The sequence below is a fragment of the Vitis riparia genome, chromosome 15 (genome assembly GCF_004353265.1).
Source record: "Vitis riparia cultivar Riparia Gloire de Montpellier isolate 1030 chromosome 15, EGFV_Vit.rip_1.0, whole genome shotgun sequence".
NCBI classification, from domain to species: domain Eukaryota; kingdom Viridiplantae; phylum Streptophyta; class Magnoliopsida; order Vitales; family Vitaceae; genus Vitis; species Vitis riparia.
The window spans coordinates 19,797,072-20,085,429 of record NC_048445.1 but is presented as its reverse complement, the minus strand read 5'-3'; the positions used below and the strand labels follow the sequence as shown (position 1 = coordinate 20,085,429).

At 33.3% G+C, this 288,358-nt stretch overlaps 10 protein-coding genes across 14 annotated transcripts; 3 read left to right on the top strand and 7 right to left on the bottom strand.

Annotated features, from left to right (window-relative positions):
- Positions 1–34,926: 34,926 nt before the first annotated feature.
- On the top strand, positions 34,927–40,508 carry LOC117932243. The gene is made up of 3 exons (XM_034853380.1): positions 34,927–35,650; positions 38,257–38,962; positions 39,666–40,508. The coding sequence occupies exons 2-3, from the start codon at positions 38,355–38,357 to the stop codon at positions 40,348–40,350; spliced, it is 1,293 nt and encodes a 430-aa protein (XP_034709271.1). The 5' UTR covers positions 34,927–35,650; positions 38,257–38,354; the 3' UTR covers positions 40,351–40,508.
- Positions 40,509–59,252: 18,744 nt separating this feature from the next.
- LOC117932203 (solanesyl diphosphate synthase 3, chloroplastic/mitochondrial-like) lies at positions 59,253–87,889 on the top strand. Its single transcript, XM_034853315.1, has 12 exons — positions 59,253–59,498; positions 64,861–64,953; positions 68,530–68,610; positions 68,745–68,816; positions 72,078–72,209; positions 76,743–76,829; positions 82,356–82,427; positions 82,922–83,007; positions 84,526–84,658; positions 85,412–85,501; positions 86,004–86,102; positions 87,272–87,889. Exons 1-12 carry the CDS (start codon positions 59,355–59,357, stop codon positions 87,449–87,451), a joined length of 1,269 nt encoding a protein of 422 aa, XP_034709206.1. The 5' UTR covers positions 59,253–59,354; the 3' UTR covers positions 87,452–87,889.
- Positions 87,890–88,224: 335 nt separating this feature from the next.
- On the bottom strand, positions 88,225–102,573 carry LOC117932201 (stress response protein NST1-like). Its single transcript, XM_034853314.1, has 10 exons — positions 102,206–102,573; positions 102,032–102,108; positions 101,737–101,817; positions 92,414–92,485; positions 92,239–92,341; positions 92,065–92,119; positions 91,142–91,270; positions 90,925–91,042; positions 90,452–90,534; positions 88,225–88,970 (listed from the first exon to the last, which is right to left on the bottom strand). The coding sequence occupies exons 1-10, from the start codon at positions 102,447–102,449 to the stop codon at positions 88,553–88,555; spliced, it is 1,380 nt and encodes a 459-aa protein (XP_034709205.1). The 5' UTR covers positions 102,450–102,573; the 3' UTR covers positions 88,225–88,552.
- LOC117932200 lies at positions 102,547–122,691 on the bottom strand. 3 transcript variants are annotated; one of them, XM_034853311.1, is made up of 17 exons: positions 122,366–122,691; positions 121,524–121,604; positions 118,396–118,533; positions 117,426–117,536; positions 117,279–117,329; positions 117,077–117,177; positions 116,206–116,299; positions 113,825–113,956; positions 113,448–113,711; positions 113,238–113,316; positions 112,753–112,844; positions 112,591–112,674; positions 109,567–109,641; positions 109,346–109,423; positions 106,517–106,612; positions 106,021–106,250; positions 102,547–105,692 (listed from the first exon to the last, which is right to left on the bottom strand). In XM_034853311.1, exons 1-17 carry the CDS (start codon positions 122,528–122,530, stop codon positions 102,572–102,574), a joined length of 4,992 nt encoding a protein of 1,663 aa, XP_034709202.1. In that variant the 5' UTR covers positions 122,531–122,691; the 3' UTR covers positions 102,547–102,571. The 3 variants fall into 3 exon arrangements, with proteins under 3 accessions (XP_034709202.1, XP_034709203.1, XP_034709204.1); XM_034853312.1 differs by having other exon boundaries at positions 109,346–109,393; XM_034853313.1 differs by lacking the exons at positions 118,396–118,533; positions 121,524–121,604; positions 122,366–122,691 and having other exon boundaries at positions 117,279–117,336; positions 117,426–117,515.
- A 13,694-nt stretch (positions 122,692–136,385) lies between these two features.
- LOC117932058 (aspartic proteinase CDR1-like) lies at positions 136,386–137,708 on the bottom strand. The gene has a single exon (XM_034853100.1). It carries the CDS (start codon positions 137,706–137,708, stop codon positions 136,386–136,388), a length of 1,323 nt encoding a protein of 440 aa, XP_034708991.1.
- Positions 137,709–153,514: 15,806 nt separating this feature from the next.
- On the top strand, positions 153,515–157,137 carry LOC117931633 (protein NUCLEAR FUSION DEFECTIVE 4-like). Its single transcript, XM_034852626.1, has 3 exons — positions 153,515–153,948; positions 155,459–156,411; positions 156,652–157,137. The coding sequence occupies exons 1-3, from the start codon at positions 153,640–153,642 to the stop codon at positions 157,130–157,132; spliced, it is 1,743 nt and encodes a 580-aa protein (XP_034708517.1). The 5' UTR covers positions 153,515–153,639; the 3' UTR covers positions 157,133–157,137.
- Positions 157,138–158,750: 1,613 nt separating this feature from the next.
- LOC117931818 (B3 domain-containing protein Os04g0386900-like) lies at positions 158,751–162,699 on the bottom strand. Of its 2 annotated transcripts, none has more exons than XM_034852886.1 (3): positions 162,452–162,699; positions 159,757–159,930; positions 158,751–159,222 (listed from the first exon to the last, which is right to left on the bottom strand). In XM_034852886.1, the coding sequence occupies exons 1-3, from the start codon at positions 162,542–162,544 to the stop codon at positions 158,914–158,916; spliced, it is 576 nt and encodes a 191-aa protein (XP_034708777.1). In that variant the 5' UTR covers positions 162,545–162,699; the 3' UTR covers positions 158,751–158,913. The 2 variants fall into 2 exon arrangements, with proteins under 2 accessions (XP_034708777.1, XP_034708778.1); XM_034852887.1 differs by lacking the exon at positions 162,452–162,699 and adding an exon at positions 162,167–162,419.
- A 17,162-nt stretch (positions 162,700–179,861) lies between these two features.
- LOC117932057 lies at positions 179,862–180,887 on the bottom strand. The gene has a single exon (XM_034853098.1). It carries the CDS (start codon positions 180,885–180,887, stop codon positions 179,862–179,864), a length of 1,026 nt encoding a protein of 341 aa, XP_034708989.1.
- Positions 180,888–253,215: 72,328 nt separating this feature from the next.
- Positions 253,216–253,977, bottom strand: LOC117932056 (secreted RxLR effector protein 161-like). The gene has a single exon (XM_034853097.1). It carries the CDS (start codon positions 253,975–253,977, stop codon positions 253,216–253,218), a length of 762 nt encoding a protein of 253 aa, XP_034708988.1.
- A 13,106-nt stretch (positions 253,978–267,083) lies between these two features.
- LOC117932343 (glutamyl-tRNA(Gln) amidotransferase subunit A-like) lies at positions 267,084–271,119 on the bottom strand. 2 transcript variants are annotated; one of them, XM_034853562.1, is made up of 12 exons: positions 270,856–271,119; positions 270,095–270,187; positions 269,763–269,987; positions 269,583–269,665; positions 269,405–269,505; positions 269,163–269,286; positions 268,830–268,984; positions 268,553–268,689; positions 268,301–268,471; positions 267,927–268,151; positions 267,559–267,792; positions 267,084–267,459 (listed from the first exon to the last, which is right to left on the bottom strand). In XM_034853562.1, the coding sequence occupies exons 1-12, from the start codon at positions 270,856–270,858 to the stop codon at positions 267,319–267,321; spliced, it is 1,692 nt and encodes a 563-aa protein (XP_034709453.1). In that variant the 5' UTR covers positions 270,859–271,119; the 3' UTR covers positions 267,084–267,318. The 2 variants fall into 2 exon arrangements, with proteins under 2 accessions (XP_034709453.1, XP_034709451.1); XM_034853560.1 differs by having other exon boundaries at positions 267,559–267,813; positions 268,301–268,689.
- Positions 271,120–288,358: the final 17,239 nt, after the last annotated feature.

Genomic DNA, 288,358 nt, shown 5'->3' with positions numbered 1-288,358 from the left:
AAGCGTTGCTAGGCTTTGAGTCGCTTTTTGTCTAGTGCTTCCAACTCTTAAAGACATAACTTAGCGTTATCTTCATCAGTTAGCCCTTCATGTATAACAATCTTTAATAAAAGGATCTGATACTCAATGAGCAATACAATTTCTACACCATAAATGAGGAATAAGGGGTTGTTTGTGTAGGCATTTGAAATATTCTTCGATATGGCCAAAGTGCTTTTCTTACTTGTTTATGCCAATCTTTCTTTGACTTATCAACAATTTTCTTCAATAAGTTGCAAAGGGTCTTGTTGAATGCTTCTACAAGACCATTGGCCAGTGCATTTTACATTGATGAATTGTGTTGTTTGAAACTGAACCTCTCACCGAGATTGCTCATCAATTTGTTATAGAAGGGTTTCCCATTGTTAGTGATTATGTATCGTGGTACCCCATACCGATAGATAATATTACTTCGAATGAAGTTCACTACATTTTCTTTCTTTACTTCTTTAAGTGGCACAACTTCCGCCCATTTAGAAAAATAATCCATCGCTGCCAATATTGATTCATGCCTAATTGGTGTCTCAGCTGATTCGTGTCCAGCTGGTGCTCCTTGGTAATCAACAAAATTTATAACCTATTACACCATATACTAGGGTAGCAAAGACAAAGCTACTATAGCATAGTGGCTCTAGGATCGTTCACTAGGATGGGTTTTCACTTTGCAAATGATATTAATTCAAAGCTGAATTCGTGCCTTTTCATTTCAAGGTTAGCTTTAAAAGAAAACATAAAGATGTTTGAACAAAGATTGGTTTTAAACTAACCAAAAATAGTAACTGATTTTACTTACAAAGAAAAGTGTTTCTTGGAGTTTAGATCACTAGGCTCAGATTCCTTGTACAAAAAGGAGAGTTCCGGTCACTTGTTTCTTTTCCTCGCATTAGAGAATTAACATATAGTTCCTTCTCCAACCGGTGTTGTACATATGCTTCCCATTAATGGGTTCAAACACTAAATCCCTCTCACTGATGCATCTTGCGATGGCTCATACCTCTCACCTAGCACTTGCCATTCAAGGTGATCCTTAACCTTGGATTTCCCTTCTCAAGCTCGCAAGAGATAACTAATGGATGTCTCCTTTGAGTCCAAAAGCTTACCAAGTGTTGGCAATTCTAGAAAATCCTACCTTCAAGTCACCTCCCAGAGGCTCGCAAGAGGTAAACTAGTGCATCTCCATGGACGGAGATCACTTGCCTTACCAAGTGTTAGCCCGGGTGATTTAAAGGCGTTTTAAGTTAACTAAAAAGATAAAAACCATTAACGGGTCACACTTTCTCTTCATTAAAAACTAAAATAACAAAACTTCCAATTTATGCATGTGGAAACTTACCCGGCTTTCTTCACTCCAAGAGACGAAGAGCCTAGCCTCTCATCCTCTGAGAAAAATCCTCAGAGTTTGATTGGCTAGAAAGAAAACTAACGAGAAAACAAGAATATATAGGAAAAATAGAGCAAGTGCTCTGTTCGTTGATTCTATATATGATATATTATATGATGGATTTCCTGGAACAAGCTCCTCCGAGAGTCCTCTTTTTTAGTGTTTACAAGAGAGTTTATATAGGAAGGTAATTTACCCTTCCTTGGATACTTCCTAGCTAAGGAATTACATGAGTGGCTGAATACAAGGAGAAAATGGAAATTTATACAAAAATATCTGAAGAAAATATCTAAAAGAGTCGGTGCAAATATCGGGAAGCACTAAGGACCATTTCGCAGGTGAAAACGAGGTCTGCGAGATTTCGCAGATGTACAAAAAAGGGCTGCGAAATTTCTTCGTAGCAACCAGCTGATTTCGCACCGCTGTGAAATGGTCTTTCAGCTTGTGGTGTTTGGCTTCCATTGCGATGTGAAACTTCAGAGGAATTCCATAGCACTGTGCAAAAAGGCTGCGAAATCATTCCACAACAAAAGGGTGATTTCGCAACACTGTGCAATAATCTTCCTTCAGCTTGGAGTGATCGGCTTCCCTCAGCTGTAACTCCTTCATTTCAACTCCTAATTGCGCACCGTTTGAAGCATTGGATTGTTGACTTCCTAAGCTTTAAAATGACATATAGCATGCATAAATTGGACTTCGGGAAGTGCTCCAAAAGTAGCTGACATGACTGTCATCAAGAATGCTTCATGGCAGATTTCTCTTTGCTTCTCCTCTTTGCATTCCGGATTTGCTTATGGCAAATGACTTCAAAGCTTTGGTTCTTCATGCTTCTGAGCTTTCCATAGATTTGCCAAGGATTCCAAATAACTCTCCTCAATCTCATATTGCTTTGGTGATCAAAAAGCTATCAAAACACCAAAACTTAACACAATTTGGTTAGAATTGATTGCAAGGGGCCTTAACATGTTAATTGGGTTAAAAGGCAATAACTACTACTCAAAAGTGTTTAAAAGGATTAATTACAATCTATCAAATAGCACTTTTTGAGTAGTAATCAAATATGTAAGCATGCCTAATAGAGGATTTAAGAGTAATGGGTCCAACCACATCAAGTCACCATGTATCAAATGGTCATGACGCAATTGTAGGATGGAGTGGCTTAGGAGGTTAGTGTATAAAATATGAATGGAATTGGCATGATTGGAACTTCTTAACCATAGTTGGTCAATAATATCCCATCATTTTGATTCGAAAATGAAGTTTTGGCCTTGATTGGTGAGCCTTACAGATCCCAAAATTAGCTTATTCAATTGGTTGATTTGCCTCTTCTCCTCCTAGGCATTAAAAAATTACTCCACCGAATGAGCGATGATAAAGTGTTTCTTTGTAGTAAATGAAACGTGGAGCTCGATGTCATATTTTTGTTCGATGCCTTAGTTCATCAGGTAACTTCCCATGCTCTAAGTAGTCAATTAATGGTTATCGCCAATCTTCGTTGTCAATAGTGAATACTGATGTAGTGTTTACCTCTTCTTGTTGTAATATTGGCAATTGTGGCAATACCCACCTATGGCAAAGAGGGACATGTATAGTCCCATCCTTACATAGTGTCAAACTTGCTACTAGATTAGCTAGAGCATGTGCCATTTGGTTTTCTTTTTGTGGAATATAAACTAAAGAGATTCGCTCGAACTTTTCCATCAGTTAGGTAGCATATTGGAAGTAAGGAACCAAGTCATCACTTTTAACCTCATACATGGCTAGAAGTTGATTGATTACCAACTTAGAATCCCCACATATTTGCAAGTTTGTCATTTTCATTTCAATCACCATTTGTAACTCAATAATTAAGGCTTTGTATTCAGCGATGTTGTTGAAGCATCTCTCACTAAGAACAAATGAATATGGTAGTATCTGTCTTTTTGGTGAGACAAATACAACACCTACACCTATTCCATCATAACGTGTTGACCCATCGAAGAACATCATCCACGAAGGAAAATTGTCAACATAAAAAATCTTTTCATTAAGGGGATCGTTTGAAATTTCCCATGCTACATGGATAGCTAAGAAGTCTGCAAGTGCTTGCCCTTTGATTGCCTTTTGAGAGATGTAGATTATTTCATACTCAGTGAGTAGCAACCTCCATCTTGATAATCATCCTGAAAGATTTGGCTTTGATAGAACATACTTAATGGGATCAACGTGTGCTATTAAGTGTACTGTGTATTCCTACATGTAATGTCTTAGCTTTTTTATTGAGAATATTAAAGCAAAACAAGTTTTCTCGATTGGGGAGTAATTTAGTTTTAGTCCCACTAGAGTTCAAATTAAGTAATATAATGTCTTTTCTTTGTTCTCCTTATTTTTTTGTGCAAGTAATGCTCCAAGAGAGTATCTTGTGCAACAATGTAAAGTATCAATGGCTTCTCTGCCATAGGAGCACCTAAGATTGGTGGATTAGCCAAATACTTTTTTATGCTCTCAAAGCCATTGTGACAAGCTTCCTCCCAAAAAAAATGGGACATCTTTCTTCATAATTCAGTTGAAGGGTTGACATCATCCTGCAAGTTTTGAAATAAACCATCGAATAAAAGCAAGACATCCTTGAAGACTTTTAAGTTCTTGAAGACTCCTCGGCCTTGGCATATCTCAAATGTCTACGATCTTAGATTGACTCACTTTAATGTCACGATGTTGAACAATAAACCTTAGAAACTTGCTAGAAATAACACCAAAAGCACATTTGAGCGGGTTTATTTTGAGTTGGGACCTTCTTAGCCTATCAAACACCATACGAAGATCTCGTAGGTGGTTTTCTCTCTTCCTAGACTTTACCACCAAGTCATCAACATAGCACTCGACATTTTTATGGAGCATGTCATCAAAGATTTTTTGCATGGCACATTGATACATTACACCTGCATTCTTTAATCCAAAAGGCATCACTTTGTAACAGTAAATACCCTTTAGAGTACGAAATGCAATAAGCTCTTCATCCCTTAGTGTCATTTGTATTTTATTATACCCCGATGATCCAACCATGAAAGATAAAGCTTCATGACCAATAATTGCATCAACCATGAGTTCAATGATTAGTAATGGAAAGTCATCTTTTGGTTAAGCTTTGTTTGAATCTCTAAAATCCACACAAACGCGATTTTCCCATTTTTTTTCTTAACTAGAACAATGTTTACAATCCATGTCGGGGACCTTATCTCTCTAATGAAACTAGCTTCGATCAGTTTGTCGATTTCTATTTCAATCTAAGAAACAATCGCCTCTGAGCTTGCTTAATTGGTCAGACACCATTCTTTACCATGAGTTGATGCACCACAACCTTTGGATCAAGACCTGGCATTTCTTTGTACGACCATGCAAAGACATCTTATAATCAAGTAACAACTCCAGATAACTTTTCTCTTCAAAAGGACTTAAAAGCATACTAACATAGATAGGCCTTGGGTCCTCATTTTAACCCAAGTTGAGTTATTTCAAATCATCTACAATGGTTTTCCTCTCGTCCTCAAATACTTTAGGAGCTTTCTCTAGTTCGTCTTCTGAAGATTTTGGATTAGAATCAACTTCCACTGTAACATGGTAGTTAATGTGCGTTGAACTTTCTTTAACATCCTTATGGCATTCCTCATTCAACTGCTTAGTGATCACGATGGTACATCGTTTTACTTTTAGCGAACCATTAGTGCAAATTTTCCAAGTTGAATGGTGTTTCATCCTTGATAGAATTAAACTCCTTGTCCCTGCATCCTCCTTTAGTTCAATATACTGCTTCTTATTAGGATTCCATCTTCATGACTTTCGAGATAAAGTCCCAATCTTTTGTTGTATTGACCTTTGTGGAATATGTGTTGAATTATGTTCTACTTGGTTAAAATCGCCCAACCTAGTGAACACTAAAGCTCGTGTAATTAAAGCTTCAATCCAATCAAATACTGAAATTCAAGGAAGAGAATTTGACCCACTACTCTCCTCTATGTCTTCCATAGTGATATGTTTTGTATTTGCCTTAGTTTTCTTAGTCTTAGCTAAAATTTTAATAGGCTCGAAAGGTACAAACCCTAAACCTGCCCAAGAAGGTTTGACTGCATACCCTTGTTGCTTTAACTTCTTTTAAGCTTCGTTAAGGCCATGCATCTTTTTATCTGTAGTCTTGAGGCTAAGTTCTCTTAATCGTAATGACGAAGTGAAGTCATGCCTTGTCTTGGCTAATAACTTGTAAGCCTTAGGGTTGAACCCCTCATCTATTCTTTTACCAGGAAAGAATTCTTGCTTTGTTTGATCTCTTAAGGATTTGACAGATTTTTATGTCTCATCCCTAGATATAAGTTGAAATTTTGGAAGGAGAATGGTCGCATCTTATTTCAAGACCTAAAGGTCCCCATTTTCCAATCTTTGAGGTTGTACTTCGCTTTTGTCTTCTATGAAAGGTGGTTGACCCTCACTTTGTCAAGATCTTGGGATATACCTAAAAACTGGGGAAGTAATGACACCCGTCAAGTCCAATGTCGATTTTTTTTAGGATTTCTCTTTATCTTTGATTCAAGTCATCACTAGTTGTGAGATTTCCCCTGCTAATGTCAACTTACACTGCTCAACTTTTCCCTTAAGTTTAACCTTCCCAATGGAGGGAATGATTGCAAGAAGGACTTCCGACATAACATCATTTTTTGTTAAAATTTAGCATCAGCAAAATAAGACTCGACTTCTGTAAATGGCTTAGTATCAGCTGCTACTTTCTTTACCCATCCTTTATAGAATTTGAAACACTGGTGTAGTGTTGAAGGAATTACCCCATTCTCATGAAGCCATGGTTGCTCAAGTAACACATTGAAAGATGTTTTTGCATCGATTACATGAAACAATGTGTTCGAACTCAACTCACCCATAACAAGCTCCAGGCGAATCATACCAATAGCTCATTATCCCCTTTGATTAAAGCCTTAGATCATTAGGTGACTCCAATTTAGTTCTTTCGTAGCAATTCTAAGTCATTTCATTGCTGCTTTAGGCATGATATTTACTACAAACTCTCCATCAATTAAAATGCAAGTGATATTTTGTTCCTGTATGTACCCGATAACAAACAGGGTTCGATTATGTGGTTTTGACCTTAACTAAAGGTCTTCGTTGGTAAAGGTGATGGTTGCACAACATTTGGCACAATTATGGCTTTCATCCCCAAGTCTTTTAGCCCCCTTTATTTTGATGGCATAGAGTGTAGGATTCTTAAGTACTTGAATCAACGCACTTCACATCTCATTAGGAAGTTGTAGCATTTCGTGGCTACTAAATAGTGAGGGTAGGTGTTGTAGGCTTGCTACTACCCCATCTTCTTCCTTATTTTTTCTTGACTCAACACCAAGAATGCTTTCCTCATCTTCAATTGACCCTTCTTCTTTTGAAGTCTCATTGTAAGAGACCATATGAGTTTATATTGTCACCTTTTTATCAAAGAACCCTAGGGTGATAAGGATGACGAGTTTTTGCACCAAAAGGTCGTCTATTTGTACAATCCCTTGTTTTTTTTAATAATTCTTTTTTCTTTCTTCTTCATATGTTGACAAGTATTCCACTCATGTCCTCACCTCCTAAGAAGGCTAAGGTATGGATGGGACACTTGCTTCTTGCGAGGTCTTCTTCATGTCACCAATCTCCAACCTTCTTTATCATATGACATTGATTCATCATTAAAGCAAAGGCGAAAAAGGTTATCCCCACGTGACACTTGTGTTTGCTTTGGTTTCAATGACTTGTATTGAATAGTACTGGCACATGTCCCCGGTTTCTTAAGTGGGACATGTAATGGAATAGGATCAAATAACTCAAATGTGATCGTAACATGATTTGACTCTACTACTTCATATACATCCAAATGAATTTTTCCTTACTTTGTAAGTTTCATTATGAGATTTTTTTAAATGAAACATTTCTCCACAAGATGACTGACGATTCGATGGTAATGATAGTAGTTTAGATCATTAACACGGCCCATTTCTTTTGAACGCTTGCACTCAAGTAGTTCAATAACCTTTTTTTAGAGCAAGCCTTCCAACACGTTAGGCATATCAAAATTGAGAAAATGATACTTCTTCTCCTCTAATTCCTTCAAGGTGAACCGACACCTCTTATTTTCCTGGGTTAGTCCAGCCTCTTTTACTTCCTTCTTTTTATCTCTTGCTGAAATTTTGATGGTAGTCGTATTTATCATCATTAGCTCCTAGATGGGTTTCTTCGAGATCTTGTCACTTCTTTTCCCATAATGTCTCTTTTTTTGTCAATCAATGGTAAGGTCCTTCTTAGAACCATGGTTGGCTATGTTGAACTCCATTCATGTGCTCGAGTAGCTAATTCTTCAAAGGTACAGGGTTGTATCTCTTGGAGGATGTATAGAAGACCCCAATGCATTCCTTGTATGCACAACTCCATAGCTGATACATCAGACAATTTATCTTTGCATTCAAGGCTTAAGAAACGCCAACGGTTGATATAGTCTACAACCGGCTCGTCTTTCCATTGCTTAGTGTTAGTAAGCTCCATCATCCTTACAACTCGTCAGGTGCTATAAAAATGGTTGAGGAATTCATGTTCCATTTGGTCTCAACTATCAATACATTCAGGTGCAAGGTTTATGTACCAATCAAAAGCATTCCCTTGGAGAGAACGGGCGAATTGTTTAACTAATAAGTCACCATATGTACCCGCATTGTTACAAGTTTCAAGGAAATGGGCAACATGTTGTTTTGGATTTCCCATCCCATCAAATGATTGAAATTTTGGAGGTTGATAACCCATAAGCATACGTGGGTTATCAATCCTCTTAGTGTAAGGTTTAAAGTACATGAGTGTACTCCTTACTGTGCTCTAATGGTGTTAGTTATCATGTCCTGAAGTTGTTGGACAAATAATGATGCTATTGAGGCAAATTCCGTCGTTTGTCTCTTAACTTGCATTGTCCTATACACATGTCGTGCATCATTGAGAGGAAATGCAACATTCGAAAAATGGTTGAGTCATTGACTTGACTCACCCATATTTTGTACTTGTGCCTCGACCTTGTTTATGAGAGAGGCTATCTGCATATCCTTATCCTCAATCGTCTTAGTGAGTTTGGTGATGGCGCAAGCCATCTATGCCAATTGTTCCTCTACGGATGTAGTGTCAGTTGTCATTACCAGTATAGTCATCGAGAAGGGAGAAGTAAAAGAGTCAGAACGATTGGAATAGTTTTCCTCCTTTGACATTCCAGTTGGTGATCCGAAGTGAGAGCCAGTGCTAAAGTTGGCATAGGTAACAGAGCAAAGAGATTTAACCCCAAAGTCTTTTAGTACTGAAGGGAATTTTTCTCTGCTACGAAGACTATGGCTCTTTACCCCCAGAGATGCCAAAGTGATGAATGGTTGGTGCTCATCACGCGTTCTTACCGATTTTAGCAAACAAGCAGACTCACTTGTTTGTTTTCTTGAAAGTGAAAATGTTGATTTTTCTTTGCTACAAGTCATGGGGGTCGTAGCGATGTCGTGTGTCAATTGTGCAATGATGATCTTGTCATTGCCCTTGTTGACATGCACAACTTGAGTTCTTTTAGGTGTCATCGACATAGTAGAGATCAATCTTCTAACAAAAGAGATGAGAGGCAGAGAGGTCCCACCGGGTGTGCCAAAAATTTTATGCACAAATTTCATAAATGGTTTTGGGAAATTAACAAAACAATAGGAAAATAATGCAAATAAAATATTTATTAAAATTAAAATATATTGTGGGTACAATCTCAAATTTAATATTCTTTACAAAAGAATATTTTCCCTCCGATTTTTTCTCTTTGACCACAACTTGAAGAACGACAATGACATTTTCTTGATTTTGAAGATCAATCAAGGACCATAAGTGGCTTATTCTCGAATGAACTCGTTGAATGGCGAAGAATGCGTGTAGCAATTCTTTTATCGTTTACTGAACTTGCAGAGAGATTTCATGAAGCTTTTTCTTTTGTTGTGAAGCCTCTTTTCCCACACAAAGTCGCCTTTGGATCTTCTCCCTAAGATTTTCCTTTCTCAATTTTTCTGATTTCTCAATTTCTCCCCCTTCTTGAAAAAAGAAACCTCTATTTATAGGTGAAGATAGGGAATTTGAATTTCAAATTCCTGGAGTTTAGTTGCTTAATTCAAGGGATTTATTTCCTTGATTTTAACACATTTTCTTCTCTCGGAAGGTTTTACCAACAAGATAATAATAATAATAATAATAATAATAATTTTATTATTATTATCCTTTTTATAGTTGGAGATTGGAGAAACTTATCCATAAGAGGATATCTATTTTTTTTTATTCATTTTGAAGACCAAATTTATGGTAATTTAATCTACTAAAATTTGTTATGTCTACACTTGTTATTAAATTTTTTTTTAAAGCAAAATAACAAAACACAATTTTCTAACATTTTATAAAAATAAAGGTGTTTGGCAAGTTGTTTTTAAAAAAAATTTTTTAAAAATGAAAAACAAAAAACTTGTTTGAATAAGTCATTTTTTATTTTTTATTTTTTATTTTTTATTTTTTTTGGTTTTGTTTTTGTAAAAGCGTTGCAAATTCAATTTGCATAATATAAATTAAATTTAACTGAAGTCTTATTAAAAATGAAAATAGTTTTGTAATTACAAATAAATTAAAAAATAAATAGATTTTAGTAAAACATAACTAATAATATTACAATAAAACTATAATTTATAACTTTTTTATAAAAAAAAATATACTATTTTAGTATATGTTATGAACATAAGAATATTAACATCTTCGTAAAAAAAATTGGCTAAAAATGGATAATAATAATTAAAATAATATTTTTTTTAACAATATTTTATTTAAAATGAATAATGAATAAAGTTTAACTTTTTAGCATGGAAATAAATCAAGTTTTTCATTTCATGTATGCATTTAGTACTGAATTACAAACATAATATTATAAAATGTTTTGATTTAATTTAAAATTAATTAGATCGTTTTTAAAATTTAAAATTTTTCTTAAAAATTGAAAATTTCATTAAATAATTTAAATTATTAACTATGTCTTACTTAATTTATAATTTATTTACATAAATTCAAAAAATATATTTGTGTGTAATAGTGAAGTAGTAAAATATAATTATGTGCAAAAAAAAATAGAGCTATTATGAATCAATTTATATTCATAAATTTATGATATTAATGAATTTATTATTTGAGTTTCAAATTATTTTTAAAAATGACTAAGTTTGTTAATGAATATAACACATTAAGTCTTATTTAATTTGGAGTTTATTTGTCTGGTTAAAAAAAAAATGGAAAATAAGGATTCTATGTGGAAGAAAAACAATAGAATCATTTTAGACCAATTTTTATCCATAAATTTCTAACATTGATTGGATTATTATTTGAGTTTTAAGTTATTTTAAAAAATTATTAGACTCGTTAATGAATCCAATGTTAGCTTTTTTTCCTATAATGTGAGGACATATATAATTACATTTGTGTAAATATTATTTAAGGGTATTAATTAATAGGTAGGTGAATCAATTGATTGGACATCCAAGAGTCTTATGTATGGAAGACTCAAATTATAAATGGGGAGTTAGAAAATTTAATTTATATGAATGTAGTGTTACAACTTTTGTAACCCCATCATTATGAAATTTATTTGGTATATTATGTTTATGAGTAATGGAGGAAAATGGAAAAGTATAACCTATGCAATTATAGAGATGCATTCAAATTCATAACCCACCATTTCCCATTAATTTGTACATAATGGGTGTAAATAATGAGTATAACTCTCATATAGTCTTTGATGGGAAGACTAAGAGATGTACAACCTTTTAAAAGTTAAGGTCCCAAGCCACACTCTCATTCTTATGTCCTTCTATTGTTTTATTTTTAACAACATACACCACACAAGTGACCCATCCATTATATGAGAGTAGTGAGTTGAAGACCTTGACAACACAATTCACAAGGTGACTCAATCTCACTTTAGAAGTGTTATTGGTATCATGGATCAAGGTAAGAATATCATCATTATTTTAGTACTTCTATTTATTTTGTTTTATGCATCCAAATTTGTTTTTTTTAAATAATTATTTTCGCATAAAGTTTATAAAAGTTTGGTTAACAATTGGTATCAGAGCCAACCAATTTTGGATCATAAAACATATTTTTTTTATTATTGTTTGATCTTATGGACAACTAAAATATATATGATGTGATGCATATGAATGATGTAGTAACACACATTTTCAATGTGTCATGATTTTAATCATATCTATTGCATGATTTTATGAAAGTTGCAAAAATATGATTAGTAATTTTAATGTGATTATGGAAATTTCAAGAAATAACTTTTCTAGTATGTATGTTTATTTACTTGTTTGTTTGAAGATGATCATATATATATGTGTGTGTGTGTGTGTGTGTGTGTGTGTGTGTGTTGTTCAACTTATGAAACAAGTGTTGATCAACCCAACAGAGGATCATCACCATGTTTGATTACATCACAAGAGTTTAATAATAAAAGGTTGATGAGGTTTTTACCTAATGGTATTAAACTTCTTAACGTTTCAATAATTTTATTTTAATAATTATGTCATATCTATATGATTTATGAATTATTATAATTCAACCCAACGGAGGGATTATAATAATGTACTTTTGAATTTTATGATTGTAGTTCGGTCCAACGAAACAACTATGATATGATATCTTATGTTTATGATTAATGTGATATCTAACTTAATTTTTGTTGTAGTTAGATTATTGTAAAGTGTGATGTTAAATATTTTCATGACAAAATAATTTTCCTTTTGAATTAAATTTTATTTTGCAAAAATGAATCCTACTGCTATTACAAGCTATTTTTCTGGTATTGAACAATTAAGTGGGGCAAATTTTAAAAAATGGAAGGAACAAATTGGAATTGTTCTTGGTTACATGGATTTGGACTATGCCTTAAGAGAGCCTACACCCACAAAGCCTACTTCTGAAAGTACTAATGAACAAAAGGTTTTATATGAAAAGTGGGAGCGCTCTAATAGCATGAGTCTAATGATTATGAAAGGTTCAATCACTCCTGCAATTCGTGGAGCAATCCTGGATTTAGATAATGCAATGAGCTATATTAAATCAGTTGAAGAACAATTCTTAGGAACTTCCAAGTCCTTGGCAAGTACTCTTATGATCAAAATGATAACAATGAAATATGATGGTCATAGTGGTGTACGTGACCACATCATGAAGATAAGTGACATGGCTTCTCAATTGAAAGGAATGGACATGGCAATTTCAGAAGGTTTTCTTGTTCACTTCATAATGACTTCCCTTCCTTCACAATTTGATCATTTCAAAATTAATTATAATACTCAAAAGGATAAGTGGAAAATGAGTGAACTAATTGCCATGTGTGTTCAAGAAGAAGAGAGGCTTAAAGTGGAAAAGCCCGATGTGGCTCACCTCACTACTGGTCTAAATAAAAAATCCTTCAAGAAAGGTAAAGGTAAGAAAAAAAAAAAAAAAGCAATGTAATGATGTATCTCACAATGGGCAAAAGGACAAAAATAAGATACAATGTCATTTTTGCCACAAGAAATATCACAAAAGAAGATATTGTTCTGGCTTTAAGGCTTGGTTGGAAAAGAATGGTAAAACTCAATGCTTAGTGTCTTATGAATCTGATTTAACACCACCAAACTCTTGGTGGATGAACACTGGTGCAAGCATTCACATAGCGAATTCATTGTAGGGATACCTTACAAGCAAGAGACTAAGTAAATGAGAGCAAACCATTACTTTGGGAAATTGAACAGAAGTGGAAATTGAGGCTATTGGCACTCTTCATTTAATTTTGGATATTGGTTTCATTATGGATTTAATAGATACAATTTATGTTCCTGTTTTTACTAGAAACCTAATTTTTGTTCCAAGACTTGATTCTTATGGTTATGAATTAAAGTTTGGAAATAATGGAGTTTCTTTGTTCTATAATTCTTGTTTGGTCGGCTCTGGCACTTTACATGGTAATCTTTATTCATTGAATTTGGATTGCAAATATTCACAGTCTCTTTTATCTTATCATTTGTATGAATTCTCTAAAAAACAAAATCGAGTGCATGAAAATTCATCCATATTGTGGCATAAGCGATTGGGTCACATTTCAAGAGAAATGATGGAACGTTTTATTAAAGATGAAATTTTGACTTCACTTGATTTTTCTAATTTTACTAGTTGTGTTCAATGCATAAAGGGAAAATATGCCTCAAGGGCTACTGAATTGTTAGAATGTATTCATTTTGACATTTGGGGACCTTATTCAATTCCAACTATCAATGGACATAAGTACTTTATTAGTTTTATTGATAACTTTTCAAGGTATTCTTATGTGTATCTTATTTGTGAAAAATCTGAAGCATTAGATGTTTTTAAGATTTATAAAGTTGAAGTTGAAAATCAACTCAATCGGCGAATTAAAAGTGTAAGATTTGATAGAGGTGGTGAATATTATGGTAGGTTCACCAAATTAGGTCAAGATCTTAGTGTTTTTGCCTTATTTTTAAGAGAGCATGGTATCATTGCAAACTACACAATGCTTGGAACACCAGAGCAAATGGTGTAGTAGAGCGACGAAATCGTACTCTAATTGACATGGCAAGAAGTATGATGAGTAACTCAACCTTGACTGAATTTTTGTGGGGTGAAACATTGAAAACTGTTGTTCACATTCTCAATCGTATTCCTAGTAAGGTTGTACCCAAAACTCCTTATGAGTTATGGGTGGGTAGGAAACCGACTTTGAATTATTTACATGTATGGGGATGTCTAGTTGAAGCTAAAATTTTTAACCCACAAATAAAGAAATTGGATTCTAAAACCGTAAGTTGTAATTTCATTGGCTAGCCTGAAAGATCAAAAGGTTTTAGATTTTATTGTCATGGTTAGGGCCCTAAAATTGTTGAAACTAGACATGTTGTGTTTTTAGAAAATGAATATTTTAGTAGGATAACTGAGCTTAAAAAGTTAACCTCTAATGAAGTATCAATACCAATGATGGAATATGATGTGACTTAAGAGGTTTCTCGTAATGAAAATGAGAATGTCCTAACTACAGAAGTATCTTTACGTAGATCACAAAGAGAGAAAAAACCTGCTATATCAAGTGACTACAAAGTTTATCTTAATGAGTGTGATTATGATGTTGGCTTGGAAAATGATCCTACTTCTTATGATCAAGCCATCAATAGTGAAAATTCAACTCTATGGCTTTATGTTATGGAAGAAGAGTTGAAATCAATGAAAGATAATGAAGTTTGGGATCTTGTAGAATTGCCCAAAGGAATTAAAACTATTAGTTGCAAATGGATTTTTAAAACCAAATATGATTCTAAGGGCAATGTCGAAAGATACAAGGCTAAGTTAGTTGCAAAAGGATACACTCAAAAAGAAGAAATCGACTATCTGAAAACATTTTCTCTTATTTCCAAAAAAGATTCCTTAAGAATAGTCATGGCTTTAGTAGCTCATTTTGACTTAGAGGTATATCAAATGGACGTTAAAACTGTCTTTTTGAATGGTGACTTGCATGAAGAGGTTTATATGGATCAACCAGAGGGTTTTCAGGATAAAGGCAAGGTCATATGGTATGCAAACTTAAAAAGTCCATATATGGTCTAAAACAGGCTTCTAGACAATGGTATCTTAAGTTCCATGAAATTCTCATCACTTTTGGTTCCAAAGAGAATCTAGTGGATCAATGTATATACCTTAAGATCAGTAGGAGCAAATTTTGTATTATTATATTGTATGTTGATGATATATTGCTTGCTAACAACAATATAGGAATGATTTTTGAGACCAAACAATTTTTATCCAAGAATTTTGATGTGAAAGATCTTGATGAAGCATCCTATGTGATAAGAATTGAAATTCATCGAGATAGGCCGGTCACGTGGATTATTAGGATTATCCCAAAAGAACTATATTGAAAAAGTTCTTAAAAGATTCAATATGCAAAATTGTTCTAGCAATGTTGCTCCTATTGTGAAAGGGGACATATTTTGTGAACTTCAATGTCCCAAAAATGATCTTGAAAAAAAATAAATGGACAAAATTCCTTATGCTTCTGCAATAGGGAGTATCATGTATGCTCAAGCTTGCACTTGACCAGACATACCTTATGTGGTAGGCATGCTTGGTCGATACCAAAGTAATCCAGGTATTGATCATTGGAAAGCAGTTAAGAAAGTATTGTGTTATTTGCAAGGGACTAAGGACTACATGCTTACATACAGAAGAACAAATAATCTTGAGATTAATGGTTATTATGATTCTGATTATGCCAATTGTAAGGATACTAGAAAGTCTACATCTGGCTATATTTTTATGTTATCAAATGGACTTATTTCATGGAAGAGCCATAAGCAATCATTGATAGCTTTTTCTACAATAGAGGCAGAATATGTAGCATGTTATGAAGCCACATGTCATGCAATATGGTTGAGAAACTTTGTCTCAGGGCTTCATGTTATTGATTCGATAATGAGACCATTGAGAATATATTGTGATAATAGTGCTGCTGTGCAATTCTCTAAAATAATAAGACTACAGGAAGATCAAAGAACATTGATATTAAGTATCTAGTTGTAAGGGAGAAAGTTCAAAATGGAGTTGTTTCTATTGAACATATTAAAAATACACTCATGTTGGCAGATCCATTGACAAAAGGTCTTCCACCTAAGCTTTTTATGGATTATGTTGCACGCATGGGCTTGGTGGCAAGTTTGTTAATTTTAGATTGATTGAGAGTGTAATGTATATGATCACATTATAATGAGAATAAAGTTCTTGATTATGATATATTGATTATTATTATGTTACTTTTATACATCCATTTTGTGCACAATCTAGATGTTTAAAAGTTAATGGGACCATTATGTGAATGAATTAGCATTATCACCTTAATGTTGCTAATGTCATAAAAGTCATTGATTCATGTTAATGGAGGTGCTAGTACTATAATCCTTGAAGAATATTGGATCGTTGTGTGATCCAATCATTTCAATGATTTCTTGTTAGTGGTTCCATGAAACATAATCTTAACGTAAGAGATGCCTATTTTTGAGAAATTGTTATGACCATATTATGTTTTAATCTATTACAAATATAATTATGTAGGCCAAGTGGGAGACTGTTAGCTTTTTTTTCCTATAATGTGTGGACATATATAATTACATTTGTGTCAATAATATTTAAGGGTATCAATTGATAGGTAGGTGAATCAATTGATTGGACATCCAAGAGTCTTATGTATGGAAGACTCAAATTATAAATGGGGAGTTAGAAATTTTAATTTATATGAATGTAGTGTTACAACTTTTGTAACTCCATCATTATGAAATTTATTTGGTACATTATGTTTATGAGTAATGGAGGAAAATGGAAAAGTATAACCTATGCAATTATAGAGATGCATTCAAGTTCATAACCCACCATTACCCATTAATTTGTACATAATGGGTGTAAATAATGAGTATAACTCCCACATAGTCTTTGATGGGAAGACTAAGAGATGTACAACCTTTTAAAAGTTAAGGTCCCAAGCCACACTCTCATTCTTATGTCCTTTTGTTGTTTTATTTTTAACAACATACACCACACAAGTGACCCATCCACTATATGAGAGTAGTGAGTTGAAGACCTTGACAACACAATTCACAAGGTGACTCAATCTCACTTTAGAAGTGTTATTGGTATCATGGATCAAAGAAAGAATATCATCATTATTTTAGTACTTCCATTTATTTTGTTTTATGCATTCAAAATTGTTTTTTTTTAAATAATTATTTCCGCATAAAGTTTATAAAAGTTTGGTTAACATCCAACACATTAAGTTTTGTTTAATTTGGATCTCATGTCTAATAAGAAAAAATCATAACATAAGGATTCTTTATAAAATAGAAACAATAAATTTGTTCTAAATAAAATTTTATCCATAAATTTGAGTATTAATTGGTTTACTATTGAGGTTTTTAACAATTTTTAAAAATTACTAGACTCATTGATGAACCCAACACATTAATTCTTGCTTAATTTGAAATTTATTTGTCTAATAAAATTATATATATATATATATATATATATATATATATATATATATATAATATATATATATATATATATATATATATATATATATTTATAAAGAAAAACTAACCTAGACATTTAAAATAAAATTTGGTCTATGACTTACTAATGTTTTTGTTCCATGACCTTTTAGTATTAATTAAATCGATTTTTGAGGTTCAGATTATTTTTGAAAATTAATAAAATTTTGGTATCAAGTACAATATAATTTGAAATGTATTTACTTAATATAAAATTTTAGAGAAGTTAAAAGAAATTCATAAAAATACGTGTAATTTAAAAAAAAATCATATTTTAAGATTTTTGATATCAATATTAAATTGTGGAGAGAGAAAGAAAAGGATATCATGTTTAATTTTATTTGTGTTCTTATAGTTTTTTGTTTTAAATTTTCTATATTTTCCTTTTTTTAAAAAAAATCGGTGAAAACAATTTGTACTTGTTTTCTATTTCACTTTGCTTTTAAAAATTGTTTCCATAAAACAGCAATCAAACAATGTTAGGAATTTTTAAAAGTACTTTTTTGTTTTTAAAAACAAAAAACCATTTTTAAATCACACGGTGAAATGGGCTCTTACTACCTCGATCAAATAAGTTTGTTATCTATTTTAGATTATTTGATAATATCAGTTGATGAAATTAAAAAAAAAAAAAAGTAAAACAAAAAGGATTATGCTTTAATAAAGAAAAGAAAAGAAAAGAAAATTCACCAAGATGCATTGAAATACACTTTTTGTTTTCTACTTTAAAAACAAAAAGAAATGATGTTAACTTCTATATAAATTATAACAACAATTTGAGAGTTTTTATTAAAAAAAATTAATGTCCATTTTAAATAAAATAATATATATATATATATATATATATATATATATATCCATATAGGCACTAAGTTATTTTTAAAGCTTTCATGGACAATAAGCTCATATTTATTTTATTATTTATTTTTTAATACTTCCCTAAGTAAAAGAAACCTAGAAAATAGAGGAGCAAGGTAAAATTTTTCTTAAAAGTTGGTTTTCTTCATATATTGAAAACAAAATTATCCTAAAAATCACTTTTCCATCTCACATAAGTACTTGAAGAGTGGTTGAATTAAAAACATACCATGAGTTTGTTGTATCCTTGAAGTTACATTTGTAAGCAAACATTTTTTTTTAAGGTTATCAATGGAATTTTGATGATAATAAAACTTTAAGGTTCCATGTAAATCAATTAAAATTAAAGGAAAAGAAAAAGAAAGAAAAGTTCCTATGAAAATTTAAAGATGGAGCAAAACTATGGATTGCGTGATTTCAAAAGGCATTCTTAGGCTAAGTTTTCTCTCAAGAAAAAAATCATTCTCTAAGTTGGTTCTGTGAATTTTAAAAACTTTGACTTATTTAAAATGCTTTTAAACTTCATGGTTTTCAAAATTCATCAAGAAGTCTCCATTCATGAATGTGTGAACTACTTAGGACCCTTAAAGTGCCACTTTTTGGAGGGTGGCAACTTAGGCAATCAACCGACCAATCGATTAGCATGTTTGCCTTACAATGATCTTATGTAGAGAGTATTTATTATTAATTCTAATGAAGGTGCTCAACTAGACGATCAACCCATCAGCCTATTTACCTGATGATCATTTTTAAGAAGCATAAATTTCTAATAACTAGTGTAGACATAAAATAAAAAAATTAAAAAAAATTAAAAAAATAATTAGTGGATTAAATTACCACTAATTTGGTCTTCAAAATAAATAAATTAAAAAAAAATAGATATCCTTTTATGGATAAGTTTCCCTGATCTCCAACTATAAAAAGGATAATAATAATAATAATAAGAAAATTATTATTATTATTATTATTATTATCTTGTTGATAAAACCTCCCACGAGAAGAAAAATTGCTAAAATCAAGGGACTAAATCCCTTGAATTAAGCAACTAAATTTCGGAAATTTGAAATTCAAATTCCTCATCTTCACCTATAAATAGAGGTGTCTTCTATCAAGAAGGGGTGGAGAAAATTAGAAATCAAAAAAATCCATAAAGGAATATCTTAAGGAGAAAATCCAAATGCGACTTCGTACAGGAAAAGAGGCTTCACACAAAAGAAAAAGTTTCATCAAATCTCCCTGCAAGTTCGATAAATGGTAAAAGAACATCCATACGCGTTATTCGCCATTCAACGAGTTCATTCAAGGAATAAGCCAATTGTGGCCCTCGATTGATCTTTGAAATCTAGAAAACGTTATCGTCGTTTCTAAAGTGTGATCAAGGCAAAAAAAAATCAAAGAGAAAATATTCTTTTAGAAAGAATATTATTTTCAGAGATTGTACCCACAATATTTTTAATTTCAATAAATATTTTGTTCGTATAATTTTCCTATTTGTTTTGCTAATTTTGCAGGACCAATTCACGAAATTTGTGCATACAAATTTCTGGCATGCTTGGTGGGACATCTCTGTCTCTCATCTCTTTTGTTAGAAGATTGATCTCTACTACATCGATGGCACCCAAAAGAACTCAAGTTGTGCATGTCAACAAGGGCAATGACAAGATTTTCATTGCACAATCGACACATGACGCTGCTACGAGCCCCACGACTCGTAGCAAAGAAAAATCAACATCTTCACTCTCAACAAAACAAACAAGTGAGTCTGCTTGTTTGCTAAAATTGATAAGAACACATGATGAGCACCAACCACTCATCACCTTGGTCTCTTTAGGGGTAAAGAGTTGTAATCCTCGTGCAAGGGAAAACTCCCTTCAACACTATAGGATTTTGGGGATAAATCTCCTTACTCTATTACCAATGCCAACTCTAGCACCGGTTCACGCTCCGAATCGCCAACTGGAATGTCAAAAGAGGAAAACTATTCCAATCGTTCCAACTCTTTTAATTCTCCATTCTCGATGACTATGGCGATAATGGTAACTAGCACTACATCCGTAGAGGAAAAATTAGCAAATATGGCTCGCGCCATCGCCAAACTCACCAAGACGGTCGAGGAGAAGGATATGCAAATAGTCTCCCTCATAAACAAGGTTGAGGCACAAGTACAAAGTATGAGTGAGTCAAGTCAAGGACTCAACCACCTTCCGAATGTTGCATCTCCTCTTTATGATGCAACACATACGTATAGGACAATGTAAGTTGAGAGACAAACAACGGAATCTGCCTCAATGGTGTCATTATCTGTCCAACAACTTCAGAACATGATAACTAACACCATTAGAGCGCAGTATAGTGGACCCTCACAGAGTACGCTCATGTACTCTAAACCTTACACTAAGAGGATTGATAACCTACATATGCCTGTGGGTTATCAACCTCCAAAATTTCAATCATTTGATAGGAAGGAAAATCCAAAACAATATGTTGCCCATTTCGTTGAAACTTGTAACAATGCAGGTACAGATGGTGACTTATTAGTTAAACAATTCATCTGTTCTCTCCGAGGCAATGCTTTCGATTGGTACATAGACCTTGCACCTGAGTGTATCGATAGTTGGGACCAAATGGAACGTGAATTCCTCAACCATTTTATATCACCCGATGAACTGTAAGCATGATGGAACTTACTAACACTAAGTAATGGAAAGACTAGTTGGTTGTAGACTATATCAACCATTGGCATTCCTTAAGCCTTGATTGCAAAGATAGATTATATAAGGTATCATCCATGGAGATGTGCATACAAGAAATGCATTGGGGTCTCCTATACATCCTTCAAGGAATACAACCCTGTACCTTTGAAGAATTAGCTACTCGAGCACATGACATGGAGCTCAGCATAGCCAACCATGGTGTTAAAAAGGACCTTATCATTGACCAGGAAAGAGAAGACACAATGGGAAAACAAGTGATAACAATTCAATAAAACTCATCCAGGAGTCAATGACAGTAAATACGACTCCTATCAAAATCTCAGTGCGAGATAAAAAAAAAAAAAAAGTAAGTAAAAGAGTCTAGACCAACCCAGGAAAATGAGAGATGTCGGTCACCTTGAAGGAATTAAAGGAGAAAAAGTATCATTTTCCTAACTCTGATATGCCTAGCATGTTGGAAGACTTAATCTAGAAAAAGTTTATTGAGTTATCTAAGTGCAAACGTCTAGAATAAATGGGTCGTGTTAATGATCTGAACTATTGTCATTACCATCAAATCATCAGTCACCCGATGGAGAAATGTTTCATCTTAAAAGATCTCATAATGAAACTTGCAAAACAATGAAGAATTCATCTAGATCTGGATGAAATAGTAGAGTCAAATCATGCTATAGTCACATTTGGGTCTCTCGATCCTGTTTTGTTAAATGTTCCACCTAATAGGGGCATACACTGGTACTATCCAATGCGAGTCACCGAAACCAAAGCAAACACAAGTGTCATGTCAAAACACCCTTCTTCACTTCTATTTTGATAATGAATCAATGTCATACAATGAAAAAGGTTGGACATTGGTGATACGAAGAAGACCTCATAAGAAGCAAGAATCTCATCCACGCCCAAAGAAACAACATAAGCAAAATATTCGTCGATATTCGAAAAAGAAAACAAGATATTGTACAGGTTGATAACCTTTTGGTACAAAAGCTCATCACCCCTGTCACCTTAGGAGAATACTTTTCTCTAGAGTTCTTTAATAGAAGGATGATGACATCAACCCATATGGTCTCTTGTCACGAAAATTTGAAAGAAGATGAACCAAGTGAAGATGAAAAAAACACTCTTGGTATAGAGTCAAGCAAAACCAAGGAAGATGATGAGGTAGTAGCAAATCTACAATGCTTACTCTCATTCTTTGGTTTCTATAAAATGCTACAACTTTCTGAGGAAACACAAATTAAATTGATCCAGATACATAGGAATCCATCACTCTATGCTACAAAAATAAAGGGGGCAAAACAATTTGAGAACAAAATCCACAGTTGTGCAACATGTTATGCAACCATCACTTTCACCAGTGATGATGAAGAGAGCATGACATCAAATTTTACCACAATTTTTTTCAAACCTCAGCATTCCAGTGATGTTCCTTAAAGCATGAGCCTAAACTACATATTGCTCATATACTACAAGAGCTTAAATTGTAGTAAAAAATGAAATTAAAATTTTAAAAATTTAAAAATAAAAAAAAAATAAAATAAAATCATTCTTGGCAAACTTCTTAAACCGAGGAACAAACTCTTTGTATTAAAGAAGTCAAATTCGGAGATTCCAAACTAAAATCTCTAACTTCTCTACATACAAGTGTTATTTTCTTTCAACATAACATGTTCTCAAAAGGGCGATGCAACCCAGAAGCTAAATCCAAAATAAAGCTTCAAAAGTCAAAATCAAACTCCAAGCATTCTTCAACAAGCTCATGGAAGAATATCAAACACAAACAAAAGTGTCATTCATCCACTTTCAAAGCTAAAGAAGACAAGGTTAGGTTTTTCAAAACACTTAAGGAAATTGTTGATAAGTTTACTTGAGATCAAGTCATCATTGACCCTCAATTAAATTTTGCTCCAAGAACATGTGTTTACCACCCTTTGATTAAAATCAAGTCCAAGCTTAATACATTCTTCAACAAGCTCGTGGAAGAATATCAAACACAATACAAAAGTGTCATTCATCCACTTTTAAGGCTGAAGAAAATCAAGACGAATTCAAAGGACTTCTTGTGTTCTCCAAAATGCTTAAGAAAGGTCTTAGTTTGGTTGAGAATAAGTCATCTTTGACCCTCAATTAAACTTTGTTCCAAGGACGTGAATTTATCATCTTTTAATCAAACTCAAGACAAGTGACACTCCTAACCCGCATGAGCATAAACTGCATATGACGCACCAAAAAAAAAGTCCGCTAAGTTGAAAACCTGAAAAGGCAACTTAGGTAAAAGTTAGGACATATGCTTGCAAGATTAAATCTTTCTTTTAGTCTTGGCAAAATTTAGAGCATGAAAAAAAAATGGAACTACGTTTGACTTGATCCCCTTTTTTTGAAGGGTACGTAGGCAACTCAGGGAACCACTTGAGTTTAGTCACTACCAAAAAAAAAATGTCTTATTTTTATTAATAAATAAATTTGGCTAACAAATGTTAAACTTTATTACATCTTAATAAAATAAAAATAAAAAATGAATGAAGGAAAAGAATGAGAGCTAAAACTAAGTTAAAAGGTACAACGGTCACATCCATACCAAGCATGCAAGCTCATCATGTTGAGTCCTTAAGGCTTCTTAAAGTGTCTCTAAAGTCTTGACATCAACATCGGTAAGCACGGGGGTTTGGGCGATAATGACATGTTTTTTCCTCAAACGAGAAACATCATTCTGTTTATTGGCTATAATCTCATCGATCTCCAAGATTGAGTTGTGAATGCACTCTTTTTATATACCTAGTTGCTTCAATTCCTTCTTAAGTGCTTCTTGTTTAGCATCGAGAATAGCTAAGTCAACCTTTAATGATTGACAATGGTTCACCTGTACACCCTCAGAGTTTAGAGCATCCACAATCTGAGACGTAACAATAGTTAAACGTTCGTTTTGTACTTTTAGAGATATCTTCATAGAATGGGTGCATTGCACTACATCGAGGTGATCTACACTTTCCATGTACTTCTCAATTTGAGACTTTAATGGTGAAGGGTCCACTCTAATCTTCGTGATAGCATTGAAAAGCTCAAAATTTTTCCTCTCAATAATGGGAGACACTCATTGGAAGTTTTGATAATCATCTACTTAATGTCTTCTCCTATCATAAGTGTTGCTTGGTGTTGGGCATGTAAGGATGATTTGTTCGACGTCGAATGTGTGAATGGAAGTAGAATGAGCAACCATAGTAGGGCATAGAGATTGTTGTTCAACAATTAAATCTGCAACTGCTAAAAGTGTCAATTTATCATATGTTGTATCTCCAATTATGGTCTTTTGACCTTGAGATTCAATCAGAACATCACTTAAGATGTTAGTAATACCTTTATCACCCAAATGAGAATAAGGCAAAGGTAATGAGATGATAGAGTGATTATCCCGTTGCATAGTCAAGGTAAAGGGCGTTGACTCCCTAGTAGCAACAACATTTTTGAACCGATCCTTAGGAAATGACTCTTCCCCTTCATCGAAAAATTGGTTGTCACCCGCCACCTAAGGCAAATATTTATTTTTGTTAGTATCAATGCAAAAAAAAAAATACCTCTTCACCATCAAGTTCCATCAGTTGAGTAGAAGTTGGGACGTCAGCAAAGAAGACATATGCATCACACTAGTACATAGGGTTGGGTCTAATCTTTCGACGTTTGAAGTGACATTCACTTGTATTTTTAGAGTCGTCGTTTGATACATAAAGACCTTGTGCATTGTTATGCTGCTTAAAAGTCTTGTGACAGTGAGTACTACCACCACTGAAAATAGTTTCCTCATGCTCTGAGTATGTGGAGGTATTAGTTTGATGTCTACCCATTGAGCGCTTAAAAGAAGCTCTTTAATCATCAGTTAAATCATCAAAATCATTTTCAACACTGTCTTTAACATTCTCCTTAGTAGAAACACTTGAGTCAACCTTGCACATTCTACTCTCCAAAGAATTTGAGGGTATTTTCCGAGAAGAATTAGGAGGGGGCTCCATACAAGCAATAGTAAGAATTTCCTTATCAGGATTACGTACTCTGATCCACCAATCAGCATAAGCCTTGGTGACTGAAAACTCTTCAAGACTATGATAATTTGGTATAGTAACTTTGGAGTAGGTACCAAGCCTAGTGCATGACTCCCAATGTGGATACACCGCCTCTAAAGTTCTAGTGCAAAAAATCTCTGGCAAACCCCTCGAAAGGTCTTGAGGATACCCAAATTGCCTGGAAAACTGATAAGGATAATATGGTTGGATCACCCGATGGTTACCTTGTCATAAAGATAAATAGTTAGAGCGAAGACTTATGAGATAAGAAGCTTTGGTAACACTAATAGATTCATTATCAGTCTAGAGCACACGCTCCTTGTGGCGCAATGCCAAGTGGTCCAACTTTACACCTTTGTAAAACATTATCAAAGCCTGAGCTTACAAATCATCAAAACACGTAGCAGAAAACTCGTTAGTGTAATAAGTCATTCGCGAGGGATGGTTCCAAGAAGGAGAAATGAAATAGGTGTCGAAATATTCACCTAACCATCTGTATAAGTAACGAATAGGGAAAATAGATGCATTATTCCCAGGTTTTGAAGAACAAGTGATTTCATTTAAGTCGTTGCAAATGCTTGCTAACACCGGAACAACAAAGCTAAATGTCTCACCTTGAGCCATTCTACTAGCTACCTTGAAGACTCCAGGATGAATCAAATTGAAACCCCCCCAAGGAAGAACAAACTTACACAACCAACATGCTAAGAAAACGGCCAAGTAAGAATAGGATCAATTTCCCCGGAAGGGTTATGAGTCTCCTTAGGCCTCTGTGCCTTATTCCTTGTACTTTTATTTAGAGGTTTTGCATACTTCATGGAACCTTTGTACCAAAATGACACCCAATAGGCTAACTTGACTGAAGACTTCCCTTTCATATCAGAGCAAATTCGATGATATGCAAGGAATAAATTTCAACAACTTGGTGGGAGTAAGGACTTTGTTGCATTATTAGATAACTCTTCCACGCTCATACCATCTCATCATAAAAAGATCGAATGATGGGTAGTCTAGCAATATAATACAAGTCCCAAAGGGAAATGGAAACCTCTCCAATGGAAGTATGCAAGGTGTTAGTGGTAGGACACCAACATTCGCAAAAGGCCCTAATCACAGAGCCATGACGCTCATAGCTGAATAAGGATGCAAAAATAGCTTCATAAAGCTTACATCCTTTAAGAAATGGTTCATGCCGACCCAATACCTCATCTACCCATTCCCAATATCCTTTGGTAAAGAAGGATTCTCCAAGTACTTTGAATGAGCATCCTCATTTGGCTTCTCCGTCATAGACATGAGAACCTAGCAATCCAAATTCATCATGAACTTCAGTAGTAGTTGGGTGAGAGGAATTCAGCAGTAGAATATCATAAACAAGTTTCACCTTATTAAGTTTTGAATTGCTGATATTTGTAAGCTTGCAAGATGCAACTCGAGACTAGGAAAAAATGTGTAATGGGTCCTTTGTCACTGGTACTAACAAAGATTGAAGGTCAATAAGTGACTTATGCACTGACAAAGTAGTCCCTTCCTCAAAATTTTCACTATCATCCTCAAGAATGGTTACGGTCTTCTCCTTGAAACATTTGAAGAACGCCATCCTACACAAAAAAAAAAAAAAGGTAGAAAGAGAGATGAATAAAATATGGGTCTAAGTTTTTAGATGTCATTAAGCATTTAAGTCAGGCCAATTCGCATGGGTGAAGACCTTAGCACTCAAATCGTATTAAGTGTTGAAAGTACAACACCATGTAGCATCAAGGCCATAACTTGTTTGCATAGATAACAAATATTATTCTGGTTTTAATTAAATGTTAGAACTTGAACATCAGTATGCATTCAAGTCAAGCCAATTTGCATAGGTGAAGACTTTAGCATATAAGTGCCAAAAATACAACATTGCATAGCATTAGAGCCATAACTTGTTTGCATAGATACCAAGTATTATTTCGGTTTTAATTAAGTGTTAAAACTTGAACACCACTATGCATTCAAGTCAAGCCAATTTTCATGGGTGAAGACTTTAGCACATAAATGTCAAAAATACGACACCGCTTCGTGTCAAGGCTACGACTTGATTACATGAGGGTCAAACTTTAAATATTCATATTTTTTTATGGATATTTAAGTTTATTAAAAATTCCCCTCAAGTATTAAGGTAATTAAAAATAATTAATTAATTAAATTAAATTAAATTAAATTCCCTAAAATCAAATTCGTCTCTACGAATAATGAAGGCCGACACGTGTTCGAAAAAGGTAAGTCTTTTCTTCCTTGAAAAAAAAATGAATAAATAAGGAGAACACATGTCAACAGGTACATGGAAATTGGAAAGTGGGTTCACGTGTCTACTATATATATATAAACTAGAAAGTGGGTATCAAAGACCCACAAGCCATATGCTACACCCACGTTTCTTCATGGTAAAGTTTGACTTTTTTCATAATAATAATAAAATAAACACTTACAAGTTTGAAGAGGTGAAGATTTCTTGCGGTGAATTCAAGTCGGGTTTCTCAAGTTGGGTTAAAGGACACCTAAAAATCAAAAGAGCTCTCTGAAAAAGTTCAAGACAAGTTTCTCAACTATTTTCTCATTTATATATATAAAAAAATGTATATATGGATGACAAATTGGAAAAGGATTGAAAGTGTAAAGCAAGAAGGAAAACGAATTGGTAGACGATTCAAAGTATAAAGCAACTAGGAAAACGAAGTGGAGTTTGGAAAAAAGAGGGAAAAAAAAATTTCGGAAAAAATAGGAAACTTCCTATTACAATATTTCTTTGAAAAAAAATTATTAGATTAAATTACCACTGATTTGGTCTTCAAAATAAATAAATTAAAAAAAATCCTCTTATGGATAAGTTTCTTTGATCTCCAACTATAAAAAGGATAATAATAATAATAATAAAATTATTATTATTATTATTATCTTGTTGGTAAAACCTCCCCCAAGAAGAAAATTTGTTAAAATCAAGAAACTAAATCCCTTGAATTAAGCAACTAAAATTCAAATTATCTATCTTTACCTATAAATAGAGGTGTCTTCTATCAAAAAATGGGAGAAATTTAGAAATCAGAAAAATCCAAAAAGGAAAATCTTAAGGAAAAAATCCAAAGGCGACTTCGCACGGGAAAAGAGATTTCACAACAAAAGAAAAAGTTTCATTAAATCTCCCTACAAGTTCGATAAACGGTAAAAGAACAGCTATACACATTCTTCGTCATTCAACGAGTTCATTCGGGAATAAACCAATTGTGGCCCTCGATTAATCTTCGAAATCCAAAAAATGTTATCGTCGTTTTCTAAAGTGTGATCAAGGCAAAAGAATCAGAAGAAAAATATTCTTTTGAAAAGAATATTATTTTATAAGATTATACCCATAATATTTTTAATTTCAATAAATATTTTGTTTATATTATTTTTCTATTTGTTTTGCTAATTTTGCGGTAACAATTCACGAAATTTGTGCTAAAACTAGTTAGATGACTGATTTGACAATCAATTGGTTGCGTAAATGGTTTGTTCATACTCACACTTGACATAACAAACTTTTGAACTTCATTTATGATCTCTCGGCTACTTAAAAGTCAATTGTGATCATCTTTTTTGAGCCTTTAATCCCCCAAAGTACTGTTAGTGCAAAACTAACGTAGTACATTGATTGCACCTTTAGACTTTAGCCCGTTTCTCTTTTATATTTTTATAGCAAGCACTTGTATTTATTGTAATCATTTTCCATTGTACTTTATGAGAGAAATTTCAAATGAGTGGACTTCGTTTATGCATATTGCAAAAGCAAATGGATACCTCAAATCCAGTCTAGAAATGAAGGATACCTCTAAGTTTGGATTGAAGCTTGAGGTCAGGGACATAGCAAGCTGCACTAAACCATGCTATCAAATATTTTTGTAAAATTGACTAACACCCATTACCTCTCCTTTTAGACGTATACTTAGGTTGGGTTCACTTGATTTCACATTATTTCCCCTAAATGTTACTTTTCTTATAAATATGAACTATTGGGTAAATTCCATAAATTGTTGTTAATTTTTGAGCTAAATGTTCAAAATTATAGTGCAAATTTGGATCAACAAAGCAATATTTTAAAACCATGTGGCACTCTCTTTGCAACATAGAATTTATTTATTATAAAAAAATTCAATAAAAGATACAATAGAATAAAAATGATTGAGAAACTTATATATTTTAAAAATTATATGTAAGCAAATATAATAAAAATAATTTAGAGAGTAAGGGTTTTTGGGAATATTTTCAAAAAAATAATTTTTAAGAATAGTTTCCAAAAATAACTTTTAAATACCTTTTTACAAAAAAAAAAAAAAGTCTAGTTGAAAACTCAAAATATTGTTAATTCATTTTGTATGTTTCCAAATATTTTTAAAAAATAAGTTTTATTTTCAATCATAGCAATTGTCCCAATATCAAAAGGGTTTCTTTCCTCCGTGGTATATTACCTGATAAGAGAGGGAGTACGACAAAAGAAAGGGACAAATTATTTTTTATTTTTAAAAATAAAAAAAATATTTTCTATATTTTTATTGTTAAACATATTTTTCGATGTCTTTATTCTCAAAAATAGTTTTCTCTTTATAAGAATAGTTAATAAAGGGGTCTTTATATATTTTCATATTCTTTGGTCTTTGTATAGGGAAAATTAAGAAATAAATTTAAAAGAAAATAAATGAGAAAATTTTGTTAATTTTTTCATTTTTACCCTTTTGCACATTTTCTTTCTTTCCCATTTTCCCCACTATTTGCTTCTCATAACAAAATCCAAATGGAAGAAGAATGAAATGTGTGAACAGAGATATAGATAATGGGTGATGTTGAACATAGAGGGGGTATGACTGCTTCCATGTGAAGTTTGGTAGTGACTAGTGAAGTTGTTTGGAATGGAGCCCATTTCCACCTTCTATCACATGGCTATTTGTCCCTATCCCTTGTGTTTTGACCTCTCCATTTTCTTCAACTTGTTTTTCAGATTTGTCCCCTTGTGAAGCCAACGCACATTGTGAGTCCTTTTCAACAGAAAGTAATGCTACTTGGATAGTGAGTTTTGTTATCAAATTCAATTCTTTATTCCATTTCTTTTTTTTCTTTTTTCTTTTTTCTTTTTTTGGAAAACAAACAATCCTAATCCATAATCATAAACCCTAATTTTTGTATTTATTTTTTAGTATAAATAAGTCAAAAAAAATTAAAAAAAATTGTATAATCTATTTAAACAATATTTCTAATTTTTCATCAACCTAACATGATACAAGCATTCATAAAATTTGGATATTTCATCCCATGCATTAAGATTATATTTGATTCCCAAAAAATTTGCAAGAAAATGTAAGGGAAAAAAATAAATAAATAAAAAAGAATTTAAATTTGTTTAATACTTTAAATTCATTTCATTAAAAATTTTCTTATTATAAATAAGCCCAAAAAAAGGTCTAAATAAGCCATTTAGTTAGTATTTCTAATTTTTCATATATAAAGTTTCAAAATCTTGTTCAACCAGTCATGATATGGGTATTCATAAAATTTGAACATTTCATCCCATCTCATTTAGGTTATATTTGGTTACGAGAAAATTAGTTGAAAAATGTAAGAAAAAAATTTAAAAATTCAAAATAGATTTTTATATAATAATTTAAATTCATTTCACTTATTTTAATTATTCTATATAAAAATTAAATGATTTAAAAATATAAATTTCTAATAATTTTAATTATATTTAATTTTCTTTTATATTTTTCTTAATATTTTTTTATCTTAAATATTTTGTTTTAACCAAACATGGCATTTAGGTTTCAAAATAAAATATATTTTTATTCTTATCCTTATATTCCAAAATGAAAATGAATGGTAGATACAAGCCCCAAGTTTATGTTATTTTATGTTATGTTGTTTGTTTGGCATTTTTTTCCCTTTCTAGTTTCTAATTTTATTTAAACCAAATATAAAAGAATAATGATAGAACTATCTTCTCTTAATTCCTTAAAATATCTTCTCATATCTTGTATTAATTCTTCAAGTTCTTGTTTTTCTTTTTTCTTTTTCTTTTTTTTTTGAAAAAAAAACCATTATTTTATTTATTTATTTGTTATATTATTGGCAAAAATTAAAAGTCACACCATCAAGTTGGAGAAAGTCCATGAAATCATTTTGGAGTTTGAAGAAAAGACTTTGTCAACATGAGTGGCCTTTGGAGAGATAGGGTTGTAGACATAACATGTGGAAGAGCCCTAGCTTTGGAAAAACAAGGTCTTTCAAGTCAAATGAATGCAAAAACCCAAGAATTAAAGTGTTTATTTATTTATTTATTTTGAAAATTAAGATAAAAAATAATTTAAAAATGAATTGCCTCCCCACTTTCTTTCTCGCTTGACTTGAAAATTGGAAAAATTAAGTTGCTATCAAGAAGAAAATAAGATTGATCATAGATCATGTAGACTCCCAAATTTCTCTATGGTAGGAAGAATCTAATCCAATTGTCTCTATGGTAGGAAGAATCTAATCCAATTGCTTTTACACTTGACTTATATATATATATATATATATAACGGAAAGAATCTAATCCACTTGCTTTCTCGCTTGACTTGAAAATAAAAGATAAAAACTCAATTGCTATCGGAAAATATATATATATTATGTGATGTTATGTTTGCACATGTGTTAGATATGTGATGAGTATTATTAAATTTAAGGAGTTGTTGTAACATAATTTTAGAATATTTTTATTAAATATTTATTAAATTATAGGGAGGTGTTTGAAAAAAGAATATATTTAATTATTTAAATAACATGCCTTTATTTAATTATTTATTTTATAACTCCATCCTTCAAAATATTATATAATACTTCAGTTACACCTTTAATTAGGAAAGAAGCTTTAACTTCAATCCTAACAAGGGATATACTCACCAATACAAATCAATTCAAGTAAAAAAAATGAAATTAATTCTATATATATAAGCAAATTTTAAAATAGGAAATTAATCCTATCTTTGGTTACCCGAAAATATTAGGAAAGATAAAAATGCTAAAAAAAAATATTTTTCTTATTTTATTTTATTATAAAAAATAAAAAATTAAATTAAATATAATTAAAATTAGTAACAAACTTATATATTTTTAAATTATTTAATCTTTATATAAAAAAACTAAATAAATAAAATGGGTTTAAAGTAATATATAAAAAAATTGTCAACTTTAAATTTATTTTTTTATTTTTCATCACTTTTTCTTTTCCTCTCTATTTTCTTTTCCTTTCATTTTCCTTCAAATTTTCTATGAACCAAACATAGCCTAACGTATATGCTATAAAAAAAATATAAAAGAAAAATAAAAGGAAAGAAAAAATCAAAGAAAACTAAAAATATATATTTAAAGTCAATAAATTATTTTTATTTATTTCTTTAAATTTATTTTACTTATTTTAAATTATCGAAATTATCGGTATAAAGATTGAATAATTTAAAAATATATAAATTTTTAACTAATTTTAATTATATTTAATTTTTTTATTATTCATAGTACAATTAAATATGAAAAAACCATTTTCATTTATATATATTTTTTCTTTTTTTTTTGGTATTTTTCAAAAACCAAACATTTTCATACGTTATCTTTTAATAGATTTTTTTATACAATTACCAAGTATTTATTTAAAAAAAAATAAATTAAGAAATAAAATTTAAACTGCCCCACATGCTTGCTTTTACAAAAATAGAAAATATGATTAAAAACCCAATTCAAGTAAAAAAAAAAAAAACAAAGGATAAAAGAAATGATTTGCTAGCTTTACATGTTTGTGTTCCCTTGAACATCATGGGCCTTCTCATTTTGGCATGATGTGATCACGAGTCAACCACTGAATCCTTAAGGGAAAAAGAAAAAAAATAAATAAATAAACAAAATGATTGTAACCCTATAATAATCTCATAAAAAATAAAAAATAAAAATAAAAATGATAGAGATAAAGGTCGTTGAAGCCGCCAAAGGGAGTCAGAGTTTTACATTGAAGCATCGAATCATAATAAAATTAATATTTAATTTATTATAAAATAGGGCAAATAGGACAAATGACAGTTTTCAATGAACCTTCTTCTACAAATTTCCCCATCCATCCTCTCCCTTTCTCCTCCCTTTTTTATTTTCTCATAGTTTTGTTTTCTAAAAATTAAAAACATTATTCAATTCCTCCCCTAAATAAACATTAATAAAGCCTTTAATTTTTCATTAAATTACTCCTTGTACCACTACCTTATCTATAACATTTCCGATATCAAGTTATTAAAGAAAATTTATTATTTAATGGCTTAAACTTTAAATATACTTAAATTATTGACTTAAAACTTATTATTAAATTTTTATTTTAAGTATTAATATTATTTAATAAAATTAATTTAATATTTATTCTAAATCATTAAATTTATATATTTATTCTCATAAATTATAATTAGGATAAAAACAGTGAATAACAATAGAGGTTGTAGAATAGTAATGAAAATTATGAAGGTAATTAAGGGAAATTGAGGTAAAAAAATCAAATGAAAATGTGAACTTAAGAGTAAATTAATTGTTTTACTTATTATTTAAATTTTTTTTTTTTACTTTAAGTTATACAATTAAGTTATTTTATTAAATATATTTAATTATTTAAATTAAGTTATTAAGTTGGTTTATCAAACACTCACTTAATTTTAAATATAACTTAAAACTAAATAATTATTAATAGTGTTAAGTATTGAGTTATTTTTTAATAGTTTATTTTTATTAAATATTAAAAAGTAAAAAAAAAATATGTTACTTTTAATATTTAAAAAAATCAAATATTTTGATTTTTTATTTAGTAAATTTTTTAAATAGGTAATAAATTAATAAAAATAATAATAAATTAAATTTATTTTAATAAAAAAAGAAGAAAAAAAAAACAAAAAAACAAACGTGAACTCACATTATATATCAATCTTATTTACACATCCACTCGAAAACCGTAATCCTATTAAGACATTCATTTATAAATTTTTAATATACCTAAAATACTTTTGTCCTTATACTCTTCCACATTTCCTTTTCTTTCTTCTCCCCCATAAACCCTAACCCAAAATAATTTCTTTCAAACTTATTTATTAAAAAAAAAAGATTTTAAATTTATTTTAACAAAAATTATTTATAAGAATAATTAAAAAAAGATTTAAAATATTTTAAAAATAAGAAATTTTCAAAAAGTGAAAGAAAAAAGAGAAAAAAAATTTTGATATTTTTTAAAAAATTGAATCATAAATAATTTATTTTTAAAAAATGCAAATGTAATTAATTTACGCATATCAATATCTAGTCGATGTTTGAATAGAATAGCAAAACTATTTTCATCAACATTTTTATTTTTATTTTTTTGGAAATTTCAAAACATGAAATTATTTAAAATTATAGAAAGAAGGAAAAGCCAAGTGGAGTAAATAGAGTGGAGGAAAGAGAGAGTTGACGGCCAATGAGGAGAGAGAGCGGCACATGCGTGTATGCGTACTGCACAACACTGCCGCTGAAAGCGAGCCTTTCTCACCCAAACAAAAAATAAAGCAGAAAGCGTTGTCTAAGCGTTGTCTACAGCTGTATCCAATTTCTCACAGCCCTTTCTTTCTCTCTCTTCTCTCCCCTCCACTCTTCCTTTTATATGAATATATATCTATACTTTTATTCATATGTACTAGTTCTAATCCATCATGCATTCATCATCCTCACCTCATTTTCATCGCATTCCTCTCTTTTTTTAATCCAATTTGTTCCATTCTCATGTTAATTTCTCCGCCCCCTCGTCACAATTGAAATCATTCCAGCTTTTTCCTTGATGGGTTTTAGCTGTCTCCTCGTGATCCGTGCACAGTGCTCTTGTCTTTTGATGCCGTGATTCGCAGTGGAAGAGTGGCTTTTTGCGTACCCATTTGCTGAATTCCGAGGAAACTGTTTCTGGGTTTTTGTCAGGAGTTGGGAAAGAGTTGAGCTTGTGAAGTCGTGGTTTGATCCAGAAGAGCGTGCTTCCTGGATAGTGGATACCCATTTGTAGAATTCCTGGGTTTTCTCGGGAAAGCTCGTGAAGTGGGTTTCGTGCTTTGATCCATTCTTTCACGGTGGAAGAGAGTTTTTCTGGGTACCCATTTGCTGAATAATTCTCCCAGTGTCTGTTTTCTGGGAAAATTGTTTCCGTCTTTTCCTCGGGAGTTAAAGAATGCTTTGATCCATAGAGTGGTTTTTTTTTTTTTTTTTTTTGATACCTATTTGCTGAATTCTTCTCTCCATGTTTGATTTCTTGGAAAATTGTTTCTGGGTTTTTCTCAAGAAAGCTTGTGAAGCGGGTTTCATGCTCTGGTGAGGAAAAGTAAGGTGGGTGTTTCTTTGCTCTACCATTTCTAGTACTACTTTCGTCTTAAGGGTTTTTGTTTTCCCTTTTTCCTTGAGTTATTTTTTGTTATTGAGATTTGTTTAGTTTTCTATTTGAAGTGCAATTGATGGTTTGTGGACTTTGGACTTTGTCTTAATCTTTAAGGCCTAGTTTGGCTGCTGAGAAAATGTGGGAAATAAAAAGTTCTTTTGTTTTTCTCCTTCAGTTGTACCTTTTGTTACTGGGATTTGTTTGGTTTCTATTTCCAGTGCAATTGATAGCTTGGGAACTTTGTTTCAATTCTGATTGCCCTTTTTGGCTGCTGAGAAATATGGGAAATGAAAAGGCTTTAAAGTTTTTACTTCTAACCTTATTTATTTTTATTTGGAATTGGAACCAGAGACAAAGAAACTCTTCTCATTTATTTGCATTTGGGCTTCCAATTTCTGTTGTCTTGAATTGGTGTGAAACATAAAGCAAAGCTGAGTCAGAAAGAAAGTGAAATCATGAGAATGAACTAAAGTTTGTGGCGTTAGCGCAAAATCAGAAACTGAGCCAGTTTTTGTTGTGGTTGAGCGGGGAAGATAACACCTTTTTGCCATTTCTTTTGGGTGTCTCATATAGGCTCTGACATGATTGGTTTCTCCAAGAGAAAGATTGAAAAGAAAGCCTGTAAAAAAGGGTGAAAATAGCTTCCTTGCTTTATACCCCATTTGATTCTAGAGAAAGTATGGGAAATTAATTCAAATTAGACTATTGATTCTTAGTTTTTAAGATTTGGGGAAAACTAAATTCTCCATTTTGGTGGCTTTGTTTAATTGAATATTTCATTTTCTGAAAAAGTAGTATGTAAGTAAACTATTTTTCTTTTTCCTCTCATTTTCTTCTATTTTCTCTGGAATTAGGGTCAGTTTATCACTGTAAAGAATCTCCTTTTCTTTGTCTATTTTTTTTTTTTTTTCCAGAAGACAAACAGGGTTGTAAGATTAAAAGAGAACAGATATTTTTTATAGTCTGGTGCAAATAGAAGCCAAAATTGAGACCCCATCTTTTCGGTAAAAACAACATTTTTGGATTTAATCATCTAGATGTGGAGCTACACTCCAAAACTTTGTAACTTTCTCTTGATGGGAAAGAAGCTGTAGCTGGCATGACAATTGAATTAATCAAAATACATTTAAGTAAATGAAAAGTGATTTCAGAACCTAAACACTTTTGAGCTCTCATGTAGTTGCCCCACCTCGCACTAGATCCAAATGTTACCTTATATGAATAGATATTGAAGGTGATATTGGAGAGCTTTCTTAGGCCTGGTTTTAACATTAAGCCTTGAGTTTCAATGTAACCTAACCAGCCATAAAGTGTGTATGATAATGCTGCAGCTTGTCTAATTGGCCTGAGGGATGCTGTTAGAGGATATAGTTGTATAGAGGGTCATTAGCCCATGAAACAGGATGAGATACACCATTTCTCCATTTGTCACTGTAACTGCCATGATGTCATAGACAATGGCAGCAGACCAGGACTGTTCGATATGTGTGGCACTTCAGGCCTGGAATTGACTTTGGTGTTTGAGCAATAATTCATTCACAGTGGGTAACAACATCAATGAATGGTTTCCTTTTCTGATCATTCATGGTATGAAATTTAGATTTTTGGATTTGAGAGTTTTTAGGGGTAAAGAACCGGTCTCCTAAACCCTAAACGGTAGGTAAGATTGGGGATCTTCCTTGCCTGGAGTTAAAGCGATAAAATTCTTTTCTCCTAGACTTACCGGGATACTTAGAAAATAATTGACCTTGGCAAATTAGATTTTCTGATCATTCATGGTATGAAGTTTATATTTTTGGATTTGAGAGTTTTTAGGGGTAAAGAACCGTCTAAACTCTAAATGTTAGATAAGATTGGGGATCTTCCTTGCCTAGAGTTAAAGCGATAAAATTCTTTTCTCTTAGACTTACCAGGATACTTAGAAAATAATTGACCTTGGTAAACAAAAATACCAATCTAGCAGCAACAAATGCATATTCTTTCCTTTCTTGTTTATACATATGCTGAAGTGGGATCATGTGTCATGAAATCTATGAATTTGTTGTTGCTCTGCATGATCACCAGGGTATGCTGTCTTTCCAGTGGAGAAATGGGATGTGGCTCAGACATGGGTCTACTTGCATGCTGTTTATAATTTATATTGATGATAATATTTCTTGCAATTCCTTGTTCTGTTGTGGAAATTAATTAGCTTGGAGTGCTGTTTTTTATGCCATAAATTTTGACAATCATGTCCATTTGTACCTTGGTTTAAGAACTATTTCGTGTGAGACAAACTATTTTCAGGAATGTTGTTAATAGTTTCTCATAAAAATGATAATGGTCCCATTATTCAGGGATTGGACTGGTCCTTTGTGATTTTCCTAGATAATCAATAACCACCTCTTTTTATTCAAAGAAAATTATGATGACTTGTGCTGGTGTCCCCATATCTAGATAAGATTTGACAGATGGCTTTTTTATCTCACAGAGAAAGAGCTATCAAAAGAGATGGAATCAATAAGTTCCACATCTATTTACATGTTGATGTTAACATTCTTGCCATTTTATACTTCAGGTTATTGCTGACCTTACTGTCAGTCTAGAAATAAGACAAAGTTCTTGAGCTGTTCAAGACTTGAGCTTTTGATCAATGGGGGAAGGCTTGTGACGACAATGGATCCACAAGCTTTTATCAGGCTGTCAATTGGTTCATTGGGGTTGAGAATTCCTGGACCAGCTCTGAATGCTGCAAAATCTGGAATTCCTGCAGTCCCCTCTCCATGTTCATGTGAGATCCGTCTTCGAGGTTTTCCAGTACAGACATCATCAGTCCCCTTAGTATCATCTCCTGAAGCTACTCCAGATTCTCATAGCATTGCGTCAAGCTTTTATCTTGAAGAATCTGATCTGAAAGCATTGTTGGCTCCAGGATGTTTCTATGCCCCTCATGCATGTTTGGAGATTGTTGTTTTCACAGGGCGGAAGGGTTCCCATTGTGGTGTTGGCATCAAAAGGCAGCAGATTGGGACATTTAAGTTGGAGGTGGGTCCTGAATGGGGTGAAAAGAAGCCAGTGATTCTTTTCCATGGTTGGATAGGAATTGGCAAGAACAAGCAGGAGAGTGGGAAACCCGGAGCAGAACTACATTTGAGAGTGAAACTGGACCCTGATCCAAGATATGTTTTCCAGTTTGAAGATGTGGCCACATCAAGTCCTCAGATAGTTCAGCTTCAAGGCACCATCAAGCAGCCTATTTTCAGTTGCAAGTTTAGCCGAGACAGGTAATATAAATTATACGATCTCTTCTACATTCACTAGCCTCCTAAATTATATGATTTCTTCTACATTCACTAGCCTCCTAAATTCTTTTGAATTTGTACTACTTATTCTTATTCCCTGTTAGTTCCAGTTGAGACTTGAAAGATACAGGACTAACAAAAATTAAGGGGGTAAAAGGAAAAATGTTTTCAGATTAACAGAGAATATTTGGTAATCTTGTATTCTTTGCCTTATTTCCATAATTTCTGTAAATTGTTGCTGGACAAGTAAGATTTGTCAATATGTATAAGCTTTTGGCAGCACTGATGCCAACAGTCTGTCCACAAGTTGAACAGCTTTGCGATTCAACATTGGGCATGCTTAAACTTAGTAAAAGCAGGTTGGAACTTTTTGGTATGTAGATAAAAAGGTTTTGAAAACTAAAAACAAGTGGTCTTCCTTTATGCTTTATTTGGTTGTTCAGAATTCATGAGAAAGGAAAAGAGACCTTTGAGTCCTACAACATTGGCTCCAGTTGGAATCTGTTTCAAGATTCAAAGTTTTTAACTCCCAGTTCTTCCCCTCCCTCCGCCAGGTTTTCTCAGTAATCAAATGAACCACTGATAAGTCCTCTTCTTTGCTTCTGAGATTACTATCCGGGTTTGGTATCCTTGAGTTATTTTTTTGGGTTTATGTAGTTTCTTGACAGTTATAACGAATGGACAGGGTATCCCAGGTCGACCCATTGAGCGCCTATTGGTCGGGTTCTGCTGACAGTTCTGAGCAAGAGACTGAGAGAAGGGAGAGGAAAGGTTGGAAGGTGAAGATACACGACCTCTCTGGCTCGGCTGTTGCAGCAGCCTTCATAACCACTCCCTTTGTGCCATCAACAGGTTGTGATTGGGTTGCCAGGTCCAACCCAGGAGCTTGGTTGATCGTTCGCCCTGATGCTTGCAGGCCTGAGAGCTGGCAGCCCTGGGGAAAGCTTGAAGCATGGCGTGAGCGTGGCATCAGAGACTCCATTTGTTGTCGTTTTCACCTTCTCTCTGAAGGCCAGGATGGAGGCGAGCTTCTCATGTCTGAGATTTTCATCAATGCTGAAAAGGGCGGGGAGTTCTTCATAGACACCGACAGACAAGTCCGTGCAGCAGCAACAACTCCAATCCCAAGCCCACAAAGCAGCGGCGACTTTGCAGCGCTGGCTCCAGCCGTAGGGGGGTTCGTCATGAGCTGCAGAGTACAAGGGGAAGGGAAGAGCAGCAAGCCTCTGGTTCAGCTGGCCATACGGCACATCACTTGTGTGGAGGATGCTGCCATCTTCATGGCACTGGCTGCAGCTGTTGATCTCAGCATAGAGGCATGCAGACCCTTCAGGAGGAAGTTCAGGAGGGGGAACTGCCATTCTTTATGAAAATGTACTCTAGCTTTACATATAAAATATATGGAGAAAAGGAGAGATTTGGATGAAGAAAGAATGACTGGGTTTTTCCTTTGATTGTTGTAACATTCTGACTTGTACAGGATCTTCTGGTTTAAACTAATTTATTCAGTAGGAGACATTTCTGCAAATCTTCTTGTGGTTTCATCCACACACTCCGCCAGCTGAAGGGCATATGATGATCCCAAATAAGTTGGGCTCCCTCTGGGTTCTATTCCGATCATCTTACTCAAAAGTCAGTTTTCAGTTGCAATGATTCTTTTTTTGTTATAAAATCGATATAATGCATAAGTTCATGTGCCTTAAAAATGGAGGCCCGTGATGTAGAGATGCTCTCATTTTCAAACATCAAACGGTTAAATCGAGACTATATCAACTTTACTTCAAAATTTAGGACTATTGAGTCTTCAACTAGATTAGGGACGACAACGTGGTAATAGGATGGGTTGGGGTATGGTTGTGTGCCTTTCCATAAATATTGTAGAGAATTAGTCAAGAATCATTTTTCCTAAATTATAGTTTTTTTTATTATAATTGTGTATTAGTTGGCTAATCTGATTTTTGTAATTTATTAGTGGAAATTAGTTGTATTAGCTGTAGAGATATGTTAGTCTTCATAGCCTAGCTGGTATTCTTTATTCCCCTTTTTATTCTTAGCAATACCATGTATATACTCAACCCTATATACTAATTTTATAATCAATGAAAATCTTGGAAATCTTTTCCTATGAAAACCACATGGTACTAGAGTTGAATATTCAGCTAGAGAGCCCGTCAAATCATCATCTTCCTCTGAGAGAGACGCAGAGAAATGAGCTTAGTAGGAGAGAAGCCGGCAACCAGTTGTACAATCCCCCAAACCCAATTTAGGGATAAAACCATAATTTAGAAATTATTAATTAATTAAAATAATTTAATAAGGATAAAAATATCTTTTTGTATTTAAAACCGCTAGATATAAATTAGATTTTTTCTACCTTCTCTATTCAAAAAACCCTTTTACACAGAGATCCAAAAGATGAGAGAGTATAGGACTAAAGATTTGGAGGTTTAGGGTTTGAAGATGAATTTTTCAGGTAAAATTTTTAATTCTTAAATTAATATTTTATATTTATTAATTAGTTTTGAATACTTTAGATATTCTTTGAAATATCTCAATTTTGATTAGAGTTGATTTAATTAATTTATAGGTCAAAAAAATTAAAAATTTATGAACATAATTTGATTTACTAATGGAAATCGATAGATTTTGATTACTCAAATGAATAGATGTAGAAAAAAAATAAATAAATAAAATAAGAGTAGCGTGATTTTCTGGAACGGTGAAAAGAAATAATAATAATAATAATGTAGATATGTATCGTGTAACAAAGGGTTTAAAAGAAGAAAAAAAAAACAAAAATACAAGGATGCGTGTGGACGTCGAGGAAGAAAGAAATAAAAGAAGAAAAAAATGTGTTATTATAATAATAATAATAATAATAATAATAATAATGGGTGTAGTTGGTGGCTTGGAGTAAGGTGGTGGAGGTCTTTGAAAGTAATAATAATAATATATACATATTTATATAATGGGGTGTGAGGGTGGAATTGTGGTTAACTAACACTTGGATTATGGAAACAATAATAATAATAATAATAGTTTCTTGTATAGGTTTTAATTCAATTTAAGTATATAAAGAAATAAATAATGAGGGTAAAATTAGGAAAGAAAAATGAATTTTACAATAATTTGAAAACTCAGTAAATTAATTTATTATTGTTTAATAAGTTGAAAATAATATTAGGTAGTAATAATATTAGCATAAGAAATTAATTAGGATCCCTAATACTAAATAAAATATTTTTAGGATTCTCAATTTTTTACCTTTAGATAATTGTGTATGATATTATGTTAGGTGATGAGTAAATTCGTCAAGTTAAATACTTCAAATTTTTTAACGCTTCTTCAAGGTAAGAGAAATTAATGCAAATTTTTATAAAAGAAAATAATTTCCTTTTTATATTATATTTTGAAATGTGTAAAAATATTATTTTTATCTTTACGCATGGATCAAATATGTGTTTTGTATGGAAAGTATATTTGAGAATTTTCTTTATTTATAAAAAATGAAAAATTGAGGAGATATGCTATTTTGTTTTGTAAGTTTGAATTAATGAAATAACGTGTTTAACTCTGGATTATATGACCCTAGTAAACGGGTTATAATAGTTGACTTTATGACCCTAGTCATTGGGTTATAATTGTTGACATTTGGTTTTGTTCACCTTAAATGGAACAAATTTGAAACTAGTTACTCAATTGTGAAGTCACACCTAATTGGGCACCATTTGTCATACGATAATCAGAGTAAAGATATTTTAAATGTATTTGATTTGGTTTTGATTAGAAATTGTTTTGAAATGGATATGATAAAGTTTTGTTGAAAAGTTTGAATGTATTAGTATTTTGAACTCAAAAGTTTTTATGAAAATAAGTATATGTTATATCTCCTATTTGCAAGTATGATTAAAAATGTTTGATCAATGAAACTGTATTAATGGTCCTTATTAGGCTTTGAGCTGATCCCCCTTTGTTGATAATCTTTCAAGTAACCTCAATTCAGGTGAGGAGTGACTGTTAGGAGGGAAATTTGGTTTTATTAGGACATTTGTTTAAACTCTCTTTATGTTGGACATTGTTTAGATGTTAAAATTTAATTCTCATTTGAATTATTTGAGTTTGGAGTTATTTGGACGATAACACTTTGGTTGATGTATTAGTTTTTTTAAAGTTGATACTTGGAGATTTTAGAATTTTGTCCTACTACTTTGAACAGGAATTTGGTAATTGGTAAATTTCCAGTTACAATACAAATGTTTGTGTCGTTTCCACTTTGAGCCTTTGGGCTTGAGGTGTGAAATGACCATCATGCCCTTAGAGTTGGTTTTAAGGTGTGACAAGTTGAATCCCTCTCCGATTGAAAACCTAATGATTCAAATAATAGCCCATAAGCTGAACGAAGAAAATTTTCTCTGATGGGCTCAATCAGTACGATTCTTCATAAGTGCCAGAGGCAAGATGAGGTATTTGGATGACACGTGTAAGCTTGTTTTGCTTGGAGAAGTTGGTATCAAACCTAGTTTGTTGATAACTCAATGATGATGGCTTGGTTAATCAATTTTATGGACCCAGAAATTAGCTAAGGGTATATACTTTACACCATAACAAAGGAGATTTGGGATGCAACTAATCTAATGCACTCAAATCTAGGAAACAACTCTAAACTCTATGAATTGAGTGAGAAGGCAAAGGCAATTCAACAAGGAGACTTGTCGACAATGACCTATTTCAATTCTTTAAATATTTTATATCAAAAATTGATTTGTACCAGGATATTGTGTGGAAAGACTTGGAGGATCATGCCACTTACCGAAAATTGATTGAAAAGAAAAGAGTTTTTAAATTCCTTTCTGGTTTACAATTTGAATTTGATCAAGAAAGGGATGGATTTTTACTAGCTTACCCATTCCATTTCTTCGGGAGGTCTTTAACTCGATAAGCAAAAAAAATAGTCACATGAGCTTTATGATGAGTGGACCAAAATCAACCACAACTAAAACATCTACATTATCAACTGCAAATTAGCTGACTCTAAGAAACAAAAATATTGGAGCAAATTTGGTATATGTTGCAGGGAAAAATGCAAGGAAGAAGGATGATAAAGATAGTCTATGGTGTGACCATTGCTAAAAACCATGACACACAAGAGATGGTTGTTGGAAAATTCATGGGAGACCAACAAATTTATCCCAAAACTTTGAATGAGGTCGTGGCTAGAATAATGGTGGTGGAGAACAAGGTTGGAACCTAGGATTAGGTGGGGACTAAGGCTTCCAAGCAATAGTAGATTTTTCAAAACAACCCAAGCAAGGATATAATGGAGTTCCAAACCCTACAAAGGAGCAACTTCAGCCATTCTATAGGTTTATATTCCAAAATCCCCAAAATATTCCCTCTACAAATTTCGCCAGGTAATTTTAGTACAACCTTTTCTACTAAATACTTGAAATCTGACTCCTAAATCATTGATTCGGGAGCTGCCATTCATATGATTGGGAATTCAAGTCTATTTTGTTCTTATACTCCTTGTAATGGGACTCACACGGTAAAAATTGTTGATGGTTCTTTAACTAAAGTAAAAGGAATACACAACGTTCAAATTTTTGAGAACTTGAGTCTTAAATCTGAATTACATGTCCCTAACTTGTCTTGCAATCTTGTTTCCATTAGCAAACTTACCAAAGACTTGAACTACATTGCTAATTTTCACCTAAACCATTGTGTTTTTCAAGATCTATGTACGAGGAAGAAGATTAGCAGTGCTAAGGAGGTTGATGGACTATTTCTCTTAGAAGAAAAAATGCAAGGTGATGAAATGAGAAAGGTATATCAAACTGAAAGTAGCATAGGAGATAATAAAGAAATCTGGTTGTGACATTGTAGACTAGGGCACCATAGTTTCTCTTATCTAAAATTGTTGTTTCCTAGTGTATTCAAGAATAAAGATATTTTTCAATTTAAATGTGAGAATTATGAGTATGCCAAACACCACAGGGCTTCTTTTCCCATTCAAATTTATGAAAAAATCTTGTCTTTTCATGCTAATTCATAGTTATATTTGGGGACCCTCTCATGTTAAAATTAATATTGGAGTTCATTGGTATATAACATTCATTGACAATCACAATAGAGTATGTTGGGTGTATTTGTTGAAAGAAAAGTATGAAGTATTGGTGTGTTTAAACAATTTCACAAGATGATCTTGAATCAATTTGAAACCAACATTAGGATCCTTCACACAGATAATGAGAGAGAGTATTACCCAAATATTCTAGGAGAGCATCTACAAAAAGAAGGAATCATTCATCGTGTATTGACACTCCACAACAAAATGGAGTGTCGGAAAAAAAAAATCGTCACCTTCTTGAAGTTGCCCATGCCATGATGTGCCAAATGAACATTCCAAAGGTGTTATGGGGAGAAGTTGCTTTGACAAAATCCTATTTTATCAATAGAAAGCCAACCTATCTCCTAAAATATGAAACTCTCATAAATACCCTAAAACAATGTTTCATTGCCTCTCATCATTTATTTTCATTCCTAAATCCTAAGGTTTTTGGTTATACAACTTTTGTCCATATCCATGGCCAAATTGTAGCAAGTTTGATCTTAGGGCACATAAATGCATTTTCCTTGGATATTACCTACTCGGAATGGCTATAAGTGTTATCACCCACAATTGTGAAAGTATTTTATGTCCATGGATGTATCTTTCTTTGAGAACTAGACTTACAAGACCCAAAATTCTCTTTAGGAGGAGATTAGAGGAAAAGAGAATTTTTAGGAAATATTCCTAGGAAAGTAGTAAGGGGGAGAGATAGGAGAAACTGGAAGAATTCTTGAAAATATTTCAATTGAAGAAAAAAATGAAAGAAAAGAGCCAAAAAAAAAAAAAATGAAGGAAAAGAGTTAAAAAATGATGAAGAAGAAAAAAGGAAGGAAGAGAGCCAAAAGAAAAAATTAAAAAGGATAAGGAATAGATTACATATTCCAAGAAAAGATAAAGAAATCCATCACCTCCTAAAAAGGGTCAATCTTCAACTTTGAAAACAAAGTCGAATACTCAAGTAAATCTAACTCCTAAACCCTTGTTTGAAGATCTTGATTTACCTATTACTCTCATAAAATCTAGTCAATCCTACACATATCTTGTTGCTAAATTTGTTTCCTATAGTGCTTTAAATGAGCCATTTAAAGCATTTACCACTAACTAGTCTCGTGTTAGTATTCCTCATGATGTTCATAAAGCATTGTAGGTTCCAAAATGGTGAGAAACAATTAATGAAGAGATGATCTTCTAATAGGAAAGAAACCAGTGGGGTGCAAGTAGGTGTTCACAACAAGTTCAAAGCAAATGGAAGCATAGAAAGACATAAAGCAAGATTGACGGCTAAAGGTTATACCTAGAAATTTGGTATTGATTACCAGGGAAACTTATGCCCTAATAGCAAAAGGAAATATAGTGAGAGTCCTATTGTCTATCGCAACAAAGATGAATTGGGCTATACAAATAACTTGATGTAAAAAATGCCTTCTTAAATGGTGATTTGGAAAAAAAAAAAAAAAGAGTTCATAGAGTTGCCACCAGGTTTTGAAGATCAATTGGGTAAAGGAAAATTGTGCAGGCTAAAGAAATCTTTGTATGGCTTGAAACAGTCGTAAAAGGCTTGGTTTGAAAAGTTCACTCAATCGGTGAAGAGCATGGGATATACTCAAGGGTAGATTGACCACACAATGTGTTACAAAAATTCTTGTAATGGTAAAATAACTATTTTGATAGTCTATGTTGATGACATTATCCTCACAGGAAGTGATAAATGAGGGATGTTGAGATTGAAGAAACCTTTGGCACACTCATTTGAAATCAAAGACCTGGGAAACTAGCGATATCTCTTGGGTATTAAGGTAGCACGATCAAGAAATGAAATTGTCCTATCTAAAAAAAAAGTATGTTCTAGATCTTCTTAAAAAGACAACATATTAAGACAAAATCCTATTGACACCCCAATAGATGTAAACATCAAGATGAGTACTCATACATGTGGTAAAGAGGTGGATAAAGAAGGTTATCAAATATTTGCCTTTGTTGTCAATTTAGTAAGCCAGTTTATGCACAATCCCAAAAAAGATCATCTACAAGTAGTATTTAGAATCCTGAGGTATTTCAAAGGATCTCTCGAAAAAGGACTATTATTCTCTAAACAAGACAAAAGTTTAGATGTGGAAGCTTTTACTAATGCTGATTAGGCAAGTTTTGTAGATGATAAAAGTTCTACTTCAAGTTATTGTACATTCTTATGAGGAAATCTAATAACCTAGAGAAGAAAGAAGCAAGCAGTTGTTGCAAGGTCTAATGCAGAAGCTAAATTTAAAGCATTGGCTCTTGGAATTTGTGAGCTTATATGGATAAAGTCATTGATGAGTGAATTGAGAAAGCCCTTGATGATACCAATGAAACTCTATTGGGACAACAAAGTTGTCATTAAAATTGCACATAACCCAGTTCAACATGATAGAACCATGCATGTGGAGATTGATCGACACTTCATCAAAGAGAAGATATAAGTTGTGCTTATAAACTTGTCTCATGTTTCTTCAAGTAATTAGGTGGAAAATATATTAACAAAAGGGCTTACTGGACATCAATTCAAGGAGTTCACAAGCAAGTTGGGAATGGAATATATCTACCATCTAACTGAAGGGGGAGTGTAGAGAATCAATCAAGAATCATTTTTCCTAAATTAGAGTTTGTAGTTATAATAGTATATTAGTTGGCTAATCTGACTTCTGTAATTTATTAGTTAGGATATTATAGGAAATTAGTTGTATTAGTTGTACATATACATTAGTCTTCATAGCCTAATTAGTAGTCTTTATTTCCATTTTTATTCTTAGCAATACCATGTATATATTTAGCCCTATATACCAATTTTATAATCAAATAAAAATCTAGAAATCTTTTCCTAAGAAAACCACAGTTGTAAATGGGAGGTGAATGACCACGCCTTTAATGTAATATTGAAGTTCATTTATGAACTTCATTTACGAACTTCATTTACTCATCTTAAAGATGAGTAATGGGAGATCATTTAGAAAGCCTATAAAAAGACTTCTCATCCCTTATATAAGATCCATCCTAAGAAAGAAAACTTTTTTGAATTCTTTCTCTTGCTCTCTTATTCTCTCATTCTCTCCTTTCAATTCTCTTTTACATTTCGTGAATTTATTTTTCATTTTCAACATGAATTACTTTGAAAATAATTCTTTGATCTTAAACTTGAGGTTGTTTGTATAGAATAAACTTTACATATTTATATTACTATTAATTTTGTTCATTTAAATTATGTTATATATTGTTAGAAGCTATAATCAAATTATTTGGTTTTGATTATAATCAAAAGTCATGCTATTGTTATCAATCTATTGTAACTGATTCTAATAATATTATTTTGTCATATAATTAAAGTTCTTTGACAATGTTGAATCCCATAAAACTCGAATTTGTGGTACTTGACATTTCATGAAAGAACCATCTATCTTGGGTCATTGATGTTGAAATACATCTTGATGCAATAAATCTTAGAGCTACGATCAAAGAAGGAAATCAAGCATCCCTACAAGATTATGCAAAAATGTTGATTTTCCTTCGCCATCATCTCCATGAAGGTTTAAAAAATGAGCATCTTACGATCAAGGATGAAAATATTGGTAATCACGGATATATCGGTACTTCGATTTTACGGATATATCGGATATATCGGCGGATATTTTGGAAAAAAATATCGGTAGGCTTAAAATTGTTAAAAACTCATGGAAATGCAAGGAAAACCTCATAATAATATAATTAGAAGTATAATAGACATTGTAAAGTTGTTTTATTGAAAAATTTGATATACATATGATATAATTTGCGATATTAGATGTAATTATATCATGTCGATCTATAAGAAATGTTAATTTCGTAATTGTTCTCATTATAAAGTCACATAAAATACTTAATTTCATTAAATATCAATAATTTGTACACATTACATTGCAATGTCCCTTTAGTACCAAAATGAGGATCGATGTGGTTCAATGGGATTGATAGATGAAGGAACCCTGGCTTGCTATTGGAGACAATATTGGTACCAACTCAATGAGCCTCGATAATATTGGTTATAAATTCTAACATGCCATGCACATATCTCTTGAGTCCTACCTACTGCCTCTACATGGATAGGATACTCAAAGTTCACCCATGTGTTAACGCCAAATCCTCCTTCCATCTGATATGGAACTTGGTATGGTATTTGTTTAGAAGGGAAATAACGCGACATACCATACTCTTCATCTATTGAACTTGAAGGTTGACCATAACTCATCACATGAGGAGGGTAGACGTTAGCCTCATTCGAGGAGTCACTAAATTGAGTCCCTATACTCATAGATTCAAAACTCCCTGAAAGTAACTCCTCGTTATATGGTTCCATCATTCCTTCTCTTCCTCTATAAGGCTTCCCAATAGCTCCTATGCCTGGACCAGCTCTTCTAAAGCCATGGTCTTCATCCTATGTGCAGTGTGTGAAATCATTTTCACAAGTAAATTGGCTGATTGGATATTGACTATGTTGACGTTCATCAATATCTTCTTCCCCATTATCACCTCCATCATCAGTTTCACCTCTTGAACCATCGCAACCAGAAGTAGAAGTACCTGCAGCACTAGGTCTACTACTATGGCCAACACTTGTGGAGTCAATCTCTTGGAGGGAATGCAATGCCGCATGAAGTGAATCATCAATATCTTTGCTAAAACTTTCAGAGTGAACTTCTTCGGACAACACATGTTCAACATTAACTCCAAATTCTCGAGCATGAGCGGCAATTCGTGGATCAGGATTTCCAACTTCGTCATCCAAGTGTATAGGCCTAACCCACTGGAACAACTGATTATCTTCTTCTTCACCAACCTCGACTGAAATGTCAAGAAGATCAAGGTAATCTTTTTCAGCAACTCGATCATTTTCTGCCTCCATATCGCATAACTTTAGCCTCATATTATAGTAACAAAAAACTAATTGCTCCAATCGAGGGTAAGCCAAACGATTTCGTTGCTTTGTGTGGATGAGAGCAAACGTGCTCCAATTTCTCTCACATGCAGAAGATGATGCAGTTTGTGAGAGAACTTTGATGGTTAACTTTCTTAATGTAGGTGTGTGATTCCCATACATAAACCACCATTCAGCTGCAACGAATTTGATAATCATATAAATACTTATGTGGTGAATTTACAATAATGATAATCAATTTTTTCCTATAAAGACTCACCGGGCACCATGGTTGACCTTGCTGCAATTGCCGCTTGATCACCGAATCCTCTTTTTGCATCTCAAAAAAGTACAAGCTATGTATTCAACATTTAATTTGTTAGTAAACGTTCAAATAAATTGATGAATGAAATTATTGTTTTATTGACAAAAATAACAATTTTTTATTCACCTCATTTCCAAATTGACCAAGCGATTCAGTAGTTGGATCTAATTTTGCAAAAACATCATGGACAGCTTGAAGTAGTTCCGGATCACTACCAACTGTAGACCCTCAATTTTGTCCCTCGACACTGGCATTTATCCTTTGGGCGTCACCTGCACCCATCGTTCTCATATGGCACCACTAGGGCCCCTTTTGGGCTTAGTCGGTGTCCGAGCCTTGTGTGGGCTTGTCTGTGGTCCATTGTGGTGCGTATGTGGTTCATTTTGGAGGGTCATCATGACCATTTTCCTAGTCGTTCATATCACCCTATAGGAAGGAAGTGGGGTCATCCCGATGTTTTAGCTTAGTTGAAGTTTATAGGGGCATGTTGAGGTTCGGAGCACTCGGGCTTGTTTTGATCATGGCTCCCTCATTCAAACTCGGAATTGCACACCGTTTTTTTTTCATGGATTCCTCACTCTTCCAGGAATATTCTATCAAATTTTCAAGATTTTTTGCAACAGGTTCAGCCGGTTTATCGAGTCAGCCGGTGTAGAACACTGATTTTTGGTAATTATTTTGATCATATCTCCCTTTTCCAAACTCGGAATTACGTACAGCTTTTTTTCATGGATTCCTCACTCTTCCAGGAACATTCTATCAAATTTTCAAGATTTTTTGCAACCGGTACAACCGGTTGGCATCCGGTTCAGCCGGTTCATCGAGTTAGCTGGTGTAAAACACTGATTTTGGTAATTTTGGGACCCAAATCCTACATGGCTCAGGCCCATAAGCTCCAGATCGGTTTTGGGGAATGTTGTGGGCCCATTTTGGGCCCTGGTTTGGGTTTCTTGCAGCCCACCACGAATCCATATGGATTATTGGTGGTGAAGCAAGCTAAAAACTGAAGGGAGTGAGTTGGCCTTGTAAGTGCAAGAGAAATAATGGGGGGTGTGGTTCCCATGCTGATGGAGGGGATTTCGGTGTTGAAGGGGAAGGAACCCAAGAGGCTCAAATGTTGAGAGGGGTATGAGTATAAAAGGTGAGAGGATAGGAGAGCAAATGACCTTTTGGCATTTTTGAGAGAGAGGATATTTTGTTGGTGAGAAAAACAGAGGGGGAGGAGCATCTTCTAAGTTGAGAGCGTGGAGGAAAGCTACAGTATCTCGGTTTCTGGAAGTCATCATCAGCGTACATGGATCATATTTGGCGGAGATTCTAAGGTAAGTATGCTGAACTTTTTTACCTACAGGTCATGTTCATCGTCTTCGTATGCTTTTTCCTCTTTCTCATCCTCTTTTATTTCCTTTGATGTGAAGATCGTATTGCTTGGGTGTAGATAATAAAGGTCACACATGTTTGTTGTTGATAGGTTATGAATGGTTGAGGATTACAGTTGAGGATGATTGTTTTCTTGATGTGTTAGAATCACGTTTAGGCTCAAGTTTAATTCATTCATCGTTTTCAATTCAGCACCATAGTTGGCTGACTCTGTCAGTCATGAGGAACACCTGACCTTGCTTTGTTTGGTTCTCACTCATCCGGGCTCGGAATTGAGAACCGTTTCTTTTGTTTGCTTCCTTATTCATTTAGGAACTTTCTAACCAAATCTGGGATTTTTTATCAACCGGTTGAACTGGTTGAGAACCGGTTCAACCGGTTCAGCACCATGGCTGGCTGACTCTATCAGTCACGAGGAACACCTGATCGGGCTTTGTTTGGTTCTCACTCATCCGGGCTCGGAATTGAGAACCGTTTATTTTGTTTGCTTCCTTATTCATTTAGGAACTTTCTGACCAAATCTGGTATTTTTTATCAACTGGCTGAATTGGTTGAGAACCGGTTCAACCGGTAGTTGGCTGACTCTGTCAGTCATGAGGAACACCTGACCTTGCTTTGTTTGGTTCTCACTCGTCCGGGCTTGGAATTGAGAACCGTTTCTTTTGTTTGCTTTCTTATTCATTTGGGAACTTTCTGACCAAATCTAGGATTTTTTATCAACCGGCTAAACTGGTTGAAAACCGGTTCAACCGGTTTAGCACCATAGTTGGTTGACTCTGTTAGTCATGAGGAACACCTGACCTTGCTTTGTTTGGTTCTCACTCATCCGGGCTTGGAATTGAGAATCGTTTCTTTTGTTTGCTTCCTTATTTATTTAGGAACTTTCTGACCAAATCTGAGATTTTTTATCAACCGGCTGAACTGGTTGGGAACCGGTTCAACCGGTTCAACACCATGGCTGGCTGACTCTATCAGTCATGAGGAGCACCTGATCGGGCTTTGTTTGGTTCTCACTCGTCTAGGCTTGGGATTGAGTGTCGTTGCTTTTGTTTGATTCCTTATTTATTTAGGAGTCTTCTAAAAAATTTTTGGGAACTTTTTCTCAACAGGTTGTACCAGTTGAGAACTGGTTTAACCAATTCTGCAAGAGGACTTTGGGCAGCCCTCAATTTTGGAATTTTTCAAGCCCGTATCCATTGGGGCTCAAACCCATTTGCTATGGGGCACTTGTGAGCCATCTTGAAGGTTTAAGTCAGTGTTTGATTTCAATTAGTGTGGACCCATTTTGAGGTTATGGGCGGTGTGGTCTAGGTAAGTCTAGTTTGATTTGTATGACATTTGGGGGAGTCCATTACCTTATTTCAACCAGCTTTCTTCCTTTTTGGCACAAAATTTGATGCTTGATTTTGAATACATGTTGCGTGGCTGACTCACCCTCTACTGTAGCACATGACTAGGGACCACAGGTATGCATCGTTGGTTTTAGATTGTTGAATCATATGCATGCATGGTGCTTGATCATGAATGATTGTTACGTGTTTATCTGTGTTTGGTTGACCTTTTATGCAGCGTTGGGCTGGGGACCACAGGTACGCACCCATTGTTTTGGTTGGTTGAATTCATATGTATGCCAAATACCAATTAGGATTATGTGATTCATGACATCTATTTAACGTAGGGTTTCATTTTTTACCCATATGCTCCCACATACCCAATTCATTAGTAGAGACCGAGTTCCGGGCCTAGAGGGGTGCTACCTCGCATGAGGTACCTTCCCAATGGGTAACCTGATCCCCGGACCCAGAATCTAGTTTTCGCAGACCGCTTTTTTCCATACTAGGGTCATTAGGGGTTTTTGTTCTTACTTAATTTTCCCCATTTTAAAAATAAAAATAAAAAGTAAGTGGCGACTCCATACGACACCGCTCCTCACCGGGGGCGGGTTTTTCAAAACTAGAAAACTCAACTTTTTCATTCTTTCTTTTCTTTTAAAAGCGAGGCGCGCCGGTCCGGTGGATCGGGTGAGGGTCCACACCAACTCCACTCCTATATTGAAATCTTGGATTCAAGAAGTATGCTACAATAAAATTTAGTAGAGTTAGTATTTTTTTTTTAAAAAGAAACTTAAATACAAAGTAAAAACTTATAAAGATATATAGTACTTAATTACCTACTGCATGAAGTGGATGTTTTAGTGTTTTCTCCCAGCGATCTTCTATTAGTTTGAACATCCAATCTCCAGCTCCTTGACAAATAAGGTTCTCTTTCATCACGTGCATAAGCTCGTACACAAATGGCATTGTGGGAACAACTTCAGAATCCACAAGTCGAAGCACCATGTATAATGGCTCATATAATGAAACTATATTTGTCAATCTGTCCCAATACGTATGGTCAAACAATAATTGCTCCAATTCTCGTCCAAGTTTTGTTCGACTGAGTTTGTGTTGTGCCCATTCATCACTCATAAACAATTTTTTCAAATCAACCCTTTTTTTGAGTAAGAAATCATAAATCATATTTGCGATTATTGTAGTGTATATTGATGACTTAAATCTTATTGGGACTCCTAAAGAACTCATAAGAACAACAAATTATTTGAAAAAGGAATTTATGATGAAAGATCTTTGAAAAACAAAATTTTGTCTCAGCTTGCAAATCAAGTATTTTCCAAATGGAGTTGTAGTACATCAATCAACATACATAACAAAAAAAAAAAAAAAAAAAAATTGAAGCGTTTTTATATGAGTAAAACACATCCTTTAAGTTCTCTAATGGTTGTCTGATCACTTGACTTGAAAAATGTTCTATTTTATCCTTGCAAAAAAAGTGAAGAATTACTTAGTCCTAAAACACCATATTTTAGTGCTATTGGCACACTTATGTATCTTGCCAATTGTACACAACTAAACATTACTTTTCCTATCAATTTATTAAAAAGATACAATTCCGCTCCAGCTCAAAAAAATTGGAATGATATCAAACATATATTATGTTATTTTCATTGAACTATTGATATAGGTTTATTTTACTCAAGGGAATCAAAGCTATAATTGTTTGGATATGCAAATGCAGGACATCTTTCAAATCTACATGAAGTTAAGTCACAAATAGGGTATGTGTTTAATTGAAATAGTACTGTTATTTTATGGAGATCTATCAAACAAACAATGGTAGTCACATCATCAAATCATTGAAAAATACTTGCAATTCATGAAGCAAGTCGTGAATATATATGACTAAGATCTATGATCCAATATATTTGGAAATCATGTGGACTCTCCTCCATCAAAGGCAACCCAACAATATTATTTGAAGATAATGTTGCATGCATTGCATAGATAAACGGGGGTTATATTAAAGGAGATATAATTAAACACATTTCACCAAAATTCTTTAATACACATGAACTCTAGAAGAGTGGTGAAATTGATGTTCAACAAATACACTCAAGTGATAGTCTAGTAGATTTATTCACAAAGTCATTGTCAATATTCAAGAAGTTAATATACAATATTGTAATGTGTCAATTTAAGAATATTGACATGAGGGGGAGTATAAAAGGATGTTAGTGTATTATTGTATTCTTTTTCCCTTTGTTCAAATTTTGTCCCATTGGCTTTTACAAGTAAGGTTTTTAACAAGGAAGTCCTAATAGACCAAGAGTAGCTTAAAGAATTACAAGAATATTGTATATTTTTTTTTCCTTCGCTTAGTTTTTCCTACAAGGTTTTTTACTAATAAGGTTTTAATGAGACATATTCTTTTAATATTGTGGCCATCCAAGGGGGAGTGTTGTAAATGAGTGGTAAATGACCACACATTTAATGTAACTAGTAGAAAGCACGTGCGATGCATGTGAATGTATATGTAGATATGTGATTATCGATATATGGAATTAATGAAATGAGAGAGATAACATCGAGAAAGGTAATTAATCAGTGAATTTAAATTTGTTTGATTTAAATTATTTATAAATAATTTTATTTTGATTAAAATAATATACAACATGATGTAACATACCTATAATTAAATTAATCTATAAATGGAATATATTATTGTATATGATTATAGTAATAGATAAATTTGATAATATATCATTTTAATATAAGATGATGTTTTAGGTTGCTTTAAATTCTTTATATTTTTTTATAATTTAGTAATTAAGTTAGATATGAAACTCATCTTAAAGGTCACATATTTGTTTTTTAAATTTGAATTTGTTGTTCATCATTATTTGAAATACATTATTTAAAGTGATATTTATTATAGTGACACGATATTTATTATTGTGACTCAAGATGTTGTACTTGTAAAAAAATAGATAAAATATAAAATTACACAACAAACATAGTTGTATCATAATTTATATGTTTTCTAATCCACCATTGTTGTGATATATCCTTTGAAATTATTAATTTAGTTGTCCTCTCGCAACAACTTGGAGGAATCATCACTATAATGATCATTAACTATTGATCATTAACCACTTGCTTGTCTTTGCAGTAGTTTTAAAAAATATATGAGCAATTACATAAGCTAAGGGTACATTATCTTATATTGCTTTTTGAATATATTTTTTTTCATTTTTCTCTTGTTCTTTAAAAACTATATAATTTGTATTAAAGGTATAAGTTTTATTATTTTAAAATTTAATTGAGAAAATGGTAACATTGGGAAAGTTACATTCATTTATAATGATATCAACGTACACTTACATCACTAATATAAAATTCATACTTACATCACTAATATAAAATTCTTCTCTTTCATGTTTCTTTTTCTTGAAATGAATTGATGATAAGATATGTCTTGTTTATAAAATTTCAATTTAATTATTTGGAAATAAACTATATAATTTATTGGGCATACCTATTAAGAAAGTAGACATCCCATGATCTTTTTGATAAGTTTGTTCGATAAGTTTTACCTAAGTGAGAATAGTATAAAAATTAATTTATGTGTAATTTTATTAATATAATTATATTATTGATAAAGATTTATGTACTATAATCAAATCAGACTTTAAAGATGTATCAATTATATTCCTTATTAATTTAAAAATATGAAATTAAAGTTATCATAAATGACATAAGGATAAAAATTAATTAATTTTTATAAGTTGAGAAAATAAACCATTGTTTTTTCTATTTTGTCAAAATGTCTTTGACTTAAAGTTTATGAATCAACTTTGACCGTAGCACCCCATATGGACCGTAGAGTTTTAGCTTCAACTAAGATTAGTTTGATTTGGTTTAGTTGTAGTATAAATTCGAAACCTAATATTTTGAATATTATGTTTAAGATGTAATACCTTATTAACATGCTACTTGCATTTTTTTTTTATAGTTATATAAATTTTTTAAATCAAGTTCATAAAATAGTATGAATTTGTTAAAATGTTTTTTTTTTTTAAATAAATTAAAACATTTTTAAATTTAATATTTTAAAAAGTTTTTTTGTCCTTGTGAATTTATTATATTGGATAAAAGTTGAAACTTATATATAAATTTATTTTTATGGTCATTGAGAAATCTTTATCAATCATTACTTTAAATAAATTCTTTAAACTCAAAATTTATTTATAGTCCTTCAATATTTTCTACATATCATTACTTCCTCTCATTACTTTAAATAAATTATTTTAACTCAAAATATGTTTATAATGATCCATAATTTTCTATCTATCATTACTTCAAATAAATTCTTTACCTCAAAATTTACTTATGGTCATCCTATATATATATATATATATATATTACCTATAATTACTTCAAATAAATTATTTTCACTCAAAATTTAGTTATAGTCATCCAAAAATTTCTATCATTGCTTCAAATAAATTAGTTTCACTCTAAATTTATTAAGGTTATGTTAAATTGTAGAAAAAGATTCAAACTTTTTATTTTTGGTTTCCTTAGAGATAATTTTATGATAAAGATAAATTGCATAAGAAAATTCTAACTTTTTCTTTTCTAGTTTCTTTAATGATAATTTTATGATAAATATAGACATGTTTTCTTTTCTGTTGCTTTTTTTTTTAAATGTTAATACCTTTTTTTCCTTTCATTTAATTAAAAATATGATATTCACCAATAAATAATATTTATAAATAGATATATCAAATATATTATCCTATAATGATTGATTATATTAATATATAATATAATGTAGTGTATTATAATGGTATAAGAGTGTCCTTTAGTTTCTCTAAGTAAATTATTTTAAATTTTGTATAATTTACTTAATTTTTTTCTTTATAAATATTGAATTATATCATTTAAATTGATTTTAATCCTCCATACTTTTAGTTTTCTATTTGTTTCAATTACATTTTTTAAACAGAAATTTATTATGGTAACTCATATAGAATATTAAAAATTAATTTTAATTTTCAATAATTATTAATGAGTTGTATTGTATCCTTTCATACCGAGTCACATTTAAAAATTTTCAAAATCAAATTGAAAATAAAAAACACTAAAAAGTATTAAATATTTAAATAAATTTTAGTTATATTAACAATTATTTATAGTGTGTGACTAAACATAAAAATCAAAATCCAAATGTTTAAAACAAATTCTAAAATAAAATTGATGATAATCCACTACTAAAAAATATTTAATAAAATATCAAATACAATTTTTTTTTTTTAAATCATTTTGTTATAATTTATTTTTTATATATTACGATTTAAAGAAACTTGATTTTATAAATTTTAAATAAAATTACAAATAAGGACCAACAAATATTTTATAAATCTATTTGTAAATTATTTATTTATTTTTTTGTGAAAAAAACTAAGTGAAATAAGTTTGAATAAACATCTAAAATTAATTCATTAATTTTATAATCAATGAATATCAAAGTGACTAATTTATAATTGGATGTCCCAGAGTTAAAGTTATTAAATTACACCTAAAAAATTATTATTTATAACGTCAATAAAAGAATATGAAATTCAATTTTACCTTCAAATTATCTTTGATAGTTAAATTTTAATATTCATTTAAGGTTGAGTTTTACTTTTTTATTATTATCATTGGGAGCCTTAGATTTGGACCGAAAAGAAATTTCACGATCTTCACGTAATCTGAACTCAATTTAATATTTATAATTTTATATTAAATTATATTATAATATCTATTTAATACGATTTTTTTTTTAAAACCTTAAAAATATCAAATTATATATTATTTAATTTTACCAAATAGTAAATAAATTTGATTTTTTTAATTTCTTTTATCATTTGTTTGAAATACTATCACATTTATTATTTAAATTTTATTATAATAATACAAAATATTTTAAAACCATGGTTGTTCAATCCTGCCCAACATGTTTTACCGGCAATCCAACTAATCCGACACAAAAAAAAAATGAGGTCGGAGGTTGAATGCTCGGAAAGAGCCGTAGAACATAGAAGTAGGGTTAAGTTTGGTCGGAAGAGTTCCGGTTCAAGTGGTTATTAAAATAAACCGGGTTTTTTTTCATGTTAATTCCGAAAGGCGGTTAACCAGAAGAAAAAACCCTGTTTGACTACTTCACTCATTGCTCTCCACAGCCTTCGGCCTCGAGTCCTTGACTCTCTCTCCTGCTCGAAACAGAAAAAATCTTCCTTCGATTTTCTCTCCAGAATATGTTATTCTCCAGGGGATTTTCTCGGTTGCCAAAAGCCACCTTCAATCGCTGCTCCAAGTGGCTTCTCTCTCACCACCGCCACCCTCATCCACAGGATCATCACCACCGCCCCCGCCACTTTGTTCTCTCTCCTACACACAGGGTAATGCTCGCTTAAAGCCTCTCTTTGTTCCTCTCCTCTGTTTTCTTGCTGAGAAAAATATCCGGGAATATGGGGAAATTTTGAAATTTTGTGTATTTGTTTTGTGAATGATTGTGATTGGCACTGTGCAGCACGTGATGGAAAATCATAGCATCAGTAGGATTTTCTCAGCAGGAAAACACAGCATTATGTCATTTTTGATCATTATGAGGATCAGAATCCGCATTTATCATTCTTTCTCATGTATCATATATTAGATGATTGTGTATGTGTGTGCTATTTTAATGTTGAAGAGGGATGGGTAATGAGGTTTCAATTTGTGGTATACTCAAAATAGGTAGCTGATTGCTTGTGTTGCTAATGGATCGTTTAAAGTCTACTTCTTTATGCGTGGGAATTGGTGTGGAAGATTGGGGAGCTTCCTGTGGTGATGAGTTCTTGTCTTGATTTGAGGTGTCAGGATCATGATAAATGGTGGACTCAGTGAATCAGCTGGGGAGCATGAAAGACTCCATTGAAGGCAGTTTGAAATGCGCCAGTGCTGTGGCTATCAATTGTTTGAGTGGGGGTTAGACTTTGAAAGGTTGTAATTTGAGATGGATGAGGAGCTGTGGTCATGATTTATGAGAATGGGAAGCATGTAGAGGACTTCTTTAAATCCATTGATTTTCTATTTTTTTTCCTTTGTTAGGTATATCCTATAAATCATCACATGAACTCATGCCAAGCAGTGGCAGTTTGTTGGGGCTAGGGTAGTTTACTAATCAGCTTTTGCTAATTCAATGGGCTCTGAAGAAAATAACATTGGTCAATGATATCCTTTAAATGTGTGATAGAAATCTTCTAAATGAAATCTATGATGGTCTGCTTCTCAGGTGTTAAGGTATCCCATCACAGTCTGAGATGTGTCTAAACAGTTCAAGTTATTTTAGCCCTACATTGGAAGAGGGAGGCTTTAAGTATGTTTTTGCTTGGTGAGGTGGTTTCCTAGAGAGATGAGTTTTTTATGGTACCAAGGGATCAAGAGTATTTGTGGTTTGCATAAACTCCATATTGTGTCCTTGCAAGGCCATATCTCATTGTTTCTAGGATTTTATCTGCCATCCTTGTTTTATGGTTGATGATGTTTCAAAAATTCAAATTCTCCTTATAGAAATTTGATTGCTGGAGAAGCGTGAGGGATCATCAGTTGATGAGCCTGCCCTTTTATGTCTTTTTGGAATATCAATCTATTCTCTATCCTTTACGAGAGATGTTAGGGTTTTAATCCTAGTGAATTTTTTTCCATCCATATCCTTCTTTTTAAAATTGATTTCATCATTCCTTTTCCTTAAGCTAAGTTTCTTTTCTTTTTTTTTTTTTTTTTTTCTTTCCTTTCGTATAAGTAAGCAAAAAAATATTATAAATATTAGAAAAAAAGCTATACACCAAGGTACATAGAATATACAATTGGTACAAAAAGGCATTGCTAGAAAGAGAGAAAGAAAACACAAAAAATAACTACTTCCTCCCTTAGCTAGATTCTACTCAATCTACAAAATCAATTAAAGGAGTTGCCTTCTTCTATGTACAAGTTAACCCATGACACAAGATTGCTAAGTAACAAGCATTTATCACTTGAAACGTCTACAACTTGCTTTTGGACACTCTTTGATTGGTTTCCTTCCAAATTGTCCAAAAAATGCATAGGGGTGTGTCTCTCCAAACTTTTTTCTTCCCACAAAGGAGTCATGCCAATTTAAAGGAGTCTTTTAAGTGTAAAAGAAAGGATCCATGTAATGCTGAACAAAGAGAATAAAAGCTACCATAATTCCCTTACTTTAGTATAGTGAAGGAGAATGTGATCTATTAATTCCTTTTCGTTATTGCAAAGGACACATTTGTTCTCTATTAACCATCCTCTCTTCTAAAGTTGATCCAAGGTCAACACTTAGCCCTAATTACCATCCCAAGAAAAAAAAATCACTTTTGATAAGACCCATGAATTCCAAATAATGGCTATGGGGAAAGGAATTGCATGCACCAACTTTAGAAAGGAATATAAATATATGCTAGAGAAGACCCCTTTCCTAGAATCCATTCATACCACTCTTATCCCTCCCTTCTACATGGACCTTCCTTGAAGCCTTGAGAAAAGAGCCTTGACATTATCTAGCTCCCAATCATTTAGGTGACTAGTGAAACAAGGAATCCAATGCCTCCCCTCCCTCAGATCATCCCAAACATCCACCAGCCTAGCCTCTTTCAATGATGTTAAGGCATACAAGGAACAGAAAACCATACATAAGAGTTCGTCCTTGTACCACATATCCATAGCCCTTTTCATGAACTTGTATAATTGATGCCACAGAGATAGGCTACTCTATAATTGTAAAACTTCATCCTCCTCCCATTTCCCTCCTCAAAGGATACTCTCCTGCCAACCAAGTCCTATCTCTTCCTAGTGTTTTTACAAATTCTAACTTCATACCCATCCCCATCATATTCTCCATACTGCCATTGAATGACGTAAAGCTTCTCCTTTTGAAGCATATCTCAAACATCATTTTCCCATGACTAATACTCCCAAGTGATAGGCTTCTAATTCCTAGTCTCCCCTTTCTCTTCTCCTTGCAAACAATCAGTTATGTCACTAAGTGCATATGACCTTTTTGGGCATGCTATATAGGGACATAAAATAATTAGGTAACAAGAGAAGGTGCTTCAAATTACGGTAAGCCTTCCATTTTTTGAAATATATTGTTTTTCCACAAAGATAGTTTTCTGTGGAATCTTTCTTCCACACTATCCCAAACTGACTCGCCTCTAAATGGAGTCCCTAAAGGAAGCACCAAATAAGCAGTTGGAAGCTCCCCAACCCTGCATCCCGACTCTAGGACAAATCCTTCACATTAGCCACCCTCCCTATTAGGATCAATTAACTTTTCTCCATGTTAATTTTCAGCCTTGAGATTGCTTCAAACCACATAAGTACCCAACCTACATGTATCATTTGACCTTGTGTAGCATCACAAAGAACTAAGGTGTCATCGACAAACAACATAGGACACCTCCACCCCCTCACTCTAAAACCATACAAAAAACCAGCTTCCTTGGTCCTCTCCAAAAGAATTTTGAGTATATCCATCACAAAAAAAAAGGAAGGGAGATAGGAGGTCCTCTTGTCTTAAACCTCTAGAGCTTTGAAAAAAACCAAGGAGTGTTGTTGACAAGTACATAAAACTTTGCTATCAAGATTCACCATTTAATACATTCAGTCCATTTTTGTCTAAACCCCATTTTTCCTAGAATAGCTATCAAAAAACGTCAATTGACGTGGTTGTACATCCTCTCAATGTCAAACTTACAAATTATACCACTAGAGCTATTCTTCATCTTAGAATCAATTGCCTCATTAGCTATAAGCGCTGCATCAAGAATTTGCCTTTATATGTTTGGGTAAGACTCCTCCAAAATCAGAGCCTTGCTTGGTTGGTGGTTAATGCGAAGATAAACAATGATGAGTTTGTTGCAACTCAAGCTCACCTATTAATTCATTAGATTTGAATGTCGCTTGTAAAGGAGTTTTGACCACCTTACCTTCATTGCCTTCCTGGTTTAGAGTTATGGTAGAAACTATTCTCTTTAGCAAGGATTTTCATGGGTAGCTGCTGAAGGCATTGCAAACTTGCTAATGATTTCCTTTCTTTCTTAGAAGATGTATCATTTGGAAGGTTGGACAATATGAAGTATATTTCGATGTGAAGAGGTAATGGACACTGTTTCGGTGGTCACTTCTTGCTTTTGGCTTTAGTTAGAAGTTGAGGTTGAATCATGATTTTAAAGAGGTCAGTCTTGGTAATGGATTACATAAAAATGCAGTCATAAATCATAAGCTATATATGTCCCTTAGAGAGAGAGAGAGAAATGGAAAATGGCATTTCCTGTGAAGAAAAAAAGAAGGGTAAGGTTATGAAAGTTCAATTCAACATGCAACAGGTTCTGGTATAAGCTGAAAAAGTGCCTCCATGAGAAGCAGCATTTTCTTGCTTCCTTATTAGCTCTTTTATAAAACTATTCAAATAAAAAAACCAATTTAAATGGGGTCTTTCTCTTCAACTCCTTCAATCACAATTAGTGGGGAGGCAATGGGACAGTTACCTTTTATCCAGCTGTTGTGGCACTCTTTGGTCCTGTCTTATGTGGATTTTTTCCTTGATTGTTCACAAGTGCTAGTCGTCCAACAGTTGATAAATAAACCGGGAAGGAAGGAATTGGAACAACTTGCCTGGCTATTGTATTTTTTTCCTTTGATCAGACAATCAGATAGCCCTTTAAATATTCTGGTCTTGAATTAGTCATAATTTTGATGAATCCCTGAAGTATTTGTAACAAGGTACTGGACTCAGTACACCGTCTTTTGATGCAATGTTCAGTGACTTAGAAATATTGCACTCTTGGTTTGGATAAATTCTATATTGGGTGAAACAAGTTTTAAGGATGAAAGTAGGGGGTGACCTATAATTTAATGAGCAGCTTCTTTTCATACACTATATCAAGGAGCAAGAGAGGAGAATTTGGAGGCTTAACTCTCATTGCTTAGATTAGAAGAATACATCTGAAATCTTGTTATCGTGGTTCAGTATGTCATATAGTTCTTAGGGTCTTCTTCTGTTGATGTTTTGGATGCAATGCTTCTTTGTTAAGCTCATAGTTTCCACTTTGTGAATTTGCTTATTTTCCATATATTTTGGGCCTCTCACTCTCTCTATAAGAAACAAGATGACTTATTGCATTGAAACATGATAAGTACAATGAAGGATGAGCTTCCAAGGTTTATAAGGGGGTAAAAGGTCCCTGACAAAGCATACCGAGTGTTTAGCACCTTGCTTGGGCAAATGATCTGCAGGATGATTGGTACCATGTGGAGTCCTAGAAAATTTTCTCTATTTTGTGTTTGATTGCTTTGAAACACCTATTAACAATTATTGCTTGGTTATATTCATGAGCAGGGTCACCTTTTTACATTCCAGTTGTATGCTTTGTGATCTAGCCACTTATATTTCCTTTTATCTTTTACTCTGAAGAAAAAAAAAGGGAAATCCTATATGAACAAAATAGCCACTATGGTCTATGTAAGTGTTATGCTATTCTACTGTTGCCTTTGTTGATATACTGCCTTCTTGAGACTCTGGGTACAGTTACTTTATAGATTAATGGTAGTCATGTATATGTTGTGACCATGCCCTTGAGGCCTTGCTCCATCGGCAGAATGGCTGGGTTTGGAATGAGGAAATTCCAGGTACCTCAAAGAAAAAAAGAAAAGAAAAGAAGTATATGTTGTGACCTTTTTTGTTCTTGTAATTGTTTTGGTGATTAGTAGGTTTTGGGCTGTAGAGAAACTTATTCTTGGGGTTCCCCATTCTTGAGTGGTGTTCGGCATCAAATTCATCAGGAGAGCAGCTCCTTAGCTGAGGTCAGGTTTATTTTTTATTTTCATTTTTATTTATTTATTTTGTTGCTTAATATCCTACAACTGGCATTAGTGTTTGTGTTGTTGCTTATCTCCTATATCTGCCATCATTTTTCTAACTGACCAAATTTTCAATGTGCTATCCTTTTTCTTTTATGAAAGAAAAGAAAAAAAAAAGTGGAAAAAATTTCTTCTGAAGGGTGGAAAAAGAATTTCAGGTCTGCAGAGATTTCTTCTCAAATAATCTTAAATGAAATGGAAATAATAAGCCTTCCCCAATCTTCATGATGAAATATTTGTCTTGATAAATGGAAACTTCAGGTTTTTTATGACTATTGTCTGAAACAAAAGCAGCCTTGGAAACAATGCAAACTTGAAAATGGCAGCAAGTTCTATATGTCATACTTATTACTTCCATAATATACCCTAGAGAATGAATTATACACATTATACCTTTTTTTTTTTTTATCTGAAGCAAAAATTCATCAATACATAGTTAGAAGAACACGAGAAGGATGAGAAATCCTTCCCAAATATACAAACTTTGATAAAAAATCTAATGTATAAGATGTCTCCTATATACCACACATAGCTATACAAAAGAAGTGAGGTTATGTTCTCTTTAGAAATCAACGCGTCTATAAAGGAGGCCTGAGATATGCTCCAAGATTTGCAATTTTAAACCTCTATATACACACCAAGTCCCAATTGAGCTGAATAACACTCAGGAGTGCCCTTGAAATTTGAAGTTGTTGAGGCATAAAAAAATAGAAGTAAATTAAGTCTATATCGATTCTATACTTCTCTATTTATCCTTGAAAATCTTTGCATTTCTCTTCTATCATACCATCCAAATTAAAGTGAGGCAAGCAATTTTACAAAAAGTTTTGATTCTACCTATACTCCCTAAGCCTCTGAAGGAAATGGTCATCATGTCACTTATGCTCCTTGCGGGAACCTAATCTAGCTTGACCAGGTTGAATGATTTATGCTAAAGTTCCATTGTCATGGGGTAGCGTAAAAGTAGATGATCGATCGTCTCACCGCTCATCATACACATAGTGGAACAACCAAAACTAAGGGCTTTGTGAGGTTTTCTCACCTATAGCAAGTAGTAGTTGTTGACCTTCTTGTTAGCCACTAGTCAAGCAAAAGCTTTGACTGAAGATTTGGTTTTAGGTTTCCATATGAGTTTTTCTGGAGATAAGTACACAGGAATTGTTAGATTGGACAAGTCTAAAAGGAAGGATTTTACTTAAAATATATTTGAAGAAGATAAAGACTGAGCTCTCTTGTTAGAGGCAAAAGGAATCAAATGCACATGAGAGAGAGAGAAGACTTTAGTCTTTCTAATCATCACAACTTTGAAATTATTTGAAACTTGAGCGTATAGAGGTTGATCCCCCCACCATAGGTTTTCTCAAAAGTGAACCCTTACCCCATCCATCAGAAGACAAGTATGACCTGAGAAATTTGCGAAGACCTGAGAAATGGCTTTCCAATGGCATTGATGTAACCACCTAATTAGAATGTTGGCGTCCCAATCATTTTGATGAGTTCCATGGATACTCAAAATTACCATATGCCCAAGAGCATCTCTTTCCTTAGGAAACCTCAAACATCATTTCCCTAAGAGTGCTTTATTTCTTAAAGAAATCTCCCTAACCCCAAACCCCCTCCCATCTTGGGCTTGTACACTAAGTTCCAACTAACAAGATGATCTCTCTTTCCCTCCCCTACCCCTTATCACAAAATCCCTTTACATTTTTTCAATCTTTGACACTATTGCTAATGAAATCTTGTATAGCAAAAGGAAATAACTAGGAATAGTTTTTTTTTTTTTCCAGCCATCTAATCTTGCGAAATTCAGTCTACCATTGGATCCTAAAAGACACTAGCTTTTGGGTTCCCCCCTAGAGGGAGACCCAAATAGGTAAATCTCCAATCAAAAACCTTACATTCGAGCATTTAGCATTGAAGCCAGTCTACACATTATAATTATTACTATATAACATACATACTTGCCATAATTTACTCTAAAAAAAATTTAAACAAGTCTATTTGTATGTTCCTTTTTGGTTAAATATTCAACTAATCTGTTGATACTTCATCAAAACTTCAATCTTTTCCAGTATTTTATGCAATTGTGACCTTTTTTCTTTTACAACCTGTTCAAATGAAGTCAAGATTTGGGGACTCTTTTCTTATATGATACTATTTGTTCTACTTATTCACAGAACCTCTTCCATCCTCTGCTCTTTTCCACAATTGTTTGTTATGTGACAATGGCCCTATTATTGTCATAAAATTTCGTAACACTTAAAAGTATGCTTTGAACACTGACAACCTATGTTGGCAGCTCATGGTGTTCTGTGCTCATCACACCAATTATTTGGTGTCAGTGGTGGTGTTGTTACATTTTTATCTCAGTATATTGGATATGATTGTCATCAAGTAATTTTCTTGCCTTCTTCTGAATGACCTTTTTAAAAAAATGGCAACACTTTATTGGGAGCCCTGAAAGGGTCAAAACTTCTGGGAAGCCTCCAGCATTTCGGTGATGAGGACTCAACAATGGTTCTATCATGGGTGTCCCTGGTACAGAGGGCTATGGATCTTTCTTTCTATTGGGATTGGTTTCTTTTTTGCTTGGAGGTCTAAATCCAATATTCAGGGAACCGATGGTCTGACCAAAAGAGGAACTTCCCCTATTTCAGTGTGAAGTTTTTGTTCTTCTGAGTCCTTGGGTCTTTCTCTCTTTCTTTTCTGCACAGTTTTCTTTTATGATTCCTCATGCTTCCTCATATTTGAATTTTTTTTTTGAATTTTTTATTTTATTTTATTTTTTTATACATGACATCTCTATAGTTTGTGATGGGATGGGACCTGAGGATGGATAGTTGATGGATTTCATGTTCTGTAGAAGTTGCACCTATAAAAGAAATTATAGGAAGACCCTATTTGATGGCAGCAGTGACTGGATTTGCTTCAATAGTTCAACTGTCATTTCTGAAAGATGAAAATTGTCATTCTTAACATTTTTGGATAACGTTTATTTGTTTTGATAAAATATTTCAGATTACTAGGTTAGTATTTTAAGAGGGCAGAATATTTGGAAATTAAAGTGGGTATGTTTAGGAGAATGCTAGTAGTTTTTATATGTTTACCTACATAATTTTAGAAGGCTATAGTTATTTTTGAGTGTGGGCTTTGACTAATGTTGTAAATACTCGGCTAATTTTTATGTAAGGTCTATTTAACTAATTATTTTCATCAATCAGAAGGCATTTTTCACTTGAATGCACCAATCCTGTTACTGAAAGCTGCACATTCAATTACAAAAGTATAGTTTATGAGTGTGTTATCATTGTTCATGGTTGCAAGTCCAACAGTTTGATTGTCATATTTATCAGTTACTGTTCTATTCCATCTGTTCAAGTTGTATTGCCACCTTAGAAAAATCCTTAATAGCTTCTCTTGTAATCTCTCATGAATTTAAACTTAGCTTATATTTGTTGGCCTTTTTCACCTTGTCTCCATTTATCCACTATATTGAGACAATGGGATACTGTTTTCCAGGAACAACTTGACCCTTTTTCGCTTGTTGCTGATGAATTATCATTACTTGCTGATAGGTTGCGGTCAATGGTGGTTGCTGAGGTATCTAATTGTTCTCTCTCCCTTTATATATTCTGAAACCCCAATGCTTTGAAAGTTGAATAAACTTCAAGGAATTTTAAAATGTCAGATTTGGTTTCAATATGATAAAGATTTAGGTCTAATTTGTCATCCAGGTCCCTAAGCTTGCCTCGGCTGCTGAGTACTTCTTCAAGATGGGGGTGGAAGGAAAAAGGTTCCGTCCCACAGTAAGAATTATAGAATTACAATGCTGATTTTCTCAATTTCATGCCATTTTTGTTAGATTTGCACCATTCATGTGCTAACCGGGTGACATGGTCTGAGCATACTTTCTGTGTGCATGGGTGGCATAATCCAAGTCTACAAGGTGATGTTCTAGCAACGAGCCTTGGTCTAGTTGGCATCCAAGTGGTGGGGTTTCGGTTAGTTCTAAGTATTGTTCCCCCGGAGGAAGAGTGACTTCATTAAATTTTACTGGATTCCAGAAAAAATGGAGAACATTTAGTGTGTTCTACTTTTCCATGTCTCTGTATGTGTACAGGCATAACATTCTTCCTTGAGATCTCCTGGTAACCCTTATGGCATTTTTTGATGTTAGTCATGTGGCATTGTTCACTTAAAAAGGTGCTACATTCAGTTTGATAGCATACCTAAATGATTTTACATGGATATATATGCTAGTGCTGGTATCATGGTACCTGAATATTTTCTGGTGATGAGTCTAATACTTGGAAGAAACTTCAACACCTGCAATTCTATCTGCATTTATGCTATGTAAAGTTGGGAACTGATCCTCATTTGCCAACAGAAATAATTTTTTCTGACAGCTCTCTCTTACTGATTTTATGCCTGGTTATTCAAAGTTAGGTAGTTCAATAAACAAGAGAAATAAAAGATGTGATAAATGTTTTCAACTAGGAGCTGCTCTCTCTCTCTCTCTCTCTCTCTCTCTCATTTTATACCTGGTTAATCAATGTTAGATCGTCCAATAAACAGAAGAAATTAAAGATGTGATAAATTTTTTTGATTAGGAGCTCTTTCTCTCTAGAGAGAGAGAGAGAGAGAGAGAGAGAGAGAGAGAGAGAAAGATGGAAGGAGGCTAGGTGGTGGGGAAGGGAGGTTGGATTGGGGTTCTCTTCTTTATTATAGGGTTACCCACAATCTCTTAGATAATTTTATGGATTTTTGTACTTGGTTTTTCAATATTAGTTGGTCTGATAAATAGAAGAAATTAAAGATGTAATAAAATTTTTTGATTAGGAGCTGTGAACTGGTTTCTTACTTGAATCTTGAGTATTACTGCAATTGATGGGAGGCTAGCGTTGTTAAGTTGTCACATTGGTGCCCTTGGAAGGCCATTACATAGGTGTTTGGTAATTTCTCACTTGTTGCACTTGTTATGTAGTGGCTGATAGTACAAAAAATTGGATTATGGAAAGATTCTTGGTGTTGTAATCTAACTTTTGATGTTCAATCCCCAAACTTAAATAGACTAGTGAAGGAAAGAAATTCTAGTGTTTCTTCAATTCTGAGTTCATCCTCCTTTTAGTGCAACCTTTTGAACCATGAAATAGAGGAACTTACTTGTCTCATATTGACTTTAATCAATGTGTATATGTCATCCACTTTCCCTGAAGTGAGAATTTGGTCCTTAACATCCTTTACTTCCATTTTTGTCATGCCTTTTTTATTTTTTTATTTTTATAAAGCTTGTTCTATCTCACCTAACTTGAGCCTTTCCTCCTACAAATTTCATTTGAAAGTCAATGCCTTGGCATAACTAGTGGCAAATAAGAAGGTTAATACAAATAATTTTCTATAGAAGGGGAGACCTTACAAGGCCCTCAACCTGGAATGGTGTGTCACATGCAAGAGGAGTAAGGAATCAATAGATTATCTTTCTCTACATTCTTCAGTTGCACTTCTATTGTGGACCGGTTGCATGGCCTTACGAGATTGATTGGGTTCAGCCTAGAAGTGTGGGGATGCTAACCATTTCTTACTAGCGTTTTAGAAGCCTTCTTGGAGGCAAGTCATTGTGGCACATTGTTAGTCTCACTTTATTATGGACCATTTGGCAAGAGAGGAACACAAACATGTTTGATGATAGATGAAGGGCTTTTAAGGCATTATGGGTTCTATCCTATTTTTCTGCATCCCTTTGGGTATCGGCATGCATAACATTTGATGGCACTTCTTTGAGCATTATAGTGCTAGATTGGAACTTACTATGTAGATGCCAGGATGTCAAAGGAGACACTAGCTATTTGGACTCCCCTAGTGGGTGTTTTCAAAACTTGAATTTTGATCGATGTTTGAATCAATTGTGGACAACTAGGAATTAGAGGAACACCAATGGAACATCTTGGAACACTAGTATGAGCATTCTCAAAGCATGTTGGAGATGGGATAGCTGTTATGGCAAAGACCTTAGCCTTGTTAAAATACTTGAAGTTAGCCAAAGTTGAAGGTTTCTCTAATCTTTTAGTTGAGGGAGACTTGGGATAATTGCATCTTGAGTGAATAAGAAAGAAAGAGGTTCATGGAAGTTAGATGGGTGGCTTCACTAAATTTTTTATATTGCTTTAGAGTTGGGATTTTCTACCTTTATCGGGAAATTGATTTTAGAGTTGTAACCGTTTCTTGCTTTAATTATGTTGTTGTGGGTAGGCATTTCAGTGTTCATTGTACCTATTATTTCTAAGTTCTTAATGATGCAGAGAAGTACATTTTAATAATTGGGCTTATATTAGTGATTGTCTTTTTAGTCAACATTGATGTAGGGCTTGTAACCCCTCTATTAATTTGTTTCATCTAATTTCAAATTTATGATACACCACTGTCATTATTGTGCTTTCTATTTAATATCTTTTAGTTTCAGAGTTAGTGAATTGAACCTGGACAGATTTTCTTCCAAGCTTGAGAGGTTTGAGGCAGGAAGATCCTTTCTCCTCCTATTTGTTCATGTTACTAACGAATGCCTTTAGTTGGTTTATATTTAAGGATTGGAAGGTGGGGTTATTAGTGGCTTCAAGATATGAATTGGGGTGGGTTGGGGTTGGGAGATTATGAGGTGGAGTCATGCATTTACTTTGTACTAATACCCTCTTAATGGTGTGATTGCCTTCCTGATGTGTTATTACCTAGGAACCTTGGTGTTGTTTCCAAAGATCTATTTTTTCGTTTTCTTTTCATCGAAGTGTGATAGCTTAGGAATCCCCTGGACGTGATTGCCTACATTTCTTTCCCCCACCACCCTGCCGCTCCCCCCACAGAAAAAAAAAAAAAAAAGAAGAAAATTACGGTGTTGAACTTTGAAGGTCCTGCATCATGAGCATTCCCTTTTATCCTCAAATTTGGGAAAATGATATTACTATTTTGTACTGATCAACAATATATTGCCAAACAATATTTGATACTGATCTATCTGTTTTAGTTTGTATTTCATCATTCTGGCTTCTATGGAATAACTGACATGTGCCGTGCAGGTCCTATTGTTGATGGCAACAGCTTTAAATGTGCCTCTACCTAGGCCGGCTCTTGCTGAAGTGCCTGAGACTTTATCAACTGAACTACGCACAAGACAACAATGTATAGCTGAGATCACAGAGATGATCCATGTCAGTTCTTTAAAATTTTGTTTTATTTTTCTGCATGGTTCTTTTGACAGTCAGTACTTTTTATGTCAAAACTGTCACTTCTAGATAAGGCCTTTAGGGGATAGTTTTTCTACTAGGCTTTTTGGCAACAAAATTAGGTTAGAGTTAAGTTAGAGAGTTTAGGTTTCTTGTGGGCATTCTAATTATTTGATTCTTTTGAAAAAAGTTTGAAAGCAACATTTTGGTTTTCGTTCCTAAAAGGGTGGGGAGGAAAATATCAAAGACTCTATACCTATTAGTCTAGTGGAAGGATTATATCAACTCTTGGCTAAGTTGCTTGCTAATATGCTAAGGATAGTGGTTAGAGATCTTGCCTCGAATTCTAAAATGCCTTTGTGGAGGATGGGGAAATTTTTTGTATCATTCTTCTAATTAGAGGCCATTGGCTCCAAAATGCAGAATTCTAGAATGAGTTTTGGATATTGAAAAAGTCCATAGTCATGTTAACTAGGATTGCTTGCTACTTTTGCTAGCTAAGATGGGATGTGGAATATGGATCCAAATCTCTCTTTGTAGTCGAACTTTTTTTTTTCTTTTTGATAAGTACATAAGAATAAATATATATTAAAAGTGCCAATCAAGAAAAGGTGAGCATAATAAAGAAAAAAAAGAAGAAAAAAAAAAAAAGCAAGCTACAATCACAACCTCAATCTAATACTTAAAGTTAAACCACTCAATAAAATTTATTAAAGATAGTGGTCCAACTTGACTATCAACTATAAGATATCCCCAAGACTATCTGTATAGATTATATATAAAGGAGCCCTTGAGAGATTGGTCCGTGTGTTGCACTCCTTCAACAGTTCTTTGGTTGCCTTCCTTCTAGATTGTTTAGAAAAGGCAACGAGGAATTATTCTCCAAGCATTTCTTCTCTTCTTGCCCCTAAGGCTCCTATTCCAATCCATTAATAAACCCTTCATTGAATATGAGAGAACCCACAAAATGCCAATGAAGAGAATATGAAGTGTCATTATCCTTTGTCTTTCCTCTAATGGGTAAGAAAATGGTCTACTAGTTCTTCTACATCTTCACACATACGAAAATAACCCATCACAAACCATCCTTTTTTAAGCCCTCCCATGCAAAAAAAAAAAAAAAAAAAAAAACCCACTCTAGTAAGAGCCTAAGAATCCAAACTAACTTTGAGGGGAATGACACTTCACCCTCCAATTCCAAGGTGGAGTAAAAAGATTTCATCGAGAATTTCCCACCTTTTTCTGGCCTTCCAAACCATCTTCTCCTCTCCTCCGCTACTTTTTCCTAACATGTATAACCTCCTAAGAACCTCTTTAACATTATCCATTTCCCAATCTTGAAAATGCCTTAAGAAGCATGGGTTCCACATGACCATCGCACCTTCTACCTCTCGAACCATTCACCCATGTCTCCTTGGAAGTTGCCAAGGAGAATAGAGGTGGAAAAGTGTCCTTTCATGGAACATCACTGCACTATACATCATGACAGAATTATATTGTTCTCCCATGATCCATTCAAATCTCGTTTTAGCTTTAAAAATTCCCTACCCTTTTCTTATTGACTTCCATAAGCCAACACCAGAGCCTTCTCTCCCTACTTGAGAGCACCATCCTCCCGACTATTCTACAAACTTTACCCACTTTGACCTTTATCCACTAACATATCCTTTCCCAATTTGAATCTCCAAAACCATGTACCCAAAAAGGATTTTTTGAAAACGGACAACTCCTTAATGCCTAGACCCTCTTTTTTATCTTTGCAAATCGTCAATGATTTCACTAAATGAGGCTTTTCCTTGAGAGCCCCTCCCATAGCAAATCCTTTTGAATTTTTCTAGTTTCACTGCCTAAGAGCACCATCGTCTTGACTCTTCTCCGAACTTACCTACTTTGACCTTTATCCACTAACATATCCTTTCCCAATGTGAATCTCCAAAACCATTTACCCAGAAAGGATTTTTTGAAAACAGACAACTCCTTAATGTCTAGACCCTCCTTTTTATCTTTGCAAATCGTCAATGATTTCACCAAATGAGGCTTTTTCTCGAGAGCCCCTCCCATAGCAAATCCTTATGAATATTTCTAGTCTCACTACTACCAACTTGGGAATGATAAAAAGGGACATAAAGTAAATTGGTAAGCTTCTAAGAGTATCTTTTAGCAAAGCGAGTCTCTTGCCTTTGAGACTCATTATGGTTAATTGCTTCCTTTTAGGTTCTTTTCTTGAGCCTTGAGGTAAGTAGATCCTTTTTAACTTAAATTTCTTAGCTAGTGATGGAAGTGTTAAGTTGCTTCGTCTCCTAGGTTGTTTGGGGCCTAGTAAGGGGTTCCATGGGTGAGAGGAGAGATGATTAGGGGATGAAGATGTTAGTTTGCTGATGACATTGGCCTTTTTTTCCTTCTTCCATGAAGTGTCCTGGGTCTTGAGATCCATCTCTTGATCTCAAACGCCGACTCCTTTGCTTTGATGTGGTTTTGGTGTTAAGTTCAATTTGAATTAAGTGAGATTATTTTATTGGGGGATGTGGAGAATTGGAACCTTGGGGACTATACTTGATTGTGAAGGAGGAAAACTCTATTTTACATGTCTCTAGTTTTCACGAGGGGGCAAATTATTCTTCTTTAATAAGTTTGGGGTGCAAAGTGTTGAGTTTTGATTTCTAATAAAAAAAAAAAAAGTGTTAGAGTTTTGAATGTGAGGGGGTAAAGTGTAAAATGCACCAAAGGTTGAGAGGGTAAAGTATTTTTAAATTAATAATATATCAATATTATTAGGAAAGAAATAAATAGTATGTATCAAAAAAATGTCCAAAGATCTCCAAATAATGTTCAATATGAGAGAGATTTTATATTTTTCTTGGTACCAAAATTTGGATGCAGTAATTTATTTATTTTTAAAACATATTAAATATTGGGATGAGATATGTTTTTCTTTTTTTTTTTTCGTTTTTTTTTTCTTTCCTTCAAAAACCAAACATCAGTATGGTATAGGATATCTTGTTGGATACATGCCTAAAAAAAACATATCTTATTGAATATGATGTCAAAAGATGTATTCTATTGTATCTAGTGACCAAACCTGGTCAATGTGAATTGTTTGTGTTTTCTCCTCTTGGCATTGTCTATCTTGTATCGGGTAATTCTGCCCCTGCTTCAGTGAAAGCTAGCTCCAAGTCCTGCTCCTCTATCATGGTTGGTCTTTTTAACATAATGTTCTTGGTGGCCTCCAGTATGGTAGGACAGTTGTCATGTTGCCAGTGATTGGTTCAGCTATGGAACCAGGCAGACATCATCACGCTGCAGACTCTTTTGGAAGTTAGATTACCAATGGCTTGGGGAGGAAAATGTCACTCCTGCAAAGCACTGATCTTATTTATCAGTTAACTTCTATTTATTTGTTTGCAACCCATAGGTTTCCTGCAGATTGTCATTGTTGGTTCTCTGGTCACCTTTGCTTCATTGGATTTGGTTTCAAAAGTAGGTTTTTCAACTATCAATCCTTTCAGATTATTCTCAACTTTTATGCAATTGTTAGGGTGTGTTTCAAGCTCATCGTTTATCAGTGAATTCCTGTTTGTGTGGATGCAAAATTGACTTTGTGCACCGTCGGTGGTTGGTTGGTAGGAAAGGTCCTTGTGAGTTTGTCTTTCATCCTTTCATCCTTTCTCAGGTTGTCTATCTATTCCTGCCTTATTTTTTCATTTGGTTCCTAAACTTTCTGCCACCATTTTATCTGGTTCCTTTTAAATGGTGCTGCCAACCAGATTTCCATCTTTCTTAAGTCTTCCCAGTTGAAGGTATTCATGAACTTGGAGATATTTGAGATAGATTTCATGAGAAATCTGGTGCCTCTTTAAGTTATTCTCATATTTAGATGTACTGATCTTTCTAAAGCGAACTGCATTTGTTCTCAACTTGTTTTTAACATGAAATGCTGATATGCATTTGCAATTTGGTTCACATGATCTGATTGTGATTTCATGATCCTAATTTTTGAATATTTTCCCCCTTTGTATTAAAGCTAAAACTGAGAAAGATGATTAAAATGAGAACCTACCACCTTGGCACCTCCATTAATTTTGTTGGGACTTTTATGTCTCCTTGAGATCCCATGGGTCCTTTTTTGTTCTTCTGTTTCTTTAATATATAGTGCCATTATAGTTTACAAAAAAAAGAAAAAAGTACTTGATGCCTTATAATAAACTTCTGTTGTTTGATTGAGAATTATTTTAATGTTCCATAAAAATAGTTGAAAACAATAAATGCAGTCTATATCAATACCATTGTTGGCATATGAAGCATTTGTACATTTGGAATGGCCAAATTATAATAATTTAGTTTGTTACATAGTAGTGTTTGATTCAAAAGGTGCTCCATTTTTTGTGTGAGGAAAACTGGGAGTGGACTATCCGGTTGGCTTTTATCTAAAGCTGTGAATATTCAACTATAATGCGAACTTTTCTTCTTGAGGCACTTTGTTATTTCCTTCAAACTAAGTTGTTTGTTTCCCTATTTTAGGTGGCTAGCCTTCTTCATGATGATGTCTTGGATGATGCTGAAACGAGACGTGGCATTGGTTCATTAAATATTATGATGGGCAATAAGGTACTTGCATTTTCTTACTCTCTTGGAATAACTTATTTTCCTCCTTTCTTTTCTATGAATACGTTTCCACCCCCCCCCCCCCCCCCCCCCCCCCCCCCCCCCCCCCCCCCAAATATGCTTCTGCTTTTTAATAATTTTTTCTTATTTTGTCCACATAGACAATAAATTATGGGGTTAAACTTCTCATTTTATAAGTATGTAACACCTTGTGTCATAATGGCAGAATGATTATCCAATCCTTTTTCTGCTTTATTCAATCAAAACATATTGACTCATCCTAATCTGTAGGAAAATTCCTTGGTTCTTCAACTTCAATGAAATTTCAGGAATGAATGCTTTCTTTGGAGGATAGGATTATGGTTGGAAACTAGGTTGATGTAGCACAACCCTAGGATGGTTGCCTACACTCAAGGGTAGGTGGGCTAGGGTTTCATTTTTAGGGTGTAAGGAGAGGAACAAAGAATTAATTTTATGGTAGAGAAAATTATAAGATAAGAAATAGAGAGAAAGAAGAAACAATGAAGAAAATATGTAAAAACCTTAAGAGTCTCACTAAGGCCTTCTAGGAATCTCACCTAGAAGAAAATCAATGGAGTCTTACCATTGAGGGTTGCAACCCTGCAATGAAAGAAAATATAATATTATTCATATTAATTCATCTCTTTGATTTACATTGATTAGCCTATTTATAAGCTTCTCTGAGAAATCCAAAGTTTACTAGGACTCTAATAACCTATTATGATTCTAATTCTAATTATAACATCCAAAGTCTACTAGGACTCTAATAACCTATCATGACTCAAATTCTAATTATATTATAACTCAACTAGCTAATCCTAATTAGACTCCAACAAATACCAATCCCACTTTAATTCTAATTAATATTAATCTTATTTAAAGTTTACTTAGGTCTTCTCTTTCTTCCTTGAATAAACTTTAAAAGGCTTTCTCCCATCAATTCTCCCCAGCTTGAAAGAACTTGATTCCGACGAGTAAGATGCTTGATACAATTCATAGAGATCAGGGTTAAGCTTCTGAAAATCCGTTGTTGTAATCCATGTATTTTTAGAGTGTGGTTTGCCTCGCCATTTCACCAAAAATTTTCGGTATCCACGTTGTCGAGTAGACACAAGTTGATCATCAAGAACATACTTGATCTCAGAACGTGGGCTAAGAGTAGGTGGTAATTGAAGATCCAACTCTTCACTTACATCGTTGTGATGGCCATGGTAGATATACAAATCTCCCACATTAAATATTGGACTAAAATGCAAGTTTGAAGGGAGCTCTAACAAATAAACATTCTCACCCAACCGCTTTAGTACCCGAAATGGACCCATTTTCTTAGCTTGAAGCTTTTGATATGTGCTCGGATGAAATCTTTCTGGTCATAGACGAACCATCACTGGATCACCTTCTTGAAACTGAATATATCTTCGATGTGCATTTGCTGCCTCTTTATAGTTCTCATTGCTGATTTTGATTTTTTCTCGTACCTTTTCATGTATATCTCGTATATAACGTGCAAATGTATCACCATCTTGGCTAGTGCGGACAAAAGTAGGCAACGGTATAAGATCAACAGGTTGCTTAGGTTTCAACCCATATGCCACTTCAAAAGGTGAGTACCCAGTAGTACAATTAGTGAAGCTGTTGAAAGCAAATTCGGCTTGTGGTAAGACATTGTCCCAATTTCTCAACTAATCTCTCACAATGCATCTCAAAAGATTACCAAAGCTGTGATTGACAACTTCTGTTTGTCCATCAGTTTGAGGATGAAAAGAACTTGAAAACTTTAATTGAGTACCTAGTTTGGCCCACAAGGTTTTCCAAAAATGGCTCATAAACTTGACATCTCGATCAGAAACAATGGATTGTGGTAATCCATGCAATTGAACTACTTCTTTAAAGAACAAGGCAGCAACATAAGAAGCATTCGAAGCCTTCTTACATGGGATAAAATGTGCCATTTTGGAAAATCTGTCAACCACAACAAATATAAAATCAAAGCCCCGTTGTGTCCTTGGTAATCCAAGTACAAAATCCATACTCAAGTCTCCCAAGGTTTGGATGGAATTGGTAACGGTGTATATAACCCTATATTTTGCTTTGAACCTTTTCCTACTTGACACTCTCGACATTGTTTGATAACCTTCCAAACATCCTTCTTTAAACTAGGCCAAAAGAAACGATCTTCCACCAAAGCAATGGTCTTATCTTGACCAAAATGCCCACCCATTCCGCCTCCATGAAGTTCCCATATGACATGATCACGTAGGGAAGTCCTTGGTAAGCATAAACGATTTTTATAAAGCAAGTACCCTTCTAAAATCTGGAAATCAATACGTGTTGCTTTTGAACCACTCAAAAGAGAGGAATAAATATCTCCAAAATCAGCATCATTGTCATAGCAATGCTTTAATTCTTCAAATCCAATTGTAGTGGTTGACATGTTTACTAAGAGAAGGGCCTTCCTACTAAGGGCATCAACTACTTTATTTTCAATTCCTGCACAATGTTTTAAATTAAAGGTAAACAGTTGAAGAAAACTACTCCATTTTGCATGTCGAGAGTTAAGCTTCTTTTGAGAATTAAGATATCACAAGGCTTCATGATCTGAATACAAAAAAAATTCATTGTAACTGAGATAATGTTGTCAATGCCTAATTGCTTGCATCACCGCATAGAATTCAAGATCATATGTGGAGTATTTTTTCTTTACCCCATTGAGCTTCTCACTAAAGAAAGCCATAGGATGTCCCTCTTGGCTAAGAACTGCTCCAATTCCCACATGAGAAGCATCACAGACCACCTCAAATACTTTCTCAAAGTCTAGTAAATGTAGGATAGGAGGGTTCACCATCTTGGATTTGATTTCTTCAAATGCCTTGTTGGCCGCCTTAGTCCAAATAAATAAACCAGGTTTCATACATTCGGTAATTGGGGCCATAATAGAGCTGAAATTTCGAATGAATCGTCTATAAAATGTAGCCATTCCATGGAAGCTTCGCACCTCATGGATATTTGTTGGTATTGGCCAATCAACAATAGCTTTAATCTTCTCCGGATCTATTTCAACACCCTTAGAAGACACAACAAAGCCAAGAAATACAACACTAGGGCTCATGAAAGTACATTTTTTCAAATTAATGTAAAATTTTTCAGCCCTAAGAGTGCGCATTACTTGCTTCAAGTGTTCCTCATGATTTTCACAAGATCGACTATAGATAAGAATATCATCAAAATAGACAACAACAAACCGTCCAATAAAAGGTTTCAATACCTGCATCATAACCCGCATGAAGGTACTTGGAGCATTGGTTAGTCCAAACAACATGACTAACCACTCATACAATCCATCCTTCGTTTTGAAAGATGTCTTCCATTCATCCCCTGGTCTAATACGTATTTGATAATATCCACTTCTTAGATCAATCTTTGAGAAGATTACTGATCCAACCATTATATCTAGCATGTCATCAAGTCTTGGAATTGGAAATCGATACTTGATTGTGATTTTGTTGATTGCATGACTATCTACACACATCCATCATGATCCATCCTTCTTTGGTATTAGTAGGGTAGGAATTCCACAAGGACTTAGGCTTTCACGAATCAAGCCTTTAGTAAGTAATTCATCAACTTGCCTTTTCAATTCAGCATGCTCTGTTGGATTCATTCTGTAGGTTGGTAAATTTGGTAATGATGCATCGGGAATCAAATCAATGGCATGTTGTACGTCATGCATAGGAGGAAGTTGATTAAGTAACTCTGTAGGCCACAAGTCAGAAAAGTCATCAAGGATTTTATGTACGTTTGCTGGATATTCCTTATCTTGTTCTTTAAATTCTTCCATTTTCCGAGCCATTAAAGCAAAAATAACTTTAGTTTCCTTGGTCTCATTTTCAAATTGACACATAGTAAGTACCTTTTTTGGTTGTGCCTCCTCCTCTGACTTCTTAATTGGAGGGACTTCTTTCATTTGATTATGAACAATTTATGTATACAAAATTGTTTGCCCTTAAACAAGGTACCAAGTCCGTTGAAGAATATACAGAAGAATTCTATGAATTGAGCATTCGAAATCAAGTGCGGGAAAGTGATGCTCAACTTGCAACTTGCTACAAAGCTAGATTTCAAATGGAGATTCAACTTGAGATGATAGCTGCACACACTTATACCGTAGATGATGTTTATCAACTAGCCCTCAAAATAGAAGAAGGCCTCAAATTTCGGGTTTCCAGGCGTCCAAGTTCACAAATTGGGAGCACTTTCTCCAACAGGACAACAAGCAAACCTTTAAGCACATCAAACTTCATAACTTCTAATCATGTGAATGGTGGGGGCAACACTCAACAAACTTCGAATGTGGCTCATAAGAATGGTAATAAGGGTAAAACTTCAATGAGTATTGGAGATAGAAAAGTAAATGTGACTCCTTTATGCTTTAAGTGTGGTGGGCATGGTCATTATGTTGTTGTATGCCCAACTAAAGGTTTACACTTTTGTGTTGAAGAACTAGAATCTGAATTGGAGAGTTACTCAAAGGAAGAAGAGGCCTTCAATGAAGATGAAATTAGTGAAGAATGTGATTACTATGATGGTATGATGGAAGGGCATAGTCTTGTAGAGAGAAAGAAGAAACAACGAAGAAAAGATGGAAAAACCTTAGAGTTTTACTAAGGCCTTCTAGGAGTCTCACCTAGAAGAAAATCAACGGAGTCTCACCATTGAGGGTTACAACCTTGCAATGAAAGAAAATATAATATTATTCATCAATTCATCTCTTTGATTTACATTGATTAGCCTATTTATAGGCTTCTCTAAGAAATTCAAAGTCTACTAGGACTCTAATAACCTATCATGACTCAAATTCTAATTATATTATAACTCAACTAGCTAATCCTAATTAGACTCCAAAAAATATTAATCCTAATTTAATTCCAAGTAATATTAATCTTACTTTAATTACAACTAATACTAATTCCCTTTCTTGATATATATCTTGAAGATTCATCCTCATCATAGGTTCTCTTAAAGGAAATGCGAATCATGCTTGTTTTTATTTGTATTATTCATGCAATGTAATTGTAGCAAGGGGACAAATCCTCAACTTCTTTAATCCAACCTAGTAAATTTCATGGTAAAAATATACTTTCAGTTTTTGCATTGCTGTATCTTTCTTTTAGATGGGTAGACAGGGTCTTTGTCAAGATTCAAGTTTATTGCTTTTGATAATTGGATCATACATCCCTCAGAATTCTCGTTCTCTTTCTTGCATACCATGTTTATAGGACGACTTGGGTCATTATGACCATTCTGCTAATGATGATCATGTGTCAAAGCTTACAAAAAATATGTAAAATTTTAGTTCCTTATTATGTATGAAAAACGGTAAAATCTCTGTCTGGTTGTTTCTGCCTTCTTTTGCCATATCTAGGTGAAACAAATTTGTGGTTTCTAGCCTAACATTGCCTTTCCCCATCCTTTTTATAATAATTATTCTCAAATTTTATTGTAACACAGGTAGCAGTGCTAGCAGGAGATTTTCTGCTTTCACGAGCCTGTGTGGCGCTTGCCTCTCTGAAAAACACAGAGGTACACATTTATTTTATTTTTTTTGTAAATGTTAAATTCAATTTAGCAATAATAAACATCCACACTTTTCTTCATCATTTCATGTCATCCCTTATATGGGAAGAATGTATTTCCCTAAACCTTCTCCATTGTCTCCCCAAATCAAAAAATGAATTACAGCCACCCATTCACCCAGGTAAAATGAATTGGTGAAAGAGAAACTGTAACATCCAACATTTCCTTCATTAGTTTTTTCTGACCTTAGAACTTTTCAGGGAATAGACATTGTGATTTAGCTTGAAAATGCTGGAGACATGGATTGCAATCATAGTTGTACTATAAAGGACCACCTCAAACTTTTTTCCATTTTGCTACTTTCTCTTGGTGTAGAATCTTAGATGGTTGGAAGCATCGAGTGTCTTTGTCCCATTTTATGTTCATTCATGACTAATTAGCAGTCTTATTTACTTTTTCTGTACTAATCTTTTCTCTGTATCATCACTGTGTATCTGTAGGTTGTATCATTATTAGCAACAGTTGTAGAGCATCTTGTTACAGGTGAGACCATGCAAATGACAAGTACATCTGAGCAACGTGTCAGGTATGCTGCTGTACATTTGGCCCTAGTATTATGTTATATTTCTTCTTGCCCTATATATTATTAGATTAAATATGTTAACTTTGTTTTTTTTTTTCTTTCTTTCTTTCTTTTTTCTCATAAATACACTTAGGAGACATTTGTTTTTTTTTTGTCTTACATCTAAATAGACCTTAATTTAACTTAAGTCTAAATAGTACTCAATAGTTTTAAGTATTAAGTTGTTTATTTTCTTTTTGATTTTTTTTATTTATTTATTTAATATGTAAGTCTTAAAGCAAGTTCCTTTAGGAGTTTAAGTCATTTTTAAAATTGTTTGTTTTTTAACTTACCACTTTTTCTATGACAGTTTTGTCTTAATGTAAAATGTAAGGGTTTGTTTGGGAACTTCTTTAAAATAGTTTTTTAAAACAGTTTTCAAAAACAGTTCTCAGTGTTTTTTAGAATAAGAATTTCTTTTGGATCTTGGAATGCTTTTAACTTGTTTCCTATGTTTTCAAATATTTCTTAAATTTGTAGTGTGTTCTTTTTAATCATTCTCCATATTTATACAATTATTTTTTAAACCAACCCTTAGAAAACAACTAAAACAATTAAAATGTGTTATCAAAAGACACTTTACTTTCAGAACAAGTTCTGAAAAAAACATTTTTTCTATCAAAAAGAGAAAAACAAAAAAAACTATCTTAGAAAACAATTCCCAAAGAGGCTCTAAAATTTTCTTTTATTTTTATCTTAAATCTTAAAGCAACTTGCTTTGAGACTTAAGTTAAAAAAACAAACCAACCCTAAATCTTTTCTATTAATTTTAAAGATCAAGAGGGATGAGACATCCTTCCACAATATGCAAATCTGATCAAAATAAAAGAAGAAACTCCTTAAAAGGAATCATACAAGTTGGAAAACTAAGGAAGGTTACAAAAATCTAGGAACGAACCATAAGAAACACCGGTTACAACTCAAAGAGGCAAAGAACAAAATAGTATGTTTTCAAACAACCATAAGGCATTCAGTGCCTCACTTCTGAGTTCCCTTGTTCCTTGTGGAAACTGTCCCTTTGTTTTTCCACTCATCACTGTGTTAGTCAACTCTATCTTGGATGTATAAAGTTGTCTACTTATGAATTAACTTCATCACAATGAATAAAAATAATAAAAATTTATGTTTGAGATTTAGTATTTAAGATAAAATACAAACAAATTTATAGAAAAAAGAATTATTTACAAATAGAGCACATGTTTAAAGCATTTTAGAGTATAAAACAAAACTGTATGTAAGAGGCATAGTTCACAACGATCCTGTTAAATTCTGACATATAGAGAATCAAATTATACCACTGTTACATGAATTAGAAGTAATTTTCACATGTGAACACATGGAGTTGTGTTTGTTTTGGATTATGGGATTATTTGTAGCATATTAAACATCCCTTTTGATAGCTTATCAAGTCTTATTCCTGTGTTTGCACATTAAGATGGTCCTTTCAGTAAATTATGTGAAAATAATTGTTTGTGATTGCAGCATGGAATATTATTTGCAGAAGACATACTACAAGACTGCATCTTTGATTTCAAACAGCTGCAAGGCTATTGCTCTTCTTGCAGGGCAAACTGCGGAAGTTTCAATGTTGGCCTTTGAGTATGGCAAGAATCTGGTTTGTAAATTCCTTAGCTTCATCTTCTTTCTATTATATGTTTGGAGTAAGCTTAGTGGAGTAATCTCTTTGAGTTCATGGGCCTTATCTCCTAATAGACAAATATAGAGATTCTAGTTGACAAATTCATTTTCTCTCTCCTCAAAATGAAATGGTCTCTCACCTGACCCTACACCTATTAAACATGTAAATCAGAAGAAAAACTTTAATTTCTATAGGAACATCTAGAAATGGATTACTTAAATAAACTACAAATTGGTTTTATTGGGCTTTTTTCATGCTTTATTTGATCTGATAGGGTCATTCCATCAATTTGGGGTCTAGAAAGATGACAAATATACATATCAGTATCTTGGATACTTTTGAAATTACGCTTCTCAAAACAGCACTCTTCTCGCCAACTTATTTGTATAATATTGAGATATCTGAATATTTTAATTTAGTTTTTTGATGACAAGTGGCTGAATCTGGATCCATTTTGTTGATTGCTATTGTTGCTATTGCAATCTTGTTTCCAACTGCTGCACTGCCTATCACAGTGGAGGGACACTGACGTCTTTTTTTTGAAAAACTGTACCGTTGATTTATTTTGGCAAAATGACATCAGCACTGTCCCCCATGATTTGGCATGTAGTGACTTGGTGCAATTGCTATGATTTATTGTGGAGAAGATATTGGTGTTATTTGCTGTGGTTTTCTTTCTTATGTCTCTTTCAATCTGATTGGTCTGGTGCTGCCCTTTTTTCTGGACAGGGATTGGCATTCCAATTAATAGATGACGTCCTTGATTTCACAGGCACATCAGCTTCCCTGGGGAAGGGTTCATTGTCTGACATCCGCCAGGTAATCCTTCTTTCTTTGATGTATAATCTTAATGTAGAAAAGTTTTCTTGAGCTTGAAAAGTTCATTGAAGCAAAGATATAAATGTGGTAGACAGAAGTGTCAGGAAATCTGCTATTTTCCTCAAAATGTTTCTCCAATTGTCTTAAATTTAATGGAGGACATGACCCTAGAAGGAACTGAATGGCAGATAAAAAATTCATTTAGTTTCAATTCATTTCTAAATTCAATTTCAGTATTGCATTACTTTTCTTTCTTGAAACATATCCTCAAGTGTAGGCACTAAAAATTTTACATTTGCTATATTTTGCCCTAGAAAGGTTAATCTTTTAGCACTAATATGGAATGTGGGAAAATGCTACTACTAACTTTTGCAAAGCATGTGGGTACTATGCATTTTTATAGTGGGTTCCACTACGAACTTAATTTTAATTTTTGGTTGTATACTATTTAATGCATATTATGTTGTAATTGTAAGTGGAGACAATTTTGATTATTTTGCAGGGAATAATAACAGCTCCAATATTGTTTGCTATAGAAGAGTTCCCTCAATTGAATGCTGTTGTCAAACGGGGCCTTGACAATCCTGCAGATATTGATCTTGTAAGTTTCTGAACCTTTCTTTTCTTTTTGCATGTGGTTGATGGTGCTCATACTGAAGCTACAAAAGGGAACTTATGAGTATGTGATATTTTTCTTGTCTTCTTATTGTGTCTCTGTTTGGTGACAATGCTGGTATTTGAATTTTAGCTCTCAATTAAAGCATCCCCTTTTTCTATGTAATCCTCTTGTTAGCATACCGTGTTCAAAACTTCTGCATAAGGTGTTGTGATGCATCTAGTTTTTATCTTTCGATATTTCATCTTCAACTGGAGACATCTAAAAATTTCAGAGTACCAATTTTTTCAGTCAGTTTCAAAATTCTCATACTTTGAGGTCAATATTCCACTGCAATTTTTATGATTTTAAAGGTTCTTCATATGTCCTCACAAATTCAAAATCCATGAGATGCCTATTCTCTTAACCTGATCAAGAATATCCTGGAAATGAACCTGTACATGGAATAAGCTCTGAAGTGGCCTCTGATTCTTTCATCTTGGATTTCAGTTTTCTTCTGCATATGAACTTTCTTCTGAAATTTGGATGTGATAAATCAAAAGCTATTCCGGTTCAAATCATTTTTTTTTTAAATTTATTTTTTAGTTTTTACCTTTATTTCAAGTCTATGACTTTGTCTCCCTTTTATGCTGTCAACCAAAGTTTTCATCTTGTAACTCATTAAACCAACTCCATTTACAATTCTCGCACTTCATTTACGTTGAAAGGCTCTCTGATCTTGCCTTTCTGTGAGACAGTAAACATCAGATTCATACCATGTCAACATGTCAAAGAGTTGATAAAAATTCCATCATCTCAGCTTGTTTCATTTATATTTTTTGTGGTCTACCTCATATTGGGATCAAGTCAGAGATCAGCAGATTGTACTGGGCTTCAATAGTTATTAACTGGGCTCCCACTAACCTGTGATCTTATGGAAGTCACTGTGTGTTCCGGAATGACTCTCTTATCCCTTTTTTCTTTTTTGGTTGAGTTTTTAACTTAATTCGAAAGTCAGGTTTGCTGGTTGCCAATTTTGTTGTTTCACCAGATTTTGAAGGAGATTTCTTATAAAATGTGTAGTGATGGAAGTATTGTTTTGTTGTTTAACAGATGACACCATTATCTCATCAAATAATAACTACTGAACACTAACCTAATTCTGTAAAACACAGGCTCTTGACTACCTTGGAAAGAGTCGTGGAATACAAAGGACGAGGGAGCTGGCCATGAAGCATGCCAACCTTGCTGCCGAGGCAATTGATTCTCTGCCTGAGAGTGGTGATGAAGATGTTTTAAGATCAAGGCGGGCACTCATAGATCTCACACACAGAGTCATTACAAGAACTAAATGAAGAACAAGAAGAGTAAAATATCAATTCCTATCATAATGAACCATCAAGCCATACGTAAGCATTTTGTTTTAAAATTTCAGCCAGCATTTTCTGTAAGGGACAATCTCCACTTACCTGATTTCATCAATATTCTTTTAGTTACTCCATTTTTTATCAGTTCAATAATTATTCCTAGAATAAAACTCCTTTACCTGTAAATTAAACTCTGTGGAGTAATGGAGAGCTTAATTGGTTGAGCTCTATAAATGTGATTTCAGGTTCTAGCTGGTTTAGCAAAGTGAAGTCTTAATACCGTATGAAAGAAAGAGTTGAGTGTGTTTTGTTATCTGTGTAGTCATTATGGGAAGACTGCAATTGTCTTCCCACAAAGCAAGAGGCATCAGAAAACAGTAGAATGTGGAATTGTATTTGTTTTTATAAGCATACAGATCCTCGGTATTCGTCTTGTCTATTTCTTTGATATTGCTGTTTGGGGTATTAGGGGATTTAAATGTGGGTTGTGGGTTGGTAAACCAGAGACCGTACACTTGTGGTCTTATCAGTTATCGCCTCCGGAGGAACAAAGCTCATTCTAAAGCTTGCCTGCCTATCAAAAGGAGATTGTAAAGGGCTCATTTAGCTCATACATCTTCTAGTATTTGAATCCAAGCCCAAAAAAAGGAACTTTGATGGTATGAAGTGATTATTTAAGATTTTTAAATGTTTGTCAATCACTTTCCTACCATTTTCCTTATTTCTATTTTCTTACCCCCAACGTTTTGTGGGAACCAACATAGCCAAAATGTTTTCCTTCACCTAAATTAAAGTTTGTTATTAGCCACCGCTCTAAAGATTTGAAAATATTCCCATCCATGTTCATTTTCACTTGGTGTGGAAACTACAACAACAAAACACTTCTAGACAAGAAGAAAAACACTTGTATCAAGAGGATAACCACGCCATTTTTTTCACATCCATCTTCATTTCACTGAAAACCCCCTATCCTTGAGCCCACATCCCTCGTCTTCTTTCGGCTACCTCCAACATTGCATATCTTCAACATATGTACAGACTTTCTCCTAACCTTGCTACCTTGGTACCTCATTTCTACGGCACCATTGGTCATGAATGCTTCCTCTCCCACTTCCCTTCGCGTCTACTTTCCCGTTCTTTACGCTCCATTATCTGCCTAGACTTGCTCCCTCTAGGCCTTTGGCTGGACCCAAACCCACCAGACAGACTGTCAAATGCTGACACCAGCTCTGGGTCTCCAATGCTGCCAGTGTCACCAGAGTCCTTGCTTCCATCGAAGTTTTCTTCGTAGCTGCTTCCACCTTCATCTGGACGGTCACGGGGTTGTAGGATAGTTGGTGGCTGGCCTGAAAATGGGCGAGATCCAGACAAAACAACGGTTGGCATGGCTCCCATGGATGAACCAGTGGCAGAAATTTCAGACTGCAAGTTGCCAGTATTTGATCTTAAGCTTCCTTCATTACCTAATCTTCCATTTTCCCTCTCCCGATACCTTTCTCTTGGCCGACTGCAAATACAAAATTAAACAAAATGTAGCCAATATCATAAACAGAAAATAGTTGATATGAATAAAAAAAAATACCCATAACCCACAAATCATGTTTAACAACAGAGATATTCTACAGTTTTATAGACAACAGCCTAAGAATGCCTTCGTGAGGCATTTACAATCATGTTATAAATTTATATTTGAATCATTAAAGAACAATCATATTCAGTGATATAGATGAAACGCAAACTGTAGTAGGTCTTAAAACCACAAGAATGTCAAGATAAAAGAGGAAATCAGACATATACCTAACTAGTAATTAGCAAAAAATCTAGAGAGGTAGAATCATGTTGGCTGTGAGTAGCCTTTTGATGATGACAGATAATTATTGCATTACGTTGAAGAAGAGAAGTGTTCCATTGAAATCTTCATCTACTGAAAGTTTTCTTACTCCTTTTTCCCTATTGCAATCTTTCCCCCTATTGACAAGACTTCCAAACGGGTTATACCATTATTTTTAATTTGAAAAATGGAAATTTCATTAAAATGAAAAAGTAGAAAGAAGGATGGGAAATCCCTAGATAAACATGAAAATAATAAACAGAAAAACTGCAGCTATATATATACACAATACAACCAATGCCTATGAAAAAATATACCGAGTAAGACCAAACTAAAACCCCATCACATATGAATCATGGAAGCTTCCTTATTTGCCACACTAACTATAAAAGCCTCTTCACCATTATGTTTTGGTGAATGGTATCCTTATGTAAAAATATGTTTCTGTTACTTCAAAAATTATTTACTGCAAAACCATTGCAAAGAAGTCTTATACCATCCCTTAAAAGTCCAGCAAAGTTGCTGAGACAATTTCACAGTGCTTGAAATTATTCTGGCATCTCTGCAAGTATTGACTGGCAATTGCTTACCTCATTGATGGAGCAAATTGAATGAAATCACAACTAATAAACTTACAACTGCTTGCAAGGTATCTCTACGACAATGCTTGTATTTTGATGAACCAATTCTCTAATTAAATATACAAACTATGTTATACTATAATGTTTTGTCCTAGAAAAGAGAGTTCTACTTTTTTCCTCTTTTTGAAAAGCTTAACAAATCAGAATAAAAAACAAGTAAAGCCACCCTCTAATTGCCTCACAAGCAATCATCTCACCAAGACAAAAGAGCAATGATGAGTTATTTTAATATCCCAAAATCCACCAAATTATGAATCATTCACATTGTGTAAATCCTGTAAAACTAGTTTCAGAAAGACAAGATCCATAGATCCAAGAATATAGCATTTTATCAACACTCCACCTGATGGACAAGATCTGATTAAAAATGTTTGCAGGGTTCAATATTTATAATGGGTGTGATGAATTGTTCCCTCAGACTTTAGAAGATTAGTTCTTATAGATGAAGTCTTCCCTTGCTAAATTTTCTTTTTCAAAAAAGATAAGTGATGTTGATAAATGACATAAAATACATACCCACTATGAGCTGAGGAAGAAAATTCACGTCGTGATGGCCGGACTCCCAATTCTGCTTGCTCTAGTTCCCGCTGAAGTTCTCTCTGCATGAAAAACAGACATTTTCAATATAGTATTTATCATTCTAAGGACTATGAAAATTGATATATTGGATTAAGGCACCTGTAACATGCAAAACTCAAGTACCCTTCCATTTATGCTCCACTTGGAGACAGTTATTTTCAGAGTATCTTTAGGGGGAAAAAGCAGGTAAACCCAAGAACATAGTGGCCCAGTAGTCAAATCATGATCTGGCAAGAAAACATGGAAAAGTGTACTTTAAATGCCACATGTAATGATCTGACAGGAGAATCACCATGAGCATGGGCCTACCTGAGAGGCCATGCTTAGCCATATCAGCCAGTTATCAAATAGACACCATATCCAGTAAAACACGATAAAGCTCATGGTTTGTTTGAAGAATGTGTCATTGCCTGTGTTTGCTTTTCCTTCTCCATATCAAGATTGTGGCGCAGGTCTCTGGTTTTTGCACGCTCAGCTTCCAGCAACCGCTGTCTCTCAATCTCCCTTTCTGCTTCAGTAGTCCTCTCTCTAATACACAGAAGACCAATTGTAGGACACAAAATGATTAATATCCATCACAAAATGATCACAACTTAATACAAGATGACACTGGTCAGCAGGTAAAACCTATCAAGTTCTTGCAGAAGTTCTGCTTCTCTTAAAGCTGCCTCTTCTAAGTATTTTTGACGAGCATGTCTCACAAGAAGTTTCTTTTGCCTGCGGGCTACTATTTCTTCTCTGAGTTTGGACTTCTCACTGAGAACAAGGGAAGATTATTTAAATAATAAAGAAAAAAAAACAAAAAACAAATAAACAAACAAAAGCCAAATAATTCAACTGACATAGTGTAAGATAAAACATTTTGGAACTCACACTAGTAAACCACAAAAGCTGAAACAGAAAGAAAGCTTCAGTGTCCATACATACTACCAAGTTTAGGAAATTTTGAAATGGTTTTGTTTCTTGTATGCACAGGTCAAAAAAGAGTACAAGAAACACACTTTCAACTAGTTTTATGCTCATATCCAACCATCTAAGTGCTTATAAAGTTACCTAAAATAGAATTACGAAAATTTATTCACTTGCATCATCGATCAACACCCCATGTGTACTTGGTTGTCTTAGGTTTATCTTTCACCTTCAACTCCCTTCTTTTTTGTATCCCGACAATCAACCAACTACTCATTTTAGATTCAGAATCAATAATTTTCATTTACAATAGTCTATGACTACACAATCCTTTTGGCCTCTACCTTAAGTAATTTTCATTTAAAAGTGCATATATATTTGATTGAATTAAGAAGTTGATAGGCAATTATCTCATTCTGAATTGAAAATATGATTTTATCTTTATAGATGACACCATAATCAAAGACAAATTTTGTGAATAGAAACATGCTCTGATCAACCAAAGAAACTGGGGGAGATCAAGACACACACTAACTGTCAAATAAGAATTACTTATTGCAAAGTTGAACATGGTCAGTTGTTTGTGTGCAGCATATGTGAACTATAACTGTTAATTTTAGAATAGCAAAGATGGTACATACAAGGAACGGATGCAATCCTTTATTTGTTGGAGACGGTTACCATCCTTCGTAGAAGCTGGAGGACACCATACATAAAAGAAACAAGGTGAAAATAAAGATAAAAAAAATATTATGATAAGTTTGTTATTAACTCAATAAGATGATTCCAACAATGATAAGGGCAGAAAATAATACTGTCTAGACAAGGAAGCTGATGCTCCTTGGAATCTTTAGGTGACTCCTGTAGTGCATGTTCCTTCTGAAGAATGTCCATTTCTATTTCAGCCTCCTCCAATTCCTGTAACATATTTAGGTTAATCTAGGCAGTAAGGAAGAAACAAACAGCTCAGCAAATATCATCCCGGCTTACCATAATCTCTTGGTCAATTTTCTTTGAGAATATATCGAAGTACGACTGAACTGAAGCTAGATTGGCAAGTACCTGTCACAAATCAATTGATAGATACTTCGTTAACAAAACTTTGCCAAAGGAAACAAGGTGACAACTCATCATCATGAATGAGATGACAGTAGACAGTCACATGGCAACAGAAAACGAGTACAAATATTAACTAACTGGAAGAGTCACAAGTGATATAAACCAAAGGATGGAAGTCCACTAGTTATAATTCTACTCTTCTTTCTCTATATTATTTCAAGAAATAAGACCAGAAGAAATCTAGTATAACACCATTGCTTTCTTCTATTTTCCAGAATAAAGGCATAAATAATAAAAGAAAAGTTGGGACAAGTTATTAAGTTCCAGGATTTCCATGACACTTGTCGGGAAACGATAGAATAGAGAGAAGGGAACTCCTAATGTCAAATACTTATCCTATATGACTCAGAAATCTCTGTGAATACATTGTTTATTTAGCAAACTCTAATATGGAAGTTAACCAACTGTTTGGTGGAAACCTACACTCCAGTAAACTGGTCTCTTGTTCAGGTGAAATTTGAAACCTCTGATAGAATCACTTCTAGCTCCTCTTTGAAATGCTAAGTAGAGCATATATCCTGATAGAATCACTTTGAACTCCCCTTCATAATGCTAAAGTAGACACATATATCATATGGTGATTGATTTTCTAGATTTGAGTGGTTGATAATAGAATCATAATATTTACAATAAAATTCTTCCCAGCAATTTGTACTTTAGGTTTGCTCATGCTTGTAACATGTTCTCTTTTCTTGAAGCCATTGACATATAAGATGTGCATCAAATTTGAGCTTCCCATACTTTGCAAACATATTGGGATGAAATGCTTACCCTTAATGAAGAACTACCGAATGGATGGGGTCTAGAATTCGAAGTTTGGCTCTGGTACCAAACTAACGAAAAACAAGATAGGACAGAAAGAGATCAGAAATGGGAAAGAAAAGTTGTGACAATAAGATGAATTTAAGAAGGAAGATGACATTACAAATATGAAGAAAATGTAGCAAGGAATTTTTTTAGGCACTACTTCCAGGAGGCCCTGAGGAATCTTCAATTGAGAGAAGGAATCCACTTTCAAATTAAAAATCTACCAAAAACAGGTTTTTTCATCTCAAAAACTTCAATTGTTTCAGAGCATATATATACAAGATCTATTGGGGGGAAAAGGGAGGGCACTCAACCCTATTTGTTTTCAAATCATTAGTTAAACCACAGGTCACTCAAAAACTACTCAAGGAACAAGAAAAATAGTAAAACCAAAGGCCATGAGGACTTAACAACAAAATATCAACTAGGGAGACATGAAATGCTGTGAGTTTTTGAGGCTCCTTGTTTGGCCAGTTGATTCACACTTAGCTAGCCAGTCCATTGATTCAAGTAAAAATGACAATTGAACCATCGTTCAAAGGACTGGTTAAGTCTAATACTTGTTTGCAGCATTCCTCACATCAATGAATTCAATATATAAGGCCCGGTTGCGAGTAAGTTGAACTTTGGACAACTTTTCAATCATACCCTTACCATGGGAATTATCATCACCATTTATATACTCATTGTAGGACTGATAACGGTGACTTTGAGTTTTGTGTCATTCAATATGAAATTGACCATAGAATTATGCAAATTTAGGTAAAAAAAAACAATTGCACTCAAAATGGTACAGTTTTGAATTCTTAATAATGTCAAAGACAATCTGAAAATGCGCTTTTATAATTATTTAAACAATATCAAATGTGATGGATACTTTTTATTAATTGCTTAGGTCTATTTAACTATATTTATTTAAAAAAAATATTATTTTGTCAGAAATTTGTGAGCTTTTCAATTAACAAGGTGAAGAAAATATTCTTCTTTTTTCTGTGTCAAAACTGAATACAAAGTGACCTATATATATACAAGTGGGATTCCTAACCTAAGCCATATAATATGCACAATCACTATCTCTAAGGAAACAATAACTAATTAGGAGAGATTCTCTCATCCATAAAAATAGAAAATATCCTAACACAATCCCTCTAATCTTGGCACTTAATTACAAATCATAATCCCATATTTCCACACTTCCCCTCAAGTTGGGTAGTAGATGTCTAGCATTCCCAACTTGCTTTTCATGTTTTCGTAGGTGGCCTTTGGAAGTGCCTTTGTTAGAATGTCTGTTGTTTGATGACTTGAAGGAATAAACATAAGTCTGATTGTTCCCCCTTCAAGTTTCTCATTGATGAAGTGACGGTCTATCTCCACGTGCTTGGTTCTGTCGTGTTGAACTGGATTCTTTGCAATACTTATGGTAGCCTTGTTATCACACAAAACTGTCATAGTGGAGTTTGATATAATTCCAAGTTCCTTGAGTATTCTTTGGAGCCACATTCCTTCACATATCCCATGAGCCATTGCCCTGAATTCTGCCTCTGCATTGCTTCTCGCCACTACGGACTGCTTCTTGCTTCTCCAAGTCACCAAGTTTCCCCACACATAGGAACAATACCCAATAGTCGACCTTCGATCTGTCAAGGATCCTGCCCAATCAGCATCTGTGAATACCTCAACTTCCCTACTTGAGGTTTTCTTGAAGTAGAGTCCTCTACCCGGGCTCTTTTTAAGGTACTGTAAAATTCTGTATACGGCTTTCATGTGTCTTTCAGTGGGATTGTTCATGTAGCGGCTTACCATGCTCACAGCGAGGGGCTACAAACCTACCTCAGAAGAAGATGCAGTTTATGGGAAAGGGGGAAGAAACGGGTAGTTTAAAGTCAAGGAAGCTTACAACTTGGTGGTTAATACCGTGGCTAACAACTTTCTGAAAAGTAACATTTGGGTGGATAAAGTTCCAACTAAAATTTTGTTTTTTGCTTGGGAGGCCACTTGGGGTAAGGTGCTTACGCTAGATAGGCTTCAGAAAAGAGGGTGACAACTCCCAAACCGTTGCTTCTTGTGTGGCTGCGAAGAGGAAACTGTAAATCACATCCTCATACACTGTATAGTGGCAAAAGTCCTGTGGGATATGATCTTTGCTTTGTTTGGTGTTCAGTGGGTCTTTCCGGAAACTGTAAAGGAGGTCTTATTGAGCTAGAGGGGCCCTTTTGTAGGGGAAAAAAAGGAAAAAGATATGGAAGTCTATACCGTTATACATTTTTTGGACTCTTTGGAAGGAAAGAAATAGACTAGCTTTTAAGGGGGGGGAGGGGGTGATAGCAATTCAGAAATTAAAAAATTCTTTTGTCTGTAATTTATGGTGTTGGGCGAGATTGTATAGTGAAGAGAGTTTGTTGTCTCTTATAGGCTTCTTGGAGTGGATAGCCTCCAGATAAAGGCTGGTGGGGTTTTTTTTTGCTTTCCTTTTGGTTGTGAGGCTTAGCTAGTTTGTATACTCCTTGTATACTTTTTGGCTTTTTGGCCTCTCTTCAATATATTCAGCGCTTATCTATCAAAAAACAGAGTCATTTCACCTTCCTTAGAGTGCTTCATAAACAGTGTGTGATCTGCTTGACATTGGATGAACCCATATTTTTTCACAACTCTAGTCAGTCGATCAAACCAAGCCTTAGGTGACTGTTTTAGACCGTATAGGGACTTTCTCAGTTTACACACTTTTCCTGAATTTTCTGGAGTTTCCATACTAGGTGGAATCTTCATGTAGACTTCCTCTTCTAGTTCTCCGTTGAGAAATGCATTTTTGACATCAAGTTGGTGCAGATTCCAGTCCAAATTTACTGCAACTGACAATAACACTCTGATGGAGTTGAGCTTTGCTACTGGTGCAAATGTTTCTTCATAATCAATGTCATAGGATTGAGTAAATCCTTTAGCTACTAGTCGAGCCTTAAACCTGTTTATACTTCCATCCGGATTGTGCTTCACGGCAAATATCCACTTGCATCCAACAGGCCTCTTACCCTCTGGTAATTCTGAGATTTCCCATGTCCCATTTTTCTCCAAGGCTTGTATTTCTTCCTGAACACCAGTCTTCCATTCAGGTTGTTGAAGTGCTTCTTGGATGTTGGATGGGATACGATCATCTTCAAGAGAAGTGATGAACGCTTGGAAATTCTGTGAAAGCTTTCCATAGGACACATGATTACTGATTGGATGCTGAGTGCAGGATCTTACACCTTTCCTTAAAGCAATGGGTTGATCAAGATCATCAAGGTCATTACTGGAATCTAGATCATAAATTGTGTTACCTGGTTGTGAGTTTGGGTTGCTTGGATCCTGGTCCAATTCTTGGTTCTGCTCAGGTGGAGTGTTGTCCTCGGGCTCCTTTTGAGGAGGTTTCTCGGGCTTTTCCTTTAATTTTTTTCTAGAATAAACTATTACCTCTTTACTGCCTTGTGTAGTTGACTCAGGTGTGACAGAAGGGACATCCAAGGAATTGTTTTCGGGGACAGAAAGAGTACTATCTGTTTGAGGAGGCAGTGATGAACTCAAAGGAGAAGTAGTGCTGATTTCAGTTTCCCAAAATTGGAATTCATCTGTGGACCAGTTCTCCCCCTGAATTGCAATTTTGGGGTAGAAGGGTTGATTTTCGAAGAAAGTGACATCCATGGAAGTGTAGAATTTCTTAGTTGTTGGAGAGTAGCACTTGTATCCTTTTTTGTTTGGTGAGTACCCGAGAAAGATGCATTTAGTGGTTGTCGGATCAAGTTTACTACGTTGGGACTTATGGATGTGAACGAAAGCAGTACAACCAAAGACTTCGACTAGGATAGACGAAATTATTCGAGCGGATGGATATGCAGCGAGGAAGATTTGACACGGGGTTTTAAATTCAAGAATCCTAGAAGGCATTCGGTTGATCAAGTAGGTTGTTGTGAGTACAGCTTCACCCCATAATTGTTTAGGCACGTTTGAAGCTATCATGAGGGATTGTGCAACCTCCATCAAATGTCTATTTTTCCTTTCTGCAGCTCCATTCTGTTGTGGAGTATCAATGCATGAGCTTTGATGTACGATGCCATTCTCCAGAAGATATGACCCAAGAATGTTGTGATAGTATTCTCAAGCATTATCTGTCCGAAGGACTTGAATTTTTTCCTGAAACTGGGTCTAAACCATGTTGTTGAAGTTTTCAAATATTTCCCTCACTTCTGATTTCTTCTTCATAAGGAATACCCAAGTCACTCGAGTGTGGTCATCAACAAAGGTGACAAACCATCTAGAACCTGTAATGTTGTTGATTCTAGAGGCCCCCCAAACATCACTGTGAATCAAGGAAAAAGGATGAGATGGTTTGTATGGTTGAATGGAATAGGAGTTGCGAGTATGTTTGGACAATTGACATATTTCACATTGAAAATTTTTGGAATTTTTATTGAATAATGATGGATATAGTTTTTCAAGATAGGAAAAATTTGGGTGACCTAATCGGTAGTGCCATAACATAACAACACTATCCGTCTTGGTACTAGGGTTGGAAACTACACAAGCAGTCTTCATTGGTAGCCTTCAAATTTCCTCAGCTCTTAGAAGGTAAAGTCCAGCACGCACCTCAGCATTGCCAATCCTCTTCCTAGAGTTCAAGGCCTGAAATTCACACATGTGAGGAAGGAATTTAGTAACACAATTAAGATCCTGTGTTAGTCTACTTATAGACAATAGGTTGCAATCCATTTTCGGAACATAAAGCACGGAGTGAAGAGTAATATCCTTGGAAATAATAACTGAACCTGTGCCGAATACCCTAGAAAGGGTTCCATCGGCAATTCGAACAGAGGAATTGTTATGGCAAGGAGTATATTCATGAAAAACCATGACATTCCCAGTCATGTGATCTGAAGCTCCTGAGTCCACTATCCATGTAGTGTGATTTTCCTATCTAACATTTAGGGCATGGGAAAAAATACCTTTTTGGGCTACAGATGCAGTACCAATAGTTGTTCCAGTTGATTGAAGAGTCTATTGGAACATTTTCTGCAGTGCCTCCAATTGCTCTTTGCTAAACGGACCAGGATTTGAGATAGTGCCAGATGTGTCTTCTTCTCTGTTTTGCTGTGGCCGAGAAGGTTTCCAATCAGCAGGTTTACCATGTAGATGCCAGCAAGTCTCTTTCGTGTGTCCAGGTTTTCTACAATGGTCGCACCATGGACGATTCTTCTTCGTTTGGTGGTTGTTGTTGTTGGATTGGGTTCCTCGTGCAACTAGGGCTGAGTTCTCAAGATTTTTGGAGGAATTTTGGGTTCCCAACATCACTTTTTGTCTGCTTTCCTCTCTGCGAATTCCAGAAAAAACTTCCCTAACACTAGGTAAGAACTCTTCCACGTACCTCATCTAAATTCTTATTAAGGCCAAGTAAAAATTTGTAGATGCGTTCCTTTTCAATGACCTTCTTGTATAGGAGTCCATCTTCGGGACACTTCCAAACCAATTCTTCATAAATATCGAGTTGTTGCCAATACCGTATAAGGATATTAAAATATTCGGTAACAGTTGAATCTCCTTGTCAAAGATCTTGGAGAATACTCTTGATTTCGAAAATCACCGAGGTATTATCGATGTTGGAGTAGGTCTCTCTAGCTACATCCCATATCTCCTTCGTTGTGCCATAATACATGAAGTTTTCTCCTATGTCATTGGTCATAGAGTTAATTAACCAAGACATCACCATACTATTTTCCAACTTCCAGGTTCGGTATCCTGGATCATCGTCCTTCGGCTGAACAATGGCTCCCATAAGGTATTCTTCCTTACCTTTCCCGCAGATGAAGATCCGAACAGACTGAGCCCATTGAATAAAATTCTGCCCATTGAGTTTATGACCTGTTATGGGAAGAATGATGCCGTCTGTGGTGCTGGCACTGCCGGAGTGAACTGCTTCAGGTCTGGACGTCACCTCCGAGTTTGATCCTTCCGTTCTACTCTCCATGGAAAAAGATGGTTTTTTTTTTTTATACGTGGTTCAGATCTGAATGCTCTGATACCATGAAGAAAATATTCTTCTTTTTTTTGTGTCAAAACTGAATACAAAGTGACCTATATATATACAAATGGGATTCCTAATCTAAGCCATATAATATGCACAATCACTATCTCTAAGGAAACAATAACTAATTAGGAGAGATTCTCTCATCCATAAAAATAGAAAATATCCTAACACAATCCCTCTAATCTTGGCACTTAATTACAAATCATTATCCCATATTTCCACACAAGGTTATGTGTATCATTTGATATTAATCCATGCTACTATCATGATTTCTCCCAGAACCCCCAAAGTTAGTTATTGACACTTGGTCTTTGAAACATAATCTGTAACCCCTCAAAATATCAAGAATTTTGTTCTGATTAAATAAAAAATGAAAAAAAATACTATATCAACAATTTTGTGCACCTAATCATCTAGTTTCCAAGGGCCTCTCTACTCCTTAGAAACTCAAGCAATAACAATGGCTGAGTCTCCTTCCACAACAAGATTGTTAATCCCAATGAACTCATACCATTCAAGACACCCACAGAGGCTAATATCTAAATGGCTAACTCCACTAAACTTGGAGATGGCTTTCACTACACTACACCACACCACATTTTCATTCCATTGTAGTTCAAGAATAAAAACATTGCCAAGATTCTAACATATCAAGGACTCAAAATAGCTCCTCAAGATCCCGACATAGCATCTTAACATTTTCATAATTCCCAAATTGGTGATTCTAAAATTAATATAAAAAATAAGATCTTTGTGACATCCTATAACTTTCAAATATCATCCAATGTGATAATTCTAATTATATGGTTGAAACTTTGGGTTCATGTGAATGTCACAAATTATAATTTCTCCAAACCCAATAATTTTGGACTAGGTTGTAAGAAATGCCCTTGTCATGTAATAGGTTGTATGGCCCTTGAAATTGATAATTGGAGTGCCCAAATTGCTCCCTTTTCAGTAAACCATAGGTGTGTTGATTAAGCATGCTTCAACCTATGCTGCTGCATCAATAACCTATTAGAATTATGGAAATTGGGAGACGATTTTATTGAACTTTCAAGAAGATTGGAGAAGCATACACATTCACTACAGGGAGATTTTAGCAAGATTGGTTTCCATTTGTTGCAATTATCATATCCAGCCAGCTGCATTTTGAGTCTACTAATGATACACTCATCTTTAATGTTTTCTTAAATTATACTGGGACTCAATATAATCTGATTTCAGATGTCATGGCATTCAAATATTCAACATGAAAAAAAAAAAAAAAATGCCAGCTTATCACAGTAGGTGTGAAAGTGAAAACAACAGATTAGATTTTCAGTCTATATCTATATAAATATCCAGGTATGTGTTACCATGTGGCTTAATGGAAATCTTACACTAACTGCCAATCAGGTGGATCCATTGGAAAATTTGTGCTCCAAACCATAAAGTTACAGGCAATTGTTCAAATCAAGAATTGAAAGTTTGATAGGCATCAAGAAATGAAGTTTTAAGGGTTCAAAGTAAGGTGCAAGGCTTAATATGCCCAAATATGACCATCAAAGGCCATCTGCTTCCACATATAAAGTGATAAACTATTTTCGTATTTAAGAAACACACTGAAAAGTTAACAGATATTGAGAAAGAAAAAAGGTAATATTCAACCAATAAATTATGTAAAAAGTTAACATAAAAAAATTATTATTATTGGAAGAAAATGTTGAAATGCAGTACATGTCAAATCATTAAAATATTGAGAAACAGATTGCATGTGGAAATTGTGAAATGCAGATTACATGTCAAATCAGTCACAAAAGATTGTATTCCAAGTTGATGGATCCAAACTTATTTTTACTGTGAGATGGAATCTTGGAATTGGAAGGATTTCCAAGAACCATACAATAGTTAAATAAGAGAAATGAAATGTTGAAATCAAAATCACAAAAGATTGCATTCCAAATTGATGGCTCTAAATTCAATCTTAATGTGAAATAGATAGAATATATAAATCAGTTAAACTGGGTAAGTTGCCAACAATTATAAACCAGTTAAATATGGCAAATGCAATATAGTATTCTCTCCTTTAACATATCAAGTGTGAGCCTAATACGCAACAAAGCTCAAGGCATTAGCATGCATCTACAGACAATCCTTGAGCCTACTCTGAGGTGAACATTGATTAATATGCACATTGATTTCAGGCATCTAGAAAGAAAATAGAAAGCTGGATGCACTGGAAACAATAAATCTCACATATTTGGAAAACATTTGGCAATGCAATAGATTTACTATCATTTCAATCAATATCACTAGTGAATTAGACTACAACAACTTTTTTGATACTTCATACCTGAAGAATCGATTGACGAGTACTTCCAAAATTAGGGTCTGGTTGTCTTGAAGAAGTTGAAGAGAGCACCTCTTTTAGGACCTTATATGCAAAAGATGGTTCAGTGAATTACAAGATTACTATAGAGTTTCATTTGACAGAAAAGGGATACAAAGGGAAACAAATTTTCCATATCACAACTCTTAGAGATGATAGACCAACTAAGGCTATAATCATTCTAAGATTAAGTTTAAGTTTTTTTTTTCCTGGCGTAGGAAGAACTTAAACCATATTCACTAGCCTCATCCCCACATACCTCTTTAGCATCATCTCCTTCGTTTCTTAGCCTACACAAGGCTTGGCAAGCCTTTTTCTCTAGATCCCCAAGTCCACCTTCAACAAAACGAAAAATAGATAAGAACAAGCATGCACTCAACAGTTACTAGATTTTGTACCAAATTCAGTTGTCATGTAGTAAAAAGGACTATACCAGTTCTCGACATTCCTAAAGCCTCAATGTTTCTCCAAACATCTTGAGGAATCAGAGAAATGTCTTCAGCTGGAGAATACAGGCAAGCGGCAGCAATGAGTGCTAAAGAAAGTTGAACTAATGGACCTTCACATGTCGGATGCCCAAGTTTTCCCAAACCATAAAGAACATTATCAGCTGCTGCAAGAAAAGATTGTAACTGGTGTCGCTCAGCCAATGGAATATAATCAACAATAAGTGCCATTGCACGGGCCCTTAGATGCAATGATGTATCAGATGACGCCAGCACAACCACCTGATCCCATGTACGTGAAACTAGAAGAGATGTAATTGGCTCAGAAACAGAAATTACTGAGCCAGTTGAAACTAATTTATTGCAAATGTAGGAGATAATATCATTCCTTCACCATTCAAATCTTGGCCTACAAATCTCCCCAAATGCTGAAGTGAAATAAACCGTTGCTCAGGTTCAGGATGACTCAGCATTGAACAGAACAGGCCAACTAGAGGAAGCTCACTTTCATGAAGCCTATATGCACCTCTAGAGAATAACATTGACAACCATTTATCCGTCTGCAACCGCCAAGAAATTTTTGGTGCACTACAAGAGAAATTCCTGATTGCAGAACAAATAGTACCAATGACATCATCCAGGGAAAAACATTTAGGCACTCCTAGTAGACAATCAAGTATCATAGATGCAACTTCCCAGCAATGGTTTTCTTGGAGCATCATAATGATTCCAGAAAGCCCTTCAAGACCAATCCTTGAATGAATTAAGAACTGGTCAACTGAGTTCGGTGGAAAAACATTTTCATTGTCATCCTCTCTAGCATTATCAACCCTTTTCACAAATGAAGATAAGCACCTTGAGTACATAAAGCACTGTGCTGATGTAACAGTCAGCTTCTTTGCTAGCTGGGGATGGAGCTTCCAACAGAGTTCAACAGTTGGACTAAGCTTGCAAATAAGCCCTTCTAAGTCTTGAGCAAAATTTGTTATTTCCTCAGCAGATAAATGATAGACCTTTTGACCCAAGCTAACAGCATCAGACTTGTCACTTTCTAGATTCTCAGTATCCCCCATTGGACAAGAGTCATGGCAAACATCATTAAGAAACCATAAATATGATTTTGAGCAACCATCACAAGGTGTACCAGTGCTCACATCAGAAAAGGAAGTCATCTGAAGCGGAATAATCCCAAAGACTCTTAAAGTTCGAACTAACAAAACTTTACAGCTTTCCATAACACACCGAAATGCACAGAGGTAGTTATGGAAAGAAGAACTTGGTTCATAAACAGCAAAATCAGCCCACAGGATCAAGGACTCTAAAATTTCCCTTTTACGTTGAAAAGATAAATCAGGAAAGACAGAAGCCAAAATAAAAATTGTCAGTGCTCTGCTGTGCACTGTTTCTGTAGGACATTCTCGATTATCATTTTTGTGTCTAATATTGTTGAAAAGCTCATCAAAGCATAACGATTCAAAATTAAGACATAAGTCATCAATCAATAGTTTTTCTTCATCAGACACCTTACTCAAAGAATATGAGATGATTGGCTTCAACAAATGCAATATAGAGTCAAGAAATGACACATCGCAGTATGATGTTTTACACAGTGACACCAGCACTTGAACCACTCTAGGTATCTCAGGCACCATTGCTTCCATGTGCTCAGTCACAATGGCTTCAAGTATGTATAGAATGATTGCTTTGGCATTCTTTGCTACATAGCCTTTCAATTGATCCAAATGCTTTCGTGTAGAAAGCTGGTCCTTTTGAAGAAATGGCCATGAACACAAATCAGAAAACCAACACAATATATCGGGCACAACACTATAAGAAAGAGATCTCAACTGCAATCCAACAGCCTCCAAAATAATTTCTCCAAAAGCTTCAAATTGTTTTTTCATATTAGGGAAAAACTTACTGAGATCAGGATAGATGACTTGAAAAGATTTGTCACCATCTGGTTGACCAGTATTTTCAAACCCTTTAATGGTCTGAGGTTCTTCTCTGACACCTGATTGTTGAATCTTCACAGCATCATCATTTTGCTTGACAACATTGTCCACCAGTGCAAGTTCATCAGCAAAAATTGATAGTAAATTTGTCAGCTGTGGCAAATCTGAAGCAAGGAAAAGTCGCTCCCTCATATACTGTTTGGCATTACGAGATACTGCCATCCAACCCAGAAACCGTAAAAGGGGAGAAGGAGATGTAGAAAATGTAGGTATTCTCAGCATCCAGGCTGAAGGTGGAATCAAATTCCTATATTGAAAACAATTGTTAGTATTATTGGCAAAGTCCAGCTCTTCATCACCACCGCTTGAAGCAATTACCAACTTTTGAAGAAGCAGCCAGCGGCGCTGTACCCCATATAACTTTTCTGGATCCAACCGCAAATTACCTTCTTTTAACTGATAATAAAAAGACGTTAGCACCCCATTAAGATATTCAGCAGATCCTAATATGATATCAATGACATGTTCAGGAGGGCAGAATAGCTTAGTCGCTGAGTGCAACAAGAACAGAGTACTTTGCATCAGAATTTCATGCATCGAGTGTTGCTCCCTTCGCAATCGCTGAATCAAGAAATTGCAAAGTAAAGCTTGATTCTGCCGAACCAAGGTGACGGCATCGGCAGATTCTATATCAAGCAAAGACAAATTTATGACCTGATCATCATGTTCCTCAGGATAGTATAGATAATGTTCCTCATCTGACATCTTCTTCTTATACTTCCTGTCTAATTTAGCAGCCTCAAGCAGTATCTGAAGAACAACTTTGTCTCTTTTGTTCTCAAGATGAGTCACTTTTTCCAAGTCACTGGAGTTCTTCTCAAAAACCTTTCTTAGCTCTGAAATGTCACAGTTTTGTGGAATTCTGGTTCCAGTGCTCTGATTGATAACCTTTGAACTGGCCCTAAAAGATGACATAAACGGATTGACATAGCACTCTGCTGCTAAGAGCAAAGCATCTATAGCAGCATCATGACCCTCAGGACTAATCTCGTGCTGAGTGTGTAAATCTAAAGCCAAACGTCGAAACTCCGAGGCTCTAAGCTCACAATCCCGATAATTCATAAGTTGCATATAATCTGCTTGCAAGTTAACATATTCAACAGGGAACGCAGCATCCAATAGTAAGCTATTCTGACATATCTTAGTCAAATTTTTCTCAGTCACATGTTTCTCTTCTGTGGTGCCATCACCAGGGCTAGACTCAGAGATATTTTTATTCAGACTGCTAGAAACATTTGTCAGTGCAATGCTTTTTAGTTCTGTGGGGGCAAAAAAAAGACTGACATCTTCAAAAGTATCCATCTTCATAGCTACATCAGAAACATCAATCTTTCCATCAGAATCATCTTGGCTATTGGATTTCAAAGATTCTTGCTCCTGGGTTTTAGAAATAGGAAACTTGCAAAGGTCAATTTCAGGAGGTAACTGCATGTGAGGGTCCAAGATTGAGAGAAGTACACTGCATGAAGAAATTTACCAGACCATTATCAATCCAACATGACAAAACAGTATCTGGCTAGTGGAAGTCTCAATTATCTTAATTGGAATCATTTCAGAAATTAAGAGAAACGGAGATAAAATTCAAAAATTTTCTGCAAGAAAATGATTATTCCCAGTTCATATATGTCATATTCAAATGATTATCTCATACCGTACATAAGTGTGAAAGCATTGCAAAGTAATACAATATGGAAGAAGTTAAAGGCCCCCAGAATATGGATTCCAAAAAGAATTAAAAAATAAATAAAAATAATCAGAATAATTAAGCAACAAAAGTTGTAGATTACCTAGGAGCAACTGTTCCACGCCTCCACTCAGATTCCAATGAAGGAAGAACAGAAGGCTTTCGTACTGCCATACGAATGACATTGAGGGCAACCGTACATGCGTATTCCTGCTTTTCCATAAAAATTGGAGCTACATCCCCAAAGGCTATTGTATTCTTCAAGGCAGTTAAAGCAGGATCAAGAAAAGGCTCCAACATCTCCAGAAGAAAGAGAATTTTATGCTTCGCTTCCTGAGAGGTTGACAACAAAATCACATGATAAACTGATTTATTTTATCCATATAACATTGATTTGAGTCTATTCGGTTGCACCACTAAACAAATCCAATAGATTCCTTCTAAATCCATCACTCAACCATGGTTGAGATCAGAACCTAAGAATCCTGAGAAACTTGTAACATGTTTCTTTGCCAAATAATCTGGCTTTACATGCACTATGGCCAATGCAGTGTAAATCAAACACATGAACACAATAAGGGCAAAGCAGGATGCAATACTTTATATCTTGCTAATATGTCATCCATATGTCCAGACAGAGCCAGCACAATATATTTGAGGGCAGCACGAGCATGAGCCAAGGAATGGCGAGCACCCTAGATACATGTAAAAACAACAACAGAACCTTTAGACATGAGCCATTGATCCAAGAAATAAGATGAAAGAGCAACCTTCAGAATAAGTATATCCCATATAATTTCCTTATAAATAAAGAACATAAACAACATCTAATAAAAGAATCACCAAAAGCTTCAATTGAAACAGCCTGCAGCCTCAGCCTTCTGACAAACGCAAATGCTAGAATTGATATCTAGTTAATTTCTAATTCTTAAACACCCTTAATTCGTTGGAAGTAGTGTAGTCATTTTTTAGAAATCATGAATCTTTTACATGCTTTAACAGTTTAACTATAAATGTACAAAGCTAGAGGAGAGAATCCCTGATTTCTAATTCTCAAAAACCCTCTTTGAGCATTATACTGCTAGATTTGAACTTTGTAAGCAGATCTACTAGGTTGAGGAGATACTCCCTACATGGATGTTTCCTTAAATGGGCAGCTTTAAGTTGAATTTTGATGAATGCTCCTTGGTTAACCCAGGACAACTGGGGATTGGAGGAACACTTACGGCTGGTTATGGAACATTAATGAGAGCATTCTCTAAGAATGCTAGAGTGGGCCTACCCATCGTAACAGAGATATTAGCATTGTTGGAAGACCTAAGCTCAAAGTCAAAGTTAGTGACAATTAGATAGTTGAATCCCATTTAAAACTTTAAAAAATTTATTTGCTAGACGTTTCTCATTGGAAGAAGTATATTTACTTTTTGGCGTTTTATGTTCTAGTTACCTATCAAAAAAAATAAAAAATAAAAATTTCTGGTAGTTTCTTTACAGATTTTTTATTTTATAAAAACTTCTATCTTTTAACAAGTTTCTACCTTCTAAAAGTTTCCACCATTTAGAAGTTTAACCCTGTGATTGACTCTTGAAAATTTAAGGGAAAATGTGAGAGAAAAAAAAAATAGAAAGGAAAAATAGAAGGAAAGAAAAAAAAATGAAAAAAAATAAAGAAAAAAATTAGTTGTAAAGTTAACAAATTATTTCTACATGCTTCTTCAAACTCATTTCACTTGTTTTTCCTCGTCTATATAAAGATTAAATAATGCATAAGTTTCTTACTAACTTTAAGTATATTTGGCCTTCTTTCAAATTTTCCATGGTAAATCAAATATTAAAAAATCAATTTCGTTAGTATTTTTTTTCCTTTTCTTAGTGCATCCCTAAAACTAAACATAACATAAATGTTTTACAAAAGAATAAAGAATACAAATAAGTTACCATATATAATATTTTTATCCTAGGTGTATCTTAACAAGAGAATGAGTATCTCATTTCTAAATGTAAGATTACCATATTTTTGGCGCATATAACTTGGGAAAGTGAACAACCCATTTTTAGTCATTTTTATGGAAAGGTATTGAATAGGTACTTTATACAACTAAAAATCTAGACTTTTAAAATATATGGCTTGATGTAGGACAACCCTAAGATGGTTGCCTACATTCAAAAGTAGGTGGGCTAAGGTTTTTATTTTAGGGTGTAAGGAGAGAAACAAGAAATAAAATTTATGATAAAGAAAATAAAATATAAAAAAAGGTAGAGAGAAAGAAGAAACAATGAAGAAAAGATGGAAACCATAGAATCTCACTAAGGCCTTCTAGGAATCTCACTTAGAAGAAAATCAATGTAATCTCACCATTGAGGATTGCAACACTTGCAATGAAAAAAATATAATATTATTAATATCAATCAATTCATTCTTTGATTTATATCGATTAGTCTTATTTATAAATTTCTCTAATAAATCCAAAATCTACTAAGATTCTAATAACCTACTATGACTCTAATTCTAATTATCTTATAACTTAATTAGTTAATCCTAATTTGACTCTAACAAATACTAATCCTACTTTAATTCCAACTAATACTAATTCTAATTTAATTCCAACTAATATTAATCCTAATTTAATTCCAAGTAATACTAATCCTACTTTAATTTCAACTAATACAAATTTCATCTCTTGATGTATATCTTAGAGACTCATCCTCATCATGGCTAAATGTGAATTATAGAATGAAGGTACAAAAAAATAAAACTAAAGTACAAAGAAAAAGGACCATGGTACAAGACATGAAATGTAACCTAAGCACAAAGAATTGGAACCTAAGTACCAAGCAATGGAACCATTTCTAAGATATAAAGCAATAAGACCTTTTTGGCCATCTGAACATTTCTGATTGGATGACACTTCTTGGAAAAATAGTAAGATCCCCTTTTTATTTACAAATAAATATGATCCTTACAAATATTATTTGAAGGATTATCATATAAATTTACATCAAATTCTCAAACAATTTCTAAGAAAACCAAACACTAGAATGAGGATAAAGTTGGATGGAAATCTCAAAATTCTTGACTTTAACCAAACGCTATAATATGGATTTTACATCCATTAAGTTTTGGGGGTCCATTTCCAGAAGATGCTAGCAAAACAACTGCACCCCCAGGGTGTTTTTTTCCCATATCTTTTTTCTCTATCTTCTCTTTGTTTTTCTTAATTTTACTTTTGTCATTGTTATAACCTTAATTCTTAATTTCCCTCCTTAAATCCTAGAAGTGTTAAAAGTCATAGCTTGCTGTTATTTGACCGTAATAATCACCTGAAGATTGCTTTACATCATTCAGATTTTAAAACATTTTACTTTGCCTTATATGAACTTGAGAGAGCATAAAAATTTTAAGTACTTAAAGGTGCACAAAAACAAACCTGGATTGTGCCTAAAAGGTCTTCCAAAAGCTCCACAGCTAGATCAACCTGTCTCAGAATCAGACCAAAGGAGGAAGTCTGACAATCTTTTCAGGTTAAAATTAATAAATAAAAAAGTACAGCAATAGTTTTCCACTAAGCAATAAAGGGTAATAATAAGACACTAATAATTTTCCACTGAAAAATACAGGTAAGACACTGATAATCTGCCATCAACATACCTTTGCAATCACCTGAGTCAACCAGGGTGCTAGTGCGCTAGCACATAGATCAATCAGGACACATGCAGCCTTTGCCTGTAGAAGAATTAGATAACAGGTTTATTTATTTATTTTTTGATAAGTAAGAATTAGATAACAGGTTTAGACCCTAACAAGATTCTTACTTGAAATAAGATACATTGGCAGTTATATTCTCCGATACCAGTCACTGCAACTCATTTCCATTTCCACAGAACAAATGATTGGATGCAGTTCTTTAGTGTGTTAAATATCCAAGCCACAATTATTTCCAATATTGCAATATCATCGTTGACATCTATTAGCTAAGTATCAATATTGATTTCCCGAAATTGTTATTCAGAATTTAATGTCTCTACAATTTTGTGTCACTTCTCTAAAACAATATCAACCTTTGAATGATATCTATCACTAGCTCCCTATTTTCAGAAACATAAATATGCTAGTCGGTATTGATATTGTATTCCTTGCAAAGAACCATATACTCAACATAACAAGATATAAAGGGAAACTACACCATCTTATACTAGGCATATGAGTTATCAAATTTCAAGATTTCATGTTAAATTGAAAAAAAAAAACTATTAAAAATTTCTTGTGCAGCTTCCCCGATTGGCATAAAATTTCTTAAGGTGCATACATTGTGGAATTTCGAGGAGCTCCAGCGTGCAGGTAATACTTCAAATTCTTCCATGGGAATCGCAACTGATAGGCACATCATAGATGGAATTTCAAAATTGTGCTAATGTGATTGAAGAGGGGATTTGAGGGGCCCATATCCCAAATCCCCATTTTAATATCCACCTGAGGTTGGTGCCATTACCAAATACTTGCCTGCAAAGAGTTATTTTGCCCTTGTTATCCCTTACACCAGCCCCAACATTAACATCACCATATTGCCACTGTAACCACTATGACCACAGCCCCAATGTTGCTGCTACCATCTGCACCATTACCATTTCTCCCACTAATCCTATCAACAATTGCTGAGTAAGGAGGAGACTTGCGCTTTGGAAGTGGGAATATATTTCTAAAGGGGGAAGAATCACACTAATAAAAAGTACTTTGGCTAGCATGCCAATCTATCAAATGTCTATTTTCAGAATGCCCAAGATTGTTGCGAGAAGGCTAGAGAAAGTGCAAAGGGACTTCCTGTGGGGAGGGGGAAACTTGGAGGGGAAAATTCATCTAGTTAATTGGGAGGTGGTTTGTACAGACAAGGACAAGGGTGGGCTAGGCCTTAGGAAACTAGCCATGTTGAACAAAGCCTTGCTTGGCAAGTGGTTATGGAGGTATGCTTGTGATAAAGATAATCTTTGGAAGCAAGTGATTACGGTGAAGTATGAGCAAGAGGGTCTTGGATGGAGGCTAAAGAAGGCTAATGGGGCGGTTGGGGTAGGGGTTGGGAAGGAGATTTTGAAAGAATATGATTGGTGTTGGGATAACATGGTATTCCGAGCTGGGAAGGGCACCAAGATCAGATTTTGGACAGATATTTGGTGTACTGATACAGCACTGTCCCATTGTTTCCCTCATCTCTTCGTCATGGCTGTTCATAGGAGTTCAACGGTTGAGGAAATGTGGGACCAAAATTCTGGTCAAGGAGGTTGGAACCTAAATTTTTTGAGGGACTTCAATGATTGGGAGCTGGATATGGTTGGGGATTTGCTCCATGTGCTGAGGGGTCATAGGCCTTCTCTGGAGGAAGACTCAGTTATTTGGAGGCGAGGAAGAAATGGTCAGTTCAGGGTCAAGGAAGCTTATAGTTTGTTGACCAATCCTAATGACACCGGTTTTCCTTCAATATGTATTTGGGTGGCTAGGGTGCCAACTAAAGTCGCCTTTTTTGCTTGGGAGGCGACGTGGGGGAAGGTGTTTACTTTGAATAGGCTCTAAAGAAGAGGGGTGCAACTTCCTAATTGTTGCTTTTTGTGTGGTTGTGAAGAAGAAAATGTAAATCATATCCTTATACACTGTATAGTGGCTAGAGTTTTGTGAGATATTGTCCTTGGGTTAGTAGATGTTAAATGGGTCTTTTCAGAAACTGTAAAGGAGGTCTTAATTAGTTGGAGGGGCCCCTTTGTGGGGAAGAAAAGGAAAAAGGTTTGGGAATCCATTCCGTTGTGTATTTTTTGGACGGTATGGAAGGAGAGGAATAGACTAGCTTTTAGGGAGGGAGTGTTGAATATTCAGAAGCTAAAGAATTTTTTTGTTTGTAATTTGTGGAGCTGGGCCAAATTGTATTTAGGTGCGGAGGCTTTCTCTCTTATTGGCTTCCTGGAATGGGTAGCATCCACTTAAGGGGAGGTGATTCTTTTTGTCTTTGTTTTTTGAGGCTTTAGCCGCCTTGTATACCCCCCTGTATGCTTTGTGGCTTTTTACCTCTTTATTAATGCATTTCTTCTTTACTTATCAAAAAAAATAAAAAAAACAATTGCTGCCATCACCACCACTACCCTACCCCTACCCAACCAAAACAATCCATTTAACTTAATCTATCCATCTAAACAACCATTTTTCAAATTAAGGGTTGGTCACTGTGCTTCCCCTCGTGGCACTTAGTAGATAAATTCTTACTTAGCAAATAAAAGTACCTAGGATTTCAAAGTCCCTTCATATCCCCCCAAAAATTTAAGATTTCCTCATCCAAGGGCACCCATAATTTGCCCAGAATACCAGATTCTAAGAACAGTAATTGGGTACATATTCCCTTGAAATTTGGGTTTCCAAATGTAGAATGGTTTTAGTGGCAAATTAGGTAATTTTAGGGAAGGAATATTAAACCTATCAGACCATCTAACAAGATATGTGATCTCTTTTGATTGTTTGGAGCAGAAAAAATAGTTAAGCTAACAGACTAAGACATGATAGGGAGAATTAAAGATATGGATAATTATCTCACTGATCAGTTATCACAAGAAACATTTTACACTACATGCTTAAGATGAGAGAGACAGGATACAGAAATACTACAGAGGGAATTAAAAGGAATAGGGAATAACGAACATGTGATGGGGAAAATGACGATAAATAGCCAGCACAGGCATGCAGAAGTGAATGGTACAATGCTGAAGATGACGTTGCTACTATCTGCCATATAGCTACCACAGTTAGAAGAATACAATTTGAAGATATGAGCAAATGTTAGCCAAACAACATTAATATAACCTGAGACAGGGCTTGCTGCACAAAAGGTTGTTTCCATTGAGAAAAATTATAATCAATGAGATCTGGAGGACTGATCACAGAGGGACGAAGTGCTAGAACACACCAAAAAAAGCACATGTCAAATAAATTCAAAAATTCAATTTCAGAAATTTGTATTTGTAATGGCGATGTTTGTGACATTTTGCAAAATATTCACTAAGGTTTTTTGGTAAAATGATAAAGAAGACAGATCTCTTGCAATTAAAACTGATTTTTTATAATAAGAACAATAATAGCATGGGATTTTTAAAACATCTTAATATTAATATTTAGATCTAACAAATATATATTGCAAAAAAAGTAAACATTTCCTCCTTTTGGGTGGTGGTAAACGGGTCAACAAGAATGCTAGTCTAAATTATTAGTTTTTTCAAATTTCCTGAAAATTAGCAAATGGCAGCTGTGAGAAAAAACCACCCTAGGGAGGCGTTCATATGGTAATAAACCTGGCAGCAATGCTTGTACAAGCGGTAGCGTAGACCAAAAGTCAGAAGTATCATCTGCCAATTTACTGCACAAGTGAGGCTGTAAAAAAATAAAATAAACAAAGATAAAATGTAAATTCATGTATCACATGGCAGAGAGAGAAAATAGGCATTAAAAAAAAAAAATACTGTGCGCTTGAGGTGTACTGCACCCCTAACATTATAACTGACCTGAGCTGCACAAGCAAAAAGAACATGTAAAATCCCTTCTTCAACTGCCCCTATATCCAAGATATTAAGATAGCTCAAGTCCCAGTGATCATCAGGTATCTGGAAATCTTCTCCAAACAAGTTTGAGTAATCAACTAAAAGGACAAGATTAGATAATTCAGTTTTTGGTGTCTCATCCAAAACAGAAGATGTGGTTTCAGTGGAGGGTATTGATGCTTCTGGCACTGCTGCAGGCTCTGTGAGCTTCTGCAGAATTCTAGAAGCCTGAAACAAAGAAAAAGAATATAGACCAATTAGGAAAAGGAGAGTCCAAAGGAATTTTGACAATCACCCAGCAGGATAGAAATAAACACCAGCCTAAGAGAATAAAACATTACCATTCTACAAACAGTTCCCAGATCTGAATCCTTATATGCCTTTCTCAGCAGGACAAAAATCGCATCTGGACGAAACACTACAGCACTGGATGTGGGTAAGACAAAAGGTGATGTGCTACGTGATCTTCTAGGCTGGACATGGGGGAAAAATAAGGAATGAGTTAAAAAAAAAAGGGTAATAAGGATCAGCTCATTTAGAACATTATCCCATAGCAAATAAATAAATAAATTGTTAAAAGATACTGAAGACACAGTTCTTAAAATTGACAAAGTGTACAATGAACAAAACTTTCTCTAAATGTCAGATCATACACAAGTCAATTTTCATCCTACTCTGAACCATGCTATATAGATAAAAAAGAATAGTAAACTATTTTCCTGTGGATGGCATGTAAAATACAGTTGACTAAAAACTTAAAGAGGTTCACAACAAAGCAACCCTTTTTTGTTTTTTGAGCAGAACCCTTTTATAGACTAAATAAAAGCAACAAGACAGTCAAAACACAAATAGAATTTTCAGAGGTTAACTAAACTTGTCAAGTACACAAAACCAAAGCAGAAAAGAAATGAAGAACCAGTGATAGTTTGATTGATCAGAACAAGTAGCATCAATTTTTCTATATAGAAAATTTAGAAAAGCAACAGAGTTGCATCAAAAATAAATTATATGACATTTCAGCATAAAAACTTACCAAGACTTCCTTTTATTGATGGATGTAAAAACTTACCAAGACTTGTAATAATAAGATTGGCAAGATTATGCATGATGACTAAACCCAACATAGAAAATTTAGAAAAACAACATTTTTTTTTTTTTTTGATAGGTAAATAAATTTCATATATAAAAGAGATGTCAAAAAGGTGACTCAAGGTAGACAATACCTATACACCCACCTCCAAAAAGGCCTAAAAGAACATAGATGGCCCAAAAAGCAACCCTATTTAGAGCCCAACCAATCAATAAAATTAGCTATAGTTAGAGGGCAATCAACTATGAACAACTTAGTCTCAGACCAAAAAGAAAGAATAAAAGAGTATTTCAGTCTCTGTATTGACAACATATCATCCTTGAATGCCAATCTATTTCTCGTCTTCCAAACCGTCCAAAAAATGTGAAGAGGAGCAGCTCTCCATGCCTTCTTGCGTTTTTTGCCTACGAAAGAACCATGTCAGCTTAGAAGAGTCTCTGTAACTGAAGAAGGCAACACCCAAGACACTCCAAATAAAGTAAATAGTAAATCCCATAAAACCCTTGTTTTTGAACAATGAAGGAGACGATGGTCTATGGTCTCCTCTTTCTCAAGACACATAAAGCATCTATTTGCCAATGTCCGTCCTCTTTTCTGGACCATATCCAAGGTTAAGGTTTTGCCCCACGTAGCCTCCCATGCAAAGAAACTAATCTTGGGCTGCACATTCACATTCCAAATATAGTTAGACGGAAACAAAGACGGACAGCCCGCTTCAAGAGCAAAGTAGAGAGACTTGACCGAGAATTTTCCACTCTTTGTTTCAGTCCAGGACACCATATCCTCCACATCCTCAAGTACTCTCTTACCATGCAGCTGCTCCAAAAATCTTTCCGCCTCCTCTACCTCCCAATCATTGAAAGCTCTTGAAAAACAGGGGTTCCAACACCCCCAACCCCCCTCAGCCTCCCAAATATCTGCCACCCACGCTTCCTTATCAACAGTCAAAGCAAAAAGTGAAGGGAAAGACACACACAAGGGAGAATCCCCGCACCATCTATCCCTCCAAAATCTCACCCTCCCCCCGTTACCAACAATGAAAACCATCCTATCACTCACCAGCTCCCAATCCATCCTTATTCCTTTCCACAGCCCCATACCATGTGCCTCTCTCACTTCCCAAAAGCACCAACCCCCTCTATCTTCTCCATACTTCCCTCTAATTACTTGATTCCACAAAGCCTCTCTCTCAATTGCGAAGCGCCAATTCCATTTCACAAGAAGAGCCTTGTTGAGAATGGAAAGGCATTTGACCCCCAAACCCCCTTTCTACTTAAGCACACCAACTCCCATCTTACTAAATGAGGCTTTCGCTCCAAATTGCCCCCACTCCAAAGGAAGTCCCTTTGGATTTTCTCTAATCTCCGTCTGACTGAGCTTGGTAAGCACAACATCGACATAAGATAGATAGGTAAATTTAGAAAAACAACATGCTTGCATCAAAATTAAATTATGACTTTTTGCATAAGATATTACACAAGACCTTTAATAAGGTTGGCAAGATTGAAAGCAAGATACGCACAGAGAGTTATGCATACTAAATCAAAGGCTAAACATTATAGATGAGAACAAAAAGTTAAAGAAAGAATAGAGGCCACAAAGTGAAGAACATGAAGCCACAGAAGAAGCTACCTCAAAATTAGAGGAAACAGTTAAAGCCGATGTTGGTTGACAGTTCTTAGATGCTTCAGAGTCTGAAATATTGCCCAAAGCCCTCGCAGTTTCTCTGTCATTATAGGAATATTTGTCAACATAAATTCGCTAGGGTTAAATAATCTGTATGAAGGAAAGCAGTCTGGTAAACTACCATGTTGTCTTGGTGCAGTAGCTTTATTGGTAAAAGTCAGGCGGACTGCCCCACTATGTATTTTTGGTGCATCTAAAAGGAAAAAAAAAAAAAAGGAGAACTTTGTGAAGGTCAGTGCAATCTGCATTGACGCTAAAGGATTCTTTCCTTTGGTATTGGCTGTGGTCTAGGGGAAGGGAATTCGTCTCCCTTTGATTTTGTTGAGTGGATGTGTAGTCTGAGGCTCTTGGTCATGTCTTTTGTTTTTTGTTCTTTCTTTGCCTTTTACCAGAGTGTCCCTTGTATAATTTCTACATGGCAGGGTTCACCTATTTGATCTTTTATCTAATTACCTCTATCAACAACAAAAATCATAATTATCTACAAATTGCCCTTTGAAGCACTTGAACGAATAGATATCTGGCTACCAAAAAAAAAAAAAATCATGTAGAGCAGTTCCCTGTTATATGTGGATGAAAAAAGGGACTTAAAAGATTTCTACACGAGGAAGTGACAATAGATAGAATATATGACATTTAGATAAGTATTTAAGCATTTTACAACATGTTTGCTTGTTATCCACAATATTTTCTCAACCAGGCTACAAAAAGGTTAGAGGGTTGAACTTCATGTCAGAAGACAAACAATTATGCAGAGAACTCTAGGAGTCTAATTCTAGAAAGGAGCATGCATATATCATCAGCAGAGTGGCCAAACCTTTCATTCGCAATGTGCAGAATCGGATAAAATGGACCAGCAAGCATAGCAAGGAAACGTATACTAGGCTCTGGAGCATCCGGAAAACTGGTAAGATCTCCCTGCTCAGCGAAAAGCATCATGCACACCATAATTGCAGCAGAAAGAAGTTTAAAGACAACACTGAGGAAGCTCCTCAACTGAACTAAGATTGAAACTATACCTCAAGTTGGGGAAGGAACACAAGCAACCGATTTGTTATATCTTGAAGCAACTATAAACTAAAGGGCATCAGAGACAAAAGAACATGAAAATACAAGAAACAAGGTATAAAGGAAAAAGTATAAATAGCATGAATATCGTGACCCACCTGAAGATGCATATCATTAGCATCTTGTTTGTTTGAAATAATTTGTGGCAGCAAATGACTAACAACAGGTTGAAACTCCGGTTCAAGGCCAGTCACTGAAATTCCTATTAGCTGCAAAGTAGGTATTGCACAAATAACTTTAGTGACAATTAAACAGGATCCAAATTAGAATATGACAGGAACTTTATACAATACAATCACAGCAGAAGCAGGAAAGATTCAAAAAAGTTCTAGATTCAACTTTGAGATAGGACTTTTAACAGAAAGGGGAAAATCAGCTGGCATAACACATAAAGAGAAAGTCATCCTGCAAAAAAAAGTTTGAAAGCCAATAACCTTCCATATCAGCCAAGTAACTCTATATTATTAAAAGATAAAAGATAGACCAAAACAAATCTAAAATTAATCTAACAAACAATTGAAAGGGTCCAAATAAAAGATGAAACAAATTAGATCTTGATAACTTTCCAAAACCATTCAACTCCTCCATATAACTAGAAAACCTTCAAATTAACAGTGCAATACACCACATGGTTGCCGAACCAAGAAGGCTAATTCTTTCAACAGAAAGCATATGAACCAAAGTAATTAGAATATTGGCACATACAAAATGCAGAAAATACATGAGAATTGCAGAAAATTTCAGGAGAAAATTTATTTTTTTCCCTATCACATAAAGCTTGATATTGGAGTACAACTAATAATTTTTATGTTATTATGTGATTTGAGCGGTAGATGAATATTGTAGAGATTTTCAGGAGAAAGAATAGTTTCATGCTTATCATATGAAGCTTGATATTTGCATTAGAGCATTGAAGTTTCTTTATCATATGGCATGATTAAGAACAGTGAAAGGCAGTAACTCATCGAATAACAATTCCGTCTTATTACATTAAAACAGAGAGAACATATAGTAAACGGCAGTTCCAACCTAAAGCAAAAAAAGGCAAAGACAAGTATCATGCATTACCTGAATGAAGAAAATAGATATGGGATTTCCCCGCAAACAAGATATTCGCACATAGCGGCATGGAGTGTAATTCACAGGGTAGATCATGTCACGTCGAGGGGCTTCACAGCGTGGGCGAACTTTTACAAATGTCTCTGGCTGGTAAAGAAAATCAGTCACTAAAATGTACGTAATTATTTTTTCTATACCGATCATACAATATAGACCTCCATACATGAATGCAGCATTAGCAATTTCAATGAACACTAGGGGCAGTGTTTCCTATACAAGACAAGGAATTAAAGTGTATATGCAAGTGTAAGTTACTAGCAAATGCTTCACTCATGTGCAAGTTGCAGCTGCTTTACAGCAATCATCAACAAAACCCTGACTATTGATAGAGAGAAACCACATATTAAGGGGCATTTTTATTAAGTAGCATATATCAAAACCTCAGCATCTTTTCTGGTCAGGAATCATTTGGTACTCTGGTGAACTTACAGGCTCTAGCTCTTCTGGAAGACCATTTATAATATCTTGTATCCTATTGTAGAGCTTTCTTGATGTTGAATTAGACTACCCTAACCACAAATCATATCATAGTCAAGATAAAGGGTGTCAGCAAATTTTTATCTAGACATACACGAGTCCAGTCTCCTGATAGACAACCAAAAATCTTTCTTGTAATCTCACTACTCCTTTTAAATAAAAATTTTAGTTAATTCACAATAACAGGATACTTAATATAAAAGCAAAATAACAGTTGGACGAGAAAACTACAACGTCTGATAAACAAATTTTTGTGGAGAAGATGAAGATTCAATACCCCAAAATATGATATGGGAGTGAAGCACAATTATACAAAAATTTTCCCAGAGTAGCTGACAATATTCGTAATGTTCTTTGGGTGTCTTATCCAATTCTCTCCATATAATTTTAAAGGTGTCATTCTCACAAAGTCTCAGCTTACTTTTCACTGAAGTTTTTGCATGAATTTATGACCTCCCACTCTTGGAACCGGAACCTTTCTGTCATTCTTTTCCAGAAGCCCTAAACCCCGGATGAAGAGTCCATATGCCCTCAGAGCAGAATGGCCTCAACCCTCCGGATGATAGCCTAGGTAGGACAATTATCAAACACAAGTATGGGGAGAGCTCCCTGAATGACAGAAGAAAACCAGAATCACATTCATATGAGAACATATACGCATTCACTGGGAACAAACCAGACCACTTTTTGTTCCTAACTTCCATACACTTCTGATTACCTTCTTCTCATTTTTTTTCAATTCAGTTCCTGGCAATAAGACTTTTCAATTTCATTCCTTGCAATAAGAATATGTATAGGGCCTCTTTATGAAGGAAATCTCTGACCAATCTTGCTAAAACCAAATCCCAGTGGAATAAGAATGAGTGACTCTTCTTCCCACCAAATTTCAGCATTGGCCTGTTGGGCAATACTTTTTTGGCCCATCAATGGGGGAATGTTTGCTAACAGAAACCTCGTAGCCACTAAAAATTAGGTCCACCCATAGAAATTTGAGTCAAAGTTTTAAATAGTTAAAGGCAATCTTAAGGCATTCTGCCCAAATGAGATGAAATATAAACCTCAAGGTGGAAAGGCATAAGTCTAAATATAAACAAACAAACAAACAAATAAATAAATAAAAAATAAAATTCGTGAAAAATAAAAAATACTTCTAAATCATATAAATTGAATAACACAAAAACAATAAAATTTATAATGACAAAATTAAAATTGTTTGTCATTGTAAATAGATGTTAATTTACTTCCTCTCTCTTCTAAAAATTCAACTCTCTCCCAAGGCTCATCAAAAATCTTTTAACACCACTATCACCATCACCAATAAGATCCTTTAAGGAATCATAATCATATTCAGTTATTCTACTATCCTTCCCACTAGGGTTAATGTCCACCCATTATTCTTTTGTACCCATAAATTGCAGTAGTCTTTTTCCTTCATTTATTAGTAATAAGATAATGATTATATGTGAGCTCAACCAATGTAGCAATATATAACTCTTGTATTTCTTCTTTTCAATCCTTTTTCCCCCTAAATTTAAAAGGCTAGCCAATCCCTTATTTTGTAGAAGGTTTAACCCTAATGTTGGACACACACACACACACACAAAAAAAAAAGAAAAAAAAAACACTTATTAAATCAATACTGAAACCCCACAAAAGCATAGAACCCATCAAAACATTGAACACTAAGACTTAAACCTCTTATAAAATATATACCTAATAAGGCCTTACAACCATTAACAACTTTGAGTATGTGAGGCTTTATCATCAATAGCCTCAATGCTATAAGCCTTAATAGGGTGATGCTTGAGCCTTGATTACCATTTATTGAGACAAAAAACCTCAAGGCTAATTTGCAAAGCCTCACTTTGAGGCCAATCTTAAGACATGAGCCTCAACAGCCTTATTAGAATACTAATTTGAGTTGGCATTCCTAAATGACCCTTGGTACCTAGACAAGGTATTTTTATTGAGCATAGAATATCTAGGGGCAACAGATAGATGACAAACAAAAGATCAATAATATCATTGCAATTTCTACAAGGGGAAAACTAGGTACAAGTAAAACCACCTATGAAACTGTCACAGATAACTACCATTAAATTGTTAATAGTATTTCTGCTACCTTAGATGACATTCACACCCACCTTAGCTGGACAAGCCCAAGTCTAACTACCAAGAGAGATTGTGGTTGAGGACGATGTTTTATTTCTTATGAACAATTATGTATCAGACATGTATTGTTCTCTCACTAATTATAACCTATGTTTGCTATCCTCTTCCAAAGAGAGATTATAGTTGTTTTTTTTTTCTTTTTCTTTTTTTATTTTCTCAAATTGGAGCTCTCCTCTCCTTCCTCTCTCACTTATGGTTAAAGGTAAAAGATCACAAGCACGATCTTATAACATGGTTGAAATAGCCTTAAAAATAAATAATGACAATGACAATTCAAATTGTGAAAATAACACTAGAAACTAAATATCTGCAACTTAAATGAAGAAATGAAATAAAACATATCTGTACAAACAAAAGCTCTAAAACTTTGTCAGTAGGGAAAAACACTGCAACATTCTGATAAGGATCAATTAATTCAGGTCCCTAACCTTGTACCGCAAGCCAACTGCAATTTCCCATTCAAGAACAGACTTATTATATATCCGTATGTGTGATAGTAGGCAAGGTTCCTACAGTGAAGAAAACAAAAGAAGAAAATCTTCAAACACGCATGAAGGTGTCTTATAATATAAGATAACTGAATAAATGAAAAGCAATTTCTACTTTGATAGGCAGGATAGTGATTAAAAAAAAGAGAAAGGAAAACAGAAACCAAGTGCAAAGAAGAAGATATGATCATTGCAATGAATGGAAAACATATTCTGCCCCTTGGCTTAACTTACTAATACCGGAAAAAAAAAAAAACAGAAACAAAGGGGAACTTCGACTTCCCAGACTTTTATCTTCTTTTTCTATCGCAATTTTCTGGGCACCCAAACAAACACAAAGTAGTTCATTTCAATTATTCGGGATTGCAGGCCCATGAAGATAACAACCCGAAAACAAGACCCATCAAACATGACCCAGTTGAGGGAACTCCTTAATTTGCCAAAACCTCATTTTTCTTTTCTGCTTTCGGGGCAACCAAACTAGAAATTAGCAATATAAAACTTGCTTAATATACAACATCAATAAAAACATGTCCCAGTTGAGGAAACCCCTTCATTTCCCAGAATTTATTTATTTATTTTCTGTCTTCTGGGCAGCTAAACAAGAAGACCAGAAATTCAAAACTTGCATTTTCAATCATGAGGGGGCATCAGACCCATCAAAACACTCCAAAACAGCAATACCAACACAACCCAGATGAGGAAACTCCTCCATGTCCCAGAATTTCATTTTCTTAGCCTCAAATTTCTGACCAATCAAACAGGAAATGAGAAGAACGTACGTCGAGCTCGAGGAGGATCCACTCCTTGGTGTTGGTGGAAGTGGACCAGTGAGTTCGAAGGTCAGTGTCGAGGACGTGAATGGCCTTCTGGGAGGGGGATTCCCGGGAGGAGGCCTTGATTTTGTAGGACAGGGTCTTCACCCTCGGCTCCAACTCTATCTCCATATCCCTTTATCTCTCTCTCTACTTCTCCCTCAGCTCCTCAACACACCATCATTTCAGATTGAGGAATTGGGTTAGAAACACAGAACCAGTGCTTTGGTCCTTTAGGTTTAGGGAAACCAGGTTGGGTTTAAGGAAAGGCAATGGACAAGGTTAATCTCGAGAAAAATACTTAATTTTTATTGGCTATCTACGTACATTCTCCATTCCCTCCTTTTCTTGAAAATTTTAAGGGAAAATGTAAAACAAGAAAATACACAAGGAAAAGGAAAAGAGAAAGTGGAAGGAAATATTAGTAAATAATTTTTTATATTTAAACTTTCATATATAAAGATTAATTCATTTCAAAATATATAATTTTAATTATACTTTATTCTTTTATATTTTGGATGATAAATAAAACATGAAAAAAAATCATTTTCTTTAATATTTTGCATAACCAAATATTAATTTCAATGCATTCTTCTATTTTGCTCGGGATATTGTTTTAACAATAAAAATTATATTTTCTTCAAAGTTTTCTACATTTTTTTTCTTTATGAAAGGAGGTTATAAAGTAGAATATTTGTAAATACAATTTAAGGATGAGTCATAATTATCTTCAAAACTAAACTTTCTAATATTTTTAGAGTTTTATACATATTCATGATTTGGGATAATGTCTTCTACATATTCATGACTTTTATAAAAAAAAATTGTTTAATAGTGGACATTCTAAAAATAGAAGTAATTGTGTCATGTGATATAACTGGATTTTATGTTTAAAACCTATATTTTAAAGGGGTTTAGTGAATATGATTTAAACAATGAAGTCAATTATATATATATATATATATATATATATATATATATATATATATATATATATATATATATATATATATATATATATATATATGTATGTATATTTCATTTCGATTGTTTTATATATAAGTCTAGTTTCTTTTGTATTTTGACATTACTAAAGCTCGTTTGACAATAATTTTATGAAACGCTTCTAATATTTTTAACACTTGAAAAATCTTATCATTCAAGTGTTAGAAATATTATAAACGTTTTTTAGAATTACTATCAAACACATTTGTAGAGTACATTTAATTGTATTTTTATTTAAAATATTTTTAGTGGAAGTATTTTTTAATGAAAGTGTGTTTAGGAGAATCATCTATCAAATGTTTATCTAGAAAATACTCAAATAATTTTAAGGATACATAATATTTTTAAAATTTTAATCAAATGAAAATTTACTTTCCACATAAACCAAGTGGTTTTAAATATGAATAAATTACTATACAAATGCTTAAAAAAAATTATGTTTTGTAAATGCTTTTAGGATTTGAGAACCTCTTCCCAAACAAGAGGTAAGTGAAAATTTTCCTATTTTAATTCGTTTTAATTTGTTTCCCATAATAGGTTATAAATTTTAAAATAGTTTTCTTAATTATCACACCTTACAAAGTTCTGATTCGATGACCATTATTCTATAAATGATTTATCAAGCAAACTATAAAAATATCAAAAATCAGTTTAATTTATGTCATTGAATATGTTGAAGAAACAAATTGGAAAAGAAATTCCTATGATTTAGCAATTTTTTTTTTTTTTGAAGAAAAATGTGTGACAAGAAAAGCTTTTTCAATTTGTTTCTCTAACATATTTCAATAATATCGGTATGACATGTATTTTTGCTTTAAATTGAAGGCACTTATGACATATTTGGTAGTTGTTTTAAAAAACTATTCTAAAAACGACTTTTGAAAATCGTTGTTTAATATTTTATGGAACAAATATCTGTTTAGAAGTTAAAATGTGTTTAAATATGTTTTAAAGATATATTTTTATAGATAGTGCTTTATTTTTAATTACTCTCTATATTTGTGTATTTATTTCTTAAAACAACCCTTCAAAATAAGTAAAAAAAAAAAAACAACTAAAAAATATTCTCTAAAAAGATCTTTGTAGACCTGCATTTTTCCAAAATTTGGGGGGTGCAATCTTATTTTGTGTTTTTAAAAACAAGAAATTGTTTGTGTCATTAATCTTGGTATCCATGATTAATTAATTAATTGTCATAATTCCCTCAATTCGCTTAGTAGAGACCGTAGCTATACGAGCTTAGAGGGGTGCTACAGCTTTTCACCATACCTTTATGATATGTAACTTGATCCCTGAATCTATACTCGGTTTTCACATATATGTTTTTTCTAAATAATGAGTCGCATTAGGGTTTTATTTATTATTTTGTTTTCCCTTTTAAAAATAAACTAAAATAAGTGGCAACTCCAGCTTTTTCAAAAATCAAATTTTCACGATAAAAAGTGAGTCTCGTCGTTTCGAATAGGGATGTACGTGAAAAATATGGGTCCACAAATTGACAACTCCACTACGGATGTTCAAATAGTCAAGTTTGAACTCGAGTTAAGGGAAATGTGGCATTTAATTAATCGATCAATGGATATCTTCTCATAGTACCTTTGTTGTGTATTTACATGTTTTAAGGCACATGAGTGTTGAGTTAATGATTATTTTGTAGGGCAGAGTCTTCACCCTTATCTCCATCTCCCTTTATCTCTCTCTCTCTCTTTCTTTCTCTCTCTCTCTCTTTCTATCTCTCTACTCCTTCTCCCTCATGTCACGGACTTGGTATTTTCCTAAGCTCATGCGACACTTAGACAAGTGAAAACACTTGATCTTGCTAAGTCAGCCTTACTCCTAATGATTAGCTTGCTAGGCTAATAAGACGTTCACAACTCAGAAGCTTTAGAAGACGTAGTAGGCAACTCTTAAAGAATGGAAGCTTTATTGCTTAAGGAAGCTTTACAAGTGCTTTTGAGGACTCACTTGCTTAGTTGGTTAGGTTCTTGGGTGGATTTGGGTGGTTTTTGGGTGGTGCCTTGGCCAAATGAGGGTCTCACCTATTTATAAGGCATCAATGGAACTCTCTGGAACCTTGGAGGGTTCCTTACAAATCAAGAAGATTCTAGAACACCCTACATAATTCTATGTACAAGACTTATGTACAAGAATATACAAGAGATTTCTAGATTTCTCTAGAAAGCCTTGGACTCCTCTCATGCCTTTCACCATAGTGTAGAGATGTGTTGACTTCTCTAGGTATCTCTAAAACCTTCCACACTCTTCCCACTAATGGCTAAGTGTAGGAGTCTCTAGAAGCTTCCTGGGCTCTATATAAGGCCATAGAGAAGGTCATTTGAAGCATCCTGTGACACTTAGCCCCTCAACACACCATCATTTTAGATTGAGGAATTAGGTTAGAAACATAGAACCAATGCTTTGGTCCTTTAGGTTTAGGGAACCTAGGTTGGGTTTAAGGAAAGGCAGTGGACAAGGTTAATCTCAAGAAAAATACTTAATTTTTATTGGCTACCTACATGCATTCTCCATTCCCCCTGTTTCTTGAAAATTTTAAGGAAAAATGTAAAACAAGAAAATACACACAAGAAAGAAAAAGAAAAAGAAAAAGTGGAAGGAAATGAAAATTTTAAAAATATATTTAATAGTAATAAAAAAATTTATATTTAAACTTTCATATATAATGAATAATTAATTTCAAAATATATAATTTTAATTATACTTTTTTTATATATATATATATTTTGGATGATAAATAAAACATGAAAAAAAAAAACCATTTTCTTTAATATTTTGCATAACCAAACATTAATTCCAATGCGTTCTTCTATTTCACTTGGGATATTGTTTTAACAATAAAAATTATATTTTGTTAAAAGTTTTATACATTTTTTTTAATGAAAGGAGACTACGAAGCAAAATACTTATCAATATGATTGAAAAATGAGTCACAATTATGATCAAAACTAAACTTTCTAACATTTTTAAAGAGTTTTCTACATATTTATGATTTGGGATAGCATCTTGTAGATATTCATGATTTGAAATAATTTTTAATATTTTTATTTAATAGTGAACATAATAAAAATAGAAGCAATTATGTTGTGTGATATAATTGGATTTATGTTTAAAACCTTTATTTCAAAGGGGTTCATTATAGTAGTCAATATGATTTAAACAATGAAGTAAATTATATTCTTATATACATATTTCATTTTCATTGCTTTATATCTAAAGTCTAGTTCCATTTGTACCTTGACGTTATTTAAAGTGCGTTTGATAGTATTTTTACTTAAAGTATTTTTTGTAGAAGTGTTTTTCCTTGAAAGAATCACCAATTAAAAGTTTGTCTAGAAAACACTACATAATTTTAAGGATGCATAATGTGAGTGTTTAACTAGGTTGGCAATTCTGGACAAAATTTCTAGGTGCTGCCTAACTTGATTTTTCCAATCCTTCTTTGGACTATTTGCCTAATGAAGATCAAGTTGTTGAATTTGTCAAAAGGCCAAGGTATGTAGTTGAGGTTGGAGTTGGAAGAAATTTGAATCAACCTTATTTTCAAGTTGATTGTCTTTAATCATTTTAAAAGAGTTAGGGAAGCATGGGAAAACATTTTTGCTAAAAAGATTGAGGGTTTCACATCTCTTTAAAATGAAATTTTCCCATTTCTGGAAATGAGAGACAATAACTATCGGTTCTATGCTCTTCATTCTCTTTCCTTTTTTAGGTTGTTTAGAAAATCTTCTATAAGTCTTCAAGCCAATCTTCTAATGGATTTTCTGAAAAGAAAAATGGGTTGAGTTCTTTGAACATTCTTCTCTCATTCATTTGGGTTGGGTGAAAACCCATTTTCTTCTTATGTGGATTCAAGAAAAGGCTGAGATTGAGGTTGGTGTGGACTCCAAGTGTGCTCCAGAAGAAGAAGGTGATAATTTGAAAGTGAAAGGTACTAGTCAAGTGGTTCGGGAAGGATTGGTAGGCTTGAGCTAGGTAAAACCTAGCATTCAACTTTTGTAATTCATAGTGGATGTTTTTGATCGATTGTAGGACCATGGTTTTTTTTTTTATCTTTTAAGAGGCTTTCCATGTAAATTTTGGTGTTGTCTCATTGTCTTTCATTTTCCTCTTAATGTTGTCTTCAATTTCTACCTATCTTAGACAATTTGGGCATCTAATACTTGGTTGAATGTAGAGGTGAAACAGATATGAATGGTCTTTAGGTTAATCTTATGCTATTTCTAAATATTGTTCATAGGTATAGTTGAGATGTTCTACTCTTGTTTTAATCATAAATTGTTTTAAGGAATTATGTTGGGGAGTGATGGAACATGTGCATGTGACTTGCATTTCAATCTTATTGGGGAGTGTTGTTGCATTCATATTTGCATGTGATCTCTACTTTGTGTTTGAAAGTATTTGTAAAAAGAAGGTAAATTTGTAAAAATCTTAATATTAGATAACTTGTGTTGGGAGACCTTTTAAATTGGTTGAAAACACGTCTTCATCCCTCCTCGAGGTGTAGTCCATATTTGAGATTTACCTTTCACATAATATTTTTAAAATTTTAATCCAATGAAAATTTACTTTCCACCTAAACCAAGTCATTTTACTTCTTCAAATATCGATAAATTACTATACAAATGCTTTAAAAAAATTATGTTTTATTCGTATTTGAGATTCACCTTTCCATTGGTATCAGAGCAGGTTTTTAAAGCAAAAATTATTTTCGATCCTTGAATCTCAATCATGGAACCTTATCAAGAGGGAGTTTCCATTGGGAGACCACCATTCTTAAATATTGAAAATTATTTTTATTGGAAGGTAAAAATGTAATATTTTTTCAAAATGCAAAGTAGAAAAGTTTAGGAATGTCATTGAATTTGGTTGGTCTCCACCTAAGGTATTAGATAGAGAAGGTAGACTGACAAATGTTATCAATCCTAAGTTGGAATGGGATAGAGGTGAAAATGAAGCTAGTGAGAATAATGTTAAAGTCATGTATTCTATTTTTAATGCATGCCATTAGCACAAATGAATTCCATAGGATTGCTACATGTACTTCGGCTAAGGGGGCTTGGGATATCCTTCAAGTGACTCATGAAGGAACTAATATTGTGAAAGTGTTCAACCTTCAAATGTTGACATCTAGGTTTGAGACCATTAGGATGGATGATCATGAAACTTTTGGAGAATTTCATGCAAAATTGATAGATATAGTGAATTCTAGTTTTAATCTAAGTGAACCCATCTCTAACTCTAAGGTGGTTAGAAAAATTTTAGGATCTCTTTTGGAGAGATTTAGAGCTAAGGTCACTGCCATTGAAGAGTCTAAGCATGTGGATTCCTTGAAGATAGATGAACTTGTAGGTTCCTTCCAAACCTTTGAGATGACCCTCGAATCACTTAGGAAAGCTAAGGGAATTGCTTTAAAAGTTATTAGAGAAGAGTCTTTAAGTTCCAAAAGTGAGGATGACGAGAAAATGTCAGAGTGTGAGCTTACTAAGTTTGCTAAAAAAATTCAAGAAGTACATGAAATTCATAAAATCTGAGAAAGAATCAAATGATGGTAAAAAATGGAAGAGCTGAATTGGAAAAGAGAAAATGATGGAGAAAAGTGTGAAAAAGGAGTTAAAGATTGAGTGCTTTAAATGTGGGGGAAATGGTCACTATGCATTTAAATGTCCCTCAAAGAAAAAAAGATAAAAAGGCTATGCAAGTTTCTTGGAGTGACTCCGAGTCTAATCAATCAAGTGAAAAAGAATTCAATGGAAGCGAGGAATGCACTAACTTCATAGCCAACCTCTCTTAAAATCAGCTTCAAGTGAGTTAAGTGAGCAAAGTGACTTCAATGATGATGACATGAGTTTTGACACAACATATGAGACTTGGTACAAGGGGTGCTTGAGCCTTAAACAAGAACAAGTCAAGTGGAAGAATTCTAAGAAGATTTTAACTAATGAGTTTGATATTTTAATGGGATAAAAGAAGGCTTTGCTTGATAAAATTACATTTCTTGAACATGAACATTTGGAAGTGAAGAAAAAGTGTGATATGTTGAAAATTGAAAATCAGATGTTCAAGGATGAGTTTAGGAAGGAAGAGTACTCACATCCTAACTCTAAGAGACTTAATGAGTTGATCAATTTAGTGCGTAAATATTTTGATAAAAAAGGCTTAGGATTTGTTAATGGAAATGCTACTCCAAGTTGTGGTAAAATAGTTTTTGTTAAGCCTTGTGAAGAAAAATTTTCTAAAAAAACTCATTATCAAATCAAGTTTCATTGCACTAATTGTGACAAAATGGGACACACTTTTGATAGATGTTATACAAGATTGTTTAATAATTTTAAAAGGAAGTTGACCAACTTAATGAATGAATATCATACTCTCAGAGATCCTTAATAATGGTGAGGTGAAAATGAGCACTTTGAATGAAAAGAAAAAAAGTCTCAAATGTCAAACAAATTTGGGTGAAAAAGAATGAGTTGAAATGTCTAGTTGTCCATGCAACACTCAGAACTAGTGAGTCACATTCATGGTATCTTAATAGTGGTTGTTCACGCCATATGACAGGTAATAAATCATTATTCACTAGTTTTGTTGAATTTGATGGAAGAAATGTGACATTTGAAGATGGTAAAGTGGCTAGAGTAAAAAGCAAAGGTACCATTTATGTCCTTGACATTCTTAATCTTGAAGAGGTCTTACATGTTGAAGGTTTAAAGACTAACTTAATTAGCATAAGCTAAATGTGTGAGTATGAGTTCAATGTCCAATTTTCACTAAATTTTTGCAAGGTGTTCGCTTTGAATGATGGATGTGTGATGATTGGCTTAAGAACTTGTGATAATTGCTATCTTATTAGTCAAAAATCACATTCATCCTCTTCTTTTATGTCTGCAAGTTCTAAAATTGCATGTGTTAATCACTCATTGCAACATAGATTGTTTCAAAATGAAAAAGAGCATCCTATTATAAAAATTAGGATTGATGGGGAGAGCAAATTTGATGATGCTTACGCTGTTGATAGGTTAAAGAACCATCTTCTTCATTCTAGATCAAAACATATTGACATTAGACATCACTTTATTTGTGACTTAGTAGAAAACAAAGTTGTATTCTTGGAGTATGTTCCAATAGAGGGTCAAAATGCTGATATTCTCACTAAACCTTTGGATGTGTCTAGGTTTGAATCACTTAGAAAATCCATAGGTTTGTGTACACTCAGTTGACTTTCTCTAGAACTTGTTTAGAATATCTTCTTGCATATCTTTAAGTCATAGTTGTCTTTCCAAGTTCCTAAGTGTCATCAAGTTGATGTTCTGTTTGTCTTGGTTCATTTTTTTTCTCAATTTCTGATATGTTTTTCATCATAGTTGTCGAGTTCATGTGAGTGACATGCTTATTCGTTTTGTTTAAAAGTTAGATTGACCTATAATGATATTAAAAGCTTTAAGATGTTTTTATCTCCATGGCTTGATTGATAAGCATGATATTAAGTCTTTGCTATTTTGATTTGGTTAGATAAACTACAAAAGTTTAGCATCATTTTTTTCAAGTGAGTAAAAGCTCATTGTTGGACCTTGTGATTGCATAAATGGTGAATAATACTCTTTAAAGTCTAAATGTAAACTTATGTCTATATAATGAGCATTAAAGAGTGAGTAAAGTCACTTGGAATATCCTTGACTGTTTGAGATTGTCCTTCCTTGATGGTTTGCCCAGTATTTGAAATTAAGAATAAAAAAAATGGAAAAGGAATAGAAAAGAAAAAGAAAAATAGTTTGTTTCCCTGAATAGATATGTCACCTTGGCAATGTTTCAAGTGTAAAAAGCCTCCATTGCAAGATTGGGACATCCTTTATGTTGCTATGTAGTAAGGGCCTTAGTGATCCTCAAATCAAAAATTGATCCTAAGAGTGAAGCCCATGTTTGTGTAAACATGTCAATGCTGAATGTGAAAAGCAAATGATGTATTAATTTTTATTTTATTTTTGGTTATAAATAGGTCATGTTAAACAGAAATCCGACCAAGAGAGGTGCAAATTAACTTCATGGAAGATCATCTTTAATTTCTCTAGGAAGAAATAGTGTCTTGAAAATAATTTTTTGCTTTATGGGTGGATATATGTTTATAAGTGGAAAGTAATTAACATTCTCACTATTTATGGTATCTTGAGTGAGTCTTCTTTGAGCTTAAGCTTCCTTGTTAGAGTGTTGATAATCATTTATTTTTTACCTATTCATATGATCAATTTTGAAGGTTCCTCAATCTCTATATTTATTAATTTCATCTATAGTTAAGCTCTTGGTAACATTTTTTTTATCAATATGAATCAATACTTGCTCATTGACTAGAAGATAAGTGTGTCATCCTCATGTTTCTTAGCTTTGTTGAATCACATTTTGGTTTATGAAAAGCTTTTTGATGTGTTTCTTGTGATCTTTTATAAGTTTTTTTTTGCCTAAGTCATTTTTATGTAAGGTGTTGATCGATCTGTTGAATTTGTGGATCGATCTACTATGTTCACAATCTTGCGACCGAGAGCTCATGAACGAAACATGGATCGATCCACCAAAATCAGTATCACTTATTCCATTTATCTCACACACACTTAGCCATTTTTTTCTTCTATTTTGGCTTGTTCAAGTCTGTGATATTTTGCATCACTGAGAGAACATGAACAAAAGTTAGATCAATCCATCAAGATCGATACTACTTGGCTCTTAGTGATAATTTCCCATTTTGTCCCCAATTGTGTGTACTCACTCTTGATAGTGTATGAGAGGTATTTTTAGCATTTTTATGTAAAAAAATTAAAAAATTAAAAATCCCCAAAAATACCCTAAGCTGTTTGTTCTTGAAAAAAAATCTCTCTCGTCTACATTTCATTTCGGCCATTGCCATTGGATTGCACTTCTAACTATTGTTGTCTATTTTCTTTTTCGACCATTTCCATTAGATACCTATTTTCGCCTTTTTTTTTTTGCACTACACATCCATTGTGGCTATTGTCGTAGACATCCTGTCTAACTTGTGTCGCCGAACATCATCTCCGAACTTCCTTTTTGGCCACTATTGCTTGAAATCCCCATCCGTCTTTGTGAATTCGCATAGCTCGTCCATTCCAATTGTTGTCGTCGATTTGTGCTTTTTCTTTTGCTACCAGCATATTTTCTAGCTAGATTTTCACCTAGTCAAGCTTAATTTTAGCACTATTTTCTAGCATCTTCCTTCGGCCTTCTTTATTGACAACGATTTCATATTCGACAAGGATTTCATTTTGAAATCCTTTTGCCTAGTGTTTTAGACTGTGTTTGTTTGACAGTCATGTCCAAAAATTCTTTCCAGCAAGGGTTCGAGTGGGTGTCGGTATTCTCATCTCTACTGTTCATCAATGTTCAATTTGACACCATTTTTTATGTGGCTCATACATGGGTTTCTTAGCTTAAGTCATCTTCTTTGGCAACCTTAGGTGTTCGGTTTGTCTATTTTTCTCTCCACCATTAGCTTCATCTAAATGCTTTCTTTTTGTGGAATCCTTTCACAGGAGATTCTCTATTTGGAGTTTCATTTTTGAATTGGATTGTTCTTAATTTCTAGTAATGTTATTCCTAGGTTTTGTTTGCTCATTGTGAGTGATCTCTTTACATTTTTATGCTTGGAATATGTTTTCATGGTGATAAAGCATTTTTTGAAAGTTTTAATTTGAGACCCTATGATAGAGTAATGGAGAGATTCTTGTATCCTGTTAATTTTTTTGGGGATGTTGATATAGATACTAAATGACATGTGGATACTTGTTGATTGGAATGTTAGATATTTTGTTATTGAATTGTTATCCATTTGTCTTTTTTCTTGGATATAAAGGGGAATATTGTGGCCCTTTGTTTTTTTTTTTTTACGACAAAAAGGGGAAGAGACATTACAGTTATTACTTTGGATATTGGATATCTACATGTTGATTATTTTGAATATTGAATATTTTGAGAAACATTTTGATATGTGATCTTATCTTCTTTGAATTTGAATATACATTGGAATATTGGATATCTACATGTTAATGATTATTTTGGATGTTGGATATTTTGAGAAACATGTTGATATGTGATCTTGTCTACTTTGAATTTGAATATACATTGGAGTTTTTGGATATACTTGTTGATATATTATGTATATTCAATTGCTTCATATAGGTGCTACTAATTGTTTTTCTTGAGGTGTATTTGTAGGAGTTGTAGTACCTAGGTTGTGAGTTTGAGTGGGTAAGTGAGTGGCTTGTATGAGAGTGAGTGGGGCTTACTTAGTTGTACTTATTTGTGTTGTAAAGGGTTTTGTCCTAAAATTGCCAAAATGGGGGATTATGAGTGTTTAGCTAGGTTGGCAATTCCGGACAAAATTATTAAGTGCCGCCTAACTCAGTTTTTTCCAATCCTTTTTTGGACTACTTGCCTAATGAAAATCAAGTTGTTGAATTTGTCAAGAGGCCAAGGTATGTAGTTGAGGTTGGAGTTGGATGGAATTTGAATCAACCTTATTTTCAAAAAGTTGATTGTCTAGAATCATTTTAAAAGAGTTAAGGAAGCATAGGAAAACATTTTTGCTAAAAAGTTTTATGTTATCATGTTTCTAGATCGATCCAAATGACTCATTTTTGTGATCTTTTTCTAGCCATTAGATAGTCACTAAACATGGAAGAGAGCTAATTAAATAAGATGTTTGATTGCGAACAATTGAGATGACTTTGAAGAGAAATGAAAGGAAAGATGTTTTCAACTAATTTGACATAATGAGAAGTGTAAATTTTGGAGGTAGAAAGATCTAGGCAAAGGTAGACACTATAGGTGAGATATTAACTGAGAAAGACACATGGTATAGAGTGAGGTGCTAGTTTGTGTGGAGAGTATGAATAAAGAAAGGATAACATAGACAACCAAAGACACAAAATTTGGAGTAGTTTGGCTAAGATCTAAAAAGTTTTACATATGGAGATGAAAAGTGAAGAGTGGAAGTTGACATGCGATTAATGAGATAAATAATAGTGGCAAAAACATATGACCAATATGAGAGAGACATGGAAGCATGAGATAGAAGAGACAAACTCATTTCAACGATATGATGATGGTGGTGTTGACAATATCCATTTGTTTTTATGTGTATGGAGAAGTGTCGAGACATGAAATACCATTAGTTGCTAAGAAAGTGGCAAAGGCTTGATATTCCCCATCATTGTTGAAGTAGAGTGTGATGATTTTTTTATTTAAATTTTTTTTGACAAGTGCTTTGAATTGAATAAAAACATTAGAGACATAAGATTTTCTCTTGAGAGGATAAAACCAAACGTATTCTGTAAAGTGATCGCCAAAGATAATATAGGATTTGAAATCATCAAACAAAAAAACCAAAAGGTGGTTGAGAAGAAAGGATTGAAGAAATAAAGATTAATAATTTGTGGCTTTTATTGCAATGATGGACATTACAATAAAAAAATGAAGATAGACGACTTGATAAGTTTAAATTAAAGCTAGAAACAATGTGCCTAAGAATGAACGATGATGGGTGTCCTTGTGGACTCGCATTTTTCACGTGCGACCCCACTTGATGGCGATACTCACGTTTTATTATGAAAAAGTGATTTTTGTAAATGTTGGAGTTGCCGCTTATTTTTGTTTATTTTTTTTAAAAGAAAATAAAATAAGAAATAAAACCCTATAAATTTGAAATATTTTAATCATGAATATTGTTAAATATAAAAAAAAAAGTTCATATTTTTTAATAATAAATATTGGAATGCAATATAATTTTTACTTCAAACAAATACCAAACACATATTATTCAATATATAAAAATAATAATATAAATATTAAATAATATATATATATATATATATATATATATATATATATATATTAGTATTATTTTATAAATATTTTTAATTCTTTTTATCAAAAAATTTAATTTTTTAATCTATTTTTTAGTTTTCAAAATAAGTTATACAAAAAAAGAAATAAAAAATTGATAAAAATAAATAAATTTGTGATGCATGTGATATACATATCTCATTTTTTATCTTATAATTAACATATTCCATGTATAAAGGATATAAAAAGGGATGAATAGTATATCTCATCACTTATTCTTTTCTATATTTACTTGAATATAGGATAGAATAAGTGACAAAATAGTATATCTCATCCCATTATCAATCAAACACACGATATAATATGATATGCTGCTCTTTCTTATATTACTATTAGGAAAAATTGCACAAATAATTACTTGTCCTTAACATAGAACAATAGTAGTGGAATAAAATAAACTTTTTCCCTCTCTATGTAATTAAATAGGCATATGATAATTCAAAAAAAATAATAATAAGTGAATTGGATAAAATAAATAGGGAAAGTAGAAAAATCAAGACACCAAATTTTAATATAAGAAAAAAAAACCTTCCCTTATAAAAGGAAAAAAACCATATTACCAAGTTTGGTCAAAATCTTCCATAATGAAAATATTGAGTATACCAATTCTTCTCTAGAAAAAAAGTGGAAGTTTATAATCACCAATACGAGAAAGAACCATAATTAGATTATGTGCGCGTAAGACCAAATAACCCACACTCCTTTTCTCGCCTCTCTCTTTCTTTTACTTAGTTTTTGCTCCTTATTTATGCAATTTCACACATACCCTCTTTTCATGACGCGCGTGTATATATATATTTTTCCCTTTCTTTTAATTTATTGAGGTGGGCCCCCTTCTCAAAGTCCGTCAGTCAACACTTTTCATACTGTATCGAACCAACCAAATATAAATTAAGTTTGAACAATCAAATAGCGAATTTATTAGGGTGTCCTCAGGACAAGCATCTGTTTGTCATAATCCAGAACGGCTTGAAACAAACGGACTGCAGATAGAATTCCTCTCATCTGAAAAAACTACATAAAACTGATAAAGAAATTATTGGAGATCAGTAGCAAAATATTATTGCTGTTTAGTGCAATCAACAGCCTTGAAGGAAACTTTCTTTGCATCAAGATCAAATCCAATCAAGAAATTCATCTGGACAAAGTTGCCAAAGATGCCTGTATCACCATCTATAGGTTGCATGGCAAAGCAGTAGACACCTTCCTTTGGACTAATGAATGTGTTTAGAGGCTTCAACTGCACATCAGCACCATCAAAATGGGCAGTTAGAATTGGCCCATCGATCAAAGTTGCGCTTCTATAACAAAGTTGTGGCTGTAAGTCTGGATCCTGAACCGGTTCCATAGGAATTGCCTCCTTCACTCCCTGTACTAATCTATTATAGAAATCACGAGGGAGAAGTGTTGGAGGTGTGCCTGCATCGATAAAAACATTACCTTTTGTCGCCATTGGGGAGGAGGAACTGAAAGGAAAAAGCTTGTCTCCCACACTGATTCCATCCAGTGTAACAAAATAGTAGGTTGGATCATCCTTGGTGACCAAAGGAGTAGAAACTACGTCACTACCCGAAACTTCCGCTTCGGGGCCGAAAATGATCTTGCTGGTGATGCTGGCATCAGTACGGAATGGCACCAAGCATTGGGAAAACTTCCTGCCTGATCCCAACGTGGACATGATCTGAGAAGTCAATGAAAGAGGCCTTCCTCCCGTGCCGAATAGTCCCATTTCGTTTTCATTGAAAGTCCCGGAATTATTGTGTCCACAGCCAAACACAATGTTGGGAATGGAAGCTGGCTGGCCGGAATTGGAGTTGAGGGTGAGGGTTTCTGTTGCAATAACTCCTTGAGTGAGAGACCCATCTCCATAACCATAGCTGAAGTCACAGAGCTTTTGGGGCTGAGAACAGGAAACAGTATCAAGCAAACGACATTGTTGAGACTCACAAGAAACTTCTTTAAATGAGGTAGATTTTGAAGGATCAAACATGGGGTTTTTCTGCTTGTAGCATGACAGACAAGGCAGACACTGTGTCCACATAAGGTCACTGCCTGTGTCGTAAATGCCATATACATCAAATGGTGGGGTTCCAATGGATATCTTCATCAGATACTCACCATTGTTTGATGAAACTGGCGGTTCAGGCGTGTTGGGGGAGATTGAAGCTTCGCTAAAACTCATGAAACGTCGAAAAAATCTGTCTAAGCGCTCTGCAGGAGTTTCAGAAGGATTGTAGAGGGGAGACTTGGGAGAATCTCTATGGATAAGATCAATACTAAACCTACCATTCTTCACTTCTGCAGCTGAAATATGGGCAACAGAAACGAAAGAGAGTGCAATGACAATGGAGAACAGTAAGCCAAGGTGGTCGAAGTCTGCCATAATATTAAGAGAACAGGGGGAGAGTACTGTGTGAATGTACTTGCAAGACCATGATTATTTATAGCGGAGTAGAATATCGGATGATTAAGTTCTAAGAATTCAAAGAATATTTGTTTGTGTTCTTATCCTTCAATGACATCAAATGACTTTCCAAAAGGAAAATGAATTAAGAAAAAAAATAAAAAAATAAAAATCTATATGGTATTAAATCAAGCTATATTTAGCAGGAAAAGAATGTTTGCAAGTTTCCATGTCCTTAATCTTTATCCTTTTAAGGGAAGGCAGTACAGCTTGGATAATCCCATAATAATGGATTACAAGTAGAAGCAAATACTTGGTTTTCTATTTTAATTTATTTTTACTTTTTAGTTTTTTTCTATTTATTTTATATTTTACTATTGATGGGATCATGAATTTAGGCATAAACCTATATTTTCTATGAGTTTATTTTGTTTTCTAGTTTTATATTATTTCCCCATTTTTATTTTATTTTAATATTTTATTATTAAGAGAATTACTATTTTTTAAGAAAAATCAAAACATTCTATCATTCTATTTTATTTTTAAATTTTATTTTGATTTTTCTACTTTATTATATTTTTATATTTTGCCATTATTAATTTTCATTTCTACTTATATTATTGACTTTTGTAAAGAAAGTTTTAATTAAATTAGAATAAGAAGAGATACTGATTTTAAAAATATCGTGAATCAATTGAAGTGATTTTCAAACAATCACTTGATATGTAATTTTTGCAAAAAATATTTTTTTTATTACATAACGCATTAAAATAAAAGAATTCATTGGTTAAAAGGGATGAAATAATCCTCATATTTGTAATTTTAAATTCTTCCATATTTTTGCTTAAAGAGTAACCTATTTTTGACATAAATGTTCTTAACTATTTCAAGTATTTACATATAAGTTTTAAAACAAAAGGTAATGTTTACAAGAAAGGAATGGGAACGTTTTAGTCAAAATGTGACTAAACAAATGATAGAGAATTAGATTTCCAAAATTGGGTTTTAATGACCCTTTGAATCAAATAGCCCTTAAAAAGACTATCAATTTTTTTTTCTTTTTTTATATCCAACACTAATTAATTCTCCTTAAAAACATTTTTAATAAAAGCACTCTCTCTCATATCTATATATCTATATATAAACTAAAATTTATTGTAGCTAGAATAACAAATAAATGAAATATTTTACACTTTGAATTAAAGTGAGCTATAGAATTGAAAATACCTTGTTTTACATATTTTTCAATTACAATAGATTTAATAATGAATGAAATGGCCAACATATCCATATATCAAAACTGATAAATTGACTTTTTTTTATTTAAATTAAAATGTGTTAATTATTAACAAATTCAAATGCCAAAATTATTTTTTTCAATGAAATTAATTTTGCATCAAGAATTGGTTTAATTAATAGGCACCTACAAATTAGAATTTTTCATGTTGGAAGATTAAAGATATAATGTATATGAAAAAATACAAGGTATCATGACCAAAGTCATGAACCAACTAAATTGTATAAAAAGTATAATAACCAAAGTCATGTACCTATATATATATATAAGTTTTATAAATAATGGATACTACATGGAATTGGAACAAGTGAATTTATATAATTTAGTATGAAGTATATATTAATTTATGATTCTTGATACGAGGTTGCTTGAAATTAAATAAAGGGGCTCTTGGTTCCTCTATCCACTCGTCCTAAGTTTGTGAGGTTTTCCATTATTTGTACAAATATTAAGTAAGAGAGTAAAAAGAGGAAAGATGTAAAGTGTCAATACCAATACAAGATGATGAGGGATTATCAAGGTGATGTAACATTGTAAACAATGTATGTAAGATGATCTTTATCATAATGATAAAAGGTGAGTGTGATCCTGTATTTTCACATGCGTTCTCACTTGATGGTGAGACTCGCTTTTTTGTTTGTGAAAAACCAATTTTGTAAATAATGAAGTCACCACTTATTTTCGTTTTATTATTATTTTTTTAAAGGAAAAACAAAATAAGAAAGAAAAACACAAAAAAAAATGACTCATTTTTCTTTAGAAAGGTCTGTCTTTGAAAACTCGAGTCTAAGTCTGAGGATCAGGTTACTTATCGGGAAGGTATAGTGAACAACTGTAGCACCCCTCTAAGCCCTAAAAGCTAGGTCTCTACTAACTAAGTTGAAATAATTGTGAGGATTAATTGGTTAATTCATAGATACTATAAACTAAATATGCACATCAGTACAATTAAAAAATAAAATAAAATAAGCAAATGGTCAAAATAGGGGATTCTAAAAAATAAATCTAAAACAAATATCTCAAAGTTAAGTTTCATCATGCAAATTTTCAAATAATATCTTCTATATGTCTAATTTATCATCCAAGTGATCAAATTAATTAACTAGCTCTCATTTAGTACCAGATTTCATAATAATATCAGTAGGTTCTGAACAAGGCATTTTGCTAAAATATTCAACAATTGATTTTTTTAATTAACTTAGAGATGCCTTAAAATCATACAAAAATTCGTACAAATTAGCCTAACATGTCTATTTTGAATGAAAAATAATCACAAGGAAATATTATATTCGTAACATATTTAAAAATACGTAAACATTTTACGACTCCAGGAAAGCACAAGTGCAGTAGGTTCAAAAAGAAATAATTATATTTCTCATTTCAGAAATCGTTTCTTAATAATTTGTGTCAAAAATTAAACTTAGGAAGTCTGGATTAAGAGAAAAATATTCAATGAGTTTAAAGAAATCTTTTAATAATTTAGTTTTGTAAAATGATACTAAGTGTCAAAAACAAAGTGAAAGTTGAATCTTCTGAAATATTGATTTATATCTTCTAATTAAGAAATTATTTTTGACTAAAATAAAATCTTAAAATTAATTTAAAAGAGTTTAGAATATCATGGAATAATTAAAAAAAATTAAAGAGCATTTAAATGATCATATTATAATTTACAAGTTGAAATATACAGTAAGTTGTTAATAGTGTCAATAGAAAACCTTATCATTATTATTTTTGAAAAATTTTATAAGTAGGGATTTATTAAATCCCATTTTAATTTACATGAATTCATTCATAAAAAATCCATTAGTTGGAATTATGAATTTTAATTGACGTGTATTTAAAACCAAAATTCATTTTTAAAACTTTTCAAAATGAGCAGCATTATTATTTTCTTTTAAGAAATTGAAATTTCATGCTTAAAAGAGACTAAGATAGGTTTTAAATATAAAAACAATCCATTATAGAAGAGATCAAGATTTATTTTTTTATGAATGAGGTATAAAATCAATTTTCAAAAAAGAAAAAAAACGATTCATATATATTTTTAAATTTGGATTACCAAAAAATTATGAGAGTACACGTGTGAATTATTTTAGAAGATTAAGATAAATCAAATTTCTATGAATCAAAATCAAGAGAGTTTATTCAAAGCCAATTATCATGTGATTATCCAATGACTTACTTAGATGAAAAGAAATTTTGGAGAAAAAATTAACTTAATCTCAATAATAATTCATCAAGCACTTCACATTTAATCACTTAATGTCATGAATATCAAATTCTAACAACACTCATATGGCCCAATTTGTCCACACCCAACCTAAACTAACAAGCATTCAAAAATTATAAAATAAGAAGAGATTTAAATAAAAAAGACAATGTAAAGTATAAGTTAATGATTAAATTTTTTTTTTTACTTACATCAAATTAAAGTCCAAACCAAACATAAAATATCAATTTCACCGTTATATGAACAAAACACTAACCTTCATATCATTAACTCAAATTTCATATAGGTACTAACAGTAAGATCATTGTAATTTTTTGTTTGATATAAACATGTCCACTAACCTCATTAGTACCTTTTCATGGCTGGTTTGTATAATACTCAAATCTACTATTTATTTTTCCATTTTTCTTTTATCTATTTAATACATGCATATCATTAAAATTCCATTCCCCTATTTTTCTATTGTATTCAACATGTCACACTTCATTACTTTTAGCATGCATTTTCATTGAAGAAATTCAATCTCCCTATTCTATTTTCTATTGAATTCCAATATTTATACATAAAAAAAAAAAAAAAAAACTCATGATATCTCATTTTCTATTGGATTTCCAACACCTATTTCCATAAAATAAAATAAAATAAATCAATCTCTACACCTCATTTTCTACCACATTCTAACATGCATTTCCAATATAAAAAAATTCAATCAATATATTCCATTTCTATTAAATTTCAAAATGCCTTTTCAAATTCAAACTTATATATATATATATATATATATATATGTAGAAATCTTCAGAAATAATAACTTATGATTTCTCAGTAATGATCAGAGGTAGAAAAAAATACAGAAATCATAAAAAATTCATTTGAAAATTTTCAACACAACTAAAACCAATATAAATCTGCAACAGGTGAATGAAATGCAATTATACATTTTAAATTGATTTGATCCAAACAAACGAGAATAACAAAAATAAAGGATCATATGAGATTTCTAAGGCAACAAATCACAAATTAAACAAACAGAATATAATCAAAATTTCACCAATGATCACATCCAAACCTATATATATATATATATATATATATATATATATATATATATATATATATATATATATATATATATATATATATAGAAATATCTAGAAATAACAATTTTAAGATTTCTCATAAACCATCAGAGGTAGAAAGTACAAAAATCATAAAAAATTCATTCAAAAATTCTTTACACAATCAAAACCAGTACCAATCCGCAACAAATGAACACAATACCATTATATGCTCTTAAGTGATTTGATCAAAATGAACAAGGACAATGAAAAATAGAGGATCATATTAGAACCTGAGAAAAAAAAATAGCAATTCGCAAAATCAGATGATTAGAAGTTCAATGGCAATACTCTTCCATTGGAACTCTCAATATTCATGTCTCCTTCTCAACTTTCTCTCAACCAAGATCAGACTAAAGAAAACTCGTAGCCCTTCGATTACATCTTTTTTTTTTCTCTCAACTCCCTAGAGATCTCAAAAATGGCTTCTCCAAAAAGTGCTAACCCTTTCATAGAAGACCGTCCCCTGATTATATATCTTCTCTTCGAAGGCTCTCGAACCTTTCCCTCATGTGATCTGAAATGGCAAATGATATTTATGTAAAAAAAAAAGAGTTATTTTTCAAATAAAAACATGAAAAGGATTAGATTCCAAAATTTGTGGAACCAATTAATTCTTTCTTTTACTTGATTTTCTAACATTCAAAACTCAAATAAAACAAAAGTAATACTTTATAGAATCACATACCTTGAGAGATTATTTTTCTCGTATAACTAAAACCCCTAATACTTTAGGCCTATTACTCACAAGAAAAACGAACATCAAGGTAGGGACCTTTACCATTTATAGAAGACCATATCATTCTCTTCCATTAAGAAAGTGGGTGGTTAGTGTCAAAATGAGATACAACAACATCCTCTCAATTGGCCCAAATATTAAATGAATTCACATTTCGATGTTGAACTATTATTGTCATATAATTAATATTGAAACTATTCAAACCAATTGATAGTGAGTCTTTATTTATTCTAATTGGAATCTTCAATACATGAAATCATGGTGGTTATGCTATTCTAAGCAAACATTTCTTTACTGTATTACAAGTATGATACTTTCTAATCGAGTACTTTATACCTTTATGATTGAACTTTCTATCAACCATTCAGAGTGTAGCTTAATTAATCCCAATGGATTTTAAAAAAATGAAAATTTATGTGTAGATAATGATATTATTTCATTTATTGAAATAATTGAATCATTGCTTATAAAGACAAGGAAAAGAAGACAAAGTCAAATGGAATTTGTTTCAATAATTCCCATGTTCGCTACATGATCTTTAATTACTTTAACCAACAATCCTTTGACCATAGGATCTACTATCATAGGTTTTGTTCTTATATGCTTAATAATCAATTCATGCTTCTTAATATAATCTTTGACAACCAAATAAAGTTTGTTGATATGCTTGCTTCGACTGTAAATTTTATTATTTTGAGAAAAGAAAATTGTCACTAATTATCACAATAAACCCTCAATGACCTCACTACATAATTGATAACTTTTGGGCTTATGATAATATTTCTTAACCATAATACCTATGATGTAGATTTATAGCATCCAATGAATTTCCCTTCCATAGTAGATGAAGCAATTATTGTTTGCATACTACTTCTCCAAGACACAACATCTCTAGCAAACAAGAATATGTATGCTAAAGTTGTTGGCATAAAACTTTTAAAAGCAAAGCATAATGTAACAAATTTAGACTGAGCTTCCACTTTTCTATCCATTATATGCATTGATATTGATTTGAGCATTCAAACTCATATCACTTGTATTGCACATGACTTGGGTGCAATTGAAGTTGCACAGAAAATACAAATCACGAGTTCCTTGTAAGATGATAAGTAGTTCACTATTGGTTCTTAGATTTTGGGCAATCCAATAGAGATTGTAGTGCACTACCTCCTAATTTGAGGGATGACTTGTCTTGGTCATTGGGATGGGTTTCCCACAGTGAGTGCATTGTGTGTCTGGTTACAAATGGGATAGGATCTATGGTGAATCTATTAAAATAGAACCCTTAAAAGTATGACATGATGTAATAAATTTGGAATTCATTATTCACTGAATGATATCCTAATATCATTTTTATCTATCCTTATTCCATACATTATATTTTATGAGCATTCTGACCTAACATCTCTTACATTGTACATAACTTGGGTACATTAGAAGTTGCACAGAAAATTCAAGTCATGAGTTTATTGCAAGTAGATGACTTGTTCATAGTTGGTTTGTGGATTTAAGTAATCCATTTGAGGCTACAGTGCACCACCTCCTAATTGGAGAGATGGTTGGTTTTGGCCATCGAGATAGGGTTCCTATGGTGAATGCACTAGTGTGTATGGTTATACATTGGACAGGATCTATGGTGAGTCATGACATAAGGCTATCAGGTAGTCATAACTTCACTAAGCTACTATACTGTATAGTTTCTCAACCTTGAGAGAAAATATTGAGATTGTATAGAAGTTAGTAATAGCTTTGATCTACAGGTGAAATTGTAAGCTAATCATATATTCCCTATGGATTGAGTCATTGTTGATAGAAACCAATAACAATAGGTATTCTCAATAGAGACACCATCATATTTCATAGACTTTGAGACAGTGTGTCCCTTTAGGTGATCCTAAGGACGTGTGATCATGAAATCTATGGGTCCGTAGTAATTCCTTTAGTGGGATTTGACATATGCTTTTAATGAACTAAAGTATGTCATTTGATCACATAATAAGAGGATTTTTAACTCAAGGATTGTAGAGGTAGTCTTGAAAGGCTAATAGTTTTTATCTTGTTAAACTACGGATGACTGGTTGACAAGGAGACTATATATAGTGGATAACAAGTCATAGACCTAAGCACTTGGTGTCTCGTTATAATATATATATATATATATATATATATATATATAAGATATTAGAGTTTAGTTGATTGTTTATAGTGGAATGTTGAATCAATTTAGAATTGGATTCTGAGGAAGCCAATACTCCTTTGAGTCCCGATGGTCCCCGCTTTGAGCTTATATTCTTTGATGATGTAGTTTATGAAGGTTGGATGGGTTTTTAGTTCACTTTTGTGCATAAGGGTGTTTTGGTAACTACACAAGGTTGAATAGGGATAAGTGAGTAGTATATTTGGATTAGACTAATTGATTAATTAGGCTTTGTGCAGTTAATTAATCAATTATCAACCTTTTTGGGCTAGATTAAATGACCTAAGTGCATGGTGGGCTCAAGTAACTTAAGCCTAGTAGGAAGCCTATAAATACTCCTTTAGGGGTTAGGGTTTTTAAGTCTTGTCATTCTCTTCCTATAGTCTAGAGAGAGAACTCTACCCTTCCCTTGAGATCTTTACCATTTCAGTGTCTAAACACAAGGAAGAGTCATTAAGCAGAAGATCATGGTGTTCATGAGATCCATTACAACTTTGGAGTAATCTACATTGATTATAATTAATTCAAGAACATTCGAATCAAAGGTATGTGACCTTATTCTCTATATCTATGTTTTTTGTGGTATCAATATTGGTTTTTGAATACCTATTTTTCTACTATGATATATTTAGAGAACCTAGTATAGATTTTCATACATTCTATGATATCTAGGGCATGGGAATGGAGTGATTCGAGTTCCCTAACAATTGGTGTCAGAATCCTAGGTTAGATTCTTGCATGTTTGATTTATTAAAGGGTATGCTAATTTTGTTTTTCAAGGTATGTTTATTTATCCCATGACCCAAAGGGATGAATGGATGTCAATACGATGGTTATAATTGTGATCGATTTATTATGTTTGGATTTGTTAATGATTATTGGTTTAATGTTTTGTTTCTGGTTTGGGTTGTAAGCTTCATGGTTAGGAGCATAGGAATTTTTCATTGGTTGTAAAAATCCAGTTTTCTAGATTGATTGTAAACTCCATTTTGAGGAATATAGGATATTTTTGTTGTAAAAGTTCCATTTTTTTTTTATCAATCTTGCAACCTAAAGAGAGCATGGAAGCATTTCATTACATCATAGTAGATCCATGGTGAAGATTCCATAATCGAAAAAAGGTGTGTTTTTCAATGGAGTACCTACACATTAATCCTTACTTTGACTTGATTTCGAGGCAGCCTCCTATGAGAATTTTTAGGTAAGCCACATATGGTTTTGAATCTTAGAAAGTCACGAATCCAACAATTTAAATGGTTCATAAATTGGAGTTGAAACAAGAGAGATATGACCATTTGAAGGAGAAGGTGCTCAACGTATTTGATTTTATATATCAATTTTCTTGAATACATGTTTCTTTATGTTTAGAAAAATTTGAGTTACATAAAATAATATATATTAGTAAATATTAAATGTGTCACATATAATATGCTTAACAATGTTATAATTTTTTTTAATACAAGAACAATTTTGAGATTGCATTTTTTTCAAATATTATTTTAATTATATTATATTATTTTTTCATTTTTTTCAACGTATCATTTGCTAATGACTTGATGTTTCTTTTTTAATTTTTTTAATTATGCATCGTATATGCTCTCATTGCTTCTACACAATGTATTAAGTTAGGTCTCAACAATGACAAGTGATTTTTTTTGGTTTTTATTATCTCTCTATAATTAACAAGATATCTTGAATCCTTAAAGGGTAAAGTTTTTATGACATGCTTTATAAATTGTCATTTTGATGAAATTCTTGGCTCATTAAGTGTACAATATTGGTAATAACTTATGGTAATACTATAGTATGTAATGAATACTTGACCAATAACTCTAGAAGTGTCAACATTATATCACCAATGACATACAATTCCATGTGAGTAACACTTAGCATTCTATTAGATTCAAAAGAATCTAACATAACCATTTTGATCACTTAAGATAAGTAATGATTCATCAACTCATTGTAAAGTAGAACACATATATATTACAAGACCATAAGCTAATGGTCAATCTCTATATATCTCTAAGGAATAATATAACATATGCAAATTGTTACTTTGATGTTTCTTTATTACAATTATTTATTTATTTATTTATTTTGTGTGTTGTATATGTTCTCATTACTCCTACAAAATGAATTAAGTTGGGTCATCAACAATTATTAGTGTCATTTTTATTTTTATTTTTATTTTTATTATCACTTTATAATTAATAAGATATCTTCAAACCCTTAAAGGATAAGGTTTTTATGACCGGCTAGGGTACCGGTCAATTGATTATGCCTTCCTGATCAAGAGTCGGTTGAGAGATGCAAAAATCTTCTCTCTTCCAATAGCCTTTCATTCCCGGTCGAGGTTCGATCGATGTCTAGTTGAGGTCTGATCGAGGTCTAACAGTCACATGTCATGCATTTATTGCCCAACGGCTAGTCAACCAGTCGACCTTCAGCTAGACCGATCGAGGCTATTTTTTGTTATTTTGGCGCCCAAGGCTAGAAACCTATAAATTGATAGCTCCATTTTATTTATGAGTATAAGAACACCTGCATTTATTTGTTTACGTAGCTCTTCTTGACTCAAAAGCTCTTATTCTTCCCTTAGTGCATTAAAATCCTCACTTACAAATTCTTTAGTGCACCCTTGTTATTCATCCTAGCATTTGAGTTGAATTTGAACCCTCATTAAGCTAGGTTGAGATATTTAAATTTGTTATTTGAGTGTTAGAAGTTTCAAGTGAGTAGAGACTTGAAGGGATTGTATAGGGTCCATTGGAGCCGAAATCCAAGTGTAAAAGAGTTGAAAGCTTGGTTGAAGCTTCAAGTATAGTGGAACCCTCACTCGGTTAGGAGATTGAGGAGAGTGGACGTAGGCAAAGGGTGTCAAACCACTATAAATCTGAGTTTGCTTTCTTTAACCCTATCTATTTATATTTTTGCTTCTTTTACTTGAATTTATTATATTTAAAGATCAAAATTTTAAAACCCAATTCACACTCCCCCCGGGTGTTTTTCCTAATTAAGTTTAGCCTTTATTTTCTCATATTTGTTTTAACAATCTTGAATATTAATGCTTCATATCTCAATGATCATATATATATATGCATGCATCTTGTTTGTTATCTTGTGAATTACTAATTACTCTTTGTGCTATATTTATTTGGTTATATTATTTTGTAACATCCTTAATATACTTCTTAAAGCTCTTAAACTTGAATATCTTTTAAAAATCAAGGAGCACATACTAAGGGGGGGGGGGGGGGGGGGGGGGGGGGGCGAGCAACCTTGGTTTTATTATCATAAAAGAAAAAAAGGGAGATTGTGAAGCTAAGATTTGGTTAATCTTAGTTTTGATAACAAAAAAATAAGGTTTTGAATTAATGGTTTATCTTAAGGATATTTAGGCAAAAAGATTTTCAAAGTGGAAATCATATGGATAAATCAATCCAAAGGAAAATTAAGAAGTAAAAGACCTTAAAAAGAAGATCAATCAAGACCATTTATTTAGGATCTCTTTGTAAACTTTTTGGTACATTAGGATCATGCATTTCGTTTTTACTTAAGCACTTAAAATCATCCAAGTGTCTAAATTGATGTTATTCTTTTATAAATTGGATGAAAAATCTTTCTAAATGAAAACAACCTTTGTTAAATATTATTCATAGTTAAAAAGGTTTTCAAAATTACAAGAAGTTCATCTAGTTGGATTCCCCTAAGAATTTTACTTTAAAAATGCAAAAATTGGAAAAACTATAGAGTTCATTTATCCATCTTTTAATGATTTTATAAAAATTGAGATTGATTGTTTCAAGAATAAAAACTCATATTTTAACATGTATTTCATCATTAAAAAGAGTTTTTTAATATTAACTTTTCATATTAAAACAATTTGAATCATAAAAGGTCATTTGTGTATCAATTTTTCATATTTTATGCATGTTTGACCATTGTTTGACCAAAGCAACTTAACTAGTTACTATTCGCTCAACCAGTTATTGTTCAACTAACTTAATCAGTAATTGTTCACTCAATCAGTTGAGAGTTGATCAAATCGGTGATGGATTGGTTAAACACCTATGATTTAATAGTCACTTTTTGTATTTGTTGCCGCCTAATGGCTAGTAGTTGGTTTGACCGGTCGATTGACCCCAAACAATGTCTAATGGCAAGTTTGGGCTTCCAACTTCTATCTATCAGCTCTAAACTTATTATTTTGCATGAGAAGGAATTATATATTATTCTTCAATATTATTTAAGCCTCAGAGGAGTGTATTTTAGAGTGTTCTTGCTTTCAAACTTACATTTCATTTCTTTGTATTTCATTTGAACAAATATTATAAACTTTGTCTTCATTTCTATATCTTGAGAGGATTCTTTGGAACCATAATCTAAAGGGAATAGTTTGAAGACTTGGCTTTTGAAGTCTTGATGTAAAGGGTTCCTTGAAACCACAATCTAAGTATAAAATTTGAATGGTTGGGAGCCTTAATTAAGGAACTTCTAGCTCATTCGGATAAAAGCTTAGAAGAGAGTATATGTAGGTTGGATTGTATAAAACTATTATAAAAACTAGTGTTTGCATTTCTCTTTTATTTACTCTATTTATTGTAATTATTTTATATTGATTTTTACCATATTATTGCTTATATTATCACTTATATTTATAATTTTTAAATTTATAAAAAGTAATAATTACCTTATATTGGTATACCTAGAATCCTAACATGTGGTACTTTGAATTTTTAATATAAAATATTTTTTATTATTTAATAAAAGATCACAAATGTAATTTTTAATAATAAGTCTTCCTATGTTTAATAAAATGCATTTTAATTTTTTTTTTTTTTGTATTCAAGAACTAGAAAGATACTACGTTGTTTCAATTTAATTAGGTATTATTGACGGCTAGACTTGAATTAAAAAACAAAAACCTTAATTTTCTAACTAATTCAAACAATATTATTATTATTATTATTATTATTATTATTATTATTATTATTTACATTTCTATCATATTGGAAGAGCTAATTTCACCTCCTTCCTATTAGTTTGAAATTTCATCCAATATTTTTTTTGTACATTTGAGTCAAAGTAAGAAGATAAAGGAAGTAATTAAAGAAATTTCAAAATCTATACGAGCTACTTGTCACTTTTTTATTTCCAAAAAAATATCCTAATCAATACTACTAATCAATTTAAATAAGAATTTAATCTTTTCATTTAGTTAGAGTTTTAATTACTTAATGAAGTCATTCCTGAAATTATCATCATAAACCTAAAAGGGAATTCAAAATTTAATATTTTCAATACTAATAATCAATTTAAATGGAAATTTAATATTTTCATTTAGTTAGAGTTGTAATTACTTGATGTAATGTAAGTCATTCATGAAATTATCACCACAAACCAAAATAGTAATTCAAAATTTAATATTTTCAATACTAATAATCAATTTAAATTAAAATTTAATCTTTTCATTTAGTTAAAGTTTTAATTACTTGACAAAGCTAAAATTATCATCACAAACCTAAAGGAAATTCAAAATTTAATCTTTTTCATACTAATAATCAACTTAAATGAGAATTTAATTTTTTTTATTTAGTTAGGGTTTTAATTACTTGACATAATGGAAGTCATTCCTAAAATTGTCATCATAAACCTAAAAGATAATTGAAGATTTAGTCTTTTCATTTGCCTCCAATTCTATTCCATCAACTATTTCAATAGGGATTTCATTTAAGGTTTTAACTATTTGAGTTAACAAAATTTTGTATGTTCATAACTTCATTTTGATTTTATATTCAAATTCAAGATCAAATTGAATTCTGTATGTTCATAACTTCATTTTGGTTTTATATTCAAATTCAATATCAGATTATATTTGTATTATATATGATATGAACCTTGTCTATTCCCACCTGTCAACTACTCTAGATTATACTTTTGGATCTTTCAACTAATTAATTTAATCTTTGGAATATCTATGAAGTATTAACATTCTTTTTTAATGTGAGTAGCTAAGAGATAGTTATAAACAAAAAAAATAATAATAATAAAGAAGAAGAGGATACATAATCGATTTCTTTTCTTTTATATATTTTTTATTTATCAAAAAGGTGGAGGAGTATATATCCCTACACCTAGACTGATAGGTATATATCAAACCTATTTCTCAATTCAATAGAAGCCCAAAGGGGTGAATAGGATCCCAAATAACAAGAGATATGTAAAATGTAAATCCGGTTATGCCCATTCCTAATCCTAAATGGAATGTAATGTAATGACATAGGGATTCATATGTAAACATAGCATTTATTTAAATAGGCTCGAATGATCTTCAAATACAACCTATAAGGGTTTGCCCATTTTTTTGTGCATAAACCTTTGTGATGGTTTTGTGTAGTTTCACTAGTTCTCCCGCTTCCATGACAAATTCCCCCATTTGTGCCTTTTAAAAAGCGGCAACGGGTTGATGGTTCATTACCTTAATAACGATTAGAATGATGAATACAATAGATTTTGAACAAGACAAACAAAAAGGGGGTTAGAGACCTCTCAAAAAATGAAATGCCTAAGGGTTGTCCTTTGAGTTATTTGAGAGTCATCCAACTTGAGTTATGAGTATGTCTGATTTTATATTTTTCGGGAAAAAATTCAAAATTTAAAAATATGAATTTAAATTCAAAAAAGAAAAAGAAAAAAAAAAAGAACTTGTGTTGGATTGAGGTCTTTAACCCAAACTTTAGGGAATATGATTGAAATTAATCTCATATTGGAAAAAAACAATGATTGTAATAGTTATGAAAAATCAAAATAATATGTAACTTTAATTTAACTCTCGAAGAGTTTGTTTAATTTTGAAGATTTATTGTGTTAATTTGATTCTAAAAAAATTCAAATTCTTGAGAATTAAACAAAACCAAAAACCAGAAGTATCAAAATCATCATTATTATTATTTTTCTTTTGCGTACTAGTTACTCATTTGTTAAAATAGCACATGGCTTTGTTTCAATAAAATACTAAAAAAAAAGAGAAAATATCAAGAAAAATAAAATTTTAATATTTAGTTTGCAAAAAAAAAATAAAATTAAAATTGATTAGAAAGGTATACATTTTAAATATTTACTTTTTTAGAGGAAAAATAACTATTAAGGAAAGGAAAAAAAAAGTAAATAATTACGAAAAATAATTTTTCTATATTTGGTTTACTTAAAAGGTATGAAAAAATTAAATATAATTAAAATTACTTAAAATTTTATGTATTTTCAAATTAATTAATCTTTATATGAAAGAGGAAAAAAAAACGTAAAATAAGTTTAAGAAAAAACATAAAATTAACTTACTAAATTTAAATGTATTATTTCCTTTTATTTTTCCAATTTATTTTCTTTCTCTAATATTTTTCTTCTTTGGTTTAAGGAAAATAAAGCAAAAAATAATAATAATAATAAATAAAGAAAATTATTTATCTTTTATTCAGTTGCCATAAAAAAATTATGAGAGAAAACTAAATATAACTAAATTTAAGTTACAAATTTATGTATTTTTTAATGATTTAATTTTTATATAAAATAAAAATATTTGAAATGATTTTAAATATGCAGTTAATAATAATTTATTAACTTTAAATATATTTTATTTCTTTTTATTTTTATTCCTAATATTTTCTCTCAAATTTTCTAAAACATAGGATTCATTTTCCAAGAATAAAATATAAGGTTAGGCCATATTTGGTTTTCAAAAACATTGAGAGAAAATACAAGAAAAGAAAATGGAGAAAAAAATTAGAAAAATAAAATAAAATAATATGAATAAATTATTTGTATATTCTATTTTAAATTCATTTTACTCATACATAAATTTTCAACTAATTTAATTATATTTAATTTTTTCTTATTTATTATTGTAAATAATTTATTTTAATATTTTTTTCTTTCCTTAATAATCAAATATAAAATAAATGTATTTTATTTTCTTCTATTTTCCTACATAATAGTAATATCTTCGCCAGACCCAATTTCTGAGTAGGATTTTTCGTCACACATACTCAAATCCAACTTCCAAGTTCTCAAGACATTATAAACAGATTTTCATGCCAAATATTATTCAAATTTGCCGAATAAAATATGAAAATAGACGGATGTTTAGAAGTTCTATTTTAAGTTGAATTTTGCTTCTGCCCCTTGAATTATATCTCTTATATTTTCTGCCGACCGTCACTACTGAGTCCTGACACAATAATTAATTTCTAGCGGTTTCGGTCTCTCTCTCTCTGGAGCCATCTCTCTCCCTCTCTGTGAGAGAGGCATTGAAGGGGAAGCGATAGGCATGGTGGGGGAGTCAAGGAGATGGATGATACTGGTGGCAACAACATGGATTCAGGCCTTCACAGGAACAAACTTAGACTTCTCATCATACTCTTCACATCTGAAATCAGTGCTGGGGATTTCACAGCTTCAACTCAACTATCTCTCTGTGGCATCCGATCTGGGCAAGGCTTTTGGGTGGTGTTGTGGGGTCTCTCTCTTGTATTTGCCTCTCTGCCTCCTCCTCTTCATGGCTGCTTTCATGGGTCTCCTTGGCTATGGCCTCCAATGGCTCCTCATCCAAAGACTCATCTCCTTGCCTTATGTTCTGGTCAGCAACCCTCTCTCTCTCTCTCTCTCTCTCTCTCTGAAATTGATGGAAAGTGTGGGAAAATGAGACGGAAAATGCATGGTTGTTTGGTTTAGCTTTGAGTTTTTAAATTTTTGGTTTTATTTTCTCTTCTTGTCTGATTGATTTAGTTTGTGAAGCATGTTAATTTGCTTTTCTTTTTTGTTTTCTGTCTTCCCTCAGTTTTCCTCCCTATTTTCTAGGAAATCCAGTGAATTCTCTCCCCCAAACAATCATTGACACTTTCTTCTCCATTTTAATTTTTTTTTTCAAATTTTCTGTCTTTTATTTTAAGAAAAAAATTATACAATTGAAAAAGAAAAGAAAATTATTTTTGGTGACAAATTTAGTGGCCATATGATTATTTTACAAAATTAAAAGTATTTGTAGTATTATAATCAACTTTGATTCTCATTCTTATTCTTGGAAGAAAGTTTGGTGGGTGAATAACTCAGAAAGGTAGATGAGCCAAGCACCAAACCCTAACAAAAACCCAACCACTATTTTCCCATTTTGGGGTGATTAGTTGGCATTTACATACTTCACTTTGAAGACAATCCATGAAATGGGTATGTCAAATCAATGAAAATAATGGCTGAATTTGGCCTTATTATAACCGCAATTCAGCCCAACCCACGGGAAATGCCCACATGCAAATGAAGCGTATCGGAAGGGCATGTTCAACCACAAGAAAGGCAAGTACCCACACAAGCTTTTATTGGATCAGACCCATGTGCCCAGTGGTCCCACTCCATCCTTCCACACAAATGCAGAATACTAAATGCTTATGCTTGTTTGATAAGTGTTATATAAAAATAAATTATTTTAGAAAAAAAATATTTAAGTTATTTTCTTTATTTTTTGAAAATCGTTTTAAAAATTAATCGGACATATATAAATAAAAACAAAACACTATATAAAATTTATTTTTTAAAAACATTTAAAAATATAAAAATTATTTAAAGTTTCTGATTAAACTTTTATTTTAAAAAAATATCAAATAACTGTTTTTAAAAACTAATTTTTGAGAACAATTTTTTAAAGCATTCTCAAACACACCATTAATTTTGCTTTCCATTTTTAAAAAGAGAGATTTGATTAAAAGACCTCAATTAATCTTGAAATTAGAAGAATGACCATCGCATTCATATCTTCACCTTTTCCATACCTAACTCTCCCTTGGTCTGTAGTTTTCTATTTTTTTTAAGATGCCTAGTTCTGTCTTTAGGTTTACACTTTCTCCCTTTTTCCTTTGAAGCTCAAACTCTTGAACATTATTGACAAAATTTGCAATAATAGAAAGGTGTGAGCTTGTGATTTTGGCTTTCTAGTTCTAAGTTATTGACAACATTTTCCTATGGGATCAAAATCCATACAATTTACTTATATTAAGTATTTTCTTTTGCTAATATTAGGTAAAGAAAGTAGAATCCGCAACCCCATTGCCACTTTCAATGTTCTAACAGAGCTTCTTCTAATTCTAAATGTGCAGGTTTTTCTTATCTGCCTGTTGGCTGGGTGTAGCATCTCCTGGTTCAACACTCTATGTTATGTCCTATGCATCCAACATTTTCCCAGCAATCGACCACTGGCATTATCCCTAACCACCGGTTTCAATGGTGTAAGTGCAGCATTATACACCCTCATCGCCAATGCCATAAACCCTCACAATGACAGCCTCTACCTCTCCCTAAATGCCCTAGTTCCTCTTGTCATATCTACCCTGGCCCTTGTGCCAATCCTCCGCCAACCCCCTCCTCAGAACTTCTCTAGTGATACCGTCCGAAGTGACTCTCTCATATTCCTCCTCCTCAATGGTATTGCAGTTTTTACAGGTCTCTATCTCCTCCTCCTGGATTCATTGTCTTATAATACTTATAATGTATCAGTGGCCCGTATCCTTCTTGGCGGGGCTATACTTCTCCTTGTCCTCCCCTTGTCTCTACCTGGGATCATCTATTCCCACGGTTGGGCATGTCAAACCTCCCATTCAAGTTCCAACATGGGGGAGGTAGAATTCCTTGAGCTTCAGAAGGAACTCATTGGAAGTAGGGCTACAAACATGAGTTTTAACTCTACAAGCACAGATGATTATCCTACAAGCATGGATGATGATCATTCTACAAGCACGGCTGATTACTCAAATGATATTGCATACAGTGCCCAAGAGAAGCAAGGGTGTTGTGAGGTTGTGACTCGGAAGGATCAGTTAATGAGGCTAGGTGAGGAGCACCCTGCTTGGGTGTTGGTCCGCAGGTGGGATTTCTGGCTATATTATATAGCATACCTCTGTGGGGGAACGATTGGGCTAGCTTACAGTAATAACCTAGGGCAGATTTCAGAATCACTAGGATACAGTTCAGAGACTAATACGATTGTCACACTCTACTCAGCATGCTCATTCTTTGGACGTTTGCTTTCAGCTGCACCAGACTTTCTGAAAAAGTAAGTATCAATAACTCCACAACAACTAAACTAAGTGCACTCTAGAGAAACTGTTTTGTAGGCATTTTGGAAGTACTCTTGAAACAATGCATTTTCTTTTGCTTTTAAGAGGAAAGAAAAGTAATTTCAAGATTGTAACCTAGGCCTGAACAAAAGAAAGGAAGCAGAGTAGTGAAGCGTTAGGAAGTTTCTTGGAGATAATCTTCAATGTACTGTCACTAATAGCTTTTGTTAATGCAGTAAGGTGTACTTTGCGAGGACAGGGTGGCTTGCGGTAGCCCTTTTGCCGACACCTCTTGCCTTCTTTTGGCTTGCTCTGTCTGGCAGCAAGATAGCATTGCATGCAGGCACGGGCTTGATTGGGCTTAGCTCTGGGTTCGTATTTGCAGCAGCTGTGTCTATCACATCAGAACTATTTGGGCCTAACAGTACCGGGGTCAACCACAACATCCTCATCACAAACATCCCACTTGGCTCGCTCCTTTATGGCCTGATGGCAGCTCTAGTGTATGATTCTAATATAGAAAGTTCAAAACAAAAGGTCTTGATTGGGGAAGCAATGGTGTGCATGGGAAGGCAATGCTACCAGCAGACTTTTTTTTGGTGGGCATGCATTTCCTTGTTGGGTTTAGCTTGTAGTTTCTCACTTTTTCTTCGAACTAGACCTGCTTATGACCATTTTGAAAGAAATCGGAAACAGAGGGAATCAGAATTCTTTTAGATACCGACTCTCATGATATTCTAGCGGAACTAAATGTTGTAATAACCTTCCCAGAAATGCTTCCATTGCAACCAATTATTAGAAAAAGTTGATAATACAAGTAACGGTAAGGTGTTATGGCCAACAAAATGCTGAAAGGAAGCAACATATGACAAAACAAGTCCAACAAGTTACCTTCTTAATCTTGAAACAAGCAAAATGATCATATTAATCATGCTTACTTATAGATTATTCAGTTGCTTAATCAGGCCAACAGCCTCATTAATGAGACCTAGGACTAAGCTAAACCGATGGCATTCTCAAGTATTGCTCCATCCCTCAACATTCTATAAAGTTCAAGCACCAATATTCCTACATCCAATGTGTTCAATCACACTATATAGTTTCCCTTGCCCATCTGAAAAAATTAATTCTCAGATTCAAACTTCAAACAATTGATAATCCATAGCATGATGTCAATGATAGAAATGGTGCAAATCAATAGTCCGTCATCATTTGTGGAGAAGCCACTGGGTTTACAAGGAAATGTTCAAATAAAATGAGGGAAAAAGAGGTGTTTTCCTAAAATAGGACAGACTACACAACAGAAGGGCATGGACTCTTTTAGAATCAACAAAGCATCAAAAAACACCTGTAGAAACCCAAACAGACAGGTCAAGGCCTCGGTGTTTAGCTAAGAAGGCATAGGGCACAATAATTATTGCAGGTATCACTATCTGTATAATATCAAACAATTAAAATGACCTAAAGACAGTGATGGAACAAAAATGAAATACCTGACAATCTAGGGGGCATTTAATAAAAAAGGTTGGCCATGACCAACTCTCAACTTATAAGAAGCCTGTTACAATTTTTTCATCAATGAAACAGCCCACTTCAAGCTCAAGTACTTTACAATTATCTAGCTTTGATACTCAAGGAACCATGACAATTGCTATACTCCCCCGTTTTCTAGTTGTATTTCCAGGGACTGCTCATCTTCTTTTTTGATCTGAACAATTACCAGTGAGGCATCTCCTTCCACAGCCAACTTCTTATTCTCCAACAAAGCTCCCCTCAACCCCCTCCTAAGATAGTTATCAAAGTTCTCTAACAGCCTAGGTGCAATGTGCATGCTCACATGAGATAGTAAGAAGCAACTCCATGTAGAATCAAGAAGTAGTGTAATTTGATGCACTAACACAATCGTCCAGAATTTAACGTACTAACATGTCAGATATATCCTAAAAAATATTCAAATTTAAGACAGCACAAGAGGTATCAAATCAAATAGGACAGTATCACAACAAAATGATCCACTTTCTGATGTCAAAAGCTTCAAAAAAAAAAAAAAGGCAAAATCATCAAAACATTTTTACATAGAACAATAATTTCAGAATAAAATTACAAACTTCAGCTTTTCAACATTTTTACATAAAACAAAAAAAATTACGAACTTCAGCTTTTCTTCTAAAGAATGCCCAACAAAATAACCTTCAGCTTACAGTTCAATTCAACAAGAAATTCGAGGTCATCTATTTTCAAAAACCTCAAGGAGTTTTCTTATACTAAACACCTCCAGGTTTTCAGTATTAATCAGTGATATGCATAAATATACTATAATATGCTATTGTGTGAATGGATGAATATGAATGATGAGACATTTCTGATTAAGACAACCACATATGCAAACAACAGATGCACATCAGTATCTACTGGAGTTTCAAATATCTAACCTAGCTCCCGACTGGTAAATGTACAGGAAATAAAAAATTCCAGGAACAGTTCTTATAGGAGAAGGTCTACTCAATGACAATAGCAGTATCTGAAGTTTCACCATTTGCCCTGTCTAACAACATAGATGGGATATCACCTCTGAGAATTTGAACTCTGAACTTGATATTGCTAGTATTGCACTCCATGAGTTCAAATACACATGCATCTCCAGCTTTCAGGTTGTTGTCATTGACAAATGTTCTCCAGCCAATATCAAACCGTTTGTGGGTACGGTGATCTCCATTAAAAGTCATCTCCCATCTCTTGTCCTGATGGACAAGAACTGCAGGAATCACAGCAGAAGGAACTGATGGATGCATTTTGGTAGGAAGCACCTAATATCATCAAACAAAAAATCTATTACAAATCAGACTAAGCTTTATTTAACAGACTGCCATAACTTCATTACTGGGAGTGAACCCCCTCCTGATTGAAAGCAATGAAAATGCAGCATTTCCTTTTTCAAAAGAGAAAAGAAAAAGAAAAAAAAAAAAGTTACAAAAAATGTAGTAGTTCTTTATTTTTCTGTGGCATGGAAGTAAGCCCTTTCTATAAGAAGATGTGGTGTTTCCTGATTAATGGTTGTCCATCAAACTATTACTTCACTTTGCAGACAGTGTAACAACATTGATGAAATAAAAATAATCATAAATCTGGTTGAACACGTTTAACCATTAGTTAACCATACTTTTACCATGCACCCAATCAGACAGCCAGGATCATTTGGATGTGCATTTATAACAACATAACATTATGATTGGTAGATAGGATCCTGAGGTCCACCTGATTCTTTTTTCTCTTTTTGTAACTGTTTAAAGGTCCACCTACCTAAAAACTTAGGAGTCCCTATTGCTAAAGGAAACTCTTACCATTTGATTCAAATGTGATTTTACAAGAACCACATGAAAGTATGGTTTCCCCAAAAGGGGATGAATTTCATCTGCTTGAAACTTAGTTGCAGGCTCTTCTGAAGTTTGGCCCCCAGATTCTTCCATTTTGGAGTTTTCAGCTTTGGTGCTTCGATTTCTTGCCAAAGAGTCCATCTGCAATAATATCTTCAGCATTACTCTATTATGTTTAAGATGAAAATATGCTTAGGTTAATACTAAAAGGGACAAAAAAGTACAAGCTGAAAGATTTTCCTCTCGCATGGAGAAATCATCTGAGACAGTAATTTATGCTAAGTTAAAATGAACAGAAAATCAAGCATGTTATAGATCCCCATATGCAACACACTAGATACAAATACTTGAGCATAATACACTTTTTTTTTATAGGCAATAAGAGAATATAAGCAAAAGGCACAACAAAGTACACCACAATGTAGGAATTTATTGCTAAAACAGGTAAGCAAGGGGACAAAAGAAGAAAACACACTCGAGCATAGTACACATATATCTCAGCATGATTTCCGTATTAATTTGTAAAAATTTAGAACAAAAATGTATATAACCATATGAGAACTATGTAATATAAGGATTAAGATACTGTAAATAATAATAGAAGATGCTTAAATTGTTCATATATGGATAATTGATTGCAAAGGATGACATATTTAAATGACAAAAAAATCATAAAACCATACTAGGATTACATTGAAATAGACATGGATCACTATATAAAAAATTCAAATATCTGCACTTGCAGAAAGGAAACAGCAAATACTTGCTTTTATTTATTTCATACCATAAGTCCCACATAAAATTCGGATAATCAGTTGACTGTGACTGCTACATGGGGAAATCAATTCTATCAATGACAATGAGAGTATCAACATTCTCATAGTCAATACTACCTAGGGAAAGCTGTAGGATCACCAGGGGACAAAAAATTGAAAAGGGGAGGCAGAGCTACTCTGTTTCATGAATTTTGTGTAAAAGTAAATGCATTAAGTTTGTATAACTTGAATCAAAAGTTGCTATAACTCGTGTTACTAACAGCATCAAGGATTAGAATAATTCTAAACAAAGAAATGAGCTTCTCCTATTCCATGCCGACCACTCCCATGATGATCATTTGTCTAGGTCAATGCCCACAAACAAAAGTCATATGATGATGTCCTATTTTAACACAAGTAAGAAGACAACATAAAATAAAATAGAAGTGGAACTGTAAAGTTATGACCTTATTGGTATAACAGTAGTTTTTCAGTACATGTCATCTTAAGCCATGCCCAATTCAAGGGGAAACTTCCTAACTGTGGAATACATATCGGACGAAGGCCCCCATTGACAAAACAAGGGCAGCTTGTTGTCTTCTTCGTCCTCTCTTGCTATAACTAAATTGATCAAATTGAAGTCCTCTTCTATAAATTGCTCTTGTTCTAAACAAGTCCTGAGCTTTTTAAATTAAAAAAGATCTTTGTAATAAAACTATTTCGATTTGACCCATGATGTCCAAAATGTATCCTTAGAGTTTTGTGCAGAAAGGAGGCTTTTCCAGAATCTTTTGTGAACAATCAATGCACTTGGCCCTTTTCTCCTCAATGCCACTATGATGTTTATGTGTGTGTGTGTATTCATTCCAAACAAAAAACACTTCTAGAAACAGAAAACAGAAAATGCAACCAACTTTTATCATAAGTAAATAAGTAGTCAAAACATTTTCTTTTCTTAAAGCATCAGTCACTTTTATTAGACCATGGATAAGTAATGAAATGCAACAATGCCTTGTTAAAAGGCGCATTCCTTCAAAACTATCCCTTACAAAAGTGCATTACATCAAATTAAATATTCTATCAATATTCTTGAGATTCTTCACTTCAAGTTAATGAAACTCTTGCCCAACTACTCGATGTAGGCTAGAAGAATCCTTTTTTCTTCACTCAAATCTATCAGGAATATAATGAAATATGGTTAATTTTGAATGTCTTTCAAAGCTAGGAGCATAAAAATGGCAATCATAATCTGAATTTGGAAAATTCTTTTCACAAGCAATGCCACTGGTGCCTATTTTAGACCCCAAAAAAAGAGTTTCATAAAAAAGTCTCAAGAACACCCAACTCAGAAATTACTATAGATTCAGCATGCTTTTGAAACAATAACAAACATAGCATACTACCCAGTGAACCACATGACCAAAAAATGGAACTGAAATATACCATACAACATCAATATAATTTCAAGGATAAGTGGCTAATAACAACAATAACAGCGTCAACATCAACAGATATTTGAAAATCTTCCCATTGTAACAGGATTCAATGTATTAGCTCAAAAGACATGCATGCCTAATACTTGCATTAAGTTCATAAACCCTGTGAAGCAAAGTTTCTAAACCCTTTCAAAATTGCATTATCTTGTCCGCAAAATTATCTTGGCTGCGATTTCTTCCAAAATGAATCCCAACAAACCAAGAAACGGAGAACCATCAGACACCCAACAAAGATACCAAACCTTTGGCCCTTTTTCCACCATATCAAGAAAGGGGAACCAGTAAAGAGTGAAATTTCTGTTTGGATCACGAGAAAACTAGGGAAAAGGATCAAAGAAAAAGCCAAAAAATAAATTAAATATAAAAGAAGTGCGAGAAAAGATCAAGAGAGGAAGAGATGTGAACAACTACATGTGGGGTTTCTGGGAGTGTTCTTGAATTGCTCTGCCTGTCTTCCAGATTTCTTTGCTGCAGCTGTTCTCTTCCTCTCTTTCTCTCTTTCATCTTCTCAGGGCATGGAGTGTTGAGCTCGCCTCATTTCCTTCTTGTCTTCAAATAAAAACTTCACCACTTTCAAAACACTTCCTATATTTTAAAAACAAAATCTATGGAAAAAATACGCTTGTTGAGCCGGTTGGGATTGATTTTAGGTTTCTCAGAATGACTCATAATAAACTTTTGGCTCCTTTATGAATTGTTTTGGTAATATAAATACCGATCAAAAAATGTCACGTGTACACGTTAGGATCATACGGCTTTTAAGGTATCAACCGGATACTTAATATTTTCCTATTATTTTATAACTAATATATTTGGTAAACCAAATAAAATATTATTAATCTATATTAACACACAAGTATGAAAAAGATATGAAGGAGCTAATTACTTAATAAATTAAATTGAATTTAATTTAAATTATGTATAAGTGGTTGACTCAAAATTTATTATTTAATTTTTATTTTTAAGTATTAAGGTTGTTTGATAAAATTAATTTAAAATTTATTCTAAATTATCGTATTGAGATACTTGTCCTCATAAATTATAATTAGGGTAAAGGAGGTTGAGTAATAATAGAAATCGTGGAGTAGCATAAGAAATCGTGGAGACATTAGGGTAAATGAGGTAAAAAGGTAAAATGAAGATGTAACTTAAAAATAAATTATTTTTTTTACTTATTACTTAAAGTTGTTTTTTATTTTAAGTCGTACAATTAACTTATTTATCAAATATACCTAATTTACTTAATGACTTAAATTAAGTTATTAAGTTGGTTTATCAAATAACTTTAAAAAAAATGATTTTTTTATTTTACTTAATATTTTCAAAGAATGTCTTTATTAGAGTGTGTTTGATAGTAATTATTAAAAGTGTTTTTAGAGTGCGTTTGATAGTAATTTTATGAATTATTTATATTTTTGTAATATTTAAAAAATAAAAATTTTCAAATGTTACAAAGATTAAAAACACTTTTCAAAATCACTATCAAACGCACTTTTAAAACCTGTTTGACAATGGTTGTACTCGAAGTATTTTTAATAGTAGTGTTTTCTTTCAAAGTATTTTTAGAAAAATCACCTATTTATCCAAAAATGATTTTTCAATACTATAAATTATTTTTTAGATTTTTAAAAGCAGTTCTTAAATTTTGTTAAACACCTAATTTTTTTTCAACAACACTTTTGAGGCAAAAAATACTTCCTAGAATCGTTGTCAAATATACGCTTAGTCTTTCTAATACTTGAAAGATAAAAATCTTCGAGTGTTAGAAAGGTTAGAAACGTTTCTTAAAATCACTACAAAATGGATTAATAATGTTTTCAATAAAAAAAACTAAAAATATTTTGATATTTAAATATAAATTAGAAAAATGTTTTAACATATTTTTAGTAGTATATTATATATAAAAAAATGATTTATGAAATAATCCCCTATAAAATGATTGTCTCAAAAATCAATTCAAATGATTCTTCAAGAATCCATTCTCAAGATTTTCAAAACCGATTTAAAAAACGTTTTCAAGTATTATTAAAAAACATTTTTCAAAATCATAGTAAAATGAAATATTCTAAATTACTCGTTTTATCTTTAAAATAATTTCCTTCCACAATTCTTTTAGATAATATTTCTTTATTCACTTGTACTCCAAAACTTTTGTCTCCTCGAATTTATATTTTATATTATTTATAGTGAAGTGTAAAAGTACAAAACCCTTTGTAAAATAACACAGAAAAATATTATTATAATAATGTTTACTTGATTTCCAATCTATGAAGAGTTTTGACACTTTTTTTTTTTTTTTTCAAAAACAACTTTATCATTTCTAATGTATATCCTACCATTATTATTATACATAATTAATTCAGGTAATGTTTGGTTTTTTCAACTATAACCTTTTATATATATATATATATATAATCATAATTTAATTAAAATAATTCATAAAAATATAGATTAGATAAAGATTATCTTTAAGATGATGATAATTTAAGTTTTTATTATTAATTTATTGAATAAAATTTAGATGATTACAAAAAGAAAAAATTTTACAATCTAAATCACATCTTTTTTTACAATATGTAAAAGACTCAAAAAAGGATTAAAGAGTCTTTTGTCTTTAAGTTTGTTAGGAAAATCAAGGATTTTCTTGACAATATGTTTTTGGACTTCAACTTTCCATTCCCAAATTTCATTCTTAAGAAATTGATGTATTCTTTAGAGAGTTCAATCTTTTTCTTAGAGATGATGATTCCATTATTTAGGAATTCTGAAAATACACCAAAGAGAAGATCATAGTGGTCTTTAAGAGTTTGACTAAAGAGACTAGTATTGTAAGGACCTCCCTTGGGCAGACACGTGGCAGACTGCCTTGACCTCGCAAGGCACCCTTCTACAGGACACGTGGCATCCCTTCACTGCTCTCCGGATGTGTTCCATCAGCTGGGAACAACCAATCCGGATCCAATAGTTAATGGCTAGTTGCCTCATGCTCTTCCAAGACTGCATGACGCGTTCCAAACAAGATCCCTGACTATATTCCACGGACAACCATTCTTCCTCCCACCAAAAGCACGCTCGATGGGACATCCCTATGTCTTTTTAGGCAACCTACCACATTCTACACTACGCCACCTGTAGAGTAAAGTGACAAGTGAGACGCTAGGTCGCCCCACCAACAATCTCTATTAGCCGCCTAAAGAATAATTATTGCGCTGCCACCCTTTGAGTAGTCATCATGACTGTGAAAGTCAAAGGACCTCCCCAACCTAGATGTGACAAGGCTCTAGACACTATAAAAGCCTTCCCATGACTCAATGGAGGGGGAGGAGGGTAAGATAGCCACTTTTGGAATTCCTAAGAGGAGATATTCTATATAATTATCAATCTAACTAGAGCTTCGGAGGGTGTGTTCGGACAACCTATCCGGACATCTTTTGCAGGAGAATAGAAGGAAGCATCACTCTTAGTTGATTGGGCATCGACATTAGGGAAATACAACACTTCCAGTGGGACACGACATCAACAAGTATGTCTTCAAGAATTGTGTTTTAGACCCAATTAGGCTTGAAAATTGGTCTGAAGTCCATATAAATTGTATAATTGATGGGGAGGATATGAAATATGGAGAGACAAATATACCTTTCAAATTTCCATAGCAAATGCTTTTAATAAAATCTGGGTTTCATACTTGTTAAATTGAAGATGCCATGTCAGCTGTAAAACCTGTTTGTTGCTATGACTTGGTGGATCAGAGACAAAAGATATGAGCATAGTTGACGGAGATAGAAGGTGAGCTTTGGGGAGAAGAGCCTGTGAAGATGATGCAACTCCTTTAGAATATCTTTCCTTTAGGTCAAGCAAATCTTGAAAGCAGAGAAGATGGCTTTAATGATGGTGAGGTTGCTCCACCACACCAAATGGAGAAAAAACAAAACTCCCATAAAGATCTAAAGCTATTGTTACACTGGTAGTAGTTGTGGTCATTGTGGTGGCAATGGAAGCAACAATGGCGGTGGCCCAACAATCTTCTTTGAACATGAAAAGAGGCTAATGTATTTGGCCTATTGCAGTGGTTTTGGGGTTAGTATATTTTATGGAATTAGGCTATTAGGTTTAGGGATGAACTGTGACATCCATATTTGTGAAAATTCCTCTGGAATGAAAATATGATGATCCAGTAAAGGTAGCTAGAATTGGCAAAGGCATTCCAAATTGTAGCCAGAATAGGCAGTTCATTTTAAATGCATTGCATTATGTTAAATGCAAATGTTCTTGAGGGATTGTCTTGTGAATCTTAATCTTCAAGTAGCAAAATGGGGATGATAGTCCATAAAGAGAAAATAAGATGAAATTGAAAAAAAAATTATATAATCCATATTAGTAAATTGTAGATTTTTTATATCAAGTTACTAATTATATGATAAGTTATTCTATTTATGTAATACTTGCCTTTGACATCCAACATGCATTAATTGGGTTTTTTTTTTGTGAATTAGGATGACTTATCTTAGCAAAGATGCTGATGAATGTACAACTTTTGAGTAAAAATGTATAGGTTAATTGGTGGGGTGCGATTGCTATTAGGTTGTTGTGTTCCCCTATTTCTCCATTGGAAGTGTTTGGTTTTTAGGTTGTTGGATGCTTTGTAGATTCCTTGATATGATTTTCTTAACTTTTGCTGTGTGCAATAGGCCTTCATCTAGGCTGTTGAACTCGTTGACATGAGGAGCTGTCTATTTTTGTGAAACTATCTAATGTTGTTTTCCATAATTGCCCTTTCAAAAGTGGCTGAAAGACATTCTAGATTTACGTATGATGTGAAATTTTAAGGTCTTGTTTTAATCAAGTCCCAAGTGCCTTATAATGGTGGGAATGATGGATGGTCCCATACCTTAGTTCAACATGCTAGAAGCTTTTGGGTATGAAATAGCCTGCACCTTAGATATGGGATTACAACAATTGACTTGGGTCATGTTAACTAAACATTCATTTTCTTACTTTCGACTATTTTTCAATCCGAAGAAGTTTGATTAAATGGTTGTAGATTCTAATGAACCTCCGTCAAACTATCTAATTCTCTTGTCCTTTTCCCTCACCATAAGTTCTTGTCCTCAATTGAGGAACAAGTCTTATATTTAATCATAATGCATGTGTCTAATTTAAAACAAAAGAGATGGAATTGGGAGGTTAAGTTGTTTTCACTAAGTTGATATATAATATTTGAAAATGAGTGTAAAATGGGAAATTAACATCATATAATTACATTGAACTAGATTTGTTAGCACTTATCCTTAAAATTGTGGGTTTTAAATCTTGTTGTATACTAGTTAAAATAAGTCTAATCATTGAACTATAATATTCAAGTAGTGGAGTTATGAAAAAAAATGGAAAAACCAAAAAAAAAAAGAATAAAGTATACCCATTATTATTACTCAGTGAATGGTTTATTGCTTGCATTACAAAACATGAACTATTCAAATAGGTGTGAAAATGAGAGGGTTTTCTTCAATGGTTGCTTGAGTTAGACATGAGAGTTGATTCATTTGAAAGAGGAAAATTTAGTTGGTCCCTAAACATCAATTTTCGGGTAGAAACAGGTAAGTTACATGGATGGTGAGGATGATGATATTTTCGGAAGAATTTTGGCTTGGATTTGGTTGGGCTTGAAAATTGGTTGTGAGTCCACATAAGTTGCATAATTGGCTTGCTAATTTCCCTTTTATAAGCCACTTTTTGGGACTTTGCTCACACACATTCCTTGATCACCCACTCATCCCATTCAAATATTTAACCTAGTACAAGTTCATTGGCTAGCCTACCGCATTAATGATGCAATGAAACCTAAATGAGGTTGCATTTTTCCTCTTCTCCTTGAGCCATGGCATGGGGACATGGTTCACCCACCCATATGCATGCGTTTAGGTGCTCCTATGTCCAATTTGTGCCACTATATAAGACATTTACACTAAGTATACAAGGTAAATGTACTAACTGTATAAGGGTGTACAAGAGAGCTATCTTTAAGGATTTCAAAAACTTGCTTGCTCATCCCCTTTTTCCATGGATAGGGAACATTCCTTGCATACATTCCTTGATCATCCACTCATCCCATCCAATTTCTTAACCTCGTACAAGTTCATTGGATGGCCTACCACACTAATAATGTATAAGAACCTAAATAGGTTTCCATTTTCCCCTTTCTCCCTAAGCCATGGCATTGGCACATGGTTCACCCACCCATATGCACGTGTTTAGGTGCTCCTATGTTTAATTTGTGCCACTGTTCAAGACATTTACACTAAGTGTACAAGGCAAATGTGTTAATTGTACAAAGGTATACAAGCTAGCTATCTTTAAGGATCTCCAAGGATTTTCAAAAACTCGCTTGCTCATCCCTCTTTTCCAAGGATGGGGAACATTCCTCACACACATTCCTTGATTATCCACTCATCCCATCAAATTTCTCAACCTCATATAAGTTCATTGGATGACCTACCTCACTAATGATGCATAGGAACCTAAATGGGGTTCCATTTTCCTTCTTCTTCCTGAGCTATGGCATTAAGACATGGTTCACCCACCCATATGCACGTGTTTAGGTGCTCTTATGTCCAATTTGTGGCACTGTACAAGACATTTACACTAAGTGTATAAGGCAAATATGCTTATTGTACAAGGGTGTAAAAGATAGCCATCTTTAAGAATTTTCAAGGATTTTGACTTACTCGCTTGCTCATCCCTCTTTTCCATGGATTGGGAACATTCCTCACACACATTCCCTGATCACCCACTCATCTCATCTGATTTCTTAACCTTGTACAAGTTCATTGGATGGCCTATCACACTAATGATGCATAGGAACCTAAATAAGGTTCCATTTCCCCCCTTCTCCCTGAGCCATGGCATTGGGACATGGTTCACCCATCCATATGCACGCATTTAATTGCTCCTACGTCCAATTTGTGCCACTATATAAGACATTTACACTAAGTGTACAAGGCAAATGCGCTAACTGTACAAAGGTGTACAAACCGACTATTTTTAAGGATCTCTCAGGATTTTGAAAAACTCGCTTGCTCATCCCCCTTTTCCAATGATGGGGAACATTCCTCACACACATTCCTTGAAAACAAGCACTTTTATAATTTTTTTTTTTAATTATGAGCTATATTTTTCAGTGACACTCCAAATCTTAATAATTTGTTTTTTGTTTTTCTAATTATATTAATTGACTTAAAATTGAGTTACCATAAAATTTCACAATATAGGGGTTATCCATGGATGACTCAAACACAAATAAGTTTTGCATTCCACATTGAGGGGTGTTCTAGAGGGTAATGTATAATATTTTGGGCGTGTAGCATATGAGTTCGAAAGATTGAAATTAACAAAAAAAAAAATGGATTTTTCTAAATGTTCTAGTTTAATATATTTTGCATTTTGCATTTTTCATTTTTTATTTAAAAAAAAATGAAAAATATTAATACCTTGTGTGTGAGAACCCTTTGCCTTCAGGCTAAAAAACTATATAATGACTGATAATACTAATAAAAAAAAATGGGGGTATAAAAGAAAATTTAATATCTCAAATTTTAATTTTTTGAAATTTTTTTTAAGAATATAAGATACAGTTTTTGTATAAAAATTTGTAAATTTTATATTGAAGTTCTCGTTTTCTTAAAATAGAAAACAAAATAATATCCAAACGAGGTCTAAATATTTTGTAGATTTTAAAAGCAAATTTATTATTTTTTTAGCCACAACTTAGGGTTTTCTTTCTTATTTTGTTTTCTCTTAAAAAAATAAAACAAAAATAAGTGGCGACTCCAAGTCTTTTTGAAAATATCAAATTTTCACCAAATAAATAAAAGGCGAGTTTCTCCATCGAGTGGGAACGCATTTGTTGCAGCCACTTGGGTCCTGTTAAACCACCAATCTGTAAAAGAAAACTAATGGTCATGATGAAGAGGGTGCTCTAGAGCTACATGATGAAGGTACCTCAGATGGGTATAATGCAACAACAAAGGTCAATGGTGGTGACAGTATCCATTTGGATATTAAAAATGTTTATCATCAAATTCCATCATGGCTTTCATATGCCAATCCTGATGAATTTCATGTATGACCACCATCACTAAGATATTCAAGAGCATTATTAACTTTATTATGGTTTTTGCTGTTCTTATGACCCCTAAAAACCTGATATACAATGACATGTAAACCTTAAATGCAATAGTTTCCAAAGAATTAAAACATCTACACAAAACATATAAAAACAATTACAAACATAATACTTTTATGGTCCCAACGCCTAATACCCTATTAACAAATGTAAAAGCAATTAGAAAGCATTTTCTATATTGTATTCCAATGACAATAGTCCCTATAACAATTAATATACATTTACAATCAAAACATCGTGTACCAATGCCCTTGTACTATTGCCATATAATACATTAACTTCTCAAAATCAACTTTCCTATAATATTACATTCTCATACTATCACTATTATCATAATCTAGATATAAAAAATCAACCAGTTATACCTATCAGCCCATTAGCGCAAACGACGTGTTACGTGATAAAGAAAGTCCCCACAGATGAGGTGCTCATATACCACATACATCTGTTATATAGGTTCATTTGAGTTGTCATTGTGTCCAAAATCTTTCTAAATTGCTCACTACCCAAAAATGGCCACTTTTAATTGAATGGAAACTTATAACCTATCAATGTACTATGTCCGTATACAACCATATAACATACCAATAAATTTACTTTAGTTTGTTTTTCTCAAATTATGTACAACCATATCAAATATTCCATCATCACATCCAATTGAACAATCCCCATCACTTCGTCATAAAAGATTCCGATGTCCATCATCATCATTTATGATGAATAGGAATATGAATTTGAAGGAATTGGATGTGAAGGAATTTAGTTTAAGGTATAAGGTTGGTGATTTGTTGGTGGTGGGAGGGAAGTTTTGAAGATTACCTAAGATTGTCTTCAGTTGGGGGGTTTGAAGATGAAAATTTAAAATTAATTGAGTCGATGATATCTAATCATTGAAGCATGATTCTACCACCTAAACAATAATACAAGAAGGGCAAGAAAAAAAAAAATCAATAAGGAGAAGTCTGCTTAGCAAAAGTCTTTACTTGTTGCATATATAAGAGGACAATGAAGGTACAAAATAAACAAGGAAGATATAAATGTCATTGTAATCCAGAAATTGGACTTGGGAAAGAAAAGGTTCCTCTTCTACTTGTTAAAAAACCATTCCTTGGTTTTAGGAAGTTGGTAATTAATGTTGGTATGAGTTGCCATTAGTTTCTATTGCTTTTAAAGTGATATTGAAATAATTAGCTAGTCACATAATTCACGTAAGTGTAATTCTTGGTCAAACAAGCATGGCTTTTGTTTATTAGATCTTATTTGTTACACAAATTAACTAGTTTAATTCAAGATTCTTCTTGTAAGGGGAGTATATCAATTAGGTAGTGAGTATAGAACTATGGAATGTCTTACAGGTCAGAAAACACTCTCCACATAAGACTTTGCATACGGCATATAAGAACCACGAAAGGACATTATCATTTTGTAACAAACAAAATTTGTGATTCTATAACTACATCAAATATTTAACATGTTCATAAACTTAAAGAAAATTTGGCTTCCTGAAAAGCTCATCTCATTTTTCAAATCTAGAATAGAGAGGTGGAATGTGAAGGCCGAAAATGAAGCTAAACGGTTTGTAAATGAGAAATAGAGGTAAACAAACAAAGGTCAGCATGAGTTCTTTGTAATTCAAAAAGAGCCAACAAATCATCAAATCAACAACATTAATCATGCACATAGAAAAGGAGCCAACAAAAGTTAACTTTAGTTCTCTATAATCCAAAAACCAATAAACAAATAGTGCCTAAAGACATAAACTATGAAGAAAATGCAACATCTCTTACCTATGTGAAGTTTATGTAGTTGATATAGTCACCAGTGTTGATGCGGGGATGTCCCAAAGGCACTGTAGCTCCCTGAAGTACTCGCCCCCTCAACTGAGAACGATGCTTCCTTCTATTTTCCTGCAAAAGATGTCCAGACAGGTGGTCCGGACACACCCTTCGAAGCTTTTGTTAGTTTGGCGATCCCATATAATGGTATTCCAGGGGCTTTCTAAGGAATGCTTACCTTCCTCTGACTGGATCATCGGGGGCCTTTTATAGTGTTAGGAGCCCCGTCATCTTGAAGATGGGAAGACTCTTTGAATTTCACAGTCATGATGGGGCTTAGAGGGTGGCAGAGCCATCATTATCCTGCAGACGACTATTAGAGATTGTTGGGGGGATGACTTGTCGTCCCACTTGTCTTTTCACTCTGTAGGCGATGCATGACAGGTCATAGCAAGTCGTTTGAAAAGGCTTGAGAATGTCTTATCGAGCATGCTTTTGGCGAAATGAGTAATGATTGCCCATGAAATATGGTCAGGAATCCTATTTGGGACGACAACTACCGGGTCAGGACTGGACATCCGGACAGAGGGTAGGACGTGCTATGTGTCCATTGGAGGAGTGCCTTGTGAGGCCAAAGTGGTTTGCCACGTGTATGTTTAGGGGTGGTCCCTATAATGCCCCCTTTTAACCCTACTATTTTGTCTAGGCAGAAAAAGGAGGGTTAAAATGATCCACCTAGCCTCTTTTTTGGGAGTCGCATGACATATGGCGCCCAAGGGGGGCATTTATGAAGAGCCGTGTCCTTAGAATGATTGCCAGGCAGTGTGTCATTTCGAGGGTAGTCGGTTGGGTGCCTGGTCATTTGGGGTCCCTAGGGGATTCACCCCATAAATAAGGAATCAATCCCCCCGATAGCACATTTTCCACTTCATTCTGGCATTAACTAGGCATTGCTCCTAGGGCTTCACTTAACGGTGCTTACTTTGCGATCTCACGACTGGTTCATTCAGGCGACTACGACTTAGTTCGTCTTCTTCTTTCAAACTTTTTTCAGGTATGCTCCCTATTTCTACTTCCTCGTCTTCTACTTCTCGTTTTCTCGATTTTCCTTGATTTTTGGTGCTAGTTTGCGATTGAGGGATATGAGTGATGTTTGGGGGTTTTGGTGATTTGGAAATGTCCTTGTTGGGTTTTGCAGAGGGGGGATGCATAGGTTTGTTCAAGGGCGTCACGTTCTGTTGGTGGTGTACCTTGCTAATTTTGGCCAGGGTTGTTTCTGGGTTATTTTGTGTTTCGAGGCTCTGTTGAGTCTGCTGAGTATTTTACCACCCCTTCGTATGCCTGAAAATGGCTTTGAGTCGCTTCTTGGCTAGGGTTACGAGTCGACTAGCGGAACTGGGGTTCCTGTCTTGGGGAGGTTACTAACATAGGCTTGTTACCTAGCTTAGTCATTTTGGGGTGCCGTCTTCAGGGCGGTGTGGTCGGGTAACTATCCTCTAACTATCGGCATTGCGCCATGCAGGTTTGTCTCGACCCCATGCTCCAACATGCCTGCGAAGAAGGATATTGCTTCATCTAGCGCGGCTAGGCCAAGTGGGAAAGGCGGTTCCGGACGCCCCTACCCGGGAAAGCCCACTAAGCTCCTCAATGAGCTGGAGTTTTGCGACCGCTTCTGTCTTCCAAACGAGTTTTTCGTTTTAAACTAATCAATATCAGAGTAAGCAACAACATTTTCATTTTCCTCCAATTCATATTCAATATTTGTACTTTATCACAGGTCGGAGATTGGCTTTCGAAAAATTTCCTGTTCAAAGATTGAGCTAATAACGTATCGGAGAAGGTTACCAAGTTGAGTAGAGGGATGTGTTGTAGGTAGGAAAAATACTTAAATGCAGGATATGTATTGCTAAGTTCATTTAGAAGTTGACTTTTTTGAGCCCCTTTCTTGTCTGTGCTAGGTTAAGTCAGTTGATGGTCGTAACCATGGGATCTTTTCTAGAGTATATAAAAACACTAGTGGAGGGGGATCCCATGTCCACAGAGAAAGCCGGACACAATGCCATTTATTTCACCAAGGAGCAATTTAATGCGGGGCTCCACTTTCCTCTCTCGTCCATTTTCAAACAATTCCTCCATTATACCCAAATTCCCCCAGCCTACATCCATCCCAACATCGTCCGGGTGCTGATGGGTTACAACATCTTGAATATGTTGTTCAACCTAGACCTCTCCCTACTAGAGGTTCTCTTTGTTTATAACCTCAAAAAGGGCAAAAAATATATCTTTAGTATGTTTGCCCACATCCCGTCTCTTCAGTTAGTGACGGGCCTTCCTAACTCGAAGAAAGGGGGAGCTAAGGGGCATGTACTGGTCAGGGGACCATGGACTGGTTTGATGGAACACCCGAAAAGGGATTTTTGCCCTAACTATTTGCTGAAGATTCTAGGTAGGGGTGGCTTTGAGTGTCCGCTCCTTGTTGAAATTTGATGCTTGACTTAATTTCATTAGATTGCTAACCTTCTTTGTTTTAGCTGACACAAGCTCAGGTAAGAGGGGCCGCTTGGTCGAGTAGGTAGAGAATGCTTCATTCGCCCACCTAAACAAGCTGTTCAAAATCACTACCGTTGAAAGAAACCACCACAAGCTCCTTTTTGCCTGGAATTTGCTTGCGGTTGTCCGGGAACCTCAACCGTATGTCCTCAACATCATCCCTAGGCGGCTATTGAAAATCGTGGTATCGGGGGAGCACTTCGTTTTGAAGGACCTCCCATTCTACGAAGAGGCTCGTGAGGCAGACGTGAAGGCTCACCAAGAGCGTTTTGAGCAAAGGGAGGAGAAAAGGCAGGAGGGGAAGTTGAGGAAAGCGCCCGATGAGAAAGGCCGTGGCCTATCGTCTACGGCCCGTCCTCCTTCTGAGAAGAAGAAAAAAAGACCATTGCCAAAGCGATCAAGGTTGCGTCCTTGGCTCCTGAACCTTCGTCTACTTCTACTACTTCAGCGTCCAGCCGATCAGCCAGCTCTGCTCAAGCATCCGAGGGTGACTCTAGCTCGTCGAGGCTTGATACCATCAATTCGGGGATTGACCCTTCTCAGCCGGGGCCGAAATCTATTGCTCTAGGAGTTGTAAACGAGCCGAAGAAGGAGGAGGACATGAATGATTTAAGAGTCGTATTTAAGGAGAAGCACCACAAATGCTTGTATGAAGTGATCAACATGGTCCTTCCTCCACCTAAATAGGCTTGCCCGGAAAGGGCTTAGAAGGAATCGACGAGGGGGGCTCCTCCAGTGACTGTGCCTTAGCCGAATGTAGCGGGACCTAGCATAGTGGCTGTGACCCAGTCGGATGTAGAGGGACCTAGCAGCGCTTCGACTGCAGAGAAAGAGGCTAGCGAGAACGAGGCAAGTCCGGATGTTGCTCCCGTCGAGGGGGTCCTCGAATGAGAAGGATAGTCCTGCTCTTGCAGCTCCTCCAAGCTGGGACGAAATGATGGAGATGTTGAAGCGTGTGTCGTGCTTCACGGACGTTGAAGCTCTATCTACAAAAATGTCAGACTTCTTTCCCCTTACCAAGCGGACATCTGTGAATATGGGCAGCGACTCTCCTCCCTTCGTCTTAGCCTGGCTCCCTTTCGACACTCCTAAGTATATTGTGTTCCGTATTCAACAGTTATAGGAATGGACTGTGCCGGAGACTGCAGAAGTGGAACTTTGCATTTATTATCTCTTTTAGTTGGTAGTCGGCATCCGCAACATGATGTGACAGTGTGCGCAGCTTTTCAAGTGACTGGAGGTGGCAGAGGTTATGCGAGCCTTTATCTCCCACCACCCGGGCGACATCGAAGAGTTGCGCACAAAGTTGGAGCGAGTGGATGCTAACTTGGTTGCTGCCCAGAAGGTCGTTGTGGACAGAGTCAAGATGCTGAAGCTGGTTGAAGGGGAGAAGGGGGCAATCCAAGCTAAGACGGATCGGCTAAAGGAGACAAGAGAGGCTATGGAGGCCAAGTTCAAAGGGGCTGAGCAGGAAAACTCCCAATTAAGGAGGGAAGTGGATGAACTCTGGGCTAGTTTCGCGACTCAGAAGAAAGAGGTGGAGGAGTTACAAGCGGGCGTGCTCACCCAAAAGAAAGAGTTCGAGGCCGGATTTGCCGTTCAGAAAGAGTTGGAAACGAAGTACCAGAGGTAAGTGGACGAAATGTACTTTTTTCAGCTATCACTGCTGTATGAAGAAAAATGGCATCATGCACGACATTCCTTCCCTCTTTTTTGATGACGAAGATGAGATACCCGAAGGTTCTCCATGATGAGACGACTCAACTTTTGTGTAGTTCTTCCACATAACTTTTTCTTTTGCCATGAATGCTCCAACTGATTTGTAAAGACAATTCTTACACTTATTCATGAATGCCACATTGCTTTACTCTTTTCTCGCCCATTGTTTCTTTTTACTAATAATACTGCTTAAGGTTAGATACATTCTATGGACGAAGTAAAGGGGTTCCGTCTATCTTCTGTAAATGATAAGCTCCACTTTCACCTGTTTTTTAGACAATGTAGGGGCCTTCCCAATTCGCTTGGAACTTCTCGACCTCATTTTCGGTTGTGTTTTCGAAGACTCTTATGAGGACAAGTGTTCAAATCTTGAAGACACGAGGCCTTGCCTTACAATTGTCATGAGTAGCCGCCCTTTGCTGATAGGCAGCCACCCGGATGGAGGCACTTTCTCTCACTTCATCCGCCTAGTCTAGGTTCGTTCTGAGTTCTTAGTTTACATCCCTATGACCCTGTATGGCGGTCCGGGCCATGGGCAAACCTATTTTCGTGGGGATGACCGTGTTCATTCCGTATGCGAGAGCGAAATGAGTGTTTCTTGTTGGTCGTCCGGGTGTTGTCCGGTAGGACCACAAGACGCTGGGCAGCTCCTCCACCCACTTTACTTTGGCTTGCTCCAGTCTTTTCTTTAATGCTGACAATAAGGTCTTGTTCGTTGCCTCTGCCTGCCCACTGCTTTGGGAGTATCGTGGTGTGGAGTATAAATTTTGGATTTTGAGTTCTGAACAAAAATTTCGAGAGGCAATGCTGTCAAATTGCGGGCCGTTGTCGGCTATGATTGCTTGAGGGATTCTAAACCAGCAAATGATGTTTTTCCAAACGAATTTTGTGACATCTTTGTCTTTGATGCTAGCATATGCCTCCACCTCTACCCATTTATTGAAATAATCCGTGGCAACGAGTAGAAATTTCTTTTGAGCAACTGCAACGGGCAGGGATCCCACTATGTCCATCCCCCATTGTGCGAATGGCCAAGGGCTTGTTATCGGGTTCAACATCTCGGATGACACATGTAGGATGGGCGCGTGTCTTTGGCATTTGTCACATTTCTTGACATAGGATTCCACGTTCTACTTCATAGTGGGCCAATAGTACCCATGCGAGTGGGCGTGATGTGCTAAAGATCGTCCTCTTGAGTGGTTGTCGCATACACCTTCATGTAATTCTGCTAGCACATACTAGGCTTCCGAGTGGTCTTAGCATCTAAGGTAGGGGCCTGCAAAAGATCGCTTGTAAAGACATTCCCTGATCAGGGTGAAGCGGGCAGCCAACACATGGATCTTATGCGCATGCTTGGATTCCTTGGGTAGAGTGCTTGTCCGGAGGTACTTCTTTATGACACTCGTCCATTCCTGGCTCTTTTCAATAGCATTGCAAGCGGGCAATTCTACGATGGAGGGATTAGCCTGCACATATATGGGCAGCAATATGGCTTTTTTTATGGGAAGCGAGGCAGCTATCCCTGCCAGTGCATCGATCCATACGTTGTATGCCCGGGAGACTTTTTCGATAGTTTACTCGTCCAACTGCTGCAGGGTGTCCTGCATTTTTTTCAAGTATTGGGACATGCGTTCGTTTTTGGCTCTATATTCTTTCTACACATGTCCCATAACGAGTTGAGAATTACTGTAGATTCTGAGCTTAGAGATGGATAGTGTGAGTGCGAGGTCCAATCTGAACAGAATGGCTTTATACTCGGCTTTGTTGTTTCATGCGAGGAATCTGAGCAGGATGGCCTGCTCCAGTTGTTCGCCAGTTGGAGATTGTAGTAGCAGTCCTATTCTGGATCCTGACGATCGGGATGCTCCGTCGACTCGTAAGGTCTATCACTCTATCTTGTCTGATTCTTCGCCCTGAGCGGGCTGTTGGGGAAACTCAACCACATAGTCAGCCCTGACTTGCCCTTTCATGGACAACTTAGGCTGGTATTTAATCCCATACTCGCTCAAATATATGGCCAATTGCAGCATCATTCCGGACAGATTCGACTTATGCAGTATGTTTCGGAGGGGCTGGTCGGTAAGCACGACTACTAGGTAAGCTTGGAAATATGGGCGGAGCTTCATAAGGCTAAGGCAATTTGTTCTATCTTTGAATATCTTGTTTCTGCATCAGCCATCACTCTGCTGATATAATAAACGAGCTTCTGTTTTTTGCGTGATAGACAACGAAACAAGACAATGCTAACCGCCCAATCAGATACCGCTAAATACATGTACAGTCACTCGCTAGGTTGAGGGCTGCTCAGGATGGGTGGTTGCGAAAGGTACTTTTTTATTTTCTTGAACACGCTTTGGAAGTTATCCATCCATCCAGTTGCGTCAATCTTCCTTAGTACCAGGAAGAAAGGACACAGTTTGTATGTGAATCAGGTTATGAATTGTCCTAATGCGACGAGCTTTCTGGTGAGGCGTTGCAATTCCTTTTTGTTACTAGGGGCAGGTCCCTCCATAACCGCCTTAATTTGATCTAGGTTGACTTCTATTCTTCTTTGGGTGACCATGAATCCTAGGAATTTTACTGCGCTTACGTCGAAGGCGCATTTGGACGGGTTAAGCTTCATGCCGTATCTCCTAAGCAAGTGGAAGACTTCTTGTAGGTGGTGGCTATGCTCTTCTCTAGTTTTGCTTTTGACTACTATGTCATCAATGTACACTTCCACCGTGCGACCAATTAAGGGCTTAAAGATCTTTGTCATCAGTCTTTGGTTGGTGGTGCCAACGTTTTTTAGTCTGAATGGCATGTCCTTGTAATAATAAAGTCCACGTGGCATTATAAAGGAAATTTTTTCTTCGTCCGCGGGGGCCATGGGGATCTGATAGTATCTGGAAAAGATGTTTAGAAAGGAGAGCATCGCCTGCTCAATAGTAGAGTCCACTATTTGGTCTATCCATGGCAATGATAAACTATCTTTTGGGCATGCATTGTTGAGGTTGGTGTAATCAACGCACACTCGCCATTTCCCTTCCTTTTTGGGGACTACCACCACATTTGCCAACCATTCCGGGTGCTCAACTTTCCTGATGAACCCGACGTCTATTAACTTATCCACCTCACCCTAAATGATTTTCTGTCTATTTGGATGAAATCGTCTAACCTTTTGCCGGACAGGTCTTGATGAGGGCAAGATGTTAAGTTGATGGGAGACAACCGATGGGTGGATCCCGGGCATATCGGAGTGGGTCCAAGCGAAAACGTCTTGGTTTTGTCGGAGCACCTCCTCGATGCTCTGGGTCTCACCGGGTTCCAAGAGGGAACTAATATAAGTGAGATGATCATTCTTCTTTAAGATTTGGATGGTTTACAAGGGATTTACCACCGCGGGATCTTTATCCGTCGGATACTATAATTGCTATTGGTCTAGTGCATTCGCTTACTCAAGGAGCGGCTCACGATCGTTGCTGGTCCCGACCTCTCGTGTTATTTGGTAGCAATGGCGGGCTACTAACTGGCTGCCATATAAATTAATTTGTCCGTCTTTGGTGAGGAAGCTCACCATCTGATGGTATGTGGAAGGGATGGCCTTCATGTAGTGTAACTAGGTGCGCCCCAAAATGGCGTTGAAGGGGGATAAATCTTCCACCACTGAGAATTGTATGTTGAGGATGACTGGGCTTGCTTGGACCAGTAACACAACGTCTTCAAGGGAGGTTGTTGCAGCTCTATTGAATCCTGACAAAATTCGCCCCGAGTTCTCCAAGATACAGGACATGAGTCCCATTTGTTTGATTACTGATACCTGCAAGAGGTCGACTGAGCTGCCCGGGTAGACCAAAATCAGCCTTACGTCGAAGTCTCCAATCCCAAGGGACAGGATAAGGGCGTCTCGGTGTGGTTGCAATATTCGTATGGGGTCTACTGGAGGAAAAATGATTGTCCCATCTATTGGGTGGGAGCTCCCGCTAGTTAATCCAGGCCGGATGGAGTTGATATGTTTGCGTACCGAAGCAGCCTGTAGGAGCCTTTGCCTCTTTCGCTTGGAATTGTACTCTTCGTCCAGGTGTCCACTATGAATGTAGTTAATTACAGCATTAGGGGTGATCGGAGCTGAGGGGGCTCCGAAGGCTTGACTCCGGGAAGTCTCTCCTCCTTTGGCTCTTGAGCGGATGTACTGCTTTAGGTGTCCTACTCTTATGAGCTTTTCCACTAAGTAATGGAGACTCATACACTGCTTCGTAGTATGTCCATGCTCTTTATGACAAGCATATTTCCTATTGTGATCTCTCTTGGTTGGGTCCGCTTTGAGGGGTTCGGGCCATCTAAAATTGGACAGCTCGTAGATCATTGCAAGAAGCTTCTCATATGACACGGTAAGGGGTGGAAGCGGTGGCGGCTCTGACTGACTTTGCTCACCTTGTCTGCAGTTGGGCGACCTCTGTTGGCTCGGAGGTTTGGAGTTTCTTGTCGCATCGTTCCTAGTCGGCTGTCCGGTAACCAGGATCTGTTGGGTAGCTGCACATACATCATCTTCCAGCATTGAATATTTGTTCGCCCACTTGAACAGTCGTCTATAGTCGTGGAGGGTTTTTTGGTGAGTGATTCGAAGAATGGTGTGCCCGGACATATACTCCGCTTAAAAATTTGGAGGACAACGTCCATGCTGTAGGATTCTACTTGTAGTACAACTTGTCCAAATCGTTTCACGAACTCCCTCAGGGATTCGTTTTCTTACATTTTTATGTTTTGCAGGGTGCAAATATTTTGTCTATGTTGCGTTGAGCACAAGTATTACCCCACAAAGGCTTCTGATAGATCTCAGAAGTTATCAACCGAATTCATAGGGAGTAGATGAAACCATGAGAGGGCTTGGCCTTGGAGGCTGGTTGGGAAGACCTTGCACAATAGGGCGTCGTTCCCAATGTCAAGAGTCATGAGTTGTCGGTAGTGCATGATATGATCAAACGGATCGCTAGACCCGTCATACGCGGAAAATTTTGGCACAAGAAACCCTCTTGGAGGTTCATAATTGATAATACAAGAGCTAAAAGGCGTGGAAAGCATATCGTCCAATCGCCTACTGATGGAACCCGGGGGGGCTCATTTGCCGAATTTCCTCCGATTTGTCATAATGCTTAGAGTGAGGGATTGCCTAGTGTGATGGGTGCGGCTGAAGGACCAGGATACATCTCCTGGGTCGCGACTGTATGTGGCCTACCCTTACCAGGTGCTTGTGGTCCCAACCTCGCACGCATTACGTCAGATAGCTGGGGTTTCTTGTCACGTTGTCTCTTTGATGAGACACGAGTGAAGTTCGAGCTTTCATCTTGCGGAGCGCGATACGTAGGTGAGGGTCATTCGCTAGGCCGCTCAATGTGCATATCAAGGGCGATCTCTGTGATTCTAGGATACGTAGCCTTCTGGTGATGTCCAGAGTTTGTCCTTTAGCCTCTTAGTCACTGGTAGCGAGGAGGTCCCGAGGATGAAACCTAGATTCTTAACATATCGTTTTCTTCCCAAAGCCTCCTTGTTTCCTGGAGCAGGGCCTGCACTTGCTGTTTGCTTTCTGGCTGTCGTCTTTCCATGCTTTCGCTCTAGTTAAAATTGCCCTCATCACCCATGGCTGATGAATGACTTCTAGAGGGTGTGGACATCTTCGCAAATGCCTCTTTCCCATAGATGGCGTCAATGTTGATGCGGGGATGTCCCAGAGGCATTGTAGCTCCCTAAAGTACTCGCCCCCTTAACTAAGAACGATGCTTCCTTCTATTTTTTTGCAAAAGATGTTCGTATAGGTGGTCTGGACACACCCTTGAAAGCTTTTGTTAGTTTGACGATCCCGCAAAATGGTTTTCTAGGGGCTTTCTAAGGAATGCTTACCTTCCTTTGACTGGATCGTCGGGGACCTTTTATAGTGTTAGAAGCCCTGTCATCTTGAAGATGGGAAGACTCTTTGACTTTCGCAGTCATGATGTGGCTTAGAGGGTGGCAAAGTCATCATTATCCTACAGGTGGTTGTCAGAGATTGTTGGGGGGATGACTTGTCGTCCCACTAGTCTTTTCACTCTACAGGCGGAGCAAGGCAGGTCATAACAGGTCGTCTGAAAAGGCTTGGGAATGTCCTATTGAGCATGCTTTTGGCGAAATGAGTAATGATTGCCCATGAAATATGGTCAGGGATCCTGTTTGGGACGACAACTATTGGGTCCGGACTGGATGTCCGGATTGAGGGTAGGACGTGCCATGTGTCCATCGGAGGAGTGACTTGTGAGGCCAGGGTGACTTGCCACATGTATGCTTAAGGGTGGTCCCTACAACTAGCACAGGTGATTTTGTTGCCCATATTAAATTCACAGTTCTATGAATGCCAAATGGGTCGAACAGGATCAAATCCCATTCTCTGCATGATGTGCAGCCTGCTAAGATAATTAACAATGACCCTCAAAGCAAGCCTTGATTGCCAGTCAGGTCAAAGACAAAGAAGAAATGTGGTGAGGAAAAGAAGAAAGGTTACTTGCATTATGACAATTATATTTACATCATCCTATGAGGAAGGAGGATGTGTATTCTGCATTGAAATGGACGTTCCTCTTTTTTTTTTTTTAGGTACTGATATGTCACTATTTAATACATTATTTCATGAGCATCATTATTAAATACCATGTTTTTGTAATGTTTTATAGTGACCTTGGTTAATGCTTTGTAAAAAACAATGCTAAATGCAAGCATGGTAAGCTTTCGGTATGTCTAATTTTTATTTATTATCAAATTTCAAATCTTCTTTCTTCTATGGTCTATGTGATAGGCAATTTGGGGAAAATAACTACCATGTTGATGGTGTCAGAGAAATGCCCAAAGTCCTTGGGAGAAGGTATAGTTGATAATGGTAATAAGATACTTTATAAGATGAATGTGACTACCATTATATTGAGGCAAGGGAGGGCTATGATACAATGCACTTTTGAGGAGTTGCTAAGAAATGGCATTTGGGCCTTGAATTGGTTATCCAAAAGGTCAAGGCTTAGGAACATCGGGAGCTTTTGTGAGCGAGAACATTAAGGCAAGTTCCAACCTCGTTCTCACTGCTTGAGAACTGTGCACATGATCCAAATCCAATCCCATAACACAACAGTTACAATTGTTGGAGCCAAATGCACTTCTGTATAACAGTTTTTCCTTCTTTATAGACATGTTGAGGTTTGTAGCAAAGAAATAATTTGATTTTGAACTAGAAAATGTTGGAAAGTATGTGTTGTCTTGTCTAATGCTTATGCCACTTTTGGATTGTGGGACCATGTTGCGGAGATTAGATGAGTGATGAGGGACTTAGGGATGAGAAAGGGGCCTAGATATAACAGGATTGAGGTTTAAAGGAAGGTGCACTTCTTCCTTATGGGGAATAAATCTCATAAACAGACTAAGCAGATATATCAGGTGATCAAAGAAGTGACTTGCATTGTGAAAGATGCTGTATTTCAGTTGCTTAATAGTCTAACAATTCTAGTTGGAATACTTTTTACCTTTCTTGCTTATGATGCCTTCAGTGCTTCGAATATCAGGCAAATGAGGGACTTGGCTTGAAGCATTCATACGCCTATGGCATGTATTTTTCTATGATATTTTTGCCACATATTTATGGTTATAGCATATTTTCTCTTTCTGTCAGCAACATTAAAATTGGTGTTTTACTTATAAAAAAACAAAAAAAAAAACATTAAAATTGGTGTTTAATATATCCAAGACTTGCACAAAATTTTCAATAAATGAAAAATATCACAATATGAGCCACTTTCTGGAAAAAGAATTAGCAACCACTTAAATCAAGAACAACTAAAATATAAAGTAACTTAAAACATTGAAAAAGAATATATTAGATAATGAAACTTAATTGAGAATGATTTTGGGTTTGGATAGGTGGAATTGGAACCTAATACAAACAGTTTGGGTTTGATTTGAGTTACTCAAACCTACCTATTTTCCTATACAACCAACTTGAACTCGTTTACATCAAGCAATTATACTTTGTTAAGTTAAATGTACATGGGTAGAAATTGAGGTTGGTTTAATCTATAGATTAATTCAAAAAAATTTTGGGCAACAAATAATGGTAATGACTGTCCCTCTCCAAGAACAACAATGACAGTCTCTCTCTATGAACGACACTGGGACTCTCTCTTGACAAATGAAAATGGCAATCTCTCTCGATGAAGGGTAATGACAACTTCGACAGAGGCCAAATGAAGTCTAAATGGAGATCAAGGCCATTGAAGATGGAGGAGGCAACGAATGTCGAGAGGGCTCGGCTGAAGTGAAATGGGGAGAGAAATATTTTTAGGGTAATGTTTGAGCCTGAAATGAAATGGTTGAGCAAGATGCAACGTGGATTTTCAGCCCCTATTTTCTATTTTTCATTTTTCACCCTCAACAAAGGGCATTTAGGAAAATATTAAAGGATAACATCCTTCTTCTCAATTTTCACACTTCCGATAGGTCTTGAACTTAAATGACTAGTTTATAAGGACTTAAGGCCAATTTTCAGGCCCAACGGGGTCCAATTACAATTTTCCTTTTTTTTTTTTTAAAAAAAAATATCAAGTCCATTTTTCTCTTGAAAAAAAAATCAAATTCACTTTCTTTATTTGTTTTTAATAAATTCTTTTAGCAACAATGTAAATAACTTCCTTGAAAGTTGTATACAAATAAATTTGAATCAAATCATTTGTTGAATATAAATTCTTTTTCTTTGTTCGTAAAAAAATGAATTGAAATTGTTAATTTGAAATTATTTTTAATAAACTCTATTGGAATTTCTTGAAATAGTTATTTTTGAAAATTTTATTTTAATTAATTAAAACAATTTGCATAATTCTCTTGTCATTTATCTTGTATATTCTTGTAATATTCTGTTATGATTATTTTCCTATATAATGATTTGTGTCATTAATTTTGATATTCATGATTAATTAATTAATTGTCACAATTTCTTCAATTCGTTTAGTAGAGACTGTATGTATATGAGTTTGGAGGGGTCCTACGACTTTTCACCGTACCTTTTCGATAGGTAATTTGACTCTTGAATCTAGACTCGGTTTTTATAAACATGTCTTTTCCAAATAAAGAGTTATATAAGGTTTTTATTTATTTATTTATTTATTTATTTATTTATTTATTTATTTATTTATTTTCTCTTTTAAAAATAACTAAAATAAGGGGTAACTCTAACTTTTTCAAAAAATCAAAATTTCACAAATAAAAAGTGAGTTTCACTATTTTGAGTAGGAATGCATGTGAAAAATATGGATCCACAAATAATAAATAATAAGAAAATATAAAGAATTATTTATTTAAAAAAACAAATAAATATATTAAAATGGTAAGTATTAGCAACATAAACATCATGATTTAAATAAAATCTGTATTTTTTTAAACCTTTAATATCCATAAAATTAAGTGAATTTAAATTTATTATTAAAAATATATTAATATAAAGAGTTATTCATTTAATGTAAACCTTTTTGTAGACCCCTTTTAAAGTGAGGGGGGCCGGGGAGAACTCCTTTTCATGGCATTTGTGGAAGGGGGTGGGACCTCTATGCACGAGACAAGCCGCACATGCAATTGGCCGAAGGCAAGGCTGCCCATGAAGGTGGTTAGAGTCTCCCATACTTGCTGATGAGGGAATAGGAGAGTGAGTTGGAAAGAGATTTTTTTTTTTTGAGGGGGGAGGGGGGGGGGGGGGTGGATTCTTTTTTTCTGGGGGAGTTTTTGCTGGAGAGAGTTTGGAGGGAGGTTACTAGAGAGGAAGATAGAGTTGCAGGGAGGGAAAGGAAACACTTTCAGGTATGATTTCGTGGACTTTTTATTTATTTATGCTATTGCATTTATTATTATTATTATTATTTTTGGTTATTGTTTGTTTGGCTTGGATATGAGATTTTTGCTGGAAGCTTTGCATTTGTTAGTGTTGTCCTCGGGTCTATTTTGATGCCACCATTTGGTTTTCAAGCTCAATGGTGCTTGTTTTGGATTGCTCGCTTTTTTTTTTTTTTATGCATCATTCTCTATCCCAGCTCCCTTTCTCTCACTCCTTGGAGCTTGTCACAACTAATGTATCTCTGGAGTTTTTCGTTTTGGGCTGTCTTGCTTGAGAAACTTCAAGATGCTCCCATATTCGAGGACCATATATGTATGTAGCCTTTCATCTTGAAGGTCTCTCTCTATCTCTCTTTCTACACCACATGCCTTTCAAACCCACCAATCACATAACATTTGAGACTCCAATTTTTCAAATGAATTTCAAAAACCCGATTTTCTCTCAAATAGCTTTAATTCCATTCTAGTCTTCAAACAATCTTCTGCTCCTCTTGATTTTAATAAGCATGAACGAATTTTCCGTAATTCCGAATAATGGAATTTATGGGATTAATTCATGTAAAATAAACGGGTTTTGGTGCGGGCCCAACATAAGTGAATTTATAATTGATTGATTGTTTGATTAATTTAATTGACATGCATGATTGATGTTGTTCTGCTCTATGACATGCTCGAAATTATTTCTTAATTGTGCATTAACCTCACTTTTTGATAAGCTTATTGTGGCTCGTCGCCCAGGTACGTATCTATTCCCATTCTGGTCTTTCTATATACATGTTTTGATTCTCATATGTGCATGATAGTTCCGGGTATTCATTGTTTTCCTCATCAATTGCCACATCAGCTCCATTTTATTAGTAGAGACCCGTTTCTAGGGACTTAGAGGGGTGCTATGGTCTTTGCCGTACCTTCCCAACAAGTAACCTGACCCCCGATCCCGATCCGGTTTTTCACAGACCACTTTTTCCAAAAATAAGGAGTCACACTTAGGGTTTTTCTTTCTTATTTTGTTTACCCTTTAAAAATAAAACAAAAATAAGTGGCGACTCTAAGTCATTTTCTTAATAAATAAAAATCATAATTTTTCAAAATAAAAAGCGAGTTTCGCCATTGAGTGGGAAACCCATGAGCCGAAATGTGGGGTCTACACTTTTATTTAAAATTTTCTTCTATTATATTTTATAAAACTTATAGTTTACTAGCTCACAAGCATGGCATGTGGTTTCTAACTAGTTTCAATAAGAAGTATTAGAAAATTATTTTACAAAAGTTAAAAAATATTTATCCTTTAAAGGCCCAAAAAAATTCATTTTTAACAAAGTTCTACAAGACCTTTTTTAATAAATCCAGAAAATGGCTATTAGTAAAATAATCCAGAAAATTTATTTTTAATAAATCCAGAAAATTTCTTTAAAACTGTTGTTAATGAAAGATTGGAAAATTATTTTTGATTAAAACTGTCCAAAAAATAATTTTTTAATAAAAGAAAGTAGCCAATTTTTTTTATTTTTAAAAAATAAAAGGTCAGAAAATCATTTTTATTAAACAAAATAGTTTAGATATTAATTAAAAAAAATCCAAAATTTTTTTTATTTTCTATTTTAAAGTCCCAAAAAGTCATTTTTTTTAAAAAAAAATTTGAAATCATTTTTTATATTAATACAAATAAATTCATTTGGAAAAATATTTTTAGATATAAAAATATTAATTTAATTTTATCATATAAAATATTAAAAATTAATCTCATCCTAATTATCAAATTAGAAAAATAAACCAAACGTGTTTGTAACCCAAACACATGTAAAACATTTTATTGGACCAAAAAATAAAATAAAATATGTCAAATTATGCAATAATAGACATAGTAGTAAGCTCAACAGTTTCTCAACATCCAAACAAGAGAATTACCATTAGATAGTTTTCTAAAAATATTTTATAAATTTTTGTATTGTATATAAGTATGTTGTAATTTTATGAAGAATAAGTTGAGAAAATTGTATTTCATATTTCAATTCTTGAACATAAATTTGTTCTTAAAAACAATTAATTTTTTTTTTTTAAGAACTATAGAATAGAGTTAGTTGACTTGTCTTTTTAGATGTGATATATGTTATTGGAACTCGGGGAACTTCCTTGGTAGCCTTTTATTATTATTTTTTTTTCATGTGTTTGTACAAATCGCAATGGAGAAATCGTTAGGTAGAGGCTAGTATTTAGGGAATGATGAAATAATTCTTATCCATTTCGAATATGCTACCACCCCAGACAAGGGTCCTAATGCCCATATTGATGTTTAGTATTATGACCAATGCTACAATTTATTGCCATTATTTAGGCCATCTAAAACATACTCATGATTTTTTATTTAAAAATCAATAAAAGAAATTGAACCTAAACCCTATGTTATTTTATTTTATTTTTTGACTATAAAATTACATGTTAATTTGCTACCACGAGTTCTTCATCTCTATGAGTTCTTCATTTTGAAATATTTATTGATATTATGATATTAATTCATAATATCATCCTACTCTTTACTTATACACTTATTTGCTTATAAATTGCTTTCATTTGAGTTGAACTTGGTATTTAGACATGAAACTTTGTTACATTCCAATATTTATTTGGTTTATTCTTGTTTTTTATGAATCATTGATTGTAAAGTATTATTTTTTACTTAAACAAATATTATTTTTTATATAATAGTCATTTTTTATTGTCTATATGAAGGCAATTATGACTGATTCCATGGTATATGTTAGTGGAATGAAACAATTTTTAGGACAAAAATGGATTTGAGATATATTGGAAACAATATAGAGATTGAGCCTATAGATGTGCCCATTCATATGACCTTTGTGGTGTTGTTGAACATGATATATGATATCATTGGTGTTGACAGATGCTATCAGTTGGTCTTGAAATGTCGACATCCAATTTAAACTAACAAATTTCAACCATTAGTGGTCGGAAATGGTCAGACAGTTGCACAAATGCTAGCGGTGCCGTCGAAGTATGGAATGTCTTCAGTTCTTATTCATCGATCAAGCTCCCAATCACTATCATTCGAGTACTGAAATGGACCATTTTACACGGTTGTCAACATGTGATACTAATGTTGATGATGAAAATGAAAGAGATGAGGAAGATGATAGAAATGATGCAATCAATACAGATGAGATTCATTTACCTAATGATGAATCTCATTGTTATGAAAGAGAAAATATTGATTTGGTGATGGTCTAACAAGTTGTGGAATGTGAAAGCACAAGGTATGTGAACCTTGAAGTTGGTGATAGGTCTAATAATCATGAGGTTGAGTTTGAGGTTGAAAACACATCACCAGTTGCCTCTCCACTTGGCACCCAAGTTAATATCTCTAATGATAACCTAGAGGCAACATTTGCACCCGTTTCATACCATATGCCACCTACACAAAAAATTTTAAATATGGATGGGGCAATTAATTGTGTTGTAAGTGATTGGACTCCGTGGAAAAATCCAACTTTAGGAAAGGTTGATGGGGAGTTATCAATTAGCCAAATATTTTCCTTAAAATCATATTTGCAACATGTTGTGAAGATGTTTTCCATAAAGTTGCACCAAGATTTTACTGTTTATAGATCAAATGCAAGTGTGTTAGTTCTTAAATGTAAAAAAGCACTAGAGTGCCAATGACGACTAAGGGCAATGACGATGAAAGATACAGGTATGTTTAGAATCACCAAGTACAAACATCCTCATACATGTGTCAATCCATGTATAAATTATGATCATTCTCAATTGGATTCTAGCTTTGTATTTGGGTATATTAGAACATTGGTGAAGACAGAAATGACCATTACAGTTGCTACAATTCAAGCTATTGTTGCCGAACAATTTGGTTACCAAATTTCTTATCAAAAAGCCATGAAGGCAAAAAGGAAAGCAATGACTCGATTATTTGGTGATTAGTACAAGTCTTATGTAGAGTTGCCTCGCTTTTTCCTTGCTTTGGAGTAGTTAAATCTTGGATGTATTGTGTATTCCAAAATGGTTCCTAGAAACAACCTGAATGAAGAAAATTTTCAGTGTGTTTTATTTGCATTTGCTCCATCTATTAAAGGGTTTACTTACTGTTGACTAGTTCTTAGTATTGATGGGACACATTTGTATGGAAAATATAAAGGGACTTTCTGATTGCTATGGGATGTGATGGTAATAACCAATTATTCCCACTTGCATATGCCATTATAGAAGGAGAGAATACTGATAGTTGGAGTTGGTTTTTGGCATGTATCAGAGTTGGAGTAACATAAAGGAAAGGCTTGTGTCTAATCTCTGATCGTCATCCTATCATTATAGCTGCTATAAATGAAACATATTCGGGATGGATTGAGCCAGATGCTTATTATAGATTTTGCATGCGTTATTTAGTGAGTAACTTCAACTCAAAGTTCAAAGATAAAACTTTAAAGGACCTCATGTGTAGGGTTGCTATGGAGAGTAAAGTTAAAAAATTTATTTCTCACAAGGATACAATTGGCCAGATAAATGCCGATGCTAGAAATTGGTTGGAGCATATTCCTCTTGAAAAATGGCACTCTCACATGATGGTGGACCAAGATATGGGATTATGACAACTAACATGTCTGGAGTTTTTAATTATGTCCTTAAGAGTGCTCATAACTTACCAATAACAACTTTAGTCCAATTAACGTTCTATCGGGTTAATAGTTCATAGTCAGGTGAGAGCATGGTGCCAGTCGACTCACTTCAGGTGAAGAATTCACTCCATATATTGAAGCCAAGATAAAGGCTAAAGTTGTTAAGGTAGGTTCACATGAGGTTGTTTAGTATGATCATGTGGAGGGACATTTTCATGTTAAAACTAGACACTCTATTGGAAGCAGCAATAGGAAACCTTGCACATATCATGTTACCCTTCAAATAGGGTCTTGCACATGTAACAAAACATTTTTGTTAGGATTCCCATGTTCACACATTCTTGCTGTTTGTCATTGTCGAGCAATTGATTTTTGACAATTTGTACAAGTTATTACACTACACGCACTTACCTATCAACATGGGCACCCTTGTTTTATCCCATATTTGATGAGTTGGAGTGGCCTCAATATAATGGATCAATAATTGTACTGAAATGGCTAACTTCTGGTCGACCAAAATCAAGTCGTTTGCATAATGAGATGGGTGCAAGGGAAACTAGAACTCCACAAACATGTGAACTGTGCAAGCAATCGGGTCATAATCGACGTTCTTGTCTTAACAGAGAAACCAATGATAGGAGGAGTTAATGTACTTCATTAACATCTAATTGTATTGTTATTTTCTTATTTACTAGTATTGACCTTAATCTTTTTAAGATATAAGTAGAAACTATCTTATTGAACATCTTATTGATGTTTGTTTGTTAGAAATTATTGTTTTTTGTCAATTCATTCATATTTTGCTTATATCAGGTTACATGGAAAAAATTTGAATCTCTACTGTTTAGGAGAGATGCTGCTCAAATTTTTAAAATTTTAATAATGAAATTCATGTTTTTAGAAATTGTTGTTTTCTATCAATTCATTCATATTTTTCTTATATCAAGTTACATGGAAAAAATTTGAATCTCTACTATTTAGGGGAGATGCTGCTGAAATTTTTACAATTTTAATCATGAAATTCCTATTGTTAGAAATTTTTGTTTTTTGTCAATTCATTCATATTTTGTTTATATTAGGTTACATGAAAAAAATTTGAATCTCTATTATTTAGGGGAGATGCTGCTCAAATTTTTAAAATTTTAATCATGAAATTCATGTTGTTAGATATTGTTGTTTCTTATCAATTCATTCATATTTTTCTTATATTATGTATTGATGTGCATGCAGACATGGATACTTCGTTGTTTCCTGCTCGTCCCAACCCTGAGAATACATCTATGCTTACTCTTCAGCATCGATCATCCACCATCCGTGTTGATCCAGATATGGGTCATGTTTTGACTTGTCGACATAGGTTTTGTTGAGAGTAGGTTTTGGATGATTGTGTTCGGCCATTCATTATGCAGTTAAGATTTTTTCTTTCATTGAGTGGGCCGTGTTATGGTTGATTGGCCTTTGATTACTGCACTGGTAGAGAGATGACGCCTAGAGACGCACACATTCCACATGCCAGTTGGTGAGATGACCATCACATTGCAGGACGTAGCCATTTTATTTGGATTACATGTACATGGTCATCCTATCACTAGCTCTATAGATATTGATTGGCATGCACTTTGCGAGGAGTTATTGGGTGTTCGGCCGACAGAGACTGATATTCATGGAGCATCCCTTAGAGTTTGTTTTATTACTACCAATTTCTCCCACTTACCACCAGGGGTTTTAGATGAGGTCACGTTACAGCGCCATGCTAGAGCATATCTTTTATTGTTAGTTGGTGGTTCATTATTTCCAGATAAGAAGGGAACCTACCTCCAATTAGCAATTCTACCCATGTTAAGAGATTTTGGTGAGACTACACAATATAGTTGGGGGAGTGCAATACTAGCACATCTTTATTAAGAGTTATGTTGAGCTAGCTTAGATAGTGTAGAAACTATTTCAGGACCATTACAGTTGTTATAGGTATAACTACAGGCCTTATTAATTATGTAATTTTGTCATAATTATGTGCATTTAAACATAATTTTGTTTCATTTTTAGTTATGGTCATGAGAGCGATTACATGTGAGTCATCTTAGTAGATCACTTCCCCATGCACCAGTTCCTATAGATGAGAGATTCTTGCTAGGTGCACTAGAGAGTAGGTGGAGAGTTCCCTTATCTCATATAGACACTCCTGATCATGTGTTGGTCACATACAAAGATGAGTTTGATAGACAACGATTTGATCAGGTTTGGGCTAAATATTAGTATTCTTTAACAAGATTATTAATATTAATATTATAATTTAAACTTTATTAAATACATACTAAGATTTGAATATATCAGGTATTATGGCTGCCTTACACAGATGATATACTAACATTGCTTCTAGACATTTGTTTAACTGATCAGGATATTTGGTGAACGATGTCACCACTTATTTTTTTGGATATTGTTGAGTAGCATCGTCCTAAGTGTGTGTTGTGATAGTTTGGACTCATATAGGGTATTCCTTCGACATCCTATATAGATTTTGACCTTCACTCCATAGATTGACATGGTCAACCTTAGTTTGATTAGAGGTTGTATCATGAGCGCTACGTGGCATTACGGGAGGCTAGGGAGGACCACATTATCACTGTGGAGCCTATAGAGCCTCATATGGACTACCATGCTCTATACATGACATGGTACCGTCGTATTACACGTCGTTTTATTACACATATGGATGATTTTGGACTTATGGGTACTAGGCTATTGCCCTATCTGCCCACTTATTGGTTTGTATCACTTTAATATTATGTACATATTGTGTATAATATTTATTCCAACAAATAATTATATATCATTTTATGTGACAGATTGAGACTATGACATCGATCATATCTCGAGGAGGTCATGCATTGGAGGACTCTGATAGTGATGCTTGCCGCACTGGTATTGTTGATATTATTCGTATGGCCACTGATGTTATGTGCATTATTTGGGATGATTATCTTATCCCACATGTAGAGCATGGAGGAGGTAGGTCACCAGCTCAGTCGGCAGTTGCTCGACTACCACTTGTTCGAGGTCGGTTGACATCTCAAGGGAGAGGTAGATATATTAGTTGTCAGCCCATCACCTCGTCAGTATCAGCATCATTACAACCCCCTACCTTTTTATCATCACGATTAGTACAGTCACCCATCTCTTCAAACCTACCATCAGTGCAACCTCCTACCTCTTCAAACCTACCATCAGTACAACCCCCTACCTCTTTAGACCCAGCATCAGTACAACCCCCTATTTCTTTAGACTTACCTTCAGTTCAGGCCCCTACTTCTTTAGACCCACCATCAGTACTACCCCTTACCTCTTTAGACCCACCATCAGTACAACCCCCTACCTCTTTAGACCTATCTCCATTACAACCTCCTACCTTTTCAGACCCACCATCAATGCAGATTGACACATCTACTCAACTAGATTTACTGCTAGCCATTTCGAGGGGTAGGCAGGGCCTACGTCGACTTAGATTGCTACCTCCACCACCTCTATTTTCAACTCCATCATAGACAGATGTTCTTCATGTGTCACATGCAGTACTTGCTATAGTTAGAGAGGAGCGACAAAAAAGGAAGAGAGTACCAGTTACATATAGGTTCTTTCATTGTGGAGACATGTGAGATTATATATGTTTTTTCCCACTATATTAATGTTTACTGGGTATTTTTTGTGACTTTGATTAAACTACTAAAAATTACATTTTGTAGTAGACTTTTTCTAATTAATTTCATTAACTAATTTTGTCAAAAAAATCTATATATGGAAACTATGGCTTAATAGTATACTATTATTTCGATAAAGATAAATTTGTCATAATATAAATAATTTAATATCTTAAAAACAACAAATTAAATATCTTAAATTAATAAATTATACAATTTTATATATTATTTATAGGTTATATAAGTTTATTATTTTAAGATTATTAATTTATTAATAAATAAAATATTCATTTATAATATCTTCTATTTATCAATTTATGTTTATTGAAGTAATACTAGATTCTTAAGTTTAAATATAAATAATTTATTATTAAAGTATGTATTTTTAATTTCAATAACAAATTGTAATTTAATAATTTTTAATTAAATTTGAAAGTAAAAAAAAAAAAAAATTGAAATCTCAATTGGCAACTATGGCTTAAAAGTATACTATTATTTTGATAAAGATAAATTTTTCATAATACAAATAAATTAATATCTTAAAAAACAAAATATTAAATATCTTAAATTAATAAATTATATAATTTTATATACTATTTATATGTTATATAAATTTATTATTTTAAGATTAGTAATTTATTAATAAATAAAATATTCATTTATAATATCTTCTATTTATCAATTTATGTTTGTTGAAGTAATACTAGATTTTTAAGTTTAAATATAAATAATTTATTATTTAAGTATATTTTTTAATTTCAATAATAAATTGTAATTTAATAATTTTTAATTAATTCTTTAATTAAAAAAAATGAAACCTTAGTTGCCAATTGAGGCTTCAGTTTAAAAATGAAGCTTTAGTTGGCAACTACAGCTTCAGTTCAAAAATGAAGCCTCAGTTGCCAATTGAGGTTTTAGTTTTAAAATGAAGCCTCAGTTAATAACTGCAATTTCAGTTCAAAAACTAAAGCCTCAGTTGATAACTGCGACTTCAGATAAAAAATGAAGTCTCAGTTGCCAATTGAGGTTTCAATTCAAAAATGAAACCTGAGTTGACAACTGTGGTTTTAGTTAAAAAAACTGAAGTCTTAGTGGACAACTGTGACTTCAGTTAAAAAATGAAGCCTTAGTTGCCGGTTGATGCTTTAACTAAAATGATGAATTTTTATTTTTATTTTTATTTTTATGACATGGCTTTTACGTGACACCAAAGAGGCCAATTTGAACATAAGTTTCATAAGGTGGTTAGATTCTATATATATATTTTTTAATAAATGGGTCATTTTGACCCAAAACTCCTAGATTGGCGTGGTAGGTACAATTAAAGTGATGTCCTCGGGCAGTTGGAAAAAAACAAGTGTCATTGTCCCTATCTTTTAATAATGGTTTTCTCTTCGTGTATTTAGGCTCTAAGCCAAATAGGTGAGATTATGTTAGAATTGCAGTTAAGCTACTTATAAATCCAAGTAAGCCAACCATGGAAGAAAATAATAAAAAGTACATGCTAATGTTATAGTGAAAAACCAAAGGCATGGTGATGATAGTACATGCTAATGTTAATAAAAAGCATTATTAAAAATTATTTTTTGAGAATTATTTTGAAAAATATTTTTTTAGTACCATAACTAAATTTAGTTTGGAAATATTTTTCAAAATAATTCTCAAAAAATAATTTTTAATAATGCTTTTTAAAAATTATTCTCAATTATTTTCATAACTAAATTTTTTAGTTGGGAACTCAAGTATGAAAAATAAATTTATTAGTTTATGCTCTATGAACACATAATATATACATGTTAGAGTTTGGTGACCCAAATTTTATTTGATCCGATCCGAAAAGCTTGCAATGCGATATATATGATGAAGAAAAATTATGAGATTTTTTGGGGGGTTCGTAGTGGTAGTGGAGGGTTTGGATCGATATATGTGATGATGTATATATATATTTTTTCTAGGGTTTTTGATGATTATGTTTTTGTTGTAGCCGCTCGTAACTTTCTCATTTTGTACCAATTTTTGACATATGAATTTTCTTCTCCTCTATCCGTGGTTTTTTTCCATCTTTCCATGTAAATTTGTGTCCTTGTTTTGTTTCTTCGTATTGTCTATCCTCGTTTTTTGTAACAATATATTTATCGATAATGCAAATATTTTTAATTATTACTCAAAACATTCTATAAAAAATAATTAAAAATACTTCAAATACTTTAAATTTAATTATTCTAAAAATAATGTGTTTTCATAATAAATTGTGAATTTTCTTTTTTAAACTTTTTTTTTAAGAACAATTCCCAGAGAGGCACTATGATCCTTTTAAGGACCATCGAGGAATGCATGCATCTGCAGAAACTCTTTCATTACAGCAACATAAAATCACATTCCTCAGCAAAGCCTTTCTTTAGGACCACTGATGCAATGCAATCTCAAGTGGCACGGCACTGGTACAGCAGCAGCCATAGGCCCAAAACTGGATTTGGGTTTTAAAAAGATATGGAAATGTAGCCTAGCTATTGGTCTATTACGAAGCATCAATTCCATATACTTATTTAGCTATATATATTTATACCTAAAAGAGCCATAAAAAACTATAATTACAAGACAAAATCACAGTTAGGGAAGCTGTGGACGAGGCAATACGGACTGGATAGTGTGTGTCCATCATGGTTACAGGTAAAAGTGGAGGGTTTCTTCTTCCTGTGAATACAGTCTCCAGTTTGTCCATGATTTTCTGGCGAATCCAGTTCCACTGCCTTGGGACTAGACTAAGCAAGTTGCCAAGCGAAAGCAAGGCGTAGACGAGATAAAGAATCGGCCCTAATGCATCCGGGAACAAGAGTGATACCAATGAAGCCAGGGAGAGGGTACCGGAAAACACCATGATAGTGCGAAGTAGAGCAGCACCACAAGAATATTGGAAGGTGAACTCCACTCCAAACGCCAGGACAAATGCAAGTAAACTAGAAACAGTCACCATGGTGGTGATAGGGTGGACATGAAACACAGAGTACTCTACCTCCTTTTGGAACTTCAAATTAATGAGTTCGATAAGCACCGGAACTATGAAGGTAAGAAGGGCGAGAATGGCGTTACGGGAAGTGGCCATGAGATTTTGCTCTTTCTGGAGGTTGATTCCCAGAATGTTGAAAGTAGCGTAGTGAATACACATGGTTCTGCCACTGTTATCCATTGATATGATATACCTTAAAATAAAAGAAAAATCAATACATCATGAGGCCAGAAGCAACATAAGTTACAGAACTAAGGACATCATATTAAGAAGAGTTTCAGATGGACTAACCAGAAAGCTTCCTCCTCCAGTCATCCACCTCCATGTTTGTGGTTTATATGAGGAGGTGGTGGAGTGGTGGTGTAGATTGTGGGGCCGAGTGTCTGATTTTGTGCAGCATGTCTGGCGGGGGGAGAGGGGTGGCGGAGGATGTTACGTGTATATCCGGTGATTGTGGGGAGAGATTGTATAGGCGCTTTGCTTTTAAAACTGGGGGCGAGCGAGGCATGTGGACGAGTGGGACTTGCCCCGTTGAGGGGGTCCGTAGGGTGACTTTGACGTGGGTCCATGTGCTATCCATTTTAAGCTTAAACCAAAGTTATTTACAAAAAGAAAGGGTAGACTAGGCTTATTCCACTGCGATTTAAAAAATAGTTATCAAAACATGGTTTTTAATGTAAGTTACTATTAATTATTTTTTAAAAATAAAATTTTATTTAAAATTAATTTCAAATATAAAAATTAGTTTTTTTCGGTTATTTTCTAAGAAGGTATTTTATAGTTGTATATAATCTAAAAGTTTTTAAAATATTTTTTTGTTTCAAAACTTAAAAAAAAAACACTTTACAAAAAGCATTTCAAAATATATTAATTTTATTCTAAAAATAATCCATTTTCATACTATACTTAAAAAAAATGGCAAAAGTTTGTTAAATGGTGGTTTTAAGTTAAAAAAATTAAAAAAATTAAAGGATTAAAAGGGTGAAATAATCCAATATTTAAAAATAATCCCTCATATATTTGAATTTGAAAAGCAACCCATTTTTAATATAAATAACCTTTAATATTTATACCATTCTTATGTAAGTTTTAGAGGAAAACGTTATTTTTTAAAAGAAAAAGATAATGTTATTTTTGTCAAAAATTGGTCATTTTTTATATTAAAATATGTAGGGTTAGATTTGTAAAATTGAGTTGATTTTATTATTTTTACTCAAATAACACTAAAAATAGTTCTCTAATTTAAATAATATAACTTTATTTTTAAAAACAATTTTCAAATATCCGAAGATCGAAGTTTTCACCCATATTGCTCTATTTTTAAAAGTAATCCGTCTCTTGTTCACTTACACAAAGGGTTATTTGATTAAATGGGTTATTGAAAACGCAATTTTAAAAATTTAATCCTTTATCATTTGTGGCCTTATTTTAATTAAAAGCACTTATTTTTTTCTTATAAAAATAATAATTTATTTTAAAGCCTATATCTAAATACTTAAAATTATATAAAATATTTATGTAAAAAATGGATTACTCTTCAAATAAAATTTGGGAAGGGTTATAATTCCATCGACAATGACCCTTTTTGCCTCTCTATGGTATTAAAAGAACATTCTCACCTACGTACTTTAATCCACTTTCCAAATTGCACCAATTTTATTTATTTATTTTTATTATTTTACTTTTTTTTACATTTCATAAGAAGTTTCTCAAATTGTAAAATTCATAAATGCATATTAAAGTCATATTATTTGATCCAGAATAAATATTAACACTTCAAAATTTTAAATTACAATAATCTAAAAATATTATAAAATGTAATTTAATCTAAAATATATTTCAAATTATAAGAAATAAATGAAAAACAAATGGATAATAATTTTATAAATAAATAATATAATGACAAATGTCATAAATAGTAACATTGATAATAAAAATACAAATTATATAATTTTTTTTTTTTAAAATGAATAATAATATTTTAATAGAATTATAAAATTTGGATATTAATATTAATAACATAAATTATATTTTTTTGTTAAAAACATACAACAATACTTTAGAAAATGATAATGATTGATAATTGATGAAAAATAAGGCTTTCGGGTTACCTTTTTAAATGCCCAAGAATTCTAATGGGTTGTTTCACCGACTAATTTTCTCATTTTAAATCATAAATGGAATTACAAATACAAGAACCTTTCTTTTCTCACAACACAAGAGCCTGGACCTTCATTTTCACGAAGAAAAACATGAAACTTTCAAAAGAAAAGGACTTTTGTTTCAAGAAAAAGAAAATTTGTATTCTTTCTTTTGTTTTCAAGGAAGGAAGAAACGTATTCATTTTCATTTTTCAGAGAGAGAAGAGAAAACTTATTCTTTCTCTCTCTGGTTTTCTAGGGAGAGAATTTTCACACAGAGATCGAAACAAAAAAAACTTTTTTATTTTAATAATGGTAGTTTCTGGGTAGTTTTCAAACTCCAAAAAATTGCTTCCCTTATTTATCTCATTTATTGCGTCAAGTCAGGTAAGCCCACTTGGGCATTCCAACCCAACTCCAACATCTCCCACTTGCACAAGATGGGCTAAACTACCTCAATCACTCGTCTAAGTCCATTATATTCCACTTTTGAAGATCATTCATACAGGAAAATGGGTCGTGTGATTATGTGAGCACACCTACAATTTGGGAGCTATAATCTTATGCACTTGTTAGGGATACATAGTAGCTAAACCAAAAAAAAAAAAAAACAAAAACAAAAAAAGAGTGAATAGTAATAATCATGTCTTATTGTACCCTAGACTTATTTAGTTACATTTTTAATGTATACACTTAATCCCTCGAAGCTATATACTATCCAACATTATAAATATATTACAATTATATCAACTACAAAAGAAATATAAAAGGTCGACCATGAACACATCTTTATCAATGTAACTAAAAAAAAGTCTTCCTTTTGAGCTCATGCCTTTTAGATCTAAATTAACTACTTACCCTAATATGTCCCATAAGGATAAATTATTTCATTTCTATTGGAAACATACCAAAGTAGCAACATTAATTTGTCCCCTTAAAACATAGTCAAAAGTACAAAGAGTACAATAATGGGCTATTATAATTGTAATAAGCCCTAAGGATCTCACTTAGTGAGGATGTAGGGATTAATCACTCACTTTCCTTATTAGTCACATTCAAACACATGTAGTATGAAATACATGCTATGGTGGTTTCTCTTCACTTAAAGAGTGTATGTTAAACTACCGTCATACGAACCTCAACTAAGAACTTCACACTAGCAGCTTATTTGAGTTTTGCATCTATGGTTCTCCTTAAACCTTTTGTACTAAAACTCAAGTTCGATTCAAACAGGCAAATGTAATTGTGGGTGATTACTTTCGGTCAAGATTTCATTTATTATAAATCTCACCTTGATACTTAATTTAGGCGACACTCATCATCTCTTGTATACTTTTCACTCATTTATCATCATTAGTATACCATGTCTCATCCCAACTCATAAACATATTGATTAGAGCAGTTGCTCGTATGAGAGAGCCAACCTCTACCTGTTGACATACATATATATGTAAGTACCAATTATATATTCAATTATATGAATAAAAAATAATCATATCATCTTATCATGTATAAAGTATTGTATATCCAATCAATAATGATTGATCCATGACATATGATCCACATAGATCATAACCTACACAATCCTAATGACTTTACATGTATAGAAAACATGTTTCTTAGAATGGATTTCATGAATGGATCAACAACAATTTCACATGTAGAAAATTATTCAGGATCATTTCCTCTTTGTGCAATAATATCTTTTTTAATATTATTCTTGGCATCTAGATGTTTAGCTCTTCCATGATATTTCGGATCTTTTACATAAATGGTCAAAAATTGACTATCACTAAAGACTGTCATTGGCTCAAAAACATCATTGACTATTCCCAAGCTTTGCAAAAAAATTTTCAACCATACAACTTCTTATATTACAACTAAACAAATAGTAAGCTTCCATGGTTGACAAAGCTATACAAGTTTGTTTCTTGCTTTTCCATAAGTTTGCACCATTAAGAATGAGTATTTGGATGTTGATTTGTGCTCATCTAGATCACCTACCCGAATGGTATGTGAATAACCCACTAAACACAATTCTTTGCCTTGATAACAAAATGAATAGTCCACAGTGCCTTTTAGATATCGAAGAATTCTGCTTACTATTTTCCAATGCATCATTCTAGGATTTTCTTGGTAACGACTCACCATCCCAACAACATAGTAGATACATACATATATATATATATAGCCTTGTACACATCGTAGCATACATTAGACTCCTTACAGCACTGGAGTAGGGAACATTAGTTATTTTTATCTTTTCTTTTGGAGTCTTTGAACCCATTTCTTTACATGGGTTTTCACCTCTTGCAAATAAAGTGTCAATGGGATTGCAATCTTGCATATTAAATCATTCAAGGATATTCTTAATATAGTGCTCTTGTAAAAGAGTTACTAGTTTGTGAGAACGATCACTATGGATCTTTACTCCAAGAATGTAAAATGTTTCTCCCGTATCTTTCATCTCAAAAGAAAATGACAACCATCTTTAAATGGTTTGAACAAATTCCAAATCATTTCCAACTCTAAGTATATCATTCATGTATAAAGATAATAACAAATATTTATCTTTAGTTCGCTTAATATAAACACGATGGTCCTCATCAGTCATTGTGAAAACATACAAAGTTATTGCATAACGAAATCTTAAGTACCACAACCTAGATGATTGTTTAAGGCCATAAATCAATCAATTTAACTTGCACACTTTGTACTCTTAGCCTTGGATAATTAAATCTATTGGATGTTCCATATAGATTTCTTTATTCAACTCTCCATTAAGGAAAGTTGTCTTAGCATCCATTTGACGTAACTCTAAATCCATAGGAGCTACTATAGCTAGAATGAGGAGAATTGAGGCAAACCTAACTTCTAGTGAAAGGTTTCCTCATAGTTTATACCCTTTTCTTGAGTATAACTTCTAACAATTAGTCAAGCTTTACAGTTTTCAATGGATCAATCTACTTTTCATTTTATTTTAAGAACCCATTTGTTCATAATAGTTTTGTTTTGTTTTGTTTTGTTTATATATATATATATATATATATAAAGATAGATCAACCAAGTCCCAAACTTGATTTTTTTCGCATTGAGTCCAATTCCTCTTCCATTGTTTTTTCTCTATTCATCCTTAGTTGGACAAGTAAGAATCTCTTGAATTGACTTAGGCTTAGCATCATCATATTCAAGGTTTAAAATATCGGTAAATATGGATATATTGTTACTTGGATTTTATGGATATATTGAAAATATTGGAGAAATATCGATGAGGCAAAAATTATTCAAAATTCACGAGAATGCTTGAAAAAACTAAAAAAAAATGATAAAATAAGTAAGAATATATATATACTAAAGTTATTTTTTAAGTTGTACTTGATATAAGTACGATTAAAGATAATATTTATCAAATTTTTATAAAAATAAGCTTAAATTCCTTTAATATATTTATATTCATTTATTCTTAAAATTTAAAAATATTTTTATTAAAACATATTTTATTACACTTTAAAATAAAAAATAAATTGATTTATATAAAATATTTTATTTGAGATTTGATTTCTAAAAATTTATTACAAATATATGGTGACAATTTTTCTATTAACATTAATTTATTTAAATAATTAAAGTTATTAATAATTTATTTTATCAAATTAATTTTAATTTATAAAATATTAGGACTTCATTAATTTTTTTTATATTGTAGCAATTTTTGAGTAAAATTATATTTATAATATTTTAAAATAAAAACATTTAAAATTAAATAAAATTAAACGGATAAAAATAATTAAGAATGAAGTGTTAGTAATTTTTTAAAATAACATTAATGAGATAAATATAAAAAGTTGTTAAAAATAAAAAGATAATATAAAATAAAATGATAATATAGATTTAAAATAAAAAATAAATTAAAATTTTTTAAAAAAGATAAATATTTTTTTTAAAAAAAAGCTTTCAAAAAAATCTTTGATATTTCCCCGATAAATCGTTGATATATTCTATATATTTGCTAATATATCTGATGTATCTTTGATATTTTGACATTTCCTTTGTTGCTTCGTGCGTCGCTCCACGCTCAATTTTTTCGTTGATTTTTCCCCTCCAAATCGATATATTGTTGATATTTTGCCGAAATTCCCACCGATCAATAATCAGTGCCCAATATTGTGTTGGGTACCACCAATATTTGATATATTGACGATATTTCGCCAAAAAAATCTAAAATTTTAATCCTTGATCATATTGAGTGACAATATGGACTTCCTTTTCAATCTCAAATCATCGTCGATGAATAATTTATCAAGAACTTTTTCTCAACATCGACTTTTTTTTATTGTACTTGCTACAAGTACTAGTTCACTCCCACTCGATTCAAGCATCAATCATTGTTCAAGTGTAGATCTTATGTCGAGATTCATCATTTCATAAAGATGTAAATCCCTATCAATCTCACTTGTATGTGGGAAATCATCCTCTAAGAACGTGACATCTCATGATTTTAATTTAATTACTGTTCCATCTTCATGCTTACCTATGAACACATACCCTTTGAAGTGTTCATCGTATCTTATAAAGACACATTTCCTTCCTTTAGGACTCAATTTTCCATATTTATGAGAAGGATTGTGAATATAAGCCACAGACCCCCAAGGTCACAAATTGCTAGGATTAGGCTTTCGGTTATTCCATAACTCATATGGAGTAGACAGAACAAAATTTGAGGGTATTTGGTTAAGTATATGAGAAGTAGTCAACAATGCGTCTTCCCAATATGAAATAGGAAGATTTGCTTGAGCCATCATTGACTTAACCATGTCTAACAACATTCTATTCCTTCTCTTAGCAACACCATTTTGTTGTGGAGTCCTTGGAATAGTCCATTGTGTACTAATACCTTATTCATCTCATAAATCTTTGAATTGTTTTGATAGATATTCTTTACCCCGGTCTGTTCTTTATATTTTAATATTTTTGTCCAATTGATTCTCAACTAAATTAATGTAACGTCTGAAAATGTTTCTGACTTAGAGAAATCGGATAAACATGACCGGACGGAGTAAAGTCATCTATAAAATGTGATAAAGTACAAGGCCCCATACCTTGTTCTAATACTCATGGGATCATAGATGTTAAAACAGATCAATTACAATGGTGTTTTAGTTTTAGTTCATTTTCTGAATGGTTTTCTTGTAGTTTTATCAACTACAAAACATTCACAAGTTGGCATATCAATTTTACTGAATTGATTAAGAAGATTGTCTCTAGCCAGTTTATTCATTCTTTCTTGTCCAATATACCTAAGTCTAGCATGCTATATGATCACATTATCACACGCATTTCTAGAAGTAGTCATTAACGAATAATAACTATCATTAGTTTCAGACAACACATAGTTATCAATGTGAAGAATCATAAAACCATCCAAAATAAATCTAGAACCAAAGTATGTTGTTCCTAAATACAACTCCATTATTGAATCATGAAAATTTAAACTGAAACCTAAACTAAGAAGGATTAATACGAAGACCAAGTTTCATTGAATATCCGAAGTGTTAGCCCAAGGGTTCTCCTAATAAGATTTTGATGATAACAAACCATAGTTAAGTTACTAATTGGTTTGAATTATTAAGAATTTCAGGTTTTAATTTGAAAATTCATCAAAGGACCTAATGGATGCAAGATCAAGACATTTTATCATATGAAACATATATAAGGTGAATGCATGGGTGCACTTAGGATTTACATATCATTTCATGCATCTTTGAAAAACTCGGTTTATTCTTTAAAGTTACAGTTCCATCAAAACCCAAGTTTTATCAAATGAACCTTAGGTAAATCACTTGAAAATTGGTATATTAATTTACCTAAAGAGCTTGCCTAAGTGTTAGAAGAGAAAAGAATAGAAAAAGATAGGTTTTTGGGCAAAAAATGGTGAATCAGTTGAGGCACTGGCTAACCAGCTCAACCAACTAGGGGTATCGATCGAATGATTCATTTTTCCCAATTGAGATCCGGTCGAGAGGAGCAAAAAATACTTTCTCTCTTCCAGTAACCTTTCCTTCTCGGTTGAAGTATTTGCCTTCTCGGTCGAGGTCCGGTCAAAGGTAACGGTCACCTGCCAAGCATTAAATGCTCCAATGGCTAGTGAACCGATCGACCCTCAGCTCGACCGGTTGAGGCTCTTTTTTGGTTTTCTTGGCTCCCAAGGTTAGAAACCTATAAATAGAGAACTCCACTTCATTTATGAGTAAGAGAATACCTGCATTTATTTGTCTACCCATTTGTTCTTGCCTTCAAAGCTTTCATTCCTTTCTTGGGGTATTAAATCTTTATTTTCATATCCTTTAGTGCACCTTTGTGATTCATCCTAGCCTTAAGTTGTATTTGAGCTATTGTTGAGCTAGGTTGAGAGATTCATTCTTGTTAATTGAGTGTTAAAGCCTTCAAGTAAGTTGAAACTTGAAGAGATTGTGTAAGAGCCTATTGTAGCCGGAATCCAAGTGTAAAGGCGATTAGAAGCTTGGTTGAAGCTTCAAGTTAGTGGAACCCTCACTTACTTAGGAGTTTGAGCAGAGTGGACATAGGCAAGATAGTGTCGAACCACTATAAAATCTGAGTTTGATTTCTCTAACTCTATCTCTTTTTATTTGCTCATCTTGTGCTTAAACTTGTTGTGTTTGAAAAGAATTTTTTTAATCCCAATTCACCCTCCTCTTAGGTGTTTTCTCTTTTAAATATTAGCCTTTATTTTCTCAATTGGTATCAAAGTTAGGCCTTTTGTTGAAGACTTAATCGTCTAAGAGGAAATGGCTAATCCATCAAGCTCATCTCACATTGAAAGTTTTGCAAAAATTAGACCTCTATTTTTTACGGGAACTGATTATCCCTATTGGAAAACTAAAATGACTTGGTTTTTACAATCAACCGATTTAGATGTATGGGACGTCATTGAAGATGACCTAACTTTTCCTCAAAACTAGTTGATGGAGTCATGGTTTCAAAACCTAAGCAAGAATGAGATGAGCGTGATAGAAGAAATTTTCAATTAAATGCTAAGGCCGTTTATACTTTGCAATGCTCTATGGATAGAAATGAAAATAATAGAATGTGTCAATGCAAATAGGCTAAAGAAATTTGGAGATTCCTTGAAATAACCTATGAAGGAACAAATCAAGTGAAAGAGTAAAAAATCAATTTACTTGTTCATAGCTATGAATTGGTTTTTATGAAAGATAATGAGACTATTGTTGAGATGATCACTAGGTTCACCGACATTGTCAATGGTCTTGAAGCCTTGGGAAAGACCTATAAGGAATCCAAAAAGATGATGAAGATCTTGAGGTCACTTCCATCAAAGTGGCATACAAAGCTCACCACAATTAAAGAAGCCAAAGACTTGACCAAGCTATCTTTGGAGGAGCTCATAGGCCCATTGATGACATATGAGGTCAATTTGGCAAAGAAGCAACAAGAAGGTGAAGACAAAAAGAAGAAGAGCATAACTCTCAAAGCTACAACTAAGGAAAAAGAAGAAATTGAAGAAGATGAATATTTAGCCCTCATCACAAGAAAGTTCAACAAATTCATGAGGGGTGAAAGGTTTAGAGGAAGAAGGTTCACTTCTAGAAGATACCTTTCTAAAAATGAATCTTCATCTCATAGTGACAAGGAGAAATGGGAAGAGAAAATAGACTTGGTGTGTTTCAAGTGCAAGAAACCGGGACGCATTAAATATGATTGTCCTTTCTACAAAAGTGAAGCCAAGAGGAGAATGAAGAAGGAAATGATGGCCACTTGGAGTGAAAGTGAAGAATCCTCCGAAAAAGAAAAAGAGAAAAAAGTGGCAAACATGTGCTTCATGGCAATAGATGAACTTGATGAGGTAAACTCTAACCTTAGTGATGAAGATATGCATAATGCATTTGAAGAATTGTATGAGGATTTTGAAAACTTAGTTTGAAAAATGTTTCTTTTAAAAATAAAATTCAACAACTTGAAAAAGAACTTGGAAAAGTAAAAGAAAATTTTCAAATGTTGAAACTTCTAAAACTCATCTTGAAAAAGAAAATGAGATTTTAAGAAAGAAAAATGAATGGTTGACCTCCTCTCTTTCAACATTTTCTTGTGGACAAAAATATTTTGAAATGACTATAGCTAGCCAAAAATGTGTTTTTGACAAACAAGGTCTATGATTCAAATCTTCAAAAAATCAAAAGTATTTTAAAAACTATTTTGTAAAGGAATCTACAAGTGCAAATCCTTCCACTACTTGCAACTTTTGTGGAAGAGGAGGGAACATTAGTAGTACATGCCCTTTAAAAAATGGTTCTCAAAAGAATTCAAATTCAAAAGCTAAAAAGATTTAGATTGAAAAATCCAAGGTCACTAACCCTCAAGGACCCAAAAAGATATGGGTACCTAAATTAACTTGAGTTTTATGTTGTAGGGTTCAAAGAAGGATAAGTGGTTCTTAGATAGTGGATGCTCAAGACACATGACTGGAGATGAATCAAAGTTTTCTTTCCTTACAAAGAAAAAAATGAGGATATGTTACATTTGGAGACAATGCAAAAGGAAGGATCATTGGTATAGGCAACATTGGTAATGACATATCCTCTCTTATTGAAAGTATTTTATTAGTAGATGGTTTAAAACATAACCTTTTAAGCATTAGTCAACTTTGTGAAAAAGGTTTTAAAGTGATTTTTAAAGCATCTCATTGCATCATCAAGGATATTTAAAATGATAAAACCATCTTCATGGGCCATAGATGTGATAATGTTTACGCTATAAATATTTCAAAATAGGATGGCCATGATAGATTCTTTTCAAGCATGCATGATCAAAGTTGGTTGTAGCATAGGAGGTTGGGACATGCTAAAATGGACCTCATTTCTCAGCTTAACAAAGATGAACTTGTTAGAGGCCTTCCCAAAATAAATTTTCAAAAAGATAAAATTTGTCAAGTTTGTCAAGTGGGAAAGCAAATAAAAAACTCTTTCAAAAACAAAAACTTCATTTCCACATCTAGGCCACTTGAGTTGTTGCATATGGATTTATTTGGTCCCTCTAGGACACCAACTCTTGAAGGAAAATCTTATGCATATGTTATTGTGGATGACTTCTCTAGATACACATGAGTCTTGTTTTTAAGTCAAAAGAATGAATCCTTTTATGAGTTTTCAAAGTTTTGTAATAAGGTTCAAAATGAAAAAGGTTTTTCAATTACTTGTATAAGAAGTGATCATGGGAGAGAATTCGAAAATATTAATTTTGAAGAGTATTGCAATAAGCATGGAATTGACCACAATTTTTTGGCTCCTAGAACTCCTCAACAAAATGGGATAGTTGAAAGGAAAAAATAGAACTTTTCAGGAGATGGCAAGAACCATGCTAAATGAAAACAACTTACCAAAATATTTTTGGGTTGAAGCGGTTAACACTTCTTATTATGTTTTAAATAGAATATTACTGAGGCCTATTCTTAAGAAAACTCCCTATGAGCTTTGGAAAAACAAGAAACCCAACATTAGTTATTTCAAGTCTTTGGATGCAAATGTTTTATATTAAACACCAAATATAATCATGAAAAATTTGATGCAAAATCGGATATTGGAATTTTTCTTGGTTAGTCAACTTCAAGTAAAGCTTTTAGAGTTTTTAACAAAAGAACCATGGTTGCAGAGGAGTCTATCCATGTTATTTTTTATGAATCTAACAATTCTCTCCAAGAAAGAGAGAGTTTTGATGATGATTTAGGTTTAGAGACCTCCATGGGAAGATTGCAAATTGAAGATAGAAGGCAACAAGAAGAAAATGGAGAGAATCCCGAAAAAGAAGAATCACCATTGGCACTACCCTATCTTCAACAAGTGCAAGGTGAATCAAGCCAAGGCCTTTCTAAAGAATGGAAGTTTGTCATCAATCATCCATAAGATCAAATTATAGGTAATCTATCTAATGGGATAAAAACTAGATCATCTCTTAAAAACATTTGCAATAATCTAGTTTTTTATCTCTCAAATTGAACTAAAAATATAAATAATGCTTTAGATGATGAAAATTGGATGATTGCTATGCAGGAAGAGTTAAATCAATTTGAAAGAAGTGAAGTATGAGAATTAGTACCAAGACCTTCAAATCAAAGTGTTATTGGAACTAGATGGGTCTTTAAAAATAAAATGGATGAAAATGCATAATTATTAGAAATAAAGCAAGATTGGTAGCCCAAGGTTTTAATCAAGAAGAAATGATAGATTATGAAGAAACCTTTGCTCCCATAGCTAGGTTAGAAGCCATTAGGATGCTACTTGCCTTTGCATGTTTTAAAGACTTTGTTTTATATCAAATGGATGTGAAAAGTGTTTTCTAAATGGTTTTATAAATGAAGAAGTACATGCTGAACAACTATCCGGTTTTCAAAGTTTCAACTTTCCTAACCATGTTTTTAAACTTAAAAAGGAACTTTATGGTCTGAAACAAGCACCTAGAGCATGGTATGAAAGATTGAGTAAATTTCTTTTGAAAAAATGTTTTAAAATGGAAAAAAATTGACACAACTCTTTTCATAAAAATCAAATAAAAGGATATGCTCTTAGTTCAAATATATGTTGATGACATCATTTTTGGTGCTACTAATGTTTCTCTTTGTGAAGAATTTTCTAAGTGCATGCATAGTGAGTTTGAAATGAGCATGATGGGAGAACTCAACTTCTACCTTGGACTTCAAATCAAGAAACTAAAGGAAGGAACCTTCATCAATCAAGCAAAGTATATAAGAGATCTTCTCTAGAGGTTCAACATGGAGGAATTCAAAACAACGAAGACTCCAATGAGTTCATTCATCAAGCTTGATAAGGATGAGAAAGGTAAATCCACTAACTCTACTATGTATAGAGCCATGATAGGTTCTTTGCTATATTTGATCGCTAGTAGACCCGACATTATGTATAGTGTATGCTTGTGTGCTAGATTTCAATCTTGTCCTAAAGAATCTCACTTAAGTGCCGGAAAAAGAATCCTCAAATATTTGAAAGGGACAATGGAGATAGGCTTATGGTATCCTAAGAGTGATAACTTTGAATTAATTGGTTTTCTGAATGCCAATTTTGCTAGTTGTAGGGTTGAAAAAACACTAGTGGCACTTGTCATTTCTTAGGACACTCACTTGTCTCATGGTATAGTAAGAAGCAAAATTCGATAGCTTTGTCAACGGTAGGAGCCGAATACATAGCAATCGGTTTATGTTGTGCACAAATCCTTTGGATGAAACAAACACTTAGTGATTTTGATTTATCTTTTGAGAATGTTCTATTAAATGTGATAATACTAGTGTCATAAATATATAAAAAAATCCCGTGCAACACTCTAGGACTAAGCATATAGAGATTAGACATCATTTTCTTAAAGATCATGCACAAAATGGTGACATAACACTTGAATTTGTAAGCACAAGATATCAACTTGCCGATATCTTTACAAAACCTCTAACTGAAGAACAATTTATTGATATTAGAAGACAACTAGGGGTGATTTATTTATGATCTAATGATTGCTTAATGAATTCTTGATGAATATACTTTCTGATTGCATGAATTTCATGTCATATGCATCATATAGACATATACTTAGATAATGATCAAATTTTGACCAAAATCAAAATTCTCTTAGCATTGGGCATAAAAAATTGGGGATTTCAACTGAAAAGGGCAGAGGGGGATCACAAAACGAGAAAATGCGCAAAAAAAATTGAAAAATCAAATCGTTGACCGCATTGACCACGTTGACTAGGCTCATCGAGATTGGGGTTTTTAAGTGACTCCGACGCTTCAGTTTTTGCACCGTTCTCCTCCATTTCTTTATAGTGTCTTTGATTTTGGCTTATAGAGACTGATTTGAGTGCGTTTTGGATCGATTGAGGCCTTTTGGATTGGATTTTTGGAAGATTGGAGGCTAGGGTTTCAGATTTGGATTGCCTTCTCTTTCTCATGCACGTCACAGTTAGTCTCAGTTTCAGTTCCTCTCCATTTCCGCATGCCTAGGGTTTCAGTTGTGAGCGTCTCTCTCTCTCTCTACCATCCACTACTCACTTGCTTCTTCCTCTATATGGCTCCTAGACGAGAGTCGGCTACCTCTATGGCATAGGACAAGCGCCCAATTGAGCTGTCTCAACCGAAGGCACACCGAAAGGCGAGGTTTGACACTGCCCTATTCAGTTTTTTGGAGGACTACCAGAGGTACAAGCAACACTTTGCTTAGAGACGAGCAGTTTTGGGTAGAAATATTAATTTTCCCCAATTTCAGCATTTCAGATTCAAGAGCATTTTCACTAGGATGGGTTGGCTACCCGTGGTGACTGTTTCGGAGTTGGTTTTCCCAACCTTGGTGCGAGCTTTTTATTTGAGGGTGAATTATGGCATGGGTGGCCCTATCATTTCTACTATTAGAGGAGTCGAGATCCGTCTGTACCTAGAGAGCATCTATCGCATTTTCGATATTGCTCCGGTTGGACTTAGAGTGTACGAGTCCAATATTTGGCCCACTGTACTAGAATTTGAGCCTAGAGAGACCATTCAGAGGATTTGTGGCTTTCCAAATGCCCAGAGGATGGGCAAACCCTCGGCCCACAACTTGACCGTCATCAATAGGGTGCTACACCATATGATATGCTCTATCTTTCTACCATAAGGCGGACACCGAGATGAGGTCTCTTACTATAAGGCATTCCTTATTGACTCTGTTCTGACTGGGAGACGGATCCACTTAGGGTACTTAATGATGATGCACATGATCTCATGTTGTGAGAGCACGACTCGCGTACTTCCCTATGGCTGCTTCCTCACCAGAGTGTTCAAGGATGTTAGTGTTGACTTGAGTAGATAGACAGACTTTGAGGTCCCCAGTGCTTATGATACATATGATGATCAGTCCATGGGGTGGATGAAATTTGAGAAGGGCCTAGATGGTTCTTAGGTAAGGAAAGTAGAGAAAGCACTTGCACAGGCTCGGGGACAAGGACATGTACATCCTGGAATTGAGGAGGAGGCCAAGATACGAGAGATGAAAGGTGGAGTAGACTCTTAGAGTGGCTTTCAATAGACAAAGCCTAAGCTTGACATTCCTCCACTTTAATCAATAGGTGTTCAGTTTAAGGCTTCCTTTTTTGATCCGATGATGTCTGAGCTGACTTATATAGCGGGTCCATCTACTCATCCGACATTCACTGAGCCTCCTCACACTGAGATACCACCTCATTAGGCACCTTTTGCTCCTGATCATGCTCCTTGGATGGATTTATCTACTTAGATTAGCACTCTAGGCACTCTCATAGAGGAGCTTGCTATAGTCAGTTGATTACTACTCAAAAAGTGTTATTTCATAGCTTGTAATTAACTCTTTTAAACACTTTTGAGTAGTAGTTATTGCCTTTTAACCCAATTAACATGTTAAGGACCCTTTCAATCAATTCTAATCAAAATGTGTAAGTTTTGGTGTTTTTGTTAGTATTTTGATCACCAAAACATTATGAGATTGAGGAGAGTTATTTGGAATCCATGGCAAAGCAATGAAGAGCTCAAATTCATGAAGAACCAAGATTTGGAGCTCCATAGCCCTTTGCCAAAGTCGTTCAAAGTATGCAAGGAGAGAAGCAAAGAGGAGAAAAGCAAAGAAGAAAACAGAGGACAGCAGCTGCAGTCTTCTTTCGCACTTTTAGAGCACTTCCCGAAGTCCATTTTCTACATGCTATATACCATTTCAAAGCTCAGGAAGTCAAGAATCCAATGCTTCAAACAGTGCATGATTTGGAGCTGAAATGAGGAAGTTACAGCCTTTGGAAGATAACTGCTCCAAGCTGAAGAAAGGAAGGCTTCAGAAAAGTGTTGCGAAATCACCATTTTTGTTGCGAAGTGATTTCGCAGCCTTTTTGCACAGTGCTATGGAGTTCCCCTGAAGCTTCACGCCGCGATGGAAGCCAAACACGCCAAGATGGAAGTCCACTTTGCAAAGGTGTTGAATCAGCTGGTTGCTATGAAGAAATTTCGCAGCCCTTCTTGTGCACCTGCGAAATCTCGCAGACCTCACTTGTCACCTGCGAAGTGGTCCTTAGTGCTTCCCGATATTTGTAACCGACACTTGGAGATATTTTTCATTAGATTTTTGTTGCCTAAATGCCCAAATTCTCCTTGTAAACCACCAGTGATAGGATTCCTTAGTTTTTAAGTTAGGAATTTGGCAAAAATATCAAGGTAATAGCTGTAAGTGTAATTTTGGTTTAAAGGGAGCCCGAGGAGCCTGTTCTGAGGGTGTGTTAGGTTGTTGAACCTTATGTAAAAGGAAGGAATATATTTTACAGAGCACTTGCTCTGCTTTTCATATATATTTTTGTTTTTTCTTTCATTTTCATTTTCTTGCTAGCCAAACATTCTCTGAGATGTTTTCTCAGAGGATGAGAGGCTAGACTCTTTGTTTCTTGGAGCTAAGGCAACCGGGTAAGTTTCCTCATGCATGAATTGGAAGTTTTGTTGTTTTAGTTTTTAATGAAGAGAAAGTGTGACCCGTTGATGGTTTTTATCTTTTTAGTTAACTTAAAACTCCTTTTAATCACCTGGGCCAACACTTGGTAAGGCAAGTGATCTCCATCCATGGAGATTCACTAGTTTACCCTTTGCGAGCCTTTGGGAGGTGGTTTGAAGGTAGGATTTTCTAGAATAGCCAACACTTGGTAAGCTTTTGGACTCCAAGGAGACATCCATTAGTTATCTCTTGCGAGCTTGTGACGGGTAATCCAAGGTTAAAGATCACCTTGAATGGCAAGTGCTAGGTGAGAGGTATGAACCATTGCAAGTTGCATCAGTGAGAGGGATTTAGTGCTTGAACCCATTAATGGGAAGCATCTGTACAACACCGGTTGGAGAAGGAACTATATATTAATTCTCTAATGCGAGGAAAAGAAACAAGTGACCGGAACTCCCTTTTTGTATGAGGAATCTGAGCCTAGTGATCTAAACTCCAAGAAACACTTTTCTTTATAAGTAAAATCAGTTACTACTTTTGGTTAGCTTAAAACCAATCCTTTTTCATTCAAACGTCTTTATGTTTTCTTTTAAAGCTAACCTTGAAATGAAAAGGCACCAATTCAGCTTTGAATTAATATCATTTGTGAAGTGAAAACCCATCCCAGTGAACGATCCTAGAGCCACTATGCTATAGTAGCTTTGTCTTTGCTACCCTAGTATATGGTGTAATAGGTTATAAATTTTGTTGATCAATCCCTCAATCAAGGAGCACCAGCTGGACACGAATCAGCTGAGACACCAATTAGGCATGAATCATCAGTGATACACGGTTCTACTCCATGGAGGATCGCATGGATCAGTATCAGGCTAACTTCACTTCACAGTTTGAGTATCTCCTGCACAAATTTGAGCGTCTTGAGGATCGCATGGACCAACATCAGGCTGGATTTTTCTCATAGTTTAAGCATCTTCAATAGAGGATTGAGCGCATTGAGGGTCACCTGGAGAGTCAGCATGAGGAGATGATGGCTTACCTGCGCTCTATGTTTCCATCTCCACCTCCCCAGCCTTGATTTCGTAGAACCCTATTTGTTCATTTTTTATGTTACCAAAAGGGAGAGATATTTTAGGATATAGGAGACTTACATGCATATCATCATTGTTCTTACATTGTCATATCATCACTTGGATCATACATATTGGATTATGATACATTTGACTTATATATGATATGCCTATATGTTTCATCACTTACATTGTTTCTTATTGCAAATTCTTTCTAGCATGTCTTGATTATCTTGGTTTTAACTTCGTGAATTTTGATTGCTGACCCATGATTGGTTTGAGGGGGAGATTCTTCTTCTCCAAGATAACCAAGGTTTGTTATCATAAAAAAAGGAGGAGATTGTTAGCCCAAGAGTTCTCCTAATAAGGTTTTGATGATAACAAACCATGGTTAAGTTACTAATTGGTTTGAATTATAAAGAATTTCAGGTTTTAATTTGGAAATTCATCAAAGGACCTAATGGATGCAAGATCAAGACATTTGGAAGACCTTTTATAATAGGAAACATATGTAAGGTGAATGCATGGGTGCACTTAGGATTTACATATCATTTCATGCATCTTTGAAAAACTTGGTTTATTCTTTAAAGTTATAATTCCATCAAAACTCGAGTTTTATCAAATGAACCTTAGGCAAATCACTTCAAAATGGGCATATTAATTTACTTAAAGACCTTGCCTAAGTGTTAGAAGAGAAAAAAACCAAGTTCCCTCTTCTCGATCGAGGTCCGGTCCAGAGGAGTAAAAAACACGCACTCTCTCTCTCTTCCAGTAGCATTTCCTTCCCAATCGAGGTATTTGCCTTCCCAGTCGACTTTCGGCTAGGGAATGGTCGAAGGTAACGGTCATCTGCCAAGCATTAAATGCTCCAACGACTAGGGAACTGGTCAACCCCTAGCTTGATCGGTTGAGGCTATTTTTTGGTTTTCTTGGCTCCTGAGGTTAGAAACCTATAAATAGAGAGCTCCACTTCATTTATGAGTAAGAGAACACCTGCATTTATTTGTCTACCCACTTGTTCTTACCTTAAAGCTCTCATTCCTTTATTGGTGTTTTAAATCTTCATTTGCATATCCTTTAGTGCACCTTTGTGATTCATCCTAGCCTTAAGTTGTATTTGAGCTATTATTGAGCTAGATTGAGAGATTCATTCTTGTTAATTGAGTGTTAAAGCCTTCAAGTGAGTTGAAACTTGAAGAGATTGTGTAAGAGCCCATTGGAGTTGGAATCCAAGTGAAAAAGTGATTAGAAGCTTGGTTGAAGCTTCAAGTTAGTGGAACCCTCACTCAATTAGGAGCTTGAGGAGAGTGGCCGTAGGTAAGGAAGTGATGAACCACTATAAAATCTGAGTTTGATTTCTCCAACTCTATCTCTTTTTATTTGCTCATCTTGTGCTTAAACTTGTTATGTTTGAAAAGAATTTTTGAAATCCCAATTCACCCCCTGTGGACCCGCATTTTTCACGTGCGTCCCCACTCGATCGGCGAGACTCGCTTTTTATTTGTGAAAAATTAATTTTAGAAAAGTTGGAGTCGCCACCTATTTTATTTTTATTTTGAAGGGAAAATAAAACAAGAAAGAAAAACCCTAAAATGTGACTCCATAATTTTTTGGAAAAAAAAGGCATGTCTTTGAAAAACCTGAGTCTTGGTCCGGGGATCAGGTTACTTATTGGGAAGGTACCTCTAGGAGGTAGCACCCCTCTAAGCCCTAAAAAGGTCTCTACTGACAAAATTAAGGGAAGTGTGGCAATTAATCAGTTAATTATAGATACCTAAGTAGGCTAGGTGATTTTAGAGAGTGGCATGCCAAATACAATCAAATTGCAATAAGGGAGAGTTAGGGTGCGTACCTGAACCGCTCTTCAAGAGCTATCATAAAGCATAAAAGTTAGTGTAGAAATGTAGCACACAACATTTGTTTTATTTAAGCAAATCAGGCATATATCAAGACATCCAAGAATCACGTCAAATGTGGATATGGTCATCAATGGCATACAAGTCCATAGAGTTCCAGAAAATAGATGAGAAGAGAGCGTACCTGGATAGCAAGCCAGTACTCCTCTATGGGAATCAAGAGCATCTCAACAACAAATATAAAATGAATTCAAGTATTTCATCAAGAAGAATCAAAGATCATCATATCAAGCAAGCAGTATTGAAGTGAGTGTTATGAATGTCGGGCCCCCACCAAAGCCCTAATTAATTTCGCATGAGTTGGTTCTATGAATTCCATTGTTTGGAATTATGAAGTTTATTCATGTTTGTTGAAAATCGAGAAAATCACGAAAATAGTTAAAAATCAAAGAAAACAGTGAAAGTGCATACCCGAAATAAAATGGCAGCAAATAGTATGTTAAAATTGGGATTTTATACCTAGATGCTCCTAAGATGGATTTTTTTCAAAGCTGGGAATATTCAGCTGAACAATGGTTTCAAAATTCAATTTAAAACAGTAAATTCCCAATCAAAGAAGTAAATAGAGGAGAAGGTGTATGTAGTAAGGTTGCCATGATGGAGTGGAGTCTGGAGGTTCTGGATAGAAGGGACCGATTCCACTACAAAAGTGTTCAACTGTCAAATGCTTCAACTTAAGAGACATCTTGATTTGTAAGCTCGACTGGCTCTCTTCAACATAAGCCAAATACTGAATAGAAGGTTTAGAATTTCCAGTTTTCTGCATTGAGAGGTTTTCTGCATTCTGCTAGTTTTCAATTGATTGAGCCTTTAAACTTTTACCTCAATCTGCCATAATATAGTTTGATTCATGTGGCTTGTGGTCAAATAAACCATTTTCTGCATACTTAAGCTTCCTGTGTGAAGACTTCATTACTCGGAGAGACATCCTGACTACTTCGAATACATGGTTCAAATTCTGCTGTTTGCTGAGGAATTCCAATAGAGAGCAAGAGTGTTTAGATACCGTTCTTAACTTCTGTCACACACGGAGACTATTTTCTTTCTATCTTAAACAATCTGTACTGAACTTGGTTTTCATCTTTAATGATGGTGTTTGATCTGTATTTCTATTAAAAGCTCTACCAATTCCATAACAGTTCCAGAATTCTGCATCAATTGGTCTCTTAGCTGGACAAACGAATAAAGTCTATATGTGCTTCCTATTTATTCGTCAAGAGCAAACTAAGGATACCCTTGATGTGATAGGCAGCTAGATCAATTTCAATCTCCACAGGTACTGAGTCCTTTTGCTGTCCTGAACCCCATTGCTTTGAGGTCAGTATGCTTGATAGCATTTGATTTGGCTGTAACTCGATTTTCGAGTTCTTAGTTTTCTTTTGCTGAAGCCAAAATTCATCCGCTTCTCAAGTGTCTCTAGAAATTAATCATGCAATCTTGAAGCTCCAGTTTGTCGTGTGTCTTACTCTTCCCACTCACAAAGATTTAAAAAAAGTCTGAGCTACTCGAAGAGCCTGATATCTGTCAAAGTATGTCGAGCTAAAGGTCATGGAAACGAGCCAAATACCCTCCCCTTTCTCTTACTCTGCTTCTGCCACAAATCAGTCGTAAACAAAGTCTGTTCGGTTTCATAGAGTACTAATAACCAGTGTGTCTAGGTGATGCTGGATGCTTTTTGTAGACCAGGGTATCGTATAGAGCAATAGGCACCATTCCGGAAAACTGGGCAAAATTAGGCCCAAGCAATAGCTTGAGTAGAACTTCAGTCCCTAATTTTTCCACGAATAATCAGCAAGTTTCATGACATTCTAATATTCTGTTAACTAGAGTAGTCACATGAACGATGCAAAGTTGGACGAGCTGTTTATTATTGATGTTTACTACAACTGAACCTATCAAAGCGCTACAGCAAAGGCCATCCTCTTTTCCCCCATTTCAAGCTGCATAGTTATCCTCTTTGCGATATCAAGGCCGAATTCTTCACCAGTTTGCATTCTCACAAGAAGTGTTGACTAGTATAGAACCTGCTCAACTATGGAATCTTCAGGAGAATGACCTAGGCTCTGCACAAGCCGAGAGAATTTCAATAACACAAGCATAATATCGCAAAGAGCGACAGAACTTCTGATTCCCTAGCATCAGGTACATTCCTTGTGTAGTCACCAAGAACAGGATCCATCATTGGAGAAACAAGTTGCTTTCCAATTTGTGACTGATCTTCAGCCTTGTCCAAAAATACCTCAGTGAGCTTGAGAGTCTCTCCTTTAACTGACGGCAAAAGCTTTACGTAGGACGTTTTAGAGGCAAAGGGCCCTCCTCCAGCAATGCTATTTGATATAAACTCACTGTACATTCTGCGTACGTTAAGCGTATCCAAAAATATCAGCGTAATTTGTGATAAGAAATATGTTCCAAGTGAAGTGGCAACACTTGCATTTGTTTGCAATATATTAAGCATAGTCCGGATCACATCTTGATCCTTCAGGAAATCAACACTTTGGCGTGCCTGTCCAACAATTTCAGCCCATTTCTGATTTGAGATTTCTATCAACTTCTGTAGACACTCATCCTTCTTCTGGGGATCAGATTCTGCTTGGATCATATAACCAACAGATCTATAAAAAGTATGGATCTGGTAAGGCTCAAGATCTGCAATAGTTGATGGAAGGCTTGATAGTAATTCGGATACAAATGGTTCATTCTCACCAACCTGTACAATAACAAATTTACGTTTGCACTTCTGGACAGTTTTCAAGAATGTATCGCAGGCCATGTCCTGAGCATCTGGATGTGTTTCGTGCATGAACTCAAATAACTTATTCACAACAGTTTTCGAGAATTTCCAATGGACCCTCAGAAATTTTGGGTATTGTTTAACAACATACATGATATTGCTTGCAATGACGTCCTTATTATTTTTTCCTTTTGTGATTTCTCATAAATTCAGTAAATCATGGATGATCATCACCAGAAATCTGTTTTCCTGTTCTTCCATCATGGAATTGGATATGGATCCTATTGCTCAGCATAATGTATTTAAGTTATTCCATGTCCAATCCTCATCTTTCAGCTGCTTGCTTACATCCTTCCAAAGATCAGCACACTCTGTCACAGTTTTACATGCATGTTCAAGTGCAGACCATACTTCTCTCCAGTGTTCCAGGTACACAAGACATGATTGTGGTGAAGCTAAGTCCTGTTGGGTGGTATTCTCAACATCTTGAGCATCCTCAAAACACAAAAATGGGATGTTAAATTCAGGTGTCTTTCCCAATTGCAATGTTTGCAAGGCAAAAACTACTTTCTTTCTCCAATCTGGATACCATACAGATCTGTTTTTATCACCGAACTCTGTCAGATCAGTAGCTGCATTCAACTCCTCTCCATGCTTGTCAGGAAAATCCCCAAGGACCTAATTCTACTACCCCTTTGACTGCCAATAGTTTCAGAACCTTCACACTGATGTGTTCATATAGCATTTCTTATGCCATGAATAAATTCCCCAAACCACTTTCGGGATGAACACCATGAATAAATCAGATTGACATCCACAACCAAGTTTCTAAAATCGGAGCTCATAAAAAAAATGAAGCTGCATCAAATCAGCATCGAACTTTCTTCTCCCTTTTGAGACTCTTGGAATATAAAAAAGAAAACTTGTGAAGAATAAGGTGGAGTATTCCAGCAATGCAGTACATGGTAGGACCCATTTGAGGGGGAACCCTGCATTCATCACTCTCACCTCCAGTAGCATTAGATGCTTGCTGGACCCAATTCAGCCAGTCTCTGCATATTGACTCTCAATATAAATGCTTAGAAATAACAATGACTTCATTTCTACTGCCTTGCTTAGACCTTCCTGGACCAATGTCTACCTTCATCTCTCACAAATTCTGGTTCTACTATTAAAGTTCTGCCCCCCAGTCCGTTTTGCAAAGCATAAGCTAATTTTGCATTTGTATAATTCCATCTTAACACACAAGTCCGACGTAGCCTTTCCTGAGAAGTTAGGGAAATTGCTTTTCTGATATAAAACTGATATGAGCTCCTCATCGGTAGTGTCACAAGAATGATTCCATGAGAAGTTTCTTGTTGCATCACTTTTTTTTTGTGTATTCCAACCCCAACTGTTGAGCTTCTTGAAATTGAAACTACATAACTTAGTTACTTTGAATTGTTTGCATCTATAGTGATAAATCATTAAAAGAGACAATCATAATTTAGGCACTTGATTTCCGTTTCGGTCAAACTAACAGCTTCGTAACTGTTAACCTCAAGGTCAGATTCGTGTTCTTGTTTCTCAATTTCAGTCTTCCCATGAGAATTTTTTTTTATAACAATCGAATGAATTCTTATAATTCCCAAAAGAGAAGCTTTTGCTGATCATGGAGGTGCCTCACAATACTTGTCGTTACACTCACTTTGAAATTTTTCTGGTCCATGTTCACTTTGAATGAACGTATCCCTAAATGGGGTATTCAATGACTGCCCATAATGAATTACAAGTTCCCCAAAATAGAATATAATGATCGTCGGCCTTACAGTACTGCTCTTTTAAAATTTTCCGCTCACTGAACAGTCATAGTTCAAACCATCAATATCAAAAGGCTTTCCCAGGCACTCATCTTCGGAACCATAAGGCCAGCAAGTCTGCAACCGTTTGAGTTGGGTAAAAAAAAAAGTCCTAAGCAGTGGAAGTGCACAGCATGATGCTGTCAAGTTTCAATAACTTAAATATTGACCAACTTAAGCCAAACCGTATTCCTCAAAAATCCATTCTTCCTCTGCTCATGTAAACTTGTAATGCTGCCAGAAATCCTGTCTTCAGAATAGCAACCCTGACAATTGAGTATGGAAAGCAGAATGTCCATGTGCTTCCAACTAAGCTTTTTTTCAACCATCCTCGTAAACTGAGGTGTGCCATTCTAGAGAAAAGGCACAGTCTTTTAGAAATCCCAATACTTCTGAAGCAGCTTGAATTAGCATATTGCAGTAATTGGAAGTTGGATTGACTGAAACAGGGGCTTGAACATCCATCCATCTGTAAATCTTACAGACCGACCACCCTCAGAGAAAGGGTCTCCATAAGAAAAGGCTTCAGCTTCATGACAAATAGCATTCTCTATTTCAGAGTTGCAACTGCCCCTGTTATACTACTCTTGTGCACTTTAGCATTTACTCTTCAGTTATACCGCCCCCTTAGACAGCATCTATCCCACACCATGAAGCAAGCAAGGTTCACTATAATAGGATCTAATAGCAGCAACAAAAAGAGTGATCCTGGAGATATTTTAAACTCAACGTCATCAATATCTTCAGCGTGCACTTCTGTTGGAACACAAGCGACAGTAGCAGTGAGAAGAGGTGTTGTATTGATCCCGTTAGGATTCCAGCCCAGAATACCACGAACAGAGAGCCCAAAAAATTGAAACAACTTCTGCATCCAACTAAATCACATCCGGAACCCGGTTTAACGACTTTCTTGCCTTGAAGAGGAAATACCCAATCTGACTCAACAATCTGTTATCATGTGCCAACCCCACAAACAGCCCACATTCTACACGGCCTTTATGAAGTTTCTACCTTTCATGAAATACTCATGCCATCATGGCCTCCATAGCCCAAAACACCAAAGGGGAAAGGGAAGAAATATGGATGCAAAAGCAAAGAAGAGAAAAAAATAATCCAAGAAAAACAAAACAAGGGAGATAAAGGTGGGTAAGCAGATAAGCCGAGTCTCTGTTTCAGCTATTTATATAAGAAAAAATCAGAGAAATCAATAGCACAATCATAACAGAGCAAGCTTGAAGGGAAATTTCGATTCAACAACGCAAATAAAGTGGCCCTCAATGTCCACTCCAATTAGCAAGAATAACTTCTCAAAAACAGCCAGAGAATCTAGAGTGGAATGTAAACGGGAATACCAAAATAAAAAAATAAAAAGATCAAAAGAACAAGAAGCGTACCTGGCAGAGGCTTGGCTGCAATCTCTTTTTTTTTTCCTCCCTCTGTACCTTTCCAACTCCTCTGTGCTTTCTCCTAAAAAATCCTCAGAACTTCTCCCAATCCCAATGGATTTTAAATTCTGACCCCATGGCTCCCACGAACAGAGAACAGGCATGACCCAAGAGGAGCCAAGCAGGCAAACAGACTGGGCAGTCTCGGCTGCAATGGCTCGGCTTCTGGCTATCTTTCTTCTTCCCTCCGAAGACAATTCCCGAATCTGTGATGCGTGCTGGTTCACTCCTTCTTTCTCCTTTCCTCAACCCCAAAATCCCTAGAATCCTCTTTTGCCTGCCCCTTTTTCAATTCTCCCTCTCAAAACTCCCATACGTGCTCCCCCCTTTTCCTTTTTAAAATTTTTCTTTATATATGGCAGCCCCTTCTTGCAGAATATTTTGTTTCCTTATTTTTTTAGTCTTCTCCTTCAAAAGCAAATCTTCCCAATTTTGAATTCCCCTCCAAAACCTTCCAAGGGAAGTCCCACTTTCTTTAAACTCCAATGGTAAGTTTCCTTGCGAAAGCATGAAATTTTTGAAAGTAAATAATTGAATGAGTAACTAAATAAGTAAACAAACTAGAGGACAATAATAAAAAAAATATAATGAATAATCAGGTTAAGAAAAATAATATAAAGAGGAAGAAAACAAATAAAAATAAGAGTGATTAATAATCATAAAACTAAAACTAAGAAATTAAAATAAACAAATTAACAAAAACTAGGCCCCACGAGTCATGCAACCGTGTAAGTCATACAAAAAGTGAGTCTAAAAGTGCCTAATGGGTCAAGTGTGCCTAAGTAGGCCTAGAGCGGTGCCTAAAGGCCAAGTGTATCTAAAAGCTATCCTAAAAATGAATGAAAAGTCTAAGTCTAAAATAGGGCTGCCAGAGGTCACAATAAGGGATCAAATAATCCCTCAACCAAAGTCTCCAAGGTGACTCAGAAAAAGGTAAGTGGTGAGTAGTACTGGGCCACCAAGGAACTACTGTGGAGCACTGAAAACAAACTTAAAGACATGTGTTAAAGGGACAAAATTGAGGGTCTACACCCCCTCTCTTGGATGTTTTCTCTTTTAAAGATTAGCCTTTATTTTCTCACGAAGCATAAAGAACATCATGTAGGAATAGGGTATGCCTTTATGCAATTCCAATTTGCATGTTCCAATACCCTTAACCTCAACTTTGAAGTTGTTTCCTACATAAATCCATGTTGTACTGTAACTAATTCACCAAAACTCTACATATGCTCCTTGGTCTCTAACTACATGGTTAGTCGGGTCTAAGTTTACTTTGCCTTAGTACACTCACGAGTAAAGTGACCTTTATTGCCACAATTATAATATTTCAACTTGCTCTTATTTTTCTTAGCACACTTAAACTTCTTACGTGTCTTAATATTTCCTTTCTTTGAAACATCTTAAAATCTCTTGTTCTTCTTAAAGAATTTTTAATTACACTTAAAGTCAGAAGTTTTGCTAGAACTAGATTAAGCTACATAAGCTTGTTCATTAGAAACCATAAGTCACTTGACTTCCAATTCAAGATGGCAAACTATTCTATTAAAGGTCTTGACACTCTCATTATGTGTCATATTCACCTTCATATGTTCCCAACTTTTTGGTAGAGATTTGATGACTGTCTCAACTTGCTACTCATCGATGAAAACATGCCCGGATGTCTTAAGACCTCTTCATTCTTTTTCATCTCCCTGAGATGTTGTTTCATTTGTATGGTTCAATAGAATCTTGTAATTTACAAATTTCATTACAAGGTCTCTCAGTTTTGTAGCTAAAAGTCCACCATACTTTTCCTTTAAAGCTTACCACATTTCATGAGCAGTTTAGTAAACCTCATACTCAATCAAGAGATCATCTTGCATATAGTTTAACAATGTAATGCAAGCTAAAAAAGTCTTTTTTTTCCAAGCCATATAAACCTCCCGATCTCTTCTATATTGAGCAGAGTTTCCTTATTTAGGTTCTTATATGCCATGATTTAGTGTTTCAAGGCCTTTTGCTTTACAAGGATATACTGAACTTTGCAATGCCTAATCTCGTAGTTTTTGTCATTCAATTTCTCACCCTTGTTTAGTTCTACTATGATGTTACTTGTTGTAGTCAACATATTCAACTACTTAGAGATATTGCACAATCTTATTAATTGGTACTTCTATGGATATTGATATTTTTACTTGCTCTAGTCATCTTCTAATATGTAATAACCTTAAATTGCAATAGAAATGAAAGTTCATTATGTTCCCAATCAGCTCCTATATACAATTTTAATTATTACAAATTAGAAATAATCTATGCAAGTATTTCTAATTTTAGGCAAGAAACTACTTAAATTTCTTTTTAACCTAAAACCTCCCACTCCATAAAAATAATATTATACAACTGGCATGTATCAATAACATATACAAAAGAACCAAAGACATGCATGTAAGTAAAATGCATACTCATTTATCAAATGATAAATATTCATGTCATATCTTGCATATAAGATATTTACATTTCATGTACAAAGCTTAAAAAAGTAACATGTAAAAAAAACAACTGATCTTCTCTTTTGAAGCTAAAAGGATCAACAATATTAGGATTATTCATAATGTCTTCTATAACTCTAGATGTTGTTTTCAATAACCACAATCTTCTTATGAAAAAAAAATATATATATATATATATATATATATATATATATATATATCGTCTAGCCTAGTTGGTAGAGTATAAGACTCTTATTCTTATGGTCAAGGGAGGTTCTAACCAACAAGAGTAATTCTACTTTGATGTTAATAAGTATATTAAAACATATTTAACTTTTTTGAATTATTATTACTTTTTCAAAAAAAGATTCTACAAAAATATTATTATTATTATTATTATTATTATTATTATTATTATATGGAACAATATTCAAAATCATATTTATCTTTTTTTCTAAAAAAATAAAATAAGGAATTATGTTTTTTTGGAACCACAACCAGAAAAAATTTATTTCAATTTATTTATTTTTCAAAAAAAATGTTTCTCTTCTTATGAAATAGAGAGAGAAAAAAAAAACAAAAAGACCAAAAACCAGAAAACAACCTAATAAGGCTCTAATTTTCTGGTTACCTTTTGAAATGCCCAAGAATTCTGATTGGTTGTTTCACTAACCAATTTTCTCGCTTCAAGTCATGAATGGAATTACGAATACGAGAACCATTCTTTTCTCATAGCATAAGAGCCTTGACCTTCGTTTTCATGGAGAAAAACATGAAACTTTCAAAAGAAAAGGACTTTTGTTTCTATAGAAAGAAAAATTGTATTCTTTTATTTGTTTTCATGGAAGAAAGAAAACATATTCATTTTTCATTTTTCAGATAGATGTGAGAAAACATATTCTTTCTCTCTATGGTTTTCCAAGTAGAGAATTCTCACATAGAGAGCGAAACAAAAAAAAAAAACCTTTTTATTTTTATTTTAATAATGGCAGTTTTTAGGTAGTTTTAGAACTCCTAGAAACTGCTTTCCTTATTTCTCTCATTTATTGCGCCGGGTCAGATAAGCCCATTTAGGCAACCAAACCTAACTCCAATAATAATATTTTATTTAAAAGGAATTATAAAAGCAAGTATAATTTTTTTTTCTAAATATGTAAATAAACCAAATTTGTCCATTAGTTACATAGATACATTTACTTTTTAATAACTGGAAATGTACTTTGGACCAATTTGGTCTTGTAAATTATGATATTAATTAACTCAATCATGTGGAGTCTAACTAACTTAACCCAGTAATACATTCTAAAAGTGGGAGTAGGATGTGGGATGAATTTGGGTGCTTGTCAATTTGGATGCAATGTTGGGTTATATGGTGAATTTAAAGCTTCATATGAATGTAGTGCAACAATTTAACCATGACTAGGGGGAAAGATGACACGAAGAGAGTGCAAAAAGAGATTCATAATGGCTTGGATATCACCTGTGTCTACTCTTTCTAACTTTTTCTGAAGTTTAGAGGATGTTTTACTAATCTAAGAGCTCCTTAATGGAAGCCTTTTAAGTCTTTGTACACTTGGATTTGAAGGTTCAAACTGGTCTTTGAAATTCTCAATGTATTTTACCAACACTTAGATTTACTTGTTAATTTTTTTTAATGTGCCCCACGTGGCTTATTTTATTATTAATTATCTTTTATTTAATTTAAAAGATAATTATGGTTAATAATATTAAGTGTCAAAATCATTTTGATTAGTTGAAGATATGTTTTTTAAATAACCGTTCATGTTGATGGAACATGAAAGGAGACCCTATTTAGATTTGGTCATCTCTCTACCCAATATATATATAATTTTCTCTCAATTAAGAAACATACATCAAACTAAAGGGGTCAAGGGAGAGAAACAAAGTTTTCTGTACTTTGTTCTTCTTTGCAAATAATTTATCTTCGATATCAATCTCATGGATCAAGTTATGTTTTCTTGATTATTTATTTTATCTATGAAAAATCACAAAGTTTTAAGATTTGGGAATTAGGGTTATGCATAATTGTTCTGCATAAATTAAAGAAACCCTAACATGTGGTATCAGAGCACATGGTTTACAAACTTGTGATTTTTCTCTAAAGCTTATTTTATGTTTCTCTCTTATGATATCAAATCTTTTAACGAGAGAATTAAATTTGCTGATATTTTCCACTGCAATTGTGTTAACTTACCTTTGGGAATTGGTTGTGTGTTTTACCTTTTGAATAATTGACTAGTCAATAATTATTGTTGACATGATTTCTTTTGTGTATTATTATTTATCGTTTTTGAAGTTTGTTTTGGATCCTCTTTTTTATTTCCTTATGCATATTTATTGACAAAATCCTCAAGAGAATTGATTGATATATAATCAATATATCATGTGAATGAGTTTTCCTTTTGTCATAAAGTTTTGTTTTATTTTATTGTAGTGTCGTTTTTACTGTGATAGGCACATAACAAATACATGAAGTTTTGAGTGATGTGTATATATATGTATATTAGAAATTATGTAAATAACTTACCGAATTTAGTTTGTAAATAAGCATAACAATTGAATATATATATATATATATATATATATATATATATATATATATATATATATTACTATTTATGCTTATTGATATTATACAACTTGAATTTGCATTATGTGTTTAAATTTATGACTCAAAACATTAATATATGAGCATTCTATGTATTTGCAGTATTTGCTCTAGTTTCTCTTCATTTGCAAGCTTTGTCTATTTTGAAGTATAATGGACTTAATTTCTTTGAGTGGTGTGAACAAGTCCAGTTTCACCTAGGTGTTCTGGATTTTGATTTGGCACTCTTAACTGATAAGTCTGCTACTAGTACTAATTCAAGCAGCATAGAACAAAGGTCTTACCATAAGGCTTAAGAAAGATTAAATAGATTGAGTTTGATGTTTATACGGATGATAGTAGCAAACAATATTAAGTCCACAATTCCCAAGACTAGAAATGAAAAGGAATATATGAAATTTTTGGAAGAATGGTCCTAGTCCGACTCTACTAATAAGTCATCAACTAGGACTTTAATGGGTACATTAACCGCCATGAAGTTTGATGGTTCATGTACCATCAATGAGCATGTCATCAAGATGACGAATATAGTAACAAAACTGAAATCCATGGGACTGAAGTGAATGAAAATTTCTTTGTGCAATTCATTATAAACTCCTTACCTTCTCAATATATCCCATACCAAATGGGCTACAATACTATGAAGAATAAGTGGAATGTGCATGAATTGCATAATATGCTCATTCAAGAGGAGACCAAGTTAAAGAAACAAGATGGTTGGGGCAACAACTACTTTAGTGAGAGCTTGGAATGGTGTCTAGAAGCTTATAGAGCTGAAGGGTATTTTATTGATTAAATATGATGTCAAAGTGTTTCTCCCTATAGGCTAATGACATATGAGCTTTTATCAATGAAGCACAAATAACCTCTAACAAGTGTCAATTTTTACGTTCGATGACCTTTTTCTAATGGGTGTATTGGAACAAGTAGTTTGATGAATAGCTTAATGTGCTTTCAAATATAGTTTAAGTTTAGAACTTTGATATTCTCCACCATCGTGACTATGAAGAACTTGAAAATTTTTGCAATAATAAGTTTACTTCACTTTTAGACTTCATTAAGTACAACCATGTCATCCTAGTACAATTATTAATAAAAGTAACTAACCATCACGATCCACCTAAAGTAGGGACTTTGGATGAACCCCAAACATAAAAAAAGTATAATCATAAAAGGATTATAAATTTATTCAAAATTAACGAAAATGAAGCATGATGACTCTTTTCCAGTTCACAAACATCACATTTTGCAAATAAACTAGAAAATAATTTCTTTATATAATCAAAGGAAACATGCCCTAAATTTCAATGCCATGACTAGATATTAGATCTCTTATTCTCTCCCTCAAAGCCATCCATTATCAAAGCTTGATGTAGCATGTTGGAACTCTTTGACATTAAGTCCAAGCAATACAACTTCCCTCACCTAATATCATAACCAATCATCTATGTTATTCGGATGCCTTAAATTACAAAAAATTCAGGTAAAAAAATTACAACAAAAGATAAGGTGATGGCTATTTAGGAAATTGAAAAAAATTTATAATTTAAAAATGGAAAAATTAAAACAATATCTAAGTTTGAAGTATCACTCAAGATTCTTTTCTCAATAACTGGGGTTGAAGTACCATTGGCCATAGAAACAAATTTTTGTGAGGATTGTTTAATAGATGAAACCTATCTAGAAATCCAATGTTATATGATCTGTAGCACTAGAATCAATTATCCATGCACTATTAGAAATAACTATGGACATGTTTACCACCATTGTTTGTAGTTGCTTTTAATGTTGAGACCTTTTTAGCAACTTCATCCTTTGTTTTTGTTTCTACAACTACATGACTATGATCCCACCATCTTGAATGTTCCACATGTGAAACCAAGGATCGGTTAGTCTTGTATTTTGATGATAACAAAATAAAGTTTGGGTTTAATAGTTATATTTAAGTGTGATAATTAAGAAAATCTCTTTGGAACCATAAAAAAGAATATACATGGGACAAAAAAGGAATTCATGAAGAATGAAGGTTTAAGAGGAGAAAAAGAAGTTGTTAGTCACTACAAGAAATTTTACTTTTTCTAACTGATATACACTACCAGAATAAATATTTACCAACTGATAATCCCGACGCATGGTAGTCGAGGAAAGGTGTGTTAGGAAAAGTCTATTGATAGGAATTTTTCATCGCCAATAAAAAAAATTTAGTGATAGACTATCAAATGGATTTGGACCGTCGCCATTACCAACATATTAAGTTGGTTGAGAAATGTAAATAATAAAAGAAATCTCGATTTCATAACATTCATATAGAGTACATTCACATAGAATGCCTTGGTATACTTCTTACTAGTTTTGGATTATTGACTTGGTTGTTGGCTAGTGTTGGCTAACCACAACACTCTTTGCTAGTTTTTTATATTGGCGTGGATGTTGTTTTAGGGATTGAACCCATGGCCTCATGTTTGAAAGGAAACAACTGTACCATCAGGCAAACTTTGTTATTCGCAATATAAAGAATATATATAAGATTCATAAATGTAAATATTGAATACTTATGCATTTATATTATAAATATTATCTATATATAAATACATATTATAAATTATACCTGCATGAATTAATATATATATATATATATATATATTATAAATTAATTAATTTTAATTTATTGGGTACTTTGTATAATTATTAAATATAAAATAAATATAAATTTATAAATAAAATTATCATCATTTTAAAATAAGAAATACTTATACATGTATTATCATTTTTTTTATGTTGTTGAATATATTCAAATTAGATAAGTCTCTATAAAATGCATTTTTAAATTTTAAATATTATTATTAGATCACAAATTATATCATACATATACCAATTTATTTAATAAAAAAACCCTCAAATTTTCTATTATTACTTTTTATGTCATTTATTTAGATTTTTTTCTCAATATTTTTTATAAGTTTTGATCAATTTTCATCTCACGGATATTTGTATCAAAATATCCACAAATATTTTATAATATATCCATAAGAACCAATATTTTTATCCTTCATCCTTGATATATATATATATATATATATATATATATATATATATGTATGTATGTATGTATGAGATGATATTTTGTGTCAAAATGTCCACCAATATTTTCCGATATATCCATAAGAATCAATATTTTCATCATTCACACTTGATGTGTATATATATATATATATATATCAACAATATTTCATTAATTTATTTCTAAAATGGACAATAAAAAAGTAGTTAAAAAATATTAAAATGTTAAAACCATTATAGTTAAAAAATATATTCTTTATAAATATTATATGAAACTAAAAAAATAATCATAAAATTGTTTTGTCATTGACTAGATCATATTTATCATACAATTATGGTGAAAATATTTTATATTCATAAGACAACAATTACTTTTGAACAATTTATGTGTGATATTATTATCCAGTATAATAATACTGTTTTAGTGAGTAGTAATTTTTATAGATTTTTTTTTTTTACAAGTAAATTGCTTTTGTGACAAAGTATATTGGTTGAGCATTTGTAATGGTTTAAATCCATTGCAATAATATTTTTGCCAATAGGTATTTGTTGTTGCAATTATTGTGAGTAAATAGTTATATATAGGCGACGAACAATTTAATTTGCGACGGAATAGGTGTGTTAGAAACTTGCGATAACTTAAATCAATTGCAAAAGTAAATATGAGTGGGTTGACAATACTTAATTTTTTGATAGTGAGTATTAAGATAGAGCCCTTAAAAACATGACATAATGCAATAGATTAGAAGATCATTGTTCATGTAATGATATTCCAGGTTTACTTTTATCCATCCTTATTCCTTACATTATACTTTATGAGCACTTTGACCTAGCATCTCTTACATTGTGCATGACTTTGGTACATTAGGAGTTGTACAAAAGATCTAAGTCATGGATCACTTGTAAGTAGATGATTTGTTTATAGACTTAAGCAATCCATTTGAGGTTGCAGTGCACCACCTCCTAATTTAAGGGATAACCAGTCTTGGCCATCAGGATGGGGTTCCCATGGTGCGTGCACTAATGTTTATGGTTACACATTAAATAAGACCTATGGTGAGTCATGGCATAAGGCTATCAAGTAGTCATGACTTCATAAAATTACTATATTGTATAGTCTCTTAACCTTGAGAGAATATTGATTTTATGTAGAATTTATCAATAACTTTGACCTACGGGTTATATTGTAAGCTGATCATTTATTCTCTATGGATTGGGTCACTATTGATGGAAGTAAGTAGCAATAGGCATTCTCAATAGAGGCACCTTGATACCTCATGGATTTTGAGACAATATTTTCCCTTGGGTGATCCTAAGAACATGTGATCATAAAATCCGTGGGCTCATAACAATTCCTTTAGTGGAATTCAACATATGCTCTCAGTGAGGCAGAGTATGTCATTTGATCACATAATGAGAGGATTTATAAATCAAGGATTATAAAGGTAGTCTTGAAAGGCTGATAGTTTTCTCCTTGTTAGACTATGGATTACCAATTCATGAGGAGACTATATGTAGTGGATAACAGGTCATAGACCCAAACACTTGGTGTCTCATTGTAATATACATAGGGTACGGAAGTACAATTGATTCTTTATAATGGGATGTTGAGTTAACTTCATAATTGGATTATGAAAGAGCTAGTATTATCTTATGGGTCCTAGTGGACCCCTTTCAAGCTTATATTCCTTGATGACATAGTTTATGAGGGAAAAATGAGTTTTTAGTTCACTTATGTGCATAACGACATTATGATAATTATGTAAGGTTGCATAAGGGTAAGTGAGGTATCCCTGGGCCAAGCTAATCAATTAATTAGAGCCTTATAAAGTTAATTAATCAATAAGTACCATTTTGGGCTAGATTAAGTGACCCAAGCCCATAGTGGACTCAAGTCATGTAAGTTTAGTAAAAAGCCTATAAATATTCCTTTAGGGATTAAGGTTTCTAAAGAAGTTCAATCTTATCATTATTTCCTTGAAGTCCAAAGAGAGGACATTAACTTCCAGCCTTAAGATCTCCACCATCTTAGTACCTAGACTTAAAGAGGGGTCATCAGGTGGAAGATCATGACATTTATGAGATTTGTTATGGCTTTAAAGTTTTCTACGTTGACAGGATTCAATCTGGGAACATCCGGATCATAGGTATGACACTTTCTCTTGATTTATGATTACTATATTATTTTTTTAAGCCAAGGTTTCTACTATGTCTAGATCTAGAGAAACCTAGGATAAGTTTTTCATGCATCCTATCAATCTAGGGCTTGGGAATGGTGCAATTCACCATTTCCTAACAATTAGCCCAAGGGTTCTCCTAAGTAAGTTTTGATCATAACAAATCATAGTTAGTACGCTAATGAGTTAAAACAAAGATAAGTTTCAATTATTAATCAAAAAATTCAAAAGGGAAATCAAGTCAATCATCGAAGGATTCGAGAAGTGCAAGATCATGTGAGCATGAAGACCATTGAAGCTTAGGAACTCATTGTAAGGTGAATACTTGGATGCACCTAGGAATTTTATTTTATTCATACATTATTTTTTTACTTGAGTTAAGCTTCAAAGTCTAATTTTATTCAAACTTAGGAATATGTTTCAAAAACCTTAGGCAAAAATGATTTAAACTTAACATACTAAGGTACCTAAAGACCTTGCCTAAGTGTTAGAAGAAAATTGAAGTGAAAAAAAAAATTCTTTTAGAGCTAAAAAGTCCTATCGGTTAAGGATAGGACTAAACTAGCTAAACTAATTGGGAACTAATCAAACTAGTCATCCTTTCTTGGTTAAGGATTTGTCAAAGGGGTGTAAAAACCTTTTTCTCTTCTAGAAGGGTTGCTCTTCCAATCGATGGAAACCCTTTCATGATCAATGGTAACCCCTTCTAAGTCGAGGTTTGGTTGAACCTTAGTGGTCACCTACCATGCATCAATTATGCAACGACTAGTCAATTGGTTTATCAGAGCTCGATCAAGAAAGGCCAGTTTGTGCACTTTTTGGTGTTTGAGGTTGGAAACCTATAAATAAAGGGCTCTTATTCATTTATTGACAAGAGATTACTTGTATTAAATTTCTTATCTACTTATTTCTCTCATTCAAAGCCCTCATTGTCTTCTTTGGTACATTAAACTCACACTAGCAAATCATTCTTAATGCACCCTTGTGTTCATCTTAACTTCTCTTTATTTGCTCATTAATTGTGCTAGGATTGAGTGATCTTAAACTTCCACTTTAAAGTAAGGTTGAGTATTTAAGCTTCAAGTTGAGGGTAAACTTGAAGAGTTGCTTGTAACGCTCATTGGAGCCAGTGAATTCAATTGTAAGAGCTTAGAAGCTTTGTTGAAGCTTCATATTAGTGGAACTCTTACTCAGAAGGATGCTAAGGGGAAGCGAACAAAGGTGGGATTTGTTGAACCACCATAAATAGTGTTTGCATTTATTGTTATTTTACTTGCTTAATTTAAGGAGCTTTTTGAAAAAACTTTTAAACCTAATTCATTCTCCTAGGTGTTTTACCTAAATTAAATTAGCCTTTGTTTCACATATGTAACAAAATGCAAATAGAGTAGAGCATAGCACAAAAAATAAGAAAAGAAAATTATGGAAAGAGATACAAAGTCTAGTAAACAAGATCAAAGACATATGAAGCCATAGCTTGAAGTTCAACATAAAATTGGATTTCAAAACTTAGTAAAAGCATGTACTTTCACTTTGAGGCCAATTTCAAAGGACTTTCCTAAGTTATGTTAGAGTAAGCCATATATCAATTTGAAGTTTAGGAAGTCATGAATCCAATGCTTCAAATGATGCATAAATTGAAGCTAAAACGAAGATGTTATAGCCACGTTTATGCAAACATAAGCACAAGTGGACATCCAATTGCTTTATTTTTAGGTTTTTTGTCACTAGAAGCAAAGTGGACATCCACCTAGATGACAACTTACACCGAGAAGTGATTTTTGGCTATAAGAAGCTATATGAACATCCACTTAGATGACTACTTGACAATGTGGATGACCAATTATACGACCACATCCTTCTTTTAGCCCCTAATGACTCTTTACAATTCATTAAGTGCTCCAACTACTAGTAAGTAGATTTTAGGAACTTTAAATTCTCTATTCTCAGGCGTTGGATTATTAAGGTGCACGAAATCTATCCTAGGTTCTCTAAATTTAAGCACAGTGGAAAAACATGGCAATAAAAACCATATATATAAAGATTTAGACTCATACCTAAGATCTGGATGTTCCTAGATCAATTCTTGTAAGTGTGAAAAGCTTCAAAAAAATCTTCATATGATCTCATTAGCGTAGTAGTCTTCCACTTAATGACTCATCCTTAGGTTTAAGCACAAAGATGTTGGAAATCTCTAGGTTAGAGGCTACTATTCTCTCTTTGGACTAAAAGGATAAAGTGATAGAAAAACAAAAGCCTTAACCAATAAATGGGTATTTATGGGCTTTTTGCTAGGCTTATGTGACTTTAGCCAACCTTAGTCTTAAGTCATTTAATCTAACCCTAAAAGATTGCTAATTGATTAATTAACCTAATAAGACTTAAATTAATCAATTAGCTCAATCTAGAAACATCGTTCACTAACTCCTGTACAACTTTGCATATTTATCCAAACACCCTTAAGCCAATAAGTGAACCAAGAACTGATCAATTACCCTTATAAAGCATACCATCAAGGTATATGAGCTTGAGCGATGACCATTAGACCCATAGGACAGTATTGGATCCTTTAGGATCCAATTCTAAAGTTGACTCAATATTTCACTATAGAGAGTCAACTGCACTTCAGCACCCTATGTATATTACAACAAGACACTAAGTGCTTGGGTCCATGACCTACTATTTATTACATTCAATCTCCCTATGAACTGGTGTTTGTAATCTAATAAGGTGGAAACAATCAAATTATCAAGATTATCTCTACCATCCTTGATTTATAGATCATCCTATTATGTGATCAAATGACATACTCTAACTCACTAAGAACATATGTTAAATTCCACTAAAGGGGTTACTATGACGCCACAAATTTCATGATGACACGTCTTTAAGATCATCTAAGAGGACATACTATCTCAAAGTCCATGAGATATCATATTGGTTTTATTGAAAACACTTGTTGCTACTAGCTTCCATTAATTGTAACCCAATCCATAGAGAATTTATAACTACTTTAGGATCTCACTTGTAGGTATAGGTCACTGCTAACTTTGGCACAAACTCAATATTCTCTCAAGGTTAAAAGAAAATACAATGTAGCAACTTGGTGAAGTTATGACTACCCAATAACCTTACATCATAACTCATCATAGGTCCTATCCAATGTGTAACCATACACACTATTACACTCACCATGGGAACCTTATCCCGATGGTCAAGACCAGTCATTCCTCAATTTAGAAGGTAGTGCACTACACCCTCAAATGGATTGCCTAAATCCATAAACCGGGAGTGAACAAAATATTTACTTGCAAGAAACTCATGACTTGGATCTTCTATGCAACTCTTAATACACTCAAGGCATCTACAAAGTATGATAGGTGAGAATGCTCATAAAGTATAATGCAAGGAATAAGGATAGATAAAAATGAAACTACAATATCATTAAATGAATAATGAATTCCAAATTTATTCCATGATGTCATGCTTTTAAGGGCCCCTATCCTAACAACAAATGACTAAGTGGATGTCCAATTTTGGAGAGCTTATTCTTAACAGCTAGTTTGACCTTTTAATTCTTATATAAAAGCTCTATACTTCATTTATAAAAAAAGAAGAGCTCCAACCTATCATTTAATCATTTCTTGAACCTAGGAAAATATTCTGAGTGCATTAAGCTTGTGGAAAGTCCATTGGAACTGGGAATCCAACTATAAAGAGTTTAAAGTCTTTAAGTCGTGGATTAGGGGAACTCTCATCTTGGTTGGAGTTTGAGGAGACTGGATATAAGTCAGGTTGTGCTAAACCACTATAAAAATTTTGTGTTTGTATTATTTATATCTCTTCTCTATTTACTTTAAGTAATTATTTCATTTATTGTTATATGTTACATTATTGTTTATTTATATCTGACATTGATCTAAGTTAAATTATTTAAATTTGCAAAAAGAGACCACAACCCAATTCACCACTCCACCTCCTTCGTAGGTGTTTACCTTAAGTTGGCATAGCTAAATTCCGAACACCACAAGCTTAAAACATAGACTTTTGGTATGAGTAATTTAGTTGCAATGAGTGCTTTTGTAGGTAGACTTGTTGGCTTCTTTTATGGTTTTAATGGTTGAGCCTCATTTAATCCTACTAGTTTTGGGAAGACCAATTTTGGATAATTGACCATAGCAAAAGCTTTAAGGTTTTCAAACTTGCCTTTTGAAGTGTTGTGATGTACTGCCTCATGATGAACAAAAGAATAACATTCTTCCAAATCTGAAACTTGTTCTTTACGCAAAATCTTTTTGTAGATTTGTTCAAAATCACCATCCAATTCAGCTAGAAATATGTGTACCCTTAGTCAGTCAATGGATTTCTTAAATACTACAATGTTATCAACATCCTTTATGACCACTTTATCACAATGGTTAAATTCTTGGAAATTTTCAACAAGCTCTTTATAATATTCAGAGAGAGATTTTCCACTTTGTTTAGCGGTGAAAGTCTTTTAGTTCAAGGAGAAAACTTGTAATTCATCATTTCCATCATAAAAGACCAGGGATAAAGCACTCTAGATGTCATGCATGGTGGGCCCGCATAAATTACGCTCCATAATTTCTAAAGTCATGGATATGAATAGCCACCTCTTGACTTTGTAGGTGACTTTGTCTTACCTTGAATGTATGACTTTTCAACAATATGCATTTCCATCAACCTGGACCAAACTTCATGGTATGATTCAATAAGAATGATTCTTGCATTAAAACATAGTAATATGGAACAACAACATGAATTGATTTTGTCCCAAATGATTCAATATTTTTTTTCTTTCATTTTGATTCAGAGAAAAACATTGTAGAGGTTTCACACCTTGCTTTGGTGCCATCTAAAAAACATAAGAAAGAATATTTTTCATTCTTATTTTATGATGAATCTGTACAATATTATATAGAGAGGAATTACAATCAAGAAACCTAAAATTAATCCCTACAATCAATGCCTAATTGATCTATTCACACCTATTGTACACCTATATTATCTCTAAATTAGGAAAGAATTACCAAGGAGATTACAAGAATCATTGACAATCGCAACAATTGCATACGCACTTTTAAATTTGAGCAGTTGTTACCCACTTTGTCACATGTAGTGATTAAACAATCGCTTATCGACAATGGCTAATACAAAATTGGCCATTGATAATCGGTCTGACGATTTTTCGTTGGAAAATCAATGAAATTGTCGATATATCGGCTTTTTGCAGATTTTTTTTGGGAAGTTTCTCAATTTTTTCAATTAGTCAACAATTGATTGACACGACCCTCCCACCCGCTCCGCGAAATTTCAAATTTGTTTATGTTGTTGGCTACTACGCGTCTCGTCCCTCTCTGCGAAATTTGTTTTGTTGGTAAGGGAATTCAAACCTTGGATAAAAGGCTTGGGTTCAAGCCTGGTTGTGACTGGACCAGGTTTCCATTTGTTTATATCTAGTGATAAAAAATTTGTTAAAGTTCATTATTAAAAAAGAAAAATTAATTATTTTATTTTAAATTTTATTTAATTAATTAATAAATGTATAAAAACCATCATTATAATTTTCTTTACAAATATTTTTTAATATCATTTATATGATAATTAAATATTAAAAAGTCATATATGTATCATCATTTATTTTACATTATTAAATGAATATGAATTTAATAAATTATAGTTTTAATATTAAATGTATCATCATTTATGTCATTAATCCTACTTTAAAAAATCACTATCACTTCACTTTTAAATTTTTTATATTTATCCTTTTAATTTTATTTAATTTTGAATGTTTTTATTTTAAATATTAAAAATATAAATTTATTCATTAGATAAATTTATTCATTAATATAAAACATTAAAAATAAAAAAATAATGAAATTGTAATATTTTATAAATTAAAATTAATTTCATTAGATAAATAATAAATTATTAATATCGACATATCCTTACTTACTGATATTTTTCTCTTTAACCATACCTATGTTAATTACATTTAAAAAATAACTTTAAAGTTATTTATTTTATCAATTTTTGGAGTTTATCCAAATATTTTCATGAATTTTGAATAATTTTTACCTTATCGATATTATTGTCAAAATATGCATCGATATTTCTTCAATATTTCCAATATTACTGATATATCTGTATTTATCAATATTTTAAACTTTGGTCACATGAACACATGTCAATGAGATTACCTTACCCAAGTAGGAGCTTTTGTTTAAAATGACCTTTCACCCAAACTTCTAGTCATTGTTTAAAACTTTTTGTTCAAAATATTCTTTTTCTCTTGCATTCTTTATTTTTTATTTTTTTATTTTTAAAAATTATTAGAAACTAGGGTTTCAAAATACAGTTTCATTTTGTTAGAAAATAAAGTTTCAAAAAGTACGATGTCAACATTTTAAAAATACTAGTAAGTGTCCATGTGTAAGGCACATGAGCTTTTCTATTGAAGTCATTAAATTTTAGTATTTGAATATAAATAAATAAAAATTAACATTTAAATTTTTAAAAAAAATTGACAGTATTTTTTATATATTTTCCATAATTTTTTTTTAAAAAAAGAAAGTTATTTTGAATATTGTGTACGTTCAATGTCTTGGATTAGTAATAAAACTAATTTCAATTCCATATGTAAACTAACAAATTAAAGTACCAACTATATGGATCCTTTTAGGAGAAAAATTATGGTTCTTAGATCTTTTAACAACTCAAAATTTTCATTAGGTTTTGGATTAGTAATAGAATCCATCTTGATTCCATACTTAAAATAATGATGGAAAACAAATTAACTTTTCAATATCTTGGATGAGAACATGAATTTCTGTTAAAGAACAAATTCTCCATGTTATAGTTGAAAATATATATATATATATATATATATATCATGATCCTTATAGAATATTTAAGAGACTTCAAAAATAGATATTTTTAATATGATCTTAGGTGTTAACATAGTAAATGATGTATGAACTTATTTTAAAATGCAATTGCTCCTTGTTAAAAAAAAGGCCTTGATCTATTTAAAAGACTTCAAAAATGTATGTGACAATCTTGCCACAATCAAAAGTCGATAGATCAAAACAAAGCTTATCAATTTGCTCATGGCTTAAGATAAAAGTATGAAATTTTTTTTCCCACTTAATATGCTTACCAAAATACGTTACCTTTCTTTTAGTACCTTTTTAGGGACAGGAATCACTCACTATCACAAAGGAAAAAGAAATCATTCTTATCAATTTGCTCATGGCTTAAGATAAAAGTATGAATTTTTTTTTCCCACCTAATATGCTTACCAAGCCACCTTAGCTTTCTTTTGGTACCTTTTAAAGGTCATAGGAATCACTCGCTATCACAAAGGAAAAAAGAAAACATTCTTAAAATATAAATAAGTTTTCATTGGATAATACAATTATGATTGAAATAATTAGAAAGGTAGAAATTTTAATTTGAAAGGAAAGGGCTTGACTTTTCGTACGTGCTACAATTCTCAACCAAAATAATAATAATATTTTGACATTTTTATCAAGTCTTTGTCAAAGATGTTATCACCATATCTCAAGACAATTAAGAAATAATATTTATTTTTCTTAATTTTAAGATATTTATTATTCCTTTCTTTGCATAATTTATAATACATTCTTATTTAATTTATCTTTTTTCTTTAAAAATAAATAAAACTCAACTCTTCCATCATCAAATTATCAAACTCTTCATAAGGTTCTAAATTAAGCAACCTTCCCTAATAGTTGTCTCATGATACAATTTTAAAGATACTATCCAATGTATTTCATTATTTGTTTTCTTATTCTCAAAGACTCCAATTAAGTGAAAGTCTACATTTCATATAACACCAAGTTGCCATTTTGAGAATATTCCATCTCTTTTTCTTTGTTCTTGTATTCCCAAAAAAAGTAGTAATGTAATATATATATATATATATATATATATATATATATATATATATATATATATATATATATATATATATATATATATATATATGTAAAAGATGCTAGGTGAGAATGTTCATAAAGTATAATGCAAGGAATAAGGATAGATAAAATGAAACTAGAATATCATTAAATGAATAATGAATTCCAAATTTATTCCATGATGTCATGCTTTTAAGGGCCCTATCATAACAACAAACGACTAAGAGGACGTCCAATTTTGGAGAGCTTATTCCTAACAGCTAATTTGACCTTTTAATTCTTATATAAAAGCTCTATACTTCATTTATAAAAACGAAGAGCTCCAAACTATCATTTAATCATCTCTTGAACCTAGGAATATATTGAGTGCATTAAACTTGTGAAAAGTCCATTGGAACCGGGAATCCAAGTATAAAGAGTTTAAAGGCTTTAACTTTAAAAGTCTTGGATTAGTGGAACCCTCATCTTGGTTGGAGTTTGAGGAGAGTGGATGTAAGTCAAGTTGTGCTAAACCACTATAAAAATCTTGTGTTTGTATTATTTCTATCCTTTCTCTATTTACTTTATGAAATTATTTCATTTATTGTTATAAGTTATATTATTTTTTATTTATATATGACATACATCTAAGTTAAATTATTTAAATTTGAAAAAAAAAACCAACACCCAATTCACCACTCCACCCCCTCCTAGGTGTTTACTTTAAGTTGGCATAGCTAAATTCCGAACACCACAAGCTTAAAACATAGACTTTTGGTATGAGCAATTTAGTTGCAATGAGTGCATTTGTAGGTAGACTTGTTGGCTTCTTTTGTGGTTTTAATGGTTGAGCCTCATTTAATCCTACTAGTTTTGGGAAGACCAATTTTGGATAGACTGATTTATAGCCATCATAGCAAAAACTTTAGGGTTTTCAAACTTGCCTTTTAGAGTGTTGTGATGTACTACCTCATGACGAACAAAAAAATAACATTCTTCCTAATTTGGAACAAGTTCTTCATGCAAAATCTTTTTATAGATTTGTTCAAAATCACCATCCAATCCGGCTAGAAATATGTGTTCCTTTAGTCGGTCAATGGATTTTTTGAATACTACAATGTTATCAACATCCTTTATGACCACTTTATCACAATGGTTAAATTCTTGAAAATTTTCAACAAGCTCTTTATAAAATTCAGAGAGAGATTTTCCACTTTGTTTAGCGGTGAAGGTCTTTTGGTTCAAGGAGAAAACTTGTAATTCATCATTTCCATCATAAAAGACCAGGGATAGAGCACTCTAGATGTCATGCGTGGTGGGTCCGCATAAATTACGCTCCATAATTTCTAAAGTCATGGATATGAATAGCCCACCTCTTGACTTTGTTGGTGACTTTGTCTTACCTTGAATGTATGATTTTTCAACAATATACATTTCCATCAACTTGAACTAAACTTCATGGTTTGATTCAATAAGAATGATTCTTGCATTAAAAACATAGTAATATGGAACAACAACATGAATTGATTTTGTGCCAAATGATTCAATATTTTTTTCTTTCATTTTGATTCAAAGAAAAAAATTGTAGAGGTTTCACACCTTGCTTTGGTGCCATCTAAAAAACATAAGAAAGAATATTTTTCATTCTTATTTTATGATGAATATGTACAATATTATATAGAGAGGAATTACAATCAAGAAACCTAAAATTAATCCCTACAATAAGTGCCTAATTGATCTATTCACACCTATTGTACACCTATAGTATCTCTAAATTAGGAAAGAATTACCAAGGAGATTGATTACAAGAATCATTGACAATCTTGACAATTGCATACGCACTTTCAAATTTTAGTAGTTGTTGCCCACCTTGTCACATGCAGTGATTAAAAAATTGCTTATCGACGATGGTCGATACGAAATCGGCATTGATAATCAGTTCGATGATTTTTCATTGGAAAATCGGTACGCGACCCTCTCGCCCACTCTGCGAAATTTCAAATTTGTTTACGTTGCTGGTTGCCATGCATCCCGAGGGAATTCGAACCCAGGATAAAAGGCTTGGGTTCAAGTATGGTTGTCATTAGACCAAGTTTCCATTTGTTTATATCTATTGATAAAAATAAAAAAAAATTTAAAGTTCATTATTAAAAAAAAAAAATAAATTTTAATTATTTTATTTTAAATTTTATTTAATTAATTAATAAATGTATAAAAACCATCATTATATTTTTCTTAACAAATATTTTTTTACTATCATTTATCTGATAATTAAATATTAAAAAGTCATATATGTATCATCATTTATTTTACATTATTAAATGCATTTGAATTTAATAAATTATAGTTTTAATATTAAATGTATCATCATTTATGTCATTAATCCTATTTTGAAAAATTACTATCACTTTAGTTTTAAATTTTTTTATATTTATCCTTTTAATTTTATTTAATTTTAAATGTTTTTATTTTAAAATATTAAAAATATAAATTTATTCATTAGATAAATTTATTCATTAATATAAAACATTAAAAATAAAAAAATAATGAAATTGTAATATTTTATAAATTAAAATTAATTTCATTAGATAAATAATAAATTATTAATATCAACATATCCTTACTTACCGATATTTTTCTCTGTAACCTTACCTATGTCAATTATATTTAAAAAATAACTTTAAATTTATTTATCTTATCAATTTTTGGAGTTTTTTCAAATATTTTTATGAATTTCGAATAATTTTTTTCTTACCAATATTTTTGTCAAAATATGCACCGATATTTTCAATATATTTGTAAAATCCAATTACTAATATATATCCGTATTTACCAAGATTTTAAACCTTGGTCACATGAATACAAGTCAATGAGATTACCTTACCCAAGTAGGAGCTTTTGTTTAAAATGACCTTTCACCCAAACTTCTGGTCATTTTTAAAGACTTTTTGTTCAAAATATTTTTTTTTTCTCTCACATTCTTTATTTTTTATTTTTCATTTTAAAAAATTATTAGAAACTAGGGTTTCAAAATACAATTTCATTTTGTTAGAAAATAAAGTTTCAAAAAGTACAATGTTAGCATTTTAAAAATACTAGTAAGTGTCCATGTGCAAGGCACGTGAGCTTTTCTATTGAAGTCATTAAATTTTAGTATTTGAATATAAAAAAAAATTAACATTTAAATTTTTTAAAAAAATTGACAATATTTTTTATATATTTTCCATATTTTTTTTTTTAAAAAAGAAAGAAAGTTATTTTGAATATTGTGTACGTTCAATGTCTTGGATTAGTATTAAAACTAATTTCAATTCTATATGTAAACTAACAAATTAAAGTACCAACTATATGGATCCTTTAAGGAGAAAAATTATGGTTCTTAGATCTTTTAACAACTCAAAATTTTCATTAGGTTTTGGATTAGTAATAGAACCCATCTTGATTCCATACTTAAAATAATGATGGAAAATACCTTTATATGAATCCTTTGGAGAAAATTAAAATAGGGTTGATTCTAGATCCTTTTTAATAAATTAACTTTTCAATGTCTTGGATGTGTAATTTCACTTCCACACAACAAACCAAACATAAATATAATTTATGAGGTATGAATTTCTCTTAAAGAACAATTGCTCCATGTTATAGTTTAATATATATATATATATATATATATATATATATATATATATATATATATATATATATATATATATATATATCATGATCCTTAAAGAATATTTAAGAGACTTCAAAAATAAACATTTTAATATGATCTTAGGTATTAACATAGTATATGAGGTATGAGCTTATCTTAAAATGCAATTTCTCCTTGTTAAAAAAAGGCCTTGATCTATTTAAAAGACTTCAAAAATATATGTGACAATCTTGCCACAATCAAAAGCCGGTTTTAGATCAAAACAAAGCTTATCAATTTGCTCATGGCTTAAGATAAAAGTACGAAAAAAAAAATTTCCCACCTAATATGCTTACCAAACCACCTTACCTTTCTTTTAGTACCTTTTCAAGGTCATAGGAATCACTTGCTATCACAAAGGAAAAAGAAAACATTCTTAAAATATAAATAAGTTTTTATTGGATAATACAATTATGATTGAAATAATTAGAAATGTAGAAATTTTAATTTGAAAGGAAGGGGCTTGACTTTTCATACGTGCTACAATTCTCAACCAAAATAATAATAATAATTTGACATTTTTATCAAGTCTTTGTCAAAGATGTTATCACCATATCTCAAGACAATTAAGAAATAATATTTATTTTTCTTAATTTTAAGATATTTATTATTCCTTTCTTTGCATAATTTATAATACATTCTTGTTTAGTTTTTCTTTTTTCTTTAAAAATAAATAAAACACAACTCTTCCATCATCAAATTATAAAACTCTTCATAAGGTTCTAAATTAAGCAACCTTCCCTAATAGTTATGTCTCATGATACAATTTTAAAGATACTACCCAATGTATTTCATTATTTGTTTTCTTATTTTCAAAGACTCCAATTAAGTGAAAGTCTACATTTCATATAGCTCCAATTAATTAAGGATTGTCAGTGATCAATCACTATCTTCCTAACTCTCTTTAAAATTGAAAATATTGATCATAGACCATAGAGTTGCCTTGCAAGATATCCATTTGAAAATATTGTCATAGTATGAAAAGCAAATGAGAAATAGGTAAAATACAAAGGAAATTTTATACTTACACTTAATTTGAATCCTTCCTTTTGCAATTTTCTGATAGCAAACAAAAATTCTCAGCGTTATTAGAATTATATTGGATACTACAAACATTTAACTTCATAAATATCTTAGAAATTAAACAATTTTACATGAGGGACAAGGAATAAAATAAAGCTAAAGTACGTAGTAGAGAGATTAAATACGAAAGACGATGAAAATAAAACTCACTAACTCAAAATTTCAAAGTCAAGCAAATTTGTTGCAACTAAGAGTGCTACATCTATTAAAGAGATATAGAGAAGAATTCTCAAAGGCAGAACTTCAAATTCCACTCATTTTGATTTCCAAATTTTCCCCAAGGCCTAAACATGAATCAACATAATTGAATAGAACCATTAATGCACAATTTGAATTTCCTTAGTTTAAATGTTTTAACTTTTAATTGGGTTGTGAGAACTACTAAAGAAAATGAACGGTTGACTGCTTAGCCAATTAAACCATCCTACTCAAGTTTCAATATGGTTCTTGATTTGTTATTGCTTGATTTATGAATTAAAAAATAAAAAATAAAAAAATAAAAAATTCTAGAAGACTCTAACTTTTTTTACATCCTGAACTTGTTGAGATTCTCCTTCAAGGAACCAAGGCCAAATTCTCCTTCAATTCAAGAATAAGACCAAAATAAAAAAAAAGGAAAAAAATAGAAAAAGACTTATGAGCTAGATTTTTCAAACAAATACTTAGGGTGGATCTCCCCAAACAAAGTTCTAAGAGATGTTTCCAAGATTAATGAGATTTGTTGCAAAAGAAAGCATGCCAGTATTTTCTAATATAACCCCACCTCTTAACAATGCCTAACAGAAGGCATAGAATAAGAAATCAAATAAACAAACACATTGCAGAAAATAAAATTCAAACACTAATATCACAAAATAAACATAAAATGGTACTTTTGAAAAAAGAACTTCATCATATAGTTGTTTGGAATTTTTGTTTCAACTCTTGCTAAAAATGCTCGTAAATGCATTTCAACTATCAAACTAAAACTTGATAGTAAGAAATCAAATTACTCCCAATTGTTGGGACATGTTTGGTTGTGGAATCAAGCTCAACAAATTGAATATAACTCCAGAATCAGCACACTGAAATGGGAGAAGTAGAAAAACATGAAAATAGGTGTGGATCACGCATTTTCGCATGATGCATTCCCACTCGATGGCGAAACTCATTTTTTATTTTAAAAATATTTATTTTTTAGAAAATGACTTTGGGTCGCCACTTATTTTTGTTTTATTTTTAAAGGAAAAACAAAATAAGAAAGAAAACCCTAAGTGTGACTCTTTATTTGGAAAAGACGACCTATGAAAAACCAAACCTAGGTTCGAGGTCAGGTTATTTATTGGAAAGGTATGGTAAAGACAGTAACACCCCTCTAAGCCCTTAAAAATGGGTCTCTACTAAATAAGGTGAAGCAAGCATGACAATTAACTATGAGATCAATGAATACCAAAATGATCATAGATCAAAAGCAAGTCATGATAAGGAATGAATAAACAAAGTGAGAGTGAGAGCGTACCTTGAAAGCAAGTAATAAAGCGCTATCATGAAACAATATTAACTCATGTATAAAATTATCACATGCATATCAAAGAACAAGATAAAGATCAAGCAATATACATTTAAGCATAGCAGTTGACAATCAGAAAAGAAACCCATATGTAGGGGCCCCACCAAAGCTCAATTGATTTTGCTTGAATTAATCCCACAAATTCCATTGTTTTGGAATTATGAAAATCATATTCATGCTTATTTAAAATCAAGAGAAACTAAAAAAATATTTGAAAATCAAAGAAAAATTGTGAAAGTGCTTACCTGAAGGGAAATGTAGCAACTTTATTTAAACACGGGATTTTTAGTGACTTAAAACCCTAATGAAGGATGAAAAGTGATAGAATTAAAAAAAATATTTGAAAACTGGAGTGAAATTAAAATTATTTGAAAGAAAACTAGAGTTTTAAAATTTATTTGAAAATTGAAGTCTCGAAAATTATTTGAAAATTAAATTTAAGAATTGAAATTTTGGAAATTAAATTTGAAAGAAATTGGAATTTTGAAAATTATTTGAGAATTGGAGTTTTGAAAATTAAATTTAAGAATTGGAGTTTTTGAAATTCAATTTGAAAGAAATTGGAATTTTGAAAATTAAATTTAAAAATTGGTGTTTTGAAAATTAATTTTTGAAAGAAATTGAAATTTTGAAAATTATTTGAGAGTTGGAGTTTTGAAAATTAAATTTAAGAATTGGAATTTTGGAAATTAAATTTGAAAGAAATTGGAATTTCGAAAATTATTTGAAAATTGGAGTTTTGGAAATTAATTTTAAGAATTGGAAAATTGGAAATTAAATTTAAAAGAAATTGGAATTTTGAAAATTAATTGAGAGTTGAGTTTTGAAAATTAATTTTAAGAATTGGAAATTTGGGAATTAAATTTTAAAGAAATTGGAATTTTGAAAATGAATTGAGAGTTGGAGTTTTGAAAACTAATTTTAAGAATTGGAAATTTGGAAAATTAAACTTTTATATATAAAAGAAAAATGAAAAATTAATTAAAAAAAAAAAGGAATGTGGTATTTAGGATCCATGCCAAAAGTGGCCATGAGTGGGGCCTGGGGTGCAAAGGTCAAAAACTTCACTTCAAACAGAATCTGGTTCTGGGTTTGATGGGATTCCAGCATTATCTTCTAGGTTTGCATTAGGCCTTTTAACAGCTCCATTATCTGGGGCTAAAGTTCTTCATCCTTCTGTTTTTGAATTCTTTTCAAGATTGACTCAGCACTCTTTATTGCGACCAAGATTCTGGCATACAAATCCTTCACTGTAGCTCTGGTTTTGTCCACATAAAGTTCATCATCTCCTCTCACATCCTTGTTTCTCAGTTGTGAACATTTCCTCTCGTAATTTTTTCGATTACTGCCTCCAGCCTTAATCTCATCATAGAGTTTCTTTTCCTAAGCATTCAACCTTCCCAGTGTTAATGAATGGCTTCAGGATGAAGACCGTGATGAGCTACGGTGCCATGTGATAGCTTGGATGAGTTTTTGTCGAGTTCCCTACATGCTCTAACCATGGTACAAAGCTCGAAGATTGCAGATGCATTTATCAATTATGGAGAGCAACGCAAATGCCAGAGAAGCATCTCCATAGTGTGAACCCTTAAACATCCAACCCAAAATGCCACAAACTGGGAACCCCCATAAACGAAGACCACCTCTGCATCTGTCTAACCATAAGCAGCCCCATTTTACCCAATCTTCACAAAGTTTCCATCTCTCTCGAAAATATTTTTGTTATCATGACCTCCATAGCCAGGGCACCCAAGAAGGGAAGGGGAAGAAAACACGGATGCAGAAACATAGAGAATGAAACCCAAGGAGAATGGAGGAAAGGCAGATAATGGGTGAGTAATCAAACAAGCCACATTTCATTGTTTGTCAATGGGCTTGGGTTGGTGAGTGAGCCAAAACATATTCTAAATAAGGATCAAAACACAGTTGCGAGCATTTCATAAAGAAGTAAAACAGAATCGAGTTAATTTCAACAAAACCAATTAAAAATGAAACATGAACACATTATGGCCCAAACCAAACAATCTGAAGATAAATAAATAAAACCAAATGCTCATCCATACCCAAGCCAATAGTGGATGATACTCAGAATAGCAATAGCAAGAAAGGAAAACAAAGAAAACCCAAAGTAAGGCAACCTGTAGTGGCCATACCTGAGCTCCTTAAGTGAAGTTGTGTCTAGCTTCTTTTCCTTCAGTATTTTTTTTTTTCTGCTCCTCAGTTTTTCTACCCACCATCCTTCTCTGTCCATCCCGAATATATCACCTCCCCATCCTCTGTTTCTTCCTTCTCCCATAAGTTGCCACCAGCTTGACTGCTCTTGGTTTAGTGAAAACGTCACTCTCAACCACCACCATGGCAAGGTGGCCATATGTCTCATGCAGCCCGCTCATCGAAGTCATCACCCACTTCTCCAAAAACATGCTGCCAGCTCCTTCAAAAATATCCCATGAAATGCTACTAGTGAAAGCAAAAAAAACGAATAGTCTTTAGCCTACAAAAAAGGGTCTACAATAAGGTAGAAAAATCTTAACAAATTTACAAATAACAAAATAATTCCTGAAAAATTAAAACAGGAACCAGTAATATATATATATATATATATACCATCTTGGAACATCAAATGTGCTAAAAGGATAGAAAGTTAATTTAAAAAAAAGATAATTATGTTTTAGGAGTAGATAAAACTGACAATGGGTTTAACGTCCAAAAAAGGTGTATATATATATATATATATATATATATATATATATTTGGAACATCAAATGTGTTAACGGATAGAAAGTTAATTTAAAAAGAGACAATTATGTTTTAGGAGTAGACAAAACTGTTAATGGGTTTAATGTCCATAAAAGGTGTAAAATTCACCTCAAAGGTTAACAAATACTTATAATTGAGTTAAAGGATATAATTTTCTCATAATGCCAAAAATACCCAAAAGGCATAGAAATTGTATAAAATGACTTTATACTATGTGACTATGTTGTATCATCTACAATGCATCCTACTTGTTTTTTTGTCTTTAGGGTTTTAATTCTCTAATGATTTATTTTTTAAAATGATAAAAATAAATAAATCAAACTCATGTGCAAAGTAAAATCTTGATTTAAATAGTTTATTTCAATATATAATTTTAAATTATTTTTCAAAATACAATTTAAAATGAAAATATTAAAATTACTTTTTAAATGATTTCAACATGATTTTTTTATTTCATATAATAACAATACATATCGTATGAAAATTCTAAAATATATACAAAAAACTAAATAAAAAAAAAAACCAATTATTGCTCTCTTTCAAATATATGAAAAATATACTTAAAAAATGTTATTATTAATATTAAATTTTAATGAAAGTTTTATTAATTACTTTCAACAACCTTACTAAAATGTTATATTATTAATAATAAAATAAATTTGGAAAATAAAACTAAAAATAAATTTAAATTTAAATTATAGAAAATATTTTTTATATAAAATTTTAATTTATTCAATTATAAAATATAAAAATTAAATTAAATTAGAAAAATTTTAAATTTAAAAGATATAACTAAAAGTCCATTAATATGTCTATTGTACTTTCTTTTTTCAAAATTTTAATTAAAAAAATGGAAGAATATTAAAATATTTTTAGAAAATAAATTAAAAATGTGAAATAAATGTAACACTTGGAGATCAAAAGGGTAAAATAAAAAAGTGAGAGTAAATAAAAATGAAAGAATATATAAAAGTCAAAGAATTAGAAGGATGAGCTCACATGTAAGGATAAAAATATTGATAATTACAAATATATTGATACTTCGATTTTACGGATATATCAAATATATTAGAGATATTTCAATGGATATTTTGGAAAAAAATTTCAACCAGACTAAAATTGATCGAATCTCATAAAAATATAAGAAAAACCTCATATAAATGTAATTAGAAGTATAGTAAACATTTTAAAGTTATTTTATTAAAGAATTTGATATATGTATGATATGATTTGCAATATTAAATTTAATTGTATCGTGTCAATTAGAAATGTGAATTTTGTAGATGTACACTCATTTAAGTTATGTTTGGATGCAATTATAAAAAATTCTTATAAATTTAATTAGTTTTTTTACTAATTTAGGTAACTTTATTCAAGCTTATAAATTTTTAAAAAGATTAATATAAAAATTTTAAAAATGCTATTTCTTATAAAAGTTTTATTTTATCTTATACATGAAATTTTTTTATATTTAAAAAAAAAATTACTAATATTACTTTTTAAAAATTATGAACTTCAACTTCATGTTTGGAGTCAAATAAAAAAATAAGAAAAGATCCCAAACCAACCCTTAATTTAACTTACTAAAAATTTAATCACATAATTTTAGCTCAATTAATAAAAATGAAAAAAGAACAACAGGGTTCCATTTCTTCTCATATTAATCAGCATGGTAAGACGGTCCTTTAAAGGAAAAAGAAATGGATGAAAGTGAGAGTTGGGTTCGAGAATTATTGTAATGGAAACAAATATAGGAAAGAATAATGAATTACAAATGGCTCAAAATTACTATACTAAGCAGGAAAGGAAAGAATAGGGAAGACTTGCAGGATGGTGAAAATGAGATTCTTGTTTCATTTGAAATCTGTCTTTTTGGATTTGACCTTCCATAATTTAAGAATCTATTTAAGATAATTTTATAATTTTATTTCCTTTAAAAGTTTCCCCGACGATTTTTCTCTAAAAGTCATCGCCAATATCAACGATTAATTGCAACCAATGGTGATTTTTTCTTAAATTTTGCTTGGTCCTGTTTCGTTTCCGTGATCCCCAATATAGGATGTATCAGCAATATGTTGTCAATATATATATATGAAAATTTTCGTTCTTGACCACAACCATACTCACTTTTCTTAATTTCCTTCAAGGGTATTTTATCTTTTATCTTTTATATTTCATGTCCTTGGTACCAATTATGCTAAATATGTGGACATTAGATCCATTATCTACCTTAACTAACCCTAAATCATAATTGCCCCATTATCTATCTTAACTAACCCTAAATCATAATTGCCCCAAGAAGAAATGTTCACTATATTAAAGATAAATAATTGAGGAGATTGACTAGAACACAATATATAATAGTAAACCCTAAACAATGGGCCAGAAACTCCTCAAACAATGGATTGTTACCCTATACGACCAACATGCTAGTCGAAAGTTGTCATATTTCGGACCCATGCGCACCTCAAAACTGTAAAGAAATCTTATTATTGAATAAATAACTTACTGGCTTATAAATAGCCTTACAAAGATAACTCAAATAGAACTGAAAGTAATCAATATTTAAAAGTCCTAGAAACGTGGTCTATGACTAAAGAATAGATCAAACTAAATAGCACATCCCTTATCAATAGGGAATACTAACAAATCAATAACAAACTACCTAAAACAAATACTTTAACATCCTCCCTTAAACTGAATGCTTTAGCAATCAGTTTACTCCAGGATCCAAACAAACACCCAACAAATCACGTATTTTCAAGAATGCATCAAGCTTTAGAGGTCTAGTCATTATATCAGCAACTTGCTCATGCGTATGACAATGAACCATCTCTACAATTCCATCTTTTGTAAGCTCACGAAGGAAATGAAAACGAACATCAATGTGTTTGCAGCGACCATGCATCACTAGATTATTAGAAAGCTTGATTACTGAACTGTTATCACAATAAACTGTTGTAGAATCATGTTGAGCATGGCTGAGACCTTCCAATATCCTTCTTAACCATATTGCTTGACAAGCACATGAAGTTGCAACAATAAACTCAGCTTCAGTAGTGGACAAGGAGACCATAGGTTGTCTCTTTGAGGACCAAGACATTGCTCCTGAGCTCAACATAAACACATAACCTAAAGTGTTTTTCCTATCATCTAAATCCCCAACATAGTCACTATATGTGTAGGCAATCAATTCCTCATTTCCTCCCTTCTTGTAGAACACACCAAAATCAATGGTACCTTTCAAGTACCTTAATATCCTCTTTGTTGATTGCAAATGAAGTTCGATAGGGCAGTCCATGAATCTGCTAATGAGACTCACCACAAACATAACATCCAGTCGAGTGGCAGTCAAATACATAATACTTCCCACAATCTTCTTATAGAAAGTACTATCAATCCTCACTCCATCTCCATTTTTCGTAAGCTTGAATCCAGAAACCATAAGGTTGTGAACTAGATTGCACTTGTCCATGTTCAACCTTTCCAATACCTCCTGTGTGTATTTCTTCTGACTAATAAAGATGTCATTTGATATTTGCATCACCTTAATGCCAAGAAAGTATCACATTTTTCCAAGATCAATCATATCAAACTCAAGCATCATGGATTTCTTAAACTCAACGAACATAATTTCATCATTCCCAGTAAATATAAGATCATTCACATGAAGACACACAATCAAGATCTTACCTCTTTTTCTAGTCTTGATGAACAAAGTATGTTCATAGTGGCATTTCTTAAATCATTCCTTCATAAAATAAGACTCTATACGACTATACCAAGCTCGCGGAGCTTGTTTAAGTCCATACAAAGCCTTTTTTAATATGTACACCTTTTACTCATTGTCCTTCTGTTCATATCCAGGAGGTTGTTCGACAAAGACTTCTTCACTTAGTTCACCATGTAAGAAGGCTGACTTAACGTCTAACTAGTAGATCGTCCACTCTTTTAGAGCTACAAGAGAAATCACCACTCGGATTGTATCTAATTGAGCTACAAGTGCAAAAACCTCAGTATAATCCACCTCATGTTCTTGAGTGTAACCCTTTGCTACCAATCGGGTCTTGTACTTACCCACTTCTCCATTCTCATTGAACTTTGTCTTATAAACCCATTTTACCCCAACTTTCTTTGCTTTAATAGGTAAATATGTCAACTCTCATGTATCATTCCTCTCTATGGCTTCTATCTTTGCATCCATTGTTTTTCTCCATTTCATACTTTTCACAGCATCGCCAAATGAGACTGGATAACTACAGGAAAACAAAGCTTGGTATGCAGTGTCTTCTTCATCAGATAGACCTTTTCCACTTTCGTAATCTCTCATCCAAGCTAGTGGCCTTCTGATTCTTCATTCATTAGGATTAAGTGGATTTTCTTCATTTGACTCATCTGAATCCTTACCCTCCATATTTTCCATTGTAGTGTCATGGTGATCAGCTTCAATATTTCCTCTATTGGTATCAACTGAGACTGCTTCTTTGTCACTTTCTCCCTAGTCTAGATTAACTATAATGGCTTTTTCATGACTCTTGTTCCAATCCCAACTGTTTTCTTCTTTAAACTTCACATCTCTGTTTACTATTATCTTCCTCTTGTTCCAATCCCAACTGTTTTCTTCTTTAAACTTCACATCTCTATTTACTATTATCTTCCGAGAGACTAGATTATACAATCTATATGCCTTCGACTCCTCACTAACTTCAAGTAGAACACATCTCACACTCTTGTCATCAAGTTTAATCCTCTTACTATCAAGAATATGAACATGTGATATGCAGCCAAACACCCTGAAGTGATCAACTGATGGTTTAGATCCACTCAAATCTTCTTCTAGAGTCATGTCTTTTACTACCAGAGTTAGACTTCTATTCAAAACATAGACAGTCCAATTAACTGCTTTGGGCCAGAAAATTTTTGGAATTTTCCTCCTTAAAAGCATGCTTCGTACCATATTCATAATAGTTTGGTTCTCTCTCTCTACAACACCATTCTATTGTGGAGTATATGTAGCTGTCAGTCGTCTATGTATGCCATTTTCCTTACAAAAATTTGTGAACTCATGTGATGTGAATTCTCCTCCATGATTAGTGCAAAAGGCATCTTATATATGAACCAATTTCTTTCTTAACACGACTCTTAAAAATCTTGAAAGTGATGAAAGCTTCCGACTTCTCTACCAAGAAATAAACCCAACTTTTGCAGCTAAAATCATCAATGAAAGTGATCAGGTACCTTTTCTTACTATTTGAAGTGGAGTTGATTGGTCCACAAATGTCGACATGCACTAGTTGAAGAATCTAAGAAGCCCTTCATGTGCTCTCTTTTGGAAATGGATTTTTTCGTTGTTTTCCTACCAAGCAGTCTTCACAAACCTTCGAAGGAGCTTGAAATTATGGCAGTCCATTCACCAGTCTTTTTTGTTAAAGAGTCTTCAAGCCATTGAAGCTTAAATGTCCATATCTAAGGTGCCAAAATTGAGCTTGATCCTCTGTAAGAGAAGAAAAGCATATTTCTTCTTTTAGCAGTTTTGAGCATGCAAGATAAACATTTTATTTGAGGACATTGCAGTCTCCATGATTAATCCTCTCTCTGGATGATAAATCTTACATTTCCCATATTGTATGAGAATTGCAACCCCTTCTCTTATAGTTGTCCCAAACTTAGCAAATTATTCTTCAATCCCGGGACATAAAACACCTCAATGATGACCTACACAATTCCATTCACAAGCGTTCGTATATTTCCTTTTCCTATCACAACCATGCTTGAATTGTCTTCCAACTTTATAGAAGTGTCGAAACTCTCATCAAGCCTAGAGAAAAGCTCCTTCTTGCCACACATATGGTTACTACAACCTGAGTCAGGAAACCATAACTCCTCTTTGATAGCTTCCTTGACATCCACATGTACTATTGACAATATTTCTCCACTAGCTTCTGCATAGTGTGCCTTTATCTCTGTCTCCTTGTTTGGACATTCATATTGAAAATGTCCAAGCTTATGGCAATTGTAGCACTCAATGGTAGACTTGTCAAAGCTTTGTCTACCTCTACCTCTACCTCTTCCTCTTCCTTTAAATCCACCGCGACCTCGTCCTCTTCCTCTTGATTGTTCTTCCATAAAATGGTCATTCATGTGTTGTTCATGCACCAAAGACTGCTTTGTAGCACATCAATTGATAAGGTGTCTAAATTATTAGACTCCTCGATAGAGTACACAACATAGTCGAATTTAGGAGTCATAGATCTCAGAATCTTTTCAATGACCACAACATCTTCCATCTTCTCACCATGAACCCTCATCTTGTTGGCTATAGTAAGGGTTTGAGCAAAGTGCTCATTCATAGATTCCCCTACCTTCATGTTGAGCATCTCAAATTCCTTTCGAAGAGCTTGTCATTGTGCATACTGCACCCATGTCGTCCCTTGGTACTTCTGCTTCAAGGAGTCCCAAATGCTCTTTGTTGTATCCTTGTTCAGAATGGTCTTTAGGACTGATCGATCAATGGCTTGGAAGAGATATTTTTTAACCTTGAAATCCTTTAGTTTTACATCTTCAATCACCTTCCTTTGTCCTTCAGTGAGTTCTACCCCTGTTTCTACTGTAGGGATCCCTTGTTCTATCAAGTTCCAATATTCCTTCGAGCGCAAAAAATTCTCCATGAGCACCGGTGATCATAGTGTCTATCAAGTTTTAATTCGGAATTATTGGTTGCACAAAGTTACTTTCAGTTGCCATCCTTACTACTACACTCTTAGAAGACTACTATTTCTCAGGTTTTGATCAGGCCCATTGATGTAGCTCTGATACCAAATGTAAAAAAATCTTATTATTGAATAAATAACTTATTGGCTTATAAATAGCCTTACAAAGATAACTCAAATAGAAATTTATTAATATTTTTATTTTATTGAATAAAAATTATTATATTAATGGTTAAAAAATATGCCAAAAAGTGAAATAAAATTTGATTACTTTTTTTATTCATAATTTCATTAGCTTTATACCTTACCATTTTTGTTTACACTTTATTATTCTATATTTTATCATTATCTAAGTAGTACTCATTATATTATTACATGTATATAACAGCTTGGCCAAGTGGTAACCCGGGTTGATCCTTTTGGTGCTTGCTTGGGTTCCAGAGCTCTCATTCACAAAAGTTCAATCAAACCTTACCTTCGGTAAAAATATAAAAACAAACAATCAAGCAAAACAAAAGAGATACAATTAAAAAACAAACAATGACTATGAGTCTTTTTTTACGGAGCTTTTAAAAACTCGTAACACGGTTTGATTATTGTTCTTTATTTTCAGTTTTTACAAACAAAGTAAAATAGATAACAACTTTTAAAGAACAAGTAAAAGTTGTTTTCACTAGTTTTTAAAACCAATAAAAACACATACTCTATTTTTTTTTATATTTTTTTCGTTAGACAAATTAACTCCAAATTAAATAAGACTTAATGTATTGAATTTGCTAACAAGCCTTTAAAAATAATTTAAAACTCAAATAATAAACTCATTAATACAAAAAATTTATGAACAAAAATTGATTTAAAACAACTTTATTGTTTCTCTTCTATATAAAATTATTATTTTTCATTTTTCACTAGGCAAATGAACTCCAAATTAAATAAGAGTTAATGTGTTGAATTCATTAACAAGTCTAATATTTTTAAGAATAAAATAATAAACTTATGAATACTGTAAATTTATAGATAAAAATTGGTTATAATGACTCTATTTTTTTTCATATGATTAAACTTTTATAAATTTTTCCACTAGAAAAATGAACTTCAAATCAAGTGACACTTTTTATTGAATTTATTAATGAATTTAATAAAAAAATTTTAAATAATTTGGAACTCAAAAATAATTCTAATCATTGAAAAAAAAAATAAGAGAAGGAAACTGATATACCATGAGTCATAACTTTACTATTTATCTTATACACACAACTATTTTTTTCAATAAGTAAATAAATTATAAATTAAGTAAAACATAATTAATACTTTAAAATTTTTAATAAACCCTTTAATTTTTATAAATAATTTGTAATAAAAAAACCAGTCCAATTAATTATAGATTAAATTAAAATACCGGAGAGTATTATGTTTAAAATTGAATACTAAATGTGTGCATATGTAATAAAAAAACATGACTCATTTATATGTTAAAAAAGTAAAACTTTATTCATTATTCATTTTAAATAAAATATTATTGTCAATTAGTATTATTCATTTTTAACCAAAAAAAAAAAAAAGAAATTGCAAAGATGTTAATATCATTATGTTCTAACATATAATAAAATTGTATATTTTCTACTAAAAATATAATTTATGATTTTATTATAATATTACTAAAAACTATTTATTTTTTAATTTATTTCTAATTACAAAATTATTTTTATTTTCAATAAGACTTCAATCTTTAAAAACAAGCATAAGAAATCATGGTCAAACAATAAATTTTTTTAAAAAATAATTAAAGTACTTATTTGACTTGTATTAAAACTAAATATTAAAATTATTTTTATCTTATAGTAATTTTTGTTTCACTAGAATAAAAAAAAAAAATTGTTTCTTAATTAAAAAAATATTTATCTTTAAATCATACATAATAGTATATTTAATTTTAATTTTTTAATAAGACTTAACTTAAATTTGATTTCATATTATTCTAAATTAAGTTTATAAAAATTTTATAAAATAAAAGTAAGACATTGTTTTTTAAAACAATTCAAATTCTTTCATCCAAACAAGGTTTTTGTTTTTTGTTTTTTGTTTTAAAAAACCATTTTTTTAAACATCTAATTGCCATACACCCTTGTTTTAAAAAAAAAAAAATTCAATTGTCTTTTGTTCTCTATTTTGAAAACAATTTTTAAAAAGACCGCCAAAGAGGGCCTAATTTGATCATTCTTTTCAATTTATAAAAACTATTTTCAAAAGCTTTTTTTTTTGGTGATTTCTAGAACAAATCTTTGTTTGGGAATTTCAAATGTTTTTAACTCATTTTTTTATATATATTTTAAAATATGTTTTAAAAATAAATTTTATATTAACTGTTTTTTTTTTTAATCATTTTCTATATTTGTATAATTATTTTTTAAAACAATTCTAAAAAAATAAGTGAAAATAATTAAAGATGTTCTTTACAAATACCATGTTTTCTATTTATAAGAACAAAAAATAATTTTATGTTTTGTTATATACTAAACACATATATGCTACCTATATAAAAGCATAAGGTGTTTGTCACATTGTTATTTCCAAAAATACTCCTATTAATTCTTATTATCAACCTAAATGGAAATTTAATCTTTCATTTACCTTCATTTTCAATTCCATGAACAATTTCATTCAAAGTTGAATTTAGGGTTTAATTACTTGACATAACAAAAATTTGTAATGTTCATAACTTGATTATGATTTCATATTTAAATTGAAATTGGCCTCACAAATCTGTAAAATAACCGAAATATTGAATCCTAAAACTACTTTCACGAACCTAAAAAATAACTGAAAATTTAATCTTTTCTATTTCCTCAACCAATTTAGGGTTTTACAATAAATTTTTAGGTTCATAATTTGATTTTTTTATTTCATATTCAAATTCAATCCTGAAACTTCTTTATGAAACTGTAAGAGAAGAGGTTAATGAAGTATAAGGTGTTTATCACGTTTTTATTTTCAAAAATACCCTTATTAATACTAATAATCAACTTAACTGAAAATTTAATCTTTTCATTTATCTTCATTTTCTATTTCATGAACCATTCCATGAGTTTAATTTAGGGCTTTAATTATTTTAAATAACAAAAATCTATAATATTCATAACTTGATTTTGATTTCATATTTAGATTGAAACTACCCTTACAAACCTATAAAAATAACTAAAATATTGAATCCTGAAGCTACTCTCACAAACCTAAAAAATAACTCAAAATTTAATCTTTTCTATTTCATTAACCATTTCAATAGGGATTTAATTTAGGGTTTTAATCGTAAATTTGTATGTCCATAACTTAGATTTTGTATGTCCATAACTTGATTTTGATTTCATTTTCAGATTCAATCCTGAAACTGCTTCAAAAACTTGTGAGAGAAGAGGTTAATATTTGTGGGAAACCTCTCAAATTAGGTATTCAGTTCCTCTCATTGAAGATCTCCAACTTCTGCTCGCTGATCTGAACCTGGCGAGGCTCGTGGGAGTCTGTTTTTTCATTTGAACTTGACAGGTTGGAATAGTCTTAAACATTGTCGGAGGCCGATGGGCAGACTCCTGATCTAAAACATTGGAGGTCGATGAGGCTCATCTTAGACTGTAATATATTGGTCGAATCGAATGATGACTTGGCATCCGAACCTGCAAATTCAACTGGCACAGCTGCCTTTCAATCGCATAAGCTGCAAACCTTCTGCCAGTGGTCCAGTGTCCCCTCTAGAGCCCCCTGGGAATATGCCCTAAGCTTGCTAAAAAACCTTGTCTTTACGGCTTTCAGGTACCTTGTCTTTACATTAGCTTGTAGGGACCTCGTCCTTCAACCTGTTCAATGGAGTATCGCCTAGGATCAACTGATTTGATGTTTATTAGCCTCAACTACGGAGTCTGATTTATTTACAATATGTACGGAGAGAAGTCTAATTTTGGTAAGAGATTATAAGTGTTTTTGGGATCTCAGATTCAAAACTAAGATGAAGGATAATTAAGGTTTATTTGAAATTCTTCTGCGAATCAGCTTTTTTTTTTCTTTGCTTGATAACAATTTTGAAGTATTTTAAATCATATTTGAGTGTGTTTTGAGAAAATAAATAAAATCTAGTGAATAAATAAAATAAAACCGATTTAATATTTATATTTATTATTATTATTTTCTTCAATGTAAGAGTTAATGGTGGGGGTGTTTAGCTGTTGAAGATAATCAACTTCAATGAAAATTTAATCTTTTCATTTCTCTTCATTTTCTATTTCATGAACCATTCCATTAAGAGTTTAATTCAGGGCTTTAATTATTTTACATAACAAAAATCTATAATGTTCATAACTTGATTTTGATTTCATATTTAGATTGAAACTACCCTTTCAAACCTATAAAAATAACTAAAATATTGAATCCTGAAGCTACTCTCACAAACCTAAAAAATAACTCAAAATTTAATCTTTTCTATTTCATTAACCATTTCAACAGGGATTTAATTTAGGGTTTTAATCGGAAATTTGTATGTCCATAACTTAGATTTTGTATGTCCATAACTTTATTTTGATTTCTATTCAGATTCAATCATGAAACTGCTTCAAAAAATTGAGAGGAGGTTAATATTTGTGGGAAACCTCTCAAATTAGGCATTCAGTTCCTCATTGAAGATCTCCAACTTCTGCTTGTTGATCTGAACCTGGCGAGGCTCGTGGGAGTCTGTTTTTTCATTTGAACTTGACAGGTTGGAATAGTCTTAAACATTGTCGGAGGCCGATGGGGCAGACTCCTGATCTAAAACATTGGAGGTCGATGAGGCTCATCTTAGACCGTAATATATTGGTCGAATCGAATGAGGGCTTGGCATCCGAACCTGCAAATTCAACTGGCACAGCTGCCTTTCAATCGCATAAGCTGCAAACCTTCTGCCAGTGGTCCAGTGTCCCCTCTAGAGCCCCCTGGGAATATGCCCTAAGCTTGCTAAAAAACCTTGTCTTTACGGCTTTCAGGTACCTTGTCTTTACATTAGCTTGTAGGGACCTCGTCCTTCAACCTGTTCAATGGAGTATCGCCTAGGATCAACTGATTTGATGTTTATTAGCCTCAACTACGGAGTCTGATTTATTTACAGTATGTATGGAGAGAAGTCTAATTTTGGTAAGAGATTATAAGTGTTTTTGGGATCTCAGATTCAAAACTAAGATGAAGGATAATTAAGGTTTATTTGAAATTCTCCTACAAATCAGGTTTTTTTTTTCTTTGCTTGATAACAAATTTGAAGTATTTTAAATCATATTTGAGTGTGTTTTGAGAAAATAAATAAAATCTATTGAATAAATAGAATAAAACCGATTTAATATTTATATTTATTATTATTTTTTTCTTCGGTGTAAGAGTGAATGGTGGGGGTGTTTAGCTGATGAAGAGATGCATGAGAAGAAAAGAAGAGAAAATTTGGAGTGTTATGTTGCCTGTCAAAGATGGAAGTCCAAGTAAGTCAAATGGTTGTTGATTGTTGCCTATATATCTCTTTGTTTACAATGAAGGAAGTCCGAGTAATAAGTCAAATGGTTGATTGACAAAATGGAAGAAAAGAAACGAAAAGAAATTTCGGGTATCACTTTTTTGTCTATTTGCTTTCAAAGGAAAAAAGAAAAAGAAAAAAAAAAAAAGAAGAAAATCAAAAGAAATTGGATTATGCTCTGTTTGGTTGCTGAAAAAATGGAGTATCCAAAAAAAAAAAAAAAAAGGAAATTTAGAAAACAACCATACAATGGGATGTTGTCTGCCCTAAAGAGAAAGTACGATTTTTGCTCATCAACATGAAGTAATTGAGGTATTTACATTGACTTCTTTTGTGCATTATTATTTTCCCCTTTAATGGTTAACATGCTTCTACCATTATTTTGTCTTATTTCCCATTTATTCACAACCTTTAAATTACATGATCAACAACCAAACAAAATATTAAGATTTTCATATAAAATTTACCAAAATGATAAAAAAATTTCTATTGAGATTTGATTTCTTTCGATTTTTTTTAACAAAACTTATTTTTTTCTTTATATATATATATTTGTTTTTGATTGAATAATTTGATATATTATATATTTTTCTTTGATATAAAATTATTTAATTTAATCTAGATGCTATTTTATATTTTTAGAAACAAAAAATAATAAGAAGTTCTATAAAATAGATAATAGTTTTTAAAATCGAATTAAAAACAAAAAATAATAATTAGTTCTATAAAATATATAATGGTTTTTAAAACGAAATGAAAATATAATATTTAAAAATGATTTTTAACTACATAATCTAAGTCAATAATTTTTAATTTTAATATAAATTTTTTATTTTATTTTATTACAAGAAAGTATATGGAATCAACTATTAATTTTTCTATTTACTCCTAACTTTGTTTAGTTGCTCCTCATAATTTTCAAAACACCCCTTATTTTTTAAGTTTCTTATTAATTGTTTTCCATTTTTTTTACTTCATTTTATTTTCATTACTTTTTCTTTTCTCCTTTCATTATTTAACTAATATCAATTCTTTAATTTCTATGAAACATTCAATTTTAGTTCATTAATAAATATTAATTTTGATTTATTGAATAAAAATTAAGGAAACAATACCAAAAAAAGAAAAAAAATGCTAATAATTGTTTAATGTTATATTAATAATTAAAATTTAATATTTATGTCTCTTACACTAATGATGTCTTTCTAAATCTTCATCTTTCAAATATAATCCAAAGTTCAATAATTTTATACCCTTGATCTTAAGTGCATACCGAAACAATAGAGATGAGATCAAATGCTACAATGAGACAAACTAGGAGATGAAGAGTGGGCATTGGGGGATTGGATCCTATAAAAGGATGAAGGGTATGATTGGCATCATAATGGAGAAGGATGAAGGTCCCTATTGTTATCATCAATATAACACAAATGTTAGAGCACTAAGTTTTGATTCCTCGATCTATATCAAATTCTTCATTTATATTTACTTAATTTGAGTTATACCACATACCAACTATATGCTCTTATGAAATATAGCCATGCCTTCATATTCTTATGCAATTCATTCATCAAGGGATGTATTAGTTTTGGAACACATGGCTTAATCCATTTGTTTAATGTTTTTACATTGCCAAAATTTATATGGTTTGTTATGCTTTGTTCCTTTATTAATTCAATTTTATAATTTTTACTTAGATGTATTTTAAGGATATAAGAACCCATTAGAAAGGAGATCATTATAAATAGTATCAAAGTCAATCCCTAGCTCCGATATGAGTCTTTATTTGTTTAATCCTGTAAAATACGATGAGAATGTTGTGTCTATATGAAAATGTGATATCCTTCATTGAATAGAGAAAAAAGTTTTTGGGACTATGTATATATCAGTTCCTTTTAATCATGTAAATGTGTTTTTATTTACACGATTGGAACGAGTCGTTACATGATGCGAACTTGAGTTGGATGGTAGTATAAATGAGCTTGAGTTTAAGAGTCAAAGATGAAGAAATTACTTTTTATGGAGGCTGGTGTAATTAGTTGGGTATTATTCATTCCTTCCACTTCATCGTGTACAAGGGGTTTGACTAGAGATGGTAGCTAGCGTTATCAAGTGGGTATTATTCATTACTTCCGGTTCATCATCGTGTATTAGGGTTTTGATTATAAAAGAGCAGTTCAAATACCTTCTAAAAAACATGTATAATTACTGATACTTTTCTTGATGCCCAGTACCAACTCCTTCGTGCCAATCGTCCAAAAACAGTTAGATGAATTAGCTCCTTCGGCAAAATGGAAAAAAAAAAAAATACTAAGAAAAATATTAGATTGTTTATTTTTATAATATTTTATTCCTATTTAATATTAAAAAATAAATAAAATTCAAAGTATTACTTTTTTTCATTTAGATTCAATAAAAAATTTATGATAAATCATAAAAAAATAGTAATACAAACAACTTAAAGTCTGAAGACAAATTGCTTTCAATAAAAAAACTAAAAAAAATATGAGAGAATTATCTTTTGAGGGTAGATGGACCCCCAAATTAACAAAAGGTTCATATAACTCTTCAAATTGAGTTGAAGGATATGAAATAGTAACGGACAAATATACCCTTTAAGAACACATATAAAATATTTTATAAAATTAAGTTAAATAATTTTTTTTCAATAATTTTTTTTTCAAAAATACTAAATTAAATAAAAGTAGTTTTCAAAATATTAAATTAAATATTTTTCTTTCAAAAATATTAAATTAAATTAAATTATTTAAAAAAAATTAAATTAAATATATTTTTTAAATATTAAATTAAATAAATTTATTTTTAAAAATATTAAATTAAATAAATTTATTTTAAAAAAATATTAAATTAAATAAAAGTATTTTAAAAAATATTAAATTACATAAAATTATTTTTTAAAAATATTAGATTAAATAAAAAATATTAAATTAAATAAAAGTATTTTTCAAAAATATTAATTTTTTCTCAAAATCAAAGAAGGGCATTTTTGGAAATACTGAAGGATGATATCCTTCAACTCAATTTTCATACTTTCATTGGGTCTTGAACTCAATTTGAAGAATTACATGGACTTTTTGTTAATTTGAGGGCCCATCTACCCCAAAACATAATTCTCCCAAAAAATAAATACCTTGAAAGTCAAATTGCTTTCAATAACATATTTTATTATTATTAAACATTAAAAAGTAAAGAAAAATCAATATCTTACTTTTTTTATATTTAAAATAAATCAAATATTTTAATTTTTTCTATTTAATAAAAAATTTATAATAAATTATAAAAAAATATAAAAACAAACGAGTTAAAATTTAAAAGGAAAAAAACAAAAACAACTAAAAAAACAAACACTCTCTAAAGTATGTGAGACAATACTTTTAGAAAATGCTTTAATATAAAAAATGTTTTTGGAGAAAAATCAAGAGTTTTAGACAAAATTTAGAAAGTATTTTTGGGGGAAGACAGTTTAGTTTCCTTCTTGACCAAGAACTCCTTGTATGAGTCATCATCACAAAGCTTTATCTCTTACTACTTAGACTATGCAAAAATAATTTCATTTCAACATCAAGATGGCTTGTATAGTGATAATTGATATATAACGGCAAAATTAAAAACTAAAGCTCTCAAAGTAATTTGATATTTGGCAAATGAGGGTGTTTTTTTTTTTTTTTTTTTTTAACTTAATTCTAAATAGAACTTAAAACTAAATAATATTTAATAATGTTAAATATTATATTGTTTATTTTTATAATATTTTATTTCTATTAAGTATTAAAAAATAAAATAAAAATCAACATGTTACTTTTTTCATTTAAATTCAACAAAAAATTTATAATAAGTTATAAAAAAGTAATATAACAAACAATGTAAAGTCTAAAACAAATTACTTTTAATAAAAAACTTAAAAATAGACAAACACCATCAAAGTCCAATCCAATAAAAAGATACAAAATTGCATGCCAAACACTTATGAAAAGAAAACAAAAAAACAATATCAATATAATTGCTAACAAAAAGCAACACGCTTCTATCTACAAGAAACATGTTTAATGTTTTCAAGGCAATATAGAAGGACAAAAAATTTCAATTTTTTTGAGCAACGGAAAACCAGAAAATGGGAAGAACTGCCTTCGGAAATATGACCGCTATGACTAATTCCTCAATCTTTTCCTCCATTTCTCCTCATAAGCAAAACCTGAAAACCAGAAGATCCGACATTCTTCCAACGACATGAATTTGGAAACCTTTAAAATAAGCAGACTTTGTTCCTATAGATTGAATTACTTTTACCATTAAAATCAAAGCCCTCAATATGAGTTATGAACACTCATAGCCATCTCAAAAAACCAACAACCTGATTCTTTACTTTTTGAGAGTAGATACTACAAGCTTTCAGGAGTTTACTAGATTTATTACATGACTAATTAAGAAGACGGTTACTGGGGCAAAGCCAGAGGTCTCAGAGCCAGCTATTATTATACTACTAACTCCATTTCTATAATGAATGGTGGAGCTGGTATGAGAGCTACATTATGACAGCTGAACCAGAAGATACGGAACCTTCTAATCATGGAATTGTCTGGGAGGATTGGTAACCACGGGTGGATATGGAATCAACTATCACGTCATTTGGCCCAAGATCATCAATAGGTGGAGGTTGTCTATGGTGCTCGGTGACTGACTGGTAAGCCATGCCCAGTGCGAGAGCCTGCACATAAAGAGAACAAAACAAAAAATTCGTCAGCTACTATAACTTGATTTTCTTAATTGAAAAATCAGTAAATAGAGCTCTTATCATTGATCTTACAACGTGATCATGGTTTGGAGGAGCATAAATGCCAGTGGTGATGGTCTTCCTTCGTCGACTACCATCAGGAGGCGGGTTAGATATTTGGGTAAAACCCGTTGGGACAATAAGAACAGGCATACCAACAAGATTGCCCATGCAGACTTTCTCCGGATCAGTTGCACTGCCAATGAAAGCATCAACAGTAAAACTTTCTCTAATTTCCCGGATTAATTTTCCTCGTGCTCTTTGGGCCTGTGAACAATATTGCAAATCCTAATCACAATAAAATATATTAAGAATATAAAAAATTATAAATTTTAATCCCAACCCATTTTGAAGTAACAAGTTCACTTGATGATGATGTGATCAGATCTTAGAGAACTAACCTGGACATAGTCTACTGCAGGAATCACGCGTGCACGGCGTAGTTCAACAGGCCATTGGTCTTGAGCTTCATAAAAGTCATCCTCCCCAGTTCGCTGCCACTCATCAAAGTGAGCCAACATATCAACGTCCATCGTAAAATTGAGGATTCCTTGAACATGGTTGACAGTGTAATTCAATTTGAAAGGAACCATTTTAACGCCCTTTGATTCAAGTATATGAACAACCTGAGAAAGTTCAATATATTAAAATCCAAAGTAACTCTACGAGCAGCATGAACGTGATAAAGTTCTTGACCTGGCAAAGGTCTGAGTGATCTATCTAACGATAATTTGAACTCAAAAATTTTAATTTTAATACATAGACCCACTCTTACCTCCATCTCAGCATCATCCAGATACCCAACAGTAAGATTTGTGATGTCTACTGAGAATGGGTCATCAAGGGAAATGTCTTTTGAGGAGGGATCATCTGGATCCTTTCCGAGAATCGCATCCAGGATAATTGAGCAATCTGCAGCACTTCGACAGAATGGTCCAATCTTATCCTGAATATATGTATATTTAGATTCCACAACAAAATAAGGGAAACAAATGTAGCACATAAAGTGAAGATGATATGGTGATACCAAGCTTTCTGATATGCTCATTACACCTGTTCGACCAACAGCACCGAAAGTTGGGCGTAATGCAGTCACACCACAACGAGCAGCAGGGGAGGTTATGGAGCCACATGTTTCTGAGCCAATTGCAAAAGGAACCATGCCTGTGAGGGAAAATAATTTCTTAGTTGTTGCTTTGTTCATGGGAAGACTCAAACATAAAAAGGAACCAAGAAATCAAGCTAGAAAATCAAATGGGCAGAAATTAAAATTTAGAATAGCTCAAGCACTAAATTAAGGATACCTGCTGAGGTGGAAGCAGCAGATCCAGAGGATGAACCACTAGAGTATTTCATAATATTCCATGGGTTCCTCGTCCTACCTCCAAACCAGATGTCACTATATGCCAGTGATCCAGTAGCAAGCTTTGCAACAAGAACAGCCCCAGCAGACTTCAACCTGTACTAATCAGAGTCAAATTAAATGGTCTGAACATGACTGAAGATTTGTCATCAGGTTTCTCCTTTTTGTTTAAAAGATATATCATCTTTCTGCATGCTCCCTTTCCTTTTATTAAGGATTTGTATTCAGAAAGAAAAATGTAAGAATGGAAAGAAAGAAGAAATATTTGTAATACTTCTTGTAAACCGAAGCTTCAATGTTAAGAACTTGATCTTTGAAAGTTCTTGAACCCCAAGTAGTCTTGTACTGGGGTACCGAAATTATATCCTTCAACCCATATGGAATCCCATGCAGGGGACCTGTAACACAATTCAATATTACATTCTGAATCTAGGTTTTTATTGTACCATATATTAATTTCAAATCTTCAACTCTTATTTTGAGATTATGATGAGAAGAAATAGATCAAGGAGGTACCCAAATATATTCCTCGAGCAAGCATTTCATCAGCCTCTTTTGCCTGCTTGTATGCCAATTCTTCGGTGCAAGTGACCACAGCTTCAAGAACATGATTATACCTAGTGGTTCCCCAAAGCATATAAGAAAGATGACTAGCATAGACACATAGGAAACTTTCTTTTTTCTGCTTTATTACCTCTTTAATCTATGAAGAAAAATTCGAGTAAGCTCCTCAGAAGTAATTTGTTTTGTCTTAATGAGTTCCCCCAGTTCAAGAACCTGGTAAACATAAACAATTTCATATAAAAAACACTAAAAGGAAAAAAAAAAAAAAAAAAAAAAGTGAATAAAAAATTTGGTGGTAGGAAAGACCTACAGTCATGAAGGCAATATCTTCTTCACTTTCGGGCCTCTCTATTCCAGAAAGGGAAGGATAACTGAATCTTTTGCTTCGGCTTTGCACTTGTTCATTGCCCCACTCAGGATTGAAAACCAAATAAGGTGGATCATGTAAACCTCCATTAATGGAAGCAACTAACTTACGATTGGCTCTTGATATAGGGATGTTCAGCTCGGTTGCACCCTGCTCAATCTCGGCTATCTAAAAGGACAAAGAAGATAGAGTAATTATATGAGATAAAACTTGGATGATACAATCCAAAGTTAATGGATCATAAATAGTCTAAATTACAAGTTCATCAAAATCACCTTAGTATCATTGAAGAAGTCGGCATCAAATATTGCAAATGCACATTTAAGTGGTGAAACTTCATTAATCTTTTCCGAGCATCCAGCTTTGTCCTGATCAAAGAAACAAGAATGTTTGCTTGAGAGTAAAAATTAGAGAAACAATGGAATAAAAATGAAATGGACTCTTCTCTGTTCTAAATTTTTGTTGGGTAGACAACATCTCCCCAAATGTCAGGGTACAAAATACAACGAGAGACAAATTGACATTTTCTTAAAAGGGGGGAAAATGAGTAAGGTTGGGAAATTAGCTTCCTTCTTAAGCATTTTCCCCTTTTCCCCTAAAACTCTTTGAGAACCAAAGGGAAAAGTATATGACCAATCAAAGCTCCTGCTAGTATATAAGGTGCTGTTTGGTCATCATTTTATAAGTAATTTTCTTTCTTTTAGCAGCTAAAATCAATGACAATGTTAATTTCAAAAGAAAGAAAAAGTAGTTCCAAACTGCTAACAATTTCAGAGGAGGACAAGAACCACCTCCTCCTCATCCCCAATTCTTCAAAGCTAAATGGTGGGTTTTGTAGAAGCAGTGGCTGTTGTTTCATATTCATATCAGTTATCAAGTTTTTATGTATGTAGAGTCTCCAAATGACTGTTCACAAGCTCTAAACGTATAGAATGAAATCTGAAATTTCTATCACAGCAGGGACGAAACAGACCCACTCTTGGATGTTTCTGATACATTAATTGATTGATTATAGAATGGAGAAAGAGAAAGTTACCATAATTGCTCCAGTCCCGGCGAGAAGACGGCTGGATGAGATAAGAAAGAGGAGGCAAAAATAAAAAATAATACAGCAAACGTATCTACGGGAGTTAGAGTGAGGTGGGAAGAAGGATGCTCCCCTGCATGACTGCTGCTTTGTCACACCCTTAATTCCTCCTCTTCTTCCTTGGAGTTCTGACAGAAAAACTGCAGTCTGCTGGAGATGCTGCTTCCAGTTTTATTGCAACCCAGTTTCCCAAGCCATTGACTCAGGATCCTTGCAGGACACCTACTCTACAGGGTTTTTTAAAGCCTGATTATGACTTTTTGCATAACTTTTACCCAAAATAAATAAATAATTTATTTATTAAAAATTCCTATTATGCTTCTTGCATTCTTTTTCCATGGAAGAAAATATCGCTTACCCCAAACAAAAGGTTTGGAATTCACCTCGTCCACCAGGGCAAAATTTGCCCCTTATTAAATGTAATGCATTAAAAATATATATTCAAAGTCATTATATAAAAAAAAAATTTAAACAATAGTTTAGAGAGCAAATTAATTATAATTATTTTATAATTAAATATAAAAATTTATTTTAATTGATTATCAAAAATATAAAAATTATCATAATAATTTTCTTCGTAGTGTTTTTAATATCATTAATAAATTAATTAAATATTAAAAAATTATTCATATATCATAATTTATTTTATATCATTTAATACAATTGAATTAAATGGAATAATTTTAATATTAATATATATTTTAAAATTAGACATATTATAATTAAATATCATAATATTATTATGAAATAATATTTGATATAATTTAATAATAAATGTACACTTATAAAATTCATATTTTTATCATTGCATACGATATTATTATCAAATATGATAAATCATATTATAGATATATCAAATTCTTTAATAAAACAACTTTAAAATATCTATTATACTTCTTATTACATTTTTATGAAGTTTTTCTTATATTTTTATAAATTTTGATCAATTTTACATTTATCAATATTTTTTTTCCAAAAGATATTTTTATCCTTATCTTTTTCCTTATTTTTTTATTCTTTAATATATATTATTCTTTATAAAAAAAATATTTTATTTACTAAAAATTCCTATCATTTTTCCATCTTTCTTTATCTTTTTATAATTAATTTAAATAATTTATTTACTAAATCTTGTTTTTCCATATTTCTTTTCATTTATATTTTCATAACTTTTTATAAAAAAAATTATATAATTTATTCACTAAATTTTTTAATACATCTAATGCATTCTTTTTCTATCTTTCTTTATTATTTAGTATATATCATTCTTTATAAAAAAAATTAAATGATTTATTTTAAAAAATCCCTAATATGTTTCATGCCACTTTTCCATTTACTCAACCTTATTCCATATTTATTTATTCTTTAATAATACTTACTTTGTTTTTCCCACCTGAATTATCTACATCATCCATTTTTATATAAGATAAGACTAAGAGTGCGCTTGACGGTGATTTTGGAAAGTGTTTTTAGTCTTTTTAACATTTGAAAATTTTATTTTTTAAGTATTAGAAAGGTTAAAAACATTTCTTAGAATCACTATCAAATACACACTAAGAAAATAGAGAAACAATGGTTAAGAGGTTTAGCATAAACAATGTTTTTAAATGAAGATCTATAATGATAATTTACTTTTTGTTTAAATTTTAAAATAATTAAATTTTATTAATTGGAATTCATTTCAATTTTTTTATTAATATTTATGTTAATTAACTAACGCTTCACTTAGTAATTATATATATAATAATCTTAGAAATGTAGAAAGGAGAGGAGCGAATAAGCAAAAGAATTGAGAAAAACTTCTTACTCAAGATGATCTCCCTTTTTTCTTTACAAAAGCCCTTTATAGGCTTACAAAAATTGAGAATTTAATATGTCCATTTAATCATCTTAAAGCTCCCTCAAAATCCAATTCCGAAGTTGATTCAACATTTCACTAAAAAGAATCAACTGTACTCTAATACCCTATGTAAATAACAACGAGATGAAGCTCGGGTATGTAACATAATATCCACTACATGCAGACTCCTTATGAACTGACATCTTTAATCTAACAAAGTAGTGTTATCACCTATTAAGATTACCTCTTAAATCCTTAAGTTACAAATCACACTTATTATGTGATCAACTGACATACCCTAGCTCCAAGGAGCATATGTCAAATTCCACTAAAGGAATTATTATGACCATAAATTTCATAATCATATGTCCTTAACAAAGTAGTGTTATCACCTATTAAGATTACCTCTTAAATCCTTAAGTTACAAATCACACTTATTATGTGATCAACTGACATACCCTAGCTCCAAGGAGCATATGTCAAATTCCACTAAAGGAATTATTATGACCATAAATTTCATAATCATATGTCCTTAACAAAGTAGTGTTATCACCTATTAAGATTACCTCTTAAATCCTTAAGTTACAAATCACACTTATTATGTGATCAACTGACATACCCTAGCTCCAAGGAGCATATGTCAAATTCCACTAAAGGAATTATTATGACCATAAATTTCATAATCATATGTCCTTTGGATTACTCAAGGGAACACATTGTCTCAATTCCATGAGATATCATGGTGCCTCTATTGAGAATATTTGTTTTCACTAACCTTCTTCAATAGTGACCCAATTTATAGGGATATATAACCACTTTAGGGTATCACCTATAAGTCAAAGCCTCCTATTGATTTTGGCACAAGTTCAATATCCTCTCAAGGTTAAGAGTCCATGCAGTCTAGTAGTTTGGTGAATCATGACAATTGATAGCTCAGCGTCATGATTCACCATAGGTCCTATCCAATGTGCACCACATACACTAGTGCACTTACCATGGGAAACTCATTCAGACGACTAAGACAAGTCATCTCTTCAATTAAGAGTGTTGGGAACCCTGGATTGCTCTGTTCACATGCCTTGGATCTCATAAGGTGCATGTAAACTATCCTAATCTTCTTTAAATCTATTGCAATGGAAATATATGGGTATAAAAACCACATTAGGATAAAAATTTAGAGAAAAAAGTGCTTATACCTGGATTTGGATGTTCCCAAATCAATTACTTGCAGTGAAGAACATTTCTGAATAGTCTAGAGGTCTCATACACCTAAGATCTTCTGCTTGATAATTGAACCATGATCTTGGACACTCTAAAGTATAGGCAATGGAAAGGAGGAAGCTTTAACTCTCTCTATTTTTGGAGGTGGAAGATGACTAGCTAAAAATCATTCTAAAACCTTAACCCATAAGCGAGTATTTATAGGGGTGCCTATTTGACTTAAGTGACTTGAGCCCATTAAGGCTTGGGTCACTTAATCTAGCCCAAAATAGGTCCTAATTGATTAATTAATCACATAACGTCATCTAATTAATCAATTAACTCAATCTAGAGACCTTGTCTACCATCCCTTATACAACTTTGCGTAATTACAAAAATGCCTTTATGCACAAGAATGAACCTAGAGCTAATACACCCCTCATAAAACGTGTCATCATGGTATATGAGCTTAAAGCAGAGACCATTGAGACCCATAGGAGTACAAGCTTGCTCAGAATTCAATTCTAAAGTTTATTCAATATCCACTAAAAAAATTCAACTACACTTTAACATCATATATGTGTAAATAACAACGAGATGAAGCTTAGGATCTGTGACCTACTAACAAGGTAGTACTATCACCTATCAAGATTACCTCTCAAATCCTTGAGCTATAGATCTCACTTATTATGTGATCAACTAACATACCCTAACTCCAAGGAGCATATGTCAAATTTCACTTAAGGAGTTACTGTGGCCACAAATTTCATGATCACATGTCCTTTGGATCGCCCAAGGGAACACATTGTCTCAATCTCATGAGATATCATGGTGCCTATATTGAAAATACCTATTGTCACTAGCCTTCATCAATAGTGACCCAATTCATAGGGATATATAACCACTTTAAGATCTCACCAATAGGTCAAAACTTCCTATTGATTTTGACATAAGCTCAATATCCTCTCAAGAGTGAGAGTCCATGTGGTATAGTAGCTTGGTGAATTATGACAATTGATAACCTTGCGTCATTATTCACCATAAGTCTTATCCAATGTGCATTACATACACTAGTGCATTCATCATGAGAAACACATCCCAACGCCCAAGATAAGTCATCCCTCCAATTAGGAGGTTGTACACTACAGTTTCTACTTGATTGCCCAAATCCATGAACCTACCGTGGGCAACTTATCTACTTAGAAGGAAACCATGACTTGTATCTTCTATGCAACTCCTAATGCACCTTAGTCATGTACAATGTAAGAGATTTAGGTTGAATGTTGAAATCAATGTTAATACACTAAAAGGATAACAAGAGGACAACTATATTTAGTATTGTTACATCATGTCTTGCTTTTAGGGGCTCAATCCCAACAAACTCCTACTAACCTCAAAAGTAGACTAGGCACTGCAAAATGTTTATGCTTCACATCACATCATCTTCCTATACTATCTCATAATAAGGTAACACTTTCTCTTTATGTGTTTCCTCTTTCAGTGGTACTTCTATTCTTTAGACCATGCCACCGTTCCATTGTTATCACATAATAGGATCTTAGACAATATAGGCAAGAGAACCACCCATAAGCCGAAAGGCTTCCTTTGTTGTCATAGAAGTAACAAAAACCATTTAGAGTGTACACATACCTAGAGGTAGACTTGTGAGAGTTCTCATCAGACTAAAAGTTCAATTTCCTGGTATGAAAGGAGTACCAACTCATTGCAAAACTCGCAAACATATAATATCTCGTTCTCCAAAGATAATTGAGTACATGTTTGACGTCCACCCAAAGCTATAATAAGAAAATGGACTAATATCCACTCATTATTCCTACAACAAAGCAAATATCTAGTCTAGCACATGGCATCAGATACTTAAGGCTTAGAGGTGTCCAATGGGTTGTTGTCTATTTTATCCCATGGCTTGACATGCCAAAAGGTCGGGTCAAGCCAGCACGACCCAATTATTATAGCAGGTCGGGCTTGTATGGCCTAAAGGAGTGAGTTGTGTTAGGTTTAAGAAGATGGCTCGTCGTGCCATCGTGTCAGCCCATTATGTTAACCTACTTTGATAAAAATAAATAAATAAATAACCAAAATTCAAATATGATTTTTTTTACTTATTTTAAAAACAAAAAATTAACATTTTTATAGATTTTATAGTTACAAACTCAATAAATATAAATATAAAAAAATAAAAAGTATAATTATTAGAGATGTTTAAAGTAACAAAAAGAAATTTCATTTAAAAATGAAAAAAATTAAGACAAAATGACTTAAAAAATGAAATTAAAATTTTTAACAAAGTGAGTGGCCCTTAGGTCGTGGGTCGTTAACACGACACAATTGGCATGTCATGGCACAACACTATTGGCCAATGACTTATGGGTCGTGTCGGGACACCTATTTGGTTTACATGGGTTGGCATAATCTGACACAATTTTTAAGTGGGTCATGCTAGCTCGGCATGTTGGCCCGTAATGGTCTGCTAAACATTGGGTTATGTTGAAGGCTATCCATTGTAGAGGCATTAGATACTGCCTTAATGCAATCTCTCTCCACAATTGTCCAAGGACATTAATCTTGAGAAAAACAACTCCAAACCCAAAAAACAACAAACCCTTCTTGGAGTTTTGCATCATGTACTTAACCAAATGCTCATCAATGTAGGTGATAGGACATAATTTTCCTATTCTTATAATCTTAAAGGACCTTAACCCTAAGAATCTATTGTGACTTTCTCTATATTTTTATATAGAATTGAGTAAACAACTAGATCTTGATGGATTACAATATCCCTACATCATATCCAATGAATAGATTGTCATCTACCTACAAGATCTTAGAGCATTACCACGCTTCTGTGTGCCTTCTTATACACACAAGACCCTTTGCTATGAAAATATTTGGTTGTTATATCTCATAAATGACACACTGAAATAAATAGGAATAATTTGATGGATTTGAGTATGACCACTATTGAAAAGGTTTTCCATAGTTGAAACAAAGTTTCAAACTATAACATTTAGCTATAGTCTTAGCCGCATAAAACTCAAGCTTTCCATCTACTCTTGTGTTCCTCCTATAGACCAACTTACACCTGTGGGTTTTATCCCTTTAGGTGTTTCTATAGGAACCCAAACTATACTAGAATACAAAGATTCTAACTACCTCTTCATTACTCCTTGCCTTAAGTGAGCACAAACACTGTTCACCTCTTTATCATAATCTGTGAGATATAAACCTCCCACTATGATAAGGTACTGGTGTACTAGAAATCATAGGAATGGTATGCCTTTAACCCTCTAGATCAACAATATCCTATGCAATGTGGGACTATCTCCTAATATATCCTCCAATCTATTACACTCTTTGTCTTATTCCTTATCATATAGTCTTCATAAAAAATTTGACATTTATGTCAACAAATATCTTCTGATGAACTTGACTATAAAGGTAATAACCCAAAAATCCTCTTAAATATCTTATAAACTAATATACCCCTTAAGAAAAAGAGGTATTACATAGTCTATAAGACATATCCCTAAAGCTCACTCTACTAAGCCTGTACTTCTGTTTTGCTTATGATGCATGCATGTTGCCTGCTACTGAAATAATTTCATGCATGTGTTTATTTGTTTTGTTTTCTTTGTTTTCCCCTTCCTGTTTTTTTTGTGTGATGTAATAAAATTTTATTGTCTCACTACATCCACATGATGTGGAAGGAAGTAGCACAGCAACGAGAAACAACATAGAAAATTACCTTTCAAGCACTCAAAAATGCTTCAACTATTGAAACTCTAGTTTGGTCTCTCAATATGTCATCAAACTTGAGTAAATCAGCTAAGGCAGATGCTCCAGCTGCTTGTTTCGACTAGTTTCTGGATTTCCATCTTCAAATTGTGCAAGCATGGCTGATATGGTGTCCATACAAGCAGCTACTGAAATTGCTCAAACCCTAAATGCTGAAGGGAAAGGAGTTTTCTTTTGGAAAACAGCATGAAGAAGATGCACCCTTCTTACATGAAATTATGCATAACTCCATAGACCAACATCGGAACTTAGACTTAAATTTGTCCAAGAGAAGATCAGTGTTATATGAGTCAATTGTAGTCATTCCTAAAAGAAGTGATCAGAAGAAAATCCTAGGGAAGCACTTGAGATTGATTCCCAATCCGAAGGCAACTTTAAAAAAAAAAAAAAAAAAAAAAAAAAAAGGGACCGCTCCACTTGGAAAACTGTCCTTTGAAGCTATTGAGAATGATGAGAACATAAAATTACCCTCTTGTATCTTGAGCAATACAATCAAAGTGGGTAAGCAAGTTGAAACAGAAGCTGCAAACTGGTTTATGGACTTCCTGGGAAAAAGCTTTAGAAACAGGTCTGAAGAAACAAAAATAGGATAGCAGTTGGGGATGCCTGGAAAGTTCCTCAATCTCTCATATATACTCAAGGTCATTAGTTGGGTGGAGGTAGAGCAGTGTGATAGTAGTAAGCGGCCAGTGCATCCCAGAGCAGGAGGCACTCCCATTGATAACGGGAACATGCACCAGATTGCGAAGCCTTATAATCGCATCACATAGAAAAATCTTGAAAAAGGTAAGTTAAAATTCTTTAGTTTAGTTTTTGATTCTTTGCTTTAGTTTGAAAAAGTCAGAACTTTATTAGTTTATTTCTTTATTTTAATCAATCATGTTTTTAATTCGGATTTAGTTTAGTTATAATTTATTCTTTAGTTGGAAATAGTTTGTGATTTTAATTCAATAGTTTAATTAATCTTATTAGATAAAGTTTAATTTCAAATTAGTTTAGTTTTAATCTATTTTTTAGTTTAGATGTGTTGGTAATTTTAATCCAATAGTTTAGTTAATCGTGTTAGATAAAGTTTATGTTTTTAATTTCAATTTTGTTCAATTTTAACTTATCTTTTTAGTCTCGATGTGTTTGTGTGTTTAGTTATTTTATGCTAGTTCTTGATTTGTTATTCTCAATTTATGTGTTTCTTGAATATTAGTCATTAATTCTTGGTGAGTATCTCGTTAGCTTATTTGTTCTAAGTTTGAATAGTTTATTGCTTTGATAGTCTCTTGTAACATTTACTTTTTCAGAGGCAATTGGAAAATCATGAAGATTGACCTTTACCCTCATCTTCATTATTTTTGTTGATTACTAAAGTAAAATTACTTTGTGATTTCATTTTCTTTTGTTTTGCTTGGTATTTTGTTTCTTATTTTCTGTTGTTTTTTTCAAATTAATTTCTTTTATTTTAAAACAAAATACTTTTCTCAAAAGATCCCTTTGAAAATTCTATTTTAAAAAATAATTCATTTAGAGTCTTTAGAATCAAAATCTCTTTTTTTTTGTTTAAATAACATGCAACCATGTCTTGATCGGTTCGCATCTTTCTCGGTTATCAATAAAAATTTTTGGTTTTGAATAAAACACAAATCAAAGCTTGTAGTCCCAAATAAATGAGATAATTCTAGAACAGATTCATGTACATCAATGGGGGAATTGGTGAAACTACATAAGAAAATATTTTCAAAACTTATCTTTGCTACTTGTTGTAATAATGTTTATATATATATATATTTAAGAATTATATACAAGATATATGTCATAATTGATGATTTCGTATACACTAATAATTTTTGCTATGTTAATTAGATAACAAGCATGCTAGGATTTCTTATTTTATTATTTATTATCTAACCCCTCATGTCTTGAGGAAGCACGTTACAAGTTATCTATGCTATTCAGGCCAGGTATGCCTCTATCACCCACTTTTTAAATTCTGTAAATATGTTTGTCACTGTGAACCGCACCTATGTTTGATAATGCTTAGGTGTCTTGATATATTGTTTCATTATTTGATTATTTATGATAAAGCTTATGCTAGATGATATATTATTTGAACTAGCTTTGATGTCTTGTGATAGCACTTATAAAGCAGTCCAGGTACGCACACTAAATCTTCTTTATGATTTGTGATTAGTTTTCTTGTTTAGCATGTTATTTTTTTAGGAATCACCTTAGTCTACTTAGGTACTTCAATTAACCAATTAATTGTCACATTCCCTGCAACTTAGCCAGTAGAGACCTTTGTAGGACTTAGAGGGGTGCTACATCTTAGAGGTACCTTCCCAATAATTAACTTGATCCCCAGACTTAGATTCGGGTTTTTCAAAAACACACTTTTAAAAAAATTATGAAGTTACTTTTTTTAGGGTTTTATTTCTTATTTTATTTTCCCTTTTAAAAAAAGTAGAATAAGTGGCGACTTCGATTTTTTCCAAAACTAAATTTTTTCACCAATAAAAGTGAGTCTCGCTGATTGAGTGGGGACGCATGTGAATGTGGGTCCACAACAACTTAATTTGGCTCCAATACCAATGTGGGATAAAAATAAAGCTATAATTCAAATTCATATCTATGGAAGACCTATGTAGCTTAAATTACAGTCTCTTATTATTGATAGTTTCCTTCCTCAAAAGAAGCTATTAAAATTTACCAAAGTTTCTTATTTTTGCACCCTCTAGATTCTAAGTATAGACGGAGACTAGAAACAACTTGATGAACTATAAAAGAATTTGATTGAGAGAAAATTATACACACCAATAATCGTATTATTTATATGCAAGCTTATTGATGAAGGATAAAGATTAAACTAAATGAAAAATTATCTCCATTTTATTTTTAGTCAATTTAATTTAAAAATAAATTTTGAATGTTATGGAATCTTATCTACTTATTAATTCTCTTTTATTTATCTATGTGTGGAAGGTGAATTAAAAAAATTAACTTCCAACCATGATAAACTTGTATATTTTTAAATTATTTAATTTTTTGTAAATAAATAAAAATAAGTTAAATGAATTTAAAAAAACATATAAAAATCATTTATTAATTTTAAACCTCTCTCTCTTACCTATAATCAAATATAAGGCTATAGATTTTTTAGTGTTTCTTGATGACAATATTTTAAGAAAGCAAATCCAATCCAACAAAAAAGTACAAATTGCAGGCCAAGAAACAATATATCTCAGAGGCATTTCTTCAAACATGTTATGCGCCTTATCCAGTCATTGAATCTAAAACACTTATCAATTAAAGTGTTCCCAATATGGGAATTGTAGCCAAAACCCATCTCTAAAAGACTATCATGAACGCTCTAAGCCATCTCAAAATCCAACAACTCAGCACAGGCGTTGAAGATAGAAGAGCAAGTGTAACTATGAAGCTGAAACTTGATTCTCTGTATCTGAAAGTATAAGCTAAGAGCTTCAGAGAAAAGGCCATTATAGGTGAGTGCCCTTGTGCTTGAATTTAACAAATAAACATTACTTGAAGGAGAAGCGTGTTGAAAACAAAGAGAAGAAGAAGTAGGGGTGTCCAAAATGAGCGTATTTGGCAATGAGTGCTTAATGTGTTTGTTTCAATTCATAAAAATTAAAAATAATAAAAAATAAAAACAAAAACATTTTTTTTAAAAAAAAAATTAATAGCACAAAAAAATTTTAAATACTTGAAAATTTAAAAAGCAATTTTGAATAAAAATATTGTCTAACACACTCAAAATGTTTTTAATAAAAGTATTTTCTCTAAAAGCGTATCCAAAGAAATCATCACTCAAGTGCATTTCCAAGAAACACTATAAATGATTTAAGGTAACCATTTTTTTAAATATGAAAATAAAAAATTATTTTTAAATTTATGATTATTCACGAGAAGTCAAATAGAAAATTGACTTTCAAAAATAAAATTTTAGTGTTCTCTTTTAAAATTTAAATTGAAATTATTTTTTCAAAAAATAATTTTAATGTTATGTAATGGAATTGAAAAGATCATTTTTAATTGATATTTTTCGAATTATCACCAATTTGAAAATAATAGCAAAGCAATTGAAGAAATGAAAAGTTGCACTATTTTCATTCATTCAGTGACAAGTATATATATGCAGAATACAAACGTGAATAGGAAAGTCTTGAATAGGGAAAATGTGTGATTTAGCATGGTTTTATAGTTTAGGAAATATGGGCACATAAGTAAGTGGTGCCAACATTGTCACAGTATATCATAGGCGACATTGTGAAAGGCACTTGAAGTTCGGCCAACAGATTTGTGATCCAATTGACTTCAATGGCTATGGAAGTAATGGCATGATACTCTGCTTCAATGGTAGATCGAGCTACTATCTTCTGTTTCTTAGAACTCCAACTAATAGGGTTTGTACCTAGGAAGACAACATATGCTATAGTTGACGTCCGATCATCTGGCTTCCCAGCCTAGTTGGCATTAGTGAATGCATGTAATTTGAGAGGAGAGTGGCAATGAACGAGAAGTCCATACATCATTGTACCTTTGAGTTATCGAAAAATGCGCGCATGAATGGGTGATGCATGAATTATAGGAGCTTGTTGACTGCAAAAGAGACATCAATGCGAGTCAAAGATAGGTATTACAGTGATCCAAGGATTTGGAGAAACCAAGTTGCATTAACCGGTGGACTACTATCATGAAGGCATACTGATTCAATAGAAGACATCGAGTTTGAGACTACATTGGCATCCAACATATTCGTTTTTTGTAAGTAGGTCACAAATATATTTCAGTTGGGACAAAAAGAGTCCTTAAGAGGTAGGTTGAGTTTCCACATAGAGAAAATATGCTAAAGGCCTGAGATCTTTGCGAGAAATGATCAACTAGTGAGGTAATGAACTCACTCACATGAGGTTCTGAGGTACCAGTGACTATTATATTATCTACATAAACAACTAGATAGATGACATGACCACCATAACGTTGAATGAATAAGGAGGTGTTAAGAGTAGGATTTGAGGAAACCGATTGAGATGAGGAAGGACCGAAGTTCATTGTACCAAGCCTGTGGGGCTTGACATAAGCCATAAATAGCCTTTTTGAGGTGACAAACATGGTTAAGGTACTTCAGATTAACAAAACCCGGTGGTTGTTGCATAAAAACATTATCAGTGAGAGTACCCTGCAAAAAGGCGCTATTAACATCGAGTTGACGCGAGGGCTAACCATTAGCAACAACTAGACTAAGAATTAAGCAAACGATAATAGGTTTCACAACAAGTTGAAGGTGTCTATGAAGTCTATGCCTAGCCTTTATAAAATCCCTTTGCCACTAAGCAAGCTTTGTAGTAAGCAACAGACCCATTGGGGTTTCTGTTAATTTGAAATAACCACTTATAGCCAACAATGTTTTGTGTGGGTTGTGGAGGAACAAGGACCTAGGTGGAATTGGAAAACAATGCATCATATACTTGACACTCATGGCTTTGTGTCATTCGGGAATTGAGCTAGAGAAAATGTGGTAGGTTCAATTTGGGTTGAGGACTGGGTGTGATGTCCCACATCGGATAGGGGAGAATGTTCCTGGCGATATATATGTAGAGGCTCCTCTTAACCAAGTAGACGCGTTTTAAAGTCGTGAGGGCCCTATTGGGCCCAAAGCGGACAATATCTACACGGTTGGGTGTGGGTCGTTACAAATGGTATCAGAGTCAATCCCCGACCCCGGTGTGGGGGTTTGTTTGGCCTCGTAAGGGGTGTTTGTCTGTTTGGCCCCGCAATCCCATGGGACACAACGAAGACGTTGTGTTTGCATGGGAGGGTGTTTGTGATGTCCCACATCGGATAGGGGAGAATGTTCCTAACGCTATATATGTAGAGGCTCCTCTTAACCAAGTAGACGCATTTTAAAGCCGTGAGGGCCCCATTGGGCCCAAAGCGAACAATATCTACACGGTTGGGTGTGGATCGTTACAATGGGTGGTTGTGGTGTGCAAGTCAAATATTTTCTTAGGCTTGAAAATATTATTTTTGGAACATGTTTGGGTTGGCCATGGGTTGAATTTGAGGAATTGAGAAATATGGGTAGGGAAGGAAAGTTTACCTAAGATGGAATATGAGTAGGAACATCCGATGGCCTTGTAGAATGAGAGAGAGAAGCATCATTATGTGTTGAATGAGATGGCACTACAATAGTCGAAGTAAATCTTGCATGAAAAGAGCCTAGGGGAAGTCAAATCCATTAGTAGTATTATTAATGAGATTTGACATTAAAGTTAAAAGGGAAGCGGAAGAGGGAGGATGACGAAGTGGAGATGTATGAGGCAAAATAGGAACACATTAGGTGAGTGGGGATTATATGTCCAAAATTGGGGAACGATGTGAATGATTTTCAACATTAGCTTGAGAGGAAATTGAAATAAGCCATTGATTTAAGAGAGGGTCTGGAACAGAAAGGGCAGGAAAAGAAGAGTTCTTGAAGGGGAAGACAGACTCTATAAAGACGACATGGCGAGACATGAAGATTCTATTGGTTTTGGGATCTAGACAAGAATAAGCATTATATTCATTGGAATAACCAACAAAGACACAAGGACGGGAGCAGGGTTCAAGTTTATGTGAGGTCTATGGACAAAGCTAAGGGTGGCATAAACAACCAAAGACACCTAACTTGTGATAATTTGGTGGTTTGTTGAAAATTTTGTCAAACGGAGAGTGAAGATTAGGCACAAAGGTGGGCATGCAACTGATAAGATACACAATAGTTTGATAGGCGATAAACCAAAAACCAGGTGGCATTGATGCATGATGGGGGAGACTAAGGTAATGTTTATTTTTTTACTTAATTCTAAATAGAAGCTTAATGCTTAATAGTGTTAAATATTAGGTTGCTTGTTTTTGTAGTATTTTATTTCTATTAAGTATTAAAAAGTAAAGAAAAATCAATATGTTATTTTTTCTATTTAGAAAAAACTACATATTTTGGTTTTTTTTATTTAGTAAAAAGTTTATAATAAGTTATGAAAAAGTAGAAAAACAAACAACCTAAATTCTAAAAACAAATTGTTTTTAGCAAAAAGCCAAAAAAACAAACACCACCTAAGTATGGTTTCAACAATGTGATGATGTTTGAGTTCAGATGTACCAACGAGTTCAGGTGGTGGGAAGGCGATTTGAGATGTTGAATGTCGTACTCAGACAAATGATATCCAAGATTGTGAGCTTCACCACTACAGTCAGAATAAATGGTTTTGATTTTAGTTTGGTAAAAATTTTCAACAAGTTTCTTCAGCCATTCAAAGATGATAAGAACATTATATTTGTGCTTAATAAGGTAAAACCATGTATATTTTGTAAAATAATCTACAAAAATGACATAGTAACGAAAGTGATCATAAGAGCGTATAGAAGCAAGTCCCCAAACATCAATGAATATGATTTCAAGTGGTTTATTACAAGAAAGAGAGGAAACATCAAATGGAAGTTTGTGACTTTTATTATAAAGACATGCAACACAATGAGAGAAAGAACTAACTTAGACATAGGAAGACAAGCAGAAGAAGCTGGTTTCTTGAGAACTTGAGAAGAAAGATGTACAAGATGGCAATGCCATGAGTCCAAAGTTGTGGTAGACGTAAATGCAGATGGTGAACCATGACTCCGTGGGCCATTCGTAGATGTTCCCTCTATTCTGGCATCAAACCAAGGATGCCCTTGTACTCAAATCCTTCATAAGAAAACAATCAGGAAAGAATTCAATGGATGTACTATTTCGAGAGTAGAATTGAGAAACAAAAATGAGATTACTTTTTATACGAGGAGCACACAAAACACTATTTAACCAAAAAATGGTATTATGTGAATCAAGTGTGGTGGAACCAATATTAGTGATAGGAATTTTTTTTACCGTCATCGACCATGATATCTTTGTTACCACCATAATCAAAGTGAATGGAGAGATTTTGTAGGTCAGAGGTCATGTGATAAGATACACCAGAGTCTACCACCCAATTGTTGTGGTTTCCAAACTAGTCATTGGCCATATAATTGGCTTGAGGCCAATTTTTCATAGGAGATGGTGGAGTTGCACGAGAACGACATGTTTTTTTATCACATTGTAGGGACCCCTCCCCCTGATGACACGTGGCACGCATTTCTATCCGGATCAGCTCCATCCGGATTCCCCCAAGAGGACACGTGGCGCACTTCTCCTATCCGGACTCCCTCAGGGAGAAGCACACGGCACTCGCAAACACCACATCCGGACGACCGCCATCCTATCCGGATATATTGTTGTCCGTATCGTTGACCAAAGTAAGCAAGTCTTATTACGTCATTCCGACAGCCTGCCACAGCCCACATTCCGCCGCCTGCAGAGCGAAAGGACAGGAATGATGGCAAGTCACCTCCCACGATCTGTGACAGCCAAGTCACCTCCAAAGATCTCTGACAACCGCTCGTAGGGTGATGATGGCCCTGCCACCACCTAGAGGCATCATGACGAGCCAAGAAGTCTCCTCACCATTAAAGAGGGAGGCAGAGCTTCTGTCACTATATATATGAACCTTCACACAAGGAGGAAGGTAAGCTTGCGATACCTAGTAAAAGGCTAACTGATAAATCTTTCTAGATACATGGCTGACAAAACCATCGGAGGGTGTGTCCGTCCGGACACTCTGTTCGGACATCTTTTGCAGGGACTACTGAACCAGAACTCAGTATTGGTTGGGATCGTGCGTCCATTCAGCAGCTACGTGGATCACAGGGACGCGAGGCCTCAACAACATAGTTGACAAATAATCCTCTATGAGTTATTGCCATATTGAGGATGCCAAAACTGTGTTGGAGATTGGAATCATTGGAGTTGAAATGATCAAGGCTTCCTTGAAAGTTACGGTTGCCATGGAAATTCCCTAGATTATGTGGGTTGCCTCTGTTGCCAAAATTTGGATTTGGCTCTAGATTGGTGAAATGGTTGTAATTGCCACCAAGATTGTGTCTTTCCCTTTCTTGTTTGAAATGTTTCTAGTTAAATTGAGCAGTAATTGGTGGAATACCCTTATTGGCTTCTTCTCATTTCAAGAATGATTCATGCATGATCAAGAAGTTTGTCATGTAATTCTTCAAATGACATCGATGAGTCTCGAGCATGAATGATGTTTGCAAGTTCTTTTTATTCCGGACCAATACTATTGAGTGAGTGAATGATAATTTCTCCATCACTCAAGGGATGACCAATCATTGAAAGTCATCCATCAATGATAATTTTTATACCTTGCAAAGAATCGGCTACTATTTTTCCTTCTTTGCTAACTTTCGGGAGGGCATTGAAAAGGTTGAGCCTCATGCAAGTATGTGACTTATTAGCGTAGGTCATCTCCAATTTATTCCAAGCCTCAATAGCAGTATTGAACCTTGATACAATTGGCAAAACCATAGTTGTGATCATCAAGATTGGCAATATCAGTGTTTGTTCCCGAAACTATTGTTGTTCCGGGCAGATATAGGAGTGTTCCATATCTAGATATCCTAAGAGATCATAACCATAGAAAAGGTTGGTAAACTGTTAATGCCATGAAGCATAGTTTCCTCATTTTGACAATTTTTGTGGAATTTGTGTGGTTGTGTTGATTGCAATGAGAGTTGGTGTTTGAGAAAGAAGATTAGTATTAGCCTTGATGATCGTCGGAGACTCAGACATGACTGAGCTTTTGGGAGATGAAGTGTAGGAGGAAGAAAATTCAAGGGGGAGAGGTAGGAAGGAAAGTCAAGGGGGGAGAGCTTGAGGCTAGAAAAGGATCGAGTTTGCTATCTTAGAGCTATGGGCTCTGATACCATAATAGCAAAGCAATTGAAGAATGAAAAGCCACACTATTTTCATTCATCCAGTTGCAAGTATATATATATATGCAGAAAACAAACGTGAATGGGGGAAATATGTGATTTGGTTTTATAGTTTAGGAATGTTGACTATTGTACAATAAAATACAGATGAGAATTAACCCCTACAACCAAGGGTGGAGTGATTCGTATTAGAAAATACATTTTTTAAATATTTTAAAATTTAAATTATTTTTATAATTACCATTTTTTATAAATAATTTTATAAAAGGTGGTATAAATATCAAAAATCCATTATAGGATGCTAAAACCCATGATGGTGCTCTTTCTTATGGTGGTGCTCTTTTGTTCAAGTTCACATTATTTATATTGGTTTGGTGGATGGCAATTTCTGCCCGGGTTCACCCTATTCTGGTCTATTGGATGCTATAGACACCAAACTTTTGTCTTGCAGGATGATAACACGTACTGTTAGTGCCCTTTTCACTTTTAAAGCTCTATATTCAGTTAAAATAATCCAAGTTATTTTAAATTATCAACTTTTTTTTCTATTGTGGGATTAAAAAAACATTAAGCTGTAACATGACATCATCTACTTATATAACTTTGAAAAATTATTAGGCCTTTGATATCTTTTAGAATGGGCTACTCCTATTTATTCCATATTTGAAGATTGAATCTTCTTTTTAAACCCTTAATTCGTGAATACTTTATATCTGTTGAGAGTATATAAGAGAGAAAAAAAATGCT

What these genes read in the sequence shown, in the direction of transcription:
- LOC117931818 (XM_034852886.1), bottom strand. Translation starts at nt 162,544, where the DNA reads ATGAAAGAGAGAAAGAGAGGAAGAGAACAGCTGCAGCAAAGAAATCTG. An exon ending in CACTCCCAGAAACCCCACAT is followed by an intron (nt 159,931 to 162,451) that starts GTAGTTGTTCAC and finishes ATATTATTGCAG; the next exon opens with ATGGACTCTTTGGCAAGAAA. An exon ending in AATCACATTTGAATCAAATG is followed by an intron (nt 159,223 to 159,756) that starts GTAAGAGTTTCC and finishes TGATGATATTAG; the next exon opens with GTGCTTCCTACCAAAATGCA.
- LOC117932343 (XM_034853560.1), bottom strand. An exon ending in ACTTCTTCAATGATACTAAG is followed by an intron (nt 269,988 to 270,094) that starts GTGATTTTGATG and finishes TTGTCCTTTTAG; the next exon opens with ATAGCCGAGATTGAGCAGGG. An exon ending in TTTCTTCATAGATTAAAGAG is followed by an intron (nt 269,506 to 269,582) that starts GTAATAAAGCAG and finishes GGGAACCACTAG; the next exon opens with GTATAATCATGTTCTTGAAG.
- LOC117932056 (XM_034853097.1), bottom strand. Translation starts at nt 253,977, where the DNA reads ATGGACAAGTGCAATCTAGTTCACAACCTTATGGTTTCTGGATTCAAG.
- LOC117932201 (XM_034853314.1), bottom strand. Translation starts at nt 102,449, where the DNA reads ATGGCACTTATTGTTGATTATATTCCATTGGCTGAGCGACACCAGTTA. An exon ending in AAATTGACCAAGAGATTATG is followed by an intron (nt 92,342 to 92,413) that starts GTAAGCCGGGAT and finishes AATATGTTACAG; the next exon opens with GAATTGGAGGAGGCTGAAAT. An exon ending in AAGGATTGCATCCGTTCCTT is followed by an intron (nt 91,271 to 92,064) that starts GTATGTACCATC and finishes CCTTGTTCTCAG; the next exon opens with TGAGAAGTCCAAACTCAGAG.
- LOC117931633 (XM_034852626.1), top strand. Translation starts at nt 153,640, where the DNA reads ATGGTGGGGGAGTCAAGGAGATGGATGATACTGGTGGCAACAACATGG. An exon ending in TCTCCTTGCCTTATGTTCTG is followed by an intron (nt 153,949 to 155,458) that starts GTCAGCAACCCT and finishes CTAAATGTGCAG; the next exon opens with GTTTTTCTTATCTGCCTGTT. An exon ending in GCACCAGACTTTCTGAAAAA is followed by an intron (nt 156,412 to 156,651) that starts GTAAGTATCAAT and finishes TTGTTAATGCAG; the next exon opens with TAAGGTGTACTTTGCGAGGA.
- LOC117932058 (XM_034853100.1), bottom strand. Translation starts at nt 137,708, where the DNA reads ATGGCAGACTTCGACCACCTTGGCTTACTGTTCTCCATTGTCATTGCA.
- LOC117932243 (XM_034853380.1), top strand. Translation starts at nt 38,355, where the DNA reads ATGGATCCACAAGCTTTTATCAGGCTGTCAATTGGTTCATTGGGGTTG. An exon ending in TGCAAGTTTAGCCGAGACAG is followed by an intron (nt 38,963 to 39,665) that starts GTAATATAAATT and finishes ACGAATGGACAG; the next exon opens with GGTATCCCAGGTCGACCCAT.
- LOC117932203 (XM_034853315.1), top strand. Translation starts at nt 59,355, where the DNA reads ATGTTATTCTCCAGGGGATTTTCTCGGTTGCCAAAAGCCACCTTCAAT. An exon ending in GGTCAATGGTGGTTGCTGAG is followed by an intron (nt 68,611 to 68,744) that starts GTATCTAATTGT and finishes TTTGTCATCCAG; the next exon opens with GTCCCTAAGCTTGCCTCGGC. An exon ending in CCTCTCTGAAAAACACAGAG is followed by an intron (nt 82,428 to 82,921) that starts GTACACATTTAT and finishes GTGTATCTGTAG; the next exon opens with GTTGTATCATTATTAGCAAC.
- LOC117932200 (XM_034853311.1), bottom strand. Translation starts at nt 122,530, where the DNA reads ATGGAGATAGAGTTGGAGCCGAGGGTGAAGACCCTGTCCTACAAAATC. An exon ending in CTGCACATTGCGAATGAAAG is followed by an intron (nt 116,300 to 117,076) that starts GTTTGGCCACTC and finishes CTATAATGACAG; the next exon opens with AGAAACTGCGAGGGCTTTGG. An exon ending in CGTGGAACAGTTGCTCCTAG is followed by an intron (nt 105,693 to 106,020) that starts GTAATCTACAAC and finishes TTCTTCATGCAG; the next exon opens with TGTACTTCTCTCAATCTTGG.
- LOC117932057 (XM_034853098.1), bottom strand. Translation starts at nt 180,887, where the DNA reads ATGTCCGGGCACACCATTCTTCGAATCACTCACCAAAAAACCCTCCAC.